Consider the following 288,358-nt stretch of genomic DNA (forward strand, 5'->3'; position numbering starts at 1 on the left):
GAATATTCTGAAGACTGAGGTCGTGGCGGCCCCAGACATCAAGTAGTATGGTGGGTAGAGTGCAGTTGCAGCCAGACCGGCGGCCAATCAGCGAGGAGCCGGCAACAAGACAGGTAGTTTGGCGGTTTGAGGTGTAGCAGGTGTTCCTGGCTGCATACGTTTTGCTCTCTGGCAAACCTTGGAGATGTTGTTGTCGTTGTTGGACATTTCTTCCATAGTAGTTTTATATATTTGTAACGACGTATTTTTGGAGGGAAGAGCAGGCTCAATCTCTTGAAGGAGATTATCGTCACAACTCTCCCCCGAAGCCTGCGGTTCTGGAAGAAGTACGTCGTTATGTGGTGGAGTAATGGATGGAGTCGCTTCTACTTCATAAACTCTGGAGAGATCATTGGCTAAGATGTTGTCGGAATCTTGGTATAGTGTGTCTCCAGGTTGAATTTCTGCAGTTATCAAGCCCATAGTAGAAGACGTTGAGATGAGAAGTGGGCGTGCTGCAGGAGGTGTAGGGTGGTGTGGTCCGTGTTGATGGTAGACCGAGCACTTTTCAGGTGTGGAGTGAAGTGCTGGAACTTCAGGATGATGAAGTGTAGCTCCTTGCCAATTGTTCCGTAGTTCCTTGTAGCAGTAGTCGCTGACAGGTGTATTCTTCTCGCCTCGTTGCTGCATCACGACACCACCAACGTCGGTACCACTGGCGTCGACATGGAGGATGAAGGGCTTATCTGACGAGGTGAGAGTGGAATTAGAATAGGGCAAAGGAGCACGATTATTATCCTGAAAGTATTTGGGAAGATCATTAAGGATTTCGGAATTAGAAAGTTTTGACTCCTTGTCAGTGCTTTCAGGAGGAGAAGCTGGGAAGGTCTCACTGTGGATGTAGGGTTCTGTGAAGGTAGAACAGTTAATCAGGACAGTGGGAGGAGTACCATTATATTGCTTCAAGAGGTTGACGTGGCACAGCTGGGTCTTCCGCCGCCTATCTGGAGTCTCTATGACGTAGTTGTTGTTATTTCTGCACTCTTGGACGCGGTAGGGTCCTGAAAACCTGTTTTGTAAAGGTGAACCTGGGATAGGGAAGTATGCTAGAATGAAGTCTCCTGGCTTAAATTTTCGTACTTTGCTGGTCTGGTTGTAATGAGTCTTCATCTTCTCCTGGGCTTTCAATAGATTATCATGGGCAAAACGGTGGACTCTCTCTAGAATGTGTTGAAGGTTTTGAAGAAACTGGGGCACATTCTGATGCTCACTGAAGGTGGCATCTCGGAGAGAGTCTTTGAAAGCCTTAAGGGAAGTACGGCACTTACGGCCGTAGAGCATCTCATAAGGAGATACTCCTAGGGACTCATTGGGGAGACTTCTGTAGATACACATTATAAGGTCGATTTGCTTATCCCAATCCTTAGAGGTTTCACTACAAAACTTTTTCAAGAGTGCTTTGATTGTCTGATGACTACGTTCAAGAGAACCCTGTGAAGCAGGATGATAGGGGCTGGACAATACCTGTTTGATGTTGAACTCCTCCAGTGTCCTTTTGAAGAGATCACTGGTGAAGTTGGTACCACAGTCGCTCTGAATCTCCCTGGGAAATCCGTATTGAGTGAAGATCTTCAATAGATGTTTTACAACCGTAGCAGCCGTGATGTTCTTCACTGGAACTGCTATGGGAAATCTGGTGGTAGGACACAGGATGGTTAAGATATAGGCGTTACCTGAACTGGTCCGAGGTAAAGGACCAACACAGTCTATTATGAGTCTGTGGAAAGGTTCCGCAGGCACCTGTATGGGAATCAGTGGCGCTCTGGGGATGGAGATGTTCGGTTTGCCTGCCATCTGACATGTATGACACTGTTTTACGTACTGTTTGACGCTATTTACCATACCTGGCCAGTAGTAGTCTTGACGAATTCCATGGTAAGTCTTGTTGAAGCAGTAGTGGGAGAGCGCTCCGTGGGCCAGGTGTAGAATAGTGGGCCGCAGGCTGGTAGGAATCACAAGTTGTTCGATGTTGGCCCAATCGTCCTCCTCCTTCAGTTTACTGGGTCTATATCTGCGGTAGAGCAAGTCGTTCTCTAGGAAGAACCCAGGAATACTGTCGGGTTGAGTCTCAGCCTGGAAAAACAATGGTGTTAAAGTAAGATCTTCCCTCTGCAACTTACGGAACTCCAACTTGGTCAGATTCGGGGGTAGTTTCTGAGGGTCTTGAGGGACAGCGGTAGCAGTAGAGTCAGCTGGCTGTGGACGTGCGGCTTGTGCACGGGTGGTCACGAGAACCGGAGGAGAAACTTCATCACATCACTTCTTGAACCTCTGCTGGAACATACTCTAGAATAGGGTTTATTGGCACAGAGTTACACACCTGGGGTTTGTCCGTGACGATCAGGTTGGTCGGTTGCAGGTCTTCTGCCAAGTCGTTGCCTAGGAGAAGTTGCACTCCAGGCATGGGAAAAGGCTTTTCCCTGACGGCGACTTGGACTTCTCCGTTCACGTAGGGACAATCCAGGTGGACTCTGGCGAGAGGGTATGGAGTGGTAGCAGTGAGGTCAGTGATGAAGACAGTTTCTCCGGTGTAGACGATGTTGGGCACAGCCGACTTCAAGATGATCGATTGAAGAGCCGCTGTGTCCCTCAAGATCTTCAATTTGAAACGTCCCTCCGGATTTGAACCGTTGGCAGAGACAGTTCCAGTATACAGGTGGTTACTGAAAAGAGAAAGATCATTAACATTAACACCAACATTCATCACAGGCTTACCGGACTTAGGAGGAGTTGGTTTGGGTTTCTGTGGGTCAGTTGTCCCCTTGTATTGAGACTTACCACACTTGTCTATGGTATGTCCATAGAGTCTACAATACTTGCAGTACAATTGCGAGCCAGCTTGATCGGTGCTCACTTTCTCGTAACTGTACCACGACTTCTTGCTGGAGGATGGTTCGGGTGTCAGCCGGTGGATGAGGCTGTAAGTGTCAGCCGACTTAGCACACTTCAGGTAGTCGGTTTCTTCTTTATCTGCTAAGTAGAGACGGACAGGAGGCGGCACACGTCTCAAGAATTCTTCAACTAGCATCAGGTTGACGAGTTCTGTAAAAGTAGAGACATGTGCTGCTTCCAGCCATTTCATGAAATATCTCCGTTTTGTGTTACCAAACTCAAGGAAGGTAGTGGTACTTGCCTTCAGGTGGTCACGGAATTTCCTTCTATAACTTTCCGTGGAAAGGAGGTAGGCGTCCAACACTGCTTGTTTCAGAGTCTGGTAGTCATTCTCAGACGCCAGAGTACTGAGTGTGACTGCAGCTCTACCTGTAAGATGGACTCTGAGAAGTGTGGCCCATTGGTCGACAGGCCAACTGAGTTGATTAGCAAGGGTTTCAAAGGTGGTGAAGAACACATCAACTTCTGCTTCTACAAAGGTTGGCATTAACTTACTTGCATGTGATATATTAAAACTGACGGGAAGATTGGCAGTAGCTTGTTGGCGTTGAGTGAAGTGTGAAGTTTCCAAGGCGATTTCGCGTTGACGACACTCAAGAGCCAGAGTCGCTTGTTGCTTGTCATGTTCGCGTTGCATCTCCAACTCGCGTTGTTTGGTTTCTAGCTGTAAGCGTTCCCGCTCCTGGAGTGTTTCAAGCTGTACTCGTTCACGTTCACGGAGTAATGCGACCTCACGTTCGTGTTCTTCTCTCCTCAAGGCAGCTTCGCGTTCTTGTTCTTCTCTCCTCAAAGTAGTTTCACGTTCTCTGAGGGTGATTTCTCGTTCTTGTTCTTCCCTTCGTATGGCAGCTGCTTCTCTTTGCTGCTCACGTTCAATCTTGGCCAGCTCTAGTTTGAGTTTCATCGTTGCCAAGTCAGTTTTATCTGCAATATAGTAAGTTTCATGAGTTTCAGAGTCTATCTTACCTTGCTCTAAATAGTAATCCAGCAACAGGTTGTGTAGGTCATTTTTGTTGGCTTGGTAGGGAACTTCTAGTTGATACTCATGTGCAAGAGTTTGTAATTCAGTCCTCTTGGCACGACTTAAAGTCCCTATTTCACCTGCTGGATTTGCACGGAAAGCTTGGAGACGAAACATGGTGAAATTAGCAAATAAATGTAACACGAATATTCAGTTATAGTGAATGTCAGAAACAGGACAACGTGGCAACTGATACCTATCCTGTGGGATCTTTAACAATTAAAGTTAAGTACAAGATGTTAAATGATTAATTTAAATCAAAGGCGCAGGAAATCTTGTACCCGGTACTCATGTAAGAGGATAAGGGCAAGAAAATCCTACTAACAAATGAAACAGAGTTTCGAAAACAAATGAAACAGTTAATTGCCTCAAAAGTAAAATTGGTAGTCCAAGGATGTAGGCATACCTTGCCGAGTCTCTATAGGACAAAAAGCAAGTTTTCCCTACTGAATTTAATATGATACTTACAGAATTAGCGAACTTTTGCGCTCTGAAAAAGTAAGCTAATTCCCTACCGTTGTATGTATCATCATCTCTGACTGACGTGTAGGGGTGCGAGGTGTCAACTGGTGACGAGAACTGCTGCTGAGGTCCCAATTCAGCAACTAAAGTTCGAGCTAGAGGAACTATGGCCCTCTTTGTCCTCCTACAGTCAGATTGCAGAAGATTGGGTGCTCTTGACCCAGGGCAGACCACAGTACCAGGGTACCAATATGATGATCTGTCAAAATGAGAAATATCCAAGGGACAAAGATGGTAAACACGAGTAATAACACGGAGGGAGAGATGACCAATTAAGAGTATGACTGAGGCCTACAGTCACCACGTAATCCAAAGTTGTCTCACCTTCACCATATGTTACTCTCGTAATGCACAATACACCGCACCATATAAAAATGAAATTGAATATGAAAAATAGTAAAAGCTACGTTAACAAAGTTAAATACGCTTACCATAAATTACCACTTGGCACCAGTACCTGAGTGAAGCTCCTAGGACAGGACCCCATATAATATGTGACGGTAACGCGTTGGTGTTCGGCTGTTCAAAGCTAGGGGTAGGGCCTCGTCACATAGAATTAAAAAAAAAATAGAAAATCTGGAACTTCGTCTGTGGTAAGGTAAGGAGAAGACACACAAAACACAAGTAAATTTTAACAATGGAATTTTAATTACGTTAGATAAACAAAACATGAATAAAATGGACATACAAATTCGTATAATAAAATCAATCAATCAAAATAATAAGAATAATTAAATGACAAAATGAAAAGTTCGTTAAGACAAGTGAATAATAACAAGCTGTGCAATATACAATAAAATGAGAGGTGCAGGAATATTGGCTTTAAGCTATCACCTCTCTTAGTACACGTAAGCCAAAGCTTAGTCTACCAGGAAGAAGTGTTAACCGTATGAAAGCACTGAATATTCTGAAGACTGAGGTCGTGGTGGCCCCAGACATCAAGTAGTATGGTGGGTAGAGTGCAGTTGCAGCCAGACCGGCGGCCAATCAGGGAGGAGCCGGCAACAAGACAGGTAGTTTGGCGGTTTGAGGTGTAGCAGGTGTTCCTGGCTGCATACGTTTTGCTCTCTGGCAAACCTTGGAGATGTTGTTGTCGTTGTTGGACATTTCTTCCATAGTAGTTTTATATATTTGTAACGACGTATTTTTGGAGGGAAGAGCAGGCTCAATCTCTTGAAGGAGATTATCGTCACAATATATATATATATATATATATATATATATATATATATATATATATATATATATATATATATATATATATATATATATATATATATATATATATATATATATGTATATATATATATATATATATTTATTTATATATATATATATATTTTACAAGGTTATTCAGTTACATATCTGATTATTTACAAAACGAGAACCTTAAGAGGAAATAAGGGGAAGTTTGTTTCCTAGAGGATGTAGATTTCTTCGAACTCCTTCGAAGTTGGGCAGGAACCGAGGATGCAGCAGGCATTCGCACTCTGGATCGCTACATTATGGCGCTGGAAGAGAAAACTTGCTGCTCTCGAGTCTCTTGTAGTGTCAAGATCCTGTAACCAAGATCCTTAAGAAACCTTCTTGCACTCTCTCCTCATGGACCAAGGGTCTCAGATTCTATTGGAATGAAGTTGTACGAGTCATCTTTTTTCCTGTACTTGTTTGACTTGTTTCTTTGAGTGTCCCCCACGGCTCCTGCATAGCTGACAGATAGGTTGATGTATGTGGTGGATGGATACGCAAGGGTGGATACGCAAGTGTAGTCCCATGCCAACTGTCTGCCACCCTTCCTAGGGCTCAGTGTCATTCCTCTGATCGGCCGGCAAAGATCGCAGAGTTACGGCTCAATAGCTGGGATCTCTCTCTGCTGGACGCTGGCAGTGGCAAGGCTCCTTTAAATGATGTCATGGACTTCGTCGTGTCTAGAGTGCCAAACGCCAGATTTTCCACACTGCCTGCCATGCAAATCATAGTCGTCTACATCTGCCTTGCCGCAAATACACCTTGAACAGTGTGGATAGGGGCAGCAAGACGGAGAGCGACTGCAATACGGAATACATACTGATCACGATGTGTGCCTACCGCAGAAATAGCGACTGCCCAAAGGAAGTTCCCTGCATATGGAGCCTGCACAACTGTGAGGCGTGAACGATATACTGGGGGTTGTTGCTGTCTCCTGCAAAACTGTAGCTTCTTTGTCTATAATGGGGCTGTCCCAGCTGGATTATTTCTTGGCTTTCAACATGGTTGCTCTGAGTGCTGGGACTGCCATGGTACCCCATTTTGTGTTGCATTCCATGTAGTGGGAGTCCTGTATCCCTGCTAGGTAGTTCCTTTCCCATGCTAGGGCATTGGCGCATACTCCTGCCTGCCTCTCAAGTTTGAGCAGCAGTCTCAAACTGGAGAGACTGCTACTCAAGTTACAGACTGTGTGTACTCATCTATTTGTACTCACATATTTGTGCCTGGTGGGGTTGAACTTTGGCTCTTTAGTCCCACCTCTTAACTGTCAATCAACTGGTGTACAGATTCCTAAGTCTACCGGGCTCTATCATATCTACTTTTGAAACTGTGTATGGAGTCAGCCTCCACCACATCACTGCCTAATGAATTCCATCCGTTAACTACTCTGACAGTGTAAAAGTTCCTTCTAATATCTCTGTGGCTCATTTGGACACTCAGTTTCCACCTGTGTTCCCTAGTGCGTGTGCCCCTTGTGTTAAATAGCCTGCCTTTATCTACCCTATCAATTCCCTTGAGAATCTTAAATGTGGTGATTATGTCCCACCAAACTCTTCTGTCTTTCAGCGAAGTGAGGTTTAATTTCCGACGCCTCTCCTCGTAGTTCATACCTCTCAGCTCTGGTACTAGTCTGGTGGCAAACATTTGAACCTTTTCCAGTTTAGTCTTATGCTTGACTAGATATGGACTCCATGCTGGAGCTACATTCTCCAGGATTGGTCTGACATATGTGGTATACAAAGTTCTGAATGATTCCTTACACAAGTTTCTGAATGCCGTTCGTATGTTGGCCAGCCTGGCATATGCCGCTGATGTTATCCTCTTGATATGGGCTGCAGGAGACAGGTCTGGCGTGATGTCAACCCCCAAGTCTTTTTCTCTCTCTGACTCTTGAAATACTTCATCTCCCAGATGATACCTAGTATCTGACCTCCTGCTCCATACACCTATCTTCATTACATTACATTTGCTTGGGTTAAACTCTAACAACCATTTGTTTGACCATTCCTTTAGCTTGTCTCGTTCGTCTTGAAGCCTCAAGCAGTCCTCCTCTGTATTAATCCTTCTCATAATTTTGGCATTGCCAGCAAAAATTGAGAGAAGTGAATCTATACCCTCCGAGAGATCATTTACATACATCAGAAACAAGATAGGACTGAGTACAGAGCCCTGTGGGACTCCACTGGTGACTTCACGCCAAACCGAGGTCTCACCCCTCACCGTAACTCTCTGCTTCCTATTGCTTAGGTACTCCCTTATCCACTGGAGCACCTTACCAGCTACACCTGCCTGTCTCTCCAGCTTATGTACCAGCCTCTTATGTGGTACTGTGTCAAAGGCTTTCCGACAATCCAAGAAAATTCATTCCGCCCAGCCTTCTCTTTCTTGCTTAATCTTTGTCACCTGGACGTAGAATTCTATTAAGGCAGTCAAGGAAGATTTACCCTCCCTGAATCCATGTTGTCGATTTCTCACGAAGTCCCTTCTCTCCAGATGTGTTACTAGGTGTTGTCTCACGATCTTCTCCATCACCTTGCATGGTGTACAAGTCAAGGACACTGGCCTGTAGTCCAGTGCCTCTTGCCTGTCGCCTTTTTTGTATATTGGGACCACATTCGCCGTCTTCCATATTTCTGGTAGGTTTCCAGTCTCCAGTGACCTACTATACACTATGGAGAGTGGCAAGCAAAGAGCCTCTGCACACTCTTTCAGTACCCATGTGTGTGTGTGTGTGTGTGAAGCACCTGAAGGTCAAGGTGTGTGTGTACTCACCTAGTTGTGTTTGCGGGGGTTGAGCTCTGGCTCTTTGGTCCCGCCTCTCAACCGTCAATCAACAGGTGTACAGATTCCTGAGCCTATCGGGCTCTATCATATCTACACTTGAAACTGTGTATGGAGTCATCCTCCACCACATCACTTCCTAATGCATTCCATTTGTCAACCACTCTGACACTAAAAAAGTTCTTTCTAATATCTCTGTGGCTCATTTGGGCACTCAGTTTCCACCTGTGTCCCCGTGTGCGTGTTCCCCTTGTGTTAAATAGACTGTCTTTATCTACCCTATCAATTCCCTTCAGGATCTTGAATGTGGTGATCATGTCCCCCCTAACTCTTCTGTCTTCCAGCGAAGTGAGGTTTAATTCCCGTAGTCTCTCCTCGTAGCTCATACCTCTCAGCTCGGGTACTAGTCTGGTGGCAAACCTTTGAACCTTTTCCAGTTTAGTCTTATCCTTGACTAGATATGGACTCCATGCTGGGGCTGCATACTCCAGGATTGGCCTGACATATGTGGTATACAAAGTTCTGAATGATTCTTTACACAAGTTTCTGAATGCCGTTCGTATGTTGGCCAGCCTGGCATATGCCGCTGATGTTATCCGCTTGATATGTGCTGCAGGAGACAGGTCTGGCGTGATATCAACCCCCAAGTCTTTTTCCTTCTCTGACTCCTGAAGAATTTCCTCTCCCAGATGATACCTTGTATCTGGCCTCCTGATCCCTACACCTATCTTCATTACATTACATTTGGTTGGGTTAAACTCTAACAACCATTTGTTCGACCATTCCTTCAGCTTGTCTAGGTCTTCTTGAAGCCTCAAACAGTCCTCTTCTGTTTTAATCCTTCTCATAATTTTAGCATCGTCTGCAAACATTAAGAGAAATGAATTGATACCCTCTGGGAGATCATTTACATATATCAGAAACAAGATAGGACCGAATACAGAGCCTTGCTGGACTCCACTGGTGACTTCACGCCAATCGGAGGTCTCACCCCTCACCGTAACTCTCTGCTTCCTATTGCTTAGATACTCCCTTATCCACTGGAGCACCTTACCAGCTACACCTGCCTGTCTCTCCAGCTTATGTACCAGCCTCTTATGCGGTACTGTGTCAAAGGCTTTCCGACAATCCAAGAAAATGCAGTCCGCCCAGCCCTCTCTTTCTTGCTTAATCTTTGTCACCTGATCGTAGAATTCTATCAAGCCTGTAAGGCAAAATTTACCCTCCCTGAACCCATGTTGGCGATTTGTCACGAAGTCCCTTCTCTCCAGATGTGTTACCAGGTTGTGTGTGTGTGTGTGTGTATGTGTGTGTGTGTGTGTGTGTGTGTGTGTGTGTGTGTGTGTTTACTCACCTATTTGTGCTTGCAGGAACGAGCATTGACTCTTGAGTCCCGCCTTTCTAGCCATCGGTTGTACTCTAAGGCATACTCTAAGACTGGTCTCACGTAGGCAGTGTAAAGTGCCCTAAAAGCCTCCTCACTTAGGTTTCTGAATATTGTTCTAAGTTTCGTCAGTGTAGAGTACGCTGCTGGCGTTATCCTATTTATATGAGCCTCAGGAGTTAGGCTAGGCGTTACGTCCACTCCCATGTCTTTCTCGAATCGTTACTTGTTGGCAGTTTCCATTCATTGTGTACTGTCCCTTTGGTTGCCTATCACCTGATCCCATTTCCATAACTTTACATTTACTCTTGTTGAACTCCAGGAGTCATTTCTCTGAACATCTGTGCAACTTGTTCAGGTCCTCATGGAGGATCCTACAATCCTCATCTGTCACAACTCTTCTCATTAATTTTGTGTCACCCGTGAACATTGTTGGAGAATGGGAAATTTAACTCTGGTATAATAAAATTTAATGAAGAAGATTTGAAATACTTGAAGGACCACCCACTTTTGAGAAAAGAGGGAAAACATATAAATGAATTATAAAGCTGATACTGAAATACCAGTGCCTATGGATGATAGGTTATTTGGTAATTATTTGAAGAGCATAAATGGACTGTAATAATAATTAATTAAGAGTTAAAATCCTCAAACTCAACATTGGGTGGTATTACTAGAAATTAATATATATCTACGAACTGGTGCTGGTTCGTCACCAGTTGATTAATTATAACATTAAAGATTATAGAATCAAAAATTGAATGTAGATTCTATGTGATCATAATATATTGAGGTAATTAAGCCCATGAAATATATTGGCAATAATAGGAAATTACGTGTGTAAAAATTATCACACTCTAGGCAAGAATTATTAAATGTAAGTGAATTATCGTAGAATCTCATATGTATAATAAATGTAGAACACATATATTAGAGACAATATTAGCATTAATCAATGGAAATCTACAAAAATAACACAAGAGGGCTTAGCTGTAAGAAGATTTCACTAAACCCATTTCACAGTTCGCATACTCGTTGACGTGATCGCATCGCCCAAATAATGGATGAAACACCGGCAGGGGAAATCATGTGTAGAGGAAGAATTTCTCAGTTTGTCTTCACCAACATGCTGCAATCACAGAGATGTAATAATATTTGGCAAGGCTAGAGAATTATTCCACTATTCATTGAGAACTTGAAAATAACGTGGATTGAAACTACCATTGCGTTTGTGGTCGGTAGATGACATAATGGAGAACTACCTACAATAATAATTTTAGACTATGTGCACTCAAATCCAAAAATAATACTTAACGTAAGTCTGTTGAAACATCTACGTTCCCACGATATCACGTCTGATAGAAATTCAAAGAAGCGTGGGTAAACGGCGTGAGTAACTATGACACTCTTAGTGGTGTCCTCAACTAAAGAAATCTAAGTGAATGTGATATATAGAGAGTGCATAGTGCACAGCACAACTTGTGCATAGTGGTTGTGTACAGTCCTCAACACCTCCAAGTGGTACTTCTGGTTTCGCTGACTTTGAGGCTTCCCCCTTTACTGCAGCCCTAGGGCAACCTTCAGTTGACCCGCAGAAAGGGCTCGGCTGTCGTGGACAGTGCGGGAAGGGCGTTCCCGAAGGTCGTCAGCCCTTGTCACGAGTTTTCGGCCTTAACTTTCATCAACTCTGAAATAGCCATTGTGGTGACGTGCTGACCCCTGTCAGTACGATGGATGCCCATCCTTACGATCCTGTTCCTAATGACCGGTCGCCAACGTGCCCGAGATGTTTCAGAACGTTTCGGGCCTACAAGGGAAGACGCGTTCATGAACGCTTGGCCCATCCGAATGAATTCCATCGTGAAGCCAAGGAAGCAGCCTTAACAGCAGGCAGACCGAAGGCGAAATGGTCGGAGGAGGAGAGACGTCTCCTAGCACGAGAAGAGGTGAGGCTGACGATGATGCCTAACGTAGACGGAGAGGGCATAAACCAACGCCTTCATCATAGCTTCCCTGCCCAAACTGTGGAGGCTATCAAGAGCCTTAAACATAGGGATGATTACAAACAGTTCCTGGTGGAATACACTAGGCTACAAAGGGAGCAGGCTGTGGAGCAGTCCTCCTCATCGGAGTCATCCAGTGAGGAGGATACTCTGCCTAGCCCATCAAGAAGTAGTGGGGGGGGGGGAAGTGGTGACAGGTCTCTTAGGGTGGGTGGCCTTGGAGCCATGTAACCCCTCCACACCCTCACCCGAGCGGAACCCGGGAGGACCATTATTGTGGAATTCTTGGCTTCCTTGGATCTCGGGCAGCGGGTGGGGTGAGGAACTCTTTGATGAAGCAATCTCTAACCTATTTGAAGGTAATGGCCAAAATGTGACAAGGATCCTAGAGCAGCATGCGATCGAAGTGACTTCTGCCACAAGATCTGGTGATCACTCATCACGGAATGCTCCTGGCTGCAGACAGAGACCTCCAGGGATCAGCCGTAACAATCGAGCCCCGGCTCCGACCGGCCGAAAGAGAGAGCGCAGGGCACAGTTTAACCTGTGTCAAAGCATGTATCATAAGAACAGATCTTTGGCGGCGGCGCATGTCCTTTCCGGAGTCTGGAGGGTTACACCCTCTGAGGTGGAACCTGGTCTCCTCTTTGAGTTCTGGGGGAACCTCGTTTCCAGGCCCTCGCCGCCGGACCACCGGCCTATTGAGTGCGGCTCTGGTCCTGCCGTTCAGCAATTATTAGAACCCATATCACCTATGCAGGTCCAGAGTACTCTACGGACAAGAAAGATCTCTGCACCTGGTCCTGACGGGATAACTACGCATCTCCTTAGGTCCATACCACTCAGAGTGTTCGCTAAAATGTTCAATCTGTGGCTAGCTAGCCGCTCCTTGCCACGTCCTTTCCGTGCGTGCTAAACGGTGCTGATTCCTAATATTCTTAGGCCAGAAACCCCCTCACACTATTGAACCATTACCATGTCTTCTTCGATTTTGCAGCTGTTCCACAAGATCGTGAACAGCCAAGTTTCTCAAGCTATCAGGATCGACGAGAGGCCGAAGGCATTCATCCCTGTGGATGGATGCACTGAAAATCTGGCGATTCTAGATGCTCTACTGGCTAAGGCCCGAGCGCTGAAACATCTGGCACACCTTGTGTTCCTTGACATGGAGAAGGCCTTTGATAGCGTCTCTCATGCGGTCATAGATCGGGCCATGGAGCGCAAGGGAATCCCTGAGCCTCTTAGGGATTATATTATGCTGAGCTATGATGGCGCCTCGACTGTCATAACCAGCCAGAAGGAGAAATCGATGGTAATCCCTGTGACTAGGGGAGTTAAACAGGGAGATCTCTTGTCCCAATTTCTTCAATTTGGTGATTGAAAAAGCAATCACCAATGCGAAGAAACCTGGGGCTGGGGATTTGTCTGGGGGAGGAAAATGTGTCAGTAAGAGCTTTTGCTGACGATTTGGTCGTGGCGGCGGAGACGCCGGCCGGCCTTCAGACATTGATAGACATTATATGTGACATGTTGAGTGGCGCTGGCTAGAAGGTCAACGTGGGAAAGTGCCGATCACTGGGCCTGCAGATCCATGGAAAGCACAAGAAATGGTATCTCCCCTCGCAAACGAGGTTCCATGTCGAGGGCACTGTCAAGGATTCTATTGGCATCACTGACAAGTACAAGTACCTGGGTATTCTCGTTGGTGCCGGTGGTAGGAGCCTCTCCTATGGCTCTATGTTTGAGGAGGGGATTATTAATATCATGCAGGCCCCCCTCAAACCTCAGCAGACGTTATACGTGCTGAAGCACGACCTCATTCCTAAAATGAACCATCGTCTGATTCTGGGTGTGGTGTTTAAGACTCAGCTAGCGAGAATCGACATGAGGATGAGGAAGACTATTCGCAGCTGTGTAACATGGGGGGAGGGGTTATCGTCTCTGATCTGCTCTTAAATCACCCTTACCCCTACCCGTCTCCTATTTACTTCACTTCTACCAAGGAACCCCAAAGTTACTCTTAGCCGAATCCCATGCCACGTGCCGTTCGAACGGCTAAGATTCTACAGTCTCGCGACATGGTACTAGACTCCTAGCAAACTCGAGAATCTCCTTCTGCTGCCACCACCAGACCATTAAAACCAGAAGCACCAATTAACCGGGGTCTGGACCGAATAATCACTCAGTAAAACTATGGGGCTTAATCCCCAATTATTTGGAAAAGGAGGGAAGAATCTACGTTAAGTGGCGGAAATTATAGCAAACAAAGGGATAAACCGAATTCTTAATCTTTGTTAGGCTTGCGGCTCAACTAAAACTCAGACTCGTGGAGACCACGTGACTAGGACATGAGAAAACATGAAATGGAAAAAATAAAATGCAAATTACTAAACTAAATATTTATTTATGAAAAATCTAAACAAAATCTAAATAAAGTCTCTCCCTATAAGGCATGAGATGAACTATTTTCCTATACAAAACTGTAGCCAACTATACCTTGTACTGCGACCAGTTGTTGTTCAACTGATCTAATTAGGGAGAGGGTGAGAGTGGATGACCTCTCTCAGTTTTTGACCGGCCCATACCGAATCTTCCTCGCTTTTTCTTCCTCACTGTAGCTAGAGCTCAGGGTATTCCTAGGCCAGGTTCACTAAGTTTACTAGCAGGATTATAAGTTGAACAACTAATCTCTGTTGCATTGAACAACCCAGATGGTTGAACTTTTTTAAACTGAAGGTAATTGCACAGGCATCTTAGGGAAAGGCTATTTCCAATTACAAAATGGTTATTTGACCTTTGAGAATTACCAAATGTGGAAGGCTTTGGTGATCTGTGACCCCGGGTCGCCAAAATTGCTCCGCGTCAAAGGCTAGTCCCGGCTAGTGACGTCACTGATGGTGACTTACTCAGTATTCCGACAATTGAGAATACTCTTGATACTTAAAACAGGAATACTATTGAATACAATTTGAATGAAGACTTGAATTTCTCTAAATTACTGAATTCTGTAAAATAATTCATTATAAGTTGCTTAAGACAAAGGCGCCAGCCATTTTTGATCTAAACTGCTAATCATAGGAGAGTGATACCCAGTGACGTCGAGTCAGGTCAACTACCGCTTGACTCTTATTTTTGTACAAGGGCGTATCCCACTGCTTCCCATACAATTACTTATTTTAAAACAGCTTCAGTTGTTACAGCTGGCTCCATCTACCGCATAACACTCTGAATGCGTTCTTCTACACTGACTGGAAGGACGGTGGTCTTGGAATGCCCGAATTTGCCCGTCAATCCGGCTACATAAGAACAAGCGTTTCAGCAGTCTGTTGAAGTTGGCTGACCCAACTGTCCGGGCAGCGGCCCTTCTATTGGCTATCCAAGACAAGATGTGTCTGTGGATTGGCCTGGCCTCGATTGGTGCTCTCGGACATGGCGTGAGCGGCGCTACCGCACGGCCGATGGTGGTGGATTGAGGTCCTCGTGCCTGGGATGAATCTCGTTCCGGTACCCGCCTTTTGAGCGGTGGTGAGTTCGCTCGCGCAGTCCAGGTGAGAGCTAACGATTTGGCCACGCCGTCCAGGGGCGATAGAGGAAGCCCAGTTTCCAGTGGCATGTGTGATACATGCAGGAAACCTGGCACCGTTGGGCATATCTGACAAGCATGCTCGAGGACGCACGGAGCACGGGTGGTACGTCATGACGATATCACTCAGTTCATAGCTGGTCGATTGAAACAGCGAGGGTACGAGGTGGTGAGGGAGGTACGGATACCCGATGGTTTGACCTTTTGCAAGCCTGATATCATTGCTTGCAAAAGTAACGAGGCTGTAGTTTTAGACACCCAGGTCTCGGTTGACGGCTTTCCAATATCCTGGTCACACCAGAGCAAGTGTGACCGGTATGGCACCCCCGAGATCCTTCAGTGGGTCAGGGATTATACCAGTGCCATTGCAGTTTCTGCCTCTTCAATTACTTTGAATTGGAGAGGCAGGTTCTGCAGTGGGAGTGCCCGTGTTCTGAAGAGGTCGGGCTTGACTAATGGGGACCTGGAGACCTGTTCCGTCAAACCCCAAACCTGGACGTACGCAATCTATTGCATGTGGTCCAAGATCAGGGGAAGGGGTTGATAATGATCACCCCTGGACATGGGCATGGGTGGTCTTACCCTTGAGCACCGAACACCCACGAGGCAGCCAGGGTGAGTGACTCTGGTTAGGGTGCCGGACATCATCTTGGGGTACCACTTCCCCAGTGGCTGTTTTGGAGATGGTGGGTGACTTGACCGAACCCGTGAGAGGATACATGCAAAAGGACACATGCGCGCATGTTCCTTTTGCCTCTTCGGGGACTTCACTTCCTCAAGCCAAGCATGCCTCCCCCGTGATATTTATTTTCCATGCGCATATGACAAGTAAAGGCTGGTAGTCTCACCTTGAGACGTATCCATTCACTTTTTTGGCGTGCCCCTATGTTTATTTTATTCTATGTTATATTTTAGTATGTACCTTTTTTATATTTCTCCATGTGCATTTTTGTTAACACCGTAGGCCACATATATGAATTTTAGTTTATTTTTAGTTGTAATATGTTTCTAGGGGTTACTACTGTGGGGCCTATTCGGCCCATGCCCTGTGGCTGGGTCACTGGGCTCCTTAGCTAGATCAATACCCTTATTCCCCCCCGAAGTGGCAAGGGGAGATAAGGGAACAAAAAAATAGTCAAATGCCTCATCATCTAATTAGTGACACGCATAAATGGATTAACGAGATTCCCACTGTCCCTATCTAGCGAACATTCCTGACGTTCACTGCTGTTGAAGGTCGATTTCGGGACATAATTAACTTCTCAGACACTAGATTACACAGTAATTAATACTGTACAACCACGTGTTGGTAACTAGAATGGCTGCCGCCTGCAGATGTGCATATGCTCGTGGCGGAGTCGTGTCATAGAGAGGTGCCTTCTTCATCCCCTGACGCTTGGACACGCATGCGCAGAGACGCCCATAGTGATGTCGAGCTTAAACTAATTTGATTTACTAGTAATTATTTAGGGAAATAATGAAGTACGACTTACACTATTGTCACGAATAAATATATTGAATAATTATACCTCTTCTCGCAAGGCAATAGATTTAATTAATATTGCACAAATTAAACGAGAAGGGTCGACGTGTATTTAATTTACGTCACAGTAATTTTTACTGGTATAATTAATTTGGTTGAATGGTCGAGTCTAGTACGCATAAGTACGCAAAATGATTATTTCTTTCATAATGAAAAATATTTTTAGAAAGAAAGAACAATTAACTGAACTCTATAAATCTCCAAGAATGTAGAAGATTTCATGTTTCAGCCTGATATCTGACGCACGGCGTCATGGTGGCTGGGAAGATTCTGGCTAAATTATGCCTTACTATAGAAAACACCAGCGATATTAATTCTACATGTTAATGTTATTAGTAAATGTTAGTATTAGGAGTTAAGGGAGAATAAACTGTTGGTTATTTCCAACAAACATTGACATATAGGATTCCACTCCTGTAAACATATCGTTTACATAAATTAGAAAGACGATTGGTCCCAGCACCAATCCTTGAGGTACTCTACCCTTCTTGTATATATATAAATAAATAAATAAATAAATAAATAAATAAATATTCGTGCCATCAGGTGCTTACCACTTGGATGAAGCTCTGTTATTGGTTTAGATTAAGCAATACATTGAGATCACTGCCTAGTCTTTGATAACGACATAATGCTAAGAAAATGATTTAATCCAAGCATTCACCTATGGAAGAAACAGAATAAATTCTAATTATCTTTGTTCATCTATTTCCAGCTGGATATGCCTCAAGATTGCGATAAAAAAAGAAATATTTTTATCTCTTTAACTTGTCTGTGCTCTCTGCCTTTTCTAAATTCACTTAAAACGGAGTCCTCAACAAAATTTTCATCAACGAAAGAGTATATTTATATAAATATATTTATTTATATACATATACATATATATATTATTAAATATGACCAAAAAAGTAAGATTAATAATTCTAACGAGAATTTTCTCAATATTTATTATATTTCTTTTCACTGTCGATGGTAATTGAAAAAATCAATTCTCCAAAATTCATTTTTATTTCTAGTCTGACGCGACACTTAAACGCGTTTCTTAATAACTTATTACATTTCCAAAGACTTTAATTTACACACACACAACTATAACCTGTAAACACTAAACAGAGTTCTATGCTATCATTTATTGATTGATTGATTGATGAAGATTAAGCCACCCAAAAGGTGGCACGGGCATGAATAGCCCGTAAGTGGTGGCCCTTTTAAGCCATTACCAGTATCAAGAGCTGATACTGGAGATCTGTGGAGGTGCGAATGCACCCTGAATGACGGGAGATGTCTCCCTTATGAATGTGTTAAGATGAAGATGAAGCAACCCAAAAGGTGGCACGGGCATAAATAGCCCGTAAGTGGTGGCCATTTTAAGCCATTACCAGTATCAAGAGCTGATACTGGAGATCTGTGGAGGTGCGACTGCACCCAGCGTGACGGGAGATGTCTCCCTGACCAAATGGTGACCAGATGGTGCTATCATTTAAACAGCTTTCATCTTATATACCCGCATTTGGGTGAGGTGATATGTTACAACAGTTTTGGATGAGGTGAACAAATCTTTCAACACAAGATAGAACACGAAACAATAGGTATAAATTGGGAAAATTAAAGGGAAGGATGAAAGTAACTGCAAAGGGCCTATTGGCCCATATTTCTTGATGCTTCTATATTGGTGCGGAGTCTTGAAGTGGGTAGAATATAGTTGTGCATTAATTGGCTGTTGAATGCTGGTGTTGACTTCTTGACGTGTAGTGCCTCGCAGATGTCAAGCCGCCTGCTATCGCTGTATCTATCAATGATTTCTGTGTTGTTTGTTAAGAATTCTCTCGTGATAGTCTGGTTGTTGAAAGAGATTATATGTTCCTTAATGGAGCCCTGTTGCTTATGCATCGTTAATCGCCTGGAAAGAGATATTGTTGGCTTGCCTATATACTGAGTTCTTTGAGGCTTACAGTCCCCAAGTGGGCATTTGAAGGCATAGACGACGTTGGTCTCTTTTAAAGCGTTCTGCTTTGTGTCTGGAGAGTTTCTCATGAGCAGGTTGACCGTTTTTTTGGTTTCATAGTAAATCGTCAGTTGTATCTTCTGATTTTTGTCTGTAGGGATAACGTTCCTATTAACAATATCTTTCAGGATCCTTTCCTCCGTTTTATGAGCTGTGAAAAAGAAGTTCCTGTAAAATAGTCTAATAGGGGGTAAAGGTGTTGTGTTAGTTGTCTTTTCAGAGGTTGTATGGCGTTTCACCTTCCTTCTTACGATGTCTTCAACGAAACCATTGGAGAAACCGTTGTTGACCAGGACCTGCCTTACTCTACATAGTTTTTCATCGACTTGCTTCCATCCTGAGCTGTGGCTGAGAGCACGGTCGACATAAGCGTTAACAACACTACTCTAGTACATGTCTGGGCAGTCACTGTTGGCATTGAGGCACATTTACTATGTTTGTTTCCTTAGTGTAAACTGCAGTGTGGAAACCTCTGCTCCTATTCATGACTGTTACATCTAGAAAGGGCAGCTTCCCATCCTTCTCCATCTCGTAAGTGAAACGCAACACAGAATTCTGCTCAAATGCCTCTTTCAGCTCCTGCAGATGTCTGACACCAGGTACCTGTGTAAAAATGTCGTCAACATACCTGCAGTATATGGCCGGTTTCAAGTTCATGTTGACTAAGACCTTTTGTTCGATGGTACCCATGTAGAAGTTTGCAAACAGGACACCTAGGGGAGAACCCATGGCGACCCCATCTACTTGCTTATACATGTGCCCATCCGGGCTCAAGAAGGGTGCCTCTTTAGTACAAGCTTGGAGTAGTTTCCTTAGAATGTTTTCTGGTATGTGAAGAGGAGTACAGGCCGGATCACGATACACTCTGTCCGCTATCATCCCGATTGTTTCATCCACAGGTACGTTGGTGCGTTGGTAATTGGGGCCTGTCCACCGAGCTTCACTCAGGCACTAGTACCAGAACGTCAATTTGTGGTAAGCGTACTTGGCTTTGATACAGTTGCTTTTCAATATTTTCATTACTTTTAATATTTATATGGTGCTGTGTGTATTGTGCATTCAGAGAGTAGCATATAGTGAGTGTTGGATAACTTTGGATTACGTGGTGACTGTAGGCCACAGTCATTCTCTTAATTGGTCATCCCTACCTCCGTGTTATCACTCGTGTTTTCCACCTTTTGTCCCTAGGATATTTCTCAATCTCAGACAGATCATCATTTTGGGTACCCTGGTACTTTGGTTTGTCTTCGGGTCAAAGCACCCTATCTTCTGCAATCCGACCGAAGGAGGATAAAGAGGGCCATAGTTCCTCTAGCACGCACTACGTTGCTGAGTTGGGACCTCAGCAGCAGTTCTCGTCACCAGTTCACACTCGCACCCCTACACGTCGGTCAGAGATGATGATATTTACTTAGGTAGGGAATTAGCTGTATTTTTTCAGAGCACAAAGTTCGCTAATTCTGTAAGTATCATATTTCATTTAGTGGGAAAACCCTTGCTTATGTCCTATAGAGACTCCGCAAAGAATGCCTACATTCTTGGACTACCTTAGTCACTTTTGGAACAATTAAATGTTTCATTTGTTTTAGAAACTATCAGTTTCATTTATTTAGTAGGATTTTCTTGCCCTTATTCTCTTACATTGAGTACCGGGTACAAGATTTCCTGCGCTTTTGATTGACTAATCATTTACCATTCTAAAATTAACATTAATTGTTAAATATTAAATTCCACAGAATAGTTACCAGTTGCCACGTTATCCTGTTACTGACACTTACTATATCACAAGTATTCGTTGTACATTTATTTGTTATTTTTCACCATGTTTCGTCTCCAAGCTTTTCTTAACGATCCAGCAGGTGAAATAGGAACCTTAAGTCGTGCCATGAAAACCGAATTACAAACTCTTGCACACGAGTATCAACTAGATGTTCCCCCTGGAGCCAACAAAAATGAATTGCATAACTTAATAATGGATCACCACTTAGATGAAGGGACGATTGACTCTGAAACTCACGAAACTTATTCTATTGCAGAAAAACATGATCTGGCAACTATAAAACTCAAACTTGAACTTGCAAAACTCGAGCGGGAGCAACAGCAAGAAGCTATCCACATGAGAGAAAGAGAGGCTGAACTGGCGAAAGAAGCTCTACAAATCAGGAAAGATGAAGCTGCAATCAGGAAAGAAGAGCAAGAAAGAGAGGCTGCAATCAGGAAAGAAGAACAAGGACGCGAGGAGGCCCTAAAAGAACGCGAGATGGCCCTAAAGAAAGAAGAGACGGCCCTACTCCAAGAGCGTGAGCGAGTACAGCTTGAAGCAAGACAACGTCACCTGGAGATGCAACGCGAGCATGACAAGAAGCAAGCAGAGGTGGCTATAGCATGTCGTCAACAAGAACTCACGTTGGAGACTACACACCACACTCAGCGCCAACAAGTTACCGCTAGTCTTCCCGTAAGTTTCAATGTTTCCCATGCAAATTAGTTAATGCCACCATTCGTTGAGACAGAGATTGATGTCTTTTTCACCACTTTTGAGATCTTAGCTAATAAACTTAGCTGGCCTGCAGATCAATGGTCTACCCTTCTCAGAGTTCATCTTACAGGTAGAGCTGCGGATACTCTCAGTACCTTAGCGTCTGAGAATGACTACCAGACCCTGAAGCAAGCAGTTTTGGACGCCTACCTTCTCTCCACCGAAAGCTACAGACGAAAATTCCGTGACTATTTAAAGGTCAAGTACCACCACCTTTCTAGAATTTGCCAATACAAAGAAAAGACATTTCATGAAATGGCTGGAAGCAGCACATGTCTCTACATTTGCAGAACTCCTCAACCTCATGCTAGTTGAGGAATTCTTGAGACGTGTTCCCCCTTCCGTCCGTTTATATTTAGCAGATAAAGAAGAAACCGACTACATCAAATGTGCGAAATCAGCTGACACCTACAGCCTCATTCACCGGCTTACACCAGAACCACCTTCCAGTAAGAAGTCTTAGTATAGTTATGATAAAGTAGGCACAGATCAAGCAAGCTGTCAATTGTATTGTAAGTATTACAAACTCTATGGACATACCATAGATAGATGTGGGAAAGCTCAATACAAAGGCAATGAAACAACTAAACCCAAACCGACTCCTCCTAAGTCCGGTAAGCCTGTGATGAATGTTGGTGTTCCTATTAATGACCTTTCTCTCTTCAGCAAACACTTGTATCCTGGAACTGTCTCTACCACCGGTACAGATTCGGAGGGACGTTTCAAATTGAAGATCTTGAGGGACACAGTGGCTCTTCATTCCGTAATATTAAAATCAGCTGTGCCTAACATCACCTACACGGGGGAAACCATCCTTATCACTGAAGTCTTTGCTACTACTCCGTACCCACTCGCCAGAGTCCACCTGGATTGTCCTTTTGTGACCGGTGAAGTCCAAGTCGCCATCAGGGAGAAGCCTTTTCCCATGCCTGGAGTGCAACTTCTCCTGGGCAACGACTTGGCAGAAGATCTGCAACCGTCCAACCTGATCATCATGGACAAACCCCAGGTGTGTATTTCTGTAATGGATAATCCCATCTTTAAGTATGTTTCAGCAGAGGTCCAAGAAAGTGATGAAGTTTCTCCTCCGGTTTTGGTGACCACCCGTGCACAAGCTGCACGCCCGCAACCAGCTGACTCTACTGCTACCGCTGTCCCTCAAGACCCTCAGAATCTACCACCGAATCTTACCAGTTTGGAGTTCCGTAAGTTACAGAGGGAAGATCTATCATTAACACCATTACTCTTCCAGGCTGAGACTCAACCTGACAGTATCCCTGGGTTCTTCCTAGAGAATCAGTTGCTCTACCGCAGGTACAGACCCAGTAAGCTGAAGGAGGACGACGATTGGGCAAATGTCGAACAACTAGTGGTTCACACCAGCCTACGGCCCGATATTCTACACCTGGCCCACGGAGCACTATCTCACTATGGTTTTAACAAAACCTACCACGGAATCAGACAAGACTACTACTGGCCAGGTATGGTTAAGGACGTCAAAAGTCACGTGCAACAGTGTCATACATGTCAGATGGCAGGTAAACCTAACATCTCTATTCCCCAGGCCCCATTAACTCCTACTCAGGTGCCTGCGGAACCTTTCCACAGACTCATCATAGACTGTGTTGGTCCTTTACCCCGGACCAGTTCTGGCAACGCCTATATACTAACTATCCTGTGTCCTACCACCAGATTCCCCATAGCAGTTCCAGTAAAGAACATTACAGCTGCTACTGTGGTGAAACAACTAATGAAGATCTTCACCCAGTATGGATTTCCAAGAGAGGTTCAAAGTGACTGTGGCACCAACTTCACCAGTGATCTCTTCAAGAAGACACTGGAAGAGTTCAACATCACACAGTTATTGTCCAGCCCCTATCATCCTGCTTCACAGGGTTCTCTTGAACGTAGTCATCAGACTATTAAAGCACTCCTAAAGAAATTTTGCAATGAAACCTTGAAGGACTGGGATAATCAACTTAACCTCATTATGTGCATTTTCAGAAGTCTCCCCAATGAGTCTCTAGAAATATCTCCTTATGAGATGCTCTACGGACGTATGTGCCATACTCCTCTCAAAGCTTTCAAAGACTCTCTACGTAATGCCACCTTCAGTGACCCTCAGAATGTGCCCCAGTTTCTTCAAAACTTAAAACACATTCTAGAGAGAGTACGTAAATTTGCTAATGACAATCTATTTAAAGCACAGGAGAGGATAAAGACTCATTTTGACCAACGCAGCAAACTAAAGAAATTTAAACCAGGAGACTTCGTGTTGGCATATTTTCCTATCCCAGGTTCTCCATTGCAAAACAAGTTTTCAGAACCTTACCGCATCAAGGAGTGCAGAAACAATCACAACTACGTTCTTGAGACTCCAGATAGGCGGCGGAAGACCCAGTTGTGCCACGTCAACCTCCTGAAGCAGTATCAAGGTACTCCCCCTATTGTGTTGGTATCATTATCCACCTTTAAAGGTCCATACCTCCACAGTGAGACCTTCCCTGTTTCTCATCCCGAAAGCACCAACACTGAGTCAGTGCCTTCCAACTCGGAAATCCTTAATGATCTTCATACCTATTTGCAGGACAGTAATAGTGCTCCTCTCATCAGAATCTTCAAGGAAAATCAAAAGTTGTTCAGCGATGATCCACCGGAGTGTAATGTGGTTCAGCACGACATCCAGCTACTCCCTGACACCCGGCCGATTCGTCAACCTTTCTACAGAATCAGCCCGAGCAAAAAGGAAGTTATGCGTGCTGAGGTACAGTACCTCCTGGATCATGGGCTTGTAACAAACTAGGCTGTTGTAAGAATTATCCAGAGTGGTTTATCGACAAAAGAGAATGGGAAGCTGAGCCGCATGGTGACCTGACCCCCAGGGGAATTCGCGGTGGAAATAACCGACGCTTTGTTCATATCTGCGTATAATGAATCATCCTATAGTATGCAGGAATTTAGAGAAAATTAGCCTTTATTCATTTTGCATTAAAATTGTATTGTATAATAGTACTGGGTACAATATCAAGAGTATTCTAATTATTGAGTTTAAGTCACCATCAGTGACGTCACGAATCAGATCTAACTTTTGAGGCGGAGTGACCGGCGGTCATAGGTCAGCAGGGTTGACATGTCTAATATTTCTCAAAGTTTTAATAACCATTTTTGTGATCGGGAACAGCTCTGCCGTTAGATGTTTGTAATTTAATTCAGTAAAATAATTCAACCAGTCTGGATCAATTCAGTATAAACAGAGGATAATTGTTATAACTTAACCGTGCTAAAGTAACTGGGTAAGCGATGCGGAACAATACAAGGTTCTAGTCTGGGCTAGGCCAGACGAGGACAAGTCAGTGTGAATACGGGAGCAGCTGGGAGAGGTCAAACATCTTACCTCTCCCCAAGACCACCCAACACCTAGAGCTGTGGTCGCCCAAGGTATAGTTGCTATTGTTAATTATAGGGATAGTCTTCTCATTTGCCACTCAGGTCAAGTAGGGAGTGTTAAAGTGATAGGGAGTGAACACATTTAGATTTTGTTTTAGTTTTCTTTTAATAAATTAAATTTGTTATTAATTTGCATTTTATTGTTTCCATGTGTTTTATGTGTATACTTGTCCTGGTCACGTGGTCCACACGAGGCAGAGTTGCATTGGGCGCCGATTCTAACATCGAATCGGAATTATCATTACCGTGTAATTTACTCCACACTCAAGGTCATCGTTTATAGTGGGGATCAAGCCCCTAGGTTGATTAATTAGCGTGATCGATCCAGACCTCGATCATTGCTCTTGTATTACTGGTCTGGTGGTGGCAGCAGAGGTGACTCTAGGGTTTTGTTCAGAGCTTAGGTCACGTCATACTGGGTGTAGAATCCTAAGTCGGTCAATCGTCTTAGGACCACGTGGCGTGGAGTTGGCTTTGGTAAAAGTTTTGGAGTCCCTTGGTTTAGAAATAAAAGTAAGAATACGGGTAGAGGGAGTAGAAAGAAGGAAGTAAAGAGAGAGGAATCCCGAACCCGCGTTACAATGGTGCACAGCGGTGGTTTCAACAATTTTGTTTGAAATTGTTGAAAGGCTCACGCGTCTAGCCGTTCGAACACGTGCGCGGATGCTAAGGAGACAGCCGCGGGCCCGGATTAGCAGTGCGCCCCACAAGTGCGTTTGAGTGGGGATTGGCGAATCTTGGGTCATGCGGGCTGATATGATTAAGGTTTAGTTAGTAAGATTAGGTTGTTAAAATTAGATTTATTGAAAAGGAGACCGCTCCGAGTTGATTGGACTGGGTACCATACTCGACCCATTGCAATTAATTCAGAGGTGTTGGGAGCCGCCATACTCTCAACAGCAGTTCCTTGAGGGCTGTCGGGGGCGGATATATCTATGGGACGCCAGTAGATAGTCCGAGGGCGTTATTAGACGACCCAAAACGCTAGGAAAAACGTAATCCGTGAAGGGCGTTGCGGCCTCCGAGGGACGGACTAGTAACCTACCTAGCAGCGATTCAACAACTAAGTGATCGCACACTTAGTGGAGGTTGAGTCGTCCCTAGTCATAATTGTTGCTGAAAGCTGCGTGTCGCTCTGTTGGAACCTAGATGGTGTGGCCTCTAGGCTAGGTGTGGTACGGCGAGCCGGTAGGAACGATTATAAGATTAAGTCGAGTGCATTTTTGAATTAAGTATACTTAAATTTATAAAGTAATTTCCGTTTATTTGCGTTGTTCTAGATTAATTTTTTCCCCTAAATTCAATCCCCGGTTAAAATTTTTCCCAAGTGTTTAGCGTTTTCTTGCATATTAGGCTAAGTGCGTACGTTAAGTTTTGTTATTCCCTGTTCTATTAGTCTAAGTCAGAGGCGTTGTTGCTAGAGTGTAGTTAATCCTCTGGACTTAGGGCTATATGTCGGTCACGATAGATAAGTGAAGGAGTTTAAGGGATAATAAGTTGCGTGTAAATGCTTAATAGAGTCCGTGGTATATTTCTAAGTATTTTGGGATAAGTTTTCGGCTAAGTCGATGTCGGAAACTCGTTAACTAATTAATTTGTATTCGTGGGTCACGTGTATGATCTGGGCGTCATTAGGATTCTCCAGTCGATGCGAGTGATATTTTCTAGTTTTTACCAGTAAGACGGTAGAATTGTGTTTGTAGACTTAGAATTCTGTTTTCAGTAGAAACGTAGGTGGAAAATTTTCTAAGTCCAGCTTGGGCTAGAATCTGACTTTTTGGCGGAAATTCTAATTTTTCATGTTTCGTGTATATTCTGGGGCCAGTATTACTCTCTAGTGCGCGCAAGGGACGTAATTCTGTTCGTAAAGCATTAAACAGTGATAATTACATTTTTGCCGAATTTAGTTATTTTTCGAGAAAATCGTGTTGTAATTTTGTCAGAGTCCATTTGAGGTGAAAATCTCGGATTTTGACGAAAATTCGAATTAGTGAGTGTCGAAACCGCCCGAAGTGTCAGTATTGTTCTGTATACAACGTCAGTATTAAATAATAACGTATTTATATCTGGAAACGAGAAAACCAAATTTTTTTGAATTAAAGGAGTTTTGTGATATTTGGGGTGATAGAATATTTTTCCCTCGGAGTCAGAAAAATTGGCAGAGTCCAGCAATGGAGTAAAAACGCAGTTTTGATAAAAATTCAATTTTTGGTAAAGCATATATAGGTCCTGGGTGTCTATATCAATCGCTAGAGCGGTTTATTAACGTAAAACTAGTTATTTTCCTTCAGAACAAAAATTTTGATTTTTCAGCGTTTAAGCGAAAAAGCGCGGGACTTAGTTTTTTTTTTCAGCGCAGCTGGTCCCGCTCCATCAGTCATCAGTGGCCACGCTGCTCACTTCAAGCGCGTTTAGTATTCAAGTACAGTAAATATTCTTTATTAATCCATCACGAGTGCTGCGCGTTAGTTGCGTTATCATTTAATTCGTTTTATATAAATTAGATTCTTTAATTTTTTTTAACGTAAAGGACTTAGGTTTCAGCAATAGACCTGCGGGATATTTCGCGGTCAGACACGAGTGCGGGGCAGACACTCATTCATTGGATTCACTTCAGCGATTCTCTCGATAAATCGTTGTATTTCCTATTTTGGGAATTTAGTAGTTTTCTCTTAGAAAAAGAGTTGTGATTTTTTTTTTTTTGTATAAGATCACGGTTGTAGTGAGTCCGGGTCGAGGGTGTACTAAAGGGTAGTTTAGAAGAGACGTGGCACACCAGGAATCACAGAAAATGTTTAACCCAGATAATGGCCAGTCAGTAGGGACCAGTGGGAATGGGAGTGTAGAGGATAGAACCTCTTCCGACACCACTGGGGACCGCTCAGGTAGCTCAACTGGCACCACAGGTGGGGCCAGTGGGACTGAAGCGACGAGTTCACGGGTTCTGCATGGGACTGGGCAGTCGAGGGTATCTTTCCATCCCTGGAGAGATACTATTATTGACATGAGTGGGGAGTCTTGCGAGGAGTCGTCCCATGAGTGGGGAGAGCCGTCTTGGGTTCCCCCACAAATAACATCGACGCCATGCCAGCAGGGTAGACAGGGGGCCTCAGTTAGTATGGCAGGACGTCCCACTTCGCTCGGTAGAGAACAGCAACCCGTTCAACGGGAACATGAACAACCACACCAACAGCAGGAACTACCCAACATAACACCAATACCACAGCACCCACAACACCTAGGTACACCTCATCCGTCACTACAACAACCCCAACCCCACCTCCCATACCTACCCCATCCTCAATTCCCATACCAACCCCATCCTCAGTTCCCATACCCATTCCAACCCCAGGCCACCCCATACCCATTCCAACCCCAGGCCACCCCATACCCATACCCATACCCATTCCAACCCCAGGCCACCCCATACCCATTCCAACCCCAGGCCACCCCATACCCACCCCAACCTCAATCCACACCCCAACCCGAGGCCACCCACACCATACCTCAGCCTCAACCCCGACCTCAATCCACACCCCAACCCGAGGCCACCCACACCATACCTCAGCCTCAACCCCAACCTCAATCCACACCCCAACCCGAGGCCACCCACACCATACCTCAGCCTCAACCCCAACCTCAATCCACACCCCAACCCGAGGCCACCCACACCATACCTCAACCCCAACCTCAATCCACACCCCAACCCCAGGCCACCCACACCATACCTCAACCCCAACCCCAGGCCGCCACAGCCTTAGACAGGCAGATGCGCACGGAGACGCCGGGCACTCAGTTGTCGCCATACGTAGAGGCGTTAAGTAAAGGCGAGGGAGCCAAGCCGAGGAACTGTGGCGCGGGTTCATCAGGCGGGAAGCAGCCCTCAGCTGCAAGTTCGAGCCACCCTGCGCGGGGTACCAACAGAGATCCGCGGAGGTGTTACTCCTGCTGGAAGCGCGGGCATATACAGAGGGATTGCGAAGTCACTCCTACGAAAGCATGAAAGCAGGCTCCTAGTGATGGTAGGCCTACTTTTGAGGTGAAAGTGGAAGGTGTGAGATTGACAGCTTTTGTTGATACAGGAAGCCAGGCAACAGTAATTAAAAAGTCAGCCTTCAGCAATTTTAAGTATGCACGTCTTCAACGTTGCGCAAAGACATTAACAGCAGTCAATGGGGAAAAGATTGAGATCGTAGGTCAAGGTACAGTTAATTTTGAGATTGATGGGGAATTGCAGCCTCACACATGTACGATCGTAGAGAGCCTTGATTTTCCTGGTCACATCTTAATGGGAACGGATTTTCTGTCGCGATTTAATTATTCCTTGTCTGCTCAAAAAGGGGCTAGGAACTGCAGGTTGCAGTTGGGACAGACTTCCTACCCAGTGGAGATGATCGACCATCCCCCAGTTGTAGCTTCAATTAAGAGGAAGCTGAAATATAATGCGCACTATCCAAAATTGATTTTTAAGTCTCTTCCAGACACAGTTAAGAGGTCATGCGCCTTGCATGCATTGACCAAACAGAGTTGCCCACCACATTCTGTTAAATTTATTAAAGTAGCCGTGGGACGTCACATACAACCAGGTACCACCCTTCAGGTGGCTGGGAGATGTGATAGTTTATTAATTCCTCATCACTTAGTTGTAGTGCTCGATAAAGGTGCACTCATTCCAGTTGTCAATCTTTCACATAAGACTTTTCGCTTCAGGGCAGGTGATAGGGTATCTCAGGGAACCATGGTGAAGGACACAGAAATCTTTCACCATGAGTCAGCTGAGACGCCAGCCGTCACTGCACAATGTAGTGCACTGAATATGTTGAACACTAAAACTCCATCCAAAGTACAATACCAGACGAGAAATGTTGCACAGAATGTAGAAGTGGAAAAATTAATTTCAGCACTTGATTTGCAACATGTTGCACAGGCGGATAGGAAGGCACTGAGAGGAGTTTTACGAAAATTCCCGAAATTGTTTGCGACAGAGGATGACCAGATTGGTCTCCTTCATAAGATCGAGCACACCATTCCAACTGGTGACCATTTGCCTGTGTACACAAGACAGTGGAGGTTGCCGGAACAGGCAAAGAACATTATCAGGGAGGAGTGCCAGAAAATGTTGAGACAGGGCGTGATAGAGCCTAGTACGTCACCGTGGCTCTCTCCTGTTGTGCTAGTTCGGAAACCGGACGGTAGTTATCGTTTCTGTGTTGACTACCGGAAGGTGAACGAACTAACTAAGGGTGATGTGTATCCGTTGCCCCGAATACAGGAGATAATAGATCAATTTGGTGCTGCTAAGTATTTCTCAACTCTTGACGCAAAATCGGCGTATTGGGCGATTCCGGTGGCAGAACAGGATAGGGAAAAAACAGCATTCTCGGATGGTAGGCACACTTATCAATTCCGTAGGATGCCGTTTGGTTTGAAGACAGCGCCTTCGTCGTTTCAGAGGGCCATCAACTTTATCCTTAGTCCGGTACTGGGTAGGCATTCTTTAGCGTACCTGGATGATGTTGTGATATATTCCAGGACGTTTGAGGAACACCTACAGGACTTGACTGAGACTTTGAAATTGTTAGATCAGGCAGGTTTCAGGCTGAATGTTCAGAAGTGCACCCTGGCGGCTCAGAAATTCAAATTTCTGGGGTTCCAGGTGTGCCCAGACGGTATCCGACCTGACCCGGATTCTTGCCGCGCCATTGCTGACATGCCTACTCCAAGGACAGCAAAGGACGTGCGTAGGTTTTTGGGGGCGGCCGGATATTTTCGTCGTCACATTGAAGGTTTCGCTGGCATTTCAGCACCCCTGACTGATCTGACAAAGAAAAATGCGAAGTTTGTGTGGAAATCAGAACATGACGAGGCCTATCGCAAACTGAAAGACCAACTAATCACGACACCGGTATTGGCTATTCCTGATTTTGAGAAAGAGTGGGAAGTGCACACTGACGCCAGCGGTATTGCTATTGGCGGGTGCTTAATTCAGCGAGACGCAGATAATTTACCCCATCCAGTAGCCTATTTCAGTAGGAAGGTCAAAGGACCTGAAGTTCGTTATTCAGCTACGGATCGGGAGGCACTGGCAGTAGTAGAATCAGTTAGGTATTTCGAGCCTTACCTATTTCAGCGGCATTTTGTAATCTACACAGACCATCGAGCGTTAACACACATATTTAAAAAGCGAACAAAATGCCCACGAATGTCACGCTGGTCTCACGAACTTTCGGCCCACTCATTCCAGATCTTGTACAAGCCTGGTCCAGCACATGTTGTGCCAGATACGCTAAGTAGAAATATAGCGGCAATGCAGATTAATAAAAATATTGAAACCATTCCATCAGATAAAATGAGAGAATACCAGATGAACGAGCCTAGATGGAAAGAAATTATTGAGTATTTAGAGGGAGGAAAATACCCGAAAAAGAAAAAGAATTTACCTATACATGATTTTGAGATGAAACAGGGCGTCCTGTATTATGTTAACAGCCAGAATGATAGGGCAGTATTTCAGCTAGTTATTCCGGACGCGTTGCGGTCATCAGCGTTAAAGCTTGCACATGCTTCAAAGATTGCAGGGCATCCGGGGATCTTTAAAACGCACTTAAAAGCAAAGTCTCTATTTTATTTTCCAGGATTACTTTCTGAGGTAATCAATTTCGTGAAGTCGTGCCCTCGTTGCCAGAGGAGGAAAGGTACCCTTAAGGTACAAGCCCCACTTCAGGAATTTCCTGAAATTCGTGAACCGTTAGATCGTGTGGGGGCCGATCTGATTGATTTACACCACAGTCATTCAGGTAACAGATATGTGTTGGTGCTAGTTGACCATCTGTCTAGATACACTACACTAGTTGCATTACCTCAGAAGGATTCTCGTACGGTTGCAGATGCGTTCTTGCGTAGGTTCGTTACTGTATTCGGACCTCCTAAAGTTTTAGTCTCTGACCGGGGTCAAGAATTCAATGGGAATATATTTAGAGAAGTTTGTAAGATTTTAGAGACAACTTCGGCTTTTACAACGGCCTACCACCCACAAGCAAACGGAATGACGGAACGGACTAATCGTTCAGTCAAGGATATGCTTGCAATCCTTGCTGAACATGATGCAAACACCTGGGATGAACACCTTCCCTATGTTCAGTTCGCCTTGAATACTGCCATCCACCAATCAATTAACACCCAACCACTTCATTTGTTTACTGGTAATTCATGCAATTTCCCGTCAGGTCTGCTTAACAGACATAATGTTGCATACGGGGAGGACTATCCTTCAGAGGTCCTTGGAAAAATGAGAAATGCATGGAATATTGCAGCTGAAGCGTCCAAGAAGGCACGGACTCGGTATGCTCATTTTTATGACAAGAAAGTGCGCCCTCTTGAGTTGAAGGAAGGAAGCCTCGTATTGAGAGTGAATGAGGCTGCGCCCGCCAATCAGAGCAGGAAACTAGCTCCGAGGTGGCGAGGACCATATAGAGTAATTAAAAGGGCGGGGCCGGTTAATCTTGTTATAAAAGGAGTGTTCGAGGACCAGGTGGAAAGGACAATTCACGTAAATAAATTGAAACAATATCATGCTAGAGAGGAATTAGAACTGCCTTCAGCGGGTCTAGTTCCTGACTCAGCAGTGCTGACTCATGGCTTCACCGACGAGTCAGAAGATGAGGATGACCCTCTGTCATCGCTCATCAGTAGTCAGGTGCAGTCTCGCCACCCTATGGTGACGAGATCTCGCGCTATACAGTAAAGTAACTTCCTTAGTTAGTATAATTTAGTATTGATTAGATTTTCCTGTAAAGGCAATGAGATGTACTATGTCTATACTTGACTCAGGTAGCAACTTTTACCGTGCTCTGGGGTTCCACCTCCACCAAACCCAGAGTATATCTATGCTTCCGCTGTATTGTGTCTGTCTGTTCCCAGGTCTGATTGGTACACCGACCCAGTTGTTCCAGCCACACGTGAACCCTTGTCTGTAAAGACCGAGGGGGGAGGCACGTTACACAAAGCCCTCCCCCCACTAGACCCAGTAACCCATACATCAGTTACTTTGGGGATAAGTGACTGTCCAAGAGTCACCCGGCCGACGCCTCACGTCACTAACGAGGTTGTCAGGGCCAGCGAGCTGTCCACATTATAGCAGTCACCGGAGGTGCCATACAACGCCGGGGTAGCTGTCTCGAGATCACCAATACCCACCTGCTGCGTCATCAAGACTGCAGCCATTCCAGCAGTGTTGGAGGAGAGGTCAAGAAATGGAAAGCACGTAGCAGTACTCAAGAATTTCGCCGGAAGATTAATGATTACGTCATCTGAAGTAACAAGAAAGCGGAAATAAGGCGGTCACAGGTGGAAGGCACGGTTTCCCTACAGAGTACCGGGACTCGCCAATAGAAGGTCGCAAAATTGTCTCCTTTGGCCTAAAGTCGGCGGTACGAGGGTATACACAGTTGGTGTTTACGGCCTAGTAACCTGGTGACATTAAGAAACGCCTGAGATGACGTGAGCAATGATGGAAGACGAGATTCACCTGTTCTGCAAACAAGCAACCCGCCTCTACGACCTTCTAACATCACTCCTGCTAAGAGACACCGTTGGTACATCCAGTCCTGCTCTGCTGTGGTCATCTGCGCCGTCAAGTTTAACATCAAGACTGCTGTGTGAACTGTGATTGATATGAAGGCGTGTGGACTGTCGAGAGCAAGATTAATGGCCGAAGTAACAGTATTCTACAGCTGTCACTTGGCACTCCGCTCTACTACACTCTGTCGTCATTCAGGAGTACCGGATGGGAGTACAAGAGGACCAGGTATAGATGTCTACACATGAGAAGAAGCAAGATCGACACCGTCATCGTCAGCGACTACATTCAGCATCCAGCAGCATCGATTTTTTTTTTCGATTACTCAATATGAACAATTGATACAAACAACAAAGTTGGCTCTGAACATCTGTGTAAAGAACATCTGGACACTTTTGTTTAAATGTTGAAAAACAGAGTTAGAATCAATTCTTTATAAATGTTGAAAAACAGATTTAAAATAATTCTGGTATAATATATGAAAATTTAACTATAAATTGGTCAGTAATCAAAATCGAAGCCCCTGTGTAATTGTCTCAGCCCAGAACAAACGGTTATGGAAAATTATGTTGTGCTATTTTTTTTTTCAGAATGTTTGAACACAGGAGAGGCGGACCAATATAAACATTGACACTTCTAGTGAGTGAGAACACTTGGCTGTACAGTCAGCTGAAACCTGTGATATAGTATAGGAGTTTTTTTTATATTTTTAGATACATGTAATAAACGTTAGGTGTGTTCCTTGATGGGGAGTGGTTAGTACACGGATGAGTACTTGATAGTTCCGTAGTACGCTCCCGGATGACTGAAAGTTCAGTCTGACGATATAACTTTAATGTTATGTTTGAGCACGGTGTGGCCGGCTCTAGAGGACACATGGACTTGGCTAGTGAAGAGCCAAGAGAGTTTAATAGCTAGTCTTTGATGGTAGAGTAGGGACATGCTATTTAGCTATGTCAGTGAGGGTAGGATGTATGTTTCCTGATATTGGAGGATTGCTGTCAGTTGACAGCTGAGAAATTTATGAAATATGAACATGTTTATTATGATGTTGGACTATTATTTGTCAAATTTTATTAGTTAGGTTAGCTTTTGTTTGTGGCATGAGTTGAATTGTGGGTTTGGATACTAAACCTCGTGAATTTTAACAAATTAACAAGGTTTACTAAGTGCTTGTGCGGGGGGGTTGTAACAAACTAGGCTGTTGTAAGAATTATCCAGAGTGGTTTATCGACAAAAGAGAATGGGAAGCTGAGCCGCATGGTGACCTGACCCCCAGGGGAATTCGCGGTGGAAATAACCGACGCTTTGTTCATATCTGCGTATAATGAATCATCCTATAGTATGCAGGAATTTAGAGAAAATTAGCCTTTATTCATTTTGCATTAAAATTGTATTGTATAATAGTACTGGGTACAATATCAAGAGTATTCTAATTATTGAGTTTAAGTCACCATCAGTGACGTCACGAATCAGATCTAACTTTTGAGGCGGAGTGACCGGCGGTCATAGGTCAGCAGGGTTGACATGTCTAATATTTCTCAAAGTTTTAATAACCATTTTTGTGATCGGGAACAGCTCTGCCGTTAGATGTTTGTAATTTAATTCAGTAAAATAATTCAACCAGTCTGGATCAATTCAGTATAAACAGAGGATAATTGTTATAACTTAACCGTGCTAAAGTAACTGGGTAAGCGATGCGGAACAATACAAGGTTCTAGTCTGGGCTAGGCCAGACGAGGACAAGTCAGTGTGAATACGGGAGCAGCTGGGAGAGGTCAAACATCTTACCTCTCCCCAAGACCACCCAACACCTAGAGCTGTGGTCGCCCAAGGTATAGTTGCTATTGTTAATTATAGGGATAGTCTTCTCATTTGCCACTCAGGTCAAGTAGGGAGTGTTAAAGTGATAGGGAGTGAACACATTTAGATTTTGTTTTAGTTTTCTTTTAATAAATTAAATTTGTTATTAATTTGCATTTTATTGTTTCCATGTGTTTTATGTGTATACTTGTCCTGGTCACGTGGTCCACACGAGGCAGAGTTGCATTGGGCGCCGATTCTAACATCGAATCGGAATTATCATTACCGTGTAATTTACTCCACACTCAAGGTCATCGTTTATAGTGGGGATCAAGCCCCTAGGTTGATTAATTAGCGTGATCGATCCAGACCTCGATCATTGCTCTTGTATTACTGGTCTGGTGGTGGCAGCAGAGGTGACTCTAGGGTTTTGTTCAGAGCTTAGGTCACGTCATACTGGGTGTAGAATCCTAAGTCGGTCAATCGTCTTAGGACCACGTGGCGTGGAGTTGGCTTTGGTAAAAGTTTTGGAGTCCCTTGGTTTAGAAATAAAAGTAAGAATACGGGTAGAGGGAGTAGAAAGAAGGAAGTAAAGAGAGAGGAACCCGAACCCGTGTTACAGGCTGGCCACCCCTTGTGAGTCCCCTTGGGCCTCACCCTGCATCTTGGTGCCGAAACCGCAAGGTAAAGTGAGGCTGTGTACTGATTACCGGCTGGAGCGAACTTCTGCTCCAGCTGCAACGATTGTTTGTCAAGCTCCTGACAGCCGGCCTCACCATCAACGTAGGCAAGTCCACCTTTGCCAAAGGTAAAGTGCGTTATCTTGGTCCTAAGATAAGGAGTGGCAGCATAGCTCCGTTAAACATACATACCCAAGCCATCCAGCATTACCCACAGCCTTCCGCCAGGAAGCAGCTCCTGCGCTTCCATGGTCTTGCCTCCTACTACCATAGGTTTGTGAAGAATTTTAGTACGGTGGCGACACCTTTGATCACTTTAACCAGCCCCAAGCAACGGTATCATTGGACCATTCAGCAGACCGTTGCTTTTGAACAACTTAAATTCCTGCTCTGTTCTAATCCTATTCTCGCCTCGCTAGATATCAGCCTTTCATCCTCCATGTCGACGCAAGTGGTACCGGCATCGGGGGCGTCCTGATGCAACAACGAGGCGAGGATGTTCTACCTGTTAGCTACTACAGCTACAAGATAAAACCACACCAGAAGAATTACAGCACGATCGAAAAGGAGCTACTCTCCATCGTCCTGAACTTGCAGCACTTTGAATCATACCTGCAAGGTGCTCGGTCTACCACCATCTACTCGGACCACAATCCCCTACGCTTCCTGCAGCAAGCCCAATTCAACAATCAACGGCTTCTACGATGGGCTTTATATCTGCAGAATTTCAACCTAGAGATCTTCTACATCAAAGGTTCTGACAACATCATAGCAGACGCACTCTCCAGAGTCTATGAGGTAGAGACAGCTCCACCTACCACTCTACCACCTGAAGACATAACTTCACCCGTAAGTGCAGGCTTCGGGGGAGAGTTGTGACGATAATCTCAAGAGATTGAGCCTGCTCTTCTCTACATGAAGTTACGTATAATATACACGAATAAGATGCTACCATCAAGATACATCTCCCAGTAGCACAAAACGTTTTGACCAGGAGGCAAAACGTACCCAAGACTCACCCCCTACTCCACACTCCCTCCACGCCGGCTCGTCATCAACCAGCCAACTACCCTTGCCAACCTGCCTGCTCCTGATTGGTGATTCGCCGACTGCACACTGCACCTCAGCGCCCTCTACCTGAGTCGATGTCTGGGCTTGATCAAGCCATTGAAGTCAGAATATCCTTGTGCTCTCAAGCCGTGAACAACTAACTGATATATGCTGTATCAGGTGGATGTCTCGCAGCTAGCGCCATATTCTCAGCACCTAATTATTTTTCATCTTTAACTTTATATTATTGTAGAGTAACTTCATCCCTATTATTCATTTATGTTATATTGTTTTTGACTTGTTCGTTTGCACTGTACATTGCCAAGGGATTGTCTTTGTTTATATTTTGTTTTCTATAATAATTAAAGTTTCATTGTTCATACTTTGTGTTTTGCATGTCTTCCCTTACTTTACCACAGACAAACAGGCAAGCAGTCTATCTTTTTTTTTTTAAGTGTGACTAGGCATTGATACCTGCCATTGGAGGACTGCCGAATATCTACACTCCAACACTTTCCCGTCACAATACATATACATATATTTATATATACGTATACATATTGTGACGATAATCTCTTTCAAGAGAGATTGAGCCTGCTCTTCCCTACATAAAGTTACTTACACATATACAAGAATAAGATGCTACCTTCAAGATACGTCTACCAGTAGCACAAAACGCTTTGACAAGGAGGCAAAACGTACCCTAAACCCCACTCCACACTCCCTCCATGCCGGCTCGCCCATCGTCAACCAGCAAACTACCATTCCAGCCTGCCTGCTTCTGATTGGTGACCCGCCGTCTGCACACCTGCACCTCTGCACCTCAGCGCCCTTTACCTAAGTCGATGTCTGGACTTGAACCAGCCATTGAAGTCAGAATATCCTTGTGCTCTCAAGCTGTGAACAACCAACTGATACACATCCTGTTTATTGGTGGAGGTTCCCAGCTAGCGCTATATTCTCAGCACCTGTTTATGTCATTTTGTCTTTATATTATTCCTAGAGTAATTTATCCCTGTTCTTAATTTTTGTAACTTGTTTGTTTACACTGTACATAGCCAAGGGATTGTCTTTGTTTTTAAATTTGCTTTCCAGTTAGTTAAAGTTTCATTGTTCATACTATGTGCTTTGCGTGTCTTCCCTTACTCTATCACAGACAACAGCCAAGCAGTCTCTTTTTTTTGTAAATGTGACAGGCATTGACACCAGCCATTAAGAGGACTGCCGAACATCTACACTCCTACACTTTCCCGTCACATTTAATCGGGGCCTGTCCAGGAGCCTCACTCAGGTACTAGTACTAGAACATCAATTTGTAGTAAGTGTACTTGGCTTTGATACAGTTGCCTTTCAATATTTTCATTACTTTTAATATTTATATGGTGCTGTGTGCATTGTGCATTCCGAGAGTAGCATATTGTGAGTGTTGGATAACTTTGGATTACGTGGTGACTGTAGGCCGCTGTCATTCTCTTAATTAGTCATCCTTCCCTCCGTGTTATTACTCGTGTTTTCCACCTTTTGTCCCTAGGATATTTCTCAATCTCAGGCAGATCATCATTGTGGTACCCTGGTACTTTGATTTGTCTTCGGGTCAAAGCACCCTATCTTCTGCAATCCGACCGAAGGAGGATACAGAGGGCCATAGTTCCTCTAGCACGGACTAAGTTGCTGAGTTGGGACCTCAACAGCAGTTCTCGTCACCAGTTGACACTTGCACCCCTACACGTCGGTCAGAGATGATGATATTTACTAAGGTAGGGAATTAGCTTTCTTTTTTCAGAGCACAAAGTTCGCTAATTCTGTAAGTATCATATTTTATTTAGTGGAAAACCCTTGCTTCTGTCCTATAGAGACTCGACAAGGTATGCCTACATTCTTGGACTACCTTATTCACTTATGGAACAATTATATGTTTCATTTGTTTTAGAAATTATCGGTTTCATTTATTTAGTAGGGTTTTCTTGCCCTTATTCTCTTACATTGAGTACCGGGTACAAGATTTCCTGCGATTTTGATTGACTAATCATTTACCATACTAAAATTAACTTTAATTGTTAAATATTAAATTCCACAGGATAGTTACCAGTTGCCACGTCATCCTGTTACTGACACTTATCATATCACAAATATATTCGTTGTACATTTATTTGCTATCTTTCACCATGTTTCGTCTCCAAGCTTTTCGTAACGATCCAGTAGGTGAAATAGGGAACTTAAGTCGTGCCAAGAGGACCGAATTACAAACTCTTGCACACGAGTATCAACTAGATGTTCCCCCTGGAGCCAACAAAAATAACTTGCACAATTTAATATTGAATCACGTCTTAGATGAAGGGAAGATTGACTCTGAAACTCACGAAAATTATTCTATTGCAGATAAAAATGCTCTGACAACTATAAAACGGAAGCTCGAACTTGCCAAGATCGAGCGAGAAAAACAAAAAGAAGCTCTACAAATGAGAGAAAGTGAGGCGGCCCTAAGGAAAGAAGAACAAGAACGCGAGATGGCCCTCAAAGAACGAGAGGCTGCCCTGAGGAAAGAAGAAAGGGAACGTGAGTTTACACCACTCCGTGAGCGTGAGCGAGTACAGCTTGAAGCAAGACAACGTCACCTGGAGATGCAACGCGAGCATAATAAGAAGCAAGCCGATATGGCTATAGCATGTTGTCAACAAGAACTCGCGTTGGAAACTACACACCACACTCAGCGCCAACAAGCTACCGCTAGTCTTCCCGTAAGTTTCAATGTCTCCCATGCAAGTAAGTTAATGCCACCATTCGTTGAGACAGAGATCGATGTCTTTTTCACCACTTTTGAGACCCTAGCTAAAAAACTTAGCTGGCCTGCATATCAGTGGTCTACCCTTCTCAGAGTGCATCTCACAGTTAGAGCTGCAGTTACTCTCAGTACCTTAGCGTCTGAGAATGACTACCAGACCCTGAAGCAAGGAGTTTTGGACGCCTATCTTCTCTCCACCGAAAGCTACAGACGAAAATTCCGTGATTATCTAAAGGCAAGTACCACCACCTCTCTAGAATTTGCCAATACAAAGAAAAGATATTTCATGAAATGGCTGGAAGCAGCACATGTCTCTACATTTGCAGAACTCATCAACCTCATGCTAGTTTAGGAATTCTTGAGACGTGTTCTCCCTTCCGTCCGTTTATATTTAGCAGATAAAGAAGAAACCGACTACATCAGATGTGCGAAGTCGGCTGACACCTACAGCCTCATCCATCGGCTATCACCAGATCCACCTTCCAGTAAGAAGTCTTGGTATAGTTATGATAAAGTGAGTACAGATCAAGCGAGCTCTCAATTGTATTGTAAGTATTGCAAACTCTATGGACATACCATAGATAAATGTGGGAATGCTCAATACAAAGACAATGAAACTACTAAACCCAAACCGACTCCTCCTAAGTCCGGTAAGCCTGTGATGAATGTTGGTGTTCCTGTTAATGATCTTTCTCTCTTCAGCAAACACCTGTATCCTAGAACTGTCTCTGTCAGCAGTACAGATTCCGAGGGACGTTTCAAATTGAAGATCTTGAGGGACACAGCGGCTCTTCAGTCAATAATATTGAAATCAGCTGTGCCTAACATCACCTACACCGGGGAAACCATCCTTATCACTGACCTCACAGCTACTACTCCGTATCCACTCGCCAGAGTCCACCTGGATTGTCCTTTTGTGACCGGTGAAGTCCAAGTCGCCATCAGAGAAAAGCCTTTTCCCATTTCTGGAGTGCAACTTCTCCTGGGCAACGACTTGGCAGAAGATCTGCAACCGTCCAACCTGATCATCATGGACAAACCCCAGGTGTGTACTTCTGTAGTGGACAATCCCATCTTTAAGTATGTTTCAGTAGAGGTCCAAGAAAGAGATGAAGTTTCTCCTCCTGTTTTGGTGACCACCCGTGCACAAGCTGCACGCCCAGCTGTCTCCACTGCAACCGTTGTCCCTCAAGACCCTCAGAATCTACCACCGAATCTTACTAGTTTGGAGTTCCGTAAGTTACAGAGGGAGGATCCATCATTAACACCATAATTCTTCCAGGCTGAGACTCAACCTGACAGTATCCCTGGGTTTTTCCTAGAGAATCAGTTGCTCTACCGCAGGTACAGACCCAGTAAGCTAAAGGAGGATGACGATTGGGCAAATGTCGAACAACTAGTGGTTCCCACCAGCCTACGGCCCGATATTCTACACCTGGCCCACGGAGCACTATCTCACTATGGTTTTAACAAAACCTACCACGGAATCAGACAAGACTACTACTGGCCAGGTATGGTTAAAGACATCAAAAGTTACATGCAACAGTGTCATACATGTCAGATGGCAGGTAAACCTAACATCTCTATTCTTAAGGCACCGTTGAAAACTATCCCAGTGCCTGCGGAACCTTTCCACAGACTCATCATAGACTGTGTTGGTCCTTTACCCCGGACCAGTTCTGGCAACGCCTATATACTAACTATCCTGTGTCCTACCACCAGATTCCCCATAGCAGTTCCAGTAAAGAACATTACGGCTGCTACTGTGGTGAAACAACTAATGAAGATCTTCACCCAGTATGGATTTCCAAGAGAGGTTCAAAGTGACTGTGGCACCAACTTCACCAGTGATCTCTTCAAGAAGACACTGGAAGAGTTCAACATCACACAAGTATTGTCCAGCCCCTATCATCCTGCTTCACAGAGTTCTCTTGAACGTAGTCATCAGACTATTAAAGCACTCCTAAAGAAATTTTGCAATGAAACCTTGAAGGACTGGGATAAACAACTTGATCTCATTATGTGCATTTTTCGAAGTCTCCCCAATGAGTCTCTAGGAGTATCTCGTTTATTAGATGCTCTACGGAAGTAAGTGCCGTACTCCTCTCAAAGCTTTCAAAGACTCTCTACGTAATTCCACCTTCAGTGACCCTCAGAATGTGCCCCAGTCTCTTCAAAACTTAAAACACATTCTAGAGAGAGTACGTAAATTTGCTAATGACAATCCATTGAAAGCTCAGGAGAGGATGAAGACTCATTTTGACCAAAGCAGCAAATTAAGGAAATTTAAACCAGGAGACTTCGTGTTGGCATACTTCCTATCCCAGGTTCTCCATTGCAAAACAAGTTTTCAGGACCCTACCGCATTAAGGAGTGCAGAAACAACCACAACTACGTTCTTGAGACTCCAGATAGGCGGCGGAAGACCCAGTTGTGCCACATCAACCTCCTGAAGCAGTATCAAGGTACTCCCCCCACTGTATTGGTATCATTATCCACATTTAAAGGTCCATACCTCCACAGTGAGACCTTCCCTGCTTCTCCTCCCGAAAGCACTAACACTGAGTCAGTGCCTTCCAACTCGGAAATCCTAACTGATCTTCATTGCTATTTACAGGACAGTAATAGTGCTCCTCCCATCAGAATCTTCAAGGAACATCAGAAGTTGTTCAGCGATGATCCACAGGAGTGTAATGTGGTTCAGGACGACATCCAGCTACTCCCTGACACCCGGCCGATTCGTCAACTTTTCTACCGAATCAGCCCGAGCAAAAAGGAAGTTATGCGTGCTGGAGTACAATACCTCCTGGATATTGTACTATACTGTATTGGCCTCACCCTGCATCTTGGTGCCGAAACCGCAAGGTAAAGTGAGATTGTGTACCAATTATCGGAAATTGAATCTTTGTACTGTCAAGGATCCGTTCCCATTACCTAGAATAGATAACATCCTTAACACCACTGGTAATGCTCGGTATTTTTCCAAGCTAGACTTACTCAAAGGATACTACCAAGTATGTTTGAAAGAGCGAGCTAAGGAAATATCTGCCTTCACCACTCCTTTTGGCCTTTACAGATATGAACGCCTTCCATTTGGACTATGTAATGCCCCGGCCACCTTCCAGCGAGCTGTCAACCGCGTCATCCAGGGCTTAGATAACACCTACGCCTTCTTGGATGATAACTTTGTAGCAACTAACACCTGGGACGAACATCTGCTCCAGCTGCAACGATTGTTCGCCAAGCTCCTGACAGCCGGCCTCACCATCAACTTGGGCAAGTCCAAGTATATATGTATATGTATACATATATATACATATACATATATGTATACGTATACATATATATATATATATATATATATATATATATATATATATATATATATATATATATATATATATATATATATATATATATATACATACATATATATATATATATATATATATATATATATATATATATATATATATATATATACATATATATATATATATATATGTATATGTGTACATATATTTATACTATATATATAGCATAACAAACAAAGATGGTGGACCGTCTGGCTCCTGTCCTGTCAAGTCCAGCTCTTGGCCTGTACGTGTGGCTTAGCCTCTAGGCCTGGCGGAACTGCTTCTACCAACAGGAGAAGGGGCGAAGGCGGGTCTCTGGCACCTTAAAACCAGTTGCTTCGGGCAGATGAGACTCGTTAGCCTGGAAAGGCAGCTCATCAAGGGGAAGGAAAACCCCGAATTCAAACCTCTGCTGTCTTGTGGCTAAACCCACTCATGGGAAAGACTTCAGGAGTCAACCCTGAGGAAAAATCTGGAGTTGGAGTCCCTAAGGCAGTTTGCATCTGTTTACAGCTACATTCTGGCAACTCCTGCGACGACACTGGTGCCAAGCGTACCGGCGCCTGCCCTTCCCTTGGATCACATCGGTGGCATTGAGAGGGTGGATCTGCTGCATGGGCAACAGCTGATCCTCCATAATTACTGCCCAGGCCTGTGCCCTGGAAAGGACACTCCAGCGTCGCCTTGGCGATGGCCCAACACGGGAAGCGACAGTTACCAATGATAAGCCTACCACTCAATTGGCGTATAGTGAGGTGCCAGGGGTTGCTTCCGTCGATGCGAGAAATCATCCGATTTCATAGGACAGCTACCGGCCGCCTCAAGCTGGACAGCCCCCAGCCAATAAGGGGCTGTCCCGCCACGGTCCGCCTGCTCCACTGGGTGCGTGGGCCGTAGGCCACAATCCAATAAGCGGATCATCAACCCATGCACCTGGCAAAAGAAAACAAACACAGAGCCACCCAGCTCTCAAACTGGGCACATGGAATGTAAGGACCATGACAGCGGGTCTCTCGGAAGATCTACTGGAAGTGAACGACGCCCGCAAGACAGCTGTGATCAACAATGAACTACGCAGGCTCCAGATGGACATAGTCGCCCTGCAGGAGACACGTCTGCCCGCAACCGGCAGCATACGGGAGAAGGACTTTACCTTCTTCTGCCAGAGCAAATCACCAGAAGAGGTAAGGGAGCATGGCGTTGGCTTTGACATCAGGAACAGGTTGTTTGGGTCCATAGTACCGCCTATGGAGGGGTCTGCAAGGATCATCAAACTTCAGCTTCATACAGCAGTAGGAATGGTCAGCCTCGTCAATGCCTATGCACCAACACTGACCTCCTCTACCAAAGCGAAGGACAAGTTCTATGATGACCTCGGCCTAGCTCTCAGAGACGTACCTCAACAAGAGCCAGTCTTCCTCCTGGGAGATTTTAATGCAAGAGTTGGTTCTGATCACAGCTCTTGGCCTTCCTGCCTGGGCCAGTTTGGATTTGGGAAGATGAATGTGAGTGGGCAGCGCCTCCTGGAGTTCTGCTCCCGTCATGATCTCTGCATCACCAATTCCTTCTTCGACACCAAGCCTCAGCATAAGGTTTCATGGAGATATTCCAGGTCTAAGCATTGGCACCAACTCGACATGGTACTTACGGGGCGTAACAATCTGAGAAATGTCAAACTGACCCGCAGCTTCCAGAGCGCAGATTGCGACACCGACCACTCTCTCGTCGTTTGCAGAGTAAAGTTCCAGCCCCGGAAAATCCACAGAGCAAAGGAGGGAAGACTACGCATTAACGTAAACAAGACCCGTGACCATCACAATGTGGAGGAATTCACTGCGGCGCTGGTAAATGCCCTTCCTGTACCACCCTGCGATAGCGCAAGTGAGAGGTGTTACATCTCAGGGAACTATTTTCAACACTGCCATGTCCACCTTCGGTAAGAGGCAGAACAAGTCAGCAGATTGGTTCGAGGCCAGTGCAGAGGAACTGTTACCCCTCGTAGAGGAAAAGAGACGAGCTCTCTCATCCTACAAGAACCTGCCCTCAGAAAGGAACCTACAGGCCCTCCGTACTGCCCGCAGTAGAGTTCAACAAACTGTGAGGCGTTGTGCTAACGATTACTGGCTTCGACTCTGTTCCAGCATCCAGACTGCAGCCACTGTCGGCAACATAGGAGGCATGTACGAAGGGATCAAACAGACCACAGGCCCAACACAAAACCGGACGGCTCCTCTAAAGTCAGCCACTATAGAGATCATTAAAGACCGTGATCAACAGATGAATCGCTGGGTGGAACATTACTCCGAACTCTACTCCAGAGAGAACTTGGTCAGCGTAGAGGCTTTGGATGCAATTGAATGCCTGCCCATCATGGAAGAACTTGATCTTGAACCAACTGTGGAAGAAGTTGAGAAACCAGTGGATTCACTTTCCTCAGGGAAGGACCCAGGAGACAGCGGGATTCCGCCTGAAGTTCTCAAGTGCGCTCGTGGAACATTTAAATCTGAGCTTCATGAACTTCTGTGCCAGTGCTGGAGGGAGGGCTCGGTGCCACATGACATGAGAGATGCAAACATCATCACTCTCTACAAAAATAAAGGTGACAGAAGCGATGTAAACAACTATCGTAGCATATCCCTCCTCAGCTTTGTTGGCAAACTCTTCGCTAGGGTCGTTTTGGTCAGGCTTCAGATTCTTGCCGAAAGAGTGTACCCCGAGTCAGAGTGTGGTTTCTGAGCAGAGAGGTCGACCACTGACATGGTGTTCTCCCTGAGACAGCTTCAAGAAAAGTGCAGGGAGCAGAGAAAACCCTTGTACATTGCCTTCATTGACCTTACAAAGGCCTTCGACCTCGTGAGCAGGGACGGACTCTTCAAGATCTTGGCCAAAATTGGCTGTCCACCCATCCTACTCAGCATGATACAATCGTTCCACAAGGACATGAAGGGGACAGTCGTGTACGACGGCTCAACTTCTGAACCATTCAACATTAACAGTGGTGTTAAACAGGGGTGTGTTCTTGCTCCAACACTGTTCGGCATCATCTTCGCGATCCTCGTTAAGCATGCCTTTGGAACAACCAGAGATACATATCTCCGTACAAGATCTGATGGAAGGCTCTATAATCTATCCAGACTCCGAGCAAAGACAAAAGTACAGATGCAAATCCTCAGGGAGTTCCTCTTCGCCGACGACGCAGCGATCACCACACACACAGCAGAAGGCCTGCAGCAGCTACTCAACCGCTTTGCCGCAGCCTGTTCCGCATTCGGCCTGACAATCTGCCTGAAGAAGACACAGGTGATGGTACAAGATGTCAATGAGCTACCCTGTATAAATATAGCAGACTATGTGCTGGAGGCAGTTCACGAGTTTGTGTACCTGGGCTCCACAATCTCAGAAACCCTTTCCCTGGACACTGAGCTCAACAGGAGTATCGGGAAGGCCGCAACAACAATGGCCAGGCTCACAAAGTGCATTTGGAAAAATGCCAAACTGACAGTACACACTAAGGCACATGTCTACATGGCATGTGTGGTGAGTACACTTCTCTACGGCTTGGAATCCTGGACCCTGCGCTCTCGCCAGGAGAGACGGCTTAATACCTTTCACATGCGGAACCTGAGACGCATCCTTGACGTCACGTGGAAAGACCTCGTCACCAACAACACTGTACTCGAAAGAGCAGGAGTCCCTTCAATGTTCACTCTCCTGAAACAGAAACGCATGCGATGGCTGGGACATGGTTACACGCATGGTCGATTGGTCGATGGCCGCATACCGAAGGACCTCTTGTATGGAGAACTGGCATCAGGAAGGAGACCCACTGGAAGACCTCAGCTACGTTTCAAAGATGCCTGCAAACGCGACCTCAAGCAGATGAACATCGACATCAACACTTGGGAGGCAGCAGCTGCGGACATATCTGCCTGGAGATGTAAAGTGCAGAAGGGACTCCAGCAATTCGAGGATGAACTGAAGAGGTAGGCGGAGGATAAGAGGATAATAGATTTCAGAGGTCTCGACCACTGTCAGACACATCCGCTTCGGCGTTTATCTGCGCTCGCTGCAGTCGAGACTGTCATTCTCGGGTTAGCCTTCACAGCCACAGCAGGTGCTGCATCCAACTAGACTACAACAACTAGACACCCAGGGCACAACTCCATAACCCCACGGGATTGACGGATGTCTACTACTACATACATATATCTATATATATAAATAAATGTATTAATATAAATACATATATATATATATATATATATATATATATATATATATATATATATATATATATATATATATATATATATATATATTAGTATATTTTGGTAGCAGTCTTTCCTGTAGACATATATTATTAAATATGACCGAAAAAGTAAGATTAATAATTCTAACACGAATTTTCTCAATTTTTCGTACATTACGCTTCACTGTTGGAGGTAAATCAAAAATTAATTCTCCAAAATTCATTTTTATTTCTAGTCTGACGCGACACGGGCACGTTTCGTAAAACTTATTACATTTTCAAATACTTTTAGTTCACAAATACACAACTGAATAGAACTTACGTATCTCAGATTTTATATCTTCATTTGAGTGAGGTGGGAGGGGTGATGTGGCATTAACACAAGACAGAACAAGAGGGGATATTAATAGGGTATTAAAAGTATCAACATAAGACAGAACACAAACAGTGGGTATTGAATAGAAGTGTTTGTAGAAAGCCTATTGGTCCATATTTCTTGATGCTTCTATATTGGAGCGGAGTCTTGAGGTGGGTAGAATATAGTTGTGCAATAATTGGCTGTTGATTGCTGGTGTTGACTTCTTGATGTGTAGTGCCTCGCAAACGTCAAGCCGCCTGCTATCGCTGTATCTATCGATGATTTCTGTGTTGTTTACTAGGATTTCTCTGGCGATGGTTTGGTTGTGGGAAGAGATTATATGTTCCTTAATGGAGCCCTGTTGCTTATGCATCGTTAAACGCCTAGAAAGAGATGTTGTCTTGCCTATATACTGGGTTTTTTGGAGCTTACAGTCCCCAAGTGGGCATTTGAAGGCATAGACGACGTTAGTCTCTTTTAAAGCGTTCTGTTTTGTGTCTGGAGAGTTTCTCATGAGTAGGCTGGCCGTTTTTCTGGTTTTATAGTAAATCGTCAGTTGTATCCTCTGATTTTTGTCTGTAGGGATAACGTTTCTATTAACAATATCTTTCAGGACCCTTTCCTCCGTTTTATGAGCTGTGGAAAAGAAGTTCCTGTAAAATAGTCTAATAGGGGGTATAGGTGTTGTGTTAGTTGTCTCTTCAGAGGTTGCATGGCTTTTCACTTTCCTTCTTATGATGTCTTCGACGAAACCATTGGAGAAGCCGTTACTGACTAGGACCTGCCTTACCCTACAGAGTTCTTCGTCGACTTGCTTCCATTCTGAGCTGTGGCTGAGAGCACGGTCGACATATGCGTTAACAACACTCCTCTTGTACCTGTCAGGGCAGTCGCTGTTGGCATTTAGGCACATTCCTATGTTTGTTTCCTTAGTGTAGACTGCAGTGTGGAAACCTCCGCCCTTTTCCATGACTGTTACATCTAGAAAGGGCAGCTTCCCATCCTTTTCCATCTCGTAAATGAAACGCAGCACGGAACTCTGCTCAAATGCCTCCTTCAGCTCCTGCAGATGTCTGACATCAGGTACCTGTGAAAAAATGTCGTCAACATACCTGCAGTATATGGCCGGTTTCAAGTTCATGTCGACTAAGACTTTTTGCTCGATGGTACCCATATAGAAGTTTGCAAACAGGACACCTAGGGGAGAACCCATGGCGACCCCATCTACTTGCTTATACATGTGCCCATCCGGGCTCAAGAAGGGTGCCTCTTTAGTACAAGCTTGGAGTAGTTTCCTTAGAATATTTTCTGGTATGTCAAGAGGAGTTCAGGCTGGATCACGATACACTCTGTCGGCTATCATTCCGATTGTCTCGTCCACAGGTACGTTGGTAAACAGCGATTCTACGTCCAACGAGGCTCTTATCCCTGTGGCCCGTGTGCCCCGCAGTAAGTCAACAAATTCCTTTGGAGACTTCAGGCTGAAGGCGCAAGGAACATAAGGAGTCAGCAGGCCGTTGAGTCGCTTCGCCAGTCTGTACGTGGGTGTGGGTATCTGGCTAATGATTGGCCGAAGTGGGTTTCCAGGCTTGTGCGTCTTGACATTTCCATATGCATATCCAGGTTTATATTCCCCAATGATCTTTGGCAGGTGGAGTCCGGATTTCTTGGCGTTCACAGTTTCGATCAGTTTGTTGACCTTTGCTTTTAATTCGGCTGTAGTGTCCTTCGTTACCCTTTGGAACTTAGTTTGGTCAGAGAGTATGATGTTCATTTTCGCCAGATATTCGTCTTTTTTAAGAATGACATATATTGGCGACTTGTCACCTCTCCTGACAACTATCTCCTTGTTCTCACGAAGGCTTTTAGCTGCCGCTTTAAGCTCGGGGGACAGTATGGTGCTTCTGTAGTTGCCTCGATTCTTTCCTCCTTCTGCAATAAGTTCTGCTTGTAAGGTATCTTTGGTAGTGACCTTCTTTTGTGTCTCGAGGTCGAATATGTCGTCCAACAGAATTTCCAACTCTACTTTCCGGGCCATCTCACTCGGTCTGGACATAACATGACAGTTTATGACCAGATTTAGGAGAGTGACTTGGTCCTCAGTGAGGTTAATTCCTGCAAGGTTCAGGAAGCCATCTCTTGGTCGTGGAATTGCCATAGGTCCTCCATATAATGTTGTTAGTTTCTTGATAATCCTTGTTTCAGTGCTGAGGTGATGTTGGTCTGTGAGGATGTCGAGGTGTTGTTCAATGCGGGTACGGATACTATGGTCGATGTTGCTATTTCTCCACTCGGCTCCATTAAGGAACATATAATCTCTTCCCACAACCAAACCATCGCCAGAGAAATCCTAGTAAACAACACAAAAATCATCGATAGATACAGCGATAGCAGGCGGCTTGACGTTTGCGAGGCACTACACATCAAGAAGTCAACACCAGCAATCAACAGCCAATTATTGCACAACTATATTCTACCCACCTCAAGACTCCGCTCCAATATAGAAGCATCAAGAAATATGGACCAATAGGCTTTCTACAAACACTTCTATTCAATACCCACTGTTTGTGTTCTGTCTTGTGTTGATACTTTTAATACCCTATTAATATCCCCTCTTGTTCTGTCTTGTGTTAATGCCACATCACCCCTCCCACCTCACTCAAATGTAGATATAAAATCTGAGATACGTAAGTTCTATTCAGTTGTGTATTTGTGAACTAAAAGTCTTTGAAAATGTAATAAGTTTTACGAAACGCGCTCGTGTCTCGTGTTTAGGAGAGTTGTGCCTTAAGCATAGACACTGTGTCTTTCCATATTAACAGGGACTTGATGAAATAAACGTATAAATGACCCCTCACTTGCTCTAGTGCTCTTGGGAGGTGGTGATCTTTGGTGTATTTAAATACTCCGAAATTACCATCTCTTTTAGGGGTCTGAGCAGGTGGTGGAGCGGGTTAAGGCGTACCTGTTATGCCAGTTGCTGGAAGGCTTCTGTGCTGGCTAGGGTTCGAGTCTCCTGGTGGGAAAGTGTTCTAAAGTTGTATACTTCACTCTCGTGTTTAGGAGAGTTGTGCCATATATATATATATATATATATATATATATATATATATATATATGTATTTGTATTAATACATTTATATATAAATATATGTATATGTATATATAAATATATAATATATATAAATATATAAATATACACGTATATACGTATATAAATATACACTTATATACGAATTCATATACACATATATTCGTATACATATACACATATATTTGTATACATATACACATATATACTGTTGGAAATTTCCAACACTAATAAACTACTATTGTATTATAATAAATCATTATTATTATATACTAACTACAGTAGTCACTAAATTTACCAACAGTAGTGTCAACATAAACTAACCATTGCATCTGCGTATTAATCCTAGAATTCTCACGAAATAGAGCAGCAACATTGCGTCAGATAATGTCTAGTTAAACACATTTATTACCAATGTGTTAGAGAATTGAATGTGGTTCTCTAAAATCATCAGAATTCCGTGTGATAATTACTTACGGATAACATAACTCCCAATAATCTTAAATCGAGAGTTATTAGTTACAATTGTTATCAAGTAATAGTTTTTCTGTCACACGCGAATGCCATGGAGAAAATTAAAATCTTCTCCATTTCTTGTTTAACACCATAAAACGAGAATGCGATAATATTATATAATATAATATATAATATATATTATATAATATAATTATAATTATATAATATAACCCTATAATTGCAACCCAGTCCTCATTAAAGTATTTCATCCATAATCGCGCGAAAAGGAATTATTCATGATTATTAATTTCTGTGGTGAATGCGAAACCCGGGTTGAGGGAGGCGGCAACGCCATTGTAGAGCGAGCGTGCCTGGACAGCGTACGAGAGAGAAGGGTCCTGGCGTCAAGAGTGGCGAAACACGTGGCGATTTGGAAGTTATCAGCAAGAATTACACTGATACCTAACTAATAGTGAATAATTATTCTTCCATGTGCTCCGTAGTGCTCGGCCAACCAATAACGCGTCTATAATTAGAGCCAAAACCCACAAATACGCGTGCAACGCCGTGAACGTTTGGGACTGGCAGACGCGATATCGGCAGACTTCAGTAGTACCTACACTCACGTTAAGTATAGTTTCTTTCTTGATGCATCAATTAAGATTGTAAATTTGTGAGTAGTCTGTCGTTACATAGTGAGACGACCCCATATCCAACGTTAGTACCACATCGGCATTTCTTCTATTTTCATGAATATTGAGATTAAAAGTAGCCTATTCCAATGCTACTTAATATTCTTTAACTTTCAGCTCGTATGTGAGGAGTCACCGAGTCGTTTTCTTCATTCGTGTTAATTCCTTCTATGTGGAGATCCTGAGATCACGAGGACGAATCACAAAACGATGTCATAGAAATCGTCTTAAAGCTAAGACTCTTTGTACAATTTTAATTCCTCCAATTTGATTATTATACAAATTTGTAGGATCATTATATTAAATATTATTACCAAATATGATGATTTGGAAATTCATGTGTTTGCTTAGACGGTTGCTCCGTAATTTGATAATCATTAATATTTACAATTTGAGTTTACATGTTTGAATCTACAGCATTTTAGATCATAATATTATTTACTCAGCAATGAACTGGTGACGAACCACACTAGTTCCTAGACGTATATGAAGTTCTAGTAATACCCCCCCAATGTAGGTGTTTGAGGCTTTGACTTTAGTTAATTAATCATACAGTCCATTCATTATTTCAAGTGATTATCCTTTTTAATAATTATCCATAGACACTGGTTCTCTAGTGTTATTCTAATGATCACTTTTATTAGTTTTCCCTCTTTTCTCAAAAGTGGGTGGTCCTTCGTTATTAAATTAAATAAGTAAATAATTGAATAATTGAGTCAAGCCCCAGATATCCCACATATACGTATACATACACACATATATACGTATATATGTACACATATATATGTATACATACACATATATACGTATACATACATATATACGTATACATACATATACACGTATACATACATATACACGTATACATATACATATACACTCATACATACATATACACGTATTTATACATATACATACATATACATGTATGTATACATATACACGTATGTATACATATACACGTATGTATACATATACACGTATGTATACATATACACGTATGTATACATATACATGTATGAATACATATACACATATGTATACATATACACATATGTATACATATACACGTATGTATACATATACACGTATGTATACATATACACGTATGTATACATATACACGTATGTGTACATATACACATGCATACATATGTGCATATGTATACATATATATACAATGGTACCTCGGAACACAAGTGTCCCTGTATGCGAGTTTTTCGGAATACGAGCCGGATTTCCTCGGAAAATGTGTCTCGGAAGGCGAGGGTTACCTCGGAACGCAAGTTTGTTGATACGCGTTCAGGCCGACCTAGCGCGTGGTGGTACGACGATCGTCGCCCCTCCGCCCCTCAGTTTACCATTGTCTCCCGCCCAGTGACTATCCCTCCTGAATTCTTCACAAGGATTTACAGTTGTATGTGTTTTTTTTGGCTATTTGAGCATAAAAGTTGTTATTATATATCTCATCATGGGTCTCAAGAAAGCCATTGACAAGGTTCAACCTAAGAAAATAGCTGTGAGTAGAGGCAGTAGAGGATGTCCCTTTTTGATTAAGAAAATGTGTGAAGTATGGGAAGAACTGCAAAGTTCTGTTGAAAAAACTCACCCAGATAAAGCTGTAGCAGGCCGTTGCATTGACCTTTTAAATGACAATGTGTAGTGTAGTGTACTACACCACTCCGTGGTGTAGTGGTAAGACACTCGCCTGGCGTTCCGCGAGCGCTATGTCATGGGTTCGTATCCTGGCCGGGGAGGATTTACTGGGCGCAATTCCTTAACTGTAGCCTCTGTTTAACGCAACAGTAAAATGTGTACTTGGATGAAAAAGCGATTCTTCGCGGCAGGGGATCGTATTCCAGGGACCATAGGATTAAGGACTTGCCCGAAACGCTACGCGTACTAGTGGCTGTACAAGAATGTAACAACTCTTGTATATATCTCAAAAAAAAAAAAAAAAAAAAAAAGATTCCTTTGTATTCCTTTAATTTATTATCTGGAATTATTTACATGCAGAACTCTGTTTTTGGATTGACATGTGTTTATTATGATTATCATTATTATATTCATAATCTATGTTCCCATTAATGATAATGACATTGATTTCACAATTATTCATAGGATTAGATTATTATATCTTGGATTAGTGAACGAACCACACTAGTTCCTGGACGTACTGAGTTCCAGTAATAACCCCCCAATGTAGGTGTTTGAGGTTTGATTCCTTTAATTATACAGCCCATTAATTATTTCTATGATCATATTCTCTAGTATTTTATCCATAGTTACTGGTTCATCTAGGAATTAACAAATGATCATAATTTCTCAGTTTCCCTCTTTACTATAAAAGCGGGTGGTCCTTCGTAATTTAATTTACTCTATTAATATTTAAATAATTAGATTCAAGCCCCAAATGTCCCACATTATGGTCCTTATCGAACGGGATAGGCATTAAATTTATAATTAAAATATTAATCATTAATAACTAATCCTTGTGTGACATAAGCTAGACTAACTATTTAATTAATTGTGTCAACTAACAGTGTAACACATCAGTTAGTCTAGATCACACTAACATACTGCTACTTTCACCTCATGTATAAGGTAGCTTTAGTGGGTCATAGCTAATTACCCACAACACTTAGACCTATACCTCACACAGAGGTGAGAATTTTTAGGTCACCAGGAGCAACAGCTCATAACTTTTATAACAACCCCACACTAACACCTGCGTTAGAGTGGCCTCACCATCTAACCATTATATACTTAGGTGGTAATGACAACCATCCCACTCGTCATCCAGCTGAGGTGATCAAACACCTCAAAGCCATAATTTCTTCTTTCAAGCTCATCAGTAAATCGGTAGTATTCACATTAGTGGAACCTCGCCAACCAAGTCAAGATAATCGTTGGGGAGTAACCCCAGAATACTACCAGAGAGCTGCTAAGTACATAAATTTCAGGCTGAAAAAAAGAGTGAGATTGGATGCCACATATATCCAATTTACAGCCAGACCTTATAGACAGAACCTGACCAGAGATGGTGTACACTTGTCAGGTGAGTCTAGGTTGCATGTGGTTGACAAGTTAATTAACACCATCAACCATCACAGACGGTTGTGGCTAGCAAGCCAAACTTAGCTGTACATAATTGTTTCACCTGTGTGTGCAAGAGCACTCTTATAAAACAAAAAAAACAAAAAATACAGCACAACTATATTCACCTTACTGCACCACAATAATCTTTACCAATGTTATTAGATAGAATTTAGGCTGAGATTGTGCTGAATTTGGTACAAGCCCAGACTAAATAACTTTATAGTTCTTAGTTAGGAATTATCACGACTAGACCTAAGCTAGTCAGTAGTGTATGTATTATACTATTTGTGCTGACCCTAAACAGGGTGGGATTTAAATTTTGAGATAACTCTGATTGGAGTGTCTCCATAATATTTCTCTTGTATGCATTATTTTGTGTATCTATTTTGTGTATTGCTGGATAATCTCCATTAACTCTGATGGTGATATAGAAGAGCTAACCGGACGAGAACTAGTGGTGAAGTTCAGACAGTGCACAAAATATCTAGCTATTTGTTGTTAGGTAGGTAGGTACATTCAACCTCAAGTGAGGTAAATTATAAATAGCCACCTTAAATTAGGCTACATTTAATGTTACTTGTCCACTAATGAACAAGTACCCAAGCTTCATTAGTAATACATATACTAATCCCATGAAGTTTGGACCTAAGCCCAACATGGCTACTCCTGAGCAATTGAGGAGAACCTACATTGGCCTTAAAGGTCATTTGACCAGATTAATTAACAAGGCTGAGGGCTTAACTAAAAATACTCCCATTGACTCTTATCACTTAGAGACATCAGTTAGAGTGGCTGATCTGAAATTTGATCAAGTCAAGTCTGCAGGTCAATCTTACCTTGATCTGCTAAATACTGTAGATAAATACTGTAAATCTGCTAAATAACCGATCCTGAGGAAGTAAGTCAAATTGTAGACGACATCTCCCAGTATGAAGATGAGACTCAAGATATAATTATCAGGCTATCTAAATTAGCAAAACAATCTAGCTCTAATACCAGTAACACAGGGTCTCACTTCAATAACCAACTACCAGAGGTTCGTCTACCTACTTTAGACTTACCTACATTTTCAGGATTAGATACAGAAAATTCGGACAATTTTTGGACTTCCTTTGAAGTTCACATCCATAAGAAGCCGTCTCTAGACAAGGTTTCTAAATTTTCATACCTACGTAGTCTTCTCCAAGGAGAGGCTAAAAAGGTCATACATAACCTTACTCTTGATGAGAGTATTTATGAGGAAGCTATAAAACTCCTGAAGTTGAACTATTGCAACAAAGAGTTAAGTATAGCTACCCTCTATTAACAATTGCTAGATCTGAATGCACCAAATAGTAGACCAGAGTCACTTCAAAGCTTCAGACTAGAAGTAGAGTCTCTAGTAAAGGCCTTAGGTACTAAAGTTAATATACCTGCTTCAGAATGGTCTATCAAGTTACTATTACAGAGGAAATTACCTCGAAATGTCTTGATAGAGCTCTGCTTACATTATAATACCGAGTTTCTCACTCTTGACCAAATTTTCGAGGGATTGAGGATCACGGTTAACAGGTTGAAGACTCATGATAAAATTAAACCTGAGTCTAAACCAACTAGTACTGATATTTCAGTCAACCCTAAACAGACTCAGAGTAAGTCTAATAAATATAAATCCAAACCTAATTCATCCACTGGGAAAAGAAGTGGAAATGTAGGTACATATTCGGTGTCTCCTTCTGAGATAACCAATGACTTGTCTACTAAAGAGACTAAGTCTATTAACCAGAGAAGGTGTCTGTTCTGCAATCAGGGACACACCACTTATCAATGCTCTGTTTATCCTACTTATAATGTTAGGGTTAAAAGATTACAAGAATTGCACAAGTGCACCAAGTGCATGGGCTCTCATGATCCCAAGAAATGTGCAGTGCAGCTACGTTCCTGCAACCGCTGTAACCAAGGTGTACACCACTACGCCTTATGTAGAAAATCTTCTACACCAACCATGACCACTGGAGAGAATTCTACGAATTCTACTGCAGTGCAATATTGCAAAGTGCATCAAGAAGTAAATGTACTTGCTACTGAGTCAGGCAATAATACTACTCTGCCTACAGCTCAACTTAAACTAATAAACCGAAGATCTAGAATTAACACTAGAGGTCTTTTTGACCAAGGTTCACAGAAAACCGTCATTACACAACAGTTGGTAGATGAGTTAAATTTAAAACCTGCCAAAAGTGTGAGGTTAAATATTTCTGGTTTCTTGTCAAATAGTGGACCTCGTGACTACAAGGTAGTTAAAGTATTAGTAAGACTCGGATCTTCTACTAGTCCAATACAAGCGGTAGTAGTGGATAAACTTCCTACAGACCTGCAGGTCACAGGGTTAGCTCGCACTGCGAGACATCTTAAACGAATCCGCATGAGGCTAGCAGATTATAAAATAAATTCTGACTGCCTCACAGATGTTGGAATACTTATAGGCGCGGATCATTATTACAAGTTTATAACTGGATGCACTAGGCAACATGGAATGAATTTGTTGTCGTCCGCAGGAGGCAAATTGCTTACGGGACCGGTGCTTTTCAGACAAGGTCCAGCGTCCACCAACCAGCAATCCAATAACGTAATCGTGGCGTGACTAGGCTTGGAACAGTCACCCCTACGTTTCAGGGAAATATCTGAGGATATTGAGTCTGACCCACCAATACATCGTTTGTGGGATTTAGACACTTTAGGCATTATCCCTGAACAACCAAGTCCTGATGATACGTGGACTTACCAGCAATACCTGGATACAGTTGTCTATTCAAATAAACAATACTGGGTAAGACTCCCATGGAAGTTGGATCATCCACAACTTCCCGTTAATTATTTTATGGCAGCTTCACAATTGCAGTCTCAATTAACACGACTACAGAAGCAGCCAGACAAACTGAACCTGGATCATCAACTTATCCAACAACAACTTAACAGTAAATTCATTGAAGTTGTTGAACACGATGACCGAAAAACAGGTCATTATTTACCTCATCACGCTGTGGTGAAAGACTCATTGACAACACCTATTCGTATTGTCTTTAACTGCAGTGCTAAAGTAAAGCCAAGCAGTGTGTCTTTAAATGAATGTCTCCAAACGGGACCTAGCCTAACACAAAGGCTACATGATGTGTTGTTACGATTTCGCACAGGCATTTTTGCCTATACAGCTGATATCAGCAAAGCCTTTTTCCGAGTAGGTTTGCAGGAGGAAGATCGTAACTACACAAAATTCCTCTGGATTAAGGATCCACTGGATCCTAACAGTGAAGTAATCACCTATCGTTTTGCCTCAGTATTATTTGGAGCTACGTCCTCACCGTTTCTTTTGCAAGCGACATTAGACACACATTTGAGGAAATCAAACAGCCCCTATAAGGCAGACATTAGCGACAACTTGTATGTCGACAATTTCCAGGGGACAACTAATGATCAAGCTGATCTGGTAGAAATCTACCATGAGGCTAACCGTGAACTATTAGGAGCTAATATGCCACTACAGTCATGGGTCTCAAATAATAAACTGCTTAACCAGGTAATCGAGAAAGAATTTCCAGATTATCAGGTACCCAGTCAATTAAAGGTTCTAGGCGTGGAATGGAACACCAGTACTGACGAGATGAATGTCAAGTCAGTACAAACTGATAATTCAACCCTTACCATGAGAACACTGCTCTCGTTTGTCAGTCAACCATTTAACCCTTTAGGCCTACTTAGTCCTATATTAATAAGGGGCAAACTCCTAATGCAGGAGTGCTGGCAAAAACATATGGGATGGGATGATCCGTTACCAAGTGAGTTACAAGCTAAATGGCAAATACTCTCAGCGGATTTTAATCAGTTAGGCGTTTTGAAATTTCCTCGTAATGCTTCAGGACCAAACTTACCCACCAATTTGCACGTTTTCTGTGATGCCTCTGGCAAAGCATATGGCGCAGTAGCCTATTTAGTCAATAGTGCACAATCAATTTTGCTCACATCTAAAGCAAGAGTTGCTCCCATTAAGAAGAGATCTTTACCTCAGATGGAGTTGACTGCATTGCTGGTGGGAGTAAGATTGGCTCATTGCCTGGCAAAGACACTCAATAATATCCACTTTGGTGAGATTGTAGTGTGGTCAGACAACGAGGCAGTCTTACAATGGGTAAGAAACAATAACAACAAAACTCCCTACGTCAGTAATCGAGTCAGGGAGATTCATGAGTTATCTGCTGGATATAAATTCAGACATGTTCCTACTAAGGACAATCCTGCAGATTATTTATCTCGAGGATTAACATTAAAACAACTTGTCAAGTCTTCGCTGTGGTTCAATGGACCTTCATGGCTTGTTGGTGGTCAGTGGCCCAAACAAAAGCCACAAGTCATCGTGACCAATATCACCACTCCCATGAAAGAACCAGAACCTCAACGAACATTAACCATTGATCCTCACCATTATTCTAACTTAAGCAAATTATTACGAGTGACTGCACATGTGTTTGATTTTCTTGCTAAGGTAGGAATTCGACATAAGTTTCCCAATCCTATCCTCTACTGGATCAAACGTGCACAACAAGAGACATATGGAAGCGAATATGAAAATCTTCCAGATAAATTAACTAAGTCTCTAGGTATCTGGTATGATGCCAACGCTCATAACATACTACGATGTGGAGGACGTTTGCTTCATGCAAAAATTGATTTGGATACAAAGAATCCAATTCTTCTACCTCGTCACCACATCATCACTAAGCTTCTTGTCTTACATCACCATCAATATGGTACCTTACATGGTGGAGTTTTAGATACTCTCACCGACCTTAGACAAAAGTACTGGCTTCCTCAAGGTCGTCAGACAGTTAAATCAATTATTAAATCTTGTGTAATCTGTAAGAGATACGACGCTAGAGTATGTCCTTACCCAGGACCTCCACCACTCCCAGAAGAGAGAGTAGTTCATCTTCGTCCTTTCGAAACCACTGGTGTTGATTATACAGGAGCCTTACTCCTCACTGGTAACCCAGATAATATACCAGTGAAGGCGTACATTTGTCTCTTTACGTGTGCTACAACCAGAGGCGTACATTTAGAGGTCACTCCAGACATGAGTGCTGAAGCCTTCATCCAGGCCTTCCGCAGATTTGCTGCTCGCAGATCTTGTCCCAAATTAATGATATCGGACAATGGTTCCAATTTTGTGGCAGGAGAATCTTGTTTGTGAGAAGTCTGGAACCACCCAGAAGTACAGTCAGTCCTACAGAGACGACAATGTCACTGGAAATTCATAGCACCGAGAGCCCCTTGGCAAGGTGGGTTCTATGAGCGAATGGTAGGCACAGTCAAGAAGTGTCTAAGGAAAACTTTACACAAACAAAAGGTCAGTTACTCCGAACTCCAAACTATTGTTGTGGAAATCGAGGCGCGAGTCAATAACCGCCCAATAACCTACCTGTCTGATGATTTCACTCAGAGAGAACCTCTGAGTCCCTCACACTTGATCCATGGAGGTCTACTGAGCCCTCTCATCCCTTTAGCCGAAGAGGACCCTGTAGACCCGTCACATGTGACCAGAGGAGACTTGGTGGAAAGCTACCAGCATCTCTCCAGAGTTATTAACAGGTGGAATGAGGTGTGGACTCGAGAGTACCTCACAGCTCTACGAGAGTACCACTACGGAGCTTCGAGTCCTTACAATAAAGTGCAATTAAAACCAGGGGACCTAGTACTAGTCGATAGTGATGGACCAAGGTCAGAGTGGCCTATAGGCAAAATTGTTGCCATTCATCCAGATCATCAAGGTGTTCTGAGAGTAGTTAAAGTTTTATGCCGAGGCAACACTACTCTAAAAACTTTAGAGAAGCTGGTTCCCCTTGAATTGACTGAGCGAGAATATCAGCCAGATCCAGTTTCCACAGTAATTTCCGAGGACAATAATCCTGATCCTCCAAGCAACCACCCCACTAGAGCTGCTGCTCAACAATGTAGGCGGAATTTGCAAGCCTATTACAACTCTGAACAAGAGTAATTCCCTTTATATCCCACTTAGATGACTATGATGATGCTGCGATGTGATATCACGTAACAAACCATTACGAGTCACTATGACCCAGTATATTCGCATCACAGTATATTCTGTTGTTTAAATAGTGTGAGTTAAAATCTCTAATTATTGTGTAGGCTATAAGTAACATGTTTCATTTGACATGTAAATAACAAGACTCAAGTTTCTTGTGAGTCCTTGATAAATACGGGACGTTCGTTATGTGTGTACTAACATACTAACATATTAACATACTAATATACTAATATTAATACCAACTTCGGGATAGGTCAGTACTCCACAGTACACTATGACCCTAGAATCCTCCCCCCGGAGTTATGTTGGAAATTTCCAACACCGAATACAACACTGTTGTCTTCTCATTAATTATTACTAATTCTACTAATCATTGTAGTAAGTAAAATTAACACAACGTAGAATTCACATGTACTAATAATTTCATCTGTGCAATAGGCTAGAATTCTCACGTCACCCGACGCCAGTATTGCGTCAGATTTCCTTGAAATAAACACATTATATCCAATGTGCCTGAGAATTGAATTCGATTCTCTATAACAAAAGGTGTTCTGTGTGATAATTAATTACAGATAAATTGACCTCCAACTATAGCCGAATAGAGCGTTAGAGTCATAGCAGTTATCTAGTAATAAAAATTAACGTCACAAGTGAATGCCATGGAGAGACATTAATTCTTCTCCATTATATATTTACTCTCACTGAACTGGCAAATAATAATATTTAACTCTTCTAAATAATAAACCCATCCTGATTCGAGCATTTCAAGCACAACCGCGAGAAATACTAATATTCATGATAATAACTTGTCTAATGAACGCGAGACGCGGAGCGGGGAAGGAGAGCAAGCCAGTGCACGTGTTGAGACGCTCCCGAGCGGACCTGTTCACGTAGTGCTCACGAGGAGACGCCATTACCCAACCATCAGAGTAAATGCTATCCATTCTCCCGAAGAAAGTCGCCACTGTGAGGCGTGAAAAGCCTTGCAGATAATATCTTCACCTGGTGTCAGTGTCATATAAGGAACCTATCAAATCTGGTTCTTTGTGATTCCACGTGACCGGCCAGGGAAGCGCGTCATTATCCAGGATAGGTGAAGCCAGAGCCTGGGACGCGAATTTCGGCAAACTTAAAACTTACACAGTGCCCATATTAGCTAAGTATCTTATCCTTATTTGATGCATCTGATAGGGTGTAGAATTGTAGCTGGGTGATTTGTCGTGACGACGTATACCAACACCAAATCACAGGTCATTATCCCTTATCTACTATTAATATTAATTTGTTGGACATAGAAATCCAGTAGTTTAATTAGTTGCTACTGTAAATATTTGTTTTGCAGCATGTGAGAAGAATTCTCCTAGCTGCCCTCTCCCATGTTAATAGAATCCCACTCGTCATCCAGCCGAGCCCAGGAGAATCAGAGGAAGCGTCGTGACTTACTTTAAGGAATCGTCATTAAGCTAAGATTCCTTTGTATTCCTTTAATTTATTATCTGGAATTATTTACATGCAGAACTCTGTTTTTGGATTGACATGTGTTTATTATGATTATCATTATTATATTCATAATCTATGTTCCCATTAATGATAATGACATTGATTTCACAATTATTCATAGGATTAGATTATTATATCTTGGATTAGTGAACGAACCACACTAGTTCCTGGACGTACTGAGTTCCAGTAATAACCCCCCAATGTAGGTGTTTGAGGTTTGATTCCTTTAATTATACAGCCCATTAATTATTTCTATGATCATATTCTCTAGTATTTTATCCATAGTTACTGGTTCATCTAGGAATTAACAAATGATCATAATTTCTCAGTTTCCCTCTTTACTATAAAAGCGGGTGGTCCTTCGTAATTTAATTTACTCTATTAATATTTAAATAAATAGATTCAAGCCCCAAATGTCCCACATATATATATGTATATGTATATATATATATATATTATTAAATATGACCGAAAAAGTAAGATTAATAATTCTAACACGAATTTTCTCAATCTTTCGTACATTTCTTTTCACTGTTGGAGGTAAATCAAAAATCAATTCTCCAAAATTCATTTTTATTTCTAGTCTGACGCGACACGAGCGCGTTTCGTAAAACTTATTACATTTTCAAAGACTTTAGTTCACAAATACACAACTGAATAGAACTTACGTATCTCCGATTTTATATCTACATTTGAGTGAGGTGGAAGGGGTGATGTGGCATTAACACAAGACAGAACAAGGGGGGGCATTAATAGGGTATTAATTTCATCAACACAAGACAGAACACGAAACAATGGGTATTGAATAGAAGTGTTTGTAGAAAGCCTATTGGTCCATATTTCTTGATGCTTCTATATTGGAGTGGAGTCTTGAGGTGGGTAGAATATAGTTGTGCATTAATAGGCTGTTGATTGCTGGTGTTGACTTCTTGATGTGTAGTGCCTCGCAAACGTCAAGCCGCCTGCTATCGCTGTATCTATCGATGATTTCTGTGTTGTTTACTAGGATTTCTCTGGCGATGGTTTGGTTGTGGGAAGAGATTATATGTTCCTTAATAGAGCCCTGTTGCTTATGCATCGTTAAACGCCTAGAAAGAGATGTTGTTGTCTTGCCTATATACTGGGTTTTTTGGAGCTTACAGTCCCCAAGAGGGCATTTGAAGGCATAGACGACGTTAGTCAGAAGGACCAATATAGAAGCATCAAGAAATATGGACCAATAGGCTTTCTACAAACACTTCTATTCAATACCCATTGTTTCGTGTTCTGTCTTGTGTTGATGAAATTAATACCCTATTAATACCACCTCTTGTTCTGTCTTGTGTTGATGAAATTAATACCCTATTAATGCCCCCCTTTGTTCTGTCTTGTGTTAATGCCACATCACCCCTTCCACCTCACTCAAATGTAGATATAAAATCGGAGATACGTAAGTTCTATTCAGTTGTGTATTTGTGAACTAAAGTCTTTGAAAATGTAATAAGTTTTACGAAACGCGCTCGTGTCGCGTCAGACTAGAAATAAAAATGAATTTTGGAAAATTGATTTTTGATTTACCTCCAACAGTGAAAAGAAATGTGCGAAAGATTGAGAAAATTCGTGTTAGAATTATTAATCTTACTTTTTCGGTCATATTTAATAATATATGTCTACAGGAAAGACTGCTACCAAAATATACTAGTACATTATATATATATATATATATATATATATATATATATATATATATATATATATATATATATATATATATATATATATATATATATGGACCAATAGGCTTTATATACTAGTATATATATATATATATATATATATATATATATATATATATATATATATATATATATATACTAGTATATTTTGGTAGCAGTCTTTCCTGAAGACATATATTATTAAATATGACCGAAAAAGTAAGATTAATAATTCTAACACGAATTTTCTCAATTTTACGTACATTTCTTTTCACTGTTGGAGGTAAATCAAAAATCAATTCTCCAAAATTCATTTTTATTTCTAGTCTGACGCGACACGAGCGCGTTTCGTAAAACTTATTACATTTTCAAAGACTTTAGTTCACAAATACACAACTGAATAGAACTTACGCATCTCCGATTTTATATCTACATTTTTACATCTACAAACTCTCCAGACACAAAACAGAACGCTTTAAAAGAGACTAACGTCGTCTATGCCTTTAAATGCCCTCTTGGGGACTGTAAGCTCCAAAAAACCCAGTATATAGGCAAGACAACAACATCTCTTTCTAGGCGTTTAACGATGCATAAGCAACAGGGCTCCATTAAGGAGCATATAATCTCTTCCCACAACCAAACCATAGCTAGAGAAATCCTAGTAAACAACACAGAAATTATCGATAGATACAGCGATAGCAGGCGGCTTGACGTTTGCGAGGCACTACACATCAAGAAGTCAACACCAGCAATCAACAGCCAATTATTGCACAACTATATTCTACCCACCTCAGGACTCCGCTCCAATATAGAAGCATCAAGAAATATGGACCAATAGGCTTTCTACAAACACTTCTATTCAATACCCATTGTTTCGTGTTCTGTCTTGTGTTGATGAAATTAATACCCTATTAATACCACCTCTTGTTCTCTCTTGTGTTGATGAAATTAATACCCTATTAATGCCACCTCTTGTTCTGTCTTGTGTTAATGCCACATCACCCCTTCCACCTCACTCAAATGTAGATATAAAATCGGAGATGCGTAAGTTCTATTCAGTTGTGTATTTGTGAACTAAAGTCTTTGAAAATGTAATAAGTTTTACGAAACGCGCTCGTGTCGCGTTAGACTAGAAATAAAAATGAATTTTGGAGAATTGATTTTTGATTTACCTCCAACAGTGAAAAGAAATGTACGAAAGATTGAGAAAATTCGTGTTAGAATTATTAATCTTACTTTTTCGGTCATATTTAATAATATATATATATATATATATATATATATATATATATATATATATATATATATATATATATATAAATATATATATATATATATACATATATATATATATATATATATATATATATATATATATATATATATATATATATATATATATATATATATATATATATATATATATATACATATACACACACACACTAGTTGTACCCGCCATGCATTGCTGTTGCTCAGTCTGGTTAAATGGAAAAGAAAGAAAGAGTAAGTTCCTTTTTCTAATATGTTTAATTTTACAATTCTTGTGGGTATACAATATGTTTTCTTGTTCCACTGTCTGTGAAGATATAGAGATTGTCTGATTGCCGGCTCTAGAACACACAACATTTAATTGTTCATGTGAAAGGCAATCTGTGTCTAGATCTAAACCGCACAATTCTAAAGATTGGCCCTGAGCTTTGTAGATAGTGATTGCAAAAGCTAATCGAATTGGAAATTACAATCTCTTAAACTGAAATGGCATATCCATTGGAATCATTGGAATGCGAGGAATGAGGACATCTTCACCTTTGAAAGGTCCTGTTAATATTGTTGCTGCTGCGACGTTGCTGATTAATTTTTTTACTGCAAGCCTCGTACCGTTGCAAATCTTTGGCTTGTTGATATTTCGCAACATGATAATTGGCACGCCGATTTTTAGTTGCAGTATGCGCGGTGGTATTCCTGACAGATCGAGTCAATTAAAAAATTCCGTTGGATAATTAACTGCTTTATCTTTTACCTCAACAGTGTCTACGGACTTGTATATGACTGCCTCTCTTTGAATGTTAGACTGAATAATATTGTTAACTTCGCAGACGTCTTTGATCTTGGCCCCAAGAATAGCTCGTTCACTCAGTCAATCATGATTCTTATAATTGGTTTGAATAATGGGGAATACTTTTCCAACTAATTCTTTTTTTGATGTCACTAAATTGCAGAAGTTATGAGGCAATGAAATCCAAAATGAGGTAAGATCAACTGGCACGTTTCCGTTCACAATTTCCAGAAATTGATGTGATAATATCTCAGCTGATGAATCGTTTTGCAGCTGGACACGTATATTTAAGTTAATTTTAACGTCTTTACGTGGAGCCACAAAGAGTATTTCAGGCAAACATTTATTTCGTCCGCTGGTCTCGGTCGAGGAATCACAGGTAATGTTTGCCTGAAATCTCCTGCAAGAAATATTAATGCGTTCCCAAATGGTCTGATGTTTCCAAGCAAATCTTGCAATGATCAATCAAGAGCCTCGAGCAATTTTTTGTGGGCCATTGGGCATTCATCCCAAACAATAAGTTTGCATTTCTGTAATACTTTTCCCATGCTGGATGCTTTGCAAATGTTGCACGTGGGAGTTTCAATGAATTGCATGTTCAATGGCAATTTCAAAGCCAAATGACCTGTGCTTCCACCTGGTAGCAATGTCGCAGCTATTCCGGACGATGCAAGGGCTAACGCTATGCCATATTGGAATCGAATTGCTGCTTGAATCAATCTAATTAGGAAGGTTTTACTAGTTCCTCCTGGCGCATCTAAGAAGATGATTTATCCAAGCCCGTTATTGACAGTTTGAATTATTTGATTGTAAATGCCTTTTTCGCTCAAGTGTTAGATTAGGAATATTTGATTGCACATACGACAACAGATCACCCGTGTTGTAATTTTGTTCACGACGCAATTCTACATCGAACGAAGCAGCAGCAGACCGATTCAGTGATAGCATTTCCAATTGATTGAGAACTTTATTCGCGATTTGTAAGCACAAATCTTCAATCATTATCGACGCTTCGTTGTAGATTTTTGCTGTGAAATCCATGTTCGTATTTGAATTTTCCTTGCGTATTCGACGGACAATATCTTCGACCATGTGCAATTTATATTTCTCCCAAAACTCTGCTGGAGATGGAGAGCCGGTGGTCAATATGATTGCAATCAATGCACGAATTTGATTTGTATGTGACGTGTTGGATGCATATTAATGCATACATCCCAATGTCGGTCGTTCTGCAATAAAAGCAGAGCTTGACATGCACTACGGGAAGTGGCATGTGTAACTCCGTGGATAAATCTCAATGGCTGGAAAGACGTTCAACCGAGCACATTTACCAACAGCATGCGATGAAAGAAGCATTCATCCTGATTAGGATGCACGGTGTACAGTTTGCATATCGAAGTTTATTTGCATATGCCAGGTTGTTCGTCGACTCTTTCTCCTCGTTTGCGTCGTTCAAATGATTTTCTACTGGCATTCCATGTGTAATACGTATGCACTTCCGAATACAGCATTGTTTTCAGCAAATACAAATACATCAGTGTGCAGCAAACGCGTCATTTTGACATAACGTGAAGAAAGCAGTCAACGTTGTAGCCGGTGGATTCATAGCTCTTTGTTGCATATTTGCAGCTGTGAAACAAATGTGTTGACCCTTTTCTTGTTTCCAAAACAAAAACAAAAAATATTAACGAAATATTTCAATTCAAACGCAGATAAAACGACATAGCTCAATTTCACCACCAATTGCACTGAAAATGAGAAGAACTGTTAAAAAAACAAATGAAAAAATAAGAAACAAATAAACTATACCCACAAAATATACTGTATTGTAAAAAACACAGCTGAATTCCATTGCATTGTCACAAAATAATTAAATCAAAATGAAAATAAATCAAAATCTATGAAAATTCAATTTATCAATGCAATCAGAAACATTGAAATGGAATCGTAACATTTTGTATAGCGTGCATGTTGCTCTTACATACAACAGATGGTGCTTTTTTCAAAATAAGGCATGTTTTTACCTATAACAGGTGTGGCATCTAAATAGTAGATATATAAAAACACGCATGTATTCGAATGGAACATTGTGTCAAAATTTCAAAGCAATCGGTGAAGAACTTTCGGAGATTACAGCATGTGTTGCTCTTACGTCTTACAAATGGCGGTGTTTTTCAAAAAACTATGTTTTTTCCGGTCACAGGTGAGCCATGTATATAGGAGGTATATAAAAACACTCCTATTCGAATGCAACGTTGTGTAAAAATTTCAAAGCAATCGGTAGAGAGGTTTCGAAGATTTTCCTCACATGAAAAACACAGTTTTTCAAAAAAGATAGTTTTTTCCCGAGACAGACGTGACATCTATATAATATGTATATAAAAACCTACTCGGATGCGAATGGAACGTTGTGGGAAATTTCAAGGCAATCCATGAAGAACATTCGGAGATTAGCGAATTTGAACAAACGTACATTTCCATTTATATATATATACTAGCAGGTCCCGGCCACGCGTTGCTGTGGTTCAGCAACGCATGTGCGTTGCTGAACCACAGCAACCTTCCCTGTCCCCCAGTCTTCTCCCTCATTCCCCCCCTCAACCGTCTCCTCGGCCTCCCAACCATTCCCCACTTCACCATCCCCTCTTCCTTCCCACCATGCCCCACTCCCCTGTCCCTTTGTCCTCCCACACCATTCTCCATTCCCCCATCCCCTCGTCCTCACCATCCCAAACTTCCCTGTCCCTTCATCCTTACCCACCATTACCCCCTCCCTTGTCCCCTCGTCCTCCGCACCATCTCTCACTCCCGTCCCCTCGTCATCCCTACCATTCCCCACTCCCTCGTCCGATGCCTTCCCAAATGGTCTGATGTTCCCATCAGAAAATTGGGAACATCAATTGATCTGATGTTCCTATCACTGTTATATAAGAAAAGCAGGTTAAAAAATGAAATGAAAATATGAAAAAATATAAAAATTAACTACTCTTATGAAATGAATGATCTTGAAAAACACATTATTATTTTATACTAGCAGTACCCGCCCAAACAGCTTTAAAAACAGTTAAAAAATGAAATGAAAATATGAAAAATTAAAAAAAAATAACTGTACTCATGATATGAACGGTATGGTAACCAACACAGCTGAATTCCAACACAATTCACACAAAATAATTAAATCAAAATGAAAATAAATCAAAATCTAGTAAAATTCAATTTAACAATGCAATCAGAAACATTGAAATGGAATTGTAACATACCTAGTATTGCATGTGTGTTCCTCTTACATGCAACAGATGGCGCTGTTCTTCAAGAAAAGCATAGTTTTACCTGTCACAGGTGTGGCATCTATATTTATACTTACGAAATGAATGGTATGGTAAACAACGCAGCTCAATTCCAACAAAATGTCACAAAATAATGAACTAAAAAATAAAATAAATCAAAATCTAAGAAAATAAAATTTATCAATGCAATCGGAAACATTGAAATTTAATTCGTGATATACTTATATTAGCGTGTATGTTACCATTATGTGCAACAGATGGCGCTGTTTCACAAAAACGCATGTTTTTACCAGTCACATGTGTGGCATCTATATATTAGGTATATAAAAAGATGCGCCTATTCAAATGCAACGTTGTGTCAAAATTTCAAAGCAACTTGTAAAGAACTTTCGGAGATTGCAGCGTGTGTTGCCCATACGTCTAACAGATGGCACTGTTCTTCAAAAATAACAATGCTTTTTTCCTGTCACAGGTGAGGCATGTATATAATAGATATATAAAAATACGCGCCTATTCGAATGCAACGTTGTGTCAAAATTTCAAAGCAATCAGTAAAGAGGTTTCGAAGATTTGCCTCACATGAAAAACACAGTTTTTCAGAAAAAGCATGTTTTTACCGTCACAGATGTGACATCTATATAGTATGTATATAAAAACCTGCTCGGATGTTGACGACATTTTTACACAGGTACCTGATGTCAGACATCTGCAGGAGCTGAAGGAGGCATTTGAGCAGATTCCGTGCTGCGTTTCACTTACGAGATGGAAAAGGATGGGAAGCTGCCCTTTCTAGATATAACAGTCATGGAAAAGAACGGAGGTTTCCACACTGCAGTCTACACTAAGGAAACGAACATAGGAATGTGCCTAAATGCCAACAGTGACTGCCCAGACAGGTACAAGAGGAGTGTTGTTAACGCTTATGTCGACCGTGCTCTCAGCCACAGCTCAGAATGGAAGCAAGTCGACGAAGAACTCTGTAGGGTAAGGCAGGTCCTAGTCAACAACGGCTTCTCCAATGGTTTCGTCGAAGACATCATAAGAAGGAAAGTGAAACGCCATGCAACCTCTGAAGAAACAACTAACATAACACCTATACCCCCTAGTAGACTATTTTACAGGAACTTCTTTTTCCACAGCTCATAAAACGGAGGAAAGGGTCCTGAAAGATATTGTTAATAGAAACGTTATCCCTACTTACAAAAATCAGAAGATGCAACTGACGATTTACTATAAAACCAGAAAAACGGCCAACCTACTCATGACAAACTCTCCAGACACAAAGCAGAACGCTTTAAAAGAGACCAACGACGTCTATGCCTTCAAATGCCCTCTTGGTGACTGTAAGCCTAAAAAAACCCAGTATATAGGCAAGACAACAACATCTCTTTCCAGGCGTTTAACGATGCATAAGCAACAGGGCTCCATTAAGGAACATATAATCTCTTCCCACAACCAAACCATCACCAGAGAAATCTTAGCAAACAACACAGAAATCATCGATAGATACAGCGATAGCAGGCGGCTTGACGTCTGCGAGGCACTACACATCAAGAAGTCAACACCAGCAATCAACAGCCAGTTAATGCACAACTATATTCTACCCACTTCAAGACTCCGCTCCAATATAGAAGCATCAAGAAATGTGGACCAATAGGCTTTCTACAATTACTTCCATTCAATACCCATTGTTTCATGTTCTGTCTTGTGTTTGAATTTAATACCCATTCAATACCCATTGTTGAAAGTTTGTTTTCACCTCATCCACCTCACCCAAATGTAGATATAAAATCGAAGATGTGTAAGCTCTATTCAGTTTTAGTTGTGTGTTTGTAAACTAAAGTCTTTGAAAATGTAATAAGTTTTACGAAACGCGCTCAAGTGTCGTATCAGACTAGAAATAAAAATGAATTTTGGAGAATTGATTTTTCAGTTACCATCAACAGTGAAAAATAACATAAGAAAGATTGAGAAAATTCGTGTTAGAATTATTAATCTTACTTTTTCGGTCATATTTAATAATATATGTCTACAGGAAAGACTGCTACCAAAATATACTAATATATATAAATATGTATAAATATATATATATATATATATATATATATATATATATATATATATATATAACGGCACAAAATCATTTCTGAGTTACCAAGTACAATGTTCCCTCATCTCTCTCATGTCCACAATGTTCCCTCATCTCTCTCATCTCCACAATAGTCATCACTCATGGTGATCACTGAGAGTGTGGACAAGGAGGAGGGCTCAAGATCTTCTTCAATGACTTAAACTCCAATATATAATTTCAATTACACAAACACTAAATGGGAAGTCATCAAAGGATTCCAGCATTTATTTCAGTAATCTGCTGCATAAGGCTCCAACGTTTTAATTCTGGTAAAAGGTTCTGATCACAACATCGTATGATAATGTGAGCGTCTTAGAAACTACACCGTCGGGGTGTTGATCACAGTCAGAGAAGGGGAACAACACTGCTGTATGGTGTGAGGGAAACACCCACGGACCGTAACTGAAGACATTGCTGGGCAAAACATAGTATGGATGAAAGTGTGTTTGGTGGGGGAGAGTTAGCGTTAGCTCTGCAGTGTGATGAATTAGTGTCTATGAATTGATGGGATGTGGAGCCTACTGGCATGAATATACACAATGGTTAATGCACACTAGCATAATTATATACAAGGATGAATACACACAAGCATGATTGTACGGCTGCATGTATATACGCCAACATGTGTATACAACATGAGTATACCTCAGCATGAGTATACACCAGCATGAGTGTACACTAGCATGAGAATACACCAGCATGAGTATACACCAGCATGAGTATACACGAGCATGAGTATACATCAGTATGAGTAAACACCAGCATGAGTATAAACCAGCATGAGTATACACCAGCATGAGTATACACATTCATGAGTATACACATCCATGAATAAACATTCATGCGTATACACCAGCATGTATATACCTCAGTATGAGTATGCACCAACATGTGTATACCTCAGTATGAGTATACACTAGCATGAGTATACACCAGCATGAGTATACACCATCATGAGTATACACCATCATGAGTATACACCATCATGAGTATACACCAGCATGAATATACACCAGCATGAATATACATCAGCATGGATATACACCTTCATGAGTATACAGTTTCATGAGTATTCACAATCATGTGTATACACCTTCCTTAGTATATACCTTGAGTATACACATTTATGAGTATACTCATTCATAAGTATACACCAACATGAGTATACATCAGTATGAGTATACACCAGCATGAGTATACACCAGCATGAGTGTACACTAGCATGAGAATACACCAGCATGAGTATACACCAGCATGAGTATACACGAGCATGAGTATACACGAGCATGAGTATACATCAGTATGAGTAAACACCAGCATGAGTATAAACCAGCATGAGTATACACCAGCATGAGTATACACATCCATGAGTATACACATTCATGCTTATACACCAGCATGTATATACCTCAGTATGAGTATGCACCAACATGTGTATACCTCAGTATGAGTATACACCAGCATGAGTATACACCAACATGAGTATACACCATCATGAGTATACACCATCATGAGTATACACCATCATGAGTATTCACCAGCATGAATATACACCAGCATGAATATACATCAGCATGGATATACACCAGGATGAGTATACACCTTCATGAGTATTCACAATCATGTGTATACACCTTCCTTAGTATATACCTTGAGTATACACATTTATGAGTATACTCATTCATAAGGATACACCAACATGAGTATACATCAGTATGAGTATACACCAGCATGAGTATACACCAGCATGAGTATACATCAGTATGAGTATACACTAGCACGAGTATCCGCCAGCATGAGTATACACCTTCATGAGCATACACATTCATGAGTATACACATTCATGAGTATACACCAACATGTATATACACCAGCATGAGTATACACCATCATGAGTATACATCAGTATGAGTATACACCAGCATGAGTATACCTCAGCATGAATATACATCTGCATGAGTATAGACCAGCATGAGAATATGAGTATTCCTTCATGATTATACACCTTCATGAGTATACACATTCATGATTATACACATTCATGAGTATACACCAGCATGAATATACACCAGCATTAGTATACTCCAGCATGAGAATACTGTGGGAAAGTATGGCTCAGAATATTAATAATAATGATTAAATTCAATAACTGAAGGACCAACCTTTCTTTTTTAAAAAAAATACGAAATTAAAATGAATAAATATGTTGAAATAAATCCAAGAATCAGTGCCTATGGATTTCTTAAGAAATAATAATATAATGTGAAAACATTAAATGAACTGTATATTATAATTAAGTTATTGAACAGACTCGCACACACTCTTTGGGGGGTTGAAACAGCACAAAGAAACTACTATGTTACTTGCACAAGGAAATAGATGATAATTCACATCAAATGTAAGCCATCAAGATACCAAGAAAATCTAATAATTATATGGCAAATATAATGGTTAGTAAATATATGTGATCTTAAACTGAAGATCACGAATTAACTAAATGCTAGAAATTGCTACTAAGTAATAACACAGCGGCTTAGCTGCATAGTAGAAATAGGTAAGCGTTAGGGTAGTCACATCAACATGGTTGTCGTAACATGCTGTCCTGGAACACACGTGGAGGGGAAGATTATCTCTCCTCTTGTTGCTATGGCACAAGCTGAAAACACAGTAAATATGTAAGAGATGCCTATACCAAGGTTGATATACAACTATTTCTGAATGAAAAGTGGGTACATGATCTAGCATGGGACTAACGTTTTGTTATTTGATGTCCATGCGTCTTGACGACGAGCAACCTACGCATTTGTCGCTTTGTGATCACAATTAAACAAAAAATTGTAAGACGAATTATGCTCGCCGAGACGAGTGTTTGTTGGTTGTCGGAGTCACTCCAGAACCTTGACTTCTGCTGCTGCAAGGATGAAGCAAATATGGGCAGGTGAATATTGTGAGCTCCTAGACACTGTTGCCAGCAATATTGCACCGTCGCTCTCCTCCCTCTCCAGTCTCGCCTGAGCATGTGCAATAGCACGAAGAATTGATACGGAGAATTCTTCTCCTAATATTTATTCAACCACGCGAGATATTAAAGCTAGGGTTTATTATGAATGAACTAATATTAATTGCATTCTCGTCATATAGTAATTAATATGAAACGAAGTTCATAGAGACCAAAAGCGAAAGGAGAAATTCATTACTCCATGCAGCTCTGTGATAACAGTGGGTACTTGTTACAGCCACTATGGGTCGCAACCGGGTTCTTTGATGGTAGAATCAAAATGAGAGTATCCGACCCCAAGTCGGTAGTACGCTTTCAAGAAAGTGGCTATGTAGTGCATAGAAAAAAAAGGGGGATGAACAAAACACTGTTCCTTTTGTCAATGTATTAACTATCTTTCCATCACCGTTAAATATATATATATACACCGTCATAAATAATAAATAAAGAACAGATAGGCTATCACTACACATATGAACAATCCTTTCGCTCAGGATATCAAACGTGCTCACGTGCAGAGTTCGTCAATCCCCTGTATTTCTTACTGCCCAGTAGCGTATCCAACCTTTCTGGGAAGAACACCGGCGAGATCACCTATACGTGGGCCAGCCCACCGACAGTGTCATGAGGTGCCTGTACCCCCACGACCGCTCTCCAGCTACTCGCTGACAGAGTACCTCAGCCACACGCTGAGCGGGGTCACAATACAGGGGTAGCGATCCCCCTGGCAGCAGTCTCTAGCGACCAGCTAGCAGCACTACTCAACAGTCACCTCCCTGTCGACAGTCTCTCCCCTAAGCCAGTCCCAAAGGTACGCCGATCCTTTTCAACACTTAAGCACTTGCAGCTACCACACTGCTTCATCGGCGGCGGCTTGGTCGTTTCCAAGACCATGTAGGGAGACTCTGGACTGCCCAAGATGAACTGCCGTCTCCAGTACCGCTGTCCCCAGACTTGACCTCTGTGGACACAAAACCGTCATCAATGACCTTGCTGATACTGGTGAACTAGGAAATACCTGGGGAGTTGACATAGTGCTCTGTAGCACACACTAGGTGGCGCTGGTCTTGACGCGTCACCTCACCAGAGGTCACTCACAACGACCCCACTGGCTGACCAAGGCTGGAATCTTTAGCCATTGGCAAGTTTTAGATAGCCACCACCAAATGGTATTGTCCATATTACGTACGATTCCCGGGGAGTTTGGGTGCGGACTCGTAGATGGCACTGGAACTGCCACTCTGCCGCCTGACAAGGGTGACGAGTCCGTAGCAGTATTGTTATATAGTGATCTTCAGCTAATAACGCTATATTATTTGATCACTGGTTGACAAAGTATCAGTTAATAATTCTTAGGAAAGAATACTAATATATAGGAAGAATAGAAAATAATTATCTGAAATGTAGATGTTATCTTTCCCTCTGCTAAGTTGTCTGACATTGTCATGAAGTAAGAAAGATTTGGCGCAGTTTTTACGCAGTAGAGAAGAATTAATATTGTTAGTCTACAGATTAGTAATATTAGTAAATTACTCTTGTTAGTACAAGAATGATTTATTGAAGTACTAAAAATTATGAATATGTGTTGGATATTTCCAACATAACTCCGGGAAGAGGGAGGGGGAAGATCTCGGGTCACAGTTCAGGTCTTAGTACTGACGTCTCTCATATGTTAGTGAGTACGTATGTTAGTGCGTACTAACATACTAACCTTCTAATCCCATGAAAGTAACTTCTGTGAAAGTAACAGAGTTACTTTCATGGGATTAGAAGGTTAGTATGTTAGAGAGACAGGTACTTAGTACCTGTCTTTCTACCCAGAAGTTACTTTCATGGGATTAGAAGGTTAGTATGTTAGTACGCACATAACGGCTATCCCGAATCTGTAGAACAGATGTGACTCTAAGTCATTTAGGGGGACATGAATTAAATGTTGAAAAATATAAATTATTTAGTCATCTAAAATTAAGAACTCTCTAAAGTCTACAGCGGAGTCAATGACTAGTGTCGCGATGACATGTAATGGTTGGATTACTTGGTCACTGAATGATTCTGCAGACTCAGAGAATATTCTCAAGAACAGATGGCTATGGTCTGCAGTTTAGGCAGAATGAAAATATTGTATAAGTTGTAATCTACATTGTTATACAGTAAGAATATAAATATTATATCATTGTGTCATTCAAGATCAAGGAGACTTTGAATCCACAGTGAGGTCACTGTCTAGGGTTACTATGACTTGCAACTGTTGAGTTACTTAACACTAACCCATCTCTGAATCATAATGATCACCTCAAGCTCAAATGATGAATTGTCTACACTTAGGCAGAATCAAAGTACTGTTTACGTTTCAGTTTACATTGCTGAACAGCGACTCTAGATGATCGCGTGCTCTGTTGGACATTATTACTGTCCTCTGAAACTTGGGGTGTAGTTACCTCTGTAGAACATTCATGTTCAGCTAATTCTAGTGATACTATTTTTTTCTAAAGTTTTTAAGGTAGTAGTGCCTCGACACTGAACGCTTACTATTCTTAATACACCTTGGCGATCAGGATGAACATCAACAGTTTTACCTATAGGGGGCATTAGAATAGTTTTTTAAAAGTTGTTCCATGTCAACCTACATTTTTGGACTAGTTGTATATGAAAAGGGCTGCAATTGTTGCAAGTTTCAGTACTGCAGCCTAAATAGAAAGGGATATTTAATTTTTTTTTTCAGCGAATATTACACATTTTCAAGTGAGTTCAAACCTTTCACCTTTTCAGATATAATCATGCTATGACACCTTTTTGACACATTAGCATATAATAAAAGATCTGTTGTTTGGGAGTTTCCAAAACATCTTAAGTTTTCTTAATACAAATAGTCAAAGTTCCCCCTCCCCCCCCGAAAAAAAATATGCAAATATGTCATGTGTATTGCTATTATAAAATCAATAAATGAACTTAGGGAAACAAAACAACCTCAGACTTTAGAGACATAAACTTTACATATAAGGTGTAAGTTTCATGTAAATTTAATAAAAATGAAAGTTTGATGCCGTTTATGTTACTTGAAAAATATATCATTAAAATATAAAGTGCTGCCATCTGTGGCTGAGGTTGACATCAACAAATTTTCTCCAAAACTGGCAGCCTTACAGATAGGCATACGTGCAGTCAAGTGTATAAGTTTCATGCAAATCGTCCAATAAAAAAAATTGAAAAAAAAAATAACTTAATTTTTTTTACTAAAACTAATTATAATATTTTTTTATTATATGCTATTTTGATAGCTAAGAGTCATAGACATGATTTCAGTTGACACTTGTGTTTGAAAATCGTTTTTTACCATTTTGGATTTTTTTTTACACATAATTCAATATCTTTTTTCTCCCTTCCTATTTATGCTACGATGCTGAGACTTGGACCAGATGAAACCCTTTTAATATACAACTCTTCAAAAAAGTTTGACTGAAATCGAACCAGTTTTAATTTTTTGCATATATGAATCTTGTATTGACTAATTTCTTGACCACATAAGTCCCAGACTCTCCTAACAGGTGTACACCGTCTGGAGCCAAGCTCTGACTATATGATCTGGCTGTAAAGTGAATATAAGTGGCGTCCTCTCTTTCTCAGCCAAAAATTTATGTATTTAGCAGAGCGCTGATAGTATTCACGACTTACTCCCCAACGATTATCACTTCTGAGTTGGTGAGGTTCCACTAATGTGAGCACTACACAGTTGCTAATTAATTGGAATGAATTAATAATAGTTTTAAGTGATTAATTATTTCAGCTGGTTGGTGAGTAGGATGGATATCATTACCACCTAAATAAATTATGGTTAGATGGTGAGATCATTCTAGTGCAGGTGTTAAGATTGGTTTATTATGAAATTTGTGAGCAGTTGCTCCTGGTGACCTCAAAATTCTTACCTCAGTGTGAGGTATAGGTCTAAGGGTTGTGGGCAATTGGCTGTGACACACTAATGCTACTTTATATATGAAGTAGTTGTAGAAAATATTAATAATGATTAATGTGGTTTAGGCTACAATGTGGGGCAGTCTGCTGACAGCCGTATATAATGAAAATATATTTGTATAGCCTAATAATGGTAACACAATAATTAGTGTTAGTAAATGGTTAATTACGGGTTATCTAGTATAGATTGAACCTTAATTATGGTACATCCGGTTGGGTGGACCAATAAGGATGTGGGAAAGTCTGGCTCAGAATATTAATAAAAATATTCATTAAACTCGATAGCTGGGAGATCCCCCCATTTTTATAAAACAAGGGAAAATTAAATTAAGTAAATATATTGAAATAAATCCAAGAACTAGTGCCTATGGATCCGTTAATAAAAAATAATATTACGAAAACGTTAAGAGGACTGTATATTATAATTAAATTAATGAGCCGACTCGCACACAAACTTTGAGGGGTTATAATAGTGCAAGGAAATTAATATATATTATTGCACAATGAAATGGGATAGATGCAAATTCACATCAATACGCCATGTGGAAAATATCTGTAAATATTAAATGGCAAATAAATGGTTAGTAATTGAAAATGATCTTATTTGGAAGATCAATAATAAACTAATGGTTAAATGTTGCTACTACAACTTAAGGAAGCTTTAGCTGAATGGTAGAAATAGGAGCACTCGTTAGAGGAGAGGCATCAACAGGTTTGTTGAAACATGCGGTCCGGAGTCACATGTGGAGGGGAAGCGTATCTCTCCTCTTGTTGCTCTGGCACAAGCTGAAATCACAATAGATTTGTAAAGATTGCATATACCAAGATTAATATTCACCTATTTATGAATGATTGGGTGGGCTCAGTCCAGAATGGGTCTTACATTTTGTTATGAGGAGGGTCTACATCATAACGACGAGCTAATCCACACACATGTAGTCTCGAGATTTCAAAAATCTACAAATAAGGGACTTAACAATACTGTGCTCGCCAAGACAACCGTTTGACCAATGCTGAAGTCACTACAGCACCCAGACTCTCGGTGCTGCAAGAATGTCCTCTGTATGGGCTATTGAAATTACGCAAACTTTGAACACCACTTGTGGTCGGTAAGATTGTTGCCCTTTCTCTCACTAAGATGGGAGCTTCAGCTCCTCTCCACCCTCTCCCCAGTCTCTTTCACGCATGCGCAGAAGCAAGCAGAGTTAAAATGGAGAATTTTTCTCCTAAATAATTATTTAACTACGTGAGACAATAAGGCTAGGTTTGATTCTAAAGGGAAGTGATGTTATTTATATTCTCGTTACATAATAATTGATATGAATAGAGTTCATATAGACGAGAAGTGGAGGGAGAATTTCGTTCCTCCATTCTAATCTGTGATAACAGAATATATTCTTATATTGTGATCTTCACCTAATAACGCAATTTTATTTGATCACTGGTTTACGTAGCATCAATTAATAAGTCTTAGCAAAGAATACTGATACAATGTGAGAGTAGGAATTAATTCTCTGAAATGTAGATGTTATCTTTCCCTATGCTTAATTGTTGGACGCAACCACACCATGGTGTGCAAATATTCGGTGAAATAATTGTGCAGTGGGAAAGAAATTTATGTGGTTAATCTACATATTAGTAAATTACTGTTATTAGTACAAGGATGATTTATGGAAGTACGAAAAGGGATGAATAAGTGTTGGATATTTCCAACACCTTAGGTTCACCTCAGGTCCACCTTAGGTCATCTTAGATTCACTTTGGATTTTCTGATGAATCCAAGGTGCATTTGGATTTCTTCCTCACTCATAACTTTCTTCCCGCTCTGATAATTTATCCTTCCCTGCCTCTCATCTTTCATTTAATTTCCGTCTTTTCTCACCCCTTTTATTACAGCTCTCCTTGTTCTCCTCCTCTTTCTATCTGTAGTGTATTTTATTTTTCCAGTCTAAAAATGTGTCAATTATATACATAATTCTGAGATTTTTGTAGAAAAAAAGAGGAAGTATTAATGATGCCAGAGTTCACTACTAAACTGAAATGCAAGTAAAAGCTTAAGGCAGTATTAGTAAAGAGTACACATGAGAGGTTGTGCAGTGACGTAATATCTAACATATTCAAAGATTTCAGTAAGGGTACCAAGTGCTGTCTGGGGCCAGAGTTAAATATTGTTCTAATAGCAGCTTTGTGCTGAATAATCAATCGATTCTTCGCGGCAGGGGATCGTATTCCAGGGACCTGCCTGAAACGCTACGCGTACTAGTGGCTGTACAAGAATGTTACAACTCTTGTATATATCTAAAAAAAAATAATCTGTGGACGTAAATGATTTTGTGTCGTAGAACCCCAAGCACAAATACCATAATTGAGATAAGGATAGATGAGAGAGTAATAGAGCACCACCAGGGCAGGGCGAGGTACATAATATCTGATCTTAGAAAGAATGCCAACAGTTTTAGAAACTTTTTTTGATATATTTAGAATGTGTTCTTGGAAATTCAGCTTGTTATCGATGAGAACACCAAGAAATTTGCCATCAATTTTGTTACTAGTTTGGGTAATGTTTGTTCTATGATTAATTTGATTTGAGGATTTAGTGCCGAACAAAATATAGAAAATTTTGTCAATGTTAAAGGGTGAATTTGTTGGCAGTTATCCAAAGATGGACTTTATTCAGTTCAGTATTCACTGTGTAATTTAGAGCAAGAGGGTCAGGACTGGAGAAAATGAAGGTTGTGTCGTCAGCAAATAGAATTGGTTTGAGGTGTTGAGAGGCATTTGGAAGGTCATTAATGTATATGAGAAAGAGGAGAGGGGCCAAGTGTGCTGCCCTTAGGAACACCAATGTTGATGGGTAGGGTGAGAGAAATTGAATTATTCACAGAAACATACTGGAGCCTGTCAGTAAAGTAAGACTGAAGATATTGGAGGGAGTGACCTCTGACTCCATAATGGTGTAATTTAAGAAGAAAGTTTTGGTGGCTGACAGTGTCAAAAGCCTTACATAGGTCAACAAATATCCCAACAGAGAACTCATTTTTATCAAGAGCTGCAAGTATCAAGTTAATCAATCTAATAAGTGCATCGTTAGTGCTTTTTTGGGTCTGAAGCCATGTTGGCAAGAGCTAAGCATATTGTGTTTGGCTAGATAAGAGTAAAGCTGCGTGTAGATTATTTTTTCAAATATTTTGGACAAGTTTGGCAGAATTCATATAGGTCTGAAGTTGTTGACATCAGTGAGATCACCATATTTATGGATGGGGGTTACTCTCGCTTTCTTTAGAATATCTGGAAAGGTTTGGAGTTCAAGTGACTAGTTGTAGAGCAATGCAATGGCAGGAGCTAAAAATCTGGAGGCTTTTTTGTAAATTAGAGCTGGTATGTCTTAATGTTTTAAGGGAAAGGATTATCTCATTAGCATAACGTGGAATTAGTAGGCGTTAGGTACAGAGACTGTGGATAGTTACCTGTAAGGTAATCCTGAACATTAGTACGGGAGGATGGAATATCATTAGCAAGGAATGACCGAATGAATGAGAAGAACCTATTGAATTCAATAGCAGTATCAGAGGATGAAAGCAAACCATCGTTATTTGACAGGAGTATTGTTTTTGTATTTAAAATCTTTTTTGATCCCAATATTTGTGAAATAGTGCTCCTTGTTTTCATAATGTTGCCCGTTATTTGGGTAAATTTATTTTCGTAATATCTAATTTTGTCTCTCCAAATTATTTTAGATAGCACTGATGAGTAATTCTTAGAAAATTCTTTGGAGACGATTCCTATTCTATACTTCTTCTCAAGGTTATGTTTTTTATTAATATATTTAAGTAATCACTTTGTAAGCCATGGATTGTTTAGCCTTTTAGTTGTGACTTGTTTCGTTAGCACAGGGCAGTGGGTGTTATAAAGGCTGAGAGTTTTTTGAGGAAATGATTGCACTGCTGGGGTAATGTCCCCTATGTTACCTAATTCGGACTCCTAGTTGATATTAGCTGCAGCAGCTATAAAATTGGCTATAGAAGTTTCATTGTGCAGCCTAAAGCTTATCTTCTTTGTATCTAGAGGTGGTTTGTTATTGTTGGTTAGGAGAAATGTGGTGTAATGGTCTGTGGTTCTATCAATGATTATCCCTGAAGTAAGTGGAGAAGTTATGTTAGTCCAGATGTGGTCAAGAGCCAGGACAGTACTATCAGTGATTCTTTTAGGTCTAGTGAGTAAGGGTATGAGGAAGCGGGACTTCACACAGTTGAGGAAACTAGCAGCAGGGAGGTTATCAGGCTCACAGAGGTCAATGTTAAAGTCCCCAGAAATAATTAAGTGTTTTTTGTTCAATCTGTTCTCTAGTATTAGATTTCTAAGGTTAGAGTTGAATTCAGTCACATCAGTGTTAGGAATTCTGTAGACTGCTCCCACAGTCAGGACAGCCTCGCCACCCTTGACTATGAAACAGGCTAAGATATACTCTCCACAGGGGTCTCTAGTTTTAATTACTTTTAAGCAAGTCAGTTCTTGGTGGGAGTAAAGAGCAGTACCACCACCTCTTTGAATAGGACGACAGTTGTGAATTGCTGAGTAGTTTGGAATGTTGTAGAGTTGAGTAGTATCCTCTTTTAACCACGTTTCAGTAAACAAAGGAGAATTTGTTGCCAACTGTTTGAATCAGGGCATTAACATCATCAAAGTGTTTGCTTAGAGATCTTACATTCAAGTTAATTACAAAACATTGTGATTATGTGTTAAATTTTTTTATATATCATGTGCTATAATACCTGCAATTTTGATCATTAAAGAGATGATATTCATAGATACTAGATAAGAGCTTTTGTTTTGGGTCTATACTAGTTTGCATAAGCGGGCTGTTTGACGTAAAAAACGCAAAAAAGACAATTATAAAAAAATGTACAAAATTATACAAAAAAATGAGGGAGCTGGCTTTACGGTACTTTCAGGTACACTGAAAGTAATAATTTGCACTAGGAGATACAGGCAAAGCCAAGAGAACAATGGAGCAAAGGTGGAGAGTCTAGGCAACCTAGGTTACAAAGAAAAGTTTAATAAAAATTCTAAAGAAATATAAACTTAATGGATGATAATTTAAAAAAAAAGCTTAGTTAAGATCCTAAAATAATTGTATGAACTTATGACAAATAAAAATGAACTAGAATAATTAATTCCAATAGATGACCAATACAAATCAAATTTACTTCGATTTATATTAATCACCTAGAGTAAAATTTACTATACTAAAGTGATAACATTATAATAAATTTCTAAAGTTACACTATAACAAAATGAGGTAGACTACTTTGAGATACACAGGTACGCTGAAAGTAATGGGTTACGCTAGAGAACACAGGCAATGCCAAGATACAATGGAGCGTGGGAGTATGGCGAGGCTAGGCAATCTAGGTAACAATGAAGTACAGGCTACCAAGCTTGCACTTGGTGACATGGGGATTAAATGAGAAGAGGCTCAGGTGCAAGGGTTATAACAAGCCGGTCTGACCTGGCTGATAGGGTCAGCCAGGTCAGTCAAACTACTCAGCATTAGAAATATGTGTAGTATAATAAACCCCACATTATTTGAGTTAGGAAAACACTATTTGTCATATATAGATACCGTTCTAAAAAGATTCCATCATGTTGCACCCGTAAGATAACATACGATTTTAAGGGTTGACGAGTGTTAATCTTCTTGTTTGATATGCTCTTCACTTGAGACATTTAAGCAAGTCCCAGCTGCATCTGAGTACAAGTGACTGGATGAACAACGAAGCGGGTTTTCTTCTTATTGGTGAGTGTTGTACATGCTGCTATGGCGGTATGTCCACTCACAGGAGGAGTTGCACTTTCCATTAAACTCGCCCCTCGAGGCAAAATTAATGAAATTAAATAACACAGTCAAAAACAACAACACCACAGTCACGATATTGTCGTACAGCAACAATCATTACAAGTCTTCCCAGACATTTCCTAACTTGTTACTTTAACAGTTCTAAGAATAGCTAACAACTAGGTCTATATTATATTACTAATCAATTAACACAAAGGGTCTTCAAGCTCTGTGAGCATCAAGATTATTTCTACGTCTGGCAGAGAGGACGGAAACAAAAGCATAACAAGGATTTAAGATACCTTGAATATAAGTAACTGATATTTAAATATCCAACTTACACAATCCAATCCCATCAATTAATGTTCTAATATTTATTTAAGAACCCAACTTGATCTCTGGCTTCCAATTAAGAACCCAAGGTCATAACAGCATCCCTACCACTTGTATGCATATGCAGGTAACATTAGGTGAATTATAATTATTTATTTTTCATTCTTTTAAATATGTTTGCTGCATAAATATACTTTTAATAACTTTTATTTATCATGCTACCTCAACAAACACAACTACTGTACCTTATACTGCAGTGCTGTATGCTACTTATTCTCTCTTTAAAGCGGCATTATGTAATAGCAATAAGCTTGCTATTTTTAACTGAATTTATCGTTAATGGGTCAAAGGGAATACGAAGCCAGTGGCTTGTTAAAGGTCCCCTCCATTGTTTGAGGATTTTAAACTTGAATCATGGCTTTGCATTTACGGCTTCAGCAAGTAGGTAGGTCTATGGGTTTATAACCCTATAGGTGAAAAAACCTATCTAAGGGAATGAACTCAAAAACATTTGTATAAACATTACCTACCCTTCTTAATGTAGGGCTAGATGTTTGGGCAAATTGCCTTACAATTTGGGCTTCTCTTTCCCTAGCAGTAAGTAGGTAGCTGTGAGTTGAGCATCTGTTACGAGTTTTCTCCTATGGAGAGGTCAGCCGTCGGCCTAGGAAAGCCTCGGAGAACTTAAGTCTAACTAGCATTACAAATTTTCATTGGATGTCATATTTGACCATACCATTATACTCAGTAGTATAATGTCTTACTTTGTGCTTTATTCTGTTTGACAGTTGTGATTTATCCAGTTGTCTAAAATTTTATATTGTACAGAATTTTGTTTGTGTATATTGAAAATGTATAATCATAAATGTATTTAATCATAAATACAGTATTGTACGGGTCCGTCTAATTACCACAAGCTGCCACAAACTACACAAAGCTTCCTGGCAATACGTTAGTAATGAATAAATATGATATATTTACTCATTATAATGTTGGTGCTGAATGTACAACACGAAAAAATATAATTTTAATCAGATAAAGTATCTTTTTATAAACAAATTAGACGAAAATAAAGAGCTGGTGACGCCAAATCAAGTCGACGATCCAAGCGTCAATGTTGTGGAGCGACTTATCCAAGACGGATTGTTGCCTGGAGAGTGTTTGCTGGCATATCAGCCTCTTGTACACACGTCGTTCTTCTCTGCTCTAATTGTAACAAATTGAAATAATGATATAAACTACCTTAATGCATAGTTACAATAATATTTAGCATAAATAGCCAGAAAACATTGAAGTTGTATTGAAAAATAGGTGTCTGGAAGTGAAATTAACTCATCGGACAATAGTTTTGTTATACAGATGCTGATGATTATTCGCTGGTATTTGCTACTTGAACTACTATGTACTTATTTACGTATCCAGAGATTAGTTCAGAGTAAAACCATGTTTTTTCCAAATTCTACATTACATACCATCATTATAATAGATAAATATGTCGTATTTCATCATTACTTATATAATGGAAGGAAATTTTGGGGTATGATTAGGTAGCTATGGGTGGCTTTGGTAAATACATGGACTCGCTCTGGGTGTATGTAGAGCTGTACAAATTAGCCAATCAATTGTGTAATTAACATGCATTCATATTAATAATACATTCAATAACATCATTATAGGGGGGACAACAAGAGGTCAACAACCTGAGACAACAAGAGGTCACCTGTACCGACCGGGGGACCAGCTTCGCTACCCTACGCTAAGTACCTGTCATAAAGTTTGAACAAAGTAACGTACATAATATTACAAATATACGGTACACATATAATATTATAAATATTAAATATATATATACATATAATTTTATAAAGAGTTAAAAGGACTGACATCAACAAGTGATCCGTACAGTGAACCACAAATACAACACAATACATCAGACAATGGAGAGGTGTGGCGAGTGTTCGGGAGTACTGGGAAAACGTAATGCAGGAGTAACGTGCTACATCTGCAACAAGATTTCGCCTGGACTGTACAGAATTAGCTCCAGGATGCACAAAAAGGCAAGGAATTTACTGGGTTTGCAAAGATGACAGATTAATGTTAGAAAACATAACTAAACTGATGAAAAACAATCCCGAGTCACAGAGATTATCATTCACAGACAGGCTACCAGTAATATATGCGGACTGGGAAAAGTCAACATTGGATAACGACCAAAACTCAGGAACAGATAGTTTAGAGAACCGCAGCAGTAGTGTGGAGGAGGAGACTATTGTGGTACAAAATAACAGCAATATTGCAGAGCCAGATAATATAAACGATGAGAGCAACAGTGAGACAGAGTGCATAGATGAAGGAATTGGGACGAAAAACGGAGATGGCTCCAATAAAGAGGTAGACAAGACAGTCACAGATATAAATACCTTGGAAAACGCAAAACCGGAACACATTTGCAAATTCTACGCTAAAGGAATATGCAAATATGGAAAATTAGGAGCAAAATGCCATTTACTGCATCCTCGAAAATGCAGGAACATGTTGGCGAGGGGTACATGCCGTTTTGGAACAGGGTGTAGATACTTCCACCCTAAATTATGTCAATTTTCAATTAGGGACAAAAAATGCTACAATCTTCAGTGTCCGGAATTCCACGTGAGAGGTACAGAGCGTTATAGACTGGAAGATCAATATGACACTACTGGAAATTTTTTAGAGGAAGGCAGAAACAGAGTAGTAAATATAAGAGAGAGGAACAGTCAGATGGAACCACTACAGGATTACAGAGGGGACCGGAGATACCCACAAGACTGGAATACAAATTATCAACAAGCACACAGGTACTACACCAGACAACACCCGTCCTACTAACAAAACTGGACGAATCACTTCCAAAACGACACACCCTGGACGCAAACACAGTGGCCTCCTTATCAGAGCCTCAGATATTGACACCAAGTAAGGCTTCCAGCACTTCCACTAACACGATAACATCATTTATATTTGCCAACATCCAGGGTATAAAAACACGCAAATCCAACAAAGTTCACTTTATAAATGGTCTCCTTCATGAGGCAAATGCAGTGTTTGCAGACCTAACAGAAACCCACACAAAGGACTACCATGATGGTGAAATATGGATCTCAGAGTACAATCTTTTCAGATGTGATAGGAAACACCGGCTTCAGGGTGGGGTCAGCCTCTACATCAAAGACACACTCATCTGTACTGAGCTGCTAAACACCTCAAATGATATGGTGGAAGTCCTGATAATCAAAATAGATATTCTAAATGTAGTTATTGTCCTTGTATATAAGTCACCGGAGGCAAACCCTCAGCAGTTTAAAGACCAACTAATGAAAATAGAACACTGCTTGGAAAACCTCACAAATCCAGCTCCGAACATCATCCTGCTTGGGGACTTCAACCTACGGCACCTGAAATGGAAGCACCTGGCTAATACAGTAATATCAGAAAGAATACCAGGAAATAGCCTAAATGAACAGGCACATGCAAATGACCTGCTACGGATGTGCGACAGGTTTGCCTTAAACCAGCAAATAGTAGAACCAACTAGGAAGGAGAACACGCTGGACCTCATTTTCACTAATAATGATGAATTGATCAGGAACATAATGATTACAAATACCTGTTACTCAGATCACAACTTAATTGAAGTTATGACAACCATGGGGAGTAGACCTTCAAAACCAGTCCAGATTACCGGTGGAGGAGATTTCAGCAAATTCAACTTCAATAATAAACAGATAAACTGGGAGCAAATAAACCAGGACTTCACAGAAATAAACTGGGAAGAACAGCTAGAAAATGCAAACCTGAACCAGTGCCTGGAAAAAATAAGTTCAGTAGCACTAGAAATATGTTCAAACCGCATACCTCTAAGAAAAAAGAGGAAGAGATGCAGATTGGAACGGGAACGTCGTTCCCTATATAGGCGAAGAAAACGAATCGCGGAACAACTTGAGAGTCGCACCCTATCTCAAGAACGGCGAAGAAGGTTAGGTAGAGAAATAGAAACAATTGAACGGAAGCTACAAGAATCATACAAAACCCAGGAGAGGCAAAGAGAGCAAAAGGCCATCAGTGAAATAGAGAGAAATCCGAAATATTTTTTCTCCTATGCAAAATCAAGATCAAAAACCACATCTAGTATCGGGCCCCTGCGAAAGGGAGATGGAACTTTCACCGATGACAACAAAGAAATGAGCGAGCTACTGAGGAAGCAGTACGACTCTGTTTTCAGCGAGCCACTAAACACACTAAAGATTGATAACCCAAATGAATTTTTCATGGATACGATACCAACATCAAATCATATATCAGACGTCACCCTATCCCCACTGGATTTTGAAGAAGCCATAAACAGTATGCCTATGCACTCTGCACCAGGCCCGGATTCTTGGAACTCCATACTCATAAAGAACTGTAAAAACCACTTTTGCAGGCCTCCACATTCTGTGGAGACAAAGCCTAGATACTGGCGTTATTCCTGATGTACTAAAAACAGCAGAGATAGCACCACTTCATAAAGGAGGAAATAAGGCAGAGGCAAAAAATTACAGACCGATAGCACTAACATCGCACATCATAAAAAAATTTTGAGAGAGTGCTAAGAAGTAAGATCACAAAATACATGGAATCACAGCATCTCCATAACCCCGGACAACACAGTTTCAGAACAGGGCGCTCTTGCCTGTCGCAGTTGCTGGACCACTATGATATTTATTTATTTATTTATTTATTTATTTATATATATACAAGAAGGTACATTGGGTTTGTGAGAATACATTGGATAGTACAGTATTTACATTCTTGTAAAGCCACTAGTACGCACAGCGTTTCGGGCAGGTCCTTAATCTAGCAGATAATTTTAAGTAGGTAATTTCAATCAGAATTGATAAATGATAAAGATACATTACAAGAGAAAAATGAGATGAGAGAGATAAGTAGGTGTATTAAAGCACATTGTTATATTAAAGCAATGGCATTAGATGGTATGGAAGACAAACAAAACGCTGATTTAATTTACACAGATTTCGCAAAAGCTTTTGATAAATGTGATCATGGCGTTATTGCACATAAATAACGCATAAACTTTGCACATAAAATTGCACATAATAATAAAGATCATGGCGTTATTGCACTTTTTCTCATCCTCATATCGGACATAGACAAGAACACAACCTATAGCACTGTATCATCCTTTGCAGATGACACTAGGATCTTCATGAGAGTAGGCAACATAGAGGACACGGCGAACCTCCAGTCAGATGTAGATCAGGTCTTTCTATAGGCTACAGAAAATAATATGGTGTTTAATGAAGATAAGTTCCAGCTCATGCGCTATGGAAAAAAATGAAAATATAAAAACGGAAACCACGTACAAAACTCAGGCAAATCATAACATAGAACGAAAAAGCAATGTAAAGGATCTGGGTGTACTCATGTCGGAAGACCTTACCTTTAAAGAACACAATAAAGTAGCCGTCACAACTGCAAGAAAAATGACAGGTTGGATAACAAGAACCTTTTACACTAGAGATGCTATACCGATGATGATACTTTTCAAAACGCTTGTGCTCTCTAGAGTGGAGTACTGCTGCACCATGACAGCACCTTTCAAAGCTGGAGAAATTGCTGACCTGGAGAGCGTGCAGAGATCCTTTACTGCTAGAATCCACTCAGTAAAACATCTAAACTATTGGGACCGACTAAAGAGCCTAAAACTGTACTCCCTTGAGCGCAGGCGGGAGAGGTACATAATAATTTACACGTGGAAAATATTAGAGGGGCTGGTCCCAAACCTGCACACAGAAACAAGATCACATGAGACCAGAAGACATGGCAGAATGTGCAGAATACCCCCGTTGAAAAACAGAGGTGCAACAGGTACTCTGAGAGAGAACTCTATCAACATCAGAGGTCCGAGACTGTTCAACACAGCCTCGTTGATCAGTCCGGCAACCAGGAGGCCTGGTCGACGACCGGGCCGCGGAGACGCTAAGCCCCGGAAGCACCTCAAGGTTGCAGTGGATGAATAAGGTAAGGTAAGGTAACCTCAAGGTACGGTAGGGGGTAAATATGTCATATATCTTCATTACTTGTGTAATGCTAGAAGGCCGGGGTAGCACTGGGTGACTATGGATAGCTTGGGGTAAATACATGGACCCGCTCTGGGGGTCCGTCTAATTACCAACTCATAGATTATACAACTTTAATTATAAAATCATAGTTTATACCCCAATAGGGTGTAAACTCCCACTAGAGCAGATATCATTTTCTTAAAATGCTAGTTGGACTGGAAGCCTTTTTTCTTCATTGCAATATACGGGCAACATCAGATGCACAAGTAATTTTTTTAAAGAATATTATTGTTTAAAGTGACTGTCTGTGTCAGATTGAACGTAATTTAGGATGAAACAAGGGGAGACAGTCCAATTAATCCATTTGAGCATGAGTACAGTACCAGCATTGCAATTCATTCTTTTGCTTTGGCAGCATTGTCCAGTAGACAAAAATGTATAATATGGTGTATTTGCACAGGTGTACGAGATGAGCGACGGAGACCTCAAGCTGCTACATGATGTATAATGTCCCAAAGCGTTAAAGTGTGGTAAGAATTATTACGTATGTCCCAATATATAACCCATGTATTTCATATTATTATAACCCATGATTATTTTAAAAATTAAGATTAAATTTTTTTTGTTTATGTTCTAATATCATTGATTATTTTTATGGCTAGATTCTGTTACATATATCCTCAAAATGCAAATTATTTGCTCATTCAACTGTGCCTAACTATAATTAAATAATTTCAAACGAAGTTTTCTTTACGTTTAGGTATTTATTTTTCTATATTGGTAATAAGCTAATCGAGCCTTAATCGACTGAGCTACGACATGATAAAAAAAAGTTGAAACCGAAGTTCTACTGAAGTTACTGGATCCTGCAGCCTCTCCGAGGCACAAACCAGGGTTTTACACAACTACCCCCATGCACTCGAGCTATGTCAATAGGCCGTTCTCCCTCTTCGCCCTTACTTCATTATATCATTTTCAACTCCTTTTGACCATATTGTAGCTCAGTCGATTAAGGCAGCGTCTGGGATGCTCTCGGACGCAGGTTCGAGTCCTCGTCACGGCCCTTGTGGATTTGTTCATTTGATGCATCACGCAATTGTGATCTGTGTGTGTCTGTGAGCAGTCTTTTCTTTTAAACATTACTGTAAATGTTAAGAGAGTTGGCGATGGTCACGTAAAACACAAATGATTTGTTAGTTACGACAGACAACTCACATAGTGGAGGTGTAAATGTTAAATTAATCACTTCCAGACATAAGTTGGAAATTCATAGAGTAAGGCAAATAGAAATGTGAAAGGAGGAGGAATATGTTAGCACTTCATAATTTTGAAAATAATTTTCATATAATTTGTGCAATTAGTTTTAATATACAATATAGTACTTTAATTCTTATTATTTGGTACTGGTGTTTTTAAAGGGAGCCACATTGAGCTAACATTCTTGATGCACAAAACAGCTGCAAGGAAAAGGAAGAGCGACTTTCTTTAAATTGTTTCTTTATTCTTTACATTTAAATTTTACTTATTTAAATTCTTTAAATTACATATTATTTTCTAGTTTAGCTTCTCGTAAGGAAGTACCTTTACCCTGGAAAGCCTCGAATTCCTTTTGTTTCTCAACTTTAGTCTCGACATCATTTGTTTTAGTGGCTTTTCTCCAGAATTTTATTGACCCAACTTCATAATCATAATCAGGAATTCCTCGCTGCCTTGGAAGCCTCTTTAACAGTTCTTCTTGAGACAACTCGAGGTTTTTCCTTTTACCATCCACTCTGTTTCCTGAGCCTTGGAACGAATAAAATCCTGTGGGTTTAGGAATCATTTCCTCTTTGTCATCTAGAGGCATAGCTGCTGCACTATCTATTCTTTTTGGCTCCTGATAGCCAATTGGAGGGGCAAACTCTACATTCATGTCACACTCAATGATGCTAACAGCATTGCCCGGCTTTACTTCTAGAACTCGCATCTCGTATATTCTCTCATTATAGTTGAAAACAATGACGTCGTCCAAGGTTAAGCATGCAAAATTGCGCATGGTATTTTCCAAGACAGCCTTAGGATTTGTTATGTCAAGAAATTCCACACTCTGAGGTTCCAACTTGGAGAAAGTGGCCACAGGCAAAGACTGAGATTCAATATGCACAAGATCGCCTTCACCCAAAAGAAGATTCCTCATCATCTGTCAAAGAAAAATACAAATCGTTACTATAAATGGAATAGAATAATTTTTCAATTCCCCCCAAAAATATATCACAATCATCATATGTTATAACAAAGCCTTTTGCACCATTATCATTTTTTTATTTTCCAATTTAACTTTTGTGGCAGAAGTCCCTCTGACCCAACCTTCAATATCACAGGGAAAGTAGGAGTTTTCACCAATGAGTGGAGGGTAGTGGGGTCACTATATTCCAACATCAAATTAAAGTTGTAAACATTCTAAATAGAATAAAAAAAATAGTAGCTGCATTTTTTGGAAAACCTAGTTTGAATTGAAAATGGTGACAATCTTTATCTATCCATAGACCTATCTAGAAATGGGTTTAAGATCTTAGAGATGTTAGCAACTTTGCTCATGATGCTAAGATACTAGGGAAGACAAGAAAACTTACACAATTTTCATGCGCTTTAAAGAAGACCTGGACAAAATAAGTGTATGGGAATTTAATGTGGTGAAATGCCACATGGATTGTCGAATAAGAGAAAATAGGCCACACACAACCTACAAATGTGAAATTGCTATAAAGAATTCTAATTAAGAAAGATCTAGGAGCGGTTCTAGATACAAAACTGTCACCTGAGGACGACATAAAGAATATTGTACGTGGAGCCTATGCTACACTTCTCAATTTTAGAATTGCTTTTAAAGACATGGATGGGGAAATACTAATGAAACTGTTCCAGACCTTTGAGAGATCAAAGTTAGAATATAAAGTTTTCAATATTAAATTTTAAAAATATTTCTTATAATCTTGTTTTTTAAGTTACATTGGTTATCATTTAGATAAAATTGGTGTATTGGCCTAGTTGATTATGCACCAAAAATTAGAAAGCTTTTTTGCAAATCTCAGAAACGGATGTTATGTCCAATCATATAATGTTTTTTGCGCCATTTAAGGGTTAAGGTTACACTCATGTTTTCTTCCAGCTTGATATATATGTTAAAATTCAGCCGTTTTATTTTTTGTAGCTTTTAATTTGCGCTCATGAACTTGGACAAAATGATCAGTCTGTCCTATAAAATTATTGTACATGTAGCAACTTTGGCAAAATGTATAAAAGTGGACTGTTGGATCCCAAAAAGGTCACTTGTATTATTAAATGAGCCCAAATGACACTGAAATACTGGAAAAACAAACAACCTAACCCAATCTTTCCAAATAATCCAAGGTCTAATATATGCTATCTTAGTCCTAATATGGTATGTATATATAATTGCTAATCTAGGAATGTTAAAGTTTGATTTTCTTTGAGGGGGAAGGGGAGAGAGGAGGAAGGAGGAACACTACAAAACTAATAGTACAAAACAGAAATATTGTTGGCAGCAACAGTTTATATGAAATATATTCAAAAGTAAGGAATCTATGTGCAACAACAAAAAGGATATTCAATAAATATATAACGTAAAGTGAAGAGCTTTATGCAAGCCTCCGCAAGTGCTACAATCATGCAAGACGAGAGGGGCCCAGGACTTGAAGTATGCCTGGCTCAACATTATGTTGTGGCATCTCTCATAACAGTTTGGAGACACCAATAAGTTACTGGAACCATATGGGCAACACTGCTCAAACATTGACACAAACCGTATATCATCACACACAGAAATCACAATAACGTGATGCATCAAATGAACAAATCCACAAGGGCCCTTGTGGATTTGAATCCTCGAATCGGCGTCACGGTCCTTGTGGATTTGTTCATGTGTATATCATCATTTGATGACTGCATTGCACAAGACGATCAACTCATGATGATGGTCGTACTTAGAAAGTTATAGCTTTTAAGCTAATACAATAGACAATAACTTTATGAAACAACTTACCCAATAGGGAATATACACTTTTCCTTCATCTGCCACAAACTCCAGTACTCCACAATGCGTGTGTCTATTTGCCCGTTGGTTTGTAAGCTTGAATAGCATTGGGTACACAATAGTATGACGTGTTAGGACAGCCAAAGCTGAAGGGGGCATAATAACTGAAAACAGAAACACTGTATATTAATGTGAAATCATAAATACGAGAACAATTAATACGAGTGCAAAGAAGAATTATTCCCCCTCTTTAATCGTAAATTTAATCATTTACTTTATGGATAAATTTATTAACTGAATGAACTACAGAAAATATCACATTTCAAAAGTATACTGTACTGGTAACTATAATATCCAGATAAAATATAAATAAGCTTATTAAGGTGCAATTTGCTAAGTACCAACTGATATTTGTTTCATAAACGTTGACTAAATTTCACACTTACTTCTGCCACCTTTCTCCACAGCTTGCTTGTCTCCGGGGAACATGGAGACAGAGTAGCAGCGGTAGTGGGTGTTGAAAGGCCGTGGCTGCAGCGGCTCTCCAAACATATTGAAACTGAACTGTTTGAGTAAAATGAACACCCACAATTACATTCCTGACAACTACCAGCATTACATATAATAAAATACAATCTTTACTTTGGAAATGATTTTACGGTACAGTAATGCGGGAATATCAAATCAGAGTAGAATACACCTGGTAGTTAATGTATAAGTAAATCCAAGAGTACGCATGATCACATATGTACCATATGAAGGTGGAGAGCAGTTACAAATAAAAATCACACAGGGATATTCAAAGTTCAGTTCTGAATAATGAATGGTGAATATGAAATTATCATAATCAAATTTTTAATTAGAAAATATATTATTAAATTTAAATTCAAATAGCAGATGTTCAAGTTATATTTATGGAAATTCAACTATTCCTTCTTCTCAATGCTGAAATTAACAAAATGCCAAGAATATACAATAAAAAATATTTGTGAATACAATATGGCACTATATTGTACGCCCAAAAGAGTGAAACATAGAACAAATCCACAAGGGCCGTGATCATTCTGTCTGGCCAAAACTGCAGAAAGAATGGCCCTTAATCGAATGGAATGGAAAGCCAATTTACACCAAAATGTACTCCTCTTTCAAGCCTGGCCTGGCAAAAAATATCCAGAGACATTGCAGTAGCCATACACAGACTCAGAATTGGTTACAAGTGCTGCTGGGAGGTAATGAACCTAATAGTTAAAGAGTGTCACATCTGTGAAATAGAAGCAGAGGCGCCACTATTGCACTAATTACTGGAATGTGAAGCTACTGAAGCCCTGCGCTTCAAACTCAACATTAATCCAACGACAGCAGCTGCATTAGATGCACATTCCACCTCGACTACAATGATTAGAAAAGCCGTTAAGGAATGGGACTCACTAGTGAACATTCTGCATCTACATCCGCCTCCAAGATAAAACAAGACCAGTGCACTAAAGCAGAGGCGATCAATACACAGGGAAAAAGGAGGAATCCCTTCTTACATTATTTTAAAGTTAGACCCAAATATCACAGAAACAATGTTATCGCAAATAACCGAAATCAATTACGAGCTCACCATAGTCCGTACTACGTGGACACTTCGTTCTGAGTAGCTAAATCTAAAACAACAACAAATATTAGACACTGACACAGGTGAGGTCTCCTTACTCTGTACTCGGGACTCGAACGCGTCCTTGCAGGCTTAGGGGTAAACAACAGGAGGGGAACTATGTGGAGAAAGTGCCTATCCATGAGGCCTATATAGCCCAGGGAAGAGGTCAGGCGCACTTGGGATGGGGAGTCAGGTACACAAAAGAAAATGTATTTATTTTCTTTATCTCAAATGTTTATTAGGTTATATGCGTACACGAAGGTTGGCACACACAAACCACAGAAAAGTAGTATGCCTTACAAATTGAATAGATCAAATACAAATGACCCGAAATGAATAACAAATAATCTGAAGAACATAATAGTTAGAAAGAGAGCGTGGTACATAAGAACATAAGAACAAAGGCAACTGCAGAAGGCTTATTGGCCCATACGAGGCAGCTCTTATCTATAACCACCCAATCCCACTCACATACATGTCAAAGGCGCGCTTGAAACAATTGAGGGACCCCACCTCTACCCGTTACATGGTAATTGGTTCCACAAATCAACAACCCTGTTACCGAACCAGTATTTACCCAAGTCTTTCCTAAATCTTAACTTATCCAATTTATACCCGTTGTTTCGTGTTCTGTCTAGCGTTGATAAGAACATAAGAACAAAGGAAACTGCAGAAGGCCTATTGGCCCATACGAGGCAGCTCCTACCTATAACCACCCAATCCCACTCATATACATGTCCAACCCGCGCTTGAAACAATCGAGGGACCCCACCTCCACCACGTTACGTGGTAATTGGTTCTACAAATCAACAACCCTGTTACCGAACCAGTATTTTCCCAAGTCTTTCCTAAATCTTAAACTTATCCAATTTATACCCATTGTTTCGTGTTCTGTCTTGAGTTGATACTTTTAATACCCTATTAATATCCCCTTTGTTATGTCCATTCATCCACTTGTAAACTTCTATCATGTCACCCCTAACTCTTCGCCTTTCCAGTGAATGCAATTTAAGCTTTATTAATCTTTCTTCATAAGAAAGACTTCCAATTTTGGGGAATTAACTTTGTCATCCTACGCTGGACACGTTCAAGTGAATTTATATCCATTCTATAGTACGGCGACCAAAACTAAACTGCATAATCTAAATGGGGCCTAACCAGAGCAAGATATAGCTGAAGAACCACACCAGGTGTCTTGTTGCTAACACTTCGATTAATAAATCCCAGTGTCCTATTCGCCTTATTACGAACATTCATGCATTGATCCTTTTGTTTTAAACTCTTACTAATCATAACTTCCAGATCCCTTTCGCAATCCGACTTCGCAATCTCAGCACCATCTAGCTCGTATCTTGTAACTCTATCATCATTACCTAGCCTCAAAACTTTACATTTATTAGCAATAAACTGCATCTGCCAGTCTTTTGACCATTTTAAAACCCTATTTAGATCAACTTGATGTGATAGCGAGTCTTCTTTCGTGATTTCCCTACCGATCTTTGTATCATCTGCAAATTTGCAGATGTTGCTACTCAAACCTGAATCTAAATCATTGATATATATTATAAACAACAGAGGTCCCAGGACAGAGCCCTGAGGTACTCCACTAACAACATCCTACACATCAACACCCTACTCTGACTTAACCCCATTTATACTAACTCTGTTTTCTTTGGAATAGCCATGCCCTAATCCAACTTAATACAACAGAGCCACACACAGAAACAGAGCCACACACAGAAACTATTTGGATTGAATTAAACGAAAAAGCTAATAATATTATAATAGGAGTAATATATAGGCCACCAAATTTAGACAGAATGGAAGCAAAGCATCTATGGGATGAAATATCTAGAGCATCTAGATCTAACAGTATTTATGTCATGGGTGACTTTAATTTTAGCGGAATAAACTGGTTGAACAAAACAGGGAATAGTGAAGCAGAAGATTTTCTAGAATTAATTGACGATTGCTTTCTTACGCAACACATTAAGGAACCAACACGGGAAAATAATATTTTAGATTTAGTGTTAACTAACAGGGAAACGCAAATTAATGACATCGAAATAGGGAGTGAGCTAGGGAGCAGTGATCACAAAGAAATCAGATTTAGCATAGAATGGAATAGACCAGTAGGAGAAAATTCTGTTAAAGTGCCAGATTTTCGAAAAGCTGATTTTAATAGCCTAAGAAATTTTTTGGGTCAAATTGATTGGAAAGTCTTGGGTATGGGGTGTGGGCCGGTCTTGGAGCGAGACATGAACCCAGCGATAGGTGACTTAAATGGGGATTTCGATGTGGATTCAATATATAACTTATTTAAGAATATTCTAAACAAAGCACAGGAACGTAGTATACCATACAAATTGAATAGATCGAATACTAATGACCCAAAGTGGATAACAAAGAATTTGAAGAACCTTATAGGTAAAAAGAGAGCTTGGTATAAAAGGATTAAAAATGGGGAGGTCACTTTAGAACAGGAATTTGTACAACTGGTTAGAAATGTTAAAAAAGAGATAAGGAAAGCAAAAAGAAACTATGAAGTTCGCATAGCAGGGCAAGCAAAGACAAATCCTAAAGGGTTTTTTCAGTTATATCGTACTAAGACTAGGGAAAGGATAGGTCCATTAAAAACTGAGACAGGTCAAATAACAGATAGTGATGAAGAGATGAGTAGTATTTTTAATAAATATTTTGTATCTGTATTTACTAAAGAGGAACTTAACAATATGCCTTCAGCCGAACAAGTCTATGTGAGTGGGGACGAGGACAGGTTGACGAGTTTAGCAGTTACCAGGGAGGATGTTCTTAAACAAATAGTAAAACTCAAACCAAACAAATCCCCAGGGCCGGATGAAGTGTTTGCCAGGGTGCTTAAAGAATGCAAAGAGGAGCTTTGTGACCCACTGTCAACCATATTTAATAAATCAATAGAGTCAGGCAGAGTGCCAGAGTTTTGGAAAGTTGCTAATGTGATACCAGTTTTTAAGAAAGGAGATAGATCACTTGCGTCTAACTATCGACCAATTAGCCTAACGTCTATTGTGGGAAAGTTACTCGAATCTATAATAGCAAATAAAATTCGTCTTCATCTTGAAAAACATAAATTAATAATTGAGTCGCAACATGGTTTTATAAATGGCCGTTCATGTTTAACAAATTTGTTATCTTTTTATTCTAGCATTGTTGAGGCAGTTGATAGTGGTAAGGATTGCGATGTTGTATACCTTGACTTTAGCAAAGCTTTTGATACAGTGCCACATGAAAGACTGATTAAAAAGATAGAGTCTCATGGTATTGGGGGTGCTATATTAAGCTGGATTAGGGCATGGCTATACCAAAGGAAACAGAGAGTTAGTATAAATGGAATCAAGTCAGAGTGGGAAAATGTTGTAAGTGGAGTGCCTCAAGGCTCTGTCCTGGGACCTCTGTTGTTTATAATATATATAAATGATTTAGATTCAGGTTTGAGTAGCAACATTTGCAAATTTGCCGATGATACGAAAATCGGTAGGGAAATTAATTCGCAGGAGGACTCACTATCACTTCAAGTTGATCTAGATAGGGTTTTGAAATGGTCAAAGGATTGGCAGATGCAGTTTAATGCTGATAAATGTAAAGTTCTGAGGTTAGGTAATGATGATAGAGTTACAAGATACGAGCTAGATGGTGTTGTGATTGCGAAGTCGGATTGCGAAAGGGATCTGGGAGTTATGATTAGTAAGAATTTAAAACAAAAGGATCAATGCATAAATGTTCGTAATAAGGCAAATCGGACACTTGGATTTATTAATCGCAGCGTTAGTAACAAGACACCTGGTGTGGTTCTCAAGCTATATCTTGCTCTAGTTAGGCCCCATTTAGATTATGCAGTTCAGTTTTGGTCGCCATATTATAGAATGGATATAAATTCACTTGAACGTGTCCAGCGTAGGATGACTAAGTTAATTCCCCAAATTAGAAATCTTTCATATGAAGAAAGATTAACAAAGCTTAAGTTGCATTCACTGGAAAGGCGAAGAGTTAGGGGTGACATGATAGAGGTTTACAAGTGGATGAATGGACATAACCGGGGGGATATTAATAGGGTATTAAAAGTATCAACACAGGACAGAACACGAAACAATGGATATAAATTGGATAAGTTTAGATTTAGGAAAGACTTGGGTAAATACTGGTTCAGTAACAGGGTTGTTGATTTGTGGAACCAATTGCCGCGTAACATTGTGGAGGTGGGGTCCCTCGATTGTTTCAAGCACGGGTTGGACAAGTATATGAGTGGGATTGGGTGGTTATAGAATAGGAGCTGCCTCGTATGGGCCAATAGGCCTTCTGCAGTTACCTTTGTTCTTATGTTCTTATGTTCTTATGTTAATATAGCACCCCCAATAACATGAGCTTCTATTTTTTTATTAGTCTTTCATGTGGCACTGTATCAAAATCTTTGCTAAAGTCAAGGTACACAACATCACTATCCTTACCACTATCATCTGCCTCAACTATGCTGGAATAAAATGTTAGCAAATTTGTTAAACATGAACGGCCATTTCATAAACCACGTTGCGACTCATTTATTAATTTATGTTTTTCAAGATGGAGACGAATTGTATTTGCAATTATTGATTCAAGTAACTTTCCCACAATAGACGTTAGGCTAATTGGCCGATATTTTGACGCAAGTGATCTATCTCCTTTCTTAAAAACTGGTACTACATTAGCTACCTTCCATGACTCTGGCACTCTGCCTGACTCTTTTGATTTATTAAATACGGTAGACAGTGGCTCGAAAAGCTCCTCTTTGCATTCTTTAAGCACCCTGGCAAACACTTCATCCGGCCCTGGGGATTTGTTTGGTTTGAGTTTTACTATTTGTTTAAGAACATCCTCCCTGGTAACTGCAAAACTCGTCAACCTGTCCTCGTCCCCACCCACATAGACTTGTTCGGCTGAAGGCTTATTGTTAAGTTCCTCTTTAGTAAATACAGATACAAAATATTTATTAAAAATACTACTCATCTCTTCATTACTATCTGTTATTTGACCTGTCTCAGTTTTTAATGGACCTATCCTTTCCCTAGTCTTAGTACGATATAACTGAAAAAACCCTTTAGGATTTGTCTTTGCTTGCCCTGCTATGCGAACTTCATAGTTCCTTTTTGCTTTCCTTATCTCTTTTTTAACATTTCTAATCAGTTGTACGAATTCCTGTTCTAAAGTGACCTCCCCAGTCTTAATCCTTTTGTACCACACTCTCTTTTTACCTATAAGGTTCTTTAAATTCTTTGTTATCCACTTTGGGTCATTAGTATTCGATCTATTCAATTTGTATAGTATACTACGTTCCTGTGCTTTGTTTAGAATATTCTTAAATAAGTTATATATTATATCCACATCGAAATCCCTTTTTACGTCACCTATCGCTGGGTTCATGTCTCGCTCCATGACCGGCCCACACCCCATACCCAAGACTTTCCAATCTATCGGTCAGGTGAAGTCACAGTGAGAGGTTGTGTTAACCGGAGCTCCTGAGTGTTGTTATATTATCATAGCAATATGGAAGTTGTAGTGAAGGACCTGGTGACTCTAGTGGGAGCCCTGAGGACAGAGTTGGACTCTGCGGGAGGAGGTGCGTCAGCTTAAAAAACAACGAGAAGTAACGAAGGAGGAGACCAGCAGTAAAGGGACCTCGTCTTGGAGAGTTGCGAAAGACAGGGGCCTTAAGAAGACTTTGATAAAGCCGCCTTCAAACGCCATAGCAACTTCAAATTCATTTGACGTTTTGGAGGACGAGTGCTGTGGAGAGACTGTGGATCGCGCAAAAGGGAAAGCAACGAAGAGAAAGGAAGCGCAGGCCCCTCAGAAAGTAAAGGAAGTACCTAAGCAAACATTAGTTGTGGGAGATTCCCAGATAAGGTATTTGGATAGAACGTTTTGTGCTAGAGATAGGGGGAACAGGTTAAGGGTTTGCTATCCCGGAGCTGGCATTGGTGATATTATAAACAACATGAATGATATTATGGCTGGTAATGGGAACAATCCCATTATTTGCATTAGCGTGGGAGGAAATGATGTTGGTCGAGTCAGGAGTGAGGAACTGATTCAGAGGTATAAAACAGCCATAGAGTTAGTTAGGAGCAAGGGAGGAGTCCCGATCATATGTGGCATTCTTCCAAGAAAGGGAGTGGGAAATGAATGGATATCGAGGGCACTTGGTGTCAATTGCCGGCTGGAAAGATATTGCAAATCAAATGCAATATCTTTCATAGACAACTGGGAACACTTCTATGGAAGAAATGAAATGTATGCTCGTGATGGGGTGCATCTATCGAGAGCTGGGGTTGTTGCTGTTGCGAACTCGCTAGAAGAAGTGGTTAGAGGTGTTTGTTTGGGTTTAAACTGTTAGTAGATAGAGGTATGGGAATTGATTTGGAGGAAGGAGGTAATAAAAGTATGTGTTTGTGGGAGAAAGGAATTGGCAAAACGATCAGGGAAAGAGAAGGTCCGCAAAATAACAATTCACTTAGGGTATATTACACTAACAGTAGAAGTCTAAGAAATAAAATTAACGAATTAAATGCTCTTGTCTGCACAGAAAAAATAGATATTATTGCACTCACCGAAACGTGGATGAATGTAGAAAATAGAGAACTATTAGCTGAATATCAAATATATGGATTTAAACTATTTCACACAGATAGATATATTAGACGAGGAGGTGGAGTAGCCATATATGTTAGGGACAATTTGAAATGTAGTCTCAAAGAGGGAATCAAAACAGAGCCACACACAGAAACTATTTGGATTGAATTAAACGAAAAAGCTAATAATATTATAATAGGAGTAATATATAAGCCACCAAATTTAGACAGAATGGAAGCAAAGCATCTATGGGATGAAATATCTAGAGCATCTAGATCTAACAGTATTTATGTCATGGGTGACTTTAATTTTAGCGGAATAAACTGGTTGAACAAAACAGGGAATAGTGAAGCAGAAGATTTTCTAGAATTAATTGACGATTGCTTTCTTACGCAACACATTAAGGAACCAACACGGGAAAATAATATTTTAGATTTAGTGTTAACTAACAGGGAAACGCAAATTAATGACATCGAAATAGGGAGTGAGCTAGGGAGCAGTGATCACAAAGAAATCAGATTTAGCATAGAATGGAATAGACCAGTAGGAGAAAATTCTGTTAAAGTGCCAGATTTTCGAAAAGCTGATTTTAATAGCCTAAGAAATTTTTTGGGTCAAATTGATTGGAAAGGCTTGGGTATGGGGTGTGGGCCGGTCTTGGAGCGAGACATGAACCCAGCGATAGGTGACTTAAATGGGGATTTCGATGTGGATTCAATATATAACTTATTTAAGAATATTCTAAACAAAGCACAGGAACGTAGTATACCATACAAATTGAATAGATCGTATACTAATGACCCAAAGTGGATAACAAAGAATTTGAAGAACCTTATAGGTAAAAAGAGAGCTTGGTACAAAAGGATTAAAAATGGGGAGGTCACTTTAGAACAGGAATTCGTACAACTGGTTAGAAATGTTAAAAAAGAGATAAGGAAAGCAAAAAGAAACTATGAAGTTCGCATAGCAGGGCAAGCAAAGACAAATCCTAAAGGGTTTTTTCAGTTATATCGTACTAAGACTAGGGAAAGGATAGGTCCATTAAAAACTGAGACAGGTCAAATAACAGATAGTGATGAAGAGATGAGTAGTATTTTTAATAAATATTTTGTATCTGTATTTACTAAAGAGGAACTTAACAATATGCCTTCAGCCGAACAAGTCTATGTGGGTGGGGACGAGGACAGGTTGACGAGTTTAGCAGTTACCAGGGAGGATGTTCTTAAACTAATAGTAAAACTCAAACCAAACAAATCCCCAGGGCCGGATGAAGTGTTTGCTAGGGTGCTTAAAGAATGCAAAGAGGAGCTTTGTGACCCACTGTCAACCATATTTAATAAATCAATAGAGTCAGGCAGAGTGCCAGAGTTTTGGAAAGTTGCTAATGTGATACCAGTTTTTAAGAAAGGAGATAAATCACTTGCGTCTAACTATCGACCAATTAGCCTAACGTCTATTGTGGGAAAGTTACTCGAATCTATAATAGCAAATAAAATTCGTCTTCATCTTGAAAAACATAAATTAATAATTGAGTCGCAACATGGTTTTATAAATGGCCGTTCATGTTTAACAAATTTGTTATCTTTTTATTCTAGCATTGTTGAGGCAGTTGATAGTGGTAAGGATTGCGATGTTGTATACCTTGACTTTAGCAAAGCTTTTGATACAGTGCCACATGAAAGACTGATTAAAAAAATAGAGTCTCATGGTATTGGGGGTGCTATATTAAGCTGGATTAGGGCATGGCTATACCAAAGGAAACAGAGAGTTAGTATAAATGGAATCAAGTCAGAGTGGGAAAATGTTGTAAGTGGAGTGCCTCAAGGCTCTGTCCTGGGACCTCTGTTGTTTATAATATATATAAATGATTTAGATTCAGGTTTGAGTAGCAACATTTGCAAATTTGCCGATGATACGAAAATCGGTAGGGAAATTAATTCGCAGGAGGACTCACTATCACTTCAAGTTGATCTAGATAGGGTTTTGAAATGGTCAAAGGATTGGCAGATGCAGTTTAATGCTGATAAATGTAAAGTTCTGAGGTTAGGTAATGATGATAGAGTTACAAGATACGAGCTAGATGGTGTTGTGATTGCGAAGTCGGATTGCGAAAGGGATCTGGGAGTTATGATTAGTAAGAATTTAAAACAAAAGGATCAATGCATAAATGTTCGTAATAAGGCAAATCGGACACTTGGATTTATTAATCGCAGCGTTAGTAACAAGACACCTGGTGTGGTTCTCAAGCTATATCTTGCTCTAGTTAGGCCCCATTTAGATTATGCAGTTCAGTTTTGGTCGCCATATTATAGAATGGATATAAATTCACTTGAACGTGTCCAGCGTAGGATGACTAAGTTAATTCCCCAAATTAGAAATCTTTCATATGAAGAAAGATTAACAAAGCTTAAGTTGCATTCACTGGAAAGGCGAAGAGTTAGGGGTGACATGATAGAGGTTTACAAGTGGATGAATGGACATAACCGGGGGGATATTAATAGGGTATTAAAAGTATCAACACAGGACAGAACACGAAACAATGGATATAAATTGGATAAGTTTAGATTTAGGAAAGACTTGGGTAAATACTGGTTCAATAACAGGGTTGTTGATTTGTGGAACCAATTGCCGCGTAACATTGTGGAGGTGGGGTCCCTCGATTGTTTCAAGCACGGGTTGGACAAGTATATGAGTGGGATTGGGTGGTTATAGAATAGGAGCTGCCTCGTATGGGCCAATAGGCCTTCTGCAGTTACCTTTGTTCTTATGTTCTTATGTTCTTATTTGACCCAAAAAATTTCTTAGGCTATTAAAATCAGCTTTTCGAAAATCTGGCACTTTAACAGAATTTTCTCCTACAGGTCATTCTATGCTAAATCTGATTTCTTTGATACTTTTAATACCCTATTAATATCCCCTTTGTTGTGTCCATTCATTCACTTGTAAACCTCTATCATGTCACCCCTAACTCTTCGCCTTTCCAGTGAATGCAATTTAAGCTTTGTTAATTCTTTAAGCACCCTGGCAAACACTTCATCCGGCCCGGGGATTTGTTTGGTTTTACATAAGAACATAAGAACAAAGGTAACTGCTGAAGGCCTATTGGCCCATACGAGGCAGCTCCTATCTATAACCACCAAATCCCACTCATATACTTATCCAACCCCCGCTTGAAACAATCGAGGGACCCCACATCCACCACGTTACGCAGCAATTGGTTCCACAAATCAACAACCCAGTTACTGATCTTGTATTTACCCAAGTCTCTCCTAAATCTAAACTTATCCAATTTATATCCATTGTTTCGTGTTCTGTCCTGTGTTGATACTTTTAATACCCTATTAATATCCCCCCGGTTATGTCCATTCATCCACTTGTAAACCTCTATCATGTCACCCCTAACTCTTCGCCTTTCCAGTGAATGCAACTTAAGCTTTGTTAATCTTTCTTCATATGAAAGATTTCTAATTTGGGGAATTAACTTAGTCATCCTACGTTGCACACGTTCAAGTGATTTTATATCCATTCTATAATACGGCGACCAAAACTGAACTGCATAATCTAAATGGGGCCTAACCAGAGCAAGATATAGCTTAAGAACCACACCAGGTGTCTTGTTACTAACGCTTCGATTAATAAATCCCAGTGTCCTAATTTGTCCAGTGTTTTAGTTTTACTATTTGTTTAATTACGTCCTCCCTGGTAACTGTTAAACTATTCAACCTGTCCTCGTCCCCACTCACATATACTTGTTCGGCTGAAGGTATATTGTTAAGTTCCTCTTTAGTAAATATAGATATAAAATATTTATTAAAAATACTACTCATCTCCTCGTCATTATCCGTTATTTGATTTGTCTCAGTTTTTAATGGACGTATCCTTTCCCTAGTCTTAGTTCGATATTACTCAAAAAAACCTTTAGGATTTGTCTTCGCTTGCCCTGCTATGCGAATTTCATAGTTTCTTTTTGCTTTCCTTATCTCTTTTTTAACATTTCTAACCAGTTGTGTGAATTCCTGTTCTAAACTGACTTCCACATTCTTAATCCTTTTGTACCATGCTCTCTTTTTACCTATAAGGTTCTTCAGATCCTTTGTTATCCACTTTGGATCATTAGTATTCGATCTATTCAATTTATATAGTATACTACGTTCCTAGGCTTTGCTTAGAATATTTTTAAATAGGTTATATTTTGAATCCACATCGAAATCCCCTTTTACGTCACCTGTCGCTGGGTTCACGTCTAGCCCACACCCCATATCCAAGACATTCATAAGAACATAAGAACATAAGAACAAAGGTAACTGCAGAAGGCCTATTGGCCCATATGAGGCAGCTCCTATTCTATAACCACCCAATCCCACTCATATACTTGTCCAACCCGTGCTTGAAACAATCGAGGGACCCCACCTCCACAATGTTACGCGGCAATTGGTTCCACAAATCAACAACCCTGTTACTGAACCAGTATTTACCCAAGTCTTTCCTAAATCTAAACTTATCCAATTTATACCCATTGTTTCGTGTTCTGTCCTGTGTTGATACTTTTAATACCCTATTAATATCCCCCCGGTTATGTCCATTCATCCACTTGTAAACCTCTATCATGTCACCCCTAACTCTTCGCCTTTCCAGTGAATGCAACTTAAGCTTTGTTAATCTTTCTTCATATGAAAGATTTCTAATTTGGGGAATTAACTTAGACATCCTACGCTGGACACGTTCAAGTGAATTTATATCCATTCTATAATATGGCGACCAAAACTGAACTGCATAATCTAAATGGGGCCTAACTAGAGCAAGATATAGCTTGAGAACCACACCAGGTGTCTTGTTACTAACGCTGCGATTAATAAATCCAAGTGTCCGATTTGCCTTATTACGAACATTTATGCATTGATCCTTTTGTTTTAAATTCTTACTAATCATAACTCCCAGATCCCTTTCGCAATCCGACTTCGCAATCACAACACCATCTAGCTCGTATCTTGTAACTCTATCATCATTACCTAACCTCAGAACTTTACATTTATCAGCATTAAACTGCATCTGCCAATCCTTTGACCATTTCAAAACCCTATCTAGATCAACTTGAAGTGATAGTGAGTCCTCCTCCGAATTAATTTCCCTACCGATTTTCGTATCATCGGCAAATTTGCAAATGTTGCTACTCAAACCTGAATCTAAATCATTTATATATATTATAAACAACAGAGGTCCCAGGACAGAGCCTTGAGGCACTCCACTTACAACATTTTCCCACTCTGACTTGATTCCATTTATACTAACTCTCTGTTTCCTTTGGTATAGCCATGCCCTAATCCAGCTTAATATAGCACCCCCAATACCATGAGACTCTATTTTTTTAATCAGTCTTTCATGTGGCACTGTATCAAAAGCTTTGCTAAAGTCAAGGTATACAACATCGCAATCCTTACCACTATCAACTGCCTCAACAATGCTAGAATAAAAAGATAACAAATTTGTTAAACATGAACGGCCATTTATAAAACCATGTTGCGACTCAATTATTAATTTATGTTTTTCAAGATGAAGACGAATTTTATTTGCTATTATAGATTCGAGTAACTTTCCCACAATAGACGTTAGGCTAATTGGTCGATAGTTAGACGCAAGTGATCTATCTCCTTTCTTAAAAACTGGTATCACATTAGCAACTTTCCAAAACTCTGGCACTCTGCCTGACTCTATTGATTGATTAAATATGGTTGACAGTGGGTCACAAAGCTCCTCTTTGCATTCTTTAAGCACCCTAGCAAACACTTCATCCGGCCCTGGGGATTTGTTTGGTTTGAGTTTTACTATTTGTTTAAGAACATCCTCCCTGGTAACTGCTAAACTCGTCAACCTGTCCTCGTCCCCACCCACATAGACTTGTTCGGCTGAAGGCATATTGTTAAGTTCCTCTTTAGTAAATACAGATACAAAATATTTATTAAAAATACTACTCATCTCTTCATCATTATCTGTTATTTGACCTGTCTCAGTTTTTAATGGACCTATCCTTTCCCTAGTCTTAGTACGATATAACTGAAAAAACCCTTTAGGATTTGTCTTTGCTTGCCCTGCTTTGCGAACTTCATAGTTTCTTTTTGCTTTCCTTATCTCTTTTTTAACATTGCTAACCAGTTGTACGAATTCCTGTTCTAAAGTGACCTCCCCATTTTTAATCCTTTTGTACCAAGCTCTCTTTTTACCTATAAGGTTCTTCAAATTCTTTGTTATCCACTTTGGGTCATTAGTATACGATCTATTCAATTTGTATGGTATACTACGTTCCTGTGCTTTGTTTAGAATATTCTTAAATAAGTTATATATTGAATCCACATCGAAATCCCCATTTAAGTCACCTATCGCTGGGTTCATGTCTCGCTCCAAGACCGGCCCATACCCCATACCCAAGCCTTTCCAATCAATTTGACCCAAAAAATTTCTTAGGCTATTAAAATCAGCTTTTCGAAAATCTGGCACTTTAACAGAATTTTCTCCTACTGGTCTATTCCATTCTATGCTAAATCTGATTTCTTTGTGATCACTGCTCCCTAGCTCACTCCCTATTTCGATGTCATTAATTTGCGTTTCCCTGTTAGTTAACACTAAATCTAAAATATTATTTTCCCGTGTTGGTTCCTTAATGTGTTGCGTAAGAAAGCAATCGTCAATTAATTCTAGAAAATCTTCTGCTTCACTATTCCCTGTTTTGTTCAACCAGTTTATTCCGCTAAAATTAAAGTCACCCATGACATAAATACTGTTAGATCTAGATGCTCTAGATATTTCATCCCATAGATGCTTTGCTTCCATTCTGTCTAAATTTGGTGGCCTATATATTACTCCTATTATAATATTATTAGCTTTTTCGTTTAATTCAATCCAAATAGTTTCTGTGTGTGGCTCTGTTTTGATTCCCTCTTTGAGACTACATTTCAAATTGTCCCTAACATATATGGCTACTCCACCTCCTCGTCTAATATATCTATCTGTGTGAAATAGTTTAAATCCATATATTTGATATTCAGCTAATAGTTCTCTATTTTCTACATTCATCCACGTTTCGGTAAGTGCAATAATATCTATTTTTTCTGTGCAGACAAGAGCATTTAATTCGTTAATTTTATTTCTTAGACTTCTACTGTTAGTGTAATATACCCTAAGTGAATTGTTATTTTGCGGACCTTCTCTTTCCCTGATCGTTTTGCCAATTCCTTTCTCCCACAAACACATACTTTTATTACCTTCTTCCTCCAAATCAATTCCCATACCTCTATCTACTAACAGTTTAAACCCAAACAAACACCTCTAACCACTTCTTCTAACGAGTTCGCAACAGCAACAACCCCAGCTCTCGATAGATGCACCCCATCACGAGCATACATTTCATTTCTTCCATAGAAGTGTTCCCAGTTGTCTATGAAAGATATTGCATTTGATTTGCAATATCTTTCCAGCCGGCAATTGACAACAAAGAATTTGAAGAACCTTATAGGTAAAAAGAGAGCTTGGTACAAAAGGATTAAAAATGGGGAGGTCACTTTAGAACAGGAATTCGTACAACTGGTTAGAAATGTTAAAAAAGAGATAAGGAAAGCAAAAAGAAACTATGAAGTTCGCATAGCAGGGCAAGCAAAGACAAATCCTAAAGGTTTTTTCAGTTATATCGTACTAAGACTAGGGAAAGGATAGGTCCATTAAAAACTGAGACAGGTCAAATAACAGATAGTGATGAAGAGATGAGTAGTATTTTTAATAAATATTTTGTATCTGTATTTACTAAAGAGGAACTTAACAATATGCCTTCAGCCGAACAAGTCTATGTGGGTGGGGACGAGGACAGGTTGACGAGTTTAGCAGTTACCAGGGAGGATGTTCTTAAACAAATAGTAAAACTCAAACCAAACAAATCCCCAGGGCCGGATGAAGTGTTTGCTAGGGTGCTTAAAGAATGCAAAGAGGAGCTTTGTGACCCACTGTCAACCATATTTAATAAATCAATAGAGTCAGGCAGAGTGCCAGAGTTTTGGAAAGTTGCTAATGTGATACCAGTTTTTAAGAAAGGAGATAGATCACTTGCGTCTAACTATGGACCAATTAGCCTAACGTCTATTGTGGGAAAGTTACTCGAATCTATAATAGCAAATAAAATTCGTCTTCATCTTGAAAAACATACATTAATAATTGAGTCGCAACATGGTTTTATAAATGGCCGTTCATGTTTAACAAATTTGTTATCTTTTTATTCTAGCATTGTTGAGGCAGTTGATAGTGGTAAGGATTGCGATGTTGTATACCTTGACTTTAGCAAAGCTTTTGATACAGTGCCACATGAAAGACTGATTAAAAAAATAGAGTCTCATGGTATTGGGGGTGCTATATTAAGCTGGATTAGGGCATGGCTATACCAAAGGAAACAGAGAGTTAGTATAAATGGAATCAAGTCAGAGTGGGAAAATGTTGTAAGTGGAGTGCCTCAAGGCTCTGTCCTGGGACCTCTGTTGTTTATAATATATATAAATGATTTAGATTCAGGTTTGAGTAGCAACATTTGCAAATTTGCCGATGATACGAAAATCGGTAGGGAAATTAATTCGGAGGAGGACTCACTATCACTTCAAGTTGATCTAGATAGGGTTTTGAAATGGTCAAAGGATTGGCAGATGCAGTTTAATGCTGATAAATGTAAAGTTCTGAGGTTAGGTAATGATGATAGAGTTACAAGATACGAGCTAGATGGTGTTGTGATTGCGAAGTCGGATTGCGAAAGGGATCTGGGAGTTATGATTAGTAAGAATTTAAAACAAAAGGATCAATGCATAAATGTTCGTAATAAGGCAAATCGGACACTTGGATTTATTAATCGCAGCGTTAGTAACAAGACACCTGGTGTGGTTCTCAAGCTATATCTTGCTCTAGTTAGGCCCCATTTAGATTATGCAGTTCAGTTTTGGTCGCCATATTATAGAATGGATATAAATTCACTTGAACGTGTCCAGCGTAGGATGACTAAGTTAATTCCCCAAATTAGAAATCTTTCATATGAAGAAAGATTAACAAAGCTTAAGTTGCATTCACTGGAAAGGCGAAGAGTTAGGGGTGACATGATAGAGGTTTACAAGTGGATGAATGGACATAACCGGGGGGATATTAATAGGGTATTAAAAGTATCAACACAGGACAGAACACGAAACAATGGATATAAATTGGATAAGTTTAGATTTAGGAAAGACTTGGGTAAATACTGGTTCAGTAACAGGGTTGTTGATTTGTGGAACCAATTGCCGCGTAACATTGTGGAGGTGGGGTCCCTCGATTGTTTCAAGCACGGGTTGGACAAGTATATGAGTGGGATTGGGTGGTTATAGAATAGGAGCTGCCTCGTATGGGCCAATAGGCCTTCTGCAGTTACCTTTGTTCTTATGTTCTTATGTTCTTATGTAATTGATTTGGAGGAAGGAGATAATAAAAGTATATGTTTGTGGGAGAAAGGAATTGGCAAAATGATCAGGGAAAGAGAAGGGCCTCAAAATAACAATTCACTTAGGGTATATTACACTAACAGTAGAAGTCTAAGAAATAAAATTAACGAATTAAATGCTCTTGTCTGCACAGAAAAAATAGATATTATTGCACTTACCGAAACGTGGATGAATGTAGAAAATAGAGAACTATTAGCTGAATAGCAAATAAATGGATTTAAACTATTTCTCACAGATAGATATATTAGACATAAGAACATAAGAACATAAGAACAAAGGTAACTGCAGAAGGCCTATTGGCCCATACGAGGCAGCTCCTATTCTATAACCACCCAATCCCACTCATATACTTGTCCAACCCGCGCTTGAAACAATCGAGGGACCCCACCTCCACCACGTTACGCGGCAATTGGTTCCACAAATCTACAACCCTGTTACTGAACCAGTATTTACCCAAGTCTTTCCTAAATCTAAACTTATCCAATTTATACCCATTGTTTCGTGTTCTGTCCTTTGTTGATACTTTTAATACCCTATTAATATCCCCCTTGTTATGTCCATTCACCCACTTGTAAACCTCTATCATGTCGCCCCTAACTCTTCGCCTTTCCAGTGAATGCAACTTAAGCTTTGTTAATCTTTCTTCATATGAAAGATTTCTAATTTGGGGAGAGGGGAGGGGGAGTAGCCATATATGTTAGGGACAATTTGAAATGTAGTCTCAAAAAGGGAATCAAAACTGAGCCACGCACAGAAACTATTTGGATAGAATTAAACGAAAAAGCAAATAATATTATAATAGGAGTTATATATAGACCACCAAATTTAGACAGAATGGAAGCAAAGAATCTATGGGATGAAATATCTAGAGCATCTTAGATCTAACAGTATTTACATCATGGGTGACTTTAATTTTAGTGGAATAAACTGGTTGAACAAAACAGGGAATAGTGAAGCAGAAGATTTTCTAGAATTAATCGACGATTGCTTTCTTACACAACACATTAAGGAACCAACACGGGAAAATAATATTTTAGATTTAGTGTTAACTAACAGGGAAACACAAATTAAAGACATCGAAATAGGGAGTGAGCTAGGGAACAGTGATCACAAAGAAATCAGATTTAGCATAGAATGGAATAGACCTGTAAAAGAAAATTCTGTTAAAGTGCCAGATTTTCGAAAAGCTGATTTTAATAGCCTAAGAAATTTTTTGCGTCAAATTGATTGGAAAGTCTTGGGTATGGGGTATGGGAACCCAGCGACAGGTGACGTAAAAGGGGATTTCGATGTGGATTTAATATATAACTTATTTAAGAATATTCTAAACAAAGCACAGGAACATAGTATACCATACAAATTGAATAGATCGAATACTAATGACCCAAAGTGGATAGCAAATAATTTAAAGAACCTTATAGGTAAAAAGAGAGCTTGGTACAAAAGGATTAAGAATGGGGAAGTCAGGTTGGAACAGGAATTCATACAACTGGTTAGAACTGTTAAAAAAGAGATTAGGAAAGCAAAAAGAAACTATGAAGTTCGCATAGCAGAGCAAGCAAAGTCAAATCCTAAAGGTTTTTTTCAGTTATATCGAACTAAGACTAGGGAAAGGATAGGTCCATTAAAATCTGAGACAGGTCAAATAACGGATAATGACAAAGAGATGAGTAGTATTTTTAACAAATATTTTATATCTGTATTTACTAAAGAAGAACTTAACAATATGCCTTCAGCCGAACAAGTCTATGTGGGTGGGGATGAGGACAGGTTTACTAGTTTAGCAGTTACCAGGGAGGATGTAATTAAACAATTAGAAAAACTCAAACCAAACAAATCCCCAGGGCCGGATGAAGTGTTTGCCAGGGTGCTTAAAGAATGCAAAGAGGAGCTTTCCGAGCCACTGTCTACAATATTTAATAAATCAATAGAGTCAGGCAGAGTGCCAGAGTCATGGAAGGTAGCTAATGTGGTACCAATTTTTAAGAAAGGAGATAGATCACTTGGGTCAAACTATCGGCCAATTAGCCTAACGTCTATTGTGGGAAAGTTACTTGAATCAATAATTGCAAATACAATTCGACTCCATCTTGAAAAACATAAATTAATAAATGAGTCGCAACATGGTTATACAAATGGCCGTTCATGTTTAACAAATTTGCTAACTTTTTATTCCAGCATAGTTGAGGCAGTTGATAGTGGTAAGGATTTAGCAAAGCTTTTGATACAGTGCCAATGTGTGGTACCAATTTTTAAGAAAGGAGATAGATCACTTGGGTCAAACTATCGGCCAATTAGCCTAACGTCTATTGTGGGAAAGTTACTTGAATCAATAATTGCAAATACAATTCGACTCCATCTTGAAAAACATAAATTAATAAATGAGTCGCAACATGGTTATACAAATGGCCGTTCATGTTTAACAAATTTGCTAACTTTTTATTCCAGCATAGTTGAGGCAGTTGATAGTGGTAAGGATTTAGCAAAGCTTTTGATACAGTGCCACATGAAAGACTAATTAAAAAAATAGAAGCTCATGGTATTGGGGGTGGTATATTAACTTGGATTAAGGCATGGCTATACCAAAGGAAACAGAGTTAGTATAAGAACATAAGAACAAAGGTAACTGCAGAAGGCCTATTGGCCCATACGAGGCAGCTCCTATTCTATAACCACCCAATCCCACTCATATACTTGTCCAACCCGTGCTTGAAACAATCGAGGGACCCCACCTCCACAATGTTACGCGGCAATTGGTTCCACAAATCAACAACCCTGTTACTGAACCAGTATTTACCCAAGTCTTTCCTAAATCTAAACTTATCCAATTTATACCCATTGTTTCGTGTTCTGTCCTGTGTTGATACTTTTAATACCCTATTAATATCCCCCCGGTTATGTCCATTCATCCACTTGTAAACCTCTATCATGTCACCCCTAACTCTTCGCCTTTCCAGTGAATGCAACTTAAGCTTTGTTAATCTTTCTTCATATGAAAGATTTCTAATTTGGGGAATTAACTTAGTCATCCTACGCTGGACACGTTCAAGTGAATTTATATCCATTCTATAATATGGCGACCAAAACTGAACTGCATAATCTAAATGGGGCCTAACTAGAGCAAGATATAGCTTGAGAACCACACCAGGTGTCTTGTTACTAACGCTGCGATTAATAAATCCAAGTGTCCGATTTGCCTTATTACGAACATTTATGCATTGATCCTTTTGTTTTAAATTCTTACTAATCATAACTCCCAGATCCCTTTCGCAATCCGACTTCGCAATCACAACACCATCTAGCTCGTATCTTGTAACTCTATCATCATTACCTAACCTCAGAACTTTACATTTATCAGCATTAAACTGCATCTGCCAATCCTTTGACCATTTCAAAACCCTATCTAGATCAACTTGAAGTGATAGTGAGTCCTCCTCCGAATTAATTTCCCTACCGATTTTCGTATCATCGGCAAATTTGCAAATGTTGCTACTCAAACCTGAATCTAAATCATTTATATATATTATAAACAACAGAGGTCCCAGGACAGAGCCTTGAGGCACTCCACTTACAACATTTTCCCACTCTGACTTGATTCCATTTATACTAACTCTCTGTTTCCTTTGGTATAGCCATGCCCTAATCCAGCTTAATATAGCACCCCCAATACCATGAGACTCTATCTTTTTAATCAGTCTTTCATGTGGCACTGTATCAAAAGCTTTGCTAAAGTCAAGATATACAACATCGCAATCCTTACCACTATCAACTGCCTCAACAATGCTAGAATAAAAAGATAACAAATTTGTTAAACATGAACGGCCATTTATAAAACCATGTTGCGACTCAATTATTAATTCATGTTTTTCAAGATGAAGACGAATTTTCTTTGCTATTATAGATTCGAGTAACTTTCCCACAATAGACGTTAGGCTAATTGGTCGATAGTTAGACGCAAGTGATCTATCTCCTTTCTTAAAAACTGGTATCACATTAGCAACTTTCCAAAACTCTGGCACTCTGCCTGACTCTATTGATTTATTAAATATGGTTGACAGTGGGTCACAAAGCTCCTCTTTGCATTCTTTAAGCACCCTGGCAAACACTTCATCCGGCCCTGGGGATTTGTTTGGTTTGAGTTTTACTATTTGTTTAAGAACATCCTCCCTGGTAACTGCTAAACTCGTCAACCTGTCCTCGTCCCCACCCACATAGACTTGTTTGGCTGAAGGCATATTGTTAAGTTCCTCTTTAGTAAATACAGATACAAAATATTTATTAAAAATACTACTCATCTCTTCATCACTATCTGTTATTTGACCTGTCTCAGTTTTTAATGGACCTATCCTTTCCCTAGTCTTAGTACGATATAACTGAAAAAACCCTTTAGGATTTGTCTTTGTTTGCCCTGCTATGCGAACTTCATAGTTTCTTTTTGCTTTCCTTATCTCTTTTTTAACATTTCTAACCAGTTGTACGAATTCCTGTTCTAAAGTGACCTCCCCATTTTTAATCCTTTTGTACCAAGCTCTCTTTTTACCTATAAGGTTCTTCAAATTCTTTGTTATCCACTTTGGGTCATTAGTATTCGATCTATTCAATTTGTATGGTATACTACGTTCCTGTGCTTTGTTTAGAATATTCTTAAATAAGTTATATATTGAATCCACATCGAAATCCCCATTTAAGTCACCTATCGCTGGGTTCATGTCTCGCTCCAAGACCGGCCCACACCCCATACCCAAGACTTTCCAATCAATTTGACCCAAAAAATTTCTTAGGCTATTAAAATCAGCTTTTCGAAAATCTGGCACTTTAACAGAATTTTCTCCTACTGGTCTATTCCATTCTATGCTAAATCTGATTTCTTTGTGATCACTGCTCCCTAGCTCACTCCCTATTTCGATGTCATTAATTTGCGTTTCCCTGTTAGTTAACACTAAATCTAAAATATTATTTTCCCGTGTTGGTTCCTTAATGTGTTGCGTAAGAAAGCAATCGTCAATTAATTCTAGAAAATCTTCTGCTTCACTATTCCCTGTTTTGTTCAACCAGTTTATTCCGCTAAAATTAAAGTCACCCATAACATAAATACTGTTAGATCTAGATGCTCCAGATATTTCATCCCATAGATGCTTTGCTTCCATTCTGTCTAAATTTGGTGGCCTATATATTACTCCTATTATAATATTATTAGCTTTTTCGTTTAATTCAATCCAAATAGTTTCTGTGTGTGGCTCTGTTTTGATTCCCTCTTTGAGACTACATTTCAAATTGTCCCTAACATATATGGCTACTCCACCTCCTAGTCTAATATATCTATCTGTGTGAAATAGTTTAAATCCATATATTTGATATTCAGCTAATAGTTCTCTATTTTCTACATTCATCCACGTTTCGGTAAGTGCAATAATATCTATTTTTCCTGTGCAGACAAGAGCATTTAATTCGTTAATTTTATTTCTTAGACTTCTACTGTTAGTGTAATATACCCTAAGTGAATTGTTATTTTGCGGACCTTCTCTTTCCCTGATCGTTTTGCCAATTCCTTTCTCCCACAAACACATACTTTTATTACCTCCTTCCTCCAAATCAATTCCCATACCTCTATCTACTAACAGTTTAAACCCAAACAAACACCTCTAACCACTTCTTCTAACGAGTTCGCAACAGCAACAACCCCAGCTCTCGATAGATGCACCCCATCACGAGCATACATTTCATTTCTTCCATAGAAGTGTTCCCAGTTGTCTATGAAAGATATTGCATTTGATTTGCAATATCTTTCCAGCCGGCAATTGACACCAAGTGCCCTCGATATCCATTCATTTCCCACTCCCCATTCCAATCTATTTTGACCCCAAAAAGTTCTTAGGCTTTCCCATTCCAATCTATTTTGACCCCAAAAAGTTCTTAGGCTATTGACATCAGCTTTTCGAAAATCAGGCACTTTAACAGAATTTTCTCCTACAGATCTATTCCAATCAATGCTAAATCTGATTTCTTTATGATCACTGTTCCCTAGCTCACTTCCTATTTCTATGTCCTTAATTTGTGTTTCCCTGTTAGTTAACACTAAATCTAAAATAAAATATTATTTCCCCACGTTGGTTCCTTAATGTGTTGCGTAAAAAAGCAATCGTCAATTAATTCTAGAAAATCTTCTGCTTCATTATTCCCAAATGAAGCAGAAGTTCCCAAATGAAGGGATCTGGGAGTTATGATTAGTAAGAATTTATAACAAAAGAATCAATGCTTGAATGTCCATAATAAGGCAAATAGGGCACTGGGATTTATTAATCGAGGCGTTAGTAACAAGACACCTGGTGTTGTTCTTCAGCTATATCTAGTTTTTGTTAGGAGTTAGGAGTGAGGAACTAATACAGAGATTCAGGACAGCCATTGAATTAGTTAGGAGCAAGGGAGGAATCCCGATCATATGTGGCATTCTTCCAAGAAAGGGTGTGGGAAATGAATGGATGTCAAGGGCACTTGGTGTCAATTGCCGGCTGGAAAGATATTGCAAATCAAATGCAATATCTTTCATAGACAACTGGGAACACTTCTATGGAAGAAATGAAATGTATGCTCGTGATGGGGTGCATCTATCGAGAGCTGGGGTTGTTGCTGTTGCGAACTCGTTGAAAGAAGTGGTTAGAGGTGTTTGTTTGGGTTTAAACTGTTAGTAGATAGAGGTATGGGAATTAGTCGGTCAGGTGAAGTCACAGTGAGAGGTTGTGTTAACCGGAGCTCCTGAGTGTTGTTATTTTATCATAGCAATATGGAAGTTGTAGTGAAGGACCTGGTGACTCTAGTGGGAGCCCTGAGGACAGAGTTGGACTCTCTGCGGGAGGAGGTGCGTCAGCTTAAAAAACAACGAGAAGTAACGAAGGAGGAGACCAGCAGTAAAGGGACCTCGTCTTGGAGAGTTGCGAAAGACAGGGGCCTTAAGAAGACTTTGATAAAGCCGCCTTCAAACGCCATAGCAACTTCAAATTCATTTGACGTTTTGGAGGACGAGTGCTGTGGAGAGACTGTGGATCGCGCAAAAGGGAAAGCAACGAAGAGAAAGGAAGCGCAGGCCCCTCAGAAAGTAAAGGAAGTACCTAAGCAAACATTAGTTGTGGGAGATTCCCAGATAAGGTATTTGGATAGAACGTTTTGTGCTAGAGATAGGGGGAACAGGTTAAGGGTTTGCTATCCCGGAGCTGGCATTGGTGATATTATAAACAACATGAATGATATTATGGCTGGTAATGGGAACAATCCCATTATTTGCATTAGCGTGGGAGGAAATGATGTTGGTCGAGTCAGGAGTGAGGAACTGATTCAGAGGTATAAAACAGCCATAGAGTTAGTTAGGAGCAAGGGAGGAATCCCGATCATATGTGGCATTCTTCCAAGAAAGGGAGTGGGAAATGAATGGATATCGAGGGCACTTGGTGTCAATTGCCGGCTGGAAAGATATTGCAAATCAAATGCAATATCTTTCATAGACAACTGGGAACACTTCTATGGAAGAAATGAAATGTATGCTCGTGATGGGGTGCATCTATCGAGAGCTGGGGTTGTTGCTGTTGCGAACTCGCTAGAAGAAGTGGTTAGAGGTGTTTGTTTGGGTTTAAACTGTTAGTAGATAGAGGTATGGGAATTGATTTGGAGGAAGGAGGTAATAAAAGTATGTGTTTGTGGGAGAAAGGAATTGGCAAAACGATCAGGGAAAGAGAAGGTCCGCAAAATAACAATTCACTTAGGGTATATTACACTAACAGTAGAAGTCTAAGAAATAAAATTAACGAATTAAATGCTCTTGTCTGCACAGAAAAAATAGATATTATTGCACTTACCGAAACGTGGATGAATGTAGAAAATAGAGAACTATTAGCTGAATATCAAATATATGGATTTAAACTATTTCACACAGATAGATATATTAGACGAGGAGGTGGAGTAGCCATATATGTTAGGGACAATTTGAAATGTAGTCTCAAAGAGGGAATCAAAACAGAGCCACACACAGAAACTATTTGGATTGAATTAAACGAAAAAGCTAATAATATTATAATAGGAGTAATATATAGGCCACCAAATTAAGACAGAATGGAAGCAAAGCATCTATGGGATGAAATATCTAGAGCATCTAGATCTAACAGTAGTTATGTCATGGGTGACTTTAATTTTAGCGGAATAAACTGGTTGAACAAAACAGGGAATAGTGAAGCAGAAGATTTTCTAGAATTAATTGACGATTGCTTTCTTACGCAACACATTAAGGAACCAACACGGGAAAATAATATTTTAGATTTAGTGTTAACTAACAGGGAAACGCAAATTAATGTCATCGAAATAGGGAGTGAGCTAGGGAGCAGTGATCACAAAGAAATCAGATTTAGCATAGAATGGAATAGACCAGTAGGAGAAAATTCTGTTAAAGTGCCAGATTTTCGAAAAGCTGATTTTAATAGCCTAAGAAATTTTTTGGGTCAAATTGATTGGAAAGGCTTGGGTATGGGGTGTGGGCCGGTCTTGGAGCGAGACATGAACCCAGCGATAGGTGACTTAAATGGGGATTTCGATGTGGATTCAATATATAACTTATTTAAGAATATTCTAAACAAAGCACAGGAACGTAGTATACCATACAAATTGAATAGATCGTATACTAATGACCCAAAGTGGATAACAAAGAATTTGAAGAACCTTATAGGTAAAAAGAGAGCTTGGTACAAAAGGATTAAAAATGGGGAGGTCACTTTAGAACAGGAATTCGTACAACTGGTTAGAAATGTTAAAAAAGAGATAAGGAAAGCAAAAAGAAACTATGAAGTTCGCATAGCAGGGCAAGCAAAGACAAATCCTAAAGGGTTTTTTCAGTTATATCGTACTAAGACTAGGGAAAGGATAGGTCCATTAAAAACTGAGACAGGTCAAATAACAGATAGTGATGAAGAGATGAGTAGTATTTTTAATAAATATTTTGTATCTGTATTTACTAAAGAGGAACTTAACAATATGCCTTCAGCCGAACAAGTCTATGTGGGTGGGGACGAGGACAGGTTGACGAGTTTAGCAGTTACCAGGGAGGATGTTCTTAAACAAATAGTAAAACTCAAACCAAACAAATCCCCAGGGCCGGATGAAGTGTTTGCTAGGGTGCTTAAAGAATGCAAAGAGGAGCTTTGTGACCCACTGTCAACCATATTTAATAAATCAATAGAGTCAGGCAGAGAGCCAGAGTTTTGGAAAGTTGCTAATGTGATACCAGTTTTTAAGAAAGGAGATAGATCACTTGCGTCTAACTATCGACCAATTAGCCTAACGTCTATTGTGGGAAAGTTACTCGAATCTATAATAGCAAATAAAATTCGTCTTCATCTTGAAAAACATAAATTAATAATTGAGTCGCAACATGGTTTTATAAATGGCCGTTCATGTTTAACAAATTTGTTATCTTTTTATTCTAGCATTGTTGAGGCAGTTGATAGTGGTAAGGATTGCGATGTTGTATACCTTGACTTTAGCAAAGCTTTTGATACAGTGCCACATGAAAGACTGATTAAAAAAATAGAGTCTCATGGTATTGGGGGTGCTATATTAAGCTGGATTAGGGCATGGCTATACCATAGGAAACAGAGAGTTAGTATAAATGGAATCAAGTCAGAGTGGGAAAATGTTGTAAGTGGAGTGCCTCAAGGCTCTGTCCTGGGACCTCTGTTGTTTATAATATATATAAATGATTTAGATTCAGGTTTGAGTAGCAACATTTGCAAATTTGCCGATGATACGAAAATCGGTAGGGAAATTAATTCGGAGGAGGACTCACTATCACTTCAAGTTGATCTAGATAGGGTTTTGAAATGGTCAAAGGATTGGCAGATGCAGTTTAATGATGATAAATGTAAAGTTCTGAGGTTAGGTAATGATGATAGAGTTACAAGATACGAGCTAGATGGTGTTGTGATTGCGAAGTCGGATTGCGAAAGGGATCTGGGAGTTATGATTAGTAAGAATTTAAAACAAAAGGATCAATGCATAAATGTTCGTAATAAGGCAAATCGGACACTTGGATTTATTAATCGCAGCGTTAGTAACAAGACACCTGGTGTGGTTCTCAAGCTATATCTTGCTCTAGTTAGGCCCCATTTAGATTATGCAGTTCAGTTTTGGTCGCCATATTATAGAATGGATATAAATTCACTTGAACGTGTCCAGCGTAGGATGACTAAGTTAATTCCCCAAATTAGAAATCTTTCATATGAAGAAAGATTAACAAAGCTTAAGTTGCATTCACTGGAAAGGCGAAGAGTTAGGGGTGACATGATAGAGGTTTACAAGTGGATGAATGGACATAACCGGGGGGATATTAATAGGGTATTAAAAGTATCAACACAGGACAGAACACGAAACAATGGATATAAATTGGATAAGTTTAGATTTAGGAAAGACTTGGGTAAATACTGGTTCAGTAACAGGGTTGTTGATTTGTGGAACCAATTGCCGCGTAACATTGTGGAGGTGGGGTCCCTCGATTGTTTCAAGCACGGGTTGGACAAGTATATGAGTGGGATTGGGTGGTTATAGAATAGGAGCTGCCTCGTATGGGCCAATAGGCCTTCTGCAGTTACCTTTGTTCTTATGTTCTTCTTATCTAGATCTAACAGTATTTATGTCATGGGTGACTTTAATTTTAGCGGAATAAACTGGTTGAACAAAACAGGGAATAGTGAAGCAGAAGATTTTCTAGAATTAATTGACGATTGCTTTCTTACGCAACACATTAAGGAACCAACACGGGAAAATAATATTTTAGATTTAGTGTTAACTAACAGGGAAACGCAAATTAATGACATCGAAATAGGGAGTGAGCTAGGGAGCAGTGATCACAAAGAAATCAGATTTAGCATAGAATGGAATAGACCAGTAGGAGAAAATTCTGTTAAAGTGCCAGATTTTCGAAAAGCTGATTTTAATAGCCTAAGAAATTTTTTGGGTCAAATTGATTGGAAAGGCTTGGGTATGGGGTATGGGCCGGTCTTGGAGCGAGACATGAACCCAGCGATAGGTGACTTAAATGGGGATTTCGATGTGGATTCAATATATAACTTATTTAAGAATATTCTAAACAAAGCACAGGAACGTAGTATACCATACAAATTGAATAGATCGTATACTAATGACCCAAAGTGGATAACAAAGAATTTGAAGAACCTTATAGGTAAAAAGAGAGCTTGGTACAAAAGGATTAAAAATGGGGAGGTCACTTTAGAACAGGAATTCGTACAACTGGTTAGAAATGTTAAAAAAGAGATAAGGAAAGCAAAAAGAAACTATGAAGTTCGCATAGCAGGGCAAGCAAAGACAAATCCTAAAGGGTTTTTTCAGTTATATCGTACTAAGACTAGGGAAAGGATAGGTTCATTAAAAACTGAGACAGGTCAAATAACAGATAGTGATGAAGAGATGAGTAGTATTTTTAATAAATATTTTGTATCTGTATTTACTAAAGAGGAACTTAACAATATGCCTTCAGCCGAACAAGTCTATGTGGGTGGGGACGAGGACAGGTTGACGAGTTTAGCAGTTACCAGGGAGGATGTTCTTAAACAAATAGTAAAACTCAAACCAAACAAATCCCCAGGGCCGGATGAAGTGTTTGCTAGGGTGCTTAAAGAATGCAAAGAGGAGCTTTGTGACCCACTGTCAACCATATTTAATAAATCAATAGAGTCAGGCAGAGTGCCAGAGTTTTGGAAAGTTGCTAATGTGATACCAGTTTTTAAGAAAGGAGATAGATCACTTGCGTCTAACTATCGACCAATTAGCCTAACGTCTATTGTGGGAAAGTTACTCGAATCTATAATAGCAAATAAAATTCGTCTTCATCTTGAAAAACATAAATTAATAATTGAGTCGCAACATGGTTTTATAAATGGCCGTTCATGTTTAACAAATTTGTTATCTTTTTATTCTAGCATTGTTGAGGCAGTTGATAGTGGTAAGGATTGCGATGTTGTATACCTTGACTTTAGCAAAGCTTTTGATACAGTGCCACATGAAAGACTGATTAAAAAAATAGAGTCTCATGGTATTGGGGGTGCTATATTAAGCTGGATTAGGGCATGGCTATACCAAAGGAAACAGAGAGTTAGTATAAATGGAATCAAGTCAGAGTGGGAAAATGTTGTAAGTGGAGTGCCTCAAGGCTCTGTCCTGGGACCTCTGTTGTTTATAATATATATAAATGATTTAGATTCAGGTTTGAGTAGCAACATTTGCAAATTTGCCGATGATACGAAAATCGGTAGGGAAATTAATTCGGAGGAGGACTCACTATCACTTCAAGTTGATCTAGATAGGGTTTTGAAATGGTCAAAGGATTGGCAGATGCAGTTTAATGCTGATAAATGTAAAGTTCTGAGGTTAGGTAATGATGATAGAGTTACAAGATACGAGCTAGATGGTGTTGTGATTGCGAAGTCGGATTGCGAAAGGGATCTGGGAGTTATGATTAGTAAGAATTTAAAACAAAAGGATCAATGCATAAATGTTCGTAATAAGGCAAATCGGACACTTGGATTTATTAATCGCAGCGTTAGTAACAAGACACCTGGTGTGGTTCTCAAGCTATATCTTGCTCTAGTTAGGCCCCATTTAGATTATGCAGTTCAGTTTTGGTCGCCATATTATAGAATGGATATAAATTCACTTGAACGTGTCCAGCGTAGGATGACTAAGTTAATTCCCCAAATTAGAAATCTTTCATATGAAGAAAGATTAACAAAGCTTAAGTTGCATTCACTGGAAAGGCGAAGAGTTAGGGGTGACATGATAGAGGTTTACAAGTGGATGAATGGACATAACCGGGGGGATATTAATAGGGTATTAAAAGTATCAACACAGGACAGAACACGAAACAATGGATATAAATCTGTTAGTAGAGTATAGTATAGTATATTATAGAGTTAGCATAAACTGTTAGTAGATAGAGGTATGGGAATTGATTTGGAGGAAGGAGGTAATAAAAGTATGTGTTTGTGGGAGAAAGGGAGAAAGGAATTGGCAAAACGATCAGGGAAAGAGAAGGTCCGCAAAATAACAATTCACTTAGGGTATATTACACTAACAGTAGAAGTCTAAGAAATAAAATTAACGAATTAAATGCTCTTGTCTGCACAGAAAAAATAGATATTATTGCACTTACCGAAACGTGGATGAATGTAGAAAATAGAGAACTATTAGCTGAATATCAAATATATGGATTTAAACTATTTCACACAGATAGATATATTAGACGAGGAGGTGGAGTAGCCATATATGTTAGGGACAATTTGAAATGTAGTCTCAAAGAGGGAATCAAAACAGAGCCACACACAGAAACTATTTGGATTGAATTAAACGAAAAAGCTAATAATATTATAATAGGAGTAATATATAGGCCACCAAATTTAGACAGAATGGAAGCAAAGCATCTATGGGATGAAATATCTAGAGCATCTAGATCTAACAGTATTTATGTCATGGGTGACTTTAATTTTAGCGGAATAAACTGGTTGAACAAAACAGGGAATAGTGAAGCAGAAGATTTTCTAGAATTAATTGACGATTGCTTTCTTACGCAACACATTAAGGAACCAACACGGGAAAATAATATTTTAGATTTAGTGTTAACTAACAGGGAAACGCAAATTAATGACATCGAAATAGGGAGTGAGCTAGGGAGCAGTGATCACAAAGAAATCAGATTTAGCATAGAATGGAATAGACCAGTAGGAGAAAATTCTGTTAAAGTACCAGACTTTCGAAAAGCTGATTTTAATAGCCTAAGAAATTTTTTGGGTCAAATTGATTGGAAAGGCTTGGGTATGGGGTGTGGGCCGGTCTTGGAGCGAGACATGAACCCAGCGATAGGTGACTTAAATGGGGATTTCGATGTGGATTCAATATATAACTTATTTAAGAATATTCTAAACAAAGCACAGGAACGTAGTATACCATACAAATTGAATAGATCGTATACTAATGACCCAAAGTGGATAACAAAGAATTTGAAGAACCTTATAGGTAAAAAGAGAGCTTGGTACAAAAGGATTAAAAATGGGGAGGTCACTTTAGAACAGGAATTCGTACAACTGGTTAGAAATGTTAAAAAAGAGATAAGGAAAGCAAAAAGAAACTATGAAGTTCGCATAGCAGGGCAAGCAAAGACAAATCCTAAAGGGTTTTTTCAGTTATATCGTACTAAGACTAGGGAAAGGATAGGTCCATTAAAAACTGAGACAGGTCAAATAACAGATAGTGATGAAGAGATGAGTAGTATTTTTAATAAATATTTTGTATCTGTATTTACTAAAGAGGAACTTAACAATATGCCTTCAGCCGAACAAGTCTATGTGGGTGGGGACGAGGACAGGTTGACGAGTTTAGCAGTTACCAGGGAGGATGTTCTTAAACAAATAGTAAAACTCAAACCAAACAAATCCCCAGGGCCGGATGAAGTGTTTGCTAGGGTGCTTAAAGAATGCAAAGAGGAGCTTTGTGACCCACTGTCAACCATATTTAATAAATCAATAGAGTCAGGCAGAGTGCCAGAGTTTTGGAAAGTTGCTAATGTGATACCAGTTTTTAAGAAAGGAGATAGATCACTTGCGTCTAACTATCGACCAATTAGCCTAACGTCTATTGTGGGAAAGTTACTCGAATCTATAATAGCAAATAAAATTCGTCTTCATCTTGAAAAACATAAATTAATAATTGAGTCGCAACATGGTTTTATAAATGGCCGTTCATGTTTAACAAATTTGTTATCTTTTTATTCTAGCATTGTTGAGGCAGTTGATAGTGGTAAGGATTGCGATGTTGTATACCTTGACTTTAGCAAAGCTTTTGATACAGTGCCACATGAAAGACTGATTAAAAAAATAGAGTCTCATGGTATTGGGGGTGCTATATTAAGCTGGATTAGGGCATGGCTATACCAAAGGAAACAGAGAGTTAGTATAAATGGAATCAAGTCAGAGTGGGAAAATGTTGTAAGTGGAGTGCCTCAAGGCTCTGTCCTGGGACCTCTGTTGTTTATAATATATATAAATGATTTAGATTCAGGTTTGAGTAGCAACATTTGCAAATTTGCCGATGATACGAAAATCGGTAGGGAAATTAATTCGGAGGAGGACTCACTATCACTTCAAGTTGATCTAGATAGGGTTTTGAAATGGTCAAAGGATTGGCAGATGCAGTTTAATGCTGATAAATGTAAAGTTCTGAGGTTAGGTAATGATGATAGAGTTACAAGATACGAGCTAGATGGTGTTGTGATTGCGAAGTCGGATTGCGAAAGGGATCTGGGAGTTATGATTAGTAAGAATTTAAAACAAAAGGATCAATGCATAAATGTTCGTAATAAGGCAAATCGGACACTTGGATTTATTAATCGCAGCGTTGGTAACAAGACACCTGGTGTGGTTCTCAAGCTATATCTTGCTCTAGTTAGGCCCCATTTAGATTATGCAGTTCAGTTTTGGTCGCCATATTATAGAATGGATATAAATTCACTTGAACGTGTCCAGCGTAGGATGACTAAGTTAATTCCCCAAATTAGAAATCTTTCATATGAAGAAAGATTAACAAAGCTTAAGTTGCATTCACTGGAAAGGCGAAGAGTTAGGGGTGACATGATAGAGGTTTACAAGTGGATGAATGGACATAACCGGGGGGATATTAATAGGGTATTAAAAGTATCAACACAGGACAGAACACGAAACAATGGATATAAATTGGATAAGTTTAGATTTAGGAAAGACTTGCTTAAATACTGGTTCAGTAACAGGGTTGTTGATTTCTGGAACCAATTGCCGCGTAAAATTGTGGAGGTGGGGTCCCTCGATTGTTTCAAGCACGGGTTGGACAAGTATATGAGTGGGATTGGGTGGTTATAGAATAGGAGCTGCCTCGTATGGGCCAATAGGCCTTCTGCAGTTACCTTTGTTCTTATGTTCTTATGTTCTTAAATTGGATAAGTTTAGATTTAGGAAAGACTTGGGTAAATACTGGTTCAGTAACAGGGTTGTTGATTTGTGGAACCAATTGCCGCGTAACATTGTGGAGGTGGGGTCCCTCGATTGTTTCAAGCACGGGTTGGACAAGTATATGAGTGGGATTGGGTGGTTATAGAATAGGAGCTGCCTCGTATGGGCCAATAGGCCTTCTGCAGTTACCTTTCTTCTTATGTTCTTATGTTCTTATGTAATTGATTTGGAGGAAGGAGATAATAAAAGTATATGTTTGTGGGAGAAAGGAATTGGCAAAATGATCAGGGAAAGAGAAGGGCCTCAAAATAACAATTCACTTAGGGTATATTACACTAACAGTAGAAGTCTAAGAAATAAAATTAACGAATTAAATGCTCTTGTCTGCACAGAAAAAATAGATATTATTGCACTTACCGAAACGTGGATGAATGTAGAAAATAGAGAACTATTAGCTGAATAGCAAATAAATGGATTTAAACTATTTCTCACAGATAGATATATTAGACATAAGAACATAAGAACATAAGAACAAAGGTAACTGCAGAAGGCCTATTGGCCCATACGAGGCAGCTCCTATTCTATAACCACCCAATCCCACTCATATACTTGTCCAACCCGCGCTTGAAACAATCGAGGGACCCCACCTCCACCACGTTACGCGGCAATTGGTTCCACAAATCTACAACCCTGTTACTGAACCAGTATTTACCCAAGTCTTTCCTAAATCTAAACTTATCCAATTTATACCCATTGTTTCGTGTTCTGTCCTTTGTTGATACTTTTAATACCCTATTAATATCCCCCTTGTTATGTCCATTCACCCACTTGTAAACCTCTATCATGTCGCCCCTAACTCTTCGCCTTTCCAGTGAATGCAACTTGAGCTTTGTTAATCTTTCTTCATATGAAAGATTTCTAATTTGGGGAGAGGGGAGGGGGAGTAGCCATATATGTTAGGGACAATTTGAAATGTAGTCTCAAAGAGGGAATCAAAACTGAGCCACGCACAGAAACTATTTGGATAGAATTAAACGAAAAAGCAAATAATATTATAATAGGAGTTATATATAGACCACCAAATTTAGACAGAATGGAAGCAAAGAATCTATGGGATGAAATATCTAGAGCATCTTAGATCTAACAGTATTTACATCATGGGTGACTTTAATTTTAGTGGAATAAACTGGTTGAACAAAACAGGGAATAGTGAAGCAGAAGATTTTCTAGAATTAATCGACGATTGCTTTCTTACACAACACATTAAGGAACCAACACGGGAAAATAATATTTTAGATTTAGTGTTAACTAACAGGGAAACACAAATTAAAGACATCGAAATAGGGAGTGAGCTAGGGAACAGTGATCACAAAGAAATCAGATTTAGCATAGAATGGAATAGACCTGTAAAAGAAAATTCTGTTAAAGTGCCAGATTTTCGAAAAGCTGATTTTAATAGCCTAAGAAATTTTTTGCGTCAAATTGATTGGAAAGTCTTGGGTATGGGGTATGGGAACCCAGCGACAGGTGACGTAAAAGGGGATTTCGATGTGGATTTAATATATAACTTATTTAAGAATATTCTAAACAAAGCACAGGAACATAGTATACCATACAAATTGAATAGATCGAATACTAATGACCCAAAGTGGATAGCAAATAATTTAAAGAACCTTATAGGTAAAAAGAGAGCTTGGTACAAAAGGATTAAGAATGGGGAAGTCAGGTTGGAACAGGAATTCATACAACTGGTTAGAACTGTTAAAAAAGAGATTAGGAAAGCAAAAAGAAACTATGAAGTTCGCATAGCAGAGCAAGCAAAGTCAAATCCTAAAGGTTTTTTTCAGTTATATCGAACTAAGACTAGGGAAAGGATAGGTCCATTAAAATCTGAGACAGGTCAAATAACGGATAATGACAAAGAGATGAGTAGTATTTTTAACAAATATTTTATATCTGTATTTACTAAAGAAGAACTTAACAATATGCCTTCAGCCGAACAAGTCTATGTGGGTGGGGATGAGGACAGGTTTACTAGTTTAGCAGTTACCAGGGAGGATGTAATTAAACAATTAGAAAAACTCAAACCAAACAAATCCCCAGGGCCGGATGAAGTGTTTGCCAGGGTGCTTAAAGAATGCAAAGAGGAGCTTTCCGAGCCACTGTCTACAATATTTAATAAATCAATAGAGTCAGGCAGAGTGCCAGAGTCATGGAAGGTAGCTAATGTGGTACCAATTTTTAAGAAAGGAGATAGATCACTTGGGTCAAACTATCGGCCAATTAGCCTAACGTCTATTGTGGGAAAGTTACTTGAATCAATAATTGCAAATACAATTCGTCTCCATCTTGAAAAACATAAATTAATAAATGAGTCGCAACATGGTTATACAAATGGCCGTTCATGTTTAACAAATTTGCTAACTTTTTATTCCAGCATAGTTGAGGCAGTTGATAGTGGTAAGGATTTAGCAAAGCTTTTGATACAGTGCCAATGTGAGGTACCAATTTTTAAGAAAGGAGATAGATCACTTGGGTCAAACTATCGGCCAATTAGCCTAACGTCTATTGTGGGAAAGTTACTTGAATCAATAATTGCAAATACAATTCGACTCCATCTTGAAAAACATAAATTAATAAATGAGTCGCAACATGGTTATACAAATGGCCGTTCATGTTTAACAAATTTGCTAACTTTTTATTCCAGCATAGTTGAGGCAGTTGATAGTGGTAAGGATTTAGCAAAGCTTTTGATACAGTGCCACATGAAAGACTAATTAAAAAAATAGAAGCTCATGGTATTGGGGGTGGTATATTAACTTGGATTAAGGCATGGCTATACCAAAGGAAACAGAGTTAGTATAAGAACATAAGAACAAAGGTAACTGCAGAAGGCCTATTGGCCCATACGAGGCAGCTCCTATTCTATAACCACCCAATCCCACTCATATACTTGTCCAACCCGTGCTTGAAACAATCGAGGGACCCCACCTCCACAATGTTACGCGGCAATTGGTTCCACAAATCAACAACCCTGTTACTGAACCAGTATTTACCCAAGTCTTTCCTAAATCTAAACTTATCCAATTTATACCCATTGTTTCGTGTTCTGTCCTGTGTTGATACTTTTAATACCCTATTAATATCCCCCCGGTTATGTCCATTCATCCACTTGTAAACCTCTATCATGTCACCCCTAACTCTTCGCCTTTCCAGTGAATGCAACTTAAGCTTTGTTAATCTTTCTTCATATGAAAGATTTCTAATTTGGGGAATTAACTTAGTCATCCTACGCTGGACACGTTCAAGTGAATTTATATCCATTCTATAATATGGCGACCAAAACTGGACTGCATAATCTAAATGGGGCCTAACTAGAGCAAGATATAGCTTGAGAACCACACCAGGTGTCTTGTTACTAACGCTGCGATTAATAAATCCAAGTGTCCGATTTGCCTTATTACGCATTGATCCTTTTGTTTTAAATTCTTACTAATCATAGTATAAAGTCACAGTGAGAGGTTGTGTTAACCGGAGCTCCTGAGTGTTGTTATTTTATCATAGCAATATGGAAGTTGTAGTGAAGGACCTGGTGACTCTAGTGGGAGCCCTGAGGACAGAGTTGGACTCTCTGCGGGAGGAGGTGCGTCAGCTTAAAAAACAACGAGAAGTAACGAAGGAGGAGACCAGCAGTAAAGGGACCTCGTCTTGGAGAGTTGCGAAAGACAGGGGCCTTAAGAAGACTTTGATAAAGCCGCCTTCAAACGCCATAGCAACTTCAAATTCATTTGACGTTTTGGAGGACGAGTGCTGTGGAGAGACTGTGGATCGCGCAAAAGGGAAAGCAACGAAGAGAAAGGAAGCGCAGGCCCCTCAGAAAGTAAAGGAAGTACCTAAGCAAACATTAGTTGTGGGAGATTCCCAGATAAGGTATTTGGATAGAACGTTTTGTGCTAGAGATAGGGGGAACAGGTTAAGGGTTTGCTATCCCGGAGCTGGCATTGGTGATATTATAAACAACATGAATGATATTATGGCTGGTAATGGGAACAATCCCATTATTTGCATTAGCGTGGGAGGAAATGATGTTGGTCGAGTCAGGAGTGAGGAACTGATTCAGAGGTATAAAACAGCCATAGAGTTAGTTAGGAGCAAGGGAGGAATCCCGATCATATGTGGCATTCTTCCAAGAAAGGGAGTGGGAAATGAATGGATATCGAGGGCACTTGGTGTCAATTGCCGGCTGGAAAGATATTGCAAATCAAATGCAATATCTTTCATAGACAACTGGGAACACTTCTATGGAAGAAATGAAATGTATGCTCGTGATGGGGTGCATCTATCGAGAGCTGGGGTTGTTGCTGTTGCGAACTCGCTAGAAGAAGTGGTTAGAGGTGTTTGTTTGGGTTTAAACTGTTAGTAGATAGAGGTATGGGAATTGATTTGGAGGAAGGAGGTAATAAAAGTATGTGTTTGTGGGAGAAAGGAATTGGCAAAACGATCAGGGAAAGAGAAGGTCCGCAAAATAACAATTCACTTAGGGTATATTACACTAACAGTAGAAGTCTAAGAAATAAAATTAACGAATTAAATGCTCTTGTCTGCACAGAAAAAATAGATATTATTGCACTCACCGAAACGTGGATGAATGTAGAAAATAGAGAACTATTAGCTGAATATCAAATATTTGGATTTAAACTATTTCACACAGATAGATATATTAGACGAGGAGGTGGAGTAGCCATATATGTTAGGGACAATTTGAAATGTAGTCTCAAAGAGGGAATCAAAACAGAGCCACACACAGAAACTATTTGGATTGAATTAAACGAAAAAGCTAATAATATTACAATAGGAGTAATATATAGGCCACCAAATTTAGACAGAATGGAAGCAAAGCATCTATGGGATGAAATATCTAGAACATCTAGATCTAACAGTATTTATGTCATGGGTGACTTTAATTTTAGCGGAATAAACTGGTTGAACAAAACAGGGAATAGTGAAGCAGAAGATTTTCTAGAATTAATTGACGATTGCTTTCTTACGCAACACATTAAGGAACCAACACGGGAAAATAATATTTTAGATTTAGTGTTAACTAACAGGGAAACGCAAATTAATGACATCGAAATAGGGAGTGAGCTAGGGAGCAGTGATCACAAAGAAATCAGATTTAGCATAGAATGGAATAGACCAGTAGGAGAAAATTCTGTTAAAGTGCCAGATTTTCGAAAAGCTGATTTTAATAGCCTAAGAAATTTTTTGGGTCAAATTGATTGGAAAGGCTTGGGTATGGGGTGTGGGCCGGTCTTGGAGCGAGACATGAACCCAGCGATAGGTGACTTAAATGGGGATTTCGAGGTGGATTCAATATATAACTTATTTAAGAATATTCTAAACAAAGCACAGGAACGTAGTATACCATACAAATTGAATAGATCGTATACTAATGACCCAAAGTGGATAACAAAGAATTTGAAGAACCTTATAGGTAAAAAGAGAGCTTGGTACAAAAGGATTAAAAATGGGGAGGTCACTTTAGAACAGGAATTCGTACAACTGGTTAGAAATGTTAAAAAAGAGATAAGGAAAGCAAAAAGAAACTATGAAGTTCGCATAGCAGGGCAAGCAAAGACAAATCCTAAAGGGTTTTTTCAGTTATATCGTACTAAGACTAGGGAAAGGATAGGTCCATTAAAAACTGAGACAGGTCAAATAACAGATAGTGATGAAGAGATGAGTAGTATTTTTAATAAATATTTTGTATCTGTATTTACTAAAGAGGAACTTAACAATATGCCTTCAGCCGAACAAGTCTATGTGGGTGGGGACGAGGACAGGTTGACGAGTTTAGCAGTTACCAGGGAGGATGTTCTTAAACAAATAGTAAAACTCAAACCAAACAAATCCCCAGGGCCGGATGAAGTGTTTGCTAGGGTGCTTAAAGAATGCAAAGAGGAGCTTTGTGACCCACTGTCAACCATATTTAATAAATCAATAGAGTCAGGCAGAGTGCCAGAGTTTTGGAAAGTTGCTAATGTGATACCAGTTTTTAAGAAAGGAGATAGATCACTTGCGTCTAACTATCGACCAATTAGCCTAACGTCTATTGTGGGAAAGTTACTCGAATCTATAATAGCAAATAAAATTCGTCTTCATCTTGAAAAACATAAATTAATAATTGAGTCGCAACATGGTTTTATAAATGGCCGTTCATGTTTAACAAATTTGTTATCTTTTTATTCTAGCATTGTTGAGGCAGTTGATAGTGGTAAGGATTGCGATGTTGTATACCTTGACTTTAGCAAAGCTTTTGATACAGTGCCACATGAAAGACTGATTAAAAAAATAGAGTCTCATGGTATTGGGGGTGCTATATTAAGCTGGATTAGGGCATGGCTATACCAAAGGAAACAGAGAGTTAGTATAAATGGAATCAAGTCAGAGTGGGAAAATGTTGTAAGTGGAGTGCCTCAAGGCTCTGTCCTGGGACCTCTGTTGTTTATAATATATATAAATGATTTAGATTCAGGTTTGAGTAGCAACATTTGCAAATTTGCCGATGATACGAAAATCGGTAGGGAAATTAATTCGGAGGAGGACTCACTATCACTTCAAGTTGATCTAGATAGGGTTTTGAAATGGTCAAAGGATTGGCAGATGCAGTTTAATGCTGATAAATGTAAAGTTCTGAGGTTAGGTAATGATGATAGAGTTACAAGATACGAGCTAGATGGTGTTGTGATTGCGAAGTCGGATTGCGAAAGGGATCTGGGAGTTATGATTAGTAAGAATTTAAAACAAAAGGATCAATGCATAAATGTTCGTAATAAGGCAAATCGGACACTTGGATTTATTAATCGCAGCGTTAGTAACAAGACACCTGGTGTGGTTCTCAAGCTATATCTTGCTCTAGTTAGGCCCCATTTAGATTATGCAGTTCAGTTTTGGTCGCCATATTATAGAATGGATATAAATTCACTTGAACGTGTCCAGCGTAGGATGACTAAGTTAATTCCCCAAATTAGAAATCTTTCATATGAAGAAAGATTAACAAAGCTTAAGTTGCATTCACTGGAAAGGCGAAGAGTTAGGGGTGACATGATAGAGGTTTACAAGTGGATGAATGGACATAACCGGGGGGATATTAATAGGGTATTAAAAGTATCAACACAGGACAGAACACGAAACAATGGATATAAATCTGTTAGTAGAGTATAGTATAGTATATTATAGAGTTAGCATAAACTGTTAGTAGATAGAGGTATGGGAATTGATTTGGAGGAAGGAGGTAATAAAAGTATGTGTTTGTGGGAGAAAGGGAGAAAGGAATTGGCAAAACGATCAGGGAAAGAGAAGGTCCGCAAAATAACAATTCACTTAGGGTATATTACACTAACAGTAGAAGTCTAAGAAATAAAATTAACGAATTAAATGCTCTTGTCTGCACAGAAAAAATAGATATTATTGCACTTACCGAAACGTGGATGAATGTAGAAAATAGAGAACTATTAGCTGAATATCAAATATATGGATTTAAACTATTTCACACAGATAGATATATTAGACGAGGAGGTGGAGTAGCCATATATGTTAGGGACAATTTGAAATGTAGTCTCAAAGAGGGAATCAAAACAGAGCCACACACAGAAACTATTTGGATTGAATTAAACGAAAAAGCTAATAATATTATAATAGGAGTAATATATAGGCCACCAAATTTAGACAGAATGGAAGCAAAGCATCTATGGGATGAAATATCTAGAGCATCTAGATCTAACAGTATTTATGTCATGGGTGACTTTAATTTTAGCGGAATAAACTGGTTGAACAAAACAGGGAATAGTGAAGCAGAAGATTTTCTAGAATTAATTGACGATTGCTTTCTTACGCAACACATTAAGGAACCAACACGGGAAAATAATATTTTAGATTTAGTGTTAACTAACAGGGAAACGCAAATTAATGACATCGAAATAGGGAGTGAGCTAGGGAGCAGTGATCACAAAGAAATCAGATTTAGCATAGAATGGAATAGACCAGTAGGAGAAAATTCTGTTAAAGTACCAGACTTTCGAAAAGCTGATTTTAATAGCCTAAGAAATTTTTTGGGTCAAATTGATTGGAAAGGCTTGGGTATGGGGTGTGGGCCGGTCTTGGAGCGAGACATGAACCCAGCGATAGGTGACTTAAATGGGGATTTCGATGTGGATTCAATATATAACTTATTTAAGAATATTCTAAACAAAGCACAGGAACGTAGTATACCATACAAATTGAATAGATCGTATACTAATGACCCAAAGTGGATAACAAAGAATTTGAAGAACCTTATAGGTAAAAAGAGAGCTTGGTACAAAAGGATTAAAAATGGGGAGGTCACTTTAGAACAGGAATTCGTACAACTGGTTAGAAATGTTAAAAAAGAGATAAGGAAAGCAAAAAGAAACTATGAAGTTCGCATAGCAGGGCAAGCAAAGACAAATCCTAAAGGGTTTTTTCAGTTATATCGTACTAAGACTAGGGAAAGGATAGGTCCATTAAAAACTGAGACAGGTCAAATAACAGATAGTGATGAAGAGATGAGTAGTATTTTTAATAAATATTTTGTATCTGTATTTACTAAAGAGGAACTTAACAATATGCCTTCAGCCGAACAAGTCTATGTGGGTGGGGACGAGGACAGGTTGACGAGTTTAGCAGTTACCAGGGAGGATGTTCTTAAACAAATAGTAAAACTCAAACCAAACAAATCCCCAGGGCCGGATGAAGTGTTTGCTAGGGTGCTTAAAGAATGCAAAGAGGAGCTTTGTGACCCACTGTCAACCATATTTAATAAATCAATAGAGTCAGGCAGAGTGCCAGAGTTTTGGAAAGTTGCTAATGTGATACCAGTTTTTAAGAAAGGAGATAGATCACTTGCGTCTAACTATCGACCAATTAGCCTAACGTCTATTGTGGGAAAGTTACTCGAATCTATAATAGCAAATAAAATTCGTCTTCATCTTGAAAAACATAAATTAATAATTGAGTCGCAACATGGTTTTATAAATGGCCGTTCATGTTTAACAAATTTGTTATCTTTTTATTCTAGCATTGTTGAGGCAGTTGATAGTGGTAAGGATTGCGATGTTGTATACCTTGACTTTAGCAAAGCTTTTGATACAGTGCCACATGAAAGACTGATTAAAAAAATAGAGTCTCATGGTATTGGGGGTGCTATATTAAGCTGGATTAGGGCATGGCTATACCAAAGGAAACAGAGAGTTAGTATAAATGGAATCAAGTCAGAGTGGGAAAATGTTGTAAGTGGAGTGCCTCAAGGCTCTGTCCTGGGACCTCTGTTGTTTATAATATATATAAATGATTTAGATTCAGGTTTGAGTAGCAACATTTGCAAATTTGCCGATGATACGAAAATCGGTAGGGAAATTAATTCGGAGGAGGACTCACTATCACTTCAAGTTGATCTAGATAGGGTTTTGAAATGGTCAAAGGATTGGCAGATGCAGTTTAATGCTGATAAATGTAAAGTTCTGAGGTTAGGTAATGATGATAGAGTTACAAGATACGAGCTAGATGGTGTTGTGATTGCGAAGTCGGATTGCGAAAGGGATCTGGGAGTTATGATTAGTAAGAATTTAAAACAAAAGGATCAATGCATAAATGTTCGTAATAAGGCAAATCGGACACTTGGATTTATTAATCGCAGCGTTGGTAACAAGACACCTGGTGTGGTTCTCAAGCTATATCTTGCTCTAGTTAGGCCCCATTTAGATTATGCAGTTCAGTTTTGGTCGCCATATTATAGAATGGATATAAATTCACTTGAACGTGTCCAGCGTAGGATGACTAAGTTAATTCCCCAAATTAGAAATCTTTCATATGAAGAAAGATTAACAAAGCTTAAGTTGCATTCACTGGAAAGGCGAAGAGTTAGGGGTGACATGATAGAGGTTTACAAGTGGATGAATGGACATAACCGGGGGGATATTAATAGGGTATTAAAAGTATCAACACAGGACAGAACACGAAACAATGGATATAAATTGGATAAGTTTAGATTTAGGAAAGACTTGCTTAAATACTGGTTCAGTAACAGGGTTGTTGATTTCTGGAACCAATTGCCGCGTAAAATTGTGGAGGTGGGGTCCCTCGATTGTTTCAAGCACGGGTTGGACAAGTATATGAGTGGGATTGGGTGGTTATAGAATAGGAGCTGCCTCGTATGGGCCAATAGGCCTTCTGCAGTTACCTTTGTTCTTATGTTCTTATGTTCTTAAATTGGATAAGTTTAGATTTAGGAAAGACTTGGGTAAATACTGGTTCAGTAACAGGGTTGTTGATTTGTGGAACCAATTGCCGCGTAACATTGTGGAGGTGGGGTCCCTCGATTGTTTCAAGCACGGGTTGGACAAGTATATGAGTGGGATTGGGTGGTTATAGAATAGGAGCTGCCTCGTATGGGCCAATAGGCCTTCTGCAGTTACCTTTCTTCTTATGTTCTTATGTTCTTATGTAATTGATTTGGAGGAAGGAGATAATAAAAGTATATGTTTGTGGGAGAAAGGAATTGGCAAAATGATCAGGGAAAGAGAAGGGCCTCAAAATAACAATTCACTTAGGGTATATTACACTAACAGTAGAAGTCTAAGAAATAAAATTAACGAATTAAATGCTCTTGTCTGCACAGAAAAAATAGATATTATTGCACTTACCGAAACGTGGATGAATGTAGAAAATAGAGAACTATTAGCTGAATAGCAAATAAATGGATTTAAACTATTTCTCACAGATAGATATATTAGACATAAGAACATAAGAACATAAGAACAAAGGTAACTGCAGAAGGCCTATTGGCCCATACGAGGCAGCTCCTATTCTATAACCACCCAATCCCACTCATATACTTGTCCAACCCGCGCTTGAAACAATCGAGGGACCCCACCTCCACCACGTTACGCGGCAATTGGTTCCACAAATCTACAACCCTGTTACTGAACCAGTATTTACCCAAGTCTTTCCTAAATCTAAACTTATCCAATTTATACCCATTGTTTCGTGTTCTGTCCTTTGTTGATACTTTTAATACCCTATTAATATCCCCCTTGTTATGTCCATTCACCCACTTGTAAACCTCTATCATGTCGCCCCTAACTCTTCGCCTTTCCAGTGAATGCAACTTGAGCTTTGTTAATCTTTCTTCATATGAAAGATTTCTAATTTGGGGAGAGGGGAGGGGGAGTAGCCATATATGTTAGGGACAATTTGAAATGTAGTCTCAAAGAGGGAATCAAAACTGAGCCACGCACAGAAACTATTTGGATAGAATTAAACGAAAAAGCAAATAATATTATAATAGGAGTTATATATAGACCACCAAATTTAGACAGAATGGAAGCAAAGAATCTATGGGATGAAATATCTAGAGCATCTTAGATCTAACAGTATTTACATCATGGGTGACTTTAATTTTAGTGGAATAAACTGGTTGAACAAAACAGGGAATAGTGAAGCAGAAGATTTTCTAGAATTAATCGACGATTGCTTTCTTACACAACACATTAAGGAACCAACACGGGAAAATAATATTTTAGATTTAGTGTTAACTAACAGGGAAACACAAATTAAAGACATCGAAATAGGGAGTGAGCTAGGGAACAGTGATCACAAAGAAATCAGATTTAGCATAGAATGGAATAGACCTGTAAAAGAAAATTCTGTTAAAGTGCCAGATTTTCGAAAAGCTGATTTTAATAGCCTAAGAAATTTTTTGCGTCAAATTGATTGGAAAGTCTTGGGTATGGGGTATGGGAACCCAGCGACAGGTGACGTAAAAGGGGATTTCGATGTGGATTTAATATATAACTTATTTAAGAATATTCTAAACAAAGCACAGGAACATAGTATACCATACAAATTGAATAGATCGAATACTAATGACCCAAAGTGGATAGCAAATAATTTAAAGAACCTTATAGGTAAAAAGAGAGCTTGGTACAAAAGGATTAAGAATGGGGAAGTCAGGTTGGAACAGGAATTCATACAACTGGTTAGAACTGTTAAAAAAGAGATTAGGAAAGCAAAAAGAAACTATGAAGTTCGCATAGCAGAGCAAGCAAAGTCAAATCCTAAAGGTTTTTTTCAGTTATATCGAACTAAGACTAGGGAAAGGATAGGTCCATTAAAATCTGAGACAGGTCAAATAACGGATAATGACAAAGAGATGAGTAGTATTTTTAACAAATATTTTATATCTGTATTTACTAAAGAAGAACTTAACAATATGCCTTCAGCCGAACAAGTCTATGTGGGTGGGGATGAGGACAGGTTTACTAGTTTAGCAGTTACCAGGGAGGATGTAATTAAACAATTAGAAAAACTCAAACCAAACAAATCCCCAGGGCCGGATGAAGTGTTTGCCAGGGTGCTTAAAGAATGCAAAGAGGAGCTTTCCGAGCCACTGTCTACAATATTTAATAAATCAATAGAGTCAGGCAGAGTGCCAGAGTCATGGAAGGTAGCTAATGTGGTACCAATTTTTAAGAAAGGAGATAGATCACTTGGGTCAAACTATCGGCCAATTAGCCTAACGTCTATTGTGGGAAAGTTACTTGAATCAATAATTGCAAATACAATTCGTCTCCATCTTGAAAAACATAAATTAATAAATGAGTCGCAACATGGTTATACAAATGGCCGTTCATGTTTAACAAATTTGCTAACTTTTTATTCCAGCATAGTTGAGGCAGTTGATAGTGGTAAGGATTTAGCAAAGCTTTTGATACAGTGCCAATGTGAGGTACCAATTTTTAAGAAAGGAGATAGATCACTTGGGTCAAACTATCGGCCAATTAGCCTAACGTCTATTGTGGGAAAGTTACTTGAATCAATAATTGCAAATACAATTCGACTCCATCTTGAAAAACATAAATTAATAAATGAGTCGCAACATGGTTATACAAATGGCCGTTCATGTTTAACAAATTTGCTAACTTTTTATTCCAGCATAGTTGAGGCAGTTGATAGTGGTAAGGATTTAGCAAAGCTTTTGATACAGTGCCACATGAAAGACTAATTAAAAAAATAGAAGCTCATGGTATTGGGGGTGGTATATTAACTTGGATTAAGGCATGGCTATACCAAAGGAAACAGAGTTAGTATAAGAACATAAGAACAAAGGTAACTGCAGAAGGCCTATTGGCCCATACGAGGCAGCTCCTATTCTATAACCACCCAATCCCACTCATATACTTGTCCAACCCGTGCTTGAAACAATCGAGGGACCCCACCTCCACAATGTTACGCGGCAATTGGTTCCACAAATCAACAACCCTGTTACTGAACCAGTATTTACCCAAGTCTTTCCTAAATCTAAACTTATCCAATTTATACCCATTGTTTCGTGTTCTGTCCTGTGTTGATACTTTTAATACCCTATTAATATCCCCCCGGTTATGTCCATTCATCCACTTGTAAACCTCTATCATGTCACCCCTAACTCTTCGCCTTTCCAGTGAATGCAACTTAAGCTTTGTTAATCTTTCTTCATATGAAAGATTTCTAATTTGGGGAATTAACTTAGTCATCCTACGCTGGACACGTTCAAGTGAATTTATATCCATTCTATAATATGGCGACCAAAACTGGACTGCATAATCTAAATGGGGCCTAACTAGAGCAAGATATAGCTTGAGAACCACACCAGGTGTCTTGTTACTAACGCTGCGATTAATAAATCCAAGTGTCCGATTTGCCTTATTACGCATTGATCCTTTTGTTTTAAATTCTTACTAATCATAGTATAAAGTCACAGTGAGAGGTTGTGTTAACCGGAGCTCCTGAGTGTTGTTATTTTATCATAGCAATATGGAAGTTGTAGTGAAGGACCTGGTGACTCTAGTGGGAGCCCTGAGGACAGAGTTGGACTCTCTGCGGGAGGAGGTGCGTCAGCTTAAAAAACAACGAGAAGTAACGAAGGAGGAGACCAGCAGTAAAGGGACCTCGTCTTGGAGAGTTGCGAAAGACAGGGGCCTTAAGAAGACTTTGATAAAGCCGCCTTCAAACGCCATAGCAACTTCAAATTCATTTGACGTTTTGGAGGACGAGTGCTGTGGAGAGACTGTGGATCGCGCAAAAGGGAAAGCAACGAAGAGAAAGGAAGCGCAGGCCCCTCAGAAAGTAAAGGAAGTACCTAAGCAAACATTAGTTGTGGGAGATTCCCAGATAAGGTATTTGGATAGAACGTTTTGTGCTAGAGATAGGGGGAACAGGTTAAGGGTTTGCTATCCCGGAGCTGGCATTGGTGATATTATAAACAACATGAATGATATTATGGCTGGTAATGGGAACAATCCCATTATTTGCATTAGCGTGGGAGGAAATGATGTTGGTCGAGTCAGGAGTGAGGAACTGATTCAGAGGTATAAAACAGCCATAGAGTTAGTTAGGAGCAAGGGAGGAATCCCGATCATATGTGGCATTCTTCCAAGAAAGGGAGTGGGAAATGAATGGATATCGAGGGCACTTGGTGTCAATTGCCGGCTGGAAAGATATTGCAAATCAAATGCAATATCTTTCATAGACAACTGGGAACACTTCTATGGAAGAAATGAAATGTATGCTCGTGATGGGGTGCATCTATCGAGAGCTGGGGTTGTTGCTGTTGCGAACTCGCTAGAAGAAGTGGTTAGAGGTGTTTGTTTGGGTTTAAACTGTTAGTAGATAGAGGTATGGGAATTGATTTGGAGGAAGGAGGTAATAAAAGTATGTGTTTGTGGGAGAAAGGAATTGGCAAAACGATCAGGGAAAGAGAAGGTCCGCAAAATAACAATTCACTTAGGGTATATTACACTAACAGTAGAAGTCTAAGAAATAAAATTAACGAATTAAATGCTCTTGTCTGCACAGAAAAAATAGATATTATTGCACTCACCGAAACGTGGATGAATGTAGAAAATAGAGAACTATTAGCTGAATATCAAATATTTGGATTTAAACTATTTCACACAGATAGATATATTAGACGAGGAGGTGGAGTAGCCATATATGTTAGGGACAATTTGAAATGTAGTCTCAAAGAGGGAATCAAAACAGAGCCACACACAGAAACTATTTGGATTGAATTAAACGAAAAAGCTAATAATATTACAATAGGAGTAATATATAGGCCACCAAATTTAGACAGAATGGAAGCAAAGCATCTATGGGATGAAATATCTAGAACATCTAGATCTAACAGTATTTATGTCATGGGTGACTTTAATTTTAGCGGAATAAACTGGTTGAACAAAACAGGGAATAGTGAAGCAGAAGATTTTCTAGAATTAATTGACGATTGCTTTCTTACGCAACACATTAAGGAACCAACACGGGAAAATAATATTTTAGATTTAGTGTTAACTAACAGGGAAACGCAAATTAATGACATCGAAATAGGGAGTGAGCTAGGGAGCAGTGATCACAAAGAAATCAGATTTAGCATAGAATGGAATAGACCAGTAGGAGAAAATTCTGTTAAAGTGCCAGATTTTCGAAAAGCTGATTTTAATAGCCTAAGAAATTTTTTGGGTCAAATTGATTGGAAAGGCTTGGGTATGGGGTGTGGGCCGGTCTTGGAGCGAGACATGAACCCAGCGATAGGTGACTTAAATGGGGATTTCGAGGTGGATTCAATATATAACTTATTTAAGAATATTCTAAACAAAGCACAGGAACGTAGTATACCATACAAATTGAATAGATCGTATACTAATGACCCAAAGTGGATAACAAAGAATTTGAAGAACCTTATAGGTAAAAAGAGAGCTTGGTACAAAAGGATTAAAAATGGGGAGGTCACTTTAGAACAGGAATTCGTACAACTGGTTAGAAATGTTAAAAAAGAGATAAGGAAAGCAAAAAGAAACTATGAAGTTCGCATAGCAGGGCAAGCAAAGACAAATCCTAAAGGGTTTTTTCAGTTATATCGTACTAAGACTAGGGAAAGGATAGGTCCATTAAAAACTGAGACAGGTCAAATAACAGATAGTGATGAAGAGATGAGTAGTATTTTTAATAAATATTTTGTATCTGTATTTACTAAAGAGGAACTTAACAATATGCCTTCAGCCGAACAAGTCTATGTGGGTGGGGACGAGGACAGGTTGACGAGTTTAGCAGTTACCAGGGAGGATGTTCTTAAACAAATAGTAAAACTCAAACCAAACAAATCCCCAGGGCCGGATGAAGTGTTTGCTAGGGTGCTTAAAGAATGCAAAGAGGAGCTTTGTGACCCACTGTCAACCATATTTAATAAATCAATAGAGTCAGGCAGAGTGCCAGAGTTTTGGAAAGTTGCTAATGTGATACCAGTTTTTAAGAAAGGAGATAGATCACTTGCGTCTAACTATCGACCAATTAGCCTAACGTCTATTGTGGGAAAGTTACTCGAATCTATAATAGCAAATAAAATTCGTCTTCATCTTGAAAAACATAAATTAATAATTGAGTCGCAACATGGTTTTATAAATGGCCGTTCATGTTTAACAAATTTGTTATCTTTTTATTCTAGCATTGTTGAGGCAGTTGATAGTGGTAAGGATTGCGATGTTGTATACCTTGACTTTAGCAAAGCTTTTGATACAGTGCCACATGAAAGACTGATTAAAAAAATAGAGTCTCATGGTATTGGGGGTGCTATATTAAGCTGGATTAGGGCATGGCTATACCAAAGGAAACAGAGAGTTAGTATAAATGGAATCAAGTCAGAGTGGGAAAATGTTGTAAGTGGAGTGCCTCAAGGCTCTGTCCTGGGACCTCTGTTGTTTATAATATATATAAATGATTTAGATTCAGGTTTGAGTAGCAACATTTGCAAATTTGCCGATGATACGAAAATCGGTAGGGAAATTAATTCGGAGGAGGACTCACTATCACTTCAAGTTGATCTAGATAGGGTTTTGAAATGGTCAAAGGATTGGCAGATGCAGTTTAATGCTGATAAATGTAAAGTTCTGAGGTTAGGTAATGATGATAGAGTTACAAGATACGAGCTAGATGGTGTTGTGATTGCGAAGTCGGATTGCGAAAGGGATCTGGGAGTTATGATTAGTAAGAATTTAAAACAAAAGGATCAATGCATAAATGTTCGTAATAAGGCAAATCGGACACTTGGATTTATTAATCGCAGCGTTAGTAACAAGACACCTGGTGTGGTTCTCAAGCTATATCTTGCTCTAGTTAGGCCCCATTTAGATTATGCAGTTCAGTTTTGGTCGCCATATTATAGAATGGATATAAATTCACTTGAACGTGTCCAGCGTAGGATGACTAAGTTAATTCCCCAAATTAGAAATCTTTCATATGAAGAAAGATTAACAAAGCTTAAGTTGCATTCACTGGAAAGGCGAAGAGTTAGGGGTGACATGATAGAGGTTTACAAGTGGATGAATGGACATAACCGGGGGGATATTAATAGGGTATTAAAAGTATCAACACAGGACAGAACACGAAACAATGGATATAAATTGGATAAGTTTAGATTTAGGAAAGACTTGGGTAAATACTGGTTCAGTAACAGGGTTGTTGATTTGTGGAACCAATTGCCGCGTAACATTGTGGAGGTGGGGTCCCTCGATTGTTTCAAGCACGGGTTGGACAAGTATATGAGTGGGATTGGGTGGTTATAGAATAGGAGCTGCCTCGTATGGGCCAATAGGCCTTCTGCAGTTACCTTTGTTCTTATGTTCTTATGTTCTTAACTCCCAGATCCCTTTCGCAATCCGACTTCGCAATCACAACACCATCTAGCTCGTATCTTGTAACTCTATCATCATTACCTAACCTCAGAACTTTACATTTATCAGCATTAAACTGCATCTGCCAATCCTTTGACCATTTCAAAACCCTATCTAGATCAACTTGAAGTGATAGTGAGTCCTCCTCCGAATTAATTTCCCTACCGATTTTCGTATCATCGGCAAATTTGCAAATGTTGCTACTCAAACCTGAATCTAAATCATTTATATATATTATAAACAACAGAGGTCCCAGGACAGAGCCTTGAGGCACTCCACTTACAACATTTTCCCACTCTGACTTGATTCCATTTATACTAACTCTCTGTTTCCTTTGGTATAGCCATGCCCTAATCCAGCTTAATATAGCACCCCCAATACCATGAGACTATCTTTTTAATCAGTCTTTCATGTGGCACTGTATCAAAAGCTTTGCTAAAGTCAAGGTATACAACATCGCAATCCTTACCACTATCAACTGCCTCAACAATGCTAGAATAAAAAGATAACAAATTTGTTAAACATGAACGGCCATTTATATAACCATGTTGCGACTCAATTATTAATTTATGTTTTTCAAGATGAAGACGAATTTTATTTGCTATTATAGATTCGAGTAACTTTCCCACAATAGACGTTAGGCTAATTGGTCGATAGTTAGACGCAAGTGATCTATCTCCTTTCTTAAAAACTGGTATCACATTAGCAACTTTCCAAAACTCTGGCACTCTGCCTGACTCTATTGATTTATTAAATATGGTAGACAGTGGGTCACAAAGCTCCTCTTTGCATTCTTTAAGCACCCTGGCAAACACTTCATCCGGCCCTGGGGATTTGTTTGGTTTGAGTTTTACTATTTGTTTAAGAACATCCTCCCTGGTAACTGCTAAACTCGTCAACCTGTCCTCGTCGCCACCCACATAGACTTGTTCGGCTGAAGGCATATTGTTAAGTTCCTCTTTAGTAAATACAGATACAAAATATTTATTGAAAATACTACTCATCTCTTCATCACTATCTGTTATTTGACCTGTCTCAGTTTTTAATGGACCTATCCTTTCCCTAGTCTTAGTACGATATAACTGAAAAAACCCTTTAGGATTTGTCTTTGCTTGCCCTGCTATGCGAACTTCATAGTTTCTTTTTGCTTTCCTTATCTCTTTTTTAACATTTCTAACCAGTTGTACGAATTCCTGTTCTAAAGTGACCTCCCCATTTTTAATCCTTTTGTACCAAGCTCTCTTTTTACCTATAAGGTTCTTCAAATTCTTTGTTATCCACTTTGGGTCATTAGTATTCGATCTATTCAATTTGTATGGTATACTACGTTCCTGTGCTTTGTTTAGAATATTCTTAAATAAGTTATATATTGAATCCACATCGAAATCCCCATTTAAGTCACCTATCGCTGGGTTCATGTCTCGCTCCAAGACCGGCCCACACCCCATACCCAAGACTTTCCAATCAATTTGACCCAAAAAATTTCTTAGGCTATTAAAATCAGCTTTTCGAAAATCTGGCACTTTAACAGAATTTTCTCCTACTGGTCTATTCCATTCTATGCTAAATCTGATTTCTTTGTGATCACTGCTCCCTAGCTCACTCCCTATTTCGATGTCATTAATTTGCGTTTCCCTGTTAGTTAACACTAAATCTAAAATATAAATGGGGTTAAGTCAGAGTGGGATAATGTTGTTAGTGGAGTACCTCAGGGCTCTGTCCTGGGGGTTCTGTTGTTTATAATATATATAAATGATTTAGATTCAGGTTTGAGTAGCAACATTTGCAAATTTGCCGATGATACGAAAATCGGTAGGGAAATTAATTCAGAGGAGGACTCACTATCACTTCAAGTTAATCTAGATAGGGTTTTGAAATGGTCAAATGATTGGCAAATGCAGTTTAATGCTGATAAATGTAAAGTTCTGAGGCTAGGTAATGATGATAGAGTTACAAGATACGAGCTAGATGGTGTTGAGATTGCGAAAGGGATCTGGGAGTTATGATTAGTAAGAATTTAAAACAAAAGGATCAATGCATAAATGTTCGTAATAAGGCAAATCGGACACTTGGATTTATTAGTCGCAGCGTTAGTAACAAGACACCTGGTGTGGTTCTCAAGCTATATCTTGCTCTAGTTAGGCCCCATTTAGATTATGCCGTTCAGTTTTGGTCGCCATATTATAGAATGGATATAAATTCACTTGAACGTGTCCAGCGTAGGATGACTAAGTTAATTCCCCAAATTAGAAATCTTTCATATGAAGAAAGATTAACAAAGCTTAAGTTGCATTCACTGGAAAGGCGAAGAGTTAGGGGTGACATGATAGAGGTTTACAAGTGGGTGAATGGACATAACAAAGGGGATATTAATAGGGTATTAAAAGTATCAACACAAGACAGAACACGAAACAATGGGTATAAATTGGATAAGTTTAGATTTAGGAAAGACTTGGGTAAATACTGGTTCAGTAACAGGGTTGTTGATTTGTGGAACCAATTACCGCGTAACATGCTGGAGGTGGGGTCCCTCGATTGTTTCAAGCGCGGGTTGGACAAATATATGAGTGGGATTGGATGGTTATAAATAGGAGCTGCCTCGTATGGGCCAATAGGCCTTCTGCAGTTGCCTTTGTTCCTATGTTCTTATGTTCTTATGCCAGAGTTACAAGATACGAGCTGGATGGTGTTGAGATTGTGAAGTCGGATTGCGAAAGGGATCTGGGAGCAACCCGCTCTCGCACAAGACAGTACATATATAACTTAATGCTTATAGTTAATATTTTGCTTATGAATTAGTACATATGTGGCATATTCCCAGTTATATTTTTTTCAAGTCCCAAACTCTTCCTCACGTTCCAATTTACGTCTCACAGTAACCGTACATCGCTGTAGACAGCAGAATAGTCGTGATTGGTTCAATTATAATGAAAATTGTAGTTTTCAGGTCCCACATGGGATGTAAAATTTATCTACTATTGTCCATGCTCATAAAATATGACAGATCAGCTACATCCTATTGAAGGATTGAAGTTTTGTTTTGATAAATAGTAGTTGTTCTTAGTAAATTATACCTTGCACTATAAATTATTATATAGAATAATAAAGCTTCACCAATCAACAATATATACACTAGTTTGTGCTTTAAAAATCTTAAAAGAATGTATTGTAGAAACGTCAACAGAAACCGATGTTACGTTGGAATGTTTATGGGGTAAACTACCTCAAATAGGACAGTATGGTGTCTTTTTTCTTTTTTTTTTTACTTTTTTTTTCAGGTGCAGTCACAGTGAGAGGTTGTGTTAGCTGGAGCTCTGATTCTAATAACATTATTATTGCAATAATGGAAGGATTAGTAAAGGATTTGGTGAGTCTGGTTGGAGCTCTGTGAGCAGAGATGGATTCCCTGCGGAGGAGGTACGACGGCTGAGACTTCGGGAGGAAACGAAGGAGGAGGCCAGTGTTGACGGGACCACATTAAGAAGGACTGACGGGACCAATAATAAGAAGACCTCGTCTTGGCAAGTTGTGAAAGACAGGAGTCTTAAGAAGACCTTGGCAAAACCGGCAACTAATAGCCTACACCTAAGGACTTTTAACGCATTTGACGTATAAGAGGACGAGTGCTGTGTTGAACCTGTTGTTCAACAAGGTGGCAAAGACAAGGTAACGAGGAGCATTGAAGCACAGGTCCCTCAAACTGCTCGAAAGGAAAAGGGAGAATCGAAGCGAATTTTGGTTGTGGGAGATTCCCAGGTGAGGTATTTAGACAGAACGATTTGTGCCAGAGACAGGGGGAACAGATTAAGGGTTTGCTATCCGGGAGCTGGAATTGGTGATGTTGTTGGAAACATGAATGATATTATGACGGGAAATGGAAACAAACCCATTATTTGTATTAGTGCAGGGGGTAATGATGTTGGACGAGTTAGGAGTGAGGAACTTCTTACGCAACACATTAAGGAACCAACACGGGAAAATAATATTTTAGATTTAGTGTTAACTAACAGGGAAACGCAAATTAATGACATCGAAATAGGGAGTGAGCTAGGGAGCAGTGATCACAAAGAAATCAGATTTAGCATAGAATGGAATAGACCAGTAGGAGAAAATTCTGTTAAAGTGCCAGATTTTCGAAAAGCTGATTTTAATAGCCTAAGAAATTTTTTGGGTCAAATTGATTGGAAAGTCTTGGGTATGGGGTGTGGGCCGGTCTTGGAGCGAGACATGAACCCAGCGATAGGTGACTTAAATGGGGATTTCGATGTGGATTCAATATATAACTTATTTAAGAATATCATAGCAATCATAGCAATATGGAAGTTGTATATCATAGCAATATGGAAGTTGTGTATCATAGCAATATGGAAGTTGTAGTGAAGGACCTGGTGACTCTAGTGGGAGCCCTGAGGACAGAGTTGGACTCTCTGCGGGAGGAGGTGCGTCAGCTGAAAGAACAACGAGAAGTAACGAAGGAGGAGACCAGTAGTAAAGGGACCTCGTCTTGGAGAGTTGTGAAAGACAGGGGCCTTAAGAAGACTTTGATAAAGCCGCCTTCAAACGCCATAGCAACTTCTAATTCATTTGACGTTTTGGAGGACGAGTGCTGTGGTGAGACTGCGGATCGCGCAAAAGGGAAAGCAACGAAGAGAAAGGAAGCGCAGGCCCCTCAGAAAGTAAAGGAAGTACCTAAGCAAACATTAGTTGTGGGAGATTCCCAGATAAGGTATTTGGATAGAGCGTTTTGTGCTAGAGATAGGGGGAACAGGTTAAGGGTTTGCTATCCCGGAGCTGGCATTGGTGATATTATAAACAACATGAATGATATTATGGCTGGTAATGGGAACAATCCCATTATTTGCATTAGCGTGGGAGGAAATGATGTTGGTCGAGTTAGGAGTGAGGAACTGATGCAGAGGTATAAAACAGCCATAGAATTAGTTAGGAGCAAGGGAGGAATCCCGATCATATGTGGCATTCTTCCAAGAAAGGGAGTGGGAAATGAATGGATATCGAGGGCACTTGGTGTCAATTGCCGGCTGGAAAGATATTGCAAATCAAATGCAATATCTTTCATAGAGAACTGGGAACACTTCTACGGAAAAAATGAAATGTATGCTCGTGATGGGGTGCATCTATCGAGAGCTGGGGTTGTTGCTGTTGCGAACTCGTTGGAAGAAGTGGTTAGAGGTGTTTGTTTGGGTTTAAACTGTTAGTAGATAGAGGTATGGGAATTGATTTGGAGGAAGGAGGTAATAAAAGTATGTGTTTGTGGGAGAAAGGAATTGGCAAAACGATCAGGGAAAGAGAAGGTCCGCAAAATATCAATTCACTTAGGGTATATTACACTAACAGTAGAAGTCTAAGAAATAAAATTAACGCATTAAATGCTCTTGTCTGCACAGAAAAAATAGATATTATTGCACTTACCGAAACGTGGATGAATGTAGAAAATAGAGAACTATTAGCTGAATATCAAATATATGGATTTAAACTATTTCACTCAGATAGATATATTAGACGACGAGGTGGAGTAGCCATATATGTTAGGGACAATTTGAAATGTAGTCTCAAAGAGGGAATCAAAACAGAGCCACACACAGAAACTATTTGGATAGAATTAAACGAAAAATCAAATAATATTATAATAGGAGTAATATATAGGCCACCAAATTTAGACAGAATGGAAGCAAAGCACCTATGGGATGAAATATCTAGAGCATCTAGATCTAACAGTATTTATGTCATGGGTGACTATAATTTTAGCGGAATAAACTGGTTGAACAAAACAGGGAATAGTGAAGCAGAAGATTTTCTAGAATTAATTGACGATTGCTTTCTTACGCAACACATTAAGGAACCAACGCGGGAAAATAATATTTTAGATTTAGTGTTAACTAACAGGGAAACGCAAATTAATGACATCGAAATAGGGAGTGAGCTAGGGAGCAGTGATCACAAAGAAATCAGATTTAGCATAGAATGGAATAGACCAGTAGGAGAAAATTCTGTTAAAGTGCCAGATTTTCGAAAAGCTGATTTTAATAGCCTAAGAATTTTTTTGGGTCAAATTGATTGGAAAGTCTTGGGTATGGGGTGTGGGCCGGTCTTGGAGCGAGACATGAACCCAGCGATAGGTGACTTAAATGGGGATTTCGATGTGGATTCAATATATAACTTATTTAAGAATATTCTAAACAAAGCACAGGAACGTAGTATACCATACAAATTGAATAGATCGAATACTAATGACCCAAAGTGGATAACAAAGAATTTGAAGAACCTTATAGGTAAAAAGAGAGCTTGGTACAAAAGGATTAAAAATGGGGAGGTCACTTTAGAACAGGAATTCGTACAACTGGTTAGAAATGTTAAAAAAGAGATAAGGAAAGCAAAAAGAAACTATGAAGTTCGCATAGCAGGGCAAGCAAAGACAAATCCTAAAGGTTTTTTTCAGTTATATCGTACTAAGACTAGGGAAAGGATAGGTCCATTAAAAACTGAGACAGGTCAAATAACAGATAGTGATGAAGAGATGAGTAGTATTTTTAATAAATATTTTGTATCTGTATTTACTAAAGAGGAACTTAACAATATGCCTTCAGCCGAACAAGTCTATGTGGGTGGGGACGAGGACAGGTTGACGAGTTTAACAGTTACCAGGGAGGATGTTCTTAAACAAATAGTAAAACTCAAACCAAACAAATCCCCAGGGCCGGATGAAGTGTTTGCCAGGGTGCTTAAAGAATGCAAAGAGGAGCTTTGTGACCCACTGTCAACCATATTTAATAAATCAATAGAGTCAGGCAGAGTGCCAGAGTTTTGGAAAGTTGCTAATGTGATACCAGTTTTTAAGAAAGGAGATAGATCACTTGCGTCTAACTATCGACCAATTAGCCTAACGTCTATTGTGGGAAAGTTACTCGAATCCATAATAGCAAATAAAATTCGTCTTCATCTTGAAAAACATAAATTAATAATTGAGTCGCAACATGGTTTTATAAATGGCCGTTCATGTTTAACAAATTTGTTATCTTTTTATTCTAGCATTGTTGAGGCAGTTGATAGTGGTAAGGATTGCGATGTTGTATACCTTGACTTTAGCAAAGCTTTTGATACAGTGCCTCATGAAAGACTGATTAAAAAGATAGAGTCTCATGGTATTGGGGGTGCTATATTAAGCTGGATTAGGGCATGGCTATACCAAAGGAAACAGAGAGTTAGTATAAATGGAATCAAGTCAGAGTGGGAAAATGTTGTAAGTGGAGTGCCTCAAGGCTCTGTCCTGGGACCTCTGTTGTTTATAATATATATAAATGATTTAGATTCAGGTTTGAGTAGCAACATTTGCAAATTTGCCGATGATACGAAAATCGGTAGGGAAATTAATTCGGAGGAGGACTCACTATCACTTCAAGTTGATCTAGATAGGGTTTTGAAATGGTCAAAGGATTGGCAGATGCAGTTTAATGCTGATAAATGTAAAGTTCTGAGGTTAGGTAATGATGATAGAGTTACATGATACGAGCTAGATGGTGTTTTGATTGCGAAGTCGGATTGCGAAAGGGATCTGGGAGTTATGATTAGTAAGAATTTAAAACAAAAGGATCAATGCATAAATGTTCGTAATAAGGCAAATCGGACACTTGGATTTATTAATCGCAGCGTTAGTAACAAGACACCTGGTGTGGTTCTCAAGCTATATCTTGCTCTAGTTAGGCCCCATTTAGATTATGCAGTTCAGTTTTGGTCGCCATATTATAGAATGGATATAAATTCACTTGAACGTGTCCAGCGTAGGATGACTAAGTTAATTCCCCAAATTAGAAATCTTTCATATGAAGAAAGATTAACAAAGCTTAAGTTGCATTCACTGGAAAGGCGAAGAGTTAGGGGCGACATGATAGAGGTTTACAAGTGGGTGAATGGACATAACAAGGGGGATATTAATAGGGTATTAAAAGTATCAACACAGGACAGAACACGAAACAATGGGTATAAATTGGATAAGTTTAGATTTAGGAAAGACTTGGGTAAATACTGGTTCAGTAACAGGGTTGTAGATTTGTGGAACCAATTGCCGCGTAACGTGGTGGAGGTGGGGTCCCTCGATTGTTTCAAGCGCGGGTTGGACAAGTATATGAGTGGGATTGGGTGGTTATAGAATAGGAGCTGCCTCGTATGGGCCAATAGGCCTTCTGCAGTCGCCTTTGTTCTTATGTTCTTATGTTCTTATGAATATTCTAAACAAAGCACAGGAACGTAGTATACCATACAAATTGAATAGATCGAATACTAATGACCCAAAGTGGATAACAAAGAATTTGAAGAACCTTATAGGTAAAAAGAGAGCTTGGTACAAAAGGATTAAGAATGGGGAGGTCACTTTAGAACAGGAATTCGTACAACTGGTTAGAAATGTTAAAAAAGAGATAAGGAAAGCAAAAAGAAACTATGAAGTTCGCATAGCAGGGCAAGCAAAGACAAATCCTAAAGGTTTTTTTCAGTTATATCGTACTAAGACTAGGGAAAGGATAGGTCCATTAAAAACTGAGACAGGTCAAATAACAGATAGTGATGAAGAGATGAGTAGTATTTTTAATAAATATTTTGTATCTGTATTTACTAAAGAGGAACTTAACAATATGCCTTCAGCCGAACAAGTCTATGTGGGTGGGGACGAGGACAGGTTGACGAGTTTAACAGTTACCAGGGAGGATGTTCTTAAACAAATAGTAAAACTCAAACCAAACAAATCCCCAGGGCCGGATGAAGTGTTTGCCAGGGTGCTTAAAGAATGCAAAGAGGAGCTTTGTGACCCACTGTCAACCATATTTAATAAATCAATAGAGTCAGGCAGAGTGCCAGAGTTTTGGAAAGTTGCTAATGTGATACCAGTTTTTAAGAAAGGAGATAGATCACTTGCGTCTAACTATCGACCAATTAGCCTAACGTCTATTGTGGGAAAGTTACTCGAATCCATAATAGCAAATAAAATTCGTCTTCATCTTGAAAAACATAAATTAATAATTGAGTCGCAACATGGTTTTATAAATGGCCGTTCATGTTTAACAAATTTGTTATCTTTTTATTCTAGCATTGTTGAGGCAGTTGATAGTGGTAAGGATTGCGATGTTGTATACCTTGACTTTAGCAAAGCTTTTGATACAGTGCCTCATGAAAGACTGATTAAAAAGATAGAGTCTCATGGTATTGGGGGTGCTATATTAAGCTGGATTAGGGCATGGCTATACCAAAGGAAACAGAGAGTTAGTATAAATGGAATCAAGTCAGAGTGGGAAAATGTTGTAAGTGGAGTGCCTCAAGGCTCTGTCCTGGGACCTCTGTTGTTTATAATATATATAAATGATTTAGATTCAGGTTTGAGTAGCAACATTTGCAAATTTGCCGATGATACGAAAATCGGTAGGGAAATTAATTCGGAGGAGGACTCACTATCACTTCAAGTTGATCTAGATAGGGTTTTGAAATGGTCAAAGGATTGGCAGATGCAGTTTAATGCTGATAAATGTAAAGTTCTGAGGTTAGGTAATGATGATAGAGTTACTAGATACGAGCTAGATGGTGTTTTGATTGCGAAGTCGGATTGCGAAAGGGATCTGGGAGTTATGATTAGTAAGAATTTAAAACAAAAGGATCAATGCATAAATGTTCGTAATAAGGCAAATCGGACACTTGGATTTATTAATCGCAGCGTTAGTAACAAGACACCTGGTGTGGTTCTCAAGCTATATCTTGCTCTAGTTAGGCCCCATTTAGATTATGCAGTTCAGTTTTGGTCGCCATATTATAGAATGGATATAAATTCACTTGAACGTGTCCAGCGTAGGATGACTAAGTTAATTCCCCAAATTAGAAATCTTTCATATGAAGAAAGATTAACAAAGCTTAAGTTGCATTCACTGGAAAGGCGAAGAGTTAGGGGCGACATGATAGAGGTTTACAAGTGGGTGAATGGACATAACAAGGGGGATATTAATAGGGTATTAAAAGTATCAACACAGGACAGAACACGAAACAATGGGTATAAATTGGATAAGTTTAGATTTAGGAAAGACTTGGGTAAATACTGGTTCAGTAACAGGGTTGTAGATTTGTGGAACCAATTGCCGCGTAACGTGGTGGAGGTGGGGTCCCTCGATTGTTTCAAGCGCGGGTTGGACAAGTATATGAGTGGGATTGGGTGGTTATAGAATAGGAGCTGCCTCGTATGGGCCAATAGGCCTTCTGCAGTCGCCTTTGTTCTTATGTTCTTATGTTCTTATGAATATTCTAAACAAAGCACAGGAACGTAGTATACCATACAAATTGAATAGATCGAATACTAATGACCCAAAGTGGATAACAAAGAATTTGAAGAACCTTATAGGTAAAAAGAGAGCTTGGTACAAAAGGATTAAAAATGGGGAGGTCACTTTAGAACAGGAATTCGTACAACTGGTTAGAAATGTTAAAAAAGAGATAAGGAAAGCAAAAAGAAACTATGAAGTTCGCATAGCAGGGCAAGCAAAGACAAATCCTAAAGGGTTTTTTCAGTTATATCGTACTAAGACTAGGGAAAGGATAGGTCCAGTAAAAACTGATACAGGTCAAATAACAGATAGTGATGAAGAGATGAGTAGTATTTTTAATAAATATTTTGTATCTGTATTTACTAAAGAGGAACTTAACAATATGCCTTCAGCTGAACAAGTCTATGTGGGTGGGGACGAGGACAGTTTGACGAGTTTAGCAGTTACCAGGGAGGATGTTCTTAAACAAATAGTAAAACTCAAACCAAACAAATTCCCAGGGCCGGATGAAGTGTTTGCCAGGGTGCTTAAAGAATGCAAAGAGGAGCTTTGTGACCCACTGTCAACCATATTTAATAAATCAATAGAGTCAGGCAGAGTGCCAGAGTTTTGGAAAGTTGCTAATGTGATACCAGTTTTTAAGAAAGGAGATAGATCACTTGCGTCTAACTATCGACCAATTAGCCTAACGTCTATTGTGGGAAAGTTACTCGAATCTATAATAGCAAATAAAATTCGTCTTCATCTTGAAAAACATAAATTAATAATTGAGTCGCAACATGGTTTTATAAATGGCCGTTCATGTTTAACAAATTTGTTATCTTTTTATTCTAGCATTGTTGAGGCAGTTGATAGTGGTAAGGATTGCGATGTTGTATACCTTGACTTTAGCAAAGCTTTTGATACAGTGCCTCATGAAAGACTGATTAAAAAGATAGAGTCTCATGGTATTGGGGGTGCTATATTAAGCTGGATTAGGGCATGGCTATACCAAAGGAAACAGAGAGTTAGTATAAATGGAATCAAGTCAGAGTGGGAAAATGTTGTAAGTGGAGTGCCTCAAGGCTCTGTCCTGGGACCTCTGTTGTTTATAATATATATAAATGATTTAGATTCAGGTTTGAGTAGCAACATTTGCAAATTTGCCGATGATACGAAAATCGGTAGGGAAATTAATTCGGAGGAGGACTCACTATCACTTCAAGTTGATCTAGATAGGGTTTTGAAATGGTCAAAGGATTGGCAGATGCAGTTTAATGCTGATAAATGTAAAGTTCTGAGGTTAGGTAATGATGATAGAGTTACTAGATACGAGCTAGATGGTGTTTTGATTGCGAAGTCGGATTGCGAAAGGGATCTGGGAGTTATGATTAGTAAGAATTTAAAACAAAAGGATCAATGCATAAATGTTCGTAATAAGGCAAATCGGACACTTGGATTTATTAATCGCAGCGTTAGTAACAAGACACCTGGTGTGGTTCTCAAGCTATATCTTGCTCTAGTTAGGCCCCATTTAGATTATGCAGTTCAGTTTTGGTCGCCATATTATAGAATGGATATAAATTCACTTGAACGTGTCCAGCGTAGGATGACTAAGTTAATTCCCCAAATTAGAAATCTTTCATATGAAGAAAGATTAACAAAGCTTAAGTTGCATTCACTGGAAAGGCGAAGAGTTAGGGGCGACATGATAGAGGTTTACAAGTGGGTGAATGGACATAACAAGGGGGATATTAATAGGGTATTAAAAGTATCAACACAGGACAGAACACGAAACAATGGGTATAAATTGGATAAGTTTAGATTTAGGAAAGACTTGGGTAAATACTGGTTCAGTAACAGGGTTGTAGATTTGTGGAACCAATTGCCGCGTAACGTGGTGGAGGTGGGGTCCCTCGATTGTTTCAAGCGCGGGTTGGACAAGTATATGAGTGGGATTGGGTGGTTATAGAATAGGAGCTGCCTCGTATGGGCCAATAGGCCTTCTGCAGTCGCCTTTGTTCTTATGTTCTTATGTTCTTATGAATATTCTAAACAAAGCACAGGAACGTAGTATACCATACAAATTGAATAGATCGAATACTAATGACCCAAAGTGGATAACAAAGAATTTGAAGAACCTTATAGGTAAAAAGAGAGCTTGGTACAAAAGGATTAAAAATGGGGAGGTCACTTTAGAACAGGAATTCGTACAACTGGTTAGAAATGTTAAAAAAGAGATAAGGAAAGCAAAAAGAAACTATGAAGTTCGCATAGCAGGGCAAGCAAAGACAAATCCTAAAGGGTTTTTTCAGTTATATCGTACTAAGACTAGGGAAAGGATAGGTCCAGTAAAAACTGATACAGGTCAAATAACAGATAGTGATGAAGAGATGAGTAGTATTTTTAATAAATATTTTGTATCTGTATTTACTAAAGAGGAACTTAACAATATGCCTTCAGCTGAACAAGTCTATGTGGGTGGGGACGAGGACAGGTTGACGAGTTTAGCAGTTACCAGGGAGGATGTTCTTAAACAAATAGTAAAACTCAAACCAAACAAATTCCCAGGGCCGGATGAAGTGTTTGCCAGGGTGCTTAAAGAATGCAAAGAGGAGCTTTGTGACCCACTGTCAACCATATTTAATAAATCAATAGAGTCAGGCAGAGTGCCAGAGTTTTGGAAAGTTGCTAATGTGATACCAGTTTTTAAGAAAGGAGATAGATCACTTGCGTCTAACTATCGACCAATTAGCCTAACGTCTATTGTGGGAAAGTTACTCGAATCTATAATAGCAAATAAAATTCGTCTTCATCTTGAAAAACATAAATTAATAATTGAGTCGCAACATGGTTTTATAAATGGCCGTTCATGTTTAACAAATTTGTTATCTTTTTATTCTAGCATTGTTGAGGCAGTTGATAGTGGTAAGGATTGCGATGTTGTATACCTTGACTTTAGCAAAGCTTTTGATACAGTGCCACATGAAAGACTGATTAAAAAGATAGAGTCTCATGGTATTGGGGGTGCTATATTAAGCTGGATTAGGGCATGGCTATACCAAAGGAAACAGAGAGTTAGTATAAATGGAATCAAGTCAGAGTGGGAAAATGTTGTAAGTGGAGTGCCTCAAGGCTCTGTCCTGGGACCTCTGTTGTTTATAATATATATAAATGATTTAGATTCAGGTTTGAGTAGCAACATTTGCAAATTTGCCGATGATACGAAAATCGGTAGGGAAATTAATTCGGAGGAGGACTCACTATCACTTCAAGTTGATCTAGATAGGGTTTTGAAATGGTCAAAGGATTGGCAGATGCAGTTTAATGCTGATAAATGTAAAGTTCTGAGGTTAGGTAATGATGATAGAGTTACAAGATACGAGCTAGATGGTGTTGTGATTGCGAAGTCGGATTGCGAAAGGGATCTGGGAGTTATGATTAGTAAGAATTTAAAACAAAAGGATCAATGCATAAATGTTCGTAATAAGGCAAATCGGACACTTGGATTTATTAATCGCAGCGTTAGTAACAAGACACCTGGTGTGGTTCTCAAGCTATATCTTGCTCTAGTTAGGCCCCATTTAGATTATGCAGTTCAGTTTTGGTCGCCATATTATAGAATGGATATAAATTCACTTGAACGTGTCCAGCGTAGGATGACTAAGTTAATTCCCCAAATTAGAAATCTTTCATATGAAGAAAGATTAACAAAGCTTAAGTTGCATTCACTGGAAAGGCGAAGAGTTAGGGGCGACATGATAGAGGTTTACAAGTGGGTGAATGGACATAACAAGGGGGATATTAATAGGGTATTAAAAGTATCAACACAGGACAGAACACGAAACAATGGGTATAAATTGGATAAGTTTAGATTTAGGAAAGACTTGGGTTAAATACTGGTTCAGTAACAGGGTTGTTGATTTGTGGAACCAATTGCCGCGTAACGTGGTGGAGGTGGGGTCCCTCGATTGTTTCAAGCGCGGGTTGGACAAGTATATGAGTGGGATTGGTTGGTTATAGAATAGGAGCTGCCTCGAATGGGCCAATAGGCCTTCTGCAGTTACATAAGAACATAAGAACAAAGGTAACTGCAGAAGGCCTATTGGCCCATACGAGGCAGCTCCTATTCTATAACCACCCAATCCCACTCATATACTTGTCCAACCCGTGCTTGAAACAATCGAGGGACCCCACCTCCACAATGTTACGCGGCAATTGGTTCCACAAATCAACAACCCTGTTACTGAACCAGTATTTACCCAAGTCTTTCCTAAATCTAAACTTATCCAATTTATATCCATTGTTTCGTGTTCTGTCCTGTGTTGATACTTTTAATACCCTATTAATATCCCCCCGGTTATGTCCATTCATCCACTTGTAAACCTCTATCATGTCACCCCTAACTCTTCGCCTTTCCAGTGAATGCAACTTAAGCTTTGTTAATCTTTCTTCATATGAAAGATTTCTAATTTGGGGAATTAACTTAGTCATCCTACGCTGGACACGTTCAAGTGAATTTATATCCATTCTATAATATGGCGACCAAAACTGAACTGCATAATCTAAATGGGGCCTAACTAGAGCAAGATATAGCTTGAGAACCACACCAGGTGTCTTGTTACTAACGCTGCGATTAATAAATCCAAGTGTCCGATTTGCCTTATTACGAACATTTATGCATTGATCCTTTTGTTTTAAATTCTTACTAATCATAACTCCCAGATCCCTTTCGCAATCCGACTTCGCAATCACAACACCATCTAGCTCGTATCTTGTAACTCTATCATCATTACCTAACCTCAGAACTTTACATTTATCAGCATTAAACTGCATCTGCCAATCCTTTGACCATTTCAAAACCCTATCTAGATCAACTTGAAGTGATAGTGAGTCCTCCTCCGAATTAATTTCCCTACCGATTTTCGTATCATCGGCAAATTTGCAAATGTTGCTACTCAAACCTGAATCTAAATCATTTATATATATTATAAACAACAGAGGTCCCAGGACAGAGCCTTGAGGCACTCCACTTACAACATTTTCCCACTCTGACTTGATTCCATTTATACTAACTCTCTGTTTCCTTTGGTATAGCCATGCCCTAATCCAGCTTAATATAGCACCCCCAATACCATGAGACTCTATCTTTTTAATCAGTCTTTCATGTGGCACTGTATCAAAAGCTTTGCTAAAGTCAAGGTATACAACATCGCAATCCTTACCACTATCAACTGCCTCAACAATGCTAGAATAAAAAGATAACAAATTTGTTAAACATGAACGGCCATTTATAAAACCATGTTGCGACTCAATTATTAATTTATGTTTTTCAAGATGAAGACGAATTTTATTTGCTATTATAGATTCGAGTAACTTTCCCACAATAGACGTTAGGCTAATTGGTCGATAGTTAGACGAAAGTGATCTATCTCCTTTCTTAAAAACTGGTATCACATTAGCAACTTTCCAAAACTCTGGCACTCTGCCTGACTCTATTGATTTATTAAATATGGTTGACAGTGGGTCACAAAGCTCCTCTTTGCATTCTTTAAGCACCCTGGCAAACACTTCATCCGGCCCTGGGGATTTGTTTGGTTTGAGTTTTACTATTTGTTTAAGAACATCCTTCCTGGTAACTGCTAAACTCGTCAACCTGTCCTCGTCCCCACCCACATAGACTTGTTCGGCTGAAGGCATATTGTTAAGTTCCTCTTTAGTAAATACAGATACAAAATATTTATTAAAAATACTACTCATCTCTTCATCACTATCTGTTATTTGACCTGTCTCAGTTTTTAATGGACCTATCCTTTCCCTAGTCTTAGTACGATATAACTGAAAAGACCCTTTAGGATTTGTCTTTGCTTGCCCTGCTATGCAAACTTCATAGTTTCTTTTTGCTTTCCTTATCTCTTTTTTAACATTTCTAACCAGTTGTACGAATTCCTGTTCTAAAGTGACCTCCCCATTTTTAATCCTTTTGTACCAAGCTCTCTTTTTACCTATAAGGTTCTTCAAATTCTTTGTTATCCACTTTGGGTCATTAGTATTCGATCTATTCAATTTGTATGGTATACTACGTTCCTGTGCTTTGTTTAGAATATTCTTAAATAAGTTATATATTGAATCCACATCGAAATCCCCATTAAAGTCACCTATCGCTGGGTTCATGTCTCGCTCCAAGACCGGCCCACACCCCATACCCAAGACTTTCCAATCAATTTGACCCAAAAAATTTCTTAGGCTATTAAAATCAGCTTTTCGAAAATCTGGCACTTTAACAGAATTTTCTCCTACTGGTCTATTACATTCTATGCTAAATCTGATTTCTTTGTGATCACTGCTCCCTAGCTCACTCCCTATTTCGATGTCATTAATTTGCGTTTCCCTGTTAGTTAACACTAAATCTAAAATATTATTTTCCCGTGTTGGTTCCTTAATGTGTTGCGTAAGAAAGCAATCGTCAATTAATTCTAGAAAATCTTCTGCTTCACTATTCCCTGTTTTGTTCAACCAGTTTATTCCGCTAAAATTAAAGTCACCCATGACATAAATACTGTTAGATCTAGATGCTCTAGATATTTCATCCCATAGATGCTTTGCTTCCATTCTGTCTAAATTTGGTGGCCTATATATTACTCCTATTATAATATTATTAGCTTTTTCGTTTAATTCAATCCAAATAGTTTCTGTGTGTGGCTCTGTTTTGATTCCCAAAACCTTTGAGAATCTTTGTTCCCTTTGTTACCTTTGTTCTTAATACAGAGATTCAGGACAGCCATTGAATTAGTTAGGAGCAAGGGAGGAATCCCGATCATATGTGGCATTCTTCCAAGAAAGGGTGAGGGAAATGAATGGATGTCAAGGGCACTTGGTGTCAATTGCCGGCTGGAAAGATATTGCAAATCAAATGCAATATCTTTCATAGACAACTGGGAACACTTCTATGGAAGAAATGAAATGTATGCTCGTGATGGGGTGCATCTATCGAGAGCTGGGGTTGTTGCTGTTGCGAACTCGTTGAAAGAAGTGGTTAGAGGTGTTTGTTTGGGTTTAAACTGTTAGTAGATAGAGGTATGGGAATTGATTTGGAGGAAGGAGATAATAAAAGTATATGTTTGTGGGAGAAAGGAATTGGCAAAATGATCAGGGAAAGAGAAGGGCCTCAAAATAACAATTCACTTAGGGTATATTACACTAACAGTAGAAGTCTAAGAAATAAAATTAACGAATTAAATGCTCTTGTCTGCACAGAAAAAATAGATATTATTGCACTTACCGAAACGTGGATGAATGTAGAAAATAGAGAACTATTAGCTGAATAGCAAATAAATGGATTTAAACTATTTCTCACAGATAGATATATTAGACGGTGAGGGGGAGTAGCCATACATGTTAGGGACAATTTGAAATGTAGTCTCAAAGAGGGAATCAAAACTGAGCCACGCACAGAAACTATTTGGATAGAATTAAACGAAAAAGCAAATAATATTATAATAGGAGTTATATATAGACCACCAAATTTAGACAGAATGGAAGCAAAGAATCTATGGGATGAAATATCTAGAGCATCTTAGATCTAACAGTATTTACATCATGGGTGACTTTAATTTTAGTGGAATAAACTGGTTGAACAAAACAGGGAATAGTGAAGCAGAAGATTTTCTAGAATTAATCGACGATTGCTTTCTTACACAACACATTAAGGAACCAACACGGGAAAATAATATTTTAGATTTAGTGTTAACTAACAGGGAAACACAAATTAAAGACATCGAAATAGGGAGTGAGCTAGGGAACAGTGATCACAAAGAAATCAGATTTAGCATAGAATGGAATAGACCTGTAAAAGAAAATTCTGTTAAAGTGCCAGATTTTCGAAAAGCTGATTTTAATAGCCTAAGAAATTTTTTGCGTCAAATTGATTGGAAAGTCTTGGGTATGGGGTATGGGAACCCAGCGACAGGTGACGTAAAAGGGGATTTCGATGTGGATTTAATATATAACTTATTTAAGAATATTCTAAACAAAGCACAGGAACGTAGTATACCATACAAATTGAATAGATCGAATACTAATGACCCAAAGTGGATAGCAAATAATTTAAAGAACCTTATAGGTAAAAAGAGAGCTTGGTACAAAAGGATTAAGAATGGGGAAGTCAGGTTACATAAGAACATAAGAACATAAGAACAAAGGTAACTGCAGAAGGCCTATTGGCCCATACGAGGCAGCTCCCATTCTACAACCACCCAATCCCACTCATATACTTGTCCAACCCGTGCTTGAAACAATCGAGGGACCCCACCTCCACAATGTTACGCGGCAATTGGTTCCACAAATCAACAACCCTGTTACTGAACCAGTATTTACCCAAGTCTTTCCTAAATCTAAACTTATCCAATTTATATCCATTGTTTCGTGTTCTGTCCTGTGTTGATACTTTTAATACCCTATTAATATCCCCCCGGTTATGTCCATTCATCCACTTGTAAACCTCTATCATGTCACCCCTAACTCTTCGCCTTTCCAGTGAATGCAACTTAAGCTTTGTTAATCTTTCTTCATATGAAAGATTTCTAATTTGGGGAATTAACTTAGTCATCCTACGCTGGACACGTTCAAGTGAATTTATATCCATTCTATAATATGGCGACCAAAACTGAACTGCATAATCTAAATGGGGCCTAACTAGAGCAAGATATAGCTTGAGAACCACACCAGGTGTCTTGTTACTAACGCTGCGATTAATAAATCCAAGTGTCCGATTTGCCTTATTACGAACATTTATGCATTGATCCTTTTGTTTTAAATTCTTACTAATCATAACTCCCAGATCCCTTTCGCAATCCGACTTCGCAATCACAACACCATCTAGCTCGTATCTTGTAACTCTATCATCATTACCTAACCTCAGAACTTTACATTTATCAGCATTAAACTGCATCTGCCAATCCTTTGACCATTTCAAAACCCTATCTAGATCAACTTGAAGTGATAGTGAGTCCTCCTCCGAGTTAATTTCCCTACCGATTTTCGTATCATCGGCAAATTTGCAAATGTTGCTACTCAAACCTGAATCTAAATCATTTATATATATTATAAACAACAGAGGTCCCAGGACAGAGCCTTGAGGCACTCCACTTACAACATTTTCCCACTCTGACTTGATTCCATTTATACTAACTCTCTGTTTCCTTTGGTATAGCCATGCCCTAATCCAGCTTAATATAGCACCCCCAATACCATGAGACTCTATTTTTTTAATCAGTCTTTCATGTGGCACTGTATCAAAAGCTTTGCTAAAGTCAAGGTATACAACATCGCAATCCTTACCACTATCAACTGCCTCAACAATGCTAGAATAAAAAGATAACAAATTTGTTAAACATGAACGGCCATTTATAAAACCATGTTGCGACTCAATTATTAATTTATGTTTTTCAAGATGAAGACGAATTTTATTTGCTATTATAGATTCGAGTAACTTTCCCACAATAGACGTTAGGCTAATTGGTCGATAGTTAGACGCAAGTGATCTATCTCCTTTCTTAAAAACTGGTATCACATTAGCAACTTTCCAAAACTCTGGCACTCTGCCTGACTCTATTGATTTATTAAATATGGTTGACAGTGGGTCACAAAGCTCCTCTTTGCATTCTTTAAGCACCCTAGCAAACACTTCATCCGGCCCTGGGGATTTGTTTGGTTTGAGTTTTACTATTTGTTTAAGAACATCCTCCCTGGTAACTGCTAAACTCGTCAACCTGTCCTCGTCCCCACCCACATAGACTTGTTCGGCTGAAGGCATATTGTTAAGTTCCTCTTTAGTAAATACAGATACAAAATATTTATTAAAAATACTACTCATCTCTTCATCACTATCTGTTATTTGACCTGTCTCAGTTTTTAATGGACCTATCCTTTCCCTAGTCTTAGTACGATATAACTGAAAAAACCCTTTAGGATTTGTCTTTGCTTGCCCTGCTATGCGAACTTCATAGTTTCTTTTTGCTTTCCTTATCTCTTTTTTAACATTTCTAACCAGTTGTACGAATTCCTGTTCTAAAGTGACCTCCCCATTTTTAATCCTTTTGTACCAAGCTCTCTTTTTACCTATAAGGTTCTTCAAATTCTTTGTTATCCACTTTGGGTCATTAGTATACGATCTATTCAATTTGTATGGTATACTACGTTCCTGTGCTTTGTTTAGAATATTCTTAAATAAGTTATATATTGAATCCACATCGAAATCCCCATTTAAGTCACCTATCGCTGGGTTCATGTCTCGCTCCAAGACCGGCCCACACCCCATACCCAAGCCTTTCCAATCAATTTGACCCAAAAAATTTCTTAGGCTATTAAAATCAGCTTTTCGAAAATCTGGCACTTTAACAGAATTTTCTCCTACTGGTCTATTCCATTCTATGCTAAATCTGATTTCTTTGTGATCACTGCTCCCTAGCTCACTCCCTATTTCGATGTCATTAATTTGCGTTTCCCTGTTAGTTAACACTAAATCTAAAATATTATTTTCCCGTGTTGGTTCCTTAATGTGTTGCGTAAGAAAGCAATCGTCAATTAATTCTAGAAAATCTTCTGCTTCACTATTCCCTGTTTTGTTCAACCAGTTTATTCCGCTAAAATTAAAGTCACCCATGACATAAATACTGTTAGATCTAGATGCTCTAGATATTTCATCCCATAGATGCTTTGCTTCCATTCTGTCTAAATTTGGTGGCCTATATATTACTCCTATTATAATATTATTAGCTTTTTCGTTTAATTCAATCCAAATAGTTTCTGTGTGTGGCTCTGTTTTGATTCCCTCTTTGAGACTACATTTCAAATTGTCCCTAACATATATGGCTACTCCACCTCCTCGTCTAATATATCTATCTGTGTGAAATAGTTTAAATCCATATATTTGATATTCAGCTAATAGTTCTCTATTTTCTACATTCATCCACGTTTCGGTAAGTGCAAGGTTGGAACAGGAATTCATACAACTGGTTAGAATTGTTAAAAAAGAGATTAGGAAAGCAAAAAGAAACTATGAAGTTCGCATAGCAGAGCAAGCAAAGTCAAATCCTAAAGGTTTTTTTCAGTTATATCGAACTAAGACTAGGGAAAGGATAGGTCCATTAAAATCTGAGACAGGTCAAATAACGGATAATGACAAAGAGATGAGTAGTATTTTTAACAAATATTTTATATCTGTATTTACTAAAGAAGAACTTAACAATATGCCTTCAGCCGAACAAGTCTATGTGGGTGGGGATGAGGACAGGTTGACTAGTTTAGCAGTTACCAGGGAGGATGTAATTAAACAATTAGAAAAACTAAAACCAAACAAATCCCCAGGGCCGGATGAAGTGTTTGCCAGGGTGCTTAAAGAATGCAAAGAGGAGCTTTCCGAGCCACTGTCTACAATATTTAATAAATCAATAGAGTCAGGCAGAGTGCCAGAGTCATGGAAGGTAGCTAATGTGGTACCAATTTTTAAGAAAGGAGATAGATCACTTGGGTCAAACTATCGACCAATTAGCCTAACGTCTACTGTGGGAAAGTTACTTGAATCAATAATTGCAAATACAATTCGACTCCATCTTGAAAAACATAAATTAATAAATGAGTCGCAACATGGTTATACAAATGGCCGTTCATGTTTAACAAATTTGCTAACTTTTTATTCCAGCATAGTTGAGGCAGTTGATAGTGGTAAGGATTGTGATGTTGTGTACCTTGACTTTAGCAAAGCTTTTGATACAGTGCCACATGAAAGACTAATTAAAAAAATAGAAGCTCATGGTATTGGGGGTGGTATATTACCTTGGATTAAGGCATGGCTATACCAAAGGAAACAGAGAGTTAGTATAAATGGGGTTAAGTCAGAGTGGCATAATGTTGTTAGTGGAGTACCTCAGGGTTCTGTCCTGGGGGTTCTGTTGTTTATAATATATATAAATGATTTAGATTCAGGTTTGAGTAGCAACATTTGCAAATTTGCCGATGATACGAAAATCGGTAGGGAAATTAATTCAGAGGAAGACTCACTATCACTTCAAGTTGATCTAGATAGGGTTTTGAAATGGTCAAATGATTGGCAAATGCAGTTTAATGCTGATAAATGTAAAGTTCTGAGGCTAGGTAATGATGATAGAGTTACAAGATACGAGCTAGATGGTGTTGAGATTGCGAAGTCGGATTGCAAAAGGGATCTGGGAGTTATGATTAGTAAGAATTTAAAACAAAAGGATCAATGCATAAATGTTCGTAATAAGGCAAATCGGACACTTGGATTTATTAATCGCAGCGTTAGTAACAAGACACCTGGTGTGGTTCTCAAGCTATATCTTGCTCTAGTTAGGCCCCATTTAGATTATGCCGTTCAGTTTTGGTCGCCATATTATAGAATGGATATAAATTCACTTGAACGTGTCCAGCGTAGGATGACTAAGTTAATTCCCCAAATTAGAAATCTTTCATATGAAGAAAGATTAACAAAGCTTAAGTTGCATTCACTGGAAAGGCGAAGAGTTAGGGGTGACATGATAGAGGTTTACAAGTTGGTGAATGGACATAACAAAGGGGATATTAATAGGGTATTAAAAGTATCAACACAAGACAGAACACGAAACAATGGGTATAAATTGGATAAGTTTAGATTTAGGAAAGACTTGGGTAAATACTAGTTCAGTAACAGGGTTGTTGATTTGTGGAACCAATTACCGCGTAACATGCTGGAGGTGGGGTCCCTCGATTGTTTCAAGCGCGGGTTGGACAAATATATGAGTGGGATTGGATGGTTATAAATAGGAGCTGCCTCGTATGGGCCAATAGGCCTTCTGCAGTTGCCTTTGTTCCTATGTTCTTATGTTCTTATGCCAGAGTTACAAGATACGAGCTGGATGGTGTTGAGATTGTGAAGCCGGATTGCGAAAGGGATCTGGGAGCAACCCGCTCTCGCACAAGACAGTACATATATAACTTAATGCTTATAATTAATATTTTGCTTATGAATTAGTACATATGTGGCATATTCCCAGTTATATTTTTTTCAAGTCCCAAACTCTTCCTCACGTTCCAATTTACGTCTCACAGTAACCGTACATCGCTGTAGACAGCAGAATAGTCGTGATTGGTTCAATTATAATGAAAATTGTAGTTTTCAGGTCCCACATGGGTTGTAAAATTTATCTACTATTGTCCATGCTCATAAAATATGACAGATCAGCTACATCCTATTGAAGGATTGAAGTTTTGTTTTGATAAATAGTAGTTGTTCTTAGTAAATTATACTAAGCACTATAAATTATTATATAGAATAATAAAGCTTCACCAATCAACAATATATACACTAGTTTGTGCTTTAAAAATCTTAAAAGAATGTATTGTAGAAACGTCAACAGAAACCGATGTTACGTTGGAATGTTTATGGAGTAAACTACCTCAAATAGGACAGTATGGTGTCTTTTTTTTTTTTTTTTTTTACTTTTTTTTCAGGTGCAGTCACAGTGAGAGGTTGTGTTAGCTGGAGCTCTGATTCTAATAACATTATTATTGCAATAATGGAAGGATTAGTAAAGGATTTGGTGAGTCTGGTTGGAGCTCTGTGAGCAGAGATGGATTCCCTGCGGAGGAGGTACGACGGCTGAGACTTCGGGAGGAAACGAAGGAGGAGGCCAGTGTTGACGGGACCACATTAAGAAGGACTGACGGGACCAATAATAAGAAGACCTCGTCTTGGCAAGTTGTGAAAGACAGGAGTCTTAAGAAGACCTTGGCAAAACCGGCAACTAATAGCCTACACCTAAGGACTTTTAACGCATTTGACGTATTAGAGGACGAGTTCTGTGATGAACCTGTTGTTCAACAAGGTGGCAAAGACAAGGTAACGAGGAGCATTGAAGCACAGGTCCCTCAAACTGCTCGAAAGGAAAAGGGAGAATCGAAGCGAATTTTGGTTGTGGGAGATTCCCAGGTGAGGTATTTAGACAGAACGTTTTGTGCCAGAGACAAGGGGAACAGATTAAGGGTTTGCTATCCGGGAGCTGGAATTGGTGATGTTGTTGGAAACATGAATGATATTATGACGGGAAATGGAAACAAACCCATTATTTGTATTAGTGCAGGGGGTAATGATGTTGGACGAGTTAGGAGTGAGGAACTAATACAGAGATTCAGGACAGCCATTGAATTAGTTAGGAGCAAAGGAGGAATCCCGATCATATGTGGCATTCTTCCAAGAAAGGGTGTGGGAAATGAATGGATGTCAAGGGCACTTGGTGTCAATTGCCGGCTGGAAAGATATTGCAAATCAAATGCAATATCTTTCATAGACAACTGGGAACACTTCTATGGAAGAAATGAAATGTATGCTCGTGATGGGGTGCATCTATCGAGAGCTGGGGTTGTTGCTGTTGCGAACTCGTTGGAAGAAGTGGTTAGAGGTGTTTGGGTTTAAACTGTTAGTAGATAGAGGTATGGGAATTGATTTGGAGGAAGGAGATAATAAAAGTATATGTTTGTGGGAGAAAGGAATTGGCAAAATGATCAGGGAAAGAGAAGGGCCTCAAAATAACAATTCACTTAGGGTATATTACACTAACAGTAGAAGTCTAAGAAATAAAATTAACGAATTAAATGCTCTTGTCTGCACAGAAAAAATAGATATTATTGCACTTACCGAAACGTGGATGAATGTAGAAAATAGAGAACTATTAGCTGAATAGCAAATAAATGGATTTAAACTATTTCACACAGATAGATATATTAGACGGGGAGGGGAAGTAGCCATATATGTTAGGGACAATTTGAAATGTAGTCTCAAAGAGGGAATCAAAACTGAGCCACACACAGAAACTATTTGGATAGAATTAAACGAAAAAGCAAATAATATTATAATAGGAGTTATATATAGACCACCAAATTTAGACAGAATGGAAGCAAAAAATCTATGAGATGAAATATCTAGAGCATCTTAGATCTAACAGTATTTACATCATGGGTGACTTTAATTTTAGTGGAATAAACTGGTTGAACAAAACAGGGAATAGTGAAACAGAAGATTTTCTAGAATTAATTGACGATTGCTTTCTTACACAACACATTAAGGAACCAACACGGGAAAATAATATTTTAGATTTAGTGTTAACTAACAGGGAAACACAAATTAAAGACATCGAAATAGGGAGTGAGCTAGGGAACAGCGATCACAAAGAAATCAGATTTAGCATAGAATGGAATAGACCTGTAGGAGAAAATTCTGTTAAAGTGCCAGATTTTCGAAAAGCTGATTTTAATAGCCTAAGAAATTTTTTGCGTCAAATTGATTGGAAAGTCTTGGGTATGGGGTGTGGGCCGGTCTTGGAGCGAGACATGAACCCAGCGATAGATGACGTAAATGGGGATTTCGATGTGGATTCAATATATAACTTATTTAGGAATATTCTAAACAAAGCACAGGAACGTAGTATACCATGCAAATTGAATAGATCGAATACTAATGACCCAAAGTGGATAACAAAGAATTTGAAGAACCTTATAGGTAAAAACAGAGCTTGGTACAAAAGGATTAAAAATGGGGAGGTCACTTTAGAACAGGAATTCGTACAACTGGTTAGAAATGTTAAAAAAGAGATAAGGAAAGCAAAAAGAAACTATGAAGTTCGCATAGCAGGGCAAGCAAAGACAAATCCTAAAGGTTTTTTTCAGTTATATCGTACTAAGACTAGGGAAAGGATAGGTCCATTAAAAACTGAGACAGGTCAAATAACAGATAGTGATGAAGAGATGAGTAGTATTTTTAATAAATATTTTGTATCTGTATTTACTAAAGAGGAACTTAACAATATGCCTTCAGCCGAACAAGTCTATGTGGGTGGGGATGAGGACAGGTTGACGAGTTTAACAGTTACCAGGGAGGATGTTCTTAAACAAATAGTAAAACTCAAACCAAACAAATCCCCATGGCCGGATGAAGTGTTTGTCAGGGTGCTTAAAGAATGCAAAGAGGAGCTTTGTGACCCACTGTCAACCATATTTAATAAATCAATAGAGTCAGGCAGAGTGCCAGAGTTTTGGAAAGTTGCTAATGTGATACCAGTTTTTAAGAAAGGAGATATATATCACTTGCGTCTAACTATCGACCAATTAGCCTAACGTCTATTGTGGGAAAGTTACTCGAATCTATAATAGCAAATAAAATTTGTCTTCATCTTGAAAAACATAAATTAATAATTGAGTTGCAACATGGTTTTATAAATGGCCGTTCATGTTTAACAAATTTGTTATTTTTTATTCTAGCATTGTTCAGGCAGTTGATTGTGGTAAGGATTGCGACAGGGAGATTGCTACACTGGATAAGGGATTATCTACAAGGCAGAAAAGGTCAAGTGTATTACCAGGGTTACATGTCTGAGGAACGGAGGTTTCAGTTAGGTACCCCACAAGGAGGAGTATTAAGTCCCACCTTATTCAATGTATTAATGAACAGATTAGCATCAGAGATGTATCCTCCAGGGGTCACGACGATCATATATGCTGATGACATTCTTATACAAGGCACTTCTGGGAACAAAATTCAAACTGCTCTTAACATACTTGGTACAACCTGTCACAAGTTAGGCTTAGTTATAAATGCAGATAAAACCAAATACGAGTATAGGAAACGAAGAAATATAACACTTACTCTAAATGGTGTGGAACTGAGCCGTGTTCAGAAGTACAAGTATCTGGGCATGTATGTTGGATACACATGTGAGAGTAAAAATGCTGAAATAAATCATATCAGCACCTTATGTAAAGCCCGTCTGCATCCTCTGAAAGCACTGGCTTTTTCTGGTAAAGGTGTTGGGGTACCTATCTTGCGGATGTTATACATAAGTACTGTTCGGTCCCTGATAGACTATGCAGCACCCATTTTGTCTTACACAGGCCAAGGCAGAATTAAAAAAATAGAGCTGATACAGAACGAGGCTATGAGGATTATTCTTGGATGTCAAACAAATGCAATGATTGAAATAATGAGAATGGAATTAAATTTACAGAGTGTGTGTGATAGAGTCCGTGACATTAACACTAGAGTATCTATTCGTTTCATGCGGAGAAAAGGAGGGGATAAGCTGTTTGAGAGCGTTCAGACCTGCTTGAGTGACGTACACACTTCCAGGAAACTGAGGGAGACACGCTACACGAGGGGATTAGCTCATGACCTCAGGGAATACGACGTACTTGACTGCTGTAAACCCTCTCGACAGTGTAATATGTCTGCTCCCTGGAAAGTACAGAAAATAGACGTCAAAATTGTACCCCTCAAGGCGAAAAAGATTCATCATGAACCGGGACAATTACGGTGTTTGTATGGAAGCATGATATCTCGGTTACCAAGAGGCAACAGTTTACATGTATATTGCGACGGGTCGGTGGCGGAGGATGGCAGGGCAGGGTGTGGTGTCCTAATAAGGGATTATACGGAGTTTGGGACTGTGGACAGGATAATTGAACTCCGGCTTAGTAATTATATATCATCCACACAAGCTGAACTGCAGGCCATTCTGGAGTGTTTGGAGGAAGTACGTCATGACGACAAAAATGTTTTTGTATTTGTCGATAGCCGAGGAGCACTGGAGTCCTTAAACAGTCGAAACCCAGTCTTCATGTCTATAGTTGAGGACTGTAAGAGAAGAATAACTGAGATACAGCTGAAAGGTTATAGTGTGAAATTCATGTGGATTCCATCTCATGTTGGAATAGTGCTCAACGAGGTGGCGGATGACTTGGCCAAACGTGCCTCATCAAAACCACAAGTTGACATTGAATGTGAATTCACAATGAGACAAATAAGAAGCAAAATCAGAATTATTCAGGCACAGGCGGGAGTGGAGAGGAGAGAGATAATGTATGAGAGTAGTCAAACCATGCAACACTACATGTATGTGAGTCAAAACACCCATTTCACTTATGGTAAAAGGAGAAATGCTTGGAGTGACTCTGTGTACATGCGGCTCAGGCTTGGGTACAAATATTACTGGGAATACGGGTTAGATGTTCATGATAATGACACGAGGTGTAAACTATGTGGTATGTTAAGGTCTCACACCCTGGCCCATTATGTTCTTGATTGTCCGTTGATTAATGTATATAGAAACACTGAGATAAGGACTGTTCCTGAACAAATAGCCTGGATGTGTCACAACGGAAAGGTTGATGATATTCTTGAGAGATATAAGAATTTTGCACCAAGATTGTAATATTTTGTTGAATTATCTGCATGTCTCTTGCAAATTGTCTATACAGTATACCTAGGTCATAAAAGTATTTGTGTGTACGTCTGATAACATACTCCTTGTGAAGGAGGAAATGTATATGTTTACCTCTCAGAATGTTTGGCAATATGTTTATTTGTGATCTGTGTCTATGTATATATTAACACGTTGTACTGAATGGGGTGAGAATAGCTTGAGCTACCTCATCCCTTTGTGTGTATTTTACCTCAATAAACTTATTTCAATTTCAATTTCAATTTCAATGTTGTGTACCTTGACTTTAGCAAAGCTTTTGATACAGTGCCACATGAAAGACTGATTAAAAAGATAGAGTCTCATGGTATTGGGGGTGCTATATTAAGCTGGATTAGGGCATGGCTATACCAAAGGAAACAGAGAGTTAGTATAAATAGAGTCAAGTCAGAGTGGGAAAATGTTGTAAGTGGGGTGCCTCAGGGCTCTGTCCTGGGACCTCTGTTGTTTATAATATATATCAATGATTTAGATTCAGGTTTGAGTAGCAACATTTGCAAATTTGCCGATGATACGAAAATCGGTAGGGAAATTAATTCGGAGGAGGACTCACTATCACTTCAAGTTGATCTAGATAGGGTTTTGAAATGGTCAAATGATTGGCAAATGCAGTTTAATGCTGATAAATGTAAAGTTCTGAGGCTTGGTAATGATGATAGAGTTACAAGATACGAGCTAGATGGTGTTGAGATTGCGAAGTCGGATTGCAAAAGGGATCTGGGAGTTATGATTAGTAAGAATTTAAAACAAAAGGATCAATGCATAAATGTTCGTAATAAGGCAAATCGGACACTTGGATTTATTAATCGCAGCGTTAGTAACAAGACACCTGGTGTGGTTCTCAAGCTATATCTTGCTCTAGTTAGGCCCCATTTAGATTATGCCGTTCAGTTTTGGTCGCCATATTATAGAATGGATATAAATTCACTTGAACGTGTCCAGCGTAGGATGACTAAGTTAATTCCCCAAATTAGAAATCTTTCATATGAAGAAAGATTAAAGTAGCATACATTGCCCCTCAACACAAGAGAGGGAGCAAAGCATTGGGAAAGAATTATAGACCAGTTGAACTAATGTCCCACATAATAAAAGTATTTGAGGGTGTGATTAGGAGTCAGGTCACCAGTTTTATGGAAACCAATCTGACCTTCACAACCCAGGCCAACATGGATTTCCAGCAGGAAAATCGTGCCTCTCACAGCTACTTGATCACTACGACAAAGTCACTGAGGCTTCAGAAGAAAAACAGAATGTGGATGTGGTATACATGGACTTTGCCGAGCATTCAATATATTTGACCATGGAGTAATTGCACACAATATGAGGTCAATGGAAATAACCGGTAAAGTAGGACACTAGATACTCAGCTTTCGGTTGAACAGGACACAAAGAGCAACAGTCAACCATAAAAATTCGAGTCCAAGCACAGTTAAAAGCTCTGTACCTTAAGGTACAATCCATGCCCCACTGCTTTTCCTTATTCTCATATCAGATATAGACAAAAATACAAGTCACAGCTTCGTATCATCCTTTGCAGATGACACAAAAGTCAGTAGGAAAATTACCTCTGCTGAAGACATTGAAAAACTTCAAGCAGATATTAATAAAGTTTTCGACTGGGCAACAGAAAATACTAGTACATTATATGTAAGTACTGTCTCTACATTTGTGTTCACCATAGGGAACCACCCGCCAAACACACACAACGAAACTACGACGTTGGTACAACGTTCGAACACGTTTTAACACCACCTAACCAGTGATAACAACCAATATAGCAAGTTGTAACAACGTTCTAATACGTCATAAACATGTTAAGCCAAGATGTAACAACTTTATTACAAGCTGTAACAAGCGGAAAATAGAGACAGTTTCGGTTTGTGTTTCCAGGGCACTAAGTTGGTATGGTGAGTGCAGACGGTAACAGGTGGCGACACAGATTCAACAGATGACACTATAGCCCTCCATTCTTCAACATTACTCCTCCCCCCAATACAACGCACAGCACAAATTATTATTTATTTATTTATATCACAACAATCCTGCTATTATTAGAATCCCGGTCATTTTTATCACAGTCAGAGGTCTTCTGTAATACTATCATCGCTAAATAATACTAGTTACATATATTTTTTACATTTTTAGGCGATGCTGTAATCACAAGCTGAATAGCAGTGCTGTGAGCTCATGCTGCATGCGCCAGCCTTGGTGGTTCATTCAGTACTGAGGTTCTCACACCCGGGAATGTTGCCCAAGATTTTTTAAATGGCATCTGTTTACAAGAGACCTGAGGAAGCTGATGTGAACCACGTGTAGCCATGGGACTTTTAAATCTTGCATGATACTCCTAAACATCATATGATACTGTGCCCAATTTGTTGACAGTTACTCAAAGCATCATATGATGCTTTGTGCAGTTTAAGGGATAAAAAGTTAACACAACAGCCTGCTACAGCTTGATTTGGGTGACATTTTTCAGCAAAACTTTGCAATTCTTCCCATGCTGCACTCATTTTCTTAATAAATGAGGAAGGGACATCCTCTACTCTATATCAACAACCCTCATACCATTTTCATGTTTATGAATGATCTCTTGTTTTTCCTCTATGGTCATCCTCACATGTGCTTTCTTAGGTTGAACCTCACCACCGACTTTCTTGAGACCCATTACGTGATATATAATAATTACTTTTATGTTCAAAAAACAAAAAAGCACAAAAATAATTAAATTCTTTACAAGCACGATCGTCACTAAGCAGGCAGCTCTGGTAAACTGAGGGCAGGTCGGCCGTGCCTCCAGGAATCACGGGATTGGTCCACCCATATGCATATCAACAAAGTCGCTTGTCGAGGCAAAGGACGTAAGTCAAGTTGCATTTTCCGACGAAATTTACGTCGTAACTCAAAAAATTCGTAAGCAGGGGCAGTTGTAAGTCCAGGTGCCACTGTACTTGGTGCACACAACACTTCTAGGAAATCCACTTTCAACTTCCTTTATAAGCTGAACTTTTTATTCAAAAGTCATCACAACCTGTTTTCTCTTGGCTCTACCACTTGTTGAAGCCATGAACAACAGATTCCCTGCATTTCCTGATATATTACCAGGATGCAAAAAAAAAGCATTGAATGTAATGAAGAAATACTAAAGAAATTGTTCACGACTTTTATTAGACCAAAGCTGGAATATGCAGCGGTTGTATGGTACCCATATCTTAAGAAGCACATCAACAAACTGGAAAAGGTGCAACGACATGCCACTAAGTGGCTCACAGAACTGAAGGACAAGAGCTACGAGGAGAGATTAGAGGCATTAAATATGCAAAAACTAGAAGATAGAAGAAAAAGAGGCGATATGATCACTACGTTCATTATAGTAACAGGAATAGATAAAATTGATAGGGAAGAATTCCTGAGACTCGGAACTTCAAGAACAAGAGGTCATTGATTTAAACTAACGAAACAAAGCTGCCGGAGAAATATACGAAAATTCACTTTTGTAAACAGAGTGGTAGACGGTTGGAACAAGTTAAGTGAGAAGGTGGTGGAGGCCAAAACCGTCAGTAATTTCAAAGCATTATATGACAAAGAGTGCTGGGGAGACGGGACACCACGAGCGTAGCTCTCATCCTGTAACTACACTTAGGTAATGTTACGAACCCGGATCCAGCGTCCGAGCCCGGAGCAGTGACGACCGCGCCATCTGTGGGTCAGACCCCGAAACCCCCTCCAAACGGACGACGACACATGGTGAGGATGACGTGTACTGGCCTCGAGGGCCAGTTTCCAGTCTGGTTCAGCGCTCAACACAGCCGCTGCTGACCTCTGGTGAGGTGGTGCTCAGACACCAGCGCCATCTATGGAGTGGATAGGTGGGCATTTGTGTCTGAGCCTGTAAGTGAGGTGCCTTAGTGTGTCCCAGTTATTGATGACGTGTCTGCTTACAGAGTCGACCTGGGACTGCTGTAATGAAAGTTGAGTCAGTCTACCCAAGGCAGCCATCTCCATACCTTGTGCTGTGCTGCAGCAGCTGTGAAGTCGTCCCCCGGAAGAACACTGTGGTGTTACCCTGTCAGTGGAGTGGCAGTAGAAGGTTTACCCGGGACCAACTGCTGGAGACGATTATCCACTGGGGTATTGAAGACAGGAGAGTGATTTGTGGTATCACACGAGGCTCCTGTCTAGGGCGTTACCCTAATATCGCTCGTGGAGTGGCCTTACCAGCGTTGCTGGTCCGGAACCTGCCAGCAGACCTGCTGGACTTGTGGTTGACGGCCTCCACGGCGGTGCCCCCAGTGGACCCGTGTTTTGGCTGGCCTGTGTTTGGGGTAGACTCAGCTTGGTCGAAGGATTCGTCAAGAGACCACGAAAGCACCGAGGACTCAGCACCGAGTATTTGGATCTAGAGTCTTCAAGAGAAGAGAAGACGATTGTGTATTTCCCCTGTACAGTGTTAATACCCCTCCGCCTGTGCACTCTTTTATATATTATTTATTGGTGATGGGAATAATTATAATCTTAAGTTCTTAACTTTCTTTCCCTTCCCCCTTTAAGTTTCTTGCGTCACGGATCTCATTCCTTGAAAGCCACTACTGGCTTGGGGCCGGATACTACTTGCTCTAATAACATCAGAGTGAGAACCCCGTTGCGTCCCAAGAGGGCCGTAACATAATTGGCATCCCCAGCGGGATCCGTCCCCTTGTTAAGTATGTTTGACAGGGGTGGTGAAGTGGCGTAATCCCTGTATATAATTCCCCCTGTGTGTGACGATTGTGACGTTATACGTCCTGTGCGGTGCTCAAGAGTGACTAAGTGCAATATTGTGCAGTGCGGTGCTCGCTGTGACTAAGCGATTAAGTGCAATATTGACTAGTGCGGTGCTCAGTGATTAAGTGCAATATTGTAGAGCGAAGTATTCGCTGTGATTCAGTGCAATATTGGGTAGTGCGGTGCCCGAAGTAATTACGTGCAATATTGGCAAGTGAGGTGCCAGGTGCGATAAAGTGCAATATTGGCGTAGAACAGTACTCGGTGCGTGAAGTGCTAACGTGAAAGCGGTGTGTTAAGTGCTAGTTGAGTGTTCCATCTGTGACGATGGCAGAAAAAGCTACCATCGATGATCTGGACGATGTTCAGGCTTTTCTGAACAGAGTGGACTGTCTTGCCAGATTAAAATATCTGAGCAAACCAGAGCTTGTACTAGTGAGCGCCTACCTGGAGATCAAGATCCGTGCCAGTGATTCCCGTGTGGAGATCTTGTCCAAGGTTCACCGGCACTTGAAGGCAGAAGAGAAACAGGAAGGCGAGAATCCTAGTACAAAGGAAGGTGAGGAAATAGCTTCCACGGAAAAGGAAGATAAGGGCAGTGACGTTGACAGTGATGCAGGTGAGCTTAATATTAGCTTTCTTACAGTCAAAATGCGTGCCCTAGAGATAAATCGCGAGATAGAATGGAAGAAATTAGAAATGGAACGAGAGAGACAAGATAAAGAATTAGAGATGAGGCGTCTAGAATTAGAACGAGAGTGGGAAAGAGAAGAGCGAGAAAGAGAAGAGAGACGAGAGAGAGAAGAACGAGAAAAAGAAAGAGAAGAACGAGAAAGAGAGAGAGAAGAGCGAGAAAGAGAAGAGAAAAGAGAAAGAGAAGAGCGAGAAAGAGAAGAGAAAAGAGATAGAGAAGAGCGAGAAAGAGAAGAGAAACGAGAAAGAGAAGAGCGAGAGAGAGAAGAGAAACGAGAAAGAGAACAGCGAGAGAGAGAAGAAAGCGAAAGACAGAGACAACATGAACTAGAAGTATTACGATTAGGCGGTGGTCGGAGGCCAACAACGGACACCAGCGATTTCGATCCGGTAAGAAACATCAAAATGGTCCCCAAATTCAATGAGAGGGAAGTTTCGAAGTTCTTTGCAGCCTTCGAGAAAGTCGCTGCCTCTTTGGAGTGGCCAAGGGAGAATTGGGCCATCATGATACAGTCAGTCTTGACTGGGAAGGCCCAAATCGCTTACTCCACGTTATCCCTTGACGACTCCGGCGATTACGACAAGGTGAAGAAGGTTGTGCTCATGGCGTACCAATTGGTACCTGAGGCGTACAGGCAGAAGTTTAGAAACCTGAAGAAGACCTCAGAGCACACTTTCACCGAATTCGCCACCATCAAGGAGCGACTTTTTCAGGAATGGTGTGCCTCTCGGAAGGTGGAGACCAAAGAAGACCTCGAGCAGCTTATACTGCTAGAGGACTTCAAGGATTGTTTGTCTGGAGACCTGAAGACGTACTTAGAGGAACAGCAGGTAGAGACCTTGAGTGCGGCAGCCACCATGGCTGAGGAATACATCCTGACTCATAGGCCGTCTGCTAAGTACGTCCCGAGGAATTACCAACGCCGGTTCGACAGACCTCAGGACGAAGAGGAAAGACCCGTCCCACAAAGCGCTAAGAAGACGCCCCCAAGTAGCCCTCGAAGGACTAGTCCTAGCAGTCCGAAACACCGGAGCCCGAGGAGGAATATGGTGTGCTGGACTTGTGGGCAGAAAGGGCATGTAGCTGCTATGTGCCGAGGCAGAAGAGGTGGCGGCCCACGAAGGGAGGTAATGATGATGAGCTGTGTCACACCACCAGCAGGAAGCCAGTCGGCGACTACTCAGGAAGAATCCAGATTGTTTTCCCCTCACACTTCAAGCAGGTATGTATCGAGTGATCATACTGGGAGAGCAGTTGTAGTGCTCAGAGATAGTGGAGCAGCCCAGTCCCTGATCGTGAAAAGCTCGTTACCCGAGGGAGTGAGTGTGGTTGGGAGACCAAAGGTTATCCTGGTTGGGTTTCCAAGGACGCGGTACATCGCCCCCTTAGTGCCGGTACATCTCGACTCGCCTTACTTCAGTGGCACATGTGTGTTGGCAGTAGTCGATACCCTCCCTGTGGCTGGGATTGACGTGGTACTAGCCAACGACTTGGTGACAGGTTGGAACAACAATCTTCCCAAGGTCGTGGACGAGTCGGCCGGAACAGCAAGGTCAGAGGTAACGACAGGCAGTAGTAATGTCCAGGTAAAGACAGACCCGGATTTAGGTATGTTTAATCCTTCCTCTCGCCTACAGATTGACGACAGAGTCTACAATACTCTAGCAGTGTCTCCTGATTCTCTCGACAAGGAACATGAGGTTACGATGGCAGAAGTACCAGAGCAAGAAGAGAGGCATTCTGTGCAGGCACCCACGGATGCCAACGAGTCTGGAGCGAAGGCGGATGTGTACCTGCGGTATGGCAAGGTACAGCGTTCATTGAACCGACCAGAGATTCCCCAGACGTCAGAGGTATGTGAGGTGTGTTTGAAAGGTCTAGTGCCCTCTTTGGTCCAAACCAGGCTAATGGATGTAGCCGGCTATGGACATAACAGGCTCAGGAAGCTTATCCCTCAGGTAACCAAATGTTTCTTAGCGGTATTTTTTATTCTCGTATGTGCTCTCAGTGAGGACCGGTGGACGACCCGACGAATGATGGCTCCCATGAACATCGTGAAGAGGTCCCAGGGATTAGAGATTTGCACTGCAAGTGTTGCAGTTGAAGAAGGGACCTGGAAGGTGATGGTTGATACAGGAGGTACGACATATGATAATATGAGTGACTGTTTCCGGCAGGTTGACACCCCCCGCGTGATAGCTGAGCCTCAATGCAGCGTTATACGGAACGTTGGTCGACCTGACGGTGGCAGAGCGAATGCCATCTTCGGTGTGCAAGCAGCCCTGTTGAAACTAGGTGTAAGCCTAGTAGAGGCATATGCAGTAAGTATTGACTTACCCACTGTCGCTATCACTCTGAATTATCAGACCCCTGTATTCCAGGTTCCCGTCTCCCTGAAGGACTACCGGAACGGTACCAGAAATGCCGTTTGTAACCAGCCATCATCGGTGCCACGACGCAGGGAAGTGTCGAGTCACCCCAGATCGTGTCGAAACCAATCCTTACTCGAGAGATGTGAGATGATGCCCCTGCTTGCCATCGCAGAGGAGGTGTGGAAAATTACGGCAGGCAGGTCATCGCCTGCCATTTTCAAGGTCCCTTTGTGCCAGGGTTTTTCCTCAGTACAGTTCTGTGGACGAGACAGCCTCGCCGTTCCAGTATATAAAGCATGTAAGTCCATTTGGAATTGTGTCGCCGTACTAATTTTGTTTGTGTTTCTCTTTATAGAACCCCAAACCAAATTCTTTTTGGTGGGGAGGTGTTACGAGCCCGGATCCAGCGTCCGAGCCCGGAGCAGTGACGACCGCGCCATCTGTGGGTCAGCTCCCGAAACCCCCTCCAAACGGACGACGACACATGGTGAGGACGACGTGTACTGGCCTCGAGGGCCAGTTTCCAGTCTGGTTCAGCGCTCAACACAGCCGCTGCTGACCTCTGGTGAGGTGGTGCTCAGACACCAGAGCCATCTATGGAGTGGATAGGTGGGCGTTTGTGTCTGAGCCTGTAAGTGAGGTACCTTAGTGTGTCCCAGTTATTGATGACGTGTCTGCTTACAGAGTCGACCTGGGACTGCTGTGATGAAAGTTGAGTCAGTCTACCCAAGGCAGCCGTCTCCATACCTTGTGCTTTGCTGCAGCAGCTGTGAAGTCGTCCCCCGGAAGAACACTGTGGTGTTACCCTGTCAGTGGAGTGGCAGTAGAAGGTTTACCCGGGACCGACTGCTGGAGACGATTATCCACTGGGGTATTGAGGACAGGAGAGTGATTTGTGGTATCACACGAGGCTCCTGTCTAGGGCGTTACCCTAATATCGCTCGTGGAGTGGCCTTACCAGCGTTGCTGGTCCGGAACCTGCCAGCAGACCTGCTGGACTTGTGGTTGACGGCCTCCACGGCGGTGCCCCCAGTGGACCCGTGTTTTGGCTGGCCTGTGTTTGGGGTAGACTCAGCTTGGTCGAAGGATTCGTCAAGAGACCACGAAAGCACCGAGGACTCAGCACTGAGTATTTGGATCCAGAGTCTTCAAGAGAAGAGAAGACGATTGTGTATTTCCCCTGTACAGTGTTAATACCCCTCTGCCTGTGCACTCTTTTATATATTATTTATTGGTGATGGGAATAATTATAATCTTAAGTTCTTAACTTTCTTTCCCTTCCCCCTTTAAGTTTCTTGCGTCACGGATCTCATTCCTTGAAAGCCACTACTGGCTTGGGGCCGGATACTACTTACTCTAATAACATCAGAGTGAGAACCCCGTTGCGTCCCGAGAGGGCCGTAACATAATTGGCATCCCCAGCGGGATCCGTCCCCTTGTTAAGTATGTTTGACAGGGGTGGTGAAGTGGCGTAATCTCTGTATATAATTCCCCCTGTGTGTGACGATTGTGACGTTATACGTCCTGTGCGGTGCTCAAGAGTGACTAAGTGCAATATTGTGCAGTGCGGTGCTCGCTGTGACTAAGCGATTAAGTGCAATATTGACTAGTGCGGTGCTCAGTGATTAAGTGCAATATTGTAGAGCGAAGTATTCGCTGTGATTCAGTGCAATATTGGGTAGTGCGGTGCCCGAAGTAATTACGTGCAATATTGGCAAGTGAGGTGCCAGGTGCGATAAAGTGCAATATTGGCGTAGAACAGTGCTCGGTGCGTGAAGTGCTAACGTGAAAGCGGTGTGTTAAGTGCTAGTTGAGTGTTCCATCTGTGACGATGGCAGAAAAAGCTACCATCGATGATCTGGACGATGTTCAGGCTTTTCTGAACAGAGTGGACTGTCTTGCCAGATTAAAATATCTGAGCAAACCAGAGCTTGTACTAGTGAGCGCCTACCTGGAGATCAAGATCCATGCCAGTGATTCCCGTGTGGAGATCTTGTCCAAGGTTCACCGGCACTTGAAGGCAGAAGAGAAACAGGAAGGCGAGACTCCTAGTACAAAGGAAGGTGAGGAAATAGCTTCCACGGAAAAGGAAGATAAGGGCAGTGACGTTGACAGTGATGCAGGTGAGCTTAATATTAGCTTTCTTACAGTCAAAATGCGTGCCCTAGAGATAAATCGCGAGATAGAATGGAAGAAATTAGAAATGGAACGAGAGAGACAAGATAAAGAATTAGAGATGAGGCGTCTAGAATTAGAACGAGAGAGGGAAAGAGAAGAGCGAGAAAGAGAAGAGAGACGAGAGAGAGAAGAACGAGAAAAAGAAAGAGAAGAACGAGAAAGAGAGAGAGAAGAGCGAGAAAGAGAAGAGAAAAGAGAAAGAGAAGAGCGAGAAAGAGAAGAGAAAAGAGAAAGAGAAGAGTGAGAAAGAGAAGAGAAACGAGAAAGAGAAGAGCGAGCGAGAGAAGAGAAACGAGAAAGAGAACAGCGAGAGAGAGAGGAAAACGAAAGACAGAGACAACATGAACTAGAAGTATTACGATTAGGCGGTGGTCGGAGGCCAACAACGGACACCAGCGGTTTCGATCCGGTAAGAAACATCAAAATGGTCCCCAAATTCAATGAGAGGGAAGTCTCGAAGTTCTTTGCAGCCTTCGAGAAAGTCGCTGCCTCTTTGGAGTGGCCAAGGGAGAATTGGGCCATCATGATACAGTCAGTCTTGACTGGGAAGGCCCAAATCGCCTACTCTACGTTATCCCTTGACGACTCCGGCGATTACGACAAGGTGAAGAAGGTGGTGCTCATGGCGTACCAATTGGTACCTGAGGCATATAGGCAAAAGTTCAGAAACCTGAAGAAGACCTAGGAGCACACTTTCACCGAATTCGCCACAATCAAGGAGCGACTTTTCCAGGAATGGTGTGCCTCTCGGAAGGTGGAGACCAAGGAAGACCTCGAGCATTGTTTGTCTGGAGACCTCAAGACATACTTAGAAGAGCAGCAGGTGGAGACCTTGAGTGCAGCAGCCACAATGGCTGAGGAATACATCCTGACTCATAGGCCGTCTGCTAAGTACGTCCCAAGGAATTACCAGCGCCGGTTTGACAGACCTCATGATGAAGAGGAAAGACCCGTCCCACAAAGAGCTAAGAAGACGCCCCCAAGTAGCCCTCGAAGAACAAGTCCTAGCAGTCCGAAACACCGGAGCCCGAGGAGGAATATGGTGTGCTGGACTTGTGGGCAGAAAGGGCATGTAGCTGCTAGGTGCCGAGGCAGAAGAGGTGGCAGCGCACGTAGGGAGGTGATGATGATGTGCTGTGTTACACCACCAGCAGGAAGCCAGTCGACGACTACGCAGGAAGAACCCAGATTGTTTTCCCCTCACACTTCAGGCGGGTATGTATCGAGTGATCATACTGGTAGATCAGTTGTAGTGCTCAGAGATAGTGGAGCAGCCCAGTCCCTGATCGTGAAGAGCTCGTTACCCGAGGGAGTAAGTGTGGACGGGAGACAACAGGTTGTCCTGGTTGGGTTTCCTAGGACGCAGTACATCGCCCCCTTAGTGCCAGTACATCTCGACTCGCCTTATTTCAGCGACACATGTGTGTTGGCAGTAGTCGATACCCTCCCTGTGGCTGGGATTGACGTGGTACTAGCCAACGACTTGGTGAGAGATTGGAGCATCAATCTTCCCAAGGTTGCGGACGAGTCTACCGGAACAGCACGGTCTGAGGTAACAGGCAATGGTAATATCCAGGTACAGTCAGACCCGGAATATACTATGTTTAATTTATCCTCTCACCCGCAGATCGACAGTATTCTAACAGTGTCTCCTGATTCTTCTCCCGATGAGAAACATGCGGTTACGATAGCAGAGGTAACTGAGCAGGGAGAGAGGCCTTGTGTGCAGGCACCCACGGATACCAACGAGTCTGGAGCGAAGGCGGAGGTGTACTTGCGGTATGGCATTGTACAGCGTTCATTGAACCGGCCAGAGATTCCCCAGACGTCAGAGGTATGTGAGGTGTGTTCAAAAGGTCTAGTGCCCCCTTCGGTCCAAGCCAGGCTAGTGGATGTTGCCGGCTATGGACATGACAGGCTCAGGAAACTTGTCCCTAAGGTAACCAAATGTTTCCTACCGGTATTTTGTTTTGTTCTCGTATGTGTTCTACTGTGTGGTCTCGGTAAGGATCAGTGGACGACCCGAAGGATGATGGCTCCCTTGAACATCGTGAAGAGATCCCAGGGATTGGAGACCTGCACAGTGAGTGTTGCAGTTGAAGAAGGGACCTGGAAGGTAATAGTAGATACAGGAGGTACGAGAAATGATAATATGAGTGACTGTTTCCGACAGGTTGACACCCCCCGCGTGATTGCTGAGCCTCAATACAGCGTTATACGGAACGTTGGTCGACCTGACGTGGGCAGAGCGAATGCCATCTTCGGTGAGCAAGCAGCCCTGTTGGAACTAGGTGTGGGCCTGGTAGAGGAGTGTGTAGTAAGTACTGACTTGCCCACTGTCGCTATCACTCTGAGTTATCAGACTCCTGTATTCCAGGATCCTGTCTCCCTGAAGGACCATCGGACCGGTACCAGAAATGCCGTCTGTGATCAGCCATCATCGGTGCCACGACACAGGGAAGTGTCGAGTCGCCCCTCATCGTGTCTACACCGATTCTTACTCGAGAGAGGTGAGATGATGCCCCTGCTTGACATCCCAGTGGAGACGTGGAAGATTACGCCAGGCAGGACATTGCCTTACATCTGCAAGTTTCCCTTGTGCGAGAGTGCCCCAGTGGTACGGTTCTGTGGACAAGACAGCCTCGCCATTCCCGTTCTTAGAGTAAGTAAGTCCATATGGAGTTGTGTCGTCATACTAATTTGGTTTGCGTTTCTTTTTATAGAACCCCAAACCAAATTCTTTTTGGTGGGGAGGTGTTACGAACCCGGATCCAGCGTCCGAGCCTGGAGCAGTGACGACCGCGCCATCTGTGGGTCAGCTCCCGAAACCCCCTCCAAACAGACGACGACACCTGGTAAGGACGACGTGTACTGGCCTCGAGGGCCAGTTTCCAGTCCTGCTCAGCGCTCAACACAGCCGCTGCTGACCTCTGGTGAGGTGGTGCTCAGACACCAGCGCCATCTATGGAGTGGATAGGTGGGCGTTTGTGTCTGAGCCTGTAAGTGAGGTGCCTTAGTGTGTCCCAGTTATTGATGACGTGTCTGCTTACAGAGTCGACCTGGGACTGCTGTCATGGAAGTTGAGAGAGTCTACCCGAGGCAGCCGTCTCCATACCGTGTGCTTTGCTGCAGCAGCTGTGAAGTCGTCCCCCGGAAGAACACTGTGGTGTTACCCTGCCAGTGGAGTGGCAGTTGAAAGGATCGTCGTTCCCGGGACCGACTGCTGGAGACGTTTATCCACTGGGGTATTGAGGACAGGAGAGTGATTTTGTGGTGTCACACGAGGCTCCTGTCTTGAGCGTTCCCCTTATATCGTTCGTGGAGTGGCCTGACCAGCCTTGCTGATCCGGAACCTGCCAGCAGACCAGCTGGACGTGTGGTTGACGGCCTCCACGGCGGTGCCCCCAGTGGACCTGTGTTTTGGCTGACCTGTGGCCAGGGTAGGCTCAACTTCTCAGAGGATTCGTTGTGTGGCCACGGAAGCACCGAGGACTCAGCACCGAGAGAGTTGAACCAGAGTCTTCAGGAGAAGACGATTGTGCGATTCTTCAGTACGAAGACAATTCCCTTGTACAGTGTTAATACCCCTTCCCCTGTGCACTATTTTATATATTATTTATTTGGTGATGGTGATAATTATAGTCTTAAGTTCTTAACTTTCTTTCCCTACCCCCTTTAAGTTACTTGCGTCACGGATCACATCCCTTGATAGCCACTACTGGCTTGGGGTCGGATATAACTTCCTCTAACAACATCAGAGTAAGAACCCCGTTGCGTCCCGAGAGGGCCGTAACACTAACATACAAGTCAATCACACAGTACCTAACCTCAGTCAGAAACACTTTTTTTACTATATCTCGCAACGTCTTTTGCATATATATCCTATCTTAAATAATTAACAATTTTAATTCATAACTGGCAACCCCCCTCCCATCCAAAGCTTTCAAAGCCACCAAACATCATTCCTTTCCCTTAACCTCTCCCAAATTATCTTTTGCACCAATTCACAAACTAGGGGGCTTTATAGCTGAGTGGACGTCGCTCTCGACTCGTAATCGTAGCTCATTCGATCCCATGGTGATGGAACAAACGGAAATCAGCAGAGTTTCTATCATTCTGATGCCCCTGTTACCTAGCAGTAAATATGTACCTGGGCGTTAGACAGCTGTTACGGGCTGCTTCCTGGGTGTGTGTGTGTGGAATGTTTTTTATTAGTTAGTAATAATTGATTGATTGACAGTTGAGAGGCGGGCCGAAAGAGTAGAGCTCAACCCTCGCAAGCATAACTAGGTGAACACAACTAGATAAATACTAACCAACCACGATCTCGAAAATCCATTACACACACAACCCCCCCTCCCCCTCCTCCCCCCCCCCCCAACTCCCCAAATCGTTCTACCTAAATCAATAAAAAATTAAAACAAATCAATTAATTCACCAAAAATACTAACTATAAATAAAGGAACCAAATTTGAGACATACAGCGACTCCAGCGTGGTCTAGTCGGAAGAGATCGTGTTCTCATCTGGATAGATTGCGATCGAGTCTGTCGGAACGGTTGTGTAACTGCAGGGCACAAATATTTGTGTGTCCCCTCCTGTAGCTGCCTCTGTTTCGACAGGTTCCCTGGATAGCTGGAATTGGCCTGGCCCTTGGAAAGTGGGGAAGGGGTGAAATCCGTTGGGCCCACGGATGGATATCTTGGATCCATGGACCTAGAGCAGGTCTAATCACCTGGGATTCGAACCCACGGTGGGAATAAGGGAAGGGGGGGGGGAGGGATGTTTCCCTTGAACCAAACCTCACATAAACCCGGACACTCACACACACACCCTCACCCGAACACTCACAGGGGCACTCACACTCACACACACCCATAGACTGTGATAAGGGAGACCATCTGAGGGGACACAGATGGCTTCCTGGACCCACAGGATGGACACACACGCACCCGGACACTCACAGGGACACTCACACTCACACACACTCGCCCGGACACTCACAGGGATATACACACTCACACACAGACACACATCCATAGACACAAACTGTGATAAGGGAGACCATCTGAGGGGACACAGATGGCCTCCTGGACACACAAGTATATATCAATATTTAATTTATTATTTATTATTTAATTTTATTAAATAAATAATCAAATTAATGTTTTTTTAATAAATTATTATTTTATTAAATTATTAAATAATTATATTAATAAAACAAATTAAATTAAATTTAATAATTAAATATTTATTATTTAATTTACAAATATGACAGATTTTTTAAATATATATATATATATATATATATATATATATATATATATATATATATATATATATATATATATATATATATATATATATATATATATATATATATATATATATATATATATATATAAACATGTGAACAAGCCTTAATGGTCCCCTGGACTACATGCAACTGAAAACTCACATGCCAGAAGTGACTTGAACCCATACTGCCAGGAGCAATGCAACTGGTATGTACAGGACGCCTTAATCCGCTTGTGTCAATTTTAAAGGAACATATTAGTGAATATTTATTTATGTAAATTGATATATATATATATATTTATATATATATATATATATATATATATATATATATATATATATATATATATATATATATATATATATATATAAAGAGAATGTCTGTCTATGTAATGAGGCCACATGCTGGAGGCTGCAGCCATAAACAGATTTATTTTAAAATTTATTTATTAATATATTATTAAGGCTTATTATTACTAAATTAATGTATTTGTAGAGGGAATGGTCTGGGGTAGGGAACGAGCATAGGTTGGTCAGTGTTGACTTTAGCTAAAGGATTTAGGAATAATTATTAATTATTCTTATCACTCCCCCCCCCTTACCAATTTAATTAAAGTTAATTGTAAAATAGTGCTTGAGATGGCTGAAGACTTTTCCGTACTTAGAAAAAACTAAATTAAACACATAAAGAAGTTTATTGGTCCTGATTTAAGTTAAAGGAAGAGGTGCAAAGGTGGTGGGGGGGGGGGTGAGGATACGGGATTTAGAGGTGGAATGAAGAGAGGGAACAGGGGGAGTGGTGCAGGTGAAACAGGGAGGAAGAGGGGGGAACAGGGGGTGCTGTACAGGTGAAACAGGGATGGGGATGTGGGAACAGGGGGAGTGGTGCAGGTGAAACAGGGAGGAAGAGGGGGGAACAGGGGGTGCTGTACAGGTGAAACAGGGATGGGGATGGGGGAACAGGGGGAGTGGTGCAGGTGAAACAGGGATGAAGAGGGAGAAACAGGGTGGAGTGGTGCAGGTGAAACAGGGATGAAGAGGGAGAAACAGAGGGAGTGGTGCAGGTGAAACAGGGATGGGGATGGGGGAACAGGGGGGGTGGTGCAGGTGAAACAGGGATGGGGATGGGGGAACAGGGGGAGTGGTGCAGGTGAAACAGGGATGGGGATGGGGGAACAGGGGGAGTGGTGCAAGTGAAACAGGGATGGGGATGGGGGAACAGGGGGAGTGGTGCAGGTGAAACAGGGATGGGGATGGGGGAACAGGGGGAGTGGTGCAGGTGAAACAGGGATGCAGAAACAGGGGGGAGTGGTGCAGGTGAAACAGGGATGGGGATGGGGGAACAGGGGGAGTGGTGCAGGTGAAACAGGGATGGGGATGGGGGAACAGGGGGAGTGGTGCAGGTGAAACAGGGATTAAAGGAGAATTTATATAAGTAGATAGATGGATGTTTACATTGATTGCTAAATATATACATTGACGGATAGACGGATGCATAGATGCATCCGTCTATCTGATGGATGGAAAGACATATGAGTAGATGGATGGATAGACAGAAGAGTTGATGGACGGATAAATGGAATATAAATGTATATAATGATAAATGGTTGGTTTATGGGAAGATAGATTGATGGATTGACAGATATAAGTAGATAGGTTGATGGATTCATTTGTGCTTATCTCTTGAGGTTCTTCTTGAGATGATTAGGGGGCTTTAGTGTCCCCGGGGTCCGGTCCTCGACCAGGCCTCCACCCCCAGGAAGCAGCCCGTGACAGCTGACTAACACCCAGGTACCTGTTTTACTGCAAGGTAACAGGCGCACAGGGTGAAAGAAACTCTGCCCATTGTTTCTCGGCGGCGCCCGGAATCGAACCCGGGACCACAGGATCACAAGTCCAGTGTCCAGTGTGCTGTCCGCTCGGCCGACTGGCTCCCCGGTCGGAGGGGAGCCGGTGAACAGGCGAATCAGGTTAAAGAATATCTGTCGATTTGCCATTGCATCAACTGAGATTCGATATGGGACCATTAGGATTATAACCAACGAACACTCTCCGTTTAGACGGTAGGCCTCCAGTTTGTGTGTGTGTGTGTGTGTGTGTGTGTGTGTGTGTGTGTGTGTGTGTGTGTGTGTGTGTGTGTGTGTGTGTGTGTTAGAGAGAAATAGATGTAGTAGATATTAAAAAAAGGAAAAATACATATATTTGATAGGCGGGGTCCAAGAGCTAATAACTCGATTCTGCAGATACATGTAATAAATACAAGGAGAAAATAAATACACACACACACACACACATTAATTGATAATGGACTGTTTTGTGTGCGTATCCATGTGTACTATTGTCAAGACCGACAGACACGTGAAGCTATGTGTGTGTATGTGTACCTGTAATTGAACTGACATGTGTACGGTAATTATCTGTATGTGTCCATTTTAAAGGTACACATTAGTGAATGTGTATTTATGTAAATTGATTGACATATGTACGTGTGCGCGCGATTAGTGTTACTGTAATTTATATGGTTAACATTTATACGTTTGAATGACATAGTTTCCCATTATTGTCACATTTTTTGTTACATGTCTACTATTGTCAAGATGGACAGACACGTCCAGCTATGAGTGTTTATGTGTACCAGTAATTGAACTGACATGTGTACTGCAACTATCTGCGTGTGTCCATTTTAAAGGAATATATTAGTGAATGTTTATTTATGTAAATTGATTGGAATATGTATGTGGACGCTCGGTTAGTGTTACTGTAATTTATATGGTTAACATTTATACGTTTGAATGACATAGTTTCCCCTCATTGTCACATTTTTTGTTACTATTTCGCTGTTCACTCTCACTCTCTCTGAATCCCGTGGACTAATTGTGCTCACGTGTGTTTGTGTAGGGTAGGGGAACCATATGCTTTTCACACAATAATTTGCAACTATTTGCTAAGAAATATTTAAAAAGATCATCTATGTTTTTATTAAGTGTTCTTTTTCCTAACATACAAGTCAATCCCACAGTACCTAACCTCAGTCAGAAACACTTTTTTTACTATATCTCGCAACGTCTTTTGCATATATATCCTATCTTAAATAATTAACAATTTTAATTCATAACTGCCAACCCCCCTCCCATCCAAAGCTCTCAAAGCCACCAAACATCATTCCTTTCCCTTAACCTCTCCCAAATTATCTTTTGCACCAATTCGCAAACTAGGGGGCTTCATAGCTGAGTGGACGTCGCTCTCGACTCGTAATCGTAGCTCATTCGATCCCACGGTGATGGAACAAACGGAAATCAGCAGAGTTTCTATCATTCTGATGCCCCTGTTACCTAGCAGTAAATATGTACCTGGGCGTTAGACAGCTGTTACGGGCTGCTTCCTGGGTGTGTGTGTGTGGAATGTTTTTTATTAGTTAGTAATAATTGATTGATTGACAGTTGAGAGGCGGGCCGAAAGAGTAGAGCTCAACCCTCGCAAGCATAACTAGGTGAACACAACTAGATAAATACTAACCAACCACGATCTCGAAAATCCATTACACACACAACCCCCCCTCCCCCTCCTCCCCCCCCCCCAACTCCCCAAATCGTTCTACCTAAATCAATAAAAAATTAAAACAAATCAATTAATTCACCAAAAATACTAACTATAAATAAAGGAACCAAATTTGAGACATACAGCGACTCCAGCGTGGTCTAGTCGGAAGAGATCGTGTTCTCATCTGGATAGATTGCGATCGAGTCTGTCGGAACGGTTGTGTAACTGCAGGGCACAAATATTTGTGTGTCCCCTCCTGTAGCTGCCTCTGTTTCGACAGGTTCCCTGGATAGCTGGAATTGGCCTGGCCCTTGGAAAGTGGGGAAGGGGTGAAATCCGTTGGGCCCACGGATGGATATCTTGGATCCATGGACCTAGAGCAGGTCTAATCACCTGGGATTCGAACCCACGGTGGGAATAAGGGAAGGGGGGGGGGGGAGGGATGTTTCCCTTGAACCAAACCTCACATAAACCCGGACACTCACACACACACCCTCACCCGAACACTCACAGGGGCACTCACACACACCCATAGACTGTGATAAGGGAGACCATCTGAGGGGACACAGATGGCCTCCTGGACCCACAGGATGGACACACACGCACCCGGACACTCACAGGGACACTCACACTCACACACACTCGCCCGGACACTCACAGGGATATACACACTCACACACAGACACACATCCATAGACACAAACTGTGATAAGGGAGACCATCTGAGGGGACACAGATGGCCTCCTGGACACACAAGTATATATCAATATTTAATTTATTATTTATTATTTAATTTTATTAAATAAATAATCAAATTAATGTTTTTTAATAAATTATTATTTTATTAAATTATTAAATAATTATATTAATAAAACAAATTAAATTAAATTTAATAATTAAATATTTATTATTTAATTTACAAATATGACAGATTTTTTAAATATATATATATATATATATATATATATATATATATATATATATATATATATATATATATATATATATATATATATATATATATATATATATATATATATAAACATGTGAACAAGCCTTAATGGTCCCCTGGACTACATGCAACTGAAAACTCACATGCCAGAAGTGACTTGAACCCATACTGCCAGGAGCAATGCAACTGGTATGTACAGAACGCCTTAATCCGCTTGTGTCAATTTTAAAGGAATATATTAGTGAATATTTATTTATGTAAATTGATATATATATATATATATATATATATATATATATATATATATATATATATATATATATATATATATATATATATATATATATATATATATATATATATATATATATATATATATAAAGAGAATGTCTGTCTATGTAATGAGGCCACATGCTGGAGGCTGCAGCCATACACAGATTTATTTTAAAATTTATTTATTAATATATTATTAAGGCTTATTATTACTAAATTAATGTATTTGTAGAGGGAATGGTCTGGGGTAGGGAAGGAGCATAGGTTGGTCAGTGTTGACTTTAGCTAAAGGATTTAGGAATAATTATTAATTTTTCTTATCACTCCCCCCCCCCCTTACCAATTTAATTAAAGTTAATTGTAAAATAGTGCTTGAGATGGCTGAAGACTTTTCCGTACTTAGAAAAAAACTAAATTAAACACATAAAGAAGTTTATTGGTCCTGATTTAAGTTAAAGGAAGAGGTGCAAAGGTGGTGGGGGGGGGGTGAGGATACGGGATTTAGAGGTGGAATGAAGAGAGGGAACAGGGGGAGTGGTGCAGGTGAAACAGGGAGGAAGAGGGGGGAACAGGGGGTGCTGTACAGGTGAAACAGGGATGGGGATGTGGGAACAGGGGGAGTGGTGCAGGTGAAACAGGGAGGAAGAGGGGGGAACAGGGGGTGCTGTACAGGTGAAACAGGGATGGGGATGGGGGAACAGGGGGAGTGGTGCAGGTGAAACAGGGATGAAGAGGGAGAAACAGGGGGGAGTGGTGCAGGTGAAACAGGGATGAAGAGGGAGAAACAGAGGGAGTGGTGCAGGTGAAACAGGGATGGGGATGGGGGAACAGGGGGGGTGGTGCAGGTGAAACAGGGATGGGGATGGGGGAACAGGGGGAGTGGTGCAGGTGAAACAGGGATGGGGATGGGGGAACAGGGGGAGTGGTGCAAGTGAAACAGGGATGGGGATGGGGGAACAGGGGGAGTGGTGCAGGTGAAACAGGGATGGGGATGGGGGAACAGGGGGAGTGGTGCAGGTGAAACAGGGATGCAGAAACAGGGGGGAGTGGTGCAGGTGAAACAGGGATGGGGATGGGGGAACAGGGGGAGTGGTGCAGGTGAAACAGGGATGGGGATGGGGGAACAGGGGGAGTGGTGCAGGTGAAACAGGGATTAAAGGAGAATTTATATAAGTAGATAGATGGATGTTTACATTGATTGCTAAATATATACATTGACGGATAGACGGATGCATAGATGCATCCGTCTATCTGATGGATGGAAAGACATATGAGTAGATGGATGGATAGACAGAAGAGTTGATGGACGGATAAATGGAATATAAATGTATATAATGATAAATGGTTGGTTTATGGGAAGATAGATTGATGGATTGACAGATATAAGTAGATAGGTTGATGGATTCATTTGTGCTTATCTCTTGAGGTTCTTCTTGAGATGATTAGGGGGCTTTAGTGTCCCCGGGGTCCGGTCCTCGACCAGGCCTCCACCCCCAGGAAGCAGCCCGTGACAGCTGACTAACACCCAGGTACCTGTTTTACTGCAAGGTAACAGGGGCACAGGGTGAAAGAAACTCTGCCCATTGTTTCTCGGCGGCGCCCGGAATCGAACCCGGGACCACAGGATCACAAGTCCAGTGTCCAGTGTGCTGTCCGCTCGGCCGACTGGCTCCCCGGTCGGAGGGGAGCCGGTGAACAGGCGAATCAGGTTAAAGAATATCTGTCGATTTGCCATTGCATCAACTGAGATTCGATATGGGACCATTAGGATTATAACCAACGAACACTCTCCGTTTAGACGGTAGGCCTCCAGTTTGTGTGTGTGTGTGTGTGTGTGTGTGTGTGTGTGTGTGTGTGTGTGTGTGTGTGTGTGTGTGTGTGTGTGTGTGTGTGTGTGTTAGAGAGAAATAGATGTAGTAGATATTAAAAAAAGGAAAAATACATATATTTGATAGGCGGGGTCCAAGAGCTAATAACTCGATTCTGCAGATACATGTAATAAATACAAGGAGAAAATAAATACACACACACACACACACACATTAATTGATAATGGACTGTTTTGTGTGCGTATCCATGTGTACTATTGTCAAGACCGACAGACACGTGAAGCTATGTGTGTGTATGTGTACCTGTAATTGAACTGACATGTGTACGGTAATTATCTGTATGTGTCCATTTTAAAGGTACACATTAGTGAATGTGTATTTATGTAAATTGATTGACATATGTACGTGTGCGCGCGATTAGTGTTACTGTAATTTATATGGTTAACATTTATACGTTTGAATGACATAGTTTCCCATTATTGTCACATTTTTTGTTACATGTCTACTATTGTCAAGATGGACAGACACGTCCAGCTATGAGTGTTTATGTGTACCAGTAATTGAACTGACATGTGTACTGCAACTATCTGCGTGTGTCCATTTTAAAGGAATATATTAGTGAATGTTTATTTATGTAAATTGATTGGAATATGTATGTGGACGCTCGGTTAGTGTTACTGTAATTTATATGGTTAACATTTATACGTTTGTGTTACGGCCCTCTCGGGACGCAACGGGGTTCTTACTCTGATGTAGTTAGAGGAAGATATATATCCGGCCCCAAGCCAGTAGAGGCTATCAAGGGATGCGATCCGTGACGCAAGTAACTTGAAGGGAGTAGGGAAAGAAAGCTAAGAACTTAATATAATATAATTTTCACCTTCACCGTTTAATATATATAATAAAAGAGTACACAAGGGGGAGGGGTATTAACACTTTACAAAGGGGATCAACACTGTAGTCTTCTACTGGAGACTATGGATCCTCGAAGCTAGGTGCTGAGTCCGCGGTGCTTTCTTCGTGGCCTCAAGACGTGTCCTCTGAGAACGCCGAGTCTACCCTGGCCACAGGTCAGCCACAACACAGGTCCACTGGGGGCACCGTCGTGGAGGCCGTCAACCACACGTCCAGCAGGTCTGCTGGCAGGTACTGAGCCACCAAGGCTGGTACGGCCACTCCACGAACGATAAAAGGGGTACGCCCTAGACAGGAGTCTCGTGTGATATCACCAATCACCCTCCTGTCCTCAATACCCCAGTGGATTATCGTCTCCAACCGTCGGTCCCGGGTAAATCCTTCCACTGCCACTCCACTGGCAGGCTTAACACACCACAGTGTTCTTCCGGGGGGACGACGTCACGACAGCTGCAGCAAACTTCACAGTATGGAGACTGGCTGCCTCGGGTAGACTGACTCCACCTTCAACACAGTGGTCCCAGGTCGGCTCTGTAAGCAGACACGTCATTAATAACCGGGACACTAATACACCACACTCACAGGCTCAGATACTAACGCCTGACGTATCCACTCCATAGATGGCGCTGTCGTCGGAGCACCATCTCACCAGAGGTCAGGAGCGGCGGTGTTGAGTGCTGAACCAGACTGGAAACTGGTCCTCGAGGCCAGTACACGCTGTCCTCACTAGGTGTCGTCGTTCGTTTGGCGGGGGTTTCGGGAGCTGACCCACAGATGGCGTAGTTGTTACTGCTCCTTGCTCGGACGCTGGACTCGGGTCCGTAACACCTCCCCACCAAAAAGAATTTGGTTTGGGGTTCTATAAAAAGAAACACAAACCAAATTAGCAGGGCGACACAACTCCAAATGGACTTACTTATACTATGAACTGGAGAGATGAGGCTGTCTTGTCCACGGAACTTTTCTACCGAGAAACTCTGGCACAAAGGGAGCTTGAAAATGGCAGGCGATGACCTGCCTGACGTAATCTTCCACACCTCCTCTGCGATGGCAAACAGGGGCATCATCTCACATCTCTCGAGTAAGGATCGGTGTAGACACGATCTGGGGCGACTCGACACTTCCCTGTGTAGTGGCATCGATGATGGCTGATCACAGACGGCATTTCTGGTACCGGTCCGATGGTCCTTCAGGGAGACAGGAACCTGGAATACAGGGGTCTGATAATTCAGAGTGATAGCGACCGCGAGTAAAACAGTACTTACAGCATACTCTACTAGGTCCACACCTAGTCCCAACGGGGCTGTTCGTACGTCGCAGGTGGCATTCGCTCTGCCACCGTCAGGTCGACCATCGTTCCACATAACGCTGCATTGAGGCTCAGCAGTCACGCGGGGGGTGTCAACCTGTCGGAAACAGTCACTCATATTATCACATGTCGTACCTCCAGTATCAATTATCACCTTCCAGGTCCCTCCTTCAACTGCAACACCTGCAGTACAAATCTCCAATCCCTGGGACCTCTTCACGATGTTCATGGGAGCCATCATTCGTCGGGTCGTCCACCGGTCCTCACTGAGAGCACAAACGAGAACACATACGAAAAACAAACAAAATACCGATAGGAAACATTTGGTAAGTCGAGGGATAAGTTTCCTGAGCTTGTCATGTCCATAGCCGGCACCATCCACTAGCCTGGCTTGGACCAAAGAGGGCACTAGACCTTTAGAACATACCTCTGACGTCTGGGGAATCTCTGGCTGGTCCACTACACACTGTAACTTGCCATACCGCAAGCACACCTCAGCCTTCGCTCCAGACTCGTTGGTATCCGTGGGTGTCTGCACACAAGGCCTCTTTTCTAGCTCAGGTACTTCTGCCATCGTAACCTCATGTTCCTTGTCGAGAGAATCAGGGGATACTGCTAGAATATCATCGATCTGCGGGTGAGAGGACAAATTAGACATGTTCAAATCCGTGTCTGTCTTTACCTGGACATTACCATTGCCTGTTGTCACCTCCGACCTTGCTGTTCTGGTAGACTCGTCCGCAACCTTGGGACGATTGGTGCTCCAATCGGTCACCAAGTCGTTGGCTAGTACCACGTCAATCCCAGCCACAGGGAGGGTATCGACTACTGCCAACGCACATGTGCCGCTGAAATAAGGCGAGTCGAGATGTACTGCGTCCTTGGAAACCCAACCAGGACAACCTCTTGTCTCCCGTTCACACTTACTCCCTCGGGTACCGAGTTCTTCACGATCAGGGACTGGGCTGCTCCACTATCTCTGAGCACTACTACAGATCTACCAGTATGATCACTCGATACATACCCGGTTGAAGTGTGAGGGGCCAACAAACTTGGTCCTTCCTGCGTCGTCGTAGACTGGTTTCCTACTGGTGGTGTAACACAGCTCATCATCATCACCTCCCTACGTGCGCTGCCACCTCTTCTGCCTCGGCACCTAGCAGCTATGTGCCCTTTCTGCCCACAAGTCCAGCACACCATATTCCTCCTTGGACTACGGTGTTTCGGACTACTAGGACTTGTTCTTCGGGGGCTACTTGGGGGCGTCTTCTTAGCGCTTCGTGGGACGGGTCTTTCTTCTTCTTCGTCGTGAGGTCTATCAAACCGGCGCTGGTAATTCCTCGGGACGTACTTAGCAGACGGCCTATGAGTCAGGATATACTCTTCAGCCATGGTGGCTGCTGCACTCAAGGTCTCCACCTGCTGCTCTTCTAAGTATGTCTTGAGGTCTCCAGACAAACAATCCTTGAAGTCTTCGAGCAGAATCAGCTGTTCGAGGTCTTCCCTGGTCTCCACCTTCCGAGAGGCACACCATTCTTGAAAAAGTCGCTCCTTGATCGTGGCGAACTCTGTGAAAGTGTGCTCTGAGGTCTTCTTCAGGTTTCTGAACTTTTGCCTGTACGCCTCAGGTACCAATTGGTACGCCATGAGCACAACTTTCTTCACCATATCGTAATCGCCGGAGTCGTCAAGGGATAACGTAGAGTAGGCGATTTGGGCCTTCCCAGTCAAGACTGACTGTATCATGATGGCCCAATTCTCCCTTGGCCACTCCAAAGAGGCAGCGACTTTCTCGAAGGCTGCAAAGAATTTTGACACTTCCTTCTCATGGAATTTGGGGACCATTTTAATGTTTCTTACCGGATCGAAACTACTGGTGTCCGTCGTTTGCCTCCGACCACCGCCTAATCGCAAAACTTCTAGTTCATGTTGTCTCTCTCTTTCCTCTTTGTCCTGTCGTTCTTGCCTGTCTCGTTCTTCTCTCTCTCTTTCTCGTTCTTCTCTCTCTCGTCTCTCTTCTCTTTCTCGTTCTTCTCTCTCTCGTTTCTCTTCTCTTTCTCGTTCTGCTTTCCTTTCTTCTAATTCTAAACGTCTCATCTCTAATTCTTTATCTTGTCTCTCTCGTTTCTCTTCTCTTTCTAATTCTAAACGCCTCATCGCCAATTCTTTTTCTTTCATCTCCATTTCTTTATCTTTTAATTCTCGTTCCATTTCTAACTTCTTCCACTCAATTTCCCGATTAATTTCCAGGGCACGCATCTTGACTGTTAGGAGGCTGATATTAAGCTCACCTGCATCGCTGTCAACGTCGCTGCCCTTATCTTCCTTTTCCGTGGAAGCTATCTCCTCACCTTCCCTTGTACTAGGAGTCTCGCCTTCCTGTTTCTCTTCTGCCTTCAGGTGCCGGTGAACCTTGGACAAGATCTCCACACGGGAATCACTGGCACGGATCTTGATCTCCAGGTAGGCGCTCACTAGTACAAGTTCCGGTTTGCTCAGATACTTTAATCTGGCAAGACAGTCCACTCTGTTCAGAAAAGCCTGAACATCGTCCAGATCATCGATGGTAGCTTTGTCTGCCATTGTCACAGATGGAACACTTAACGAGCACTTAACACACCGTGTACACGTTAGCACTTAACGCACCGAGCACTGTTCTACGCCAATATTGCACCAAACACTGCACTTGCCAATATTGCACGTAATCACTCCGGGCACCGCACTACCCAATATTGCACCGAGTCCAAGCGAACACTTCGCTCTACAATATTGCACTAAATCACTGAGCACCGCACTAGTCAATATTGCACTTAATCGCTTAATCACAGCGAGCACCGCACTGCACAATATCGCACTTAGTCACTGAGCACCGCACAGGACGTATAACGTCACAATCGTCACACAGGGGGAATTATATACAGGGATTACGCCACTTCACCACCCCTGTCAAACATACTTAACAAGGGGTCGGATCCCGCTGGGGATGCCAATTATGTTACGGCCCTCTCGGCACGCAACGGGGTTCTTACTCTGATGTAGTTAGAGGAAGATATATATCCGGCCCCAAGCCAGTAGAGGCTATCAAGGGATGCGATCCGTGACGCAAGTAACTTAAAGGGAGTAGGGAAAGAAAGCTAAGAACTTAATATAATATAATTTTCACCTTCACCGTTTAATATATATAATAAAAGAGTACACAAGGGGGAGGGGTATTAACACTTTACAAAGGGGATCAACACTGTAGTCTTCTACTGGAGACTATGGATCCTCGAAGCTAGGTGCTGAGTCCGCGGTGCTTTCTTCGTGGCCTCAAGACGTGTCCTCTGAGAACGCCGAGTCTACCCTGGCCACAGGTCAGCCACAACACAGGTCCACTGGGGGCACCGTCGTGGAGGCCGTCAACCACACGTCCAGCAGGTCTGCTGGCAGGTACTGAGCCACCAAGGCTGGTACGGCCACTCCACGAACGATAAAAGGGGTACGCCCTAGACAGGAGTCTCGTGTGATATCACCAATCACCCTCCTGTCCTCAATACCCCAGTGGATTATCGTCTCCAACCGTCGGTCCCGGGTAAATCCTTCCACTGCCACTCCACTGGCAGGCTTAACACACCACAGTGTTCTTCCGGGGGGACGACGTCACGACAGCTGCAGCAAACTTCACAGTATGGAGACTGGCTGCCTCGGGTAGACTGACTCCACCTTCAACACAGTGGTCCCAGGTCGGCTCTGTAAGCAGACACGTCATTAATAACCGGGACACTAATACACCACACTCACAGGCTCAGATACTAACGCCTGACGTATCCACTCCATAGATGGCGCTGTCGTCGGAGCACCACCTCACCAGAGGTCAGGAGCGGCGGTGTTGAGTGCTGAACCAGACTGGAAACTGGTCCTCGAGGCCAGTACACGCTGTCCTCACTAGGTGTCGTCGTTCGTTAGGCGGGGGTTTCGGGAGCTGACCCACAGATGGCGTAGTTGTTACTGCTCCTTGCTCGGACGCTGGACTCGGGTCCGTAACAGTTTGAATGACATAGTTTCCCCTCATTGTCACATTTTTTGTTACTATTTCGCTGTTCACTCTCACTCTCTCTGAATCCCGTGGACTAATTGTGCTCACGTGTGTTTGTGTAGGGTAGGGGAACCATATGCTTTTCACACAATAATTTGCAACTATTTGCTAAGAAATATTTAAAAAGATCATCTATGTTTTTATTAAGTGTTCTTTTTCCTAACATACAAGTCAATCCCACAGTACCTAACCTCAGTCAGAAACACTTTTTTTACTATATCTCGCAACGTCTTTTGCATATATATCCTATCTTAAATAATTAACAATTTTAATTCATAACTGCCAACCCCCCTCCCATCCAAAGCTCTCAAAGCCACCAAACATCATTCCTTTCCCTTAACCTCTCCCAAATTATCTTTTGCACCAATTCGCAAACTAGGGGGCTTCATAGCTGAGTGGACGTCGCTCTCGACTCGTAATCGTAGCTCATTCGATCCCACGGTGATGGAACAAACGGAAATCAGCAGAGTTTCTATCATTCTGATGCCCCTGTTACCTAGCAGTAAATATGTACCTGGGCGTTAGACAGCTGTTACGGGCTGCTTCCTGGGTGTGTGTGTGTGGAATGTTTTTTATTAGTTAGTAATAATTGATTGATTGACAGTTGAGAGGCGGGCCGAAAGAGTAGAGCTCAACCCTCGCAAGCATAACTAGGTGAACACAACTAGATAAATACTAACCAACCACGATCTCGAAAATCCATTACACACACAACCCCCCCTCCCCCTCCTCCCCCCCCCCAACTCCCCAAATCGTTCTACCTAAATCAATAAAAAATTAAAACAAATCAATTAATTCACCAAAAATACTAACTATAAATAAAGGAACCAAATTTGAGACATACAGCGACTCCAGCGTGGTCTAGTCGGAAGAGATCGTGTTCTCATCTGGATAGATTGCGATCGAGTCTGTCGGAACGGTTGTGTAACTGCAGGGCACAAATATTTGTGTGTCCCCTCCTGTAGCTGCCTCTGTTTCGACAGGTTCCCTGGATAGCTGGAATTGGCCTGGCCCTTGGAAAGTGGGGAAGGGGTGAAATCCGTTGGGCCCACGGATGGATATCTTGGATCCATGGACCTAGAGCAGGTCTAATCACCTGGGATTCGAACCCACGGTGGGAATAAGGGAAGGGGGGGGGGGGAGGGATGTTTCCCTTGAACCAAACCTCACATAAACCCGGACACTCACACACACACCCTCACCCGAACACTCACAGGGCACTCACACTCACACACACCCATAGACTGTGATAAGGGAGACCATCTGAGGGGACACAGATGGCCTCCTGGACCCACAGGATGGACACACACGCACCCGGACACTCACAGGGACACTCACACTCACACACACTCGCCCGGACACTCACAGGGATATACACACTCACACACAGACACACATCCATAGACACAAACTGTGATAAGGGAGACCATCTGAGGGGACACAGATGGCCTCCTGGACACACAAGTATATATAAATATTTAATTTATTATTTATTATTTAATTTTATTAAATAAATAATCAAATTAATGTTTTTTAATAAATTATTATTTTATTAAATTATTAAATAATTATATTAATAAAACAAATTAAATTAAATTTAATAATTAAATATTTATTATTTAATTTACAAATATGACAGATTTTTTAAATATATATATATATATATATATATATATATATATATATATATATATATATATATATATATATATATATATATATAAACATGTGAACAAGCCTTAATGGTCCCCTGGACTACATGCAACTGAAAACTCACATGCCAGAAGTGACTTGAACCCATACTGCCAGGAGCAATGCAACTGGTATGTACAGGACGCCTTAATCCGCTTGTGTCAATTTTAAAGGAATATATTAGTGAATATTTATTTATGTAAATTGATATATATATATATATATTTATATATATATATATATATATATATATATATATATATATATATATATATATATATATATATATATATATATATATATAAAGAGAATGTCTGTCTATGTAATGAGGCCACATGCTGGAGGCTGCAGCCATACACAGATTTATTTTAAAATTTATTTATTAATATATTATTAAGGCTTATTATTACTAAATTAATGTATTTGTAGAGGGAATGGTCTGGGGTAGGGAACGAGCATAGGTTGGTCAGTGTTGACTTTAGCTAAAGGATTTAGGAATAATTATTAATTATTCATATCACTCCCCCCCCCTTACCAATTTAATTAAAGTTAATTGTAAAATAGTGCTTGAGATGGCTGAAGACTTTTCCGTACTTAGAAAAAACTAAATTAAACACATAAAGAAGTTTATTGGTCCTGATTTAAGTTAAAGGAAGAGGTGCAAAGGTGGTGGGGGGGGGGTGAGGATACGGGATTTAGAGGTGGAATGAAGAGAGGGAACAGGGGGAGTGGTGCAGGTGAAACAGGGAGGAAGAGGGGGGGAACAGGGGGTGCTGTACAGGTGAAACAGGGATGGGGATGTGGGAACAGGGGGAGTGGTGCAGGTGAAACAGGGAGGAAGAGGGGGGAACAGGGGGTGCTGTACAGGTGAAACAGGGATGGGGATGGGGGAACAGGGGGAGTGGTGCAGGTGAAACAGGGATGAAGAGGGAGAAACAGGGGGGAGTGGTGCAGGTGAAACAGGGATGAAGAGGGAGAAACAGAGGGAGTGGTGCAGGTGAAACAGGGATGGGGATGGGGGAACAGGGGGGGTGGTGCAGGTGAAACAGGGATGGGGATGGGGGAACAGGGGGAGTGGTGCAGGTGAAACAGGGATGGGGATGGGGGAACAGGGGGAGTGGTGCAAGTGAAACAGGGATGGGGATGGGGGAACAGGGGGAGTGGTGCAGGTGAAACAGGGATGGGGATGGGGGAACAGGGGGAGTGGTGCAGGTGAAACAGGGATGCAGAAACAGGGGGGAGTGGTGCAGGTGAAACAGGGATGGGGATGGGGGAACAGGGGAGTGGTGCAGGTGAAACAGGGATGGGGATGGGGGAACAGGGGGAGTGGTGCAGGTGAAACAGGGATTAAAGGAGAATTTATATAAGTAGATAGATGGATGTTTACATTGATTGCTAAATATATACATTGACGGATAGACGGATGCATAGATGCATCCGTCTATCTGATGGATGGAAAGACATATGAGTAGATGGATGGATAGACAGAAGAGTTGATGGACGGATAAATGGAATATAAATGTATATAATGATAAATGGTTGGTTTATGGGAAGATAGATTGATGGATTGACAGATATAAGTAGATAGGTTGATGGATTCATTTGTGCTTATCTCTTGAGGTTCTTCTTGAGATGATTAGGGGGCTTTAGTGTCCCCGGGGTCCGGTCCTCGACCAGGCCTCCACCCCCAGGAAGCAGCCCGTGACAGCTGACTAACACCCAGGTACCTGTTTTACTGCAAGGTAACAGGGGCACAGGGTGAAAGAAACTCTGCCCATTGTTTCTCGGCGGCGCCCGGAATCGAACCCGGGACCACAGGATCACAAGTCCAGTGTCCAGTGTGCTGTCCGCTCGGCCGACTGGCTCCCCGGTCGGAGGGGAGCCGGTGAACAGGCGAATCAGGTTAAAGAATATCTGTCGATTTGCCATTGCATCAACTGAGATTCGATATGGGACCATTAGGATTATAACCAACGAACACTCTCCGTTTAGACGGTAGGCCTCCAGTTTGTGTGTGTGTGTGTGTGTGTGTGTGTGTGTGTGTGTGTGTGTGTGTGTGTGTGTGTGTGTGTGTGTGTGTGTGTGTGTGTGTGTGTGTGTGTGTGTGTGTGTGTTAGAGAGAAATAGATGTAGTAGATATTAAAAAAAGGAAAAATACATATATTTGATAGGCGGGGTCCAAGAGCTAATAACTCGATTCTGCAGATACATGTAATAAATACAAGGAGAAAATAAATACACACACACACACACACACATTAATTGATAATGGACTGTTTTGTGTGCGTATCCATGTGTACTATTGTCAAGACCGACAGACACGTGAAGCTATGTGTGTGTATGTGTACCTGTAATTGAACTGACATGTGTACGGTAATTATCTGTATGTGTCCATTTTAAAGGTACACATTAGTGAATGTGTATTTATGTAAATTGATTGACATATGTACGTGTGCGCGCGATTAGTGTTACTGTAATTTATATGGTTAACATTTATACGTTTGAATGACATAGTTTCCCATTATTGTCACATTTTTTGTTACATGTCTACTATTGTCAAGATGGACAGACACGTCCAGCTATGAGTGTTTATGTGTACCAGTAATTGAACTGACATGTGTACTGCAACTATCTGCGTGTGTCCATTTTAAAGGAATATATTAGTGAATGTTTATTTATGTAAATTGATTGGAATATGTATGTGGACGCTCGGTTAGTGTTACTGTAATTTATATGGTTAACATTTATACGTTTGAATGACATAGTTTCCCCTCATTGTCACATTTTTTGTTACTATTTCGCTGTTCACTCTCACTCTCTCTGAATCCCGTGGACTAATTGTGCTCACGTGTGTTTGTGTAGGGTAGGGGAACCATATGCTTTTCACACAATAATTTGCAACTATTTGCTAAGAAATATTTAAAAAGATCATCTATGTTTTTATTAAGTGTTCTTTTTCCTAACATACAAGTCAATCCCTCAGTACCTAACCTCAGTCAGAAACACTTTTTTTACTATATCTCGCAACGTCTTTTGCATATATATCCTATCTTAAATAATTAACAATTTTAATTCATAACTGCCAACCCCCCTCCCATCCAAAGCTCTCAAAGCCACCAAACATCATTCCTTTCCCTTAACCTCTCCCAAATTATCTTTTGCACCAATTCGCAAACTAGGGGGCTTCATAGCTGAGTGGACGTCGCTCTCGACTCGTAATCGTAGCTCATTCGATCCCACGGTGATGGAACAAACGGAAATCAGCAGAGTTTCTATCATTCTGATGCCCCTGTTACCTAGCAGTAAATATGTACCTGGGCGTTAGACAGCTGTTACGGGCTGCTTCCTGGGTGTGTGTGTGTGGAATGTTTTTTATTAGTTAGTAATAATTGATTGATTGACAGTTGAGAGGCGGGCCGAAAGAGTAGAGCTCAACCCTCGCAAGCATAACTAGGTGAACACAACTAGATAAATACTAACCAACCACGATCTCGAAAATCCATTACACACACAACCCCCCCTCCCCCTCCTCCCCCCCCCCCCAACTCCCCAAATCGTTCTACCTAAATCAATAAAAAATTAAAACAAATCAATTAATTCACCAAAAATACTAACTATAAATAAAGGAACCAAATTTGAGACATACAGCGACTCCAGCGTGGTCTAGTCGGAAGAGATCGTGTTCTCATCTGGATAGATTGCGATCGAGTCTGTCGGAACGGTTGTGTAACTGCAGGGCACAAATATTTGTGTGTCCCCTCCTGTAGCTGCCTCTGTTTCGACAGGTTCCCTGGATAGCTGGAATTGGCCTGGCCCTTGGAAAGTGGGGAAGGGGTGAAATCCGTTGGGCCCACGGATGGATATCTTGGATCCATGGACCTAGAGCAGGTCTAATCACCTGGGATTCGAACCCACGGTGGGAATAAGGGAAGGGGGGGGGAGGGATGTTTCCCTTGAACCAAACCTCACATAAACCCGGACACTCACACACACACCCTCACCCGAACACTCACAGGGGCACTCACACTCACACACACCCATAGACTGTGATAAGGGAGACCATCTGAGGGGACACAGATGGCCTCCTGGACCCACAGGATGGACACACACGCACCCGGACACTCACAGGGACACTCACACTCACACACACTCGCCCGGACACTCACAGGGATATACACACTCACACACAGACACACATCCATAGACACAAACTGTGATAAGGGAGACCATCTGAGGGGACACAGATGGCCTCCTGGACACACAAGTATATATAAATATTTAATTTATTATTTATTATTTAATTTTATTAAATAAATAATCAAATTAATGTTTTTTAATAAATTATTATTTTATTAAATTATTAAATAATTATATTAATAAAACAAATTAAATTAAATTTAATAATTAAATATTTATTATTTAATTTACAAATATGACAGATTTTTTAAATATATATATATATATATATATATATATATATATATATATATATATATATATATATATATATATATATATATATATATATATATATATATATATAAACATGTGAACAAGCCTTAATGGTCCCCTGGACTACATGCAACTGAAAACTCACATGCCAGAAGTGACTTGAACCCATACTGCCAGGAGCAATGCAACTGGTATGTACAGGACGCCTTAATCCGCTTGTGTCAATTTTAAAGGAATATATTAGTGAATATTTATTTATGTAAATTGATATATATATATATATTTATATATATATATATATATATATATATATATATATATATATATATATATATATATATATATATATATATATATATATATATAAAGAGAATGTCTGTCTATGTAATGAGGCCACATGCTGGAGGCTGCAGCCATACACAGATTTATTTTAAAATTTATTTATTAATATATTATTAAGGCTTATTATTACTAAATTAATGTATTTGTAGAGGGAATGGTCTGGGGTAGGGAACGAGCATAGGTTGGTCAGTGTTGACTTTAGCTAAAGGATTTAGGAATAATTATTAATTATTCATATCACTCCCCCCCCCTTACCAATTTAATTAAAGTTAATTGTAAAATAGTGCTTGAGATGGCTGAAGACTTTTCCGTACTTAGAAAAAACTAAATTAAACACATAAAGAAGTTTATTGGTCCTGATTTAAGTTAAAGGAAGAGGTGCAAAGGTGGTGGGGGGGGGGTGAGGATACGGGATTTAGAGGTGGAATGAAGAGAGGGAACAGGGGGAGTGGTGCAGGTGAAACAGGGAGGAAGAGGGGGGGAACAGGGGGTGCTGTACAGGTGAAACAGGGATGGGGATGTGGGAACAGGGGGAGTGGTGCAGGTGAAACAGGGAGGAAGAGGGGGGAACAGGGGGTGCTGTACAGGTGAAACAGGGATGGGGATGGGGGAACAGGGGGAGTGGTGCAGGTGAAACAGGGATGAAGAGGGAGAAACAGGGGGGAGTGGTGCAGGTGAAACAGGGATGAAGAGGGAGAAACAGAGGGAGTGGTGCAGGTGAAACAGGGATGGGGATGGGGGAACAGGGGGGGTGGTGCAGGTGAAACAGGGATGGGGATGGGGGAACAGGGGGAGTGGTGCAGGTGAAACAGGGATGGGGATGGGGGAACAGGGGGAGTGGTGCAAGTGAAACAGGGATGGGGATGGGGGAACAGGGGGAGTGGTGCAGGTGAAACAGGGATGGGGATGGGGGAACAGGGGGAGTGGTGCAGGTGAAACAGGGATGCAGAAACAGGGGGGAGTGGTGCAGGTGAAACAGGGATGGGGATGGGGGAACAGGGGAGTGGTGCAGGTGAAACAGGGATGGGGATGGGGGAACAGGGGGAGTGGTGCAGGTGAAACAGGGATTAAAGGAGAATTTATATAAGTAGATAGATGGATGTTTACATTGATTGCTAAATATATACATTGACGGATAGACGGATGCATAGATGCATCCGTCTATCTGATGGATGGAAAGACATATGAGTAGATGGATGGATAGACAGAAGAGTTGATGGACGGATAAATGGAATATAAATGTATATAATGATAAATGGTTGGTTTATGGGAAGATAGATTGATGGATTGACAGATATAAGTAGATAGGTTGATGGATTCATTTGTGCTTATCTCTTGAGGTTCTTCTTGAGATGATTAGGGGGCTTTAGTGTCCCCGGGGTCCGGTCCTCGACCAGGCCTCCACCCCCAGGAAGCAGCCCGTGACAGCTGATTAACACCCAGGTACCTGTTTTACTGCAAGGTAACAGGGGCACAGGGTGAAAGAAACTCTGCCCATTGTTTCTCGGCGGCGCCCGGAATCGAACCCGGGACCACAGGATCACAAGTCCAGTGTCCAGTGTGCTGTCCGCTCGGCCGACTGGCTCCCCGGTCGGAGGGGAGCCGGTGAACAGGCGAATCAGGTTAAAGAATATCTGTCGATTTGCCATTGCATCAACTGAGATTCGATATGGGACCATTAGGATTATAACCAACGAACACTCTCCGTTTAGACGGTAGGCCTCCAGTTTGTGTGTGTGTGTGTGTGTGTGTGTGTGTGTGTGTGTGTGTGTGTGTGTGTGTGTGTGTGTGTGTGTGTGTGTGTGTGTGTGTGTGTGTGTGTGTTAGAGAGAAATAGATGTAGTAGATATTAAAAAAAGGAAAAATACATATATTTGATAGGCGGGGTCCAAGAGCTAATAACTCGATTCTGCAGATACATGTAATAAATACAAGGAGAAAATAAATACACACACACACACACACACATTAATTGATAATGGACTGTTTTGTGTGCGTATCCATGTGTACTATTGTCAAGACCGACAGACACGTGAAGCTATGTGTGTGTATGTGTACCTGTAATTGAACTGACATGTGTACGGTAATTATCTGTATGTGTCCATTTTAAAGGTACACATTAGTGAATGTGTATTTATGTAAATTGATTGACATATGTACGTGTGCGCGCGATTAGTGTTACTGTAATTTATATGGTTAACATTTATACGTTTGAATGACATAGTTTCCCATTATTGTCACATTTTTTGTTACATGTCTGCTATTGTCAAGATGGACAGACACGTCCAGCTATGAGTGTTTATGTGTACCAGTAATTGAACTGACATGTGTACTGCAACTATCTGCGTGTGTCCATTTTAAAGGAATATATTAGTGAATGTTTATTTATGTAAATTGATTGGAATATGTATGTGGACGCTCGGTTAGTGTTACTGTAATTTATATGGTTAACATTTATACGTTTGAATGACATAGTTTCCCCTCATTGTCACATTTTTTGTTACTATTTCGCTGTTCACTCTCACTCTCTCTGAATCCCGTGGACTAATTGTGCTCACGTGTGTTTGTGTAGGGTAGGGGAACCATATGCTTTTCACACAATAATTTGCAACTATTTGCTAAGAAATATTTAAAAAGATCATCTATGTTTTTATTAAGTGTTCTTTTTCCTAACATACAAGTCAATCCCTCAGTACCTAACCTCAGTCAGAAACACTTTTTTTACTATATCTCGCAACGTCTTTTGCATATATATCCTATCTTAAATAATTAACAATTTTAATTCATAACTGCCAACCCCCCTCCCATCCAAAGCTCTCAAAGCCACCAAACATCATTCCTTTCCCTTAACCTCTCCCAAATTATCTTTTGCACCAATTCGCAAACTAGGGGGCTTCATAGCTGAGTGGACGTCGCTCTCGACTCGTAATCGTAGCTCATTCGATCCCACGGTGATGGAACAAACGGAAATCAGCAGAGTTTCTATCATTCTGATGCCCCTGTTACCTAGCAGTAAATATGTACCTGGGCGTTAGACAGCTGTTACGGGCTGCTTCCTGGGTGTGTGTGTGTGGAATGTTTTTTATTAGTTAGTAATAATTGATTGATTGACAGTTGAGAGGCGGGCCGAAAGAGTAGAGCTCAACCCTCGCAAGCATAACTAGGTGAACACAACTAGATAAATACTAACCAACCACGATCTCGAAAATCCATTACACACACAACCCCCCCTCCCCCTCCTCCCCCCCCCCCCCCAACTCCCCAAATCGTTCTACCTAAATCAATAAAAAATTAAAACAAATCAATTAATTCACCAAAAATACTAACTATAAATAAAGGAACCAAATTTGAGACATACAGCGACTCCAGCGTGGTCTAGTCGGAAGAGATCGTGTTCTCATCTGGATAGATTGCGATCGAGTCTGTCGGAACGGTTGTGTAACTGCAGGGCACAAATATTTGTGTGTCCCCTCCTGTAGCTGCCTCTGTTTCGACAGGTTCCCTGGATAGCTGGAATTGGCCTGGCCCTTGGAAAGTGGGGAAGGGGTGAAATCCGTTGGGCCCACGGATGGATATCTTGGATCCATGGACCTAGAGCAGGTCTAATCACCTGGGATTCGAACCCACGGTGGGAATAAGGGAAGGGGGGGGGAGGGATGTTTCCCTTGAACCAAACCTCACATAAACCCGGACACTCACACACACACCCTCACCCGAACACTCACAGGGGCACTCACACTCACACACACCCATAGACTGTGATAAGGGAGACCATCTGAGGGGACACAGATGGCCTCCTGGACCCACAGGATGGACACACACGCACCCGGACACTCACAGGGACACTCACACTCACACACACTCGCCCGGACACTCACAGGGATATACACACTCACACACAGACACACATCCATAGACACAAACTGTGATAAGGGAGACCATCTGAGGGGACACAGATGGCCTCCTGGACACACAAGTATATATAAATATTTAATTTATTATTTATTATTTAATTTTATTAAATAAATAATCAAATTAATGTTTTTTAATAAATTATTATTTTATTAAATTATTAAATAATTATATTAATAAAACAAATTAAATTAAATTTAATAATTAAATATTTATTATTTAATTTACAAATATGACAGATTTTTTAAATATATATATATATATATATATATATATATATATATATATATATATATATATATATATATATATATATATATATATATATATATATATATATAAACATGTGAACAAGCCTTAATGGTCCCCTGGACTACATGCAACTGAAAACTCACATGCCAGAAGTGACTTGAACCCATACTGCCAGGAGCAATGCAACTGGTATGTACAGGACGCCTTAATCCGCTTGTGTCAATTTTAAAGGAATATATTAGTGAATATTTATTTATGTAAATTGATATATATATATATATATATTTATATATATATATATATATATATATATATATATATATATATATATATATATATATATATATATATATATATATATATATATATATATATAAAGAGAATGTCTGTCTATGTAATGAGGCCACATGCTGGAGGCTGCAGCCATACACAGATTTATTTTAAAATTTATTTATTAATATATTATTAAGGCTTATTATTACTAAATTAATGTATTTGTAGAGGGAATGGTCTGGGGTAGGGAACGAGCATAGGTTGGTCAGTGTTGACTTTAGCTAAAGGATTTAGGAATAATTATTAATTATTCTTATCACTCCCCCCCCCCCCTTACCAATTTAATTAAAGTTAATTGTAAAATAGTGCTTGAGATGGCTGAAGACTTTTCCGTACTTAGAAAAAACTAAATTAAACACATAAAGAAGTTTATTGGTCCTGATTTAAGTTAAAGGAAGAGGTGCAAAGGTGGTGGGGGGGGGGGGGGTGAGGATACGGGATTTAGAGGTGGAATGAAGAGAGGGAACAGGGGGAGTGGTGCAGGTGAAACAGGGAGGAAGAGGGGGGAACAGGGGGTGCTGTACAGGTGAAACAGGGATGGGGATGTGGGAACAGGGGGAGTGGTGCAGGTGAAACAGGGAGGAAAAGGGGGGAACAGGGGGTGCTGTACAGGTGAAACAGGGATGGGGATGGGGGAACAGGGGGAGTGGTGCAGGTGAAACAGGGATGAAGAGGGAGAAACAGGGGGGAGTGGTGCAGGTGAAACAGGGATGAAGAGGGAGAAACAGAGGGAGTGGTGCAGGTGAAACAGGGATGGGGATGGGGGAACAGGGGGGGTGGTGCAGGTGAAACAGGGATGGGGATGGGGGAACAGGGGGAGTGGTGCAGGTGAAACAGGGATGGGGATGGGGGAACAGGGGGAGTGGTGCAAGTGAAACAGGGATGGGGATGGGGGAACAGGGGGAGTGGTGCAGGTGAAACAGGGATGGGGATGGGGGAACAGGGGGAGTGGTGCAGGTGAAACAGGGATGCAGAAACAGGGGGGAGTGGTGCAGGTGAAACAGGGATGGGGATGGGGGAACAGGGGGAGTGGTGCAGGTGAAACAGGGATGGGGATGGGGGAACAGGGGGAGTGGTGCAGGTGAAACAGGGATTAAAGGAGAATTTATATAAGTAGATAGATGGATGTTTACATTGATTGCTAAATATATACATTGACGGATAGACGGATGCATAGATGCATCCGTCTATCTGATGGATGGAAAGACATATGAGTAGATGGATGGATAGACAGAAGAGTTGATGGACGGATAAATGGAATATAAATGTATATAATGATAAATGGTTGGTTTATGGGAAGATAGATTGATGGATTGACAGATATAAGTAGATAGGTTGATGGATTCATTTGTGCTTATCTCTTGAGGTTCTTCTTGAGATGATTAGGGGGCTTTAGTGTCCCCGGGGTCCGGTCCTCGACCAGGCCTCCACCCCCAGGAAGCAGCCCGTGACAGCTGACTAACACCCAGGTACCTGTTTTACTGCAAGGTAACAGGGGCACAGGGTGAAAGAAACTCTGCCCATTGTTTCTCGGCGGCGCCCGGAATCGAACCCGGGACCACAGGATCACAAGTCCAGTGTCCAGTGTGCTGTCCGCTCGGCCGACTGGCTCCCCGGTCGGAGGGGAGCCGGTGAACAGGCGAATCAGGTTAAAGAATATCTGTCGATTTGCCATTGCATCAACTGAGATTCGATATGGGACCATTAGGATTATAACCAACGAACACTCTCCGTTTAGACGGTAGGCCTCCAGTTTGTGTGTGTGTGTGTGTGTGTGTGTGTGTGTGTGTGTGTGTGTGTGTGTGTGTGTGTGTGTGTGTGTGTGTGTGTGTGTGTGTGTGTGTGTGTGTGTGTGTGTGTGTGTGTGTGTTAGAGAGAAATAGATGTAGTAGATATTAAAAAAAGGAAAAATACATATATTTGATAGGCGGGGTCCAAGAGCTAATAACTCGATTCTGCAGATACATGTAATAAATACAAGGAGAAAATAAATACACACACACACACACATTAATTGATAATGGACTGTTTTGTGTGCGTATCCATGTGTACTATTGTCAAGACCGACAGACACGTGAAGCTATGTGTGTGTATGTGTACCTGTAATTGAACTGACATGTGTACGGTAATTATCTGTATGTGTCCATTTTAAAGGTACACATTAGTGAATGTGTATTTATGTAAATTGATTGACATATGTACGTGTGCGCGCGATTAGTGTTACTGTAATTTATATGGTTAACATTTATACGTTTGAATGACATAGTTTCCCATTATTGTCACATTTTTTGTTACATGTCTACTATTGTCAAGATGGACAGACACGTCCAGCTATGAGTGTTTATGTGTACCAGTAATTGAACTGACATGTGTACTGCAACTATCTGCGTGTGTCCATTTTAAAGGAATATATTAGTGAATGTTTATTTATGTAAATTGATTGGAATATGTATGTGGACGCTCGGTTAGTGTTACTGTAATTTATATGGTTAACATTTATACGTTTGAATGACATAGTTTCCCCTCATTGTCACATTTTTTGTTACTATTTCGCTGTTCACTCTCACTCTCTCTGAATCCCGTGGACTAATTGTGCTCACGTGTGTTTGTGTAGGGTAGGGGAACCATATGCTTTTCACACAATAATTTGCAACTATTTGCTAAGAAATATTTAAAAAGATCATCTATGTTTTTATTAAGTGTTCTTTTTCCTAACATACAAGTCAATCCCACAGTACCTAACCTCAGTCAGAAACACTTTTTTTACTATATCTCGCAACGTCTTTTGCATATATATCCTATCTTAAATAATTAACAATTTTAATTCATAACTGCCAACCCCCCTCCCATCCAAAGCTCTCAAAGCCACCAAACATCATTCCTTTCCCTTAACCTCTCCCAAATTATCTTTTGCACCAATTCGCAAACTAGGGGGCTTCATAGCTGAGTGGACGTCGCTCTCGACTCGTAATCGTAGCTCATTCGATCCCACGGTGATGGAACAAACGGAAATCAGCAGAGTTTCTATCATTCTGATGCCCCTGTTACCTAGCAGTAAATATGTACCTGGGCGTTAGACAGCTGTTACGGGCTGCTTCCTGGGTGTGTGTGTGTGGAATGTTTTTTATTAGTTAGTAATAATTGATTGATTGTGTTACGGCCCTCTCGGGACGCAACGGGGTTCTTACTCTGATGTCGTTAGAGGAAGATATATATATCCGACCCCAAGCCAGTAGAGGCTTTCAAGGGATGTGATCCGTGACGCAAGTAACTTAAAAGGGAGTAGGGAAAGAAAGTTAAGAACTTAATATTATAATTAACAGCATCACCATTTAAATATATAAAATAAAAGAGTACACAAGGGGGAGGGGTATTAACACTTTACAAAGGGGATCAACTCTGTAGTCTTCTGCTGGAGACTATGGATCCTCGAAGCTAGGTGCTGAGTCCGCGGTGCTTTCTTCGTGGCCTCAAGACGTGTCCTCTGAGAACGCCGAGTCTACCCTGGCCACAGGTCAGCCACAACACAGGTCCACTGGGGGCACCGTCGTGGAGGCCGTCAACCACACGTCCAGCAGGTCTGCTGGCAGGTACTGAGCCACCAAGGCTGGTACGGCCACTCCACGAACGATCAAAGGGGTACGCCCTAGACAGGAGTCTCGTGTGATATCACCAATCACCCTCCTGTCCTCAATACCCCAGTGGATTATCGTCTCCAACCGTCGGTCCCGGGTAAATCCTTTAACTGCCACTCCAATGGCAGGCTAACACACCACAGTGTTCTTCCGGGGGGACGACGTCACAAAAGCTGCAGCAAACTTCACTGTATGGAGACTGGCTGCCTCGGGTAGACTGACTCCACCTTCAACACAGTGGTCCCAGGTCGGCTCTGTAAGCAGACACGTCATTAATAACCGGGACACTAATACACCACACTCACAGGCTCAGATACAAACGCCCGACATATCCACTCCATAGATGGCGCTGTCGTCGGAGCACCACCTCACCAGAGGTCAGGAGCGGCGGTGTTGAGCGCTGAACCAGACTGGAAACTGGTCCTCGAGGCCAGTACACGCTGTCCTCACTAGGTGTCGTCGTTCGTTTGGCGGGGGTTTCGGGAGCTGACCCACAGATGGCGTGTTTGTCACTGCTCCAGGCTCGGACGTTGGATCCGGGTTCGTAACACCTCCCCACCAAAAAGAATTTGGTTTGGGGTTCTATAAAAAGAAACACAAACCAAATTAGTACGACGACACAACTCCAAATGGACTTACTTATACTATGAACTAGAGTGATGAGGCTGTCTTGTCCACAGAACTTTTCTACTGAGAAACCCTGGCCCAAAGGGAGCTTGAAAATGGAAGGCAATGATCTGCCTGACGTAATCTTCCACGTCTCCACTGCGATGTCAAGCAGGGACATCATCTCACACCTCTCGAGTAAGGATTGGTTTCGACACGATTTGGGGTGACTCGACACTTCCTTATGTCGCGGCACCGATGATGGCTGACCACAGACGGCATTTCTGGTGCCGGTCCGATGGTCCTTCAGGGAGACCGGAACCTGGAATACAGGGGTCTGATAATTCAGAGTGATCGCGACAGTGGGTAAGTCAATACTTACAGCATACCCTACTAGTTTCACACCTAGTCCCAACAGGGCTGCTTGTACGTCGCAGATGGCATTCACTCTGCCACCGTCAGGTCGACCAACGTTCCGCATAACGCTGCATTGAGGCTCAGCTATCACGCGAGGGGTGTCAACCTGTCGGAAACAGTCACTCATATTATCACATCTAGTACCCCCTGTATCAACCATCACCTTCCAGGTCCCTCCTTCAACTGCAACACTTGCAGTACAAATCTCCAATCCCTGGGACCTTTTTACGATGTTCATGGGGGCCATCATTCTTCGGGTCGTCCACTGATCCTTACTGAGAACACATAGGAGAATAAAACAAAATACCGATAGGAAACATTTGGTAAGTCGTGGGATAAGTTTCCTGAGCTTGTCATGTCCATAGCCGGCACCATCCACTAGCCTGGCTTGGACCAAAGAGGGCACTAGACCTTTAGAACATACCTCACATACCTCTGACGTCTGGGGAATCTCTGGCTGGTCCACTACACGCTGTAACTTGCCATACCGCAAGCACACCTCAGCCTTCGCTCCAGACTCGTTGGTATCCGTGGGTGTCTGCACACGAGGCCTCTCTTCTAGCTCAGGTACTTCTGCCTTCTTAACCTCATGTTCCTTGTCGAGAGAATCAGGAGACACTGCTAGATAACTGTCGATCTGCGGGGGAGAGGACAAATTAGACATGTTCAAATCCGGGTCTGTCTTTACCTGGACATTACCATTGCCTGTTACCTCAGACCTTGCTGTTCTGGTAGACTCGTCCGCAACCTTGGGATGATTGGTGCTCCAATCGGTCACCAAGTCGTTGGCTAGTACCACGTCAATCCCAGCCACAGGGAGGGTATCGACTACTGCCAACGCACATGTGCCGCTGAAATAAGGCGAGTCGAGATGTACTGGCACTAAGGGGGCGATGTACTGCGTCCTTGGAAACCCAACCAGGATAACCTCTGGTCTCCCATCCACACTTACTCCCTCGGGTAACGAGCTCTTCACGATCAGGGACTGGGCTGCTCCACTATCTCTGAGCACTACAACTGATCTACCAGTATGATCACTCGTTACATACCCGGTTGAAGTGTGAGGGGCCAACAAACTTGGTTCTTCCTGCTTCGTCGTAGACTGGTTTCCTGCTGGTGGCGTAACACAGCTCATCATCATCACCTCCCTACGTGCGCTGCCACCTCTTCTGCCTCGGCACCTAGCAGCTATATGCCCTTTCTGCCCACAATTCCAGCACACCATGTTCCTCCTCGGACTACGGTGTTTCGGACTACTAGGACTTGTTCTGCGGGGGCTACTTGGGGGCGTCTTCTTAGCACTTTGTGGGACGGGTCTTTCTTCTTCCTCATGAGGTCTGTCAAACCGGCGCTGGTAATTCCTTGGGACGTACTTAGCAGACGGCCTATGAGTCAGGATATACTCTTCAGCCATGGTGGCTGCTGCACTCAAGGTCTCCACCTGCTGCTCTTCTAAGTATGTCTTGAGGTCTCCAGACAAACAATCCTTGAAGTCTTCGAGCAGAATCAGCTGTTCGAGGTCTTCCCTGGTCTCCACCTTCCGAGAGGCACACCATTCTTGAAAAAGTCGCTCCTTGATCGTGGCGAATTCGGTAAAAGTGTGCTCTGAGGTCTTCTTCAGGTTTCGGAACTTCTGCCTGTATGCCTCAGGTACCAATTGGTACGCCATGAGCACAACCTTCTTCACCTTGTCATAATCGCTGGAGTCGTCAAGGGATAACGTAGAGTAGGCGATTTGGGCCTTCCCAGTCAAGACTGACTGTATCATGATGGCCCAATTCTCCCTTGGCCACTCCAAAGAGGCAGCGACTTTCTCGAAGGCTGCAAAGAATTTTGACACTTCCTTCTCATGGAATTTGGGGACCATTTTGATGTTGCGTACCGGATCGAAGCTACTGGTGTCCGTTGTTTGCCTCCGACCACCGCCTAATCGCAATACTTCTAGTTCATGTTGTCTCTCTCTTTCCTCCCTTTCTCGCTCTCGTTCTTCTCTCTCTCGTTCTCGTTCTTCTCTCTCTCGTCTCTCTTCTCTTTCTCGTTCTCTTTCTCGTTCTTCTCGTTCTCTTTCTCGTTCTTCTCGTTCTCTTTCTCGTTCTCTTTCTCGTTCTTCTCGTTCTCTTTCTCGTTCTTCTCTTCTTTCTTCTCTTTCTCTCTCTTCTCTCTCTCGTTTCTCTTCTCTTTCTAATTCTAAACGCCTCATCGCCAATTCCTTTTCTTTCATCTCCATTTCTTTATTTTTCATCTCCACTTCTTTATCTTTTAATTCTCGTTCTAATTCTAACTTCTTCCACTCTATCTCGCGATTGATCTCTAGGGCACGCATTTTGACTGTTAGGAAGCTGATATTAAGCTCACCTGCATCACTGTCAATGTCACTGCCCTTATCTTCCTTTTCTGTGGAAGCTATTTCCTCACCTTCCCTTGTACTAGGAGTCTCGCCTTCCTGTTTCCCTTCTGCCTTCAGGTGCCGGTGAACCTTGGACAAGATCTCCACACGGGAATCACTGGCACGGATCTTGATCTCCAGGTAGGCGCTCACTAGTACAAGTTCCGGTTTGCTCAGATACTTTAATCTGGCAAGACAGTCCACTCTGTTCAGAAAAGCCTGAACATCGTCCAGATCATCGATGGTAACTTTGTCTGCCATTGTCACAGATGGAACACTTTGCACTTAACACCTTGCTTACACGTTAGCACTTAACACACCGAGCACTGTTCTACGCCAATATTGCACTTTATCGCACCAAACACTGCACTTGCCAATATTGCACGTAATCACTTCGGGCACCGCACTACCCAATATTGCACTGAATCCAAGCGAACACTTCGCTCTACAATATTGCACTGAATCACTGAGCACCGCACTAGTCAATATTGCACTTAATCGCTTAATCACAGCGAGCACCGCACTGCACAATATCGCACTTAGTCACTCTGAGCACCGCACAGGACGTATAACGTCACAATCGTCACACAGGGGGAATTATATACAGGGATTACGCCACTTCACCACCCCTGTCAAACATACTTAACAAGGGGACGGATCCCGCTGGGGATGCCAATTATGTTACGGCCCTCTCGGGACGCAACGGGGTTCTTACTCTGATGTCGTTAGAGGAAGATATATATATCCGACCCCAAGCCAGTAGAGGCTTTCAAGGGATGTGATCCGTGACGCAAGTAACTTAAAAGGGAGTAGGGAAAGAAAGTTAAGAACTTAATATTATAATTAACAGCATCACCATTTAAATATATAAAATAAAAGAGTACACAAGGGGGAGGGGTATTAACACTTTACAAAGGGGATCAACTCTGTAGTCTTCTGCTGGAGACTATGGATCCTCGAAGCTAGGTGCTGAGTCCGCGGTGCTTTCTTCGTGGCCTCAAGACGTGTCCTCTGAGAACGCCGAGTCTACCCTGGCCACAGGTCAGCCACAACACAGGTCCACTGGGGGCACCGTCGTGGAGGCCGTCAACCACACGTCCAGCAGGTCTGCTGGCAGGTACTGAGCCACCAAGGCTGGTACGGCCACTCCACGAACGATCAAAGGGGTACGCCCTAGACAGGAGTCTCGTGTGATATCACCAATCACCCTCCTGTCCTCAATACCCCAGTGGATTATCGTCTCCAACCGTCGGTCCCGGGTAAATCCTTTAACTGCCACTCCAATGGCAGGCTAACACACCACAGTGTTCTTCCGGGGGGACGACGTCACAAAAGCTGCAGCAAACTTCACTGTATGGAGACTGGCTGCCTCGGGTAGACTGACTCCACCTTCAACACAGTGGTCCCAGGTCGGCTCTGTAAGCAGACACGTCATTAATAACCGGGACACTAATACACCACACTCACAGGCTCAGATACAAACGCCCGACATATCCACTCCATAGATGGCGCTGTCGTCGGAGCACCACCTCACCAGAGGTCAGGAGCGGCGGTGTTGAGCGCTGAACCAGACTGGAAACTGGTCCTCGAGGCCAGTACACGCTGTCCTCACTAGGTGTCGTCGTTCGTTTGGCGGGGGTTTCGGGAGCTGACCCACAGATGGCGTGTTTGTCACTGCTCCAGGCTCGGACGTTGGATCCGGGTTCGTAACAATTGACAGTTGAGAGGCGGGCCGAAAGAGTAGAGCTCAACCCTCGCAAGCATAACTAGGTGAACACAACTAGATAAATACTAACCAACCACGATCTCGAAAATCCATTACACACACAACCCCCCCTCCCCCTCCTCCCCCCCCCCCAACTCCCCAAATCGTTCTACCTAAATCAATAAAAAATTAAAACAAATCAATTAATTCACCAAAAATACTAACTATAAATAAAGGAACCAAATTTGAGACATACAGCGACTCCAGCGTGGTCTAGTCGGAAGAGATCGTGTTCTCATCTGGATAGATTGCGATCGAGTCTGTCGGAACGGTTGTGTAACTGCAGGGCACAAATATTTGTGTGTCCCCTCCTGTAGCTGCCTCTGTTTCGACAGGTTCCCTGGATAGCTGGAATTGGCCTGGCCCTTGGAAAGTGGGGAAGGGGTGAAATCCGTTGGGCCCACGGATGGATATCTTGGATCCATGGACCTAGAGCAGGTCTAATCACCTGGGATTCGAACCCACGGTGGGAATAAGGGAAGGGGGGGGGAGGGATGTTCCCTTGAACCAAACCTCACATAAACCCGGACACTCACACACACACCCTCACCCGAACACTCACAGGGGCACTCACACTCACACACACCCATAGACTGTGATAAGGGAGACCATCTGAGGGGACACAGATGGCCTCATGGACCCACAGGATGGACACACACGCACCCGGACACTCACAGGGACACTCACACTCACACACACTCGCCCGGACACTCACAGGGATATACACACTCACACACAGACACACATCCATAGACACAAACTGTGATAAGGGAGACCATCTGAGGGGACACAGATGGCCTCCTGGACACACAAGTATATATCAATATTTAATTTATTATTTATTATTTAATTTTATTAAATAAATAATCAAATTAATGTTTTTTAATAAATTATTATTTTATTAAATTATTAAATAATTATATTAATAAAACAAATTAAATTAAATTTAATAATTAAATATTTATTATTTAATTTACAAATATGACAGATTTTTTAAATATATATATATATATATATATATATATATATATATATATATATATATATATATATATATATATATATATATATATATAAACATGTGAACAAGCCTTAATGGTCCCCTGGACTACATGCAACTGAAAACTCACATGCCAGAAGTGACTTGAACCCATACTGCCAGGAGCAATGCAACTGGTATGTACAGGACGCCTTAATCCGCTTGTGTCAATTTTAAAGGAATATATTAGTGAATATTTATTTATGTAAATTGATATATATATATTTATATATATATATATATATATATATATATATATATATATATATATATATATATATATATATATATATATATATATATATATATATATATATATATATATATATATAAAGAGAATGTCTGTCTATGTAATGAGGCCACATGCTGGAGGCTGCAGCCATACACAGATTTATTTTAAAATTTATTTATTAATATATTATTAAGGCTTATTATTACTAAATTAATGTATTTGTAGAGGGAATGGTCTGGGGTAGGGAACGAGCATAGGTTGGTCAGTGTTGACTTTAGCTAAAGGATTTAGGAATAATTATTAATTATTCTTATCACTCCCCCCCCCCTTACCAATTTAATTAAAGTTAATTGTAAAATAGTGCTTGAGATGGCTGAAGACTTTTCCGTACTTAGAAAAAACTAAATTAAACACATAAAGAAGTTTATTGGTCCTGATTTAAGTTAAAGGAAGAGGTGCAAAGGTGGTGGGGGGGGGGGGGTGAGGATACGGGATTTAGAGGTGGAATGAAGAGAGGGAACAGGGGGAGTGGTGCAGGTGAAACAGGGAGGAAGAGGGGGGAACAGGGGGTGCTGTACAGGTGAAACAGGGATGGGGATGTGGGAACAGGGGGAGTGGTGCAGGTGAAACAGGGAGGAAGAGGGGGGAACAGGGGGTGCTGTACAGGTGAAACAGGGATGGGGATGGGGGAACAGGGGGAGTGGTGCAGGTGAAACAGGGATGAAGAGGGAGAAACAGGGGGGAGTGGTGCAGGTGAAACAGGGATGAAGAGGGAGAAACAGAGGGAGTGGTGCAGGTGAAACAGGGATGGGGATGGGGGAACAGGGGGGGTGGTGCAGGTGAAACAGGGATGGGGATGGGGGAACAGGGGGAGTGGTGCAGGTGAAACAGGGATGGGGATGGGGGAACAGGGGGAGTGGTGCAAGTGAAACAGGGATGGGGATGGGGGAACAGGGGGAGTGGTGCAGGTGAAACAGGGATGGGGATGGGGGAACAGGGGGAGTGGTGCAGGTGAAACAGGGATGCAGAAACAGGGGGGAGTGGTGCAGGTGAAACAGGGATGGGGATGGGGGAACAGGGGGAGTGGTGCAGGTGAAACAGGGATGGGGATGGGGGAACAGGGGGAGTGGTGCAGGTGAAACAGGGATTAAAGGAGAATTTATATAAGTAGATAGATGGATGTTTACATTGATTGCTAAATATATACATTGACGGATAGACGGATGCATAGATGCATCCGTCTATCTGATGGATGGAAAGACATATGAGTAGATGGATGGATAGACAGAAGAGTTGATGGACGGATAAATGGAATATAAATGTATATAATGATAAATGGTTGGTTTATGGGAAGATAGATTGATGGATTGACAGATATAAGTAGATAGGTTGATGGATTCATTTGTGCTTATCTCTTGAGGTTCTTCTTGAGATGATTAGGGGGCTTTAGTGTCCCCGGGGTCCGGTCCTCGACCAGGCCTCCACCCCCAGGAAGCAGCCCGTGACAGCTGACTAACACCCAGGTACCTGTTTTACTGCAAGGTAACAGGGGCACAGGGTGAAAGAAACTCTGCCCATTGTTTCTCGGCGGCGCCCGGAATCGAACCCGGGACCACAGGATCACAAGTCCAGTGTCCAGTGTGCTGTCCGCTCGGCCGACTGACTCCCCGGTCGGAGGGGAGCCGGTGAACAGGCGAATCAGGTTAAAGAATATCTGTCGATTTGCCATTGCATCAACTGAGATTCGATATGGGACCATTAGGATTATAACCAACGAACACTCTCCGTTTAGACGGTAGGCCTCCAGTTTGTGTGTGTGTGTGTGTGTGTGTGTGTGTGTGTGTGTGTGTGTGTGTGTGTGTGTGTGTGTGTGTGTGTGTGTGTGTGTGTGTGTGTGTGTTAGAGAGAAATAGATGTAGTAGATATTAAAAAAAGGAAAAATACATATATTTGATAGGCGGGGTCCAAGAGCTAATAACTCGATTCTGCAGATACATGTAATAAATACAAGGAGAAAATAAATACACACACACACACACACACATTAATTGATAATGGACTGTTTTGTGTGCGTATCCATGTGTACTATTGTCAAGACCGACAGACACGTGAAGCTATGTGTGTGTATGTGTACCTGTAATTGAACTGACATGTGTACGGTAATTATCTGTATGTGTCCATTTTAAAGGTACACATTAGTGAATGTGTATTTATGTAAATTGATTGACATATGTACGTGTGCGCGCGATTAGTGTTACTGTAATTTATATGGTTAACATTTATACGTTTGAATGACATAGTTTCCCATTATTGTCACATTTTTTGTTACATGTCTACTATTGTCAAGATGGACAGACACGTCCAGCTATGAGTGTTTATGTGTACCAGTAATTGAACTGACATGTGTACTGCAACTATCTGCGTGTGTCCATTTTAAAGGAATATATTAGTGAATGTTTATTTATGTAAATTGATTGGAATATGTATGTGGACGCTCGGTTAGTGTTACTGTAATTTATATGGTTAACATTTATACGTTTGAATGACATAGTTTCCCCTCATTGTCACATTTTTTGTTACTATTTCGCTGTTCACTCTCACTCTCTCTGAATCCCGTGGACTAATTGTGCTCACGTGTGTTTGTGTAGGGTAGGGGAACCATATGCTTTTCACACAATAATTTGCAACTATTTGCTAAGAAATATTTAAAAAGATCATCTATGTTTTTATTAAGTGTTCTTTTTCCTAACATACAAGTCAATCCCACAGTACCTAACCTCAGTCAGAAACACTTTTTTTACTATATCTCGCAACGTCTTTTGCATATATATCCTATCTTAAATAATTAACAATTTTAATTCATAACTGCCAACCCCCCTCCCATCCAAAGCTCTCAAAGCCACCAAACATCATTCCTTTCCCTTAACCTCTCCCAAATTATCTTTTGCACCAATTCGCAAACTAGGGGGCTTCATAGCTGAGTGGACGTCGCTCTCGACTCGTAATCGTAGCTCATTCGATCCCACGGTGATGGAACAAACGGAAATCAGCAGAGTTTCTATCATTCTGATGCCCCTGTTACCTAGCAGTAAATATGTACCTGGGCGTTAGACAGCTGTTACGGGCTGCTTCCTGGGTGTGTGTGTGTGGAATGTTTTTTATTAGTTAGTAATAATTGATTGATTGACAGTTGAGAGGCGGGCCGAAAGAGTAGAGCTCAACCCTCGCAAGCATAACTAGGTGAACACAACTAGATAAATACTAACCAACCACGATCTCGAAAATCCATTACACACACAACCCCCCCTCCCCCTCCTCCCCCCCCCCCAACTCCCCAAATCGTTCTACCTAAATCAATAAAAAATTAAAACAAATCAATTAATTCACCAAAAATACTAACTATAAATAAAGGAACCAAATTTGAGACATACAGCGACTCCAGCGTGGTCTAGTCGGAAGAGATCGTGTTCTCATCTGGATAGATTGCGATCGAGTCTGTCGGAACGGTTGTGTAACTGCAGGGCACAAATATTTGTGTGTCCCCTCCTGTAGCTGCCTCTGTTTCGACAGGTTCCCTGGATAGCTGGAATTGGCCTGGCCCTTGGAAAGTGGGGAAGGGGTGAAATCCGTTGGGCCCACGGATGGATATCTTGGATCCATGGACCTAGAGCAGGTCTAATCACCTGGGATTCGAACCCACGGTGGGAATAAGGGAAGGGGGGGGGGGAGGGATGTTTCCCTTGAACCAAACCTCACATAAACCCGGACACTCATACACACACCCTCACCCGAACACTCACAGGGGCACTCACACTCACACACACCCATAGACTGTGATAAGGGAGACCATCTGAGGGGACACAGATGGCCTCCTGGACCCACAGGATGGACACACACGCACCCGGACACTCACAGGGACACTCACACTCACACACACTCGCCCGGACACTCACAGGGATATACACACTCACACACAGACACACATCCATAGACACAAACTGTGATAAGGGAGACCATCTGAGGGGACACAGATGGCCTCCTGGACACACAAGTATATATCAATATTTAATTTATTATTTATTATTTAATTTTATTAAATAAATAATCAAATTAATGTTTTTTAATAAATTATTATTTTATTAAATTATTAAATAATTATATTAATAAAACAAATTAAATTAAATTTAATAATTAAATATTTATTATTTAATTTACAAATATGACAGATTTTTTAAATATATATATATATATATATATGTCGTACCTAGTAGCCAGAACGCACTTCTCAGCCTACTATGCAAGGCCCAATTTGCCTAATAAGCCAAGTTTTCATGAATTAATTGTTTTTCGACTACCTAACCTACCTAATCTAACCTAACCTAACTTTTTCAGCTACCTAACCTAACCTAACCTATAAAGATAGGTTAGGTTAGGTTAGGTAGGGTTGATTAGGTTCGGTCATATATCTACGTTAATTTTAACTCCAATTAAAAAAATTGACCTCATACATATTGAAATGGGTAGCTTTATCATTTCATAAGAAAAAAATTGGAGAAAATATATTAATTCAGGAAAACTTGGCTTATTAGGCAAATCGGGCCTTGCATAGTAGGCCGATAAGTGAGTTCTGGCTACTAGGTACGACATATATATATATATATATATATATATATATATATATATATATATATATATATATATATATATATATATATATATATATATATATATATATATATATATATATAAACATGTGAACAAGCCTTAATGGTCCCCTGGACTACATGCAACTGAAAACTCACATGCCAGAAGTGACTTGAACCCATACTGCCAGGAGCAATGCATGCAACTGGTATGTACAGGACGCCTTAATCCGCTTGTGTCAATTTTAAAGGAATATATTAGTGAATATTTATTTATGTAAATTGATATATATCCATATTTATATATATATATATATATATATATATATATATATATATATATATATATATATATATATATATATATATATATATATATATATAAAGAGAATGTCTGTCTATGTAATGAGGCCACATGCTGGAGGCTGCAGCCATACACAGATTTATTTTAAAATTTATTTATTAATATATTATTAAGGCTTATTATTACTAAATTAATGTATTTGTAGAGGGAATGGTCTGGGGTAGGGAACGAGCATAGGTTGGTCAGTGTTGACTTTAGCTAAAGGATTTAGGAATAATTATTAATTATTCTTATCATTTCCCCCCCCCCCTTACCAATTTAATTAAAGTTAATTGTAAAATAGTGCTTGAGATGGCTGAAGACTTTTCCGTACTTAGAAAAAAACTAAATTAAACACATAAAGAAGTTTATTGGTCCTGATTTAAGTTAAAGGAAGAGGTGCAAAGGTGGTGGGGGGGGGTGAGGATACGGGATTTAGAGGTGGAATGAAGAGAGGGAACAGGGGGAGTGGTGCAGGTGAAACAGGGAGGAAGAGGGGGGAACAGGGGGTGCTGTACAGGTGAAACAGGGATGGGGATGTGGGAACAGGGGGAGTGGTGCAGGTGAAACAGGGAGGAAGAGGGGGGAACAGGGGGTGCTGTACAGGTGAAACAAGGATGGGGATGGGGGAACAGGGGGAGTGGTGCAGGTGAAACAGGGATGAAGAGGGAGAAACAGGGGGGAGTGGTGCAGGTGAAACAGGGATGAAGAGGGAGAAACAGAGGGAGTGGTGCAGGTGAAACAGGGATGGGGATGGGGGAACAGGGGGGGTGGTGCAGGTGAAACAGGGATGGGGATGGGGGAACAGGGGGAGTGGTGCAGGTGAAACAGGGATGGGGATGGGGGAACAGGGGGAGTGGTGCAAGTGAAACAGGGATGGGGATGGGGGAACAGGGGGAGTGGTGCAGGTGAAACAGGGATGGGGATGGGGGAACAGGGGGAGTGGTGCAGGTGAAACAGGGATTAAAGGAGAATTTATATAAGTAGATAGATGGGTGTTTACATTGATTGCTAAATATATACATTGACGGATAGACGGATGCATAGATGCATCCGTCTATCTGATGGAAGGAAAGACATATGAGTAGATGGATGGATAGACAGAAGAGTTGATGGACGGATAAATGGAATATAAATGTATATAATGATAAATGGTTGGTTTATGGGAAGATAGATTGATGGATTGACAGATATAAGTAGATAGGTTGATGGATTCATTTGTGCTTATCTCTTGAGGTTCTTCTTGAGATGATTAGGGGGCTTTAGTGTCCCCGGGGTCCGGTCCTCGACCAGGCCTCCACCCCCAGGAAGCAGCCCGTGACAGCTGACTAACACCCAGGTACCTGTTTTACTGCAAGGTAACAGGGGCACAGGGTGAAAGAAACTCTGCCCATTGTTTCTCGGCGGCGCCCGGAATCGAACCCGGGACCACAGGATCACAAGTCCAGTGTCCAGTGTGCTGTCCGCTCGGCCGACTGGCTCCCCGGTCGGAGGGGAGCCGGTGAACAGGCGAATCAGGTTAAAGAATATCTGTCGATTTGCCATTGCATCAACTGAGATTCGATATGGGACCATTAGGATTATAACCAACGAACACTCTCCGTTTAGACGGTAGGCCTCCAGTTTGTGTGTGTGTGTGTGTGTGTGTGTGTGTGTGTGTGTGTGTGTGTGTGTGTGTGTGTGTGTGTGTGTGTGTGTGTGTGTGTTAGAGAGAAATAGATGTAGTAGATATTAAAAAAAGGAAAAATACATATATTTGATAGGCGGGGTCCAAGAGCTAATAACTCGATTCTGCAGATACATGTAATAAATACAAGGAGAAAATAAATACACACACACACACACACACATTAATTGATAATGGACTGTTTTGTGTGCGTATCCATGTGTACTATTGTCAAGACCGACAGACACGTGAAGCTATGTGTGTGTATGTGTACCTGTAATTGAACTGACATGTGTACGGTAATTATCTGTATGTGTCCATTTTAAAGGTACACATTAGTGAATGTGTATTTATGTAAATTGATTGACATATGTACGTGTGCGCGCGATTAGTGTTACTGTAATTTATATGGTTAACATTTATACGTTTGAATGACATAGTTTCCCATTATTGTCACATTTTTTGTTACATGTCTACTATTGTCAAGATGGACAGACACGTCCAGCTATGAGTGTTTATGTGTACCAGTAATTGAACTGACATGTGTACTGCAACTATCTGCGTGTGTCCATTTTAAAGGAATATATTAGTGAATGTTTATTTATGTAAATTGATTGGAATATGTATGTGGACGCTCGGTTAGTGTTACTGTAATTTATATGGTTAACATTTATACGTTTGAATGACATAGTTTCCCCTCATTGTCACATTTTTTGTTACTATTTCGCTGTTCACTCTCACTCTCTCTGAATCCCGTGGACTAATTGTGCTCACGTGTGTTTGTGTAGGGTAGGGGAACCATATGCTTTTCACACAATAATTTGCAACTATTTGCTAAGAAATATTTAAAAAGATCATCTATGTTTTTATTAAGTGTTCTTTTTCCTAACATACAAGTCAATCCCACAGTACCTAACCTCAGTCAGAAACACTTTTTTTACTATATCTCGCAACGTCTTTTGCATATATGTCCTATCTTAAATAATTAACAATTTTAATTCATAACTGGCAACCCCCCTCCCATCCAAAGCTCTCAAAGCCACCAAACATCATTCCTTTCCCTTAACCTCTCCCAAATTATCTTTTGCACCAATTCGCAAACTAGGGGGCTTCATAGCTGAGTGGACGTCGCTCTCGACTCGTAATCGTAGCTCATTCGATCCCACGGTGATGGAACAAACGGAAATCAGCAGAGTTTCTATCATTCTAATGCCCCTGTTACCTAGCAGTAAATATGTACCTGGGCGTTAGACAGCTGTTACGGGCTGCTTCCTGGGTGTGTGTGTGTGGAATGTTTTTTATTAGTTAGTAATAATTGATTGATTGACAGTTGAGAGGCGGGCCGAAAGAGTAGAGCTCAACCCTCGCAAGCATAACTAGGTGAACACAACTAGATAAATACTAACCAACCACGATCTCGAAAATCCATTACACACACAACCCCCCCTCCCCCTCCTCCCCCCCCCCCAACTCCCCAAACAGTTCTACCTAAATCAATAAAAAATTAAAACAAATCAATTAATTCACCAAAAATACTAACTATAAATAAAGGAACCAAATTTGAGACATACAGCGACTCCAGCGTGGTCTAGTCGAAAGAGATCGTGTTCTCATCTGGATAGATTGCGATCGAGTCTGTCGGAACGGTTGTGTAACTGCAGGGCACAAATATTTGTGTGTCCCCTCCTGTAGCTGCCTCTGTTTCGACAGGTTCCCTGGATAGCTGGAATTGGCCTGGCCCTTGGAAAGTGGGGAAGGGGTGAAATCCGTTGGGCCCACGGATGGATATCTTGGATCCATGGACCTAGAGCAGGTCTAATCACCTGGGATTCGAACCCACGGTGGGAATAAGGGAAGGGGGGGGGGGAGGGATGTTTCCCTTGAACCAAACCTCACATAAACCCGGACACTCACACACACACCCTCACCCGAACACTCACAGGGGCACTCACACTCACACACACCCATAGACTGTGATAAGGGAGACCATCTGAGGGGACACAGATGGCCTCCTGGACCCACAGGATGGACACACACGCACCCGGACACTCACAGGGACACTCACACTCACACACACTCGCCCGGACACTCACAGGGATATACACACTCACACACAGACACACATCCATAGACACAAACTGTGATAAGGGAGACCATCTGAGGGGACACAGATGGCCTCCTGGACACACAAGTATATATCAATATTTAATTTATTATTTATTATTTAATTTTATTAAATAAATAATCAAATTAATGTTTTTTAATAAATTATTATTTTATTAAATTATTAAATAATTATATTAATAAAACAAATTAAATTAAATTTAATAATTAAATATTTATTATTTAATTTACAAATATGACAGATTTTTTAAATATATATATATATATATATATATGTCGTACCTAGTAGCCAGAACTCACTTTTTGGCCAACAATTCAAGGCCCGATTTGCCTAATAAGCCAAGTCTTCCTGAATTAATATATTTTTTCTAATTTTTTTCTTATGAAATGATAAAGCTACCCATTTCATTATGTATGAGGTCAATTTTTTTTTATTGGAGTTAAAATTAACGTAGATATATGACCGAACCTAACCAACCCTACCTAACCTAACCTACCCTATCTTTATAGGTTAGGTTTGGTTAGGTAGCCGAAAAAGTTAGGTTAGGTTAGGTTAGATAGGTTAGGTAGTCGAAAAACAATTAATTCATGAAAACTTGGCTTATTAGGCAAATCGGGCCTTGAATAGTAGGCCAAAAAGTGAGTTCTGGCTACTAGGTACGACATATATATATATATATATATATATATATATATATATATATATATATATATATATATATATATATATATATATATATATATATATAAACATGTGAACAAGCCTTAATGGTCCCCTGGACTACATGCAACTGAAAACTCCCATGCCAGAAGTGACTTGAACCCATACTGCCAGGAGCAATGCAACTGGTATGTACAGGACGCCTTAATCCGCTTGTGTCAATTTTAAAGGAATATATTAGTGAATATTTATTTATGTAAATTGATATATATATATATATATATATATATATATATATATATATATATATATATATATATATATATATATATATATATATATATATATATATATAAAGAGAATGTCTGTCTATGTAATGAGGCCACATGCTGGAGGCTGCAGCCATACACAGATTTATTTTAAAATTTATTTATTAATATATTATTAAGGCTTATTATTACTAAATTAATGTATTTGTAGAGGGAATGGTCTGGGGTAGGGAACGAGCATAGGTTGGTCAGTGTTGACTTTAGCTAAAGGATTTAGGAATAATTATTAATTATTCTTATCACTCCCCCCCCCCTTACCAATTTAATTAAAGTTAATTGTAAAATAGTGCTTGAGATGGCTGAAGACTTTTCCGTACTTAGAAAAAAACTAAATTAAACACATAAAGAAGTTTATTGGTCCTGATTTAAGTTAAAGGAAGAGGTGCAAAGGTGGTGGGGGGGGGTGAGGATACGGGATTTAGAGGTGGAATGAAGAGAGGGAACAGGGGGAGTGGTGCAGGTGAAACAGGGAGGAAGAGGGGGGAACAGGGGGTGCTGTACAGGTGAAACAGGGATGGGGATGTGGGAACAGGGGGAGTGGTGCAGGTGAAACAGGGAGGAAGAGGGGGGAACAGGGGGTGCTGTACAGGTGAAACAAGGATGGGGATGGGGGAACAGGGGGAGTGGTGCAGGTGAAACAGGGATGAAGAGGGAGAAACAGGGGGGAGTGGTGCAGGTGAAACAGGGATGAAGAGGGAGAAACAGAGGGAGTGGTGCAGGTGAAACAGGGATGGGGATGGGGGAACAGGGGGGGTGGTGCAGGTGAAACAGGGATGGGGATGGGGGAACAGGGGGAGTGGTGCAGGTGAAACAGGGATGGGGATGGGGGAACAGGGGGAGTGGTGCAAGTGAAACAGGGATGGGGATGGGGGAACAGGGGGAGTGGTGCAGGTGAAACAGGGATGGGGATGGGGGAACAGGGGGAGTGGTGCAGGTGAAACAGGGATGCAGAAACAGGGGGGAGTGGTGCAGGTGAAACAGGGATGGGGATGGGGGAACAGGGGGAGTGGTGCAGGTGAAACAGGGATGGGGATGGGGGAACAGGGGGAGTGGTGCAGGTGAAACAGGGATTAAAGGAGAATTTATATAAGTAGATAGATTGATGTTTACATTGATTGCTAAATACATACATTGACGGATAGACGGATGCATAGATGCATCCGTCTATCTGATGGATGGAAAGACATATGAGTAGATGGATGGATAGACAGAAGAGTTGATGGACGGATAAATGGAATATAAATGTATATAATGATAAATGGTTGGTTTATGGGAAGATAGATTGATGGATTGACAGATATAAGTAGATAGGTTGATGGATTCATTTGTGCTTATCTCTTGAGGTTCTTCTTGAGATGATTAGGGGGCTTTAGTGTCCCCGGGGTCCGGTCCTCGACCAGGCCTCCACCCCCAGGAAGCAGCCCGTGACAGCTGACTAACACCCAGGTACCTGTTTTACTGCAAGGTAACAGGGGCACAGGGTAAAAGAAACTCTGCCCATTGTTTCTCGGCGGCGCCCGGAATCGAACCCGGGACCACAGGATCACAAGTCCAGTGTCCAGTGTGCTGTCCGCTCGGCCGACTGGCTCCCCGGTCGGAGGGGAGCCGGTGAACAGGCGAATCAGGTTAAAGAATATCTGTCGATTTGCCATTGCATCAACTGAGATTCGATATGGGACCATTAGGATTATAACCAACGAACACTCTCCGTTTAGACGGTAGGCCTCCAGTTTGTGTGTGTGTGTGTGTGTGTGTGTGTGTGTGTGTGTGTGTGTGTGTGTGTGTGTGTGTGTGTGTGTGTTAGAGAGAAATAGATGTAGTAGATATTAAAAAAAGGAAAAATACATATATTTGATAGGCGGGGTCCAAGAGCTAATAACTCGATTCTGCAGATACATGTAATAAATACAAGGAGAAAATAAATACACACACACACATTAATTGATAATGGACTGTTTTGTGTGCGTATCCATGTGTACTATTGTCAAGACCGACAGACACGTGAAGCTATGTGTGTGTATGTGTACCTGTAATTGAACTGACATGTGTACGGTAATTATCTGTATGTGTCCATTTTAAAGGTACACATTAGTGAATGTGTATTTATGTAAATTGATTGACATATGTACGTGTGCGCGCGATTAGTGTTACTGTAATTTATATGGTTAACATTTATACGTTTGAATGACATAGTTTCCCATTATTGTCACATTTTTTGTTACATGTCTACTATTGTCAAGATGGACAGACACGTCCAGCTATGAGTGTTTATGTGTACCAGTAATTGAACTGACATGTGTACTGCAACTATCTGCGTGTGTCCATTTTAAAGGAATATATTAGTCAATGTTTATTTATGTAAATTGATTGGAATATGTATGTGGACGCTCGGTTAGTGTTACTGTAATTTATATGGTTAACATTTATACGTTTGAATGACATAGTTTCCCCTCATTGTCACATTTTTTGTTACTATTTCGCTGTTCACTCTCACTCTCTCTGAATCCCGTGGACTAATTGTGCTCACGTGTGTTTGTGTAGGGTAGGGGAACCATATGCTTTTCACACAATAATTTGCAACTATTTGCTAAGAAATATTTAAAAAGATCATCTATGTTTTTATTAAGTGTTCTTTTTCCTAACATACAAGTCAATCCCACAGTACCTAACCTCAGTCAGAAACACTTTTTTTACTATATCTCGCAACGTCTTTTGCATATATGTCCTATCTTAAATAATTAACAATTTTAATTCATAACTGGCAACCCCCCTCCCATCCAAAGCTCTCAAAGCCACCAAACATCATTCCTTTCCCTTAACCTCTCCCAAATTATCTTTTGCACCAATTCGCAAACTAGGGGGCTTCATAGCTGAGTGGACGTCGCTCTCGACTCGTAATCGTAGCTCATTCGATCCCACGGTGATGGAACAAACGGAAATCAGCAGAGTTTCTATCATTCTGATGCCCCTGTTACCTAGCAGTAAATATGTACCTGGGCGTTAGACAGCTGTTACGGGCTGCTTCCTGGGTGTGTGTGTGTGGAATGTTTTTTATTAGTTAGTAATAATTGATTGATTGACAGTTGAGAGGCGGGCCGAAAGAGTAGAGCTCAACCCTCGCAAGCATAACTAGGTGAACACAACTAGATAAATACTAACCAACCACGATCTCGAAAATCCATTACACACACAACCCCCCCTCCCCCTCCTCCCCCCCCCCCAACTCCCCAAATCGTTCTACCTAAATCAATAAAAAATTAAAACAAATCAATTAATTCACCAAAAATACTAACTATAAATAAAGGAACCAAATTTGAGACATACAGCGACTCCAGCGTGGTCTAGTCGGAAGAGATCGTGTTCTCATCTGGGTAGATTGCGATCGAGTCTGTCGGAACGGTTGTGTAACTGCAGGGCACAAATATTTGTGTGTCCCCTCCTGTAGCTGCCTCTGTTTCGACAGGTTCCCTGGATAGCTGGAATTGGCCTGGCCCTTGGAAAGTGGGGAAGGGGTGAAATCCGTTGGGCCCACGGATGGATATCTTGGATCCATGGACCTAGAGCAGGTCTAATCACCTGGGATTCGAACCCACGGTGGGAATAAGGGAAGGGGGGGGAGGGAGGGATGTTTCCCTTGAACCAAACCTCACATAAACCCGGACACTCACACACACACCCTCACCCGAACACTCACAGGGGCACTCACACTCACACACACCCATAGACTGTGATAAGGGAGACCATCTGAGGGGACACAGATGGCCTCCTGGACCCACAGGATGGACACACACGCACCCGGACACTCACAGGGACACTCACACTCACACACACTCGCCCGGACACTCACAGGGATATACACACTCACACACAGACACACATCCATAGACACAAACTGTGATAAGGGAGACCATCTGAGGGGACACAGATGGCCTCCTGGACACACAAGTATATATCAATATTTAATTTATTATTTATTATTTAATTTTATTAAATAAATAATCAAATTAATGTTTTTTAATAAATTATTATTTTATTAAATTATTAAATAATTATATTAATAAAACAAATTAAATTAAATTTAATAATTAAATATTTATTATTTAATTTACAAATATGACAGATTTTTTAAATATATATATATATATATATATATATATATATATATATATATATATAAACATGTGAACAAGCCTTAATGGTCCCCTGGACTACATGCAACTGAAAACTCACATGCCAGAAGTGACTTGAACCCATACTGCCAGGAGCAATGCAACTGGTATGTACAGGACGCCTTAATCCGCTTGTGTCAATTTTAAAAGAATATATTAGTGAATATTTATTTATGTAAATTGATATATATATATATTTATATATATATATATATATATATATATATATATATATATATATATATATATATATATATATATATATATATATATATAAAGAGAATGTCTGTCTATGTAATGAGGCCACATGCTGGAGGCTGCAGCCATACACAGATTTATTTTAAAATTTATTTATTAATATATTATTAAGGCTTATTATTACTAAATTAATGTATTTGTAGAGGGAATGGTCTGGGGTAGGGAACGAGCATAGGTTGGTCAGTGTTGACTTTAGCTAAAGGATTTAGGAATAATTATTAATTATTCTTATCACTCCCCCCCCCCCTTACCAATTTAATTAAAGTTAATTGTAAAATAGTGCTTGAGATGGCTGAAGACTTTTCCGTACTTAGAAAAAAACTAAATTAAACACATAAAGAAGTTTATTGGTCCTGATTTAAGTTAAAGGAAGAGGTGCAAAGGTGGTAGGGGGGGGGTGAGGATACGGGATTTAGAGGTGGAATGAAGAGAGGGAACAGGGGGAGTGGTGCAGGTGAAACAGGGAGGAAGAGGGGGGAACAGGGGGTGCTGTACAGGTGAAACAGGGATGGGGATGTGGGAACAGGGGGAGTGGTGCAGGTGAAACAGGGAGGAAGAGGGGGGAACAGGGGGTGCTGTACAGGTGAAACAAGGGATGGGGATGGGGGAACAGGGGGAGTGGTGCAGGTGAAACAGGGATGAAGAGGGAGAAACAGGGGGGAGTGGTGCAGGTGAAACAGGGATGAAGAGGGAGAAACAGAGGGAGTGGTGCAGGTGAAACAGGGATGGGGATGGGGGAACAGGGGGAGTGGTGCAGGTGAAACAGGGATGGGGATGGGGGAACAGGGGGAGTGGTGCAGGTGAAACAGGGATGGGGATGGGGGAACAGGGGGAGTGGTGCAAGTGAAACAGGGATGGGGATGGGGGAACAGGGGGAGTGGTGCAGGTGAAACAGGGATGGGGATGGGGGAACAGGGAGAGTGGTGCAGGTGAAACAGGGATGCAGAAACAGGGGGGAGTGGTGCAGGTGAAACAGGGATGGGGATGGGGGAACAGGGGGAGTGGTGCAGGTGAAACAGGGATGGGGATGGGGGAACAGGGGGAGTGGTGCAGGTGAAACAGGGATTAAAGGAGAATTTATATAAGTAGATAGATGGATGTTTACATTGATTGCTAAATATATACATTGACGGATAGACGGATGCATAGATGCATCCGGCTATCTGATGGATGGAAAGACATATGAGTAGATGGATGGATAGACAGAAGAGTTGATGGACGGATAAATGGAATATAAATGTATATAATGATAAATGGTTGGTTTATGGGAAGATAGATTGATGGATTGACAGATATAAGTAGATAGGTTGATGGATTCATTTGTGCTTATCTCTTGAGGTTCTTCTTGAGATGATTAGGGGGCTTTAGTGTCCCCGGGGTCCGGTCCTCGACCAGGCCTCCACCCCCAGGAAGCAGCCCGTGACAGCTGACTAACACCCAGGTACCTGTTTTACTGCAAGGTAACAGGGGCACAGGGTGAAAGAAACTCTGCCCATTGTTTCTCGGCGACGCCCGGAATCGAACCCGGGACCACAGGATCACAAGTCCAGTGTCCAGTGTGCTGTCCGCTCGGCCGACTGGCTCCCCGGTCGGAGGGGAGCCGGTGAACAGGCGAATCAGGTTAAAGAATATCTGTCGATTTGCTATTGCATCAACTGAGATTCGATATGGGACCATTAGGATTATAACCAACGAACACTCTCCGTTTAGACGGTAGGCCTCCAGTTTGTGTGTGTGTGTGTGTGTGTGTGTGTGTGTGTTAGAGAGAAATAGATGTAGTAGATATTATAAAAAGGAAAAATACATATATTTGATAGGCGGGGTCCAAGAGCTAATAACTCGATTCTGCAGATACATGTAATAAATACAAGGAGAAAATAAATACACACACACACACACACACATTAATTGATAATGGACTGTTTTGTGTGCGTATCCATGTGTACTATTGTCAAGACCGACAGACACGTGAAGCTATGTGTGTGTATGTGTACCTGTAATTGAACCGACATGTGTACGGTAATTATCTGTATGTGTCCATTTTAAAGGTACACATTAGTGAATGTGTATTTATGTAAATTGATTGACATATGTACGTGTGCGCTCGGTTAGTGTTACTGTAATTTATATGGTTAACATTTATACGTTTGAATGACATAGTTTCCCATTATTGTCACATTTTTTGTAACATGTCTACTATTGTCAAGATGGACAGACACGTCCAGCTATGAGTGTTTATGTGTACCAGTAATTGAACTGACATGTGTACTGCAACTATCTGCGTGTGTCCATTTTAAAGGAATATATTAGTGAATGTTTATTTATGTAAATTGATTGGAATATGTATGTGGACGCTCGGTTAGTGTTACTGTAATTTATATGGTTAACGTTTGAATGACATAGTTTCCCCTCATTGTCACATTTTTTGTTACTATTTCGCTGTTCACTCTCACTCTCTCTGAATCCCGTGGACTAATTGTGCTCACGTGTGTTTGTGTAGAGTAGGGGAACCATATGCTTCTCACACTATAATTTGCAACTATTTGCTAAGAAACATTTCAAAAGATCATCTAAGTTTCTAATAAGTGTTCTTTTTTCTAACATACAAGTCAATCACACAGTACCTTACCTCAGTCAGAAACACTTTTCTTACTATATCTCGCAAAGTCTTTTGCATATATATCCTATCTTAAATAATTAACAATTTTAATTCATAACTGCCAACCCCCCTCCCATCCAAAGCTTTCAAAGCCACCAAACATCATTCCTTTCCCTTAACCTCTCCCAAATTATCTTTTGCACCAATTCACAAACTAGGGGGCTTCATAGCTGAGTGGACGTCGCTCTCGACTCGTAATCGTAGCTCATTCGATCCCCCGGTGATGGAACAAACGGAAATCAGCAGAGTTTCTATCATTCTGATGCCCCTGTTACCTAGCAGTAAATATGTACCTGGGCGTTAGACAGCTGTTACGGGCTGCTTCCTGGGTGTGTGTGTGTGGAATGTTTTTTATTAGTTAGTAATAATTGATTGATTGGCAGTTGAGAGGCGGGCCGAAAGAGTATAGAGCTCAACCCTCGCAAGCACAACTAGGTGAACACAACTAGATAAATACTAACCAACCACGATCTCGACAATCCATTACACACACAACCCCCCCCCCCCCCCCAACTCCCCAAATCGTTCTACCAAAGTCAATAAAAAATTAAAACAAATCAATTAATTCACCAAAAATACTAACTATAAATAAAGGAACCAAATTTGAGACATACAGCGACTCCAGCGTGGTGTAGTCGGAAGAGATCGTGTTCTCATCTGGATAGATTGCGATCGAGTCTGTCGGAACGGTTGTGTAACTGCAGGGCACAAATATTTGTGTGTCCCCTCCTGTAGCTGCCTCTGTTTCGACAGGTTCCCTGGATAGCTGGAATTGGCCTGGCCCTTGGAAAGTGGGGAAGGGGTGAAATCCGTTGGGCCCACGGATGGATACCTTGGATCCATGGACCTAGAGCAGGTCTAATCACCTGGGATTCGAACCCACGGTGGGAATAAGGGAGGAGATATGTGAAGGGGATGGGGGGGAAGGATGTTTCCCTGGAACCAAACCTCACATAAACCCGGACACTCACACACACACACACACACCCTCACCCGAACACTCACAGGGGCACTCACACTCACATACACCCATAGACTGTGATAAGGGAGATCATCTGAGGGGACACAGATGGCCTCCTGGACCCACAGGTATAACCGGACACACACGCACCCGGACACTCACAGGGACACTCACACTCACACACACTCGCCCGGACACTCACAGGGATATACACACTCACACACATCCATAGACACAAACTGTGATAAGGGAGACCATCTGAGGGGACACAGATGGCCTCCTGGACACACATGTATATATCAATTTTTAATTTATTATTTATTATTTAATTTTATTAAATAAGTAATCAAATTAATGCTTTTTAATAAATTATTATTTTATTAAATTATTAAATAATTATATTAATAAAACAAATTAAATTAAATTTAATAATTAAATAATTATTATTATTTCATTTACAAATATGACAGATTTTTAAAATATATATATATATATATATATATATATATATATATATATATATATATATATATATATATATATATATATATATATATATATGTCGTACCTAGTAGCCAGAACTCACTTCTCAGCCTACTATGCGAGGCCCGATTTGCCTAATAAGCCAAGTTTTACTGAATTAATATATTTTCTCTAATTTTTTTCTTATGAAATGATAAAGCTACCCATTTCATTATGTATGAGGTCAATTTTTTTTTATTGGAGTTAAAATTAACGTAGATATATGACCGAACCTAACCAACCCTACCTAACCTAACCTAACCTATCTTTATAGGTTAGGTTAGGTTAGGTAGCCGAAAACGTTAGGTTAGGTTAGGTTAGGTAGGTTAGGTTGTCGAAAAAACATTAATTCATGAAAACTAGGCTTATTAGGCAAATCGGGCCATGCATAGTAAGCTGAGAAGTGAGTTCTGGCTACTAGGTACGACATATATATATATATATATATATATATATATATATATATATATATATATGTCGTACCTAATAGCCAGAACGCACTTGTCAGCCTACTATTCAAGGCCCGATTTGCCTAATAAGCCAAGTTTTCCTGAATTAATTTATTTTCTCTATTTTTTTTCTTATGAAGTGATAAACCTACCCATTTCATTATGTATGAGGTCAATTTCTTTTTTTTGGAGTTTAAATTAACGTAGATATATGACCAAACCTAACCAACCCTACCTAACCTAACCTAACCAATCTTTATAGGTTAGGTTAGGTTAGGTAGCCGAAAAAGTTAGGTTAGGTTAGGTTAGGTAGGTTAGGTTAGGTAGCCGAAAAAGTTAGGTTAGGTTAGGTTAGGTAGGTTAGGTAGTCGAAAAACAATTAATTCATGAAAACTTGGCTTATTAGTCAAATTGGGCCTTGCATAGTAGGCTGATAAGTGAGTTCTGGCTACTAGATACGACATATATATATATATGTCGTACCTAGTAGCCAGAACGCACTTGTCAGCCTACTATGCAAGGCCCAATTTGCCTAATAAGCCAAGTTTTCATGAATTAATATATTTTCTCTAATTTTTTTCTTATGAAATGATAAAGCTACCCATTTCATTATGTATGAAGTCAATTTTTTTTTAATGGAGTTAAAATTAACGTAGTAATAACGTAATATGACCGAACCTAACCAACCCTACCTAACCTAACCTAACCTATCTTCATAGGTTAGGTTCGGTTAGGTAGCAGAAAAAGTTAGGTTAGGTTAGGTTAGGTAGGTTAGGTAGTCGAAAAAACATTAATTCATGAAAACTTGGCTTATTAGGCAAATCGGGCCTTGCATAGTAGGCTGATAAGTGCGTTCTGGCTATTAGGTACGACATATATATATATATATATATATATATATATATATATATATATATATATATATGCATGCAAACAAGCCTTAATGGTCCCCAAGACTATATGCAACTGAAAACTCACATGCCAGAAGTGACTTGAACCCATACTGCCAGGAGCAATGCAACTGGAATGTACAGGACGCCTTAATCCGCTTGTGTCAATTTTAAAGGAATATATTAGTGAATATTTATTTATGTAAATTGATATATATATATATATATATATATATATATATATATATATATATATATATATATATACATATATATATATATATATATATATATATATATATATATATATATATATATATATATATATATATATATATATATATGTGTGTGTGTATATCACAAAAATAAACACGTGATTAAGAATGTGACAATGTCAGACCACGGAGGAAAATGAAACAGGAATTTCCTTAAGTACTTTCGTATATTAAATACATCTTCAGATGGAATCAAATACAGCTTCCTTCTGAAAATGTATTTAATATACGAAAGTACTTAAGGAAATTCCTGTTTCATTTTCCTCCGTGGTCTGACATTGTCATATATATATATATATATATATATATATATATATATATATATATATATATATATATATATATATATATATATATATATATATATATATATATATATATAAAGAGAATGTCTGTCTATGTTATGAAGCCACATGCTGGAGGCTGCAGCCATACACAGATTTATTTTAAAATTTATTTATTAATATATTATTAAGGCTTATTATTACTAAATTAATGTATTTGTAGAGGGAATGGTCTGGGGTAAAGAACGGGCATAGGTTGGTCAGTGTTGACTTTAGCTGAAGGATTTAGGAATAATTATTAATTATTCTTATCACTCCCCCCCCCCCCTACCAATTTAATTAAAGTTAATTGTAAAATAATGCTTGAGATGGCTGAAGACTTTTTCGTACTTAGAAAAAACCCTAATTAAACACATAAAGAAGTTTATTGGTCCTGATTTAAGTTAAAGGAAGAGGTGCAAAGGTTGTGGTAGGGGGGGGGAGGATACGGGATTTAGAGGTGGAATGAAAAGAGGGAACAGGGGGAGTGGTGCAGGTGAAACAGGGAGGAAGAGGGGGAACAGGAGGTGCTGTACAGGTGAAACAGGGGTGGGGATGGAAGAACAGGGGGAGTGGTGCAGGTGAAACAGGGATGAAGAGGGAGAAACAGGGGGGAGTGGTGCAGGTGAAACAGGGATGGGGATGGGGGAACAGGGGGAGTGGTGCAGGTGAAACAGGGATGGGGATGGGGGAACAGGGGGAGTGGTGCAGGTGAAACAGGGATTAAAGGAATATTTATATAAGTAGATAGATGGATGTTTACATTGATTGCTAAATATATACATTGACGGATAGAGGGATGCATAGATGCATCCGTCTATCAGATGGATGGAAAGACATATGAGTAGATGGATGGATAGACAGAAGAGTTGATGGACGGATAAATGGAATATAAATGTATATAATGATAAATGGTTGGTTTATGGGAAGATAGATTGATGGATTGACAGATATAAGTAAATAGGTTGACGGATCCATTTGTGCTTATCTCTTGAGGTTCTTCTTGAGATGATTTCGGGGCTTTAGTGTCCCCGCGGTCCGGTCCTCGACCAGGCCTCCACCCCCAGGAAGCAGCCCGTGACAGCTAACTAACACCCAGGTACCTGTTTTACTGCAAGATAACAGGGGCACAGGGTGAAAGAAACTCTGCCCATTGTTTCTCGGCGGCGCCCGGAATCGAACCCGGGACCACACGATCACAAGTCCAGTGTCCAGTGTGCTGTCCGCTCGGCCGACTGGCTCCCCGGTCGGAGGGGAGCCGGTGAACAGGCGAATCAGGTTAAAGAATATCTGTCGATTTGCTATTGCATCAACTGAGATTCGATATGGGACCATTAGGATTATAACCAACGAACTCTCTCCGTTTAGACGGTAGGCCTCCAGTTTGTGTGTGTGTGTGTAATTACCTAAGTGTAGTTACAGGATGAGAGCTACGCTCGTGGTGTCCCGTCTTCCCAGCACTCTTTGTCATATAACGCTTTGAAACTACTGACGGTCTTGGCCTCCACCACCTTCTCACTTAACTTGTTCCAACCGTCTACCACTCTATTTGCGAAGGTGAATTTTCTTATATTTCTTCGGCATCTGTGTTTAGCTAGTTTAAATCTATGACCTCTTGTTCTTGAAGTGCCAGGTCTCAGGAAATCTTCCCTGTCGATTTTATCAATTCCTGTTACTATTTTGTATGTAGTGATCATATCACCTCTTTTTCTTCTGTCTTCTAGTTTTGGCATGTTTGTGTGTGTGTGTGTGTGTGTGTGTGTGTGTGTGTGTTAGAGAGAAATACATGTAGTAGATATAAAAAAAGGAAAAATACATATATTTGATAGGCGGGGTCCAAGAGCTAATAACTCGATTCTGCAGATACATATAGTAAATACAAGGAGAAAATAAATACACACACACACACACACACACACATTAATTGATAATGGACTGTTTTGTGTGCGTATCCATGTATACTATTGTCAAGACCGACAGACACGTGAAGCTATGTGTGTGTATGTGTACTTGTAATTGAACTGACATGTGTACGGTAATTATCTGTATGTGTCCATTTTAAAGGTACACATTAGTGTATGTGTATTTATGTAAATTGATTGACATATGTACGTGTGCGCGCGATTAGTGTTACTGTAATTTATATGGTTAACATTTATACGTTTGAATGACATAGTTTCCCATTATTGTCACATTTTTTGTAACATGTCTACTATTGTCAAGATGGACAGACACGTCCAGCTATGAGTGTTTATGTGTACCAGTAATTGAACTGACATGTGTACTGCAACTATCTGCGTGTGTCCATTTTAAAGGAATATATTAGTGAATGTTTATTTATGTAAATTGATTGGAATATGTATGTGGACGCTCGGTTAGTGTTACTGTAATTTATATGGTTAACGTTTGAATGACATAGTTTCCCCTCATTGTCACATTTTTTGTTACTATTTCGCTGTTCACTCTCACTCTCTCTGAATCCCGTGGACTAATTGTGCTCACGTGTGTTTGTGTAGAGTAGGGGAACCATATGCTTCTCACACTATAATTTGCAACTATTTGCTAAGAAACATTTCAAAAGATCATCTAAGTTTCTAATAAGTGTTCTTTTTCCTAACATACAAGTCAATCACACAGTACCTTACCTCAGTCAGAAACACTTTTCTTACTATATCTCGCAAAGTCTTTTGCATATATATCCTATCTTAAATAATTAACAATTTTAATTCATAACTGCCAACCCCCCTCCCATCCAAAGCTTTCAAAGCCACCAAACATCATTCCTTTCCCTTAACCTCTCCCAAATTATCTTTTGCACCAATTCACAAACTAGGGGGCTTCATAGCTGAGTGGACGTCGCTCTCGATTCGTAATCGTAGCTCATTCGATCCCCCGGTGATGGAACAAACGGAAATCAGCAGAGTTTCTATCATTCTGATGCCCCTGTTACCTAGCAGTAAATATGTACCTGGGCGTTAGACAGCTGTTACGGGCTGCTTCCTGGGTGTGTGTGTGTGGAATGTTTTTTATTAGTTAGTAATAATTGATTGATTGGCAGTTGAGAGGCGGGCCGAAAGAGTAGAGCTCAACCCTCGCAAGCATAACTAGGTGAACACAACTAGATAAATACTAACCAACCACGATCTCGAAAATCCATTACACACACAACCCCCCCTCCCCCTCCTCCCCCCCCCCCAACTCCCCAAATCGTTCTACCAAAGTCAATAAAAAATTAAAACAAATCAATTAATTCACCAAAAATACTAACTATAAATAAAGGAACCAAATTTGAGACATACAGCGACTCCAGCGTGGTGTAGTCGGAAGAGAACGTGTTCTCATCTGGATAGATTGCGATCGAGTCTGTCGGAACGGTTGTGTAACTGCAGGGCACAAATATTTGTGTGTCCCCTCCTGTAGCTGCCTCTGTTTCGACAGGTTCCCTGGATAGCTGGAATTGGCCTGGCCCTTGGAAAGTGGGGAAGGGGTGAAATCCGTTGGGCCCACGGATGGATACCTTGGATCCATGGACCTAGAGCAGGTCTAATCACCTGGGATTCGAACCCACGGTGGGAATAAGGGAGGAGATATGTGAAGGGGATGGGGGGGAAGGATGTTTCCCTGGAACCAAACCTCACATAAACCCGGACACTCACACACACACACACACACCCTCACCCGAACACTCACAGGGGCACTCACACTCACATACACCCATAGACTGTGATAAGGGAGATCATCTGAGGGGACACAGATGGCCTCCTGGACCCACAGGTATAACCGGACACACACGCACCCGGACACTCACAGGGACACTCACACTCACACACACTCGCCCGGACACTCACAGGGATATACACACTCACACACATCCATAGACACAAACTGTGATAAGGGAGACCATCTGAGGGGACACAGATGGCCTCCTGGACACACATGTATATATCAATTTTTAATTTATTATTTATTATTTAATTTTATTAAATAAGTAATCAAATTAATGCTTTTTAATAAATTATTATTTTATTAAATTATTAAATAATTATATTAATAAAACAAATTAAATTAAATTTAATAATTAAATAATTATTATTATTTAATTTACAAATATGACAGATTTTTAAAATATATATATATATATATATATATATATATATATATATATATATATATATATATATATATATATATATATATATATATATATATATATATGTCGTACCTAGTAGCCAGAACTCACTTCTCAGCCTACTATGCGAGGCCCGATTTGCCTAATAAGCCAAGTTTTACTGAATTAATATATTTTCTCTAATTTTTTTCTTATGAAATGATAAAGCTACCCATTTCATTATGTATGAGGTCAATTTTTTTTTATTGGAGTTAAAATTAACGTAGATATATGACCGAACCTAACCAACCCTACCTAACCTAACCTAACCTATCTTTATAGGTTAGGTTAGGTTAGGTAGCCGAAAACGTTAGGTTAGGTTAGGTTAGGTAGGTTAGGATGTCGAAAAAACATTAATTCATGAAAACTAGGCTTATTAGGCAAATCGGGCCATGCATAGTAAGCTGAGAAGTGAGTTCTGGCTACTAGGTACGACATATATATATATATATATATATATATATATATATATGTCGTACCTAGTAGCCAGAACGCACTTCTCAGCCTACTATGCAAGGCCCGATTTGCCTAATAAGCCAAGTTTTTCTGAATTAATATATTTTCTCTAATTTTTTTCTTATGATTTGATAAAGCTACCCATTTCATTATGTATGAAGTCAATTTTGTTTTTTTGGAGTTAAAATTAACGTAGATATATGACCGAACCTAACCAACCCTACCAAACCTAACCTACCCTATCTTTATAGGTTAGGTTCGGTGTGGTAGCCGAAAAAGTTAGGTTAGGTTAGGTTAGGTAGGTTAGGTAGTCGAAAAACAATTAATTCATGAAAACTTGGCTTATTAGGCAAATCGGGCCTTGCATAGTAGGCTGAGAAGTGCGTTCTGGCTATTAGGTACGACATATATATATATATATATATATATATATATATATATATATATATGTCGTACCTAATAGCCAGAACGCACTTGTCAGCCTACTATTCAAGGCCCGATTTGCCTAATAAGCCAAGTTTTCCTGAATTAATTTATTTTCTCTATTTTTTTTCTTATGAAGTGATAAACCTACCCATTTCATTATGTATGAGGTCAATTTCTTTTTTTTTGGAGTTTAAATTAACGTAGATATATGACCAAACCTAACCAACCCTACCTAACCTAACCTAACCAATCTTTATAGGTTAGGTTAGGTTAGGTAGCCGAAAAAGTTAGGTTAGGTTAGGTTAGGTAGGTTAGGTTAGGTAGCCGAAAAAGTTAGGTTAGGTTAGGTTAGGTAGGTTAGGTAGTCGAAAAACAATTAATTCATGAAAACTTGGCTTATTAGTCAAATTGGGCCTTGCATAGTAGGCTGATAAGTGAGTTCTGGCTACTAGATACGACATATATATATATATGTCGTACCTAGTAGCCAGAACGCACTTGTCAGCCTACTATGCAAGGCCCAATTTGCCTAATAAGCCAAGTTTTCATGAATGAATATATTTTCTCTAATTTTTTTCTTATGAAATGATAAAGCTACCCATTTCATTATGTATGAGGTCAATTTTTTTTTAATGGAGTTAAAATTAACGTAGTAATAACGTAATATGACCGAACCTAACCAACCCTACCTAACCTAACCTAACCTATCTTCATAGGTTAGGTTCGGTTAGGTAGCAGAAAAAGTTAGGTTAGGTTAGGTTAGGTAGGTTAGGTAGTCGAAAAAACATTAATTCATGAAAACTTGGCTTATTAGGCAAATCGGGCCTTGCATAGTAGGCTGATAAGTGCGTTCTGGCTATTAGGTACGACATATATATATATATATATATATATATATATATATATATATATATATATATATATATATATATATATATATATATATATATATATATATATATATGCATGCAAACAAGCCTTAATGGTCCCCAAGACTATATGCAACTGAAAACTCACATGCCAGAAGTGACTTGAACCCATACTGCCAGGAGCAATGCAACTGGAATGTACAGGACGCCTTAATCCGCTTGTGTCAATTTTAAAGGAATATATTAGTGAATATTTATTTATGTAAATTGATATATATATATATATATATATATATATATATATATATATATATATACATATATATATATATATATATATATATATATATATATATATATATATATATATATATATATATATATATATATATATGTGTGTGTGTATATCACAAAAATAAACACGTGATTAAGAATGTGACAATGTCAGACCACGGAGGAAAATGAAACAGGAATTTCCTTAAGTACTTTCGTATATTAAATACATCTTCAGATGGAATCAAATACAGCTTCCTTCTGAAAATGTATTTAATATACGAAAGTACTTAAGGAAATTCCTGTTTCATTTTCCTCCGTGGTCTGACATTGTCATATATATATATATATATATATATATATATATATATATATATATATATATAAAGAGAATGTCTGTCTATGTTATGAAGCCACATGCTGGAGGCTGCAGCCATACACAGATTTATTTTAAAATTTATTTATTAATATATTATTAAGGCTTATTATTACTAAATTAATGTATTTGTAGAGGTAATGGTCTGGGGTAGGGAACGGGCATAGGTTGGTCAGTGTTGACTTTAGCTGAAGGATTTAGGAATAATTATTAATTATTCTTATCACTCCCCCCCCCCCCTACCAATTTAATTAAAGTTAATTGTAAAATAATGCTTGAGATGGCTGAAGACTTTTTCGTACTTAGAAAAAACCCTAATTAAACACATAAAGAAGTTTATTGGTCCTGATTTAAGTTAAAGGAAGAGGTGCAAAGGTTGTGGTAGGGGGGGGGGGAGGATACGGGATTTAGAGGTGGAATGAAGAGAGGGAACAGGGGGAGTGGTGCAGGTGAAACAGGGATGGGGATGGGGGAACAGGGGGAGTGGTGCAGGTGAAACAGGGATGGGGATGGGGGAACAGGGGAGTGGTGCAGGTGAAACAGGGATTAAAGGAATATTTATATAAGTAGATAGATGGATGTTTACATTGATTGCTAAATATATACATTGACGGATAGAGGGATGCATAGATGCATCCGTCTATCAGATGGATGGAAAGACATATGAGTAGATGGATGGATAGACAGAAGAGTTGATGGACGGATAAATGGAATATAAATGTATATAATGATAAATGGTTGGTTTATGGGAAGATAGATTGATGGATTGACAGATATAAGTAAATAGGTTGACGGATCCATTTGTGCTTATCTCTTGAGGTTCTTCTTGAGATGATTTCGGGGCTTTAGTGTCCCCGCGGTCCGGTCCTCGACCAGGCCTCCACCCCCAGGAAGCAGCCCGTGACAGCTAACTAACACCCAGGTACCTGTTTTACTGCAAGATAACAGGGGCACAGGGTGAAAGAAACTCTGCCCATTGTTTCTCGGCGGCGCCCGGAATCGAACCCGGGACCACACGATCACAAGTCCAGTGTCCAGTGTGCTGTCCGCTCGGCCGACTGGCTCCCCGGTCGGAGGGGAGCCGGTGAACAGGCGAATCAGGTTAAAGAATATCTGTCGATTTGCTATTGCATCAACTGAGATTCGATATGGGACCATTAGGATTATAACCAACGAACTCTCTCCGTTTAGACGGTAGGCCTCCAGTTTGTGTGTGTGTGTGTAATTACCTAAGTGTAGTTACAGGATGAGAGCTACGCTCGTGGTGTCCCGTCTTCCCAGCACTCTTTGTCATATAACGCTTTGAAACTACTGACGGTCTTGGCCTCCACCACCTTCTCACTTAACTTGTTCCAACCGTCTACCACTCTATTTGCGAAGGTGAATTTTCTTATATTTCTTCGGCATCTGTGTTTAGCTAGTTTAAATCTATGACCTCTTGTTCTTGAAGTGCCAGGTCTCAGGAAATCTTCCCTGTCGATTTTATCAATTCCTGTTACTATTTTGTATGTAGTGATCATATCACCTCTTTTTCTTCTGTCTTCTAGTTTTGGCATGTTTGTGTGTGTGTGTGTGTGTGTGTGTGTGTGTGTGTGTGTTAGAGAGAAATACATGTAGTAGATATAAAAAAAGGAAAAATACATATATTTGATAGGCGGGGTCCAAGAGCTAATAACTCGATTCTGCAGATACATATAGTAAATACAAGGAGAAAATAAATACACACACACACACACACACACACATTAATTGATAATGGACTGTTTTGTGTGCGTATCCATGTATACTATTGTCAAGACCGACAGACACGTGAAGCTATGTGTGTGTATGTGTACTTGTAATTGAACTGACATGTGTACGGTAATTATCTGTATGTGTCCATTTTAAAGGTACACATTAGTGTATGTGTATTTATGTAAATTGATTGACATATGTACGTGTGCGCGCGATTAGTGTTACTGTAATTTATACGGTTAACATTTATACGTTTGAATGACATAGTTTCCCATTATTGTCACATTTTTTGTAACATGTCTACTATTGTCAAGATGGACAGACACGTCCAGCTATGAGTGTTTATGTGTACCAGTAATTGAACTGACATGTGTACTGCAACTATCTGCGTGTGTCCATTTTAAAGGAATATATTAGTGAATGTTTATTTATGTAAATTGATTGGAATATGTATGTGGACGCTCGGTTAGTGTTACTGTAATTTATATGGTTAACGTTTGAATGACATAGTTTCCCCTCATTGTCACATTTTTTGTTACTATTTCGCTGTTCACTCTCACTCTCTCTGAATCCCGTGGACTAATTGTGCTCACGTGTGTTTGTGTAGAGTAGGGGAACCATATGCTTCTCACACTATAATTTGCAACTATTTGCTAAGAAACATTTCAAAAGATCATCTAAGTTTCTAATAAGTGTTCTTTTTCCTAACATACAAGTCAATCACACAGTACCTTACCTCAGTCAGAAACACTTTTCTTACTATATCTCGCAAAGTCTTTTGCATATATATCCTATCTTAAATAATTAACAATTTTAATTCATAACTGCCAACCCCCCTCCCATCCAAAGCTTTCAAAGCCACCAAACATCATTCCTTTCCCTTAACCTCTCCCAAATTATCTTTTGCACCAATTCACAAACTAGGGGGCTTCATAGCTGAGTGGACGTCGCTCTCGATTCGTAATCGTAGCTCATTCGATCCCCCGGTGATGGAACAAACGGAAATCAGCAGAGTTTCTATCATTCTGATGCCCCTGTTACCTAGCAGTAAATATGTACCTGGGCGTTAGACAGCTGTTACGGGCTGCTTCCTGGGTGTGTGTGTGTGGAATGTTTTTTATTAGTTAGTAATAATTGATTGATTGGCAGTTGAGAGGCGGGCCGAAAGAGTAGAGCTCAACCCTCGCAAGCATAACTAGGTGAACACAACTAGATAAATACTAACCAACCACGATCTCGAAAATCCATTACACACACAACCCCCCCTCCCCCTCCTCCCCCCCCCCCAACTCCCCAAATCGTTCTACCAAAGTCAATAAAAAATTAAAACAAATCAATTAATTCACCAAAAATACTAACTATAAATAAAGGAACCAAATTTGAGACATACAGCGACTCCAGCGTGGTGTAGTCGGAAGAGAACGTGTTCTCATCTGGATAGATTGCGATCGAGTCTGTCGGAACGGTTGTGTAACTGCAGGGCACAAATATTTGTGTGTCCCCTCCTGTAGCTGCCTCTGTTTCGACAGGTTCCCTGGATAGCTGGAATTGGCCTGGCCCTTGGAAAGTGGGGAAGGGGTGAAATCCGTTGGGCCCACGGATGGATACCTTGGATCCATGGACCTAGAGCAGGTCTAATCACCTGGGATTCGAACCCACGGTGGGAATAAGGGAGGAGATATGTGAAGGGGATGGGGGGGAAGGATGTTTCCCTGGAACCAAACCTCACATAAACCCGGACACTCACACACACACACACACACCCTCACCCGAACACTCACAGGGGCACTCACACTCACATACACCCATAGACTGTGATAAGGGAGATCATCTGAGGGGACACAGATGGCCTCCTGGACCCACAGGTATAACCGGACACACACGCACCCGGACACTCACAGGGACACTCACACTCACACACACTCGCCCGGACACTCACAGGGATATACACACTCACACACATCCATAGACACAAACTGTGATAAGGGAGACCATCTGAGGGGACACAGATGGCCTCCTGGACACACATGTATATATCAATTTTTAATTTATTATTTATTATTTAATTTTATTAAATAAGTAATCAAATTAATGCTTTTTAATAAATTATTATTTTATTAAATTATTAAATAATTATATTAATAAAACAAATTAAATTAAATTTAATAATTAAATAATTATTATTATTTAATTTACAAATATGACAGATTTTTAAAATATATATATATATATATATATATATATATATATATATATATATTATATATATATATATATATATATATATATATATATATATATATATATGTCGTACCTAGTAGCCAGAACTCACTTCTCAGCCTACTATGCGAGGCCCGATTTGCCTAATAAGCCAAGTTTTACTGAATTAATATATTTTCTCTAATTTTTTTCTTATGAAATGATAAAGCTACCCATTTCATTATGTATGAGGTCAATTTTTTTTATTGGAGTTAAAATTAACGTAGATATATGACCGAACCTAACCAACCCTACCTAACCTAACCTAACCTATCTTTATAGGTTAGGTTAGGTTAGGTAGCCGAAAACGTTAGGTTAGGTTAGGTTAGGTAGGTTAGGATGTCGAAAAAACATTAATTCATGAAAACTAGGCTTATTAGGCAAATCGGGCCATGCATAGTAAGCTGAGAAGTGAGTTCTGGCTACTAGGTACGACATATATATATATATATATATATATATATATGTCGTACCTAGTAGCCAGAACGCACTTCTCAGCCTACTATGCAAGGCCCGATTTGCCTAATAAGCCAAGTTTTTCTGAATTAATATATTTTCTCTAATTTTTTTCTTATGATTTGATAAAGCTACCCATTTCATTATGTATGAAGTCAAATTTTGTTTTTTTGGAGTTAAAATTAACGTAGATATATGACCGAACCTAACCAACCCTACCAAACTAACCTACCCTATCTTTATAGGTTAGGTTCGGTGTGGTAGCCGAAAAAGTTAGGTTAGGTTAGGTTAGGTAGGTTAGGTAGTCGAAAAACAATTAATTCATGAAAACTTGGCTTATTAGGCAAATCGGGCCTTGCATAGTAGGCTGAGAAGTGCGTTCTGGCTATTAGGTACGACATATATATATATATATATATATATATATATATATATATATATATGTCGTACCTAATAGCCAGAACGCACTTGTCAGCCTACTATTCAAGGCCCGATTTGCCTAATAAGCCAAGTTTTCCTGAATTAATTTATTTTCTCTATTTGTTTCTTATGAAGTGATAAACCTACCATTTCATTATGTATGAGGTCAATTTCTTTTTTTTGGAGTTTAAATTAACGTAGATATATGACCAAACCTAACCAACCCTACCTAACCTAACCTAACCAATCTTTATAGGTTAGGTTAGGTTAGGTAGCCGAAAAGTTAGGTTAGGTTAGGTTAGGTAGGTTAGGTTAGGTAGCCGAAAAGTTAGGTTAGGTTAGGTTAGGTAGGTTAGGTAGTCGAAAAACAATTAATTCATGAAAAACTTGGCTTATTAGTCAAATTGGGCCTTGCATAGTAGGCTGATAAGTGAGTTCTGGCTACTAGATACGACATATATATATATTGTCGTACCTAGTAGCCAGAACGCACTTGTCAGCCTACTATGCAAGGCCCAATTTGCCTAATAAGCCAAGTTTTCATGAATGAATATATTTTCTCTAATTTTTTTCTTATGAAATGATAAAGCTACCCATTTCATTATGTATGAGGTCAATTTTTTTTAATGGAGTTAAAATTAACGTAGTAATAACGTAATATGACCGAACCTAACCAACCCTACCTAACCTAACCTAACCTATCTTCATAGGTTAGGTTCGGTTAGGTAGCAGAAAAAGTTAGGTTAGGTTAGGTTAGGTAGGTTAGGTAGTCGAAAAAACATTAATTCATGAAAACTTGGCTTATTAGGCAAATCGGGCCTTGCATAGTAGGCTGATAAGTGCGTTCTGGCTATTAGGTACGACATATATATAATATATATATATATATATAATATATATATATATATATATATATATATTATATATATTATATAATATATATATATATATATGCATGCAAACAAGCCTTAATGGTCCCCAAGACTATATGCAACTGAAAACTCACATGCCAGAAGTGACTTGAACCCATACTGCCAGGAGCAATGCAACTGGAATGTACAGGACGCCTTAATCCGCTTGTGTCAATTTTAAAGGAATATATTAGTGAATATTTATTTATGTAAATTGATATATATATATATATATATATATATATATATATATATATATATATATACATATATATATATATATAATATATATATATATATATATATATATATATATATATATATATATATATATATATGTGTGTGTGTATATCACAAAAATAAACACGTGATTAAGAATGTGACAATGTCAGACCACGGAGGAAAATGAAACAGGAATTTCCTTAAGTACTTTCGTATATTAAATACATCTTCAGATGGAATCAAATACAGCTTCCTTCTGAAAATGTATTTAATATACGAAAGTACTTAAGGAAATTCCTGTTTCATTTTCCTCCGTGGTCTGACATTGTCATATATATATATATATATATATATATATATATATATATATATATATATAAAGAGAATGTCTGTCTATGTTATGAAGCCACATGCTGGAGGCTGCAGCCATACACAGATTTATTTAAAATTATTTATTAATATATTATTAAGGCTTATTATTACTAAATTAATGTATTTGTAGAGGTAATGGTCTGGGGTAGGGAACGGGCATAGGTTGGTCAGTGTTGACTTTAGCTGAAGGATTTAGGAATAATTATTAATTATTCTTATCACTCCCCCCCCCCCCTACCAATTTAATTAAAGTTAATTGTAAAATAATGCTTGAGATGGCTGAAGACTTTTTCGTACTTAGAAAAAACCCTAATTAAACACATAAAGAAGTTTATTGGTCCTGATTTAAGTTAAAGGAAGAGGTGCAAAGGTTGTGGTAGGGGGGGGGGAGGATACGGGATTTAGAGGTGGAATGAAGAGAGGGAACAGGGGGAGTGGTGCAGGTGAAACAGGGATGGGGGATGGGGGAACAGGGGAGTGGTGCAGGTGAAACAGGGATGGGGATGGGGGAACAGGGGGAGTGGTGCAGGTGAAACAGGGATTAAAGGAATATTATATAAGTAGATAGATGGATGTTTACATTGATTGCTAAATATATACATTGACGGATAGAGGGATGCATAGATGCATCCGGCTATCAGATGGATGGAAAGACATATGAGTAGATGGATGGATAGACAGAAGAGTTGATGGACGGATAAATGGAATATAAATGTATATAATGATAAATGGTTGGTTTATGGGAAGATAGATTGATGGATTGACAGATATAAGTAAATAGGTTGACGGATCCATTGTGCTTATCTCTTGAGGTTCTTCTTGAGATGATTTCGGGGCTTTAGTGTCCCCGCGGTCCGGTCCTCGACCAGGCCTCCACCCCCAGGAAGCAGCCCGTGACAGCTAACTAACACCCAGGTACCTGTTTTACTGCAAGATAACAGGGGCACAGGGTGAAAGAAACTCTGCCCATTGTTTCTCGGCGGCGCCCGGAATCGAACCCGGGACCACACGATCACAAGTCCAGTGTCCAGTGTGCTGTCCGCTCGGCCGACTGGCTCCCCGGTCGGAGGGGAGCCGGTGAACAGGCGAATCAGGTTAAAGAATATCTGTCGATTTGCTATTGCATCAACTGAGATTCGATATGGGACCATTAGGATTATAACCAACGAACTCTCTCCGTTTAGACGGTAGGCCTCCAGTTTGTGTGTGTGTGTAATTACCTAAGTGTAGTTACAGGATGAGAGCTACGCTCGTGGTGTCCCGTCTTCCCAGCACTCTTTGTCATATAACGCTTTGAAACTACTGACGGTCTTGGCCTCCACCACCTTCTCACTTAACTTGTTCCAACCGTCTACCACTCTATTTGCGAAGGTGAATTTTCTTATATTTCTTCGGCATCTGTGTTTAGCTAGTTTAAATCTATGACCTCTTGTTCTTGAAGTGCCAGGTCTCAGGAAATCTTCCCTGTCGATTTTATCAATTCCTGTTACTATTTTGTATGTAGTGATCATATCACCTCTTTTTCTTCTTCTTCTAGTTTTGGCATGTTTGTGTGTGTGTGTGTGTGTGGTGTGTGTGTGTGGTGTTAGAGAGAAATACATGTAGTAGATATAAAAAAAAGGAAAAATACATATATTTGATAGGCGGGGTCCAAGAGCTAATAACTCGATTCTGCAGATACATATAGTAAATACAAGGAGAAAATAAATACACACACACACACACACACACATTAATGATAATGGACTGTTTTGTGTGCGTATCCATGTATACTATTGTCAAGACCGACAGACACGTGAAGCTATGTGTGTGTATGTGTACTTGTAATTGAACTGACATGTGTACGGTAATTATCTGTATGTGTCCATTTTAAAGGTACACATTAGTGTATGTGTATTTATGTAAATTGATTGACATATGTACGTGTGCGCGCGATTAGTGTTACTGTAATTTATACGGTTAACATTTATACGTTTGAATGACATAGTTTCCCATTATTGTCACATTTTTTGTAACATGTCTACTATTGTCAAGATGGACAGACACGTCCAGCTATGAGGTTTATGTGTACCAGTAATTGAACTGACATGTGTACTGCAACTATCTGCGTGTGTCCATTTTAAAGGAATATATTAGTGAATGTTTATTTATGTAAATTGATTGGAATATGTATGTGGACGCTCGGTTAGTGTTACTGTAATTTATATGGTTAACGTTTGAATGACATAGTTTCCCTCATTGTCACATTTTTTGTTACTATTTCGCTGTTCACTCTCACTCTCTCTGAATCCCGTGGACTAATTGTGCTCACGTGTGTTTGTGTAGAGTAGGGGAACCATATGCTTCTCACACTATAATTTGCAACTATTTGCTAAGAAACATTTCAAAAGATCATCTAAGTTTCTAATAAGTGTTCTTTTTCCTAACATACAAGTCAATCACACAGTACCTTACCTCAGTCAGAAACACTTTCTTACTATATCTCGCAAAGTCTTTTGCATATATATCCTATCTTAAATAATTAACAATTTTAATTCATAACTGCCAACCCCCCTCCCATCCAAAGCTTTCAAAGCCACCAAACATCATTCCTTTCCCTTAACCTCTCCCAAATTATCTTTTGCACCAATTCACAAACTAGGGGGCTTCATAGCTGAGTGGACGTCGCTCTCGATTCGTAATCGTAGCTCATCGATCCCCCGGTGATGGAACAAACGGAAATCAGCAGAGTTTCTATCATTCTGATGCCCCTGTTACCTAGCAGTAAATATGTACCTGGGCGTTAGACAGCTGTTACGGGCTGCTTCCTGGGTGTATGTGTGTGGAATGTTTTTTATTAGTTAGTAATAATTGATTGTTTGACAGTTGAGAGGCGGGCCGAAAGAGTAGAGCTCAACCCTCGCAAGCATAACTAGGTGAACACAACTAGATAAATACTAACCAACCACGATCTCGAAAATCCATTACACACACAACCCCCCTCCCCCTCCTCCCCCCCCAACTCCCCAAATCGTTCTACCAAAGTCAATAAAAAATTAAAACAAATCAATTAATTCACCAAAAATACTAACTATAAATAAAGGAACCAAATTTGAGACATACAGCGACTCCAGCGTGGTCTAGTCGGAAGAGAACGTGTTCTCATTGGATAGATTGCGATCGAGTCTGTCGGAACGGTTTGTGTAACTGCAGGCACAAATATTTGTGTGTCCCCTCCTGTAGCTGCCTCTGTTTCGACAGGTTCCCTGGATAGCTGGAATTGGCCTGGCCTTGGAAAGTGGGGAAGGGTGAAATCCGTTGGGCCCACGGATGGATACTTGGATCCGTGGACCTAGAGCAGGTCTAATCACCTGGGATTCGAACCACGGTGGGAATAAGGGAGGAGATATGTGAAGGGATGGGGGGGAAGGATGTTTCCTGGAACCAAACCTCACATAAACCCGGACACTCACACACACACACACACCCTCACCCGAACACTCACAGGGGCACTCACACTCACATACACCCATAGACTGTGATAAGGGAGATCATCTGAGGGGACACAGATGGCCTCCTGGACCCACAGGTATAACGGACACACACGCACCGGACACTCACAGGGACACTCACACTCACACACACTCGCCCGGACACTCACAGGGATATACACACCACACACATCCATAGACACAAACTGTGTAAGGGAGACCATCTGAGGGCACACAGATGGCCTCCTGGACACACAGTATATATCAATTTTTAATTTATTAATAAATTATTATTTAATTTTATTAAATAAGTAATCAAATTAATGCTTTTTAATAAATTATTATTTTATTAAATTATTAAATAATTATATTAATAAAACAAATTAAATTAAATTTAATAATTAAATAATTATTATTATTTCATTTACAAATATGACAGATTTTTAAAATATATATATATATATATTATATATATATATATATATATATATATATATAATATATATATATGTCGTACCTAGTAGCCAGAACTCACTTCTCAGCCTACTATGCGAGGCCCGATTTGCCTAATAAGCCAAGTTTTACTGAATTAATATATTTTCTCTAATTTTTTTCTTATGAAATGATAAAGCTACCCATTTCATTATGTATGAGGTCAATTTTTTTTATTGGAGTTAAAATTAACGTAGATATATGACCGAACCTAACCAACCCTACCTAACCTAACCTAACCTATCTTTATAGGTTAGGTTAGGTTAGGTAGCCGAAAACGTTAGGTTAGGTTAGGTTAGGTAGGTTAGGTTGTCGAAAAAACATTAATTCATGAAAACTAGGCTTATTAGGCAAATCGGGCCATGCATAGTAAGCTGAGAAGTGAGTTCTGGCTACTAGGTACGACATATATATATATATATATATATATATATATATATATATATATATATATATATATATATGTCGTACCTAATAGCCAGAACGCACTTGTCAGCCTACTATTCAAGGCCCGATTTGCCTAATAAGCCAAGTTTCCTGAATTAATTTATTTTCTCTATTTTTTTTCTTATGAAGTGATAAACCTACCCATTTCATTATGTATGAGGTCAATTTCTTTTTTTTGGAGTTTAAATTAACGTAGATATATGACCAAACCTAACCAACCCTACCTAACCTAACCTAACCAATCTTTATAGGTTAGGTTAGGTTAGGTAGCCGAAAAAGTTAGGTTAGGTTAGGTTAGGTAGGTTAGGTTAGGTAGCCGAAAAAGTTAGGTTAGGTTAGGTTAGGTAGGTTAGGTAGTCGAAAAACAATTAATTCATGAAAACTTGGCTTATTAGTCAAATTGGGCCTTGCATAGTAGGCTGATAAGTGAGTTCTGGCTACTAGATACGACATATATATATATATGTCGTACCTAGTAGCCAGAACGCACTTGTCAGCCTACTATGCAAGGCCCAATTTGCATAATAAGCCAAGTTTTCATGAATTAATATATTTTCTCTAATTTTTTTCTTATGAAATGATAAAGCTACCCATTTCATTATGTATGAGGTCAATTTTTTTTTAATGGAGTTAAAATTAACGTAGTAATAACGTAATATGACCGAACCTAACCAACCCTACCTAACCTAACCTAACCTATCTTCATAGGTTAGGTTCGGTTAGGTAGCAGAAAAAGTTAGGTTAGGTTAGGTTAGGTAGGTTAGGTAGTCGAAAAAACATTAATTCATGAAAACTTGGCTTATTAGGCAAATCGGGCCTTGCATAGTAGGCTGATAAGTGCGTTCTGGCTATTAGGTACGACATATATATATATATATATATATATATATATATATATATATATATATATATATATATATATATATATATATATATATATATATGCATGCAAACAAGCCTTAATGGTCCCCAAGACTATATGCAACTGAAAACTCACATGCCAGAAGTGACTTGAACCCATACTGCCAGGAGCAATGCAACTGGAATGTACAGGACGCCTTAATCCGCTTGTGTCAATTTTAAAGGAATATATTAGTGAATATTTATTTATGTAAATTGATATATATATATATATATATATATATATATATATTATATATATATATATATAATATATATATATATATATATATATATATATATATATATATATATATATATATATATATATATATATATATATATATGTGTGTGTGTATATCACAAAAATAAACACGTGATTAAGAATGTGACAATGTCAGACCACGGAGGAAAATGAAACAGGAATTTCCTTAAGTACTTTCGTATATTAAATACATCTTCAGATGGAATCAAATACAGCTTCCTTCTGAAAATGTATTTAATATACGAAAGTACTTAAGGAAATTCCTGTTTCATTTTCCTCCGTGGTCTGACATTGTCATATATATATATATATATATATATATATATATATATATATATATATATATATATATATATATATATATATATATAAAGAGAATGTCTGTCTATGTTATGAAGCCACATGCTGGAGGCTGCAGCCATACACAGATTTATTTTAAAATTTATTTATTAATATATTATTAAGGCTTATTATTACTAAATTAATGTATTTGTAGAGGGAATGGTCTGGGGTAGGGAACGGGCATAGGTTGGTCAGTGTTGACTTTAGCTGAAGGATTTAGGAATAATTATTAATTATTCTTATCACTCCCCCCCCCTACCAATTTAATTAAAGTTAATTGTAAAATAATGCTTGAGATGGCTGAAGACTTTTTCGTACTTAGAAAAAACCCTAATTAAACACATAAAGAAGTTTATTGGTCCTGATTTAAGTTAAAGGAAGAGGTGCAAAGGTTGTGGTAGGGGGGGGGAGGATACGGGATTTAGAGGTGGAATGAAGAGAGGGAACAGGGGGAGTGGTGCAGGTGAAACAGGGAGGAAGAGGGGGAACAGGAGGTGCTGTACAGGTGAAACAGGGGTGGGGATGGAAGAACAGGGGAGTGGTGCAGGTGAAACAGGGATGAAGAGGGAGAAACAGGGGGAGTGGTGCAGGTGAAACAGGGATGGGGATGGGGGAACAGGGGGAGTGGTGCAGGTGAAACAGGGATGGGGATGGGGGAACAGGGGGAGTGGTGCAGGTGAAACAGGGATTAAAGGAATATTTATATAAGTAGATAGATGGATGTTTACATTGATTGCTAAATATATACATTGACGGATAGAGGGATGCATAGATGCATCCGTCTATCAGATGGATGGAAAGACATATGAGTAGATGGATGGATAGACAGAAGAGTTGATGGACGGATAAATGGAATATAAATGTATATAATGATAAATGGTTGGTTTATGGGAAGATAGATTGATGGATTGACAGATATAAGTAGATAGGTTGACGGATCCATTTGTGCTTATCTCTTGAGGTTCTTCTTGAGATGATTTCGGGGCTTTAGTGTCCCCGCGGTCCGGTCCTCGACCAGGCCTCCACCCCAGGAAGCAGCCCGTGACAGCTAACTAACACCCAGGTACCTGTTTTACTGCAAGATAACAGGGGCACAGGGTGAAAGAAACTCTGCCCATTGTTTCTCGGCGGCGCCCGGAATCGAACCCGGGACCACACGATCACAAGTCCAGTGTCCAGTGTGCTGTCCGCTCGGCCGACTGGCTCCCCGGTCGGAGGGGAGCCGGTGAACAGGCGAATCAGGTTAAAGAATATCTGTCGATTTGCTATTGCATCAACTGAGATTCGATATGGGACCATTAGGATTATAACCAACGAACTCTCTCCGTTTAGACGGTAGGCCTCCAGTTTGTGTGTGTGTGTGTAATTACCTAAGTGTAGTTACAGGATGAGAGCTACGCTCGTGGTGTCCCGTCTTCCCAGCACTCTTTGTCATATAACGCTTTGAAACTACTGACGGTCTTGGCCTCCACCACCTTCTCACTTAACTTGTTCCAACCGTCTACCACTCTATTTGCGAAGGTGAATTTTCTTATATTTCTTCGGCATCTGTGTTTAGCTAGTTTAAATCTATGACCTCTTGTTCTTGAAGTGCCAGGTCTCAGGAAATCTTCCCTGTCGATTTTATCAATTCCTGTTACTATTTTGTATGTAGTGATCATATCACCTCTTTTTCTTCTGTCTTCTAGTTTTGGCATGTTTGTGTGTGTGTGTGTGTGTGTGTGTGTGTGTGTGTGTGTGTGTGTGTTAGAGAGAAATACATGTAGTAGATATAAAAAAAGGAAAAATACATATATTTGATAGGCGGGGTCCAAGAGCTAATAACTCGATTCTGCAGATACATATAGTAAATACAAGGAGAAAATAAATACACACACACACACACACACATTAATTGATAATGGACTGTTTTGTGTGCGTATCCATGTATATATTGTCAAGACCGACAGACACGTGAAGCTATGTGTGTGTATGTGTACTTGTAATTGAACTGACATGTGTACGGTAATTATCTGTATGTGTCCATTTTAAAGGTACACATTAGTGTATGTGTATTTATGTAAATTGATTGACATATGTACGTGTGCGCGCGATTAGTGTTACTGTAATTTATACGGTTAACATTTATACGTTTGAATGACATAGTTTCCCATTATTGTCACATTTTTTGTAACATGTCTACTATTGTCAAGATGGACAGACACGTCCAGCTATGAGTGTTTATGTGTACCAGTAATTGAACTGACATGTGTACTGCAACTATCTGCGTGTGTCCATTTTAAAGGAATATATTAGTGAATGTTTATTTATGTAAATTGATTGGAAATGTATGTGGACGCTCGGTTAGTGTTACTGTAATTTATATGGTTAACGTTTGAATGACATAGTTTCCCCTCATTGTCACATTTTTTGTTACTATTTCGCTGTTCACTCTCACTCTCTCTGAATCCGTGGACTAATTGTGCTCACGTGTGTTTGTGTAGAGTAGGGGAACCATATGCTTCTCACACTATAATTTGCAACTATTTGCTAAGAAACATTTCAAAAGATCATCTAAGTTTCTAATAAGTGTTCTTTTTCCTAACATACAAGTCAATCACACAGTACCTTACCTCAGTCAGAAACACTTTTCTTACTATATCTCGCAAAGTCTTTTGCATATATATCCTATCTTAAATAATTAACAATTTTAATTCATAACTGCCAACCCCCCTCCCATCCAAAGCTTTCAAAGCCACCAAACATCATTCCTTTCCCTTAACCTCTCCCAAATTATCTTTTGCACCAATTCACAAACTAGGGGGCTTCATAGCTGAGTGGACGTCGCTCTCGATTCGTAATCGTAGCTCATTCGATCCCCCGGTGATGGAACAAACGGAAATCAGCAGAGTTTCTATCATTCTGATGCCCCTGTTACCTAGCAGTAAATATGTACCTGGGCGTTAGACAGCTGTTACGGGCTGCTTCCTGGGTGTGTGTGTGTGGAATGTTTTTTATTAGTTAGTAATAATTGATTGATTGGCAGTTGAGAGGCGGGCCGAAAGAGTAGAGCTCAACCCTCGCAAGCATAACTAGGTGAACACAACTAGATAAATACTAACCAACCACGATCTCGAAAATCCATTACACACACAACCCCCCCTCCCCCTCCTCCCCCCCCCCCAACTCCCCAAATCGTTCTACCAAAGTCAATAAAAAATTAAAACAAATCAATTAATTCACCAAAAATACTAACTATAAATAAAGGAACCAAATTTGAGACATACAGCGACTCCAGCGTGGTGTAGTCGGAAGAGAACGTGTTCTCATCTGGATAGATTGCGATCGAGTCTGTCGGAACGGTTGTGTAACTGCAGGGCACAAATATTTGTGTGTCCCCTCCTGTAGCTGCCTCTGTTTCGACAGGTTCCCTGGATAGCTGGAATTGGCCTGGCCCTTGGAAAGTGGGGAAGGGGTGAAATCCGTTGGGCCCACGGATGGATACCTTGGATCCATGGACCTAGAGCAGGTCTAATCACCTGGGATTCGAACCCACGGTGGGAATAAGGGAGGAGATATGTGAAGGGGATGGGGGGGAAGGATGTTTCCCTGGAACCAAACCTCACATAAACCCGGACACTCACACACACACACACACACCCTCACCCGAACACTCACAGGGGCACTCACACTCACATACACCCATAGACTGTGATAAGGGAGATCATCTGAGGGGACACAGATGGCCTCCTGGACCCACAGGTATAACCGGACACACACGCACCCGGACACTCACAGGGACACTCACACTCACACACACTCGCCCGGACACTCACAGGGATATACACACTCACACACATCCATAGACACAAACTGTGATAAGGGAGACCATCTGAGGGGACACAGATGGCCTCCTGGACACACATGTATATATCAATTTTTAATTTATTATTTATTATTTAATTTTATTAAATAAGTAATCAAATTAATGCTTTTTAATAAATTATTATTTTATTAAATTATTAAATAATTATATTAATAAAACAAATTAAATTAAATTTAATAATTAAATAATTATTATTATTTAATTTACAAATATGACAGATTTTTAAAATATATATATATATATATATATATATATATATATATATATATATATATATATATATATATATATATATATATATATATATATATATGTCGTACCTAGTAGCCAGAACTCACTTCTCAGCCTACTATGCGAGGCCCGATTTGCCTAATAAGCCAAGTTTTACTGAATTAATATATTTTCTCTAATTTTTTTCTTATGAAATGATAAAGCTACCCATTTCATTATGTATGAGGTCAATTTTTTTTTATTGGAGTTAAAATTAACGTAGATATATGACCGAACCTAACCAACCCTACCTAACCTAACCTAACCTATCTTTATAGGTTAGGTTAGGTTAGGTAGCCGAAAACGTTAGGTTAGGTTAGGTTAGGTAGGTTAGGATGTCGAAAAAACATTAATTCATGAAAACTAGGCTTATTAGGCAAATCGGGCCATGCATAGTAAGCTGAGAAGTGAGTTCTGGCTACTAGGTACGACATATATATATATATATATATATATATATATATATATGTCGTACCTAGTAGCCAGAACGCACTTCTCAGCCTACTATGCAAGGCCCGATTTGCCTAATAAGCCAAGTTTTTCTGAATTAATATATTTTCTCTAATTTTTTTCTTATGATTTGATAAAGCTACCCATTTCATTATGTATGAAGTCAATTTTGTTTTTTTGGAGTTAAAATTAACGTAGATATATGACCGAACCTAACCAACCCTACCAAACCTAACCTACCCTATCTTTATAGGTTAGGTTCGGTGTGGTAGCCGAAAAAGTTAGGTTAGGTTAGGTTAGGTAGGTTAGGTAGTCGAAAAACAATTAATTCATGAAAACTTGGCTTATTAGGCAAATCGGGCCTTGCATAGTAGGCTGAGAAGTGCGTTCTGGCTATTAGGTACGACATATATATATATATATATATATATATATATATATATATATATATATATGTCGTACCTAATAGCCAGAACGCACTTGTCAGCCTACTATTCAAGGCCCGATTTGCCTAATAAGCCAAGTTTTCCTGAATTAATTTATTTTCTCTATTTTTTTTCTTATGAAGTGATAAACCTACCCATTTCATTATGTATGAGGTCAATTTCTTTTTTTTGGAGTTTAAATTAACGTAGATATATGACCAAACCTAACCAACCCTACCTAACCTAACCTAACCAATCTTTATAGGTTAGGTTAGGTTAGGTAGCCGAAAAAGTTAGGTTAGGTTAGGTTAGGTAGGTTAGGTTAGGTAGCCGAAAAAGTTAGGTTAGGTTAGGTTAGGTAGGTTAGGTAGTCGAAAAACAATTAATTCATGAAAACTTGGCTTATTAGTCAAATTGGGCCTTGCATAGTAGGCTGATAAGTGAGTTCTGGCTACTAGATACGACATATATATATATATGTCGTACCTAGTAGCCAGAACGCACTTGTCAGCCTACTATGCAAGGCCCAATTTGCCTAATAAGCCAAGTTTTCATGAATGAATATATTTTCTCTAATTTTTTTCTTATGAAATGATAAAGCTACCCATTTCATTATGTATGAGGTCAATTTTTTTTTAATGGAGTTAAAATTAACGTAGTAATAACGTAATATGACCGAACCTAACCAACCCTACCTAACCTAACCTAACCTATCTTCATAGGTTAGGTTCGGTTAGGTAGCAGAAAAAGTTAGGTTAGGTTAGGTTAGGTAGGTTAGGTAGTCGAAAAAACATTAATTCATGAAAACTTGGCTTATTAGGCAAATCGGGCCTTGCATAGTAGGCTGATAAGTGCGTTCTGGCTATTAGGTACGACATATATATATATATATATATATATATATATATATATATATATATATATATATATATATATATATATATATATATATATATATATATATATGCATGCAAACAAGCCTTAATGGTCCCCAAGACTATATGCAACTGAAAACTCACATGCCAGAAGTGACTTGAACCCATACTGCCAGGAGCAATGCAACTGAATGTACAGGACGCCTTAATCCGCTTGTGTCAATTTTAAAGGAATATATTAGTGAATATTTATTTATGTAAATTGATATATATATATATATATATATATATATATATATATATATATATACATATATATATATATATATATATATATATATATATATATATATATATATATATATATATATATATATATATATATATATGTGTGTGTGTATATCACAAAAATAAACACGTGATTAAGAATGTGACAATGTCAGACCACGGAGGAAAATGAAACAGGAATTTCCTTAAGTACTTTCGTATATTAAATACATCTTCAGATGGAATCAAATACAGCTTCCTTCTGAAAATGTATTTAATATACGAAAGTACTTAAGGAAATTCCTGTTTCATTTTCCTCCGTGGTCTGACATTGTCATATATATATATATATATATATATATATATATATATATATATATATATATAAAGAGAATGTCTGTCTATGTTATGAAGCCACATGCTGGAGGCTGCAGCCATACACAGATTTATTTTAAAATTTATTTATTAATATATTATTAAGGCTTATTATTACTAAATTAATGTATTTGTAGAGGTAATGGTCTGGGGTAGGGAACGGGCATAGGTTGGTCAGTGTTGACTTTAGCTGAAGGATTTAGGAATAATTATTAATTATTCTTATCACTCCCCCCCCCCCCTACCAATTTAATTAAAGTTAATTGTAAAATAATGCTTGAGATGGCTGAAGACTTTTTCGTACTTAGAAAAAACCCTAATTAAACACATAAAGAAGTTTATTGGTCCTGATTTAAGTTAAAGGAAGAGGTGCAAAGGTTGTGGTAGGGGGGGGGGGAGGATACGGGATTTAGAGGTGGAATGAAGAGAGGGAACAGGGGGAGTGGTGCAGGTGAAACAGGGATGGGGATGGGGGAACAGGGGGAGTGGTGCAGGTGAAACAGGGATGGGGATGGGGGAACAGGGGGAGTGGTGCAGGTGAAACAGGGATTAAAGGAATATTTATATAAGTAGATAGATGGATGTTTACATTGATTGCTAAATATATACATTGACGGATAGAGGGATGCATAGATGCATCCGTCTATCAGATGGATGGAAAGACATATGAGTAGATGGATGGATAGACAGAAGAGTTGATGGACGGATAAATGGAATATAAATGTATATAATGATAAATGGTTGGTTTATGGGAAGATAGATTGATGGATTGACAGATATAAGTAAATAGGTTGACGGATCCATTTGTGCTTATCTCTTGAGGTTCTTCTTGAGATGATTTCGGGGCTTTAGTGTCCCCGCGGTCCGGTCCTCGACCAGGCCTCCACCCCCAGGAAGCAGCCCGTGACAGCTAACTAACACCCAGGTACCTGTTTTACTGCAAGATAACAGGGGCACAGGGTGAAAGAAACTCTGCCCATTGTTTCTCGGCGGCGCCCGGAATCGAACCCGGGACCACACGATCACAAGTCCAGTGTCCAGTGTGCTGTCCGCTCGGCCGACTGGCTCCCCGGTCGGAGGGGAGCCGGTGAACAGGCGAATCAGGTTAAAGAATATCTGTCGATTTGCTATTGCATCAACTGAGATTCGATATGGGACCATTAGGATTATAACCAACGAACTCTCTCCGTTTAGACGGTAGGCCTCCAGTTTGTGTGTGTGTGTGTAATTACCTAAGTGTAGTTACAGGATGAGAGCTACGCTCGTGGTGTCCCGTCTTCCCAGCACTCTTTGTCATATAACGCTTTGAAACTACTGACGGTCTTGGCCTCCACCACCTTCTCACTTAACTTGTTCCAACCGTCTACCACTCTATTTGCGAAGGTGAATTTTCTTATATTTCTTCGGCATCTGTGTTTAGCTAGTTTAAATCTATGACCTCTTGTTCTTGAAGTGCCAGGTCTCAGGAAATCTTCCCTGTCGATTTTATCAATTCCTGTTACTATTTTGTATGTAGTGATCATATCACCTCTTTTTCTTCTGTCTTCTAGTTTTGGCATGTTTGTGTGTGTGTGTGTGTGTGTGTGTGTGTGTGTGTGTGTTAGAGAGAAATACATGTAGTAGATATAAAAAAAGGAAAAATACATATATTTGATAGGCGGGGTCCAAGAGCTAATAACTCGATTCTGCAGATACATATAGTAAATACAAGGAGAAAATAAATACACACACACACACACACACACACATTAATTGATAATGGACTGTTTTGTGTGCGTATCCATGTATACTATTGTCAAGACCGACAGACACGTGAAGCTATGTGTGTGTATGTGTACTTGTAATTGAACTGACATGTGTACGGTAATTATCTGTATGTGTCCATTTTAAAGGTACACATTAGTGTATGTGTATTTATGTAAATTGATTGACATATGTACGTGTGCGCGCGATTAGTGTTACTGTAATTTATACGGTTAACATTTATACGTTTGAATGACATAGTTTCCCATTATTGTCACATTTTTTGTAACATGTCTACTATTGTCAAGATGGACAGACACGTCCAGCTATGAGTGTTTATGTGTACCAGTAATTGAACTGACATGTGTACTGCAACTATCTGCGTGTGTCCATTTTAAAGGAATATATTAGTGAATGTTTATTTATGTAAATTGATTGGAATATGTATGTGGACGCTCGGTTAGTGTTACTGTAATTTATATGGTTAACGTTTGAATGACATAGTTTCCCCTCATTGTCACATTTTTTGTTACTATTTCGCTGTTCACTCTCACTCTCTCTGAATCCCGTGGACTAATTGTGCTCACGTGTGTTTGTGTAGAGTAGGGGAACCATATGCTTCTCACACTATAATTTGCAACTATTTGCTAAGAAACATTTCAAAAGATCATCTAAGTTTCTAATAAGTGTTCTTTTTCCTAACATACAAGTCAATCACACAGTACCTTACCTCAGTCAGAAACACTTTTCTTACTATATCTCGCAAAGTCTTTTGCATATATATCCTATCTTAAATAATTAACAATTTTAATTCATAACTGCCAACCCCCCTCCCATCCAAAGCTTTCAAAGCCACCAAACATCATTCCTTTCCCTTAACCTCTCCCAAATTATCTTTTGCACCAATTCACAAACTAGGGGGCTTCATAGCTGAGTGGACGTCGCTCTCGATTCGTAATCGTAGCTCATTCGATCCCCCGGTGATGGAACAAACGGAAATCAGCAGAGTTTCTATCATTCTGATGCCCCTGTTACCTAGCAGTAAATATGTACCTGGGCGTTAGACAGCTGTTACGGGCTGCTTCCTGGGTGTGTGTGTGTGGAATGTTTTTTATTAGTTAGTAATAATTGATTGATTGGCAGTTGAGAGGCGGGCCGAAAGAGTAGAGCTCAACCCTCGCAAGCATAACTAGGTGAACACAACTAGATAAATACTAACCAACCACGATCTCGAAAATCCATTACACACACAACCCCCCCTCCCCCTCCTCCCCCCCCCCAACTCCCCAAATCGTTCTACCAAAGTCAATAAAAAATTAAAACAAATCAATTAATTCACCAAAAATACTAACTATAAATAAAGGAACCAAATTTGAGACATACAGCGACTCCAGCGTGGTGTAGTCGGAAGAGAACGTGTTCTCATCTGGATAGATTGCGATCGAGTCTGTCGGAACGGTTGTGTAACTGCAGGGCACAAATATTTGTGTGTCCCCTCCTGTAGCTGCCTCTGTTTCGACAGGTTCCCTGGATAGCTGGAATTGGCCTGGCCCTTGGAAAGTGGGGAAGGGGTGAAATCCGTTGGGCCCACGGATGGATACCTTGGATCCATGGACCTAGAGCAGGTCTAATCACCTGGGATTCGAACCCACGGTGGGAATAAGGGAGGAGATATGTGAAGGGGATGGGGGGGAAGGATGTTTCCCTGGAACCAAACCTCACATAAACCCGGACACTCACACACACACACACACACCCTCACCCGAACACTCACAGGGGCACTCACACTCACATACACCCATAGACTGTGATAAGGGAGATCATCTGAGGGGACACAGATGGCCTCCTGGACCCACAGGTATAACCGGACACACACGCACCCGGACACTCACAGGGACACTCACACTCACACACACTCGCCCGGACACTCACAGGGATATACACACTCACACACATCCATAGACACAAACTGTGATAAGGGAGACCATCTGAGGGGACACAGATGGCCTCCTGGACACACATGTATATATCAATTTTTAATTTATTATTTATTATTTAATTTTATTAAATAAGTAATCAAATTAATGCTTTTTAATAAATTATTATTTTATTAAATTATTAAATAATTATATTAATAAAACAAATTAAATTAAATTTAATAATTAAATAATTATTATTATTTAATTTACAAATATGACAGATTTTTAAAATATATATATATATATATATATATATATATATATATATATATATATATATATATATATATATATATATATATATATATATATATATATATATATGTCGTACCTAGTAGCCAGAACTCACTTCTCAGCCTACTATGCGAGGCCCGATTTGCCTAATAAGCCAAGTTTTACTGAATTAATATATTTTCTCTAATTTTTTTCTTATGAAATGATAAAGCTACCCATTTCATTATGTATGAGGTCAATTTTTTTTTATTGGAGTTAAAATTAACGTAGATATATGACCGAACCTAACCAACCCTACCTAACCTAACCTAACCTATCTTTATAGGTTAGGTTAGGTTAGGTAGCCGAAAACGTTAGGTTAGGTTAGGTTAGGTAGGTTAGGATGTCGAAAAAACATTAATTCATGAAAACTAGGCTTATTAGGCAAATCGGGCCATGCATAGTAAGCTGAGAAGTGAGTTCTGGCTACTAGGTACGACATATATATATATATATATATATATATATATGTCGTACCTAGTAGCCAGAACGCACTTCTCAGCCTACTATGCAAGGCCCGATTTGCCTAATAAGCCAAGTTTTTCTGAATTAATATATTTTCTCTAATTTTTTTCTTATGATTTGATAAAGCTACCCATTTCATTATGTATGAAGTCAATTTTGTTTTTTTGGAGTTAAAATTAACGTAGATATATGACCGAACCTAACCAACCCTACCAAACCTAACCTACCCTATCTTTATAGGTTAGGTTCGGTGTGGTAGCCGAAAAAGTTAGGTTAGGTTAGGTTAGGTAGGTTAGGTAGTCGAAAAACAATTAATTCATGAAAACTTGGCTTATTAGGCAAATCGGGCCTTGCATAGTAGGCTGAGAAGTGCGTTCTGGCTATTAGGTACGACATATATATATATATATATATATATATATATATATATATATATATGTCGTACCTAATAGCCAGAACGCACTTGTCAGCCTACTATTCAAGGCCCGATTTGCCTAATAAGCCAAGTTTTCCTGAATTAATTTATTTTCTCTATTTTTTTTCTTATGAAGTGATAAACCTACCCATTTCATTATGTATGAGGTCAATTTCTTTTTTTTGGAGTTTAAATTAACGTAGATATATGACCAAACCTAACCAACCCTACCTAACCTAACCTAACCAATCTTTATAGGTTAGGTTAGGTTAGGTAGCCGAAAAAGTTAGGTTAGGTTAGGTTAGGTAGGTTAGGTTAGGTAGCCGAAAAAGTTAGGTTAGGTTAGGTTAGGTAGGTTAGGTAGTCGAAAAACAATTAATTCATGAAAACTTGGCTTATTAGTCAAATTGGGCCTTGCATAGTAGGCTGATAAGTGAGTTCTGGCTACTAGATACGACATATATATATATATGTCGTACCTAGTAGCCAGAACGCACTTGTCAGCCTACTATGCAAGGCCCAATTTGCCTAATAAGCCAAGTTTTCATGAATGAATATATTTTCTCTAATTTTTTTCTTATGAAATGATAAAGCTACCCATTTCATTATGTATGAGGTCAATTTTTTTTTAATGGAGTTAAAATTAACGTAGTAATAACGTAATATGACCGAACCTAACCAACCCTACCTAACCTAACCTAACCTATCTTCATAGGTTAGGTTCGGTTAGGTAGCAGAAAAAGTTAGGTTAGGTTAGGTTAGGTAGGTTAGGTAGTCGAAAAAACATTAATTCATGAAAACTTGGCTTATTAGGCAAATCGGGCCTTGCATAGTAGGCTGATAAGTGCGTTCTGGCTATTAGGTACGACATATATATATATATATATATATATATATATATATATATATATATATATATATATATATATATATATATATATATATATATATATATATGCATGCAAACAAGCCTTAATGGTCCCCAAGACTATATGCAACTGAAAACTCACATGCCAGAAGTGACTTGAACCCATACTGCCAGGAGCAATGCAACTGGAATGTACAGGACGCCTTAATCCGCTTGTGTCAATTTTAAAGGAATATATTAGTGAATATTTATTTATGTAAATTGATATATATATATATATATATATATATATATATATATATATATATATATATATACATATATATATATATATATATATATATATATATATATATATATATATATATATATATATATATATATATATATATATGTGTGTGTGTATATCACAAAAATAAACACGTGATTAAGAATGTGACAATGTCAGACCACGGAGGAAAATGAAACAGGAATTTCCTTAAGTACTTTCGTATATTAAATACATCTTCAGATGGAATCAAATACAGCTTCCTTCTGAAAATGTATTTAATATACGAAAGTACTTAAGGAAATTCCTGTTTCATTTTCCTCCGTGGTCTGACATTGTCATATATATATATATATATATATATATATATATATATATATATATATATATAAAGAGAATGTCTGTCTATGTTATGAAGCCACATGCTGGAGGCTGCAGCCATACACAGATTTATTTTAAAATTTATTTATTAATATATTATTAAGGCTTATTATTACTAAATTAATGTATTTGTAGAGGTAATGGTCTGGGGTAGGGAACGGGCATAGGTTGGTCAGTGTTGACTTTAGCTGAAGGATTTAGGAATAATTATTAATTATTCTTATCACTCCCCCCCCCCCCTACCAATTTAATTAAAGTTAATTGTAAAATAATGCTTGAGATGGCTGAAGACTTTTTCGTACTTAGAAAAAACCCTAATTAAACACATAAAGAAGTTTATTGGTCCTGATTTAAGTTAAAGGAAGAGGTGCAAAGGTTGTGGTAGGGGGGGGGGAGGATACGGGATTTAGAGGTGGAATGAAGAGAGGGAACAGGGGGAGTGGTGCAGGTGAAACAGGGATGGGGATGGGGGAACAGGGGGAGTGGTGCAGGTGAAACAGGGATGGGGATGGGGGAACAGGGGGAGTGGTGCAGGTGAAACAGGGATTAAAGGAATATTTATATAAGTAGATAGATGGATGTTTACATTGATTGCTAAATATATACATTGACGGATAGAGGGATGCATAGATGCATCCGTCTATCAGATGGATGGAAAGACATATGAGTAGATGGATGGATAGACAGAAGAGTTGATGGACGGATAAATGGAATATAAATGTATATAATGATAAATGGTTGGTTTATGGGAAGATAGATTGATGGATTGACAGATATAAGTAAATAGGTTGACGGATCCATTTGTGCTTATCTCTTGAGGTTCTTCTTGAGATGATTTCGGGGCTTTAGTGTCCCCGCGGTCCGGTCCTCGACCAGGCCTCCACCCCCAGGAAGCAGCCCGTGACAGCTAACTAACACCCAGGTACCTGTTTTACTGCAAGATAACAGGGGCACAGGGTGAAAGAAACTCTGCCCATTGTTTCTCGGCGGCGCCCGGAATCGAACCCGGGACCACACGATCACAAGTCCAGTGTCCAGTGTGCTGTCCGCTCGGCCGACTGGCTCCCCGGTCGGAGGGGAGCCGGTGAACAGGCGAATCAGGTTAAAGAATATCTGTCGATTTGCTATTGCATCAACTGAGATTCGATATGGGACCATTAGGATTATAACCAACGAACTCTCTCCGTTTAGACGGTAGGCCTCCAGTTTGTGTGTGTGTGTGTAATTACCTAAGTGTAGTTACAGGATGAGAGCTACGCTCGTGGTGTCCCGTCTTCCCAGCACTCTTTGTCATATAACGCTTTGAAACTACTGACGGTCTTGGCCTCCACCACCTTCTCACTTAACTTGTTCCAACCGTCTACCACTCTATTTGCGAAGGTGAATTTTCTTATATTTCTTCGGCATCTGTGTTTAGCTAGTTTAAATCTATGACCTCTTGTTCTTGAAGTGCCAGGTCTCAGGAAATCTTCCCTGTCGATTTTATCAATTCCTGTTACTATTTTGTATGTAGTGATCATATCACCTCTTTTTCTTCTGTCTTCTAGTTTTGGCATGTTTGTGTGTGTGTGTGTGTGTGTGTGTGTGTGTGTGTGTGTTAGAGAGAAATACATGTAGTAGATATAAAAAAAGGAAAAATACATATATTTGATAGGCGGGGTCCAAGAGCTAATAACTCGATTCTGCAGATACATATAGTAAATACAAGGAGAAAATAAATACACACACACACACACACACACACATTAATTGATAATGGACTGTTTTGTGTGCGTATCCATGTATACTATTGTCAAGACCGACAGACACGTGAAGCTATGTGTGTGTATGTGTACTTGTAATTGAACTGACATGTGTACGGTAATTATCTGTATGTGTCCATTTTAAAGGTACACATTAGTGTATGTGTATTTATGTAAATTGATTGACATATGTACGTGTGCGCGCGATTAGTGTTACTGTAATTTATACGGTTAACATTTATACGTTTGAATGACATAGTTTCCCATTATTGTCACATTTTTTGTAACATGTCTACTATTGTCAAGATGGACAGACACGTCCAGCTATGAGTGTTTATGTGTACCAGTAATTGAACTGACATGTGTACTGCAACTATCTGCGTGTGTCCATTTTAAAGGAATATATTAGTGAATGTTTATTTATGTAAATTGATTGGAATATGTATGTGGACGCTCGGTTAGTGTTACTGTAATTTATATGGTTAACGTTTGAATGACATAGTTTCCCCTCATTGTCACATTTTTTGTTACTATTTCGCTGTTCACTCTCACTCTCTCTGAATCCCGTGGACTAATTGTGCTCACGTGTGTTTGTGTAGAGTAGGGGAACCATATGCTTCTCACACTATAATTTGCAACTATTTGCTAAGAAACATTTCAAAAGATCATCTAAGTTTCTAATAAGTGTTCTTTTTCCTAACATACAAGTCAATCACACAGTACCTTACCTCAGTCAGAAACACTTTTCTTACTATATCTCGCAAAGTCTTTTGCATATATATCCTATCTTAAATAATTAACAATTTTAATTCATAACTGCCAACCCCCCTCCCATCCAAAGCTTTCAAAGCCACCAAACATCATTCCTTTCCCTTAACCTCTCCCAAATTATCTTTTGCACCAATTCACAAACTAGGGGGCTTCATAGCTGAGTGGACGTCGCTCTCGATTCGTAATCGTAGCTCATTCGATCCCCCGGTGATGGAACAAACGGAAATCAGCAGAGTTTCTATCATTCTGATGCCCCTGTTACCTAGCAGTAAATATGTACCTGGGCGTTAGACAGCTGCTACGGGCTGCTTCCTGGGTGTATGTGTGTGGAATGTTTTTTATTAGTTAGTAATAATTGATTGTTTGACAGTTGAGAGGCGGGCCGAAAGAGTAGAGCTCAACCCTCGCAAGCATAACTAGGTGAACACAACTAGATAAATACTAACCAACCACGATCTCGAAAATCCATTACACACACAACCCCCCCTCCCCCTCCTCCCCCCCCCAACTCCCCAAATCGTTCTACCAAAGTCAATAAAAAATTAAAACAAATCAATTAATTCACCAAAAATACTAACTATAAATAAAGGAACCAAATTTGAGACATACAGCGACTCCAGCGTGGTCTAGTCGGAAGAGAACGTGTTCTCATCTGGATAGATTGCGATCGAGTCTGTCGGAACGGTTGTGTAACTGCAGGGCACAAATATTTGTGTGTCCCCTCCTGTAGCTGCCTCTGTTTCGACAGGTTCCCTGGATAGCTGGAATTGGCCTGGCCCTTGGAAAGTGGGGAAGGGGTGAAATCCGTTGGGCCCACGGATGGATACCTTGGATCCGTGGACCTAGAGCAGGTCTAATCACCTGGGATTCGAACCCACGGTGGGAATAAGGGAGGAGATATGTGAAGGGGATGGGGGGGAAGGATGTTTCCCTGGAACCAAACCTCACATAAACCCGGACACTCACACACACACACACACACCCTCACCCGAACACTCACAGGGGCACTCACACTCACATACACCCATAGACTGTGATAAGGGAGATCATCTGAGGGGACACAGATGGCCTCCTGGACCCACAGGTATAACCGGACACACACGCACCCGGACACTCACAGGGACACTCACACTCACACACACTCGCCCGGACACTCACAGGGATATACACACTCACACACATCCATAGACACAAACTGTGATAAGGGAGACCATCTGAGGGCACACAGATGGCCTCCTGGACACACATGTATATATCAATTTTTAATTTATTATTTATTATTTAATTTTATTAAATAAGTAATCAAATTAATGCTTTTTAATAAATTATTATTTTATTAAATTATTAAATAATTATATTAATAAAACAAATTAAATTAAATTTAATAATTAAATAATTATTATTATTTCATTTACAAATATGACAGATTTTTAAAATATATATATATATATATATATATATATATATATATATATATATATATATATATATATATATATATGTCGTACCTAGTAGCCAGAACTCACTTCTCAGCCTACTATGCGAGGCCCGATTTGCCTAATAAGCCAAGTTTTACTGAATTAATATATTTTCTCTAATTTTTTTCTTATGAAATGATAAAGCTACCCATTTCATTATGTATGAGGTCAATTTTTTTTTATTGGAGTTAAAATTAACGTAGATATATGACCGAACCTAACCAACCCTACCTAACCTAACCTAACCTATCTTTATAGGTTAGGTTAGGTTAGGTAGCCGAAAACGTTAGGTTAGGTTAGGTTAGGTAGGTTAGGTTGTCGAAAAAACATTAATTCATGAAAACTAGGCTTATTAGGCAAATCGGGCCATGCATAGTAAGCTGAGAAGTGAGTTCTGGCTACTAGGTACGACATATATATATATATATATATATATATATATATATATATATATATATATATATATATATATGTCGTACCTAATAGCCAGAACGCACTTGTCAGCCTACTATTCAAGGCCCGATTTGCCTAATAAGCCAAGTTTTCCTGAATTAATTTATTTTCTCTATTTTTTTTCTTATGAAGTGATAAACCTACCCATTTCATTATGTATGAGGTCAATTTCTTTTTTTTGGAGTTTAAATTAACGTAGATATATGACCAAACCTAACCAACCCTACCTAACCTAACCTAACCAATCTTTATAGGTTAGGTTAGGTTAGGTAGCCGAAAAAGTTAGGTTAGGTTAGGTTAGGTAGGTTAGGTTAGGTAGCCGAAAAAGTTAGGTTAGGTTAGGTTAGGTAGGTTAGGTAGTCGAAAAACAATTAATTCATGAAAACTTGGCTTATTAGTCAAATTGGGCCTTGCATAGTAGGCTGATAAGTGAGTTCTGGCTACTAGATACGACATATATATATATATGTCGTACCTAGTAGCCAGAACGCACTTGTCAGCCTACTATGCAAGGCCCAATTTGCATAATAAGCCAAGTTTTCATGAATTAATATATTTTCTCTAATTTTTTTCTTATGAAATGATAAAGCTACCCATTTCATTATGTATGAGGTCAATTTTTTTTTAATGGAGTTAAAATTAACGTAGTAATAACGTAATATGACCGAACCTAACCAACCCTACCTAACCTAACCTAACCTATCTTCATAGGTTAGGTTCGGTTAGGTAGCAGAAAAAGTTAGGTTAGGTTAGGTTAGGTAGGTTAGGTAGTCGAAAAAACATTAATTCATGAAAACTTGGCTTATTAGGCAAATCGGGCCTTGCATAGTAGGCTGATAAGTGCGTTCTGGCTATTAGGTACGACATATATATATATATATATATATATATATATATATATATATATATATATATATATATATATATATATATATATATATATATATATATATATGCATGCAAACAAGCCTTAATGGTCCCCAAGACTATATGCAACTGAAAACTCACATGCCAGAAGTGACTTGAACCCATACTGCCAGGAGCAATGCAACTGGAATGTACAGGACGCCTTAATCCGCTTGTGTCAATTTTAAAGGAATATATTAGTGAATATTTATTTATGTAAATTGATATATATATATATATATATATATATATATATATATATATATATATATATATATATATATACATATATATATATATATATATATATATATATATATATATATATATATATATATATATATATATATATATATATATGTGTGTGTGTATATCACAAAAATAAACACGTGATTAAGAATGTGACAATGTCAGACCACGGAGGAAAATGAAACAGGAATTTCCTTAAGTACTTTCGTATATTAAATACATCTTCAGATGGAATCAAATACAGCTTCCTTCTGAAAATGTATTTAATATACGAAAGTACTTAAGGAAATTCCTGTTTCATTTTCCTCCGTGGTCTGACATTGTCATATATATATATATATATATATATATATATATATATATATATATATATATATATATATATATATATATATATATATATATAAAGAGAATGTCTGTCTATGTTATGAAGCCACATGCTGGAGGCTGCAGCCATACACAGATTTATTTTAAAATTTATTTATTAATATATTATTAAGGCTTATTATTACTAAATTAATGTATTTGTAGAGGGAATGGTCTGGGGTAGGGAACGGGCATAGGTTGGTCAGTGTTGACTTTAGCTGAAGGATTTAGGAATAATTATTAATTATTCTTATCACTCCCCCCCCCCTACCAATTTAATTAAAGTTAATTGTAAAATAATGCTTGAGATGGCTGAAGACTTTTTCGTACTTAGAAAAAACCCTAATTAAACACATAAAGAAGTTTATTGGTCCTGATTTAAGTTAAAGGAAGAGGTGCAAAGGTTGTGGTAGGGGGGGGGAGGATACGGGATTTAGAGGTGGAATGAAGAGAGGGAACAGGGGGAGTGGTGCAGGTGAAACAGGGAGGAAGAGGGGGAACAGGAGGTGCTGTACAGGTGAAACAGGGGTGGGGATGGAAGAACAGGGGGAGTGGTGCAGGTGAAACAGGGATGAAGAGGGAGAAACAGGGGGGAGTGGTGCAGGTGAAACAGGGATGGGGATGGGGGAACAGGGGGAGTGGTGCAGGTGAAACAGGGATGGGGATGGGGGAACAGGGGGAGTGGTGCAGGTGAAACAGGGATTAAAGGAATATTTATATAAGTAGATAGATGGATGTTTACATTGATTGCTAAATATATACATTGACGGATAGAGGGATGCATAGATGCATCCGTCTATCAGATGGATGGAAAGACATATGAGTAGATGGATGGATAGACAGAAGAGTTGATGGACGGATAAATGGAATATAAATGTATATAATGATAAATGGTTGGTTTATGGGAAGATAGATTGATGGATTGACAGATATAAGTAGATAGGTTGACGGATCCATTTGTGCTTATCTCTTGAGGTTCTTCTTGAGATGATTTCGGGGCTTTAGTGTCCCCGCGGTCCGGTCCTCGACCAGGCCTCCACCCCCAGGAAGCAGCCCGTGACAGCTAACTAACACCCAGGTACCTGTTTTACTGCAAGATAACAGGGGCACAGGGTGAAAGAAACTCTGCCCATTGTTTCTCGGCGGCGCCCGGAATCGAACCCGGGACCACACGATCACAAGTCCAGTGTCCAGTGTGCTGTCCGCTCGGCCGACTGGCTCCCCGGTCGGAGGGGAGCCGGTGAACAGGCGAATCAGGTTAAAGAATATCTGTCGATTTGCTATTGCATCAACTGAGATTCGATATGGGACCATTAGGATTATAACCAACGAACTCTCTCCGTTTAGACGGTAGGCCTCCAGTTTGTGTGTGTGTGTGTAATTACCTAAGTGTAGTTACAGGATGAGAGCTACGCTCGTGGTGTCCCGTCTTCCCAGCACTCTTTGTCATATAACGCTTTGAAACTACTGACGGTCTTGGCCTCCACCACCTTCTCACTTAACTTGTTCCAACCGTCTACCACTCTATTTGCGAAGGTGAATTTTCTTATATTTCTTCGGCATCTGTGTTTAGCTAGTTTAAATCTATGACCTCTTGTTCTTGAAGTGCCAGGTCTCAGGAAATCTTCCCTGTCGATTTTATCAATTCCTGTTACTATTTTGTATGTAGTGATCATATCACCTCTTTTTCTTCTGTCTTCTAGTTTTGGCATGTTTGTGTGTGTGTGTGTGTGTGTGTGTGTGTGTGTGTGTGTGTGTGTGTGTTAGAGAGAAATACATGTAGTAGATATAAAAAAAGGAAAAATACATATATTTGATAGGCGGGGTCCAAGAGCTAATAACTCGATTCTGCAGATACATATAGTAAATACAAGGAGAAAATAAATACACACACACACACACACACACATTAATTGATAATGGACTGTTTTGTGTGCGTATCCATGTATACTATTGTCAAGACCGACAGACACGTGAAGCTATGTGTGTGTATGTGTACTTGTAATTGAACTGACATGTGTACGGTAATTATCTGTATGTGTCCATTTTAAAGGTACACATTAGTGTATGTGTATTTATGTAAATTGATTGACATATGTACGTGTGCGCGCGATTAGTGTTACTGTAATTTATACGGTTAACATTTATACGTTTGAATGACATAGTTTCCCATTATTGTCACATTTTTTGTAACATGTCTACTATTGTCAAGATGGACAGACACGTCCAGCTATGAGTGTTTATGTGTACCAGTAATTGAACTGACATGTGTACTGCAACTATCTGCGTGTGTCCATTTTAAAGGAATATATTAGTGAATGTTTATTTATGTAAATTGATTGGAATATGTATGTGGACGCTCGGTTAGTGTTACTGTAATTTATATGGTTAACGTTTGAATGACATAGTTTCCCCTCATTGTCACATTTTTTGTTACTATTTCGCTGTTCACTCTCACTCTCTCTGAATCCCGTGGACTAATTGTGCTCACGTGTGTTTGTGTAGAGTAGGGGAACCATATGCTTCTCACACTATAATTTGCAACTATTTGCTAAGAAACATTTCAAAAGATCATCTAAGTTTCTAATAAGTGTTCTTTTTCCTAACATACAAGTCAATCACACAGTACCTTACCTCAGTCAGAAACACTTTTCTTACTATATCTCGCAAAGTCTTTTGCATATATATCCTATCTTAAATAATTAACAATTTTAATTCATAACTGCCAACCCCCCTCCCATCCAAAGCTTTCAAAGACACCAAACATCATTCCTTTCCCTTAACCTCTCCCAAATTATCTTTTGCACCAATTCACAAACTAGGGGGCTTCATAGCTGAGTGGACGTCGCTCTCGATTCGTAATCGTAGCTCATTCGATCCCCCGGTGATGGAACAAACGGAAATCAGCAGAGTTTCTATCATTCTGATGCCCCTGTTACCTAGCAGTAAATATGTACCTGGGCGTTAGACAGCTGTTACGGGCTGCTTCCTGGGTGTATGTGTGTGGAATGTTTTTTATTAGTTAGTAATAATTGATTGTTTGACAGTTGAGAGGCGGGCCGAAAGAGTAGAGCTCAATCCTCGCAAGCATAACTAGGTGAACACAACTAGATAAATACTAACCAACCACGATCTCGAAAATCCATTACACACACAACCCCCCCTCCCCCTCCTCCCCCCCCCCAACTCCCCAAATCGTTCTACCAAAGTCAATAAAAAATTAAAACAAATCAATTAATTCACCAAAAATACTAACTATAAATAAAGGAACCAAATTTGAGACATACAGCGACTCCAGCGTGGTGTAGTCGGAAGAGATCGTGTTCTCATCTGGATAGATTGCGATCGAGTCTGTCGGAACGGTTGTGTAACTGCAGGGCACAAATATTTGTGTGTCCCCTCCTGTAGCTGCCTCTGTTTCGACAGGTTCCCTGGATAGCTGGAATTGGCCTGGCCCTTGGAAAGTGGGGAAGGGGTGAAATCCGTTGGGCCCACGGATGGATATCTTGGATCCATGGACCTAGAGCAGGTCTAATCACCTGGGATTCGAACCCACGGTGGGAATAAGGGAAGGGGGGGGAGGGATGTTTCCCTGGAACCAAACCTCACATAAACCCGGACACTCACACACACACCCTCACCCGAACACTCACAGGGGCACTCACACTCACACACACCCATAGACTGTGATAAGGGAGACCATCTAAGGGGACACAGATGGCCTCCTGGACCCACAGGATGGACACACACGCACCCGGACACTCACAGGGACACTCACACTCACACACACTCGCCCGGACACTCACAGGGATATACACACTCACACACAGACACACATCCATAGACACAAACTGTGATAAGGGAGACCATCTGAGGGGACACAGATGGCCTCCTGGACACACAAGTATATATCAATATTTAATTTATTATTTATTATTTAATTTTATTAAATAAGTAATCAAATTAATGTTTTTTAATAAAATATTATTTTATTAAATTATTAAATAATTATATTATTAAAACAAATTAAATTAAATTTAATAATTAAATATTTATTATTTAATTTACAAATATGACAAATTTTTTAAATATATATATATATATATATATATATATATATATATATATATATATATATATATATACATGCAAACAAGCCTTAATGGTCCCCAGGACTATATGCAACTGAAAACTCACATGCCAGAAGTGACTCGAACCCATACTGCCAGGAGCAATGCAAATGGTATGTACAGGACGCCTTAATCCGCTTGTGTCAATTTTAAAGGAATATATTAGTGAATATTTATTTATGTAAATTGATATATATATATATACATATATATATATATATATATATATATATATATATATATATATATATATATATATATATATATATATATATATATATATATATATATATATATGTGTGTGTGTGTGTGTATATCACGAAAATAAACACGTGATTAAGAATGTGACAATGTCAGACCACGGAGGAAAATGAAACAAGAATTTCCTTAAGTACTTTCGTATATTAAATACATCTTCAGAAGGAATCAAATACATCTTCCTTCTGAAGATGTATTTAATATACGAAAGTACTTAAGGAAATTCCTGTTTCATTTTCCTCCGTGGTCTGACATTGTCATATATATATATATATATATATATATATATATATATATATATATATATATATATATATATATATATATATATATATATATATATATATATGTCGTACCTAGTAGCCAGAACTCACTTCTCAGCCTACTATGCAAGGCCAAATTTGCCTAGTAAGCCAAGTTTTCATGAATTCATCGTTTTTCGACTACCTAACCTACCTAACCTAACCTAACCTAACTTTTTCGGCTACCTAACCAAACCTAACCTGTAAAGATAGGTTAGGTTAGGTTAGGTAGGGTTGGCTAGGTTCGGTCATATATCTACGTTAATTTTAACTCCAATAAAAAAAAATTGACCTCATACATAATGAAATGGGTAGCTTTATCATTTCATAAGAAAAAAATTAGAAAAAATATATTAATTCAGGAAAATTTGGCATATTAGGCAAATCGGGCCTTGAATAGTAGGCCAAAAAGTGAGTTCTGGCTACTAGGTACGACATATATATATATATATATATATATATATATATATATATATATATATATATATATATATATATATATATATATATATATATATATATATATATATATATATATAAAGAGAATGTCTGTCTATGTTATGAGGCCACATGCTGGAGGCTGCAGCCATACACAGATTTATTTTAAAATTTATTTATTAATATATTATTAAGGCTTATTATTACTAAATTAATGTATTTGTAGAGGGAATGGTCTGGGGTAGGGAACGGGCATAGGTTGGTCAGTGTTGACTTTAGCTAAAGGATTTAGGAATGATTATTAATTATTCTTATCACTCCCCCACCTACCAATTTAATTAAAGTTAATTGTAAAATAATGCTTTAGATGGCTGAAGACTTTTTCGTACTTAGAAAAAACCTAAATTAAACACATAAAGAAGTTTATTGCTCCTGATTTAAGTTAAAGGAAGAGGTGCAAAGGTTGTGGTGGGGGGGGGGGGGGAGGATACGGGATTTAGAGGTGGAATGAAGAGAGGGAACAGGGGGAGTGGTGCAGGTGAAACAGGGAGGAAGAGG

The 288,358-nt window shown here is 40.2% G+C and overlaps 1 protein-coding gene across 1 annotated transcript; it reads right to left on the bottom strand.

The window, feature by feature from the left end:
- Positions 1-92,724: 92,724 nt before the first annotated feature.
- On the bottom strand, positions 92,725-96,999 carry LOC123747830 (ubiquitin recognition factor in ER-associated degradation protein 1-like). The gene is made up of 4 exons (XM_045730034.2): positions 96,916-96,999; positions 95,664-95,781; positions 95,227-95,381; positions 92,725-93,363 (listed from the first exon to the last, which is right to left on the bottom strand). Exons 1-4 carry the CDS (start codon positions 96,997-96,999, stop codon positions 92,725-92,727), a joined length of 996 nt encoding a protein of 331 aa, XP_045585990.2.
- Between the last annotated feature and the right edge of the window lie 191,359 nt (positions 97,000-288,358).

This window comes from Procambarus clarkii, chromosome 57 (genome assembly GCF_040958095.1).
Source record: "Procambarus clarkii isolate CNS0578487 chromosome 57, FALCON_Pclarkii_2.0, whole genome shotgun sequence".
NCBI classification, from domain to species: domain Eukaryota; kingdom Metazoa; phylum Arthropoda; class Malacostraca; order Decapoda; family Cambaridae; genus Procambarus; species Procambarus clarkii.

What these genes read in the sequence shown, in the direction of transcription:
- LOC123747830 (XM_045730034.2), bottom strand. Translation starts at nt 96,999, where the DNA reads ATGGATAGGCACTTTCTCCACATAGTTCCCCTCCTGTTGTTTACCCCT. An exon ending in GTTCGAGTCCCGAGTACAGA is followed by an intron (nt 95,782 to 96,915) that starts GTAAGGAGACCT and finishes TTACTCAAACAG; the next exon opens with TTCAGTTTCAATATGTTTGG. An exon ending in AAGTGTATATTCCCTATTGG is followed by an intron (nt 93,364 to 95,226) that starts GTAAGTTGTTTC and finishes TTTCTTTGACAG; the next exon opens with ATGATGAGGAATCTTCTTTT.